The sequence below is a fragment of the Gavia stellata genome, chromosome 5 (assembly GCF_030936135.1).
Source record: "Gavia stellata isolate bGavSte3 chromosome 5, bGavSte3.hap2, whole genome shotgun sequence".
NCBI classification, from domain to species: Eukaryota; Metazoa; Chordata; class Aves; order Gaviiformes; family Gaviidae; genus Gavia; species Gavia stellata.
In genome coordinates this window covers 30234121-30515356 of record NC_082598.1, presented here as the reverse complement: position 1 = coordinate 30515356, position 281236 = coordinate 30234121, and the positions used below count along the sequence as shown (strand labels likewise).

Sequence of the window (281236 nt, the reverse complement as noted above, 5' to 3'; positions counted from 1 at the left end):
TGAACTTTCTCTTAAGCCACTGAAAAGCAGCAGGGATGATTATCCAGCTTAATTCACCCTTATGCACCCACACAAACCAGACACAATTACGAAGTGTATGATCAGCACACTCAGTGTTCCACCAGACTAAGAACAATCAGCAGCTTCCCCAGTTTCCCTATTTTTTTTCATTTCACCTTAGTACAAGGTTCTTCGAGAGTCTGCAATTCCTGCTTGTCGCTGTAGTAAAGGATGACCTTTTCAAATATGAACTCAAAAAGCTACACTAAACCCACACTGTTCCAGATGTTGGTATATAATAAAGTGAATGCACACTGTTTCTAAAGTCAGTAAAAGAATGACCTTCCCACTGGCTTATGAAAAAAGGAGACAATTTAATACAAAGAATTTAAGCCCTATCCATATTCTAAGAGCATAAGCCTCTAGCTGTAAGATGTTTTCTCACTCTTTCTTGTAAGACAAAGTCAGTCCAGGAATCTTAACATGAAAAATTCATTCTTTTATTCTCAAAAAAAACAAAGTAACTTTTGATTTTAAACTAATAGAACAAGATTAAGAGCAAATTATTTTAATACCCAGAAAAATAACAAGATTTATAGTAATCTATTTCTGGCACTAATATATATGCAAGTAGGCAAAAATCACACAAGCCTATTCCACAGGGGCAGCTTCAGTGTTTTCCTGTTCAGGAGCAGGTTCACCACTGGCTTCTTTTCCTTCTTTGCTTCTTTTGGACTTTTTGTGTTTGTGCCTTCTGTGGCTGTCCCCTTCTTCACTGTCATGACGGCGTCTGCTGTTACTAAATAAAGAGAGAGAAAAAATACCTCAAACAATTGCATGACACTTCAAGCCCAATTTAATTACAGAGTACCAAAAAACAGCCTTTGCATTCGTATTTGAAAACTGGCACCTGCTCCTGTTGCAACCCATGTAGTATTTGGATGTCAGCGCCAAACGGAATTTTTCATGGAATGGTATATACATCCACCCATCCTGTACGTTTTGTTGGGAAATCGGAATGATTTTTCACATTTGTAACCCACAATCTAATAGTAATACATTTAATAATGTCATGTCCCTATTGGCATCCCTTAATGGTTTAACATTCTTATTGACCGCGTTCCCAGGACTTAACCTTTATTTCTAACTTAAAAAGGATCAAATTGTACAATTTCTATCAACTGATCATGAGGGTTAGTTTACTTACTGAGAATCACTGTTGAGTTCTTACATTAATGCTGATGAATCTCATCCTCACTCCACCTCTTTCTGACCCACCATTTTTTACCCTTCTTTCCCCAAATTCACACTTTCTGTTCGCTAGCTAAGACTGGCACATACATCATTCAATATCAAGGTACCCAGGGCCAACATTGCTTTTTGTCTGTCCACGTTTTATATGGCAGACTTGGAACAAGTAGTACATATGAGTGTTTACGGTCTTTCCACAAAACTCCAGTTTGTTTGGGGTTCTTTTAAAAGTTTACTTTATTTTTTTAAACTGGTCAAGTCTTTCATATCCTATTAAAAAAAAAATAAATTCAAACCTTCGAGATGACTTGTGTCTGGTCTCTTCTTTCTCTCTGTGTCTCCTGTCTCTGTGTCGGTCTTCTTTCTCTCTACTTGTTCTATGGCGGTCATAGCCTCTTTCTGCATAGTCTCTGTATCTGTATCGTTCCTCATCACTGATTAAAAAAGAAGATATTTTCAGGACAGTAACACCAAGCAGTATATACATTAAAAAAATAAATTCTTAGACACTCTCAAGATAAATAGCAGAAAAATCTTAATATTGCTTCTGGGTTTCTAAAGGAGATCCACAGTGTATGCTAGAAGGACATTAAAGCTCTTCACCTTACACACTAGACTTCTGTGGTTAATGCAATTTTGAAAGGGTATTGTTCAATAAAAATGGAAGGAAAAAAGAATACAACAGTGTCACATGAAGTTTATCCAGCAGTTATCAAGCAGTTAGCTCAAACCTGTATCTAACTGTGAATGAACTACAATCCTACATAAACTTTAGTAATGTTTTCAGATCAGTGTGTGTAACGCTCAACACTTACCAGCACACTTTTTGACTATTTCACCATATGGGTAGATTAATTAAATTTTGATACAGTTGAACTATTTCCTTACATCAGCTTCAAGAAAGGAAAAGCTAGGTGCTAAGAGACTGACAGTAAAATATACTCAATATTTTGGGTTGCTTTTAAAATTAATTTCTCTCCAGTGCCAATGCTGTCTTTACTTCCACTCCTCTCTTGGATCACCACAAGTGCTGCCCTGCCACAATGCTGGTAAAAACACCTAAATATTACAGGCTATACAAGAATTTAAAGGCTTTACTTAAGAGCGTATTTTCATATTCTGATTTGATGAAAAGGGCAGTTCTAAGAGTTTAGTGAAATTTAAAAAAAAAAAAAAAAAGCAGTATCTATAGTTAGCCAACACCGCTCAAATGCTACATTAGCATAGCTTAAAAAGGCATGCTCATTTTATCATTTCTCTACCAAGAAAATCCTACCCAGATATAGTGTCCAGTAGCCTCTAATGACAAGACTTCAATACAAATGAACTTACTGTAACTATTTATATATCACATGAAGTCTTCGTAACCATAGTTCGGAAGATTCCTACCAAGTCCTAAAGAAAGGCACCATGTGACCAGGCTTTCTGAAGCAGCAATTAAAACAGGTAACAATTTAGGTACTACGAAGCCAACAAAAGCCAAGTGTTTCATGCTTTCCATCTGTGCCAACATTTACCATAAAAGAAAGTCTTTTCCTGAGGTCCCTGACAACAGCAGCACAGATCAGACAGATCAGGCAAGGAGAACAGCTCAAGCCTAAAGAGATTTCTCATGTCCTGGAGCAGTGAGAACTCAGATCTAAACAATTTTATCTGCCATAACTTGGATTCTGTGGCCATTTCCCAAGTGAAGACATTACATTAGTGATTATTACAGCTATGCATGAAAACTCAGAGTGAGAAGGGGGAATGCCTGAAGCAACAGCACTAGTCTTTCTCTGAAACTCTGTACGGTTGTATCATGAAGCAAATTTTAAAAATCAGCAATTTAAGACACTGTAGAGAAGCATTAAACACATCGCAGAAAATCCTGCCCCCCTCTTAAGACAAAACCAAAATTCAACTGCGTTGAACACTTTTTTTAAAGACTGTGTTAAATCTAACATGTGTCTCCCACAAGAAAACCCTACAACAGAGATACATCAGCTTATAAAAAATGAAGGCAGTGTGGCCACAGAACATGAATTCTGATCATACTACTCCACAACCAGCTTAAGGTACTCTAGGTTATAGTCCAGGGTGTGAAAAAAAATTCACTTGCTCCACTGAGATGTCCAAAACCCAGACAGGTAAACTAGAGCAGTTGGGGGTGGGGGGAAGGGAGAAAATAAACCCTAAATCTTACAATGCTGAAACCTGAAGTCCTCCTATGCCTTTAACCTGTTTCTACCTGTATTGACTATTTACCATTGTTTTACCTTCAAGTTTCTACTCTACTATCAGGGGAAGGAGGGAAGTGTAGGGGAGACATTTACAACCCAAGTCCCTTTCTACTGAGCATTTCTTCTCACGAGTAACTAACTCAAGGCTTCAGGGAAAGGAATAAAAGCAACAATTAGAAGAGTTTTCTTATCAAATGTCACAGAAAGATCAAGGTTGGTATCAACTGCTAGTTTCTAGGACATGTCATACTGAAAAGACGACTAGCCTAGCTTACATGGCAGTTAAGTTTTGCAGTTCAGAATGACAGTCTTCATTCAACCTACATTTGAAGTGTGTCTTAACTTGGTGTGTAATAAAGCAGCACCATAAAGACAGCATGTTCCTAGTGAAGTCTAGTTATAAAGCTCCATTTTAGAATATAAAAAAAATAAATGTATAATGTTAAAAATGAAATTAAGTTCTGAATTCTACCAAAAGTTATAACCAAAGTTAAAGTCTGATTTGAACAACTGAAAAACTTTGTTAGACATGGGATTCCTGTACTAACACACCTTTAAAGTGCCACTAGTCATCACAATTTTAGGAGCCCTTACGTTTCTGCAGGCTTGCAGCGATAGAAAAAGGTAGAACCAATTAACATATAGTTTACTGCCAATATCTGATATTACTTCCCAGAACTAACATTTTGATGATCAGTATCTAATTAAAAGTTAAAATTTGTATGTCTAACTTCCTTCTGATGAGCTTGCCATAAGAAATTAGATGCCTACTCGTAGACTCACGGCTTGCTTTCAAAGCTGAGATTCAAAACCTTTACCAATAACCCACAGTCTGCATTTGCTCTGTTACACAACCATTTTAAAACACTCTAGCAAAGGTCAAAAATATTATTGATACTCCTTTTTAAACCTTATTTTGGCAAACTACTAAGGAACTATGACAGCTTGTAAGTATGTCTGAAAATAAACAACCTTTCTGTAAGTAAACCAAAAAATCAGTTTGCCAAGTCCAGTGTGTTGGGAGCTTTCAGGAACAGGAATAAATGCCACGTACCCAATGTTACACCTGTGATCTCCCCATTTTGTATCTCGGCTTATGTTACAGTTATCAAAGCCTTCCAGGGACAGCCTTGAGAGCACTGTAACATTTGACCTGTGGAAGAGGACCCATAGTTACCTGTGCCCTCCTGGCAAAAAAGCCTCAAAACAGTCCAACCCATGAAATCTTTGTTCTCTGCACCTTTGGTTACTTTTTCAAAACAGACTACAAGCTATTAACTTCACAAATCAGGAGAGCTCACTTTGGTAGAGATGTCTAACTTCTGATATCTGTATTCAAAAACTTTACTATGTATTCAAAAACCCTGTAACAAAAAACCACAGAAGGATTTAGGCTGGAAGGGACTTCTTGGAGGTCACTTGGGCTAATGCCCTCCACAAAAATGGTCTAACTCAGAAGTCTGGTCAGGTTGCTTAGGACCTTGTTTAGTCAAGTGTTGAGTATCTCCAAGGCTGGAGATTCCACGACCTCTCCGGACAAACCCCTCTTACTACCTGATCACTCTTTCTGTGTTTCTCCCCCCCTGCCCCCATCTAATTGGGATGTCCCTTGCTGTGACTTTTAACTATTACCTCCTATCCTTTCTCTGTGCACCTTGAAAAAAGAGCCTGGCCTAATCTTCTCTATAACCACCCATTAGGTAGTTGAAAACTGCCTTAAAGAACCCTCCTTATCCTTCTCCTTTCAAGATAAATGAACTCTGTCCCCTTAGCCCTGCTAACCACCTTGTCAGCACTCCACTGGACTCTCCAGTCTGTCAATGTCTTCTTTTTCATACCAAGGTTCCCAAACGAGGGCACAGTACTTTGCACATGGTATCAAGTGCCAAATAAGAGGGGAATAACAGCCTTATCCACCTGCAGGCTATACTCTAATGCATCTCAATGCATTCTGACCTTTATCACACATTGGAGTGCCAAGTCCCGTTCAACTTGTTGTCCACCAGGATGCCAAGTCTTTTCCTGTAGCTGCTTTCCAGCCAGCCAGACTCTCACCTGCTCTGCTGCATGGCATTATTGGGTTTCAAGACCCTCGAAATAATTGTTGGGTTTTGCTTTCCCCCCCCCGCCCCTTCCAAATTGCTAAGGAAGAAACACAAAATGGTAAGGTATCGATCAAATTCCAAAGTTTACATTTTTAGTGGTAACTAATAGACTTGAAACTATCAAAACAGAAAAGAAAATATAGTCTTTGCAAAAGGGACAACAGTCCAAAAAGAACAGCATCTTCTCAAGGGGACAGAGTGAGATACATTGTAAAAATGCACAATTTCATCTGAGGGTAGCAGGGTAAAGGTGGAATATAATACAAAGGCAGCTGGAGGTTCATTTTTTAAACCACATTTTGGTTATAGTAATAGAATAAAAATAATTCCCATTTTCTTACGATTTTAAGAAATACTATAGCACAAATGCAGCCTTTTTATCTGGAAAAGAACCACTAAAAACACAGAAAGCAGTCATTTCTGAGCAGTAAAAAGCTCAGAATTATGCCTATTATGCCTACTCCAAATCTCACCACAGTGTCGCTTAAGTTTAAACAGAGGGAATTTAAATAGAAGTAATGCATCTGTGCAGTCGCTAAAATAGTTCACATTCTCTTCCTCATAGCTCATTTAATTTGATTTTCTTAAATGCATGGAATTGAAAATAAACCTTAAAAAAAAAAATCCGTTACGTCTGCATGTTCCGTCTTAAGTCTCTCCCACCTTCTCTGTGACTCCCAAACCAACTTATACTAGTTAAGGGCCTCCCATTTTCTTACACAGCCATGTGGCAACAGCTTTGCTACAGATGGTGGATAATTTAGTCACATAAAAAAGTTGAGGCCTGCTCTTCCCCCTCCTTTACAGATAACTCTGGCAGCAGCACAGAGATTTCTCTAGGCCTGGAAGCTATTAAGGTTCATTTCAAGCACCCTTGAATGACCAGGCTTCTTTCTGGCCTTCAATCAATCTGTCTGAGAAACAGATGTTTAGATTGGTCTTGAGTTCTCAGAAACTGACCCTGGAATATAGCACACGCACATGAGAAAGGACATCACCACATCTGCAAACATGGAAAATCCCCTATCTTGCACACAGTTTGGGTCTTCAGCAAACAATCATCATGCAAAAAATGTCATTTCTCAACTGAAGTGATGTTGACTCCGGGTGCTCTCATTCCCCACAGCATGAAACCACTGGTAAAAACAATCCACTTAACAGCTAACGTATATATTCTGCAAAAATTGAAATTTAGCAAAAAACACTGAGAAAAGCGTCAAGATGTTTGCCCCAAAATACTCAGCAAATAATGAGCAAAGTAAATTTAGATAGATCTGGCAAGCCAATAGACCTCTGCTCTGTGGAGTCATACCAAGCTCAACATTAAATGCTTTGTACTTGTGCACATGAACACAGAACAGTTGAGCTTTCTTCTTTTTTTTTAAAGCAATTGGAGTTGAAAGCTGAATAAAGGTATCTGCCATTATTGTCATCGTCTGCCTGAAAATGAAAAAAAGTTCTTGACCTTGAAATAACAGTTTTAAAAAAGATAGGACAGATTAGTATCCAGCCAGTGCTAATGACCAAACTAACCATTTTAGCAGCTAGTAACACCATTAAGGTCAAATGTTGCACCACATTGCTCTTAGCACTGAATTGGCAACTAAGATTCATTTAGTACTTCTATAGATTTTTCTAGAATTACTGATGTCAATGAGAGCAGGATATCTCACTCATACACAGGGCTTAAGTCACACCTTTAACCTGTAAAGCACTATGACCAGTCTGGACATACACTGTCGTTTTTACACTTCGGTTTTACATTTAGAAATTTAATTATAGTTCCCAAGAGAAAAGCAGGAAGGGGAGAAAGCCACACAACTCTAGCTCTTTGGAATATACAGCTGAACACTAAACTTTAATGTTGAAGTACACTACTTAACACAGACACAGGGTTTTGAGCAGTTACAGCATGGTTAAGACATTCACTAACCTGTTGAACACACTTGGAGTTGGGCTGTGATCTCGGTCTCTTTCTCTGTCTCTGGTACGTTCCCGATCTCTGTCTCGGTCCCGGTCGCGATCCCGATCTCGGGATCGCTCTCTCTCACGTTCCCTATCCTTCTCTCTTCGTGCATAGTAATCCCACTGTTTGCTGGTGTCCATAAGACTAGACCATGAAGGAGCAGAACCTGCAAGGTGCGGAAAGGTGACTAAAGAAAAAGACGCGGGTATTAGAAAGAACAAAGTCAGATACCATATGAAAACTGTAATACTACTTATGCATGAAAACACAGATGTTTGTCAGCCTCCTCCAATGACATTTTCCAATCTTCCCCTTTCACATAAAAGTTAATCCTGAGCAAACTCTGCATTTTTTCCATGACACTACTAAAGGCCTCTGCCACTTATTTAAATACTCATTATGAAGATGTACAGAACGAGGATGTACAAAGACTGTCTAAATTCTTGTGAAAAAAAAAAAAAATAATAGTACTGTGCAAAGATTCACTGAAAGAATCTGATTTTATGTGGTCAAATGGCTTTGTTTTAGGGGAACAACGAAACAAAAACAACCAGAAAACAAAACTACCTTTGAAACTCAGTGGCTCTGAAACTACAGTTCAGAAAAAAAAGAGGAAAAAGGATGCTTCCAACTTTATATTTAGATGCTACAATTTTTATGGTTTGTCCTTTAAAATCATTGTATTTAAAATATAATGTAATTACAATATTCTCATTCACTAATTTATATTCTATACTGTGCTTTGCCACACTTTCCTGATTACAGAATGTAACAGCAACTTTAGAAATACCTTCCATAAATTCATTCTGGGGAAAAGAAATAATGCTCCCACTTACACTTTATAAGATACCATTTCTAATGAATACTCAAATACAACCACTATTACTACTAAAATACAATAATTTCAGTAAATAAGGTATATTATCTTAATCTAAAAGACAATACACTTAAGAAGTTAAGAAGGAAGTCACAACACCGTCTCACAAGCTTTTTAGGTAACCAGCAATGGGAAGAGAGAAAGTACATGCTTCTCCATTGCTTTCTGCCAACTCTGATGTAATAAATAACTACTATTCTTAATGCCCCAATTGTTCTGTCCTGCCCTCCCTCTCCAGAAGCCCCAGGAATGTGTCCTGTTAGTGAAAAATAAGGGCTGTAGTATTTAACTGGAAACAGCACTCTCTAGTGGACTTACAGTACAGAGGACTTCCCACTTTCTGCTTATCTGCTTTGCTAGCCAATGATAACATAGCCTTCAATAAATCGTTTGTTTTGAGTTCCACTTCATTATCTATAATATGAGAACAATATTCACTTGACTTCATGGTGTCACAAAGAGACATTAATAGTATAATTAACATAAATATCCATTGAACAATGTAAAGTGTGTTACTGATGCTGTATTTAATACTGTCAAGTTATAAAACCAGTGGCTTCTCCTGACAGCTATGTTCAGACTGCCTTGTCTACAATATCTGGGGTATGCCTGCCCCAGAAAGCTTTGGCAGAAGCTTAAGACAGCAGTTTGCCAAGCATCCAAAGGAGGAATACAAAAGACCTTTTGAGCAGGCTGTGGAGCAGGAAAAACCACTTCATTGTCAAAATACATTTGCAATGAAAAGCATTGTAATTCTTTAAAAAAGCATTTATATGAGGTTTTGCCTCTAACAAAATGCTTGACACTGTTTCACTTCAGGGCTACAGACAAAATGAGGAGTTAACAGAAAAAAATACCCTAATACAATAGTTTGTTGTTCATTATACTGCCAAAACCTGAAATTCTTCTAAGGAAAGCAGCCAGAAATAGCAAAAAAACAGCTGGACTTTAAAGACTGCTAATTTCCTTCACTTGCCACTATGTCAACAACATATGTATGGTCTATGAGACACTGGCTGCCAGAATATTCTGATCTAAAGTGTAAACTTAAGTTTAACTTTAAATGTATACTACAAAACAATTATTAATGGTAGTATAAACTTTTACGATAAATTTTGCTTACTCCCTCACATCTGCAGTAATTCTCATCAGGCAGAAGTATGTAATTTCCACGCCGATAACCTGAGATAAACCAGTTATTTGATATTCTGCAGATTTTTATATTTAGATTTTCACCAGTAATTATTCACAACCCAGAAGCAGTTTACTTTCTAATATGAATTGGTGTTCTGCGCTTACTACTTAGAATGAAGTAATTTGTCACTTCTAGTATTTCTACAAGGATTATTCTAACAATTTCTACAAAAAGAAAGACACTTCCAAAGTTTAACTCTGATTTTATTTTTAAAACAGGAGGATAGGGAGCTTTGAACAATCAACAGTTCTGGAGACTTAAGTCCTGTTTTGGAGATGGTTTAAGAATTTAAAGCTGCATGGTGTCACAGTATAAGGCAAACTATTAATGTATCTTCTTTGTACCTCAAAAAATACTGACTCTCCCACTGTTTCTGCAATGCTAGATTTCTTGCAAGTTCATAAGATATAAAGAACATCTAGAGCACAGAACAGAACAATGCTTGAGGAAAAAACGAACAAGCATACAATACAAGCCACTTCACCGGCAGACCAAAGGCAGTGCCATATATTGACAGCTCAATAAAATTCAAAGATCTGATGGCAAAGGTAGCACTGAATTGTCAAAGGATTTAAGATCAAACTGAAGAAACTGCACTGATGAAGTGGAAGAGCCCAAAGACAAAATAGGTGTTCTTGAAGCTACAAGTTAAGAATATTATTTTACTGTTCAACCTTCCCAATGGGCTTTCAGTGGGAAACATGGCTGACCACTAGGGAAAAGACACCAAGGCACGAGATTAGTCTGAATAGGCAGAAGAAAGACTAGAACCTTAATCAAGATTGGTATTTTCTGCAATGCATTCCATATGCTCATTTTCCCCTGCAATTTTGACAAAGCCATGAAACATACAGACTGGCAAAGACAATGGATTGGAGATTCAGTGCTATCATCCAAAGCAACTTATAAATACACTTAGCAATTCTTAATTAAAATGATCCTCTGTACCCTACTGCGCTGCTGAGCCCTCAATTTACCTAAGTTCTGATGCATAAAGAGCACCGGTAAATACTGGCCAGCGATCACGTTGTGAGACAGGGACTGTGAGAGTAAGATGCTGGCCAGGAAAACATCTTTCACTGAGAGATGAACAACAGCAATAAAATGCCACTGAGCCTCTACAGATCCAAAAATCCTTATGACAGGCACAGCTTAGAGACAGGCAATTTGCTTTATGCAGTGAACATGAAAGCTTTTGCCACAATAGGGAAGCCAGATACACTGGGAAGACGGGAGCAGACTGGGAAAACGGGAGCAGACTGTGCTCCTTGGTCTCCATAACCACACAAAGGCATACACAATTTTTTAATCCTGCTGAAGAAGTTCAAATTCAATGTTGGCATGATCATAACGACAGTAGTCTTTCCAATATTGGTACTGCAACAACATAAGCATGCCATCACCTCTGAAGGTCAACATAAAACTTGGAAATATTCTTGTGTTCCTGACAATATTTGACAGAATAGCAAATTCTAACAAAAGAGATTCCAAAGTGGAAAACATTCTAAATTGGAGACTATACATTACATGCAATGTACATACTAATGACTGTAAGACTACTTTCCTTATGATACTCTGCATGGCTTTAGATGTTGAAGCTTCAGCAAAATACCCAGATAAACTTGTGTATCTTAGTTGACTGCCTCAGCTTTACCTTTTTGCTAAAACTTCAGCAAAGACAGTTCAATTACTGCTAAAAAAGTAGTTATCGTAAAGCAGCTGTTTGCCCACAAGAATTCTTGAAAACTTCCATGCATGGAAGCAAACACTTGATAACTGATGAGGATCCTCTCAATGTCAACGAAGTACCACTTGTTACTCCATAAACTGCTCCAACTTCAGAAATTACAAGTGATTCAAAAATGTCATTTTGCATATACTCTCTAATTAGAGAGTTATGAACATTTGGGAGATACATTATCCGAACATTTGATCTGTGCTGAACATTACGTATCCCCAGAACTGGACAGAACTTTCCCTACAACTTATCCTCCCAGAAGCTAGGGTCCAAAGGAACAAAGAGCAAGGAGACAGAACAAGTCAGCTGGAAGAAAAGGCACTAGGCATGGGGCAGATGCACCGAAGGCACAGGTAGTGACTGGCAACATGCAAGGTCCTACACCTGGGTCAGAGTAATCCTCAATATCAGTACAGACTGGGTGATGAACTGATTGAGAGCGGCCCTGCAGAGAAGGACTTGGGGATACCGGTGGATGAGAAATTAAATATGAGCCAGCAATGTGAGTTTGCAGCCCAGAAAGCCAATCGTATCCTGGGCTGCACAAAAAAAATCTTGGCCAGCAGGCTGAGGGAGGTGATTTCCCTCTGTGTGCTCCTGTGAGACCCCACTTGGAGTACTGCATTCAGCTCTCGGGTCCCCAGTACAAGAAAGATGTGCTAAAGCAGGTCCAGAGGAGGGCCATGAAAAATCATCAGAGAGCTGGAACATCTCTCCTAGGTTGTTCAGCCTGGAGAAGGCTCTGGGGAGACCTTACGGCAGCCTTTCAATACTTAAAGGGGGCTTATAAGAAAGATGGAGAGAGACTTTTTACCAGGACCTGTACTGACAGGACAAGGGGCGATGGTTTTAAACTGAAAAAGGGTAGGTTTAGCTTGGACATAAGGAAGAAATTATTTATGATGAGGGTGGTAGGACACTGGAACAGGTAGCCCAGAAAAGTTATGGATGCCCCATCACTGAAGTGTTCAAGTTCAGGTTGAACAGGACTTTGAGCAACCTGATCTAGTGAAAGATGTCCCTGCCCATGGCAGTGGGGAGCTGTAACTAAATGATCTTTGACAGTCCCTTCCAACCCAAACCATTCTGTGATTCTATGTTTATTTTATCTTCCCAATTTGGGCTAGGTCAAGAGGAAGCTGACATCTTATTACTACTTATTATCACTCATTTGGCTCAAGAAGCAGAACTGTGCTAGGTAACAGTACTAAACTCACTGTAGGTTCTGTGGATGTCCATTTGATTGCACATAATCAAACTTCCATTTTGGTTCATGCTTACTTTAAAACCAGAAAGCAATGTTTTTCAGCTTCAGATTTTTTCCATAACATTAACCAATAAAAAGAAAGACTGACTTTGCAACAGGATAGCTGTAGATCATAGTATCTTAGACAAACAGTTTTTCCAAAGGAGAGTTACCTCACTCAGGATTTCTCAATTATTGGTCTTGCGGGTTAAAATACTGATCATATCTTAACAGTACTTGTTCTCCTGCTTCTAAATCCTACCAGTTCTTGGAAAATTCTCCCTGACTTGTGGTCCATATTATGGTGTATTATTTTTCAAAATCACAGTTCTGCAAAAGCAGCATTGAAAGATATCCAGCATACAAATAAGTAAGCAAAACAATAGTATTTACCACAGCTGTTAAATTTGCAACAGCATGTATCTGTTTACAGTGGTAGGCAATAAGCTTTCATAATTAATTACTGAAAGGACCTGTTCAGTCTCTTAGCAAGAATCCTGATAAGTATATCAAACAATATGATACAGCACTAGTCAAAATTTTCAAAGCCAGCAAGCTTACTCACCACTGCCATATGAAAATGCACGAACAGAACGACCATCATAGCCAGAAGAATGTCCACTGTTGAAAAGAAAATACATGTAAAAATCCAGTTTTACCATTAAAGCTACCTCCATCAATAAAAATAAACTTTTAACGTTATTCCCCTGAATTCTTGCCACCATACAGACTAAAGCAAAGTGTTTATTATAAATGGATTTAAGTCCTCCATTTTGAGCATTACTAATTAAGGACGCTGTCTATCAACACAAATATGCATATTTCATGTTTCACTACAGAAGGTGAAAATAGCATTCTCTCTTCTTAAAATAAAAAAAAAATCCGTATCATCAAAGCTGTTCTTTTGTCTTTTTAATGAATTTTCTATTTCAAATGTTTCTTGTTATCATAAGATGTTTCTGCACAGATACTGAACTTAAACTCCAATTGCTTGAAAGTGCATGAAAGTGCATTCATTCATGAAGCCTTTCTCATTCTGTTAAAAAGTAGATATGTGAGCATATTTAAGAATAGGTGGACTTCAAATGTGCATTTCTATAAATAAACTATTAAATTAGCTACACATTTTCTAGGCTGACTTCTTTCAGCAGTAGCCAACTCAAGTAGGTAAAAACCAGAAAGGTTAAAAAGGATGGTATGTGCATAGGACACAATTCATACATGTATAGTTCTTCCATGACTTTTAGCACTTCCTACATAACTTGAATGAATTATCTTTGCAGTATTTAACCTTAAGTGTTACTTCAGTTCTTGAAGGCACTTTAACATTAAGCAGTAAGGTTTGGGTTAGCTTAGTTTAAAAACAAAACAAAACCCATGATAATGAAAGGCCAATGGAACATCTTAACATTTAAAAGTATGAGATTTAATTCCTAGGTTCCACAATAAACTTGATTTTTTTTCACATCATATTTCAGAAACTATATAAATATTCACTACAAGTAAATGCAATAACCGCTGCTTAACAGTCAGAAGCAGCAGTCACTGACAGCAACTGTCAGTATGAAATAATACATTTACTTTCATGCACATCAAATGTATCCAGTTAGGGTCTTTTCTGAATTACATCAGATGAGGATTTTCTCAAGAGATTTACCGTCATCATCCTGTAGCATGTATGTTAACAGAATTTTCAGTTTCAAAGGAACAGATGCATGCACCTTCCTTCAGTGAAATCCAAAGGAAAGACAAATTCGGATTCCGTGGAACTCTGGCATTTCCTATAGCTTATGAGGGCTTGAATCTGTGGCCAAATTGTTTATTTGCATTTACAGAAAAGGATACAGTAGCTGACAAGTATACGGTTCACTTAAATAAGCCTTCAGACTACTAAAGAATATTTTAACCATCATTACCTTGACTTTGTTAAATCTTGGCATTGATACAGTGTCATAACTCAACAAAACTAGTAAGTGATCAAGTAACCTACTCAAAAGAATATTACGTAGCAGACAGGTGAGACTAGTAACATTTCTGTAAAAATAGTGTAAAAATCTGAAACTGTCTCCCCACTCCCAGATAAAATCCATAAAACACTGGGTAGTATAAGAGCCCTTACTAATTTATTTCAGTTACAGAATACTGATATATTGCTTTATAAGATTTCAAACAGATAATCACCTTTCTATTGTGGGTATCAGGGAAGGTGGAGGACCGCCAGGTGGTGGTGGAAAGCCTGTAATAATAAATTAGGTGAGGGGGAAAAAAGGGGAAGAAACCCCAACCATAAACACATAAAAGAACAATGGCAAACAAAGTCCAGAGAGTACAATGCAAAAATTGTTTCTCACTGTGTAAATGGGTTTTATTTTGTATGACTGAGAGCTACTTTCCATCTTAACAAAGGCAGAGTATTAAACATATAGGTGCTTCAAATCAAATACCTTATCATTCTTGAAAATACAATAATTTAGAAGCATAGGAAAATTCCTGAGTGTCTAACAATACTTAATAAACAACAATCACAACTGTTTTCTGCATAGCTGAAAAAAAAGAATGGAAAGAAAAGAAGGAAGCACATATCTAAGAAACTGGCTGATTAGGTCTGCTAGTCAACAGCATTTTCGTATATTTTCTTTTCTGCCTGGCATCAAAATAACTGAGCCTAAATCTATACATATAGTTTCGCATTTATGAACTTTTAGCTATGTAACTAAAAGGAAGCTGATAAGTTACACATCAGTTAAGTTTTCATTTCTTAACCAAACGCGGAAAAAAATTCTAAGCAAGTTTACCTGGTGGTGGCACTGTTATTGGTATACCTAAAAAGACAACAAATAATGTATCAGTTATAGTAACAGTTTATGTTTATTATCTGTAGATCTAAAATCAGATTGACCTATCACCACATACATGATCAAGAAGAATGACAATTTATTTTCTATGTCCTCAGATCAAGATCTCACATTAATACCAACTGTTAAGATTTTATGCAAGCCTTCTGAAATCTGTGTTTTTGTTTAAATTCCTGTTCTTCAGGATCTTATTTAATTAGAGACAAAAATAATGAAGAACTACTCTGGGTCTCAAGATTAGAATTAAATCCGTAACTCTAAAATGTTTAGTATCCACAACAAAAGTAACATCCCATAGAATATATTTGTTTTATTTTATATACCATGACTAGATGAAAGGAAATGCAATTGGCCTCTAACCTTTAATAGCTTAGTATAGGAAATTGTAGGTCCACATGGACAAAATAGTCTAACAGTGAGCATTACAAACTTTTCAGTCAGTGCTATGCCACACTGCAATTAATCATTCAGTTCCTACCTGGAGGGAAAAAGAATAGTTCGGTACTCTGTTTTCTTGCAAATATCTGAGAAAGGAGCATCCTTTAATACAAACACTTTCAAAAACTGTTCTACCTTTTCTGGTTTTCAGACCTAGCTGTTACGAATCTAACTAAAAGCTGAGAAATTAGCTGACCTAACAAACTATACTGGCTCAACATATAAACCTATCTTATTTGATTATGAAAGGAATGATTAACAAGGTAAAAATAATTCGTACACTTTAAAGGACATTATCTTCTCATACTCTGCAAAGAACTAGCTTTACCTCAGTTGAACACACAAAACTCTGGTACATGAAAATAATAAACTGGGCTAAAACAGTATTGTCAGAAAATAGACTACCAGGCATAAAGCTCTTTCACTTACGAGCAACTCTGCTTCCATTAAAAAGTAAGTATTTTCAATCTGACACCTCACTACAAGACTTTGGAGAGGAGAGAACAGAAAACTTTGCCAAGTGCTTTCATCAGTTTTGCCATAATTGCTTAAACATCCAAACAGAACAGCAGCCAGATCCATTTAAATTAAAACCTATCTCATTCAAGTTCCAGACTTCATCATTCAGAGAAAATCCTAGATGTACTGGTCACTGCATGATTAATTTTATGTACATATCATTAGTTCAACATTACAACTAAAAGACAACATGGCAGCAACATTTAACTACATCTACATATTATAACGTCTAGAAATGCTAACTGCTCCCAAATTGCCTTGGCAGGACAGAATGAGGGAGTGTGCAAGCTGAGGAAGAGTAATCAATATCAATGTTCACTAATTGCTGGTGATTTCACTGACATGAATTCTTACCAGCATTAAACCTACAGGATTAAACAAATTGTGAAACAAAACTGAGGTTGCTGTCCAATCCTGAAGATTTAAAATCTAATCTCTCAGCCAAAATGTACATCAGAAGACAGGGAACCCCAAAAGCTGTATTTCTAAACTGCATGAGCCATTTTCTCTTCACCAGCACACAAGCTTTCCAATGTGCACTATCATTGTTAAGAACACTGGAAATCACACCATAAAAACCTTGACAGTGTAACATTTAAAAGTCCAAACACTCCTAACGAAAATTTCTGAAAGAAAAGGAAGACTGGAAACTCAGCTGAAGTATTTTCTATTCATCTTTTTTGTTTAATTGTCCATCTTAATAGATTCTTCATGAGCCTACAACATAGAAAATATATATATATATATTAAAAAATATAAAAAATTACCTCTTAACAACAATGTTAAGAATGTAGGCTAGGAAAATATCAGAAGATTAATTTATTAGCTCTAACTTATGCTTAAAAAAATTTCAATTGCTGTACTAAAAACAGTATATTGTTAGCACTGAACATGGCTCTCAGCACTATGTACAGAATTGCCTGGAAAGCCGTCAGCAAATACTCTTTACAAAAAGAAAGTTCTGATTAAACAATTAATATATTCCTCAGAATTTTATCTTGTGCAGAAATACAAATAAAAATCTCATCACAAGATTAAAAGCCAAATGACAAATTTCACTTGAGAGCCATTCAAACAAAATTAAGACAGACTGAATACAACTAATATCCAGAGACCAAACGTCCAAATAATTTTAATAAATTGGTTAATGCAGGGTATTATACTAAAAAAACCACATAGGCATTTTTTTCCTCAAAAACCTCTAAGAACATCTAAAAAGTCATGATTAATGATTATATCATTTTAAGACAGAAGCTAATTTACTTGATGGTATCATAACGGAAGAAGCATTCTCCTACATCGCAAGTTAGCAAGTATCACTAAAAAGATCTAAACAAAGTTTTTTTTTTCTAACCTTCTTCACTAACACATGAATGTGACACAAAACAAGAAACAAAAAAAAATAATAAACTTCAGTTAATGGAAAATTAAGAATCTCTTAACTCTTCACTCCTTTGCCTTCTACTAATGCAGGGTATGCAAATACACTTGAGGTGTCATCAGTCAATTACTTTGAATGAGAAAGAAAAAAGACTCCGAAATATTGAGTCATTTCTTGCAATGTAGGGACTAAACTTGAGTACCAGTGCAAGAAGGTGACTTAGCATAGATCATGTCACATCCCTACAACACGTCGTACTGCCACAAAGATACACCTGGCCTAAACCTAAATATTCAGACTCTTGTGTCAAAAGCAATCCAAATGGCATTAGTGCAGCATTTTACCTAATATGCTCAAAATTGCTTTCAGGATATTGTATACCATCCTTCTAACTCAAGGCTGGTAAATATTTACAGAAAACCAAGTAGATTTTACTAAAGGAAAACAATGCCACATGTGCTGAGCTTGCAGAGTAAGGAATCAAACGTGATAACACTGCCACAGCTTAACAACATACTACAAATTAGCAGAACTGTGTAACAGCCCACAGCAATGTAATATAACTCAACTTGGTGCAAAAACTTGTTTGCCACAGGCTAAACTAAGTCAAATTCTCTCCCCTTTATCACAAGATAAAAAGCACACACTTAGATTGCTGGGGCTGAGCAGATGTACAGTTACTTGCTAAGCCCTGGTATAAGTCTAGGCAGTCAAAGTTATGCAACAGAAGTTCAATACTTCATAGTAATTATTTATTTTTTTTAATATCACAAATACACGTCACATTTTAACTACACTCTTAAACCAGAACACATAAAACAACTTTTAAAGCCTGTTGAACAGAAGCATCGACGTTCTTCTTTACATTTAAGTTACTCCAACATAGCAGTAAACCAAGCAAACAAAAAACACCACATTTTTTGCCACAGCCAGTGATCTCCTAGGAGTGTTTAAGAATTTTCTGCATTTGGCCCTTTGAATCGTTCCAGGACTCATTCCTCAAAAAAGATTTGAATTGCAAGAGTGAACGAATTCAGAACAAGAGAGCTCACTTCAAAGCAAGATCCTTTTTCAAAGGGGCTTTTGGAGGATGTTTTATATTTGGAATACTTAAATTTTCTGGCAAGTAGTCCTGGTTTAATATTGGGTAAGAGTAGGTTTTTTCCTCCTCCTCCATTGAACCTAGGAGGGATGGCAGATTCTATTTCAGGAACAGCTTTGAAGATAAAAAGCTGGCAACAGCACAATTAAACCACAGGCCTGAAGAAACCAAATCCACAGCTCTTAATCGTTCTTTTCGAATCTACTTGAAGCACGGAAGGATGTTGAAGGAGACCTTCTGAACAAGTGTATGTCATAAACCTGTCTGTAAACCACAAGACTAAAGCCAAACCTGCTTGCTAAATCTGTAACACATGTGGATTTCTTTCACCTTTAAAAGCTCAACAGGTGAGGGGTCTCATAAGAACAGTCCAGTACACCTATATGACATCCCTGCATCCAGTCTGTTTGGGATGTCTGTTAGGGTTCCTCTCACGCTTTTAATAATATACAACTTAGATCACCTTTTCTGTACCACAATTAAAATAATTACTTTCTAAAAAGTTGCAATGCATTACCTATATTATTTTATCAGAAAGGTTCTAATGCAGCTTAAAAACGCAGTTAGCATTAGCATCATATTCGTCTCCTTTCTGTCCTCCCCGCAGTAAGGAAACATCACAAAATTGACAGAGCAGTAACATATTCTCTCTTCAGACACCCTATTTTTTATATTTATGCACAAAAACTCGGAAAAGGGCACAGAATTATTTAATCTTTAAATCTCTTCTCTTCTGTTTTCTAGGTTGCACCATTTTGTTTATGACAATCACTGATGAAAGCCAGAGCTTGCCAGGCAGAAGGAGTTAATAGTTTTAAAATTATCATCAGCAACTGAAGAAACCAACTTCTTCTATGAGGATTTAAACCCTATAAAGCCCCACACAAAGTTGTTGCACAGAAATAATGTTACTTCCTTGCTTATACGCAAGAGTATTAACGGCGGAACTTTTAAAAGATGCCCTATGCAAACAGAATAGCAAAGAAACTGCTCAGCATGATTTCAGAAAAAGTCAAGCAAAAGAATACAAGGAACAAAAGGAGAAAATAAGGAAAGGGGCTCCATGTTAAATCAGTCTCTTCTATAAACAAATCCTTCCCTTCCGTACTCAAACACTCCCCAAAGTTTCTCCATCTATTTGCATTTCTCACTGACCATTCTTCTTAGTTCCTTTCTAAGTCCTTTTGAACTTAATTCCTTAAAATGACAACACTCAGGTAACTGCACTATTTGTGCAAAAAGCCCATGACACTCCCCCCAGTAAATTGCCATCAATATCAAATTTCAGTAAATATTTAGTAAGTATCAGTAAATTTCAAACCAGATTTAACAATGAGAAGAGTTCTCAAAGAGCTTTGGTTCCTCTAAGATTCACAGACACAAGATGCTGCATAAAAACATCAGGTGCTAATAAGACCTCTGACTGAAAGGATACGGCACAAATGCAATTCTTATCAGACTTATGGGAATTCATACGTACTGTGAGGGGAAAGGGGAATTAAAGCTTCTGTTGCTGCCTTGACCTCAGACATCAGAGAATCCAACTTTTGACACAAATTCATGGTATGCCATACTTTTAGTTCAAAGGTTTGTAGAACGATTTGTTAACATGTACCTCTCAATAGCATTAACAGTAGTTGAATTACAGAAAACAGTTTCTCACTTCAAACATTTTCAAGAACATAACATCCAACATTTAGTCTTTAGGTAACCATTTACTACTTGGGATTACGCTTACTGAGAAAGTGAAGACAAAAGTTTCTGTTTCTGCCTGGCAGATATATCTAAGAAAAGAGTAGAACACAAAATTCTGAAATTCTGCACATATAGCCAAACGTGCATGGAATGCACGGTCTTTAATTCATTATCATCAAGCATTTGATAGTAACGCATCTCATTTTTCACGTCCTATGTAGTGCAGGATATTTACCTGGTGGGGGAATCAGAGGTGGAGCAGTACTGACAGTTGGAGGGGGTGGGAGGAAAGGAGGTGGTGGAAGGTGGGTAGGTGGAGCTCCTGGAGGGAAAAATGGAGGTGGCTTGGTAAAATTGTCTACTTCAGGATTAGATCGTTCTGAAAGAACCTGTAAAATATCAAACTATAGTTACAATTGCTATGTCAAAAGGGTAGAAGATAGGTTTCCTCTTTTTCCAGTTACTACAACAGGAAAGTATTACTCAAGCACCTAAAGAGCCATATTCAGATGGTTTAAGTTCTATCTGCATCCCTACGTTCAGTGTCCCATACTTGCCAAGTACCTCTGAGGGTCTAAGAGCAGCCAATAGGGAACTACAAACGTAAGATCTGAAAGGGAATATAAGCCATCTGATTATGGCCCAAAACACCATCCTAAATTTATATATAAAGGAAAATATTTTAAAAATCAGTATGAAAAGCATGAAAAAACCCAAGACTTTAAACTACTTAAACACTGTGAAGATCAGCTGAAAAACACATGGCAGCGATTTCAATATAAGCACTACAATCCATTATTATTTTCATTGTTTACCCTTAACCTAAGTTGGCATGGAAATGCAGCTAGGGCACCAAGCAACCTTGATTCTTCTCTACAGGTAAGTCAGGAGAGAAAAAGTGTATTCAATCTTAATGCATTTAGTTGTTTACTTAAGACAATCCAAGCCTATAAAGACTAAAATCATAAAGACTCATCTTACAATTTATGGTAAAATAATACAATATAATTTAAAAAAAAAAAGTACTATCAACTATTTATTCCATCACAACTTATTTTTAAAAGACTGCATTTCTCAAACTGCATACGAAGAAGGTTCCACTTTCAGCATTAGTGTCTAGCAGGAACAGGGAAGAAATAGACAGTCAGTTTATTTATCTTTGTGACTTAGTAGACAAAACGCTATCCCATGCAGATCTAGCAGAGCCAATGCTGTCTCCTGGATTGTAAGTCTGCAATATTGCTCATTTCCTTTCAGTAATAAGTATACCAAAACATTTATCTTTTGAAATATATCAAATATTTCATCTTAATATATTTCAATTAACTGCCACAACTTTCTTCCTGAACTTAAAGCTTCTTCTGTATTACCCATTCATACACACTGGAATGTTTTAATCAGAAGCTATAGGAAAGCAAAAATGTCTTTTAGTCAAAGATACTGTACAAATCTGCAGTATAAAACCTGTATATTGCTGTTTTCATTAGCACGCCGTCGTCCTTCCACCCTGCTGATAGTGATAGTCTGTCCAATCACATCTATTGTGCCAGATAATCGCCTGCAACACAGGACAAACCAGAATCAACAAGCTGAATTAGAAAAGGAAAAAAAAAAAAAAAGAAAAATAAAAGAGAGAGAACTTTTGGCATTTAGAATGAGAGAAGTCTGTAAGACTTTCTTCTTTCTCCTGCATAAAACATAAAAGACCATTTCTGAAGATCATTAAACATGATAAATTTGCTGAACTATGCAAGTGTGTAGAATTAAACAATGCAGCAATAAAGACTCCTGTAGGATGAAGGCTGACTCTCCACATTCTCCTTCCATCCCTTACAAGATAACTTGCATAGCTAAGCACTATGTTCACCTTCTTTAAAGAAAATGGCAACAGAGCAGCGCAAGACCCACCTCAGTCTACCGTACTACCCAATCAGGCAACGGAACATAATGTAAATTAAGAACACCTACCTTAGAAGTAGTTAGTAATGGATTTTCAGAGAAAGATGACAAGTGACATGCATATACACATTCTTTCCCTCCCAGTTTCTGCCAATCCAAAATTTAGGGACTTCCCATGCAAATGTGTTTATTAGCCCCTGATTAACTTGCATTTGCACCATCTCTTTTGAACACGCTTTTACTTTTGATCTCCAGTGACGAGATCGGTTTCAGCTTTTTTTTTTTGCCTGACAATTGTATTTGGTGCCCTATAGTCCTTGTGTTAAAAAAGCTAATTAAAAAAAATAAAAAACCATCCCTGTTCTCTGGCAGCGTAGTATTCATGGTACCTGTTTTAGCTCTTCTCAGTTGTCTCTTTCCCAAGCTGAACTAGTCCACATCTCTCGTCACATAGAAGTGACTTTAAAACTTTCATTATTTATTTCATCTTTTTGTAGACCCTTCCTACCTCTACTATATCTTTTCTTGTCTGACATAAACAGAACCACAGATAATATTCATCTCTCAACGCATGATGGCTTTATGTACTACCATAATGACTTTTCCCAGTTTGTTCCCACTGCTAATGATGACTACAATTCCATTTCCTTATTTTGGCTAACACTGGAAAATGAACTAACATTTTGGGAAGCAGCACCAATAATTCTAAGATCTCTTTCTCAACAGGTATGATTATTAATTATTAATGATTAATTTGAAGAAGTGCATTTTATTTAGAAAAATGCAATCTAGGATTTAACTTTTCAGTGATTTTCAGTAATGTCAGTTCACTATGAGCAAGTTATTCCAATCCACACTGGAGTCAATGTATGATTATTAAATGCAATCATATCTCACTTCAGTTTCCAAACCAGTCAATCTATTAGGCTTATGCCTGTTAGACTTAAGTTGTTCCTACTATAAAATTCTTAACTCCCATGTACATATTCATAGTCTGTTAAGAGAGGTATCTTTAAGCCCTCCAAACCATCTGATATTGTGGCCGCATAGCTGTCAACTGCAACTTTTTATTTTTAACTTTTCAAAGCAAATTTAAAATGCTACACTTTACATTGTAAAGACACGATGGCATTCCATTGGATGCAAACACTAAAATTTAAAACATAATCAATCTCTCAAAATCTTCAATAAATCAACCACATGGGAATATACTGACAGTAAAGAAGGACTCCAGGTGCCAGACCAGAAAAGCATCTGAATGTCGTCTACTAAAACTAAAACCTGGTACCTGTGACAATGGGGAACCACTATTTTGGAAAGAGGAAGAATCTAAAGTATAGTGAATTTTCCTGTTTGCAGCCCCAAAACAAACAAAACCCAGAAACCTAGCTTTATAGAGAATTTGTAAGTCTATTATTCTTATGCAGATAGAACAAAAGCTAACTGCTTTGCAGCCCACTATTAATTAATTTATTTCTAAATTTAAATTAATTAATTTCTAAAAGGGGTTAAAAAGCAGGATTCACTTAGGTCAACTCCATTAGAAAATGAGGTACAAAATTACATTGCTAAGAGATGAGAGAAACAAAAATACATCTGTGTCACACCTATAAGGGAAACCACAGTAGAGAAAACTAACAATATTTACCAATAGCATGATACATAACAAAGTAGAAGAAAGACTGGGAAAAAACTTTCAGAAAATTTCAGAAAAGAAATCCATAGAAAGAAAAAAATCCTCCTAGTCTTAGAAGACAAGTTCTTATATTTTTTTGTATCTAGTGGACTACTAACCACATTAAAACAAATAGCAGGGAGAACAGCTGGAAGTTGTGATTACAGGCTCCAAGTTCTGCCAGACTGATAGCTCTGACCCTAATTGCTCAAATACCTAGATTCCAATGCAGCTGAAAAAGACACAGCAGACACTAGAGCACGAAGGATCAATTAGATCTCCCAGAGATAATCTAAAGTTCCTTGGCAGACTGCATACTGAGGATGATCCAAATGCCTGTCCTCTGAGCTTTTCAATATCTGGGTTTAGAGCTTCCTCCTGGATTTTAAAGCAAGCTCATAAAGCACAACAGTTTGGAAGGAAAAAAAGGTCCAATGGTACAAGAGTCTGAGAACACATCTGCAAACTAAAACAGTATATACTGTACAGCAGCCTCTCCAAGGATAACACAAGTTTAAGAAATTTTCTGATCTTCTAACATCCCATCCTAAAAGTCAGATTGTTTCCGTCTAAATCCTGAAACAATCAACGCCTGTTTTCCTAATTGTCCCCAGTGGCCTGGCACAGTATTCCAGCACTGCCGCACTTTGGATTTTTATTATTTTGCTTTCGGTAACTAAATTGGAAACACAGGTATTACAAAACAATTACTAAATAAACAAACAAAAGGATAAGTGAGTATTTGTAAACCAACAAAACTTTGTCTCAGTCTTCCCTATGACAGCTCATTTGGTTTCAGAGTTCTAAGATACTGGTTCTCCTCCATCACTGGTATCATCTCTTAATTATCTAAAACCGTTCCCTCGAAAACTCATTTTACCTAGCTTTAGTCCTTGTGCATGACAGGTGACTCTCTCCTACAGCAAGAAGTCCCTTCTCAGGTGACCCCCTGCTTGGCTCGCTCCACTGTTTTACAGGGCTTCCACTTGGGAGTGATGTACTTCAAATTAAGACTCTTCTTCTCCTGCACTGTTTGCACACTGCCAGCAACTCTTGGAATCAGCATTGAAAACATAGGCAATGGACACCAATGCAAGAGTACTCGGCTTTAAAGTAATACGTGCATCGACCATACTACAATAATACCAACTGTGGCTTGGGAAGCAGCGCAAATACAATACTGCATTATCAAAGGAAGAAAATCTAGACTACCAGTTGGTTCCTAGACATCAACTTTACTGAAATGAACAGGGCTTTCACTTAATTTTGCTAGAGTCTGAAGAGTACACCTATGCTCGCTCGTTCTCACTGAGCTGGTGCTTTATAATTATTTTTTAAAAGTTTTATAGTGGTATGTCCATTGTTCTTCCCAACAGCTGCCACAAGATTTAATTTTTGTAATGATGGATGTGTTCAGGAATTTGCCATCATACCTTGAACTTGACAAATTCTCCATTTCCAAAACTGCAATGACGATTTCATTAAGCACTCCACTAAAAGAGCTTGAAATTGAACAAGAGAAAGCATGTGTTCAGCTGCAAATAGAGCAGCAGATGACACCATTGTCAAAAACGTAATCTTCACAAAGGCAAGAGAGGCATCTGAAGTGTCCAGAATTTAACAGTTTGCCAGTTTTGTCAAAGGAGCAAATCTGAAGCCTCAGATCTTGATTAAGTCATAGCAAGTTGGCACATGGGGAAATTTCAAAGACTCCCCAGCCATTATCTAGCTTAGTGATAAGATGTTAAGCAGGCATTACTAGGATTCTGTCTCAGTGCTGTATACAAGGAAAAGAAAGGGTTTGGTTTGTCCCTTACACGATCAGGGCACCTGGGATACAGATGCATTCCCAATAGATACACCCAAACATAAAAAGGCAATCCACACGTGTGGGATGCACATGAACCCACAGCAGAGTTCATACAAAGTGTAGCTTGAAAGGAACATTCCAGCAACTCAGTGAGTGATTTCACTCTAATTAGAGAATGGTTATTTACGAGCTATTTGCACTATGAATACCACCCTCCATGGAGATTTAATTCAGAAAGATATCTCAATCTCATTTGGCAAGATGAGTTTATTTAGGTTCTACAGAGAAAAGAGAAAGGGGGGGGGGGGGGGGGGAGGGCCGGGGCCGGAGACAAAACCAATTATTTTCCAAATTCATGGCTTCAGAAATCACTTATCACCACCACAAGTAATATAAATAATGAACTGCTTTTTGGACGACCCCCCCCCACACACACACACACACTTTTCAGAATGCAGAAACAGTCTAACTACTGGATGCCACATTTATTCACTAGACTTATAGTCTAGTCTAAGAATTATAGCATACTTTAAAAACTGTATTTAACATGTTCTTGTGCTCCTCCTTGTCTTGCTCATGTGTTTTAAGCTTTATTTTCCTCCTCTTGAGGACAGCCTCAACTTTGCTGAACTCACTTACCACTGACTGATATAATTAAGAAGGAAACAAATTTAAAACAGAAATCATTGATATACGAAATAGACATGTTTTCAAAATAGCATCTGAGTTTTCATCATTTAGTCTCGCAAGGCTAGTTCATTAAGCAAGAGAAACCTGTATTTTTTTCATAGTAATGACATATCACAAATCCATATTCTATAAAAATCATGTTTACATAAAGGCCCAAGCACAGAGAAAGCTGATAAATAGCCCATCACATTGACAGGCTAATTTCCCTGAAAGCAAAATTAATTTAAATGTAAGGTACTCTTTAGTAATAACCCAAAACCCATAAATGGAGGTTAAAAAACTAAGAGCTTCTGACAGACCAAAATTTTGTGATGGAGAGCTATTCTAGATATTACTGGAATGAGAAAATACCAGGTTTTGCATCCAGCTTCTAAATGAAACTTCTGCTTATTTCTCTGCTACTGAAGAAATACTATTTCACAGTCCTTGAAAAATGACAGAAGGAAAAGGACTGGTCCAGAAACCAGTAAGATATGTCTATGACCTGGCTGGTTAGGACAGGTTTGAAATATGTCAAATCCTCTTCATGTTCTAAAAAGCACTATACTCAAAAGAGATTCCTTCAGGTTTTTACCTTAATTGTGACCATACACAATATGAATCTTTAATTAACTACCTCTAGAGAACAAATATTCTATTTTATACCATACTGTTTGTATATGATGTGCATATACTAAACCCTTTCCATTATTTTTTAACTCCTCCTTCAGGGTTACACAACACTTTATGCTATTCGACAACCCTAAATGTCACAGAATCAAGACAAGAGGTTCAGGTGTCATTTCTAAACAACTAAGGCTCAGCTATGATTAAGACAGTCATTGTTTACAACTTCAAGCAAAATTTCTCACACAGACATGTTGTATGAACAAGCACTGAATTTTTCTTTTAATTAAACATTTAGGATGCAATTCTAGTTAACTAGTAACTTTTATTTGCTGTTGAGCAATAATTCTGTTTCTGTTTTGTAAACTACAGCCTCCATATCGGTAATCAGTAATATTCTTGCTAGACCTCAGAGATGTTTTTTTCTTGGAGAATTTCAATTGCAATCATATGCAAATACCTACTGTACTCAAACTAGAAAGATAAAAGCAGTAGGCACAAAATTATTTCAATGTTTGTTTACAAACAGATGAAAAAAAGCAAAAACCACTATCTGTCCTCAGACTTCCCATTAAAGAGAAATACATGCTGCAATAGGTATGTGTAAAATCATCTGCGAAGAGATGTTGTAGCCCTGACTATAAATGGGGAATTAAAACGTTAAATTAGACTCATGCCCCGATTTCCGCCCCCCGCCCCTCACCTTAATTCAGGTGATTTGTCCCTCCTATATTGTTCCTGTCACTTTCTGATGCCTGAACTGGCTTTTCTGAAGGCAGTGCTTGTCTGTGACTGAGAAGAGGTGCTGCTTCTGGTGAGAAAAATTGCCTAGGTCTTTCTTTTCTTCTGTCTCTATCTTTTCTGCCCTTTGAGTACCTCTTCTCCTCATGCCCAGCTCCTTACCAATCCCCATACCAATGCTGCGATACCCAGTTGCATCAGTTTTCCCTCCCTTTCACCAAATACATCAGCTACGGCCAGAAGCTGACAGAAGTTCTACTGCTACATGAGAAATGCTTCCAGCAATTTCACAACAAAGCTATTGCAAATGCCTCCCGGCATCAAGGCAGTTATTTTAAATCATCAAAGAGCTGGACTGCAGACAAATTTCTGCCTACCTAAAATCAGCTTTTTAATTAAAGAAAAATAAAGCCCAATCCTATAAAATACTGCCTGGTTATAAAGAAATTAGCAATACAGGTTTTTATATACAAAAAATAGTAGCTGCATTCTGGAGAAGTCATTCAAGTAGAGCTATATATAATCTAAACAGTTAAGACGTAGTCATTCACAGAGCTACTCTCAAACTTTTGAGCATACAGTTTTCTTTCAAAATCTCTTCTGACCACTTAGTAGAAATACCTTTTTCTTTACACAGAATTTATTTTAAGCAAATGTATCCAAAGGAGCAGATACTAAGTATGGAAAGAAGTGAGTTTTGCCATTGTAACAACTTACAATTACAGTATTCACACTAAATGTGTATGAAAAAAACTATTCTAACCACTGGAATGCACAAGTTATACAACTGGAAATGTACCATTTTGTTTCCTCTTTACCTACACAACAGACCAACTTCACTTACTGGCTTCTCATTCTTAAAGATATACAGGTTTCCCAACCTCTGCTAAGATAAACTTACGTTCCTGGAGAAAACAGACATGTCTTAAATTTCTCAGGAAAGCTATGATTAACAACCAATATACTAACTTTAAACCTTTAAAAATCATTCGAAAGATGGTCACTTAAATTTGGGATTGCAAACTTCAGGCAGAAAAAAAAAAAGTATCCCATAAAAATATGGTATAAAGACATCTATAGTAAGACAGATTTATCCTAGCTAGAGCATACGACAAAGATTTTACTTACGAAGCCTACGCCATGCACATGTATGACCTTATTGTATTAAGCTTTGTTACAACAAATGCAAATTTCATAGAATCACAGAATTTACGCAATGCATTTTTTCTACAACCTTAAGCTTAACTACCTTTTAATATCCTGGTCATTAACTACTTTCTAAAGTATTTTAGAGATTGTCTGTCCACCAATGAGATGCTTAAAGAACTGAAATCCTGTAACAAAACCTGTGCTAGATATAGATTTGGAAACCCTACCCTGTGAATAGTACATTCAATTTTGAGAACTCCATTACAAGAACATCGCACATCAGAAGCAATTCAGAAAAGAAAAGTAAAAAATATAATTACAGGGTTGGTACAAAGTTTGGAAGACTTCTACTACTTCTTAGACAAAGAAAAATGGGAAAAAAAAAACCCCAAAAAACTAAAATCTACTAAACCAGAGCAGTATAACCTGACAGCTCAGAGAAGTCAGGCTACCAGGAGGAATATTTTAGGAGTGAAAGAAAAATGCAGGCAAGAGTATCAAGAAAGACTTTTTTTCCCCACCCAAGAGAAATACATTTGGGTGTTGAACTGACTTGTAAAGGATAGAATAATTTAACACAAGTGCCTCTGAATTAGTCAAGGTACTTATGGAGGCAGCACTAAAGACAAGTCATAGATGCTAATCTTTTAAGTGTTGATAACAAAAGCATACAACCTGCTCTACCTCTCTTAACATCGTTTATAATACAATGGCTTTTAATCTGCACAGAACCAAAACTCCTAAACAGGATCACTTGGTAACTAAGTAAAGCAGAAGCATGGATTCATACTAAACCAAGTGCCAGGTATCAAACAGTAGTAGCTTAGAAATAAATGACAGAACTTATTAAAGCCTAGGGCTGGGAAAAGGAGGGGAAGAAACCCTAGTAAGGAAATAATCTCTCTCATTTCAAAGAAAGTATAGCAAAATATTCAAATATGGAGAAGCTAAAGCTACCTTGCAGGAAAGAGGCTGGGTTCCAGGAATCCTTTTAGTTATTGACGTCATAGCTGTCCAATTCTGTCTTGTTTAACTGAAAAGGTGTGTTAGCTAATACCCGTAAAGACACTAGCTAGAAACACTTTGTTAGCCTATCTAATTCTACACAAAAAACATGGTGTCATACATCAACACCAGGATTTTTATAGCTGCCTTGTTATTTGGTCCTGCGTTTTTTTCTCCCCTTTCCTCCTACTTTCCTGAACAGCCAAGAAGGTAGCATAGCATTCATGTGTAGTCGTGACTGAAGGCTAAAAGTGATTAGGATCACTCTTCCTCTCATTTCTACCTGCTACAGAAACATATTTTCCTTTTTTCCTACAAAAATCATGAACTTCAAATACATAGAAGTAACAGTATAAGAAGTTTTTTGGTCTTGATTTACAGCTGTCTAACTGACCTGTTTGTTGGAATTCCTGATTTGAATAAGGCAGGAGGAGATGTGAAATCAGCTTTGGTCGACTGCACTGCCAACTCTTTCTCCAAATTTCCAGTTCTGCCCTGCTGTACCTTCAAAATAACGTTTTATCGTTAGTTTAACCGCAGAAGTGTAGTAACCCAAACATTCAACATAAAACATAGCCAACACAAAGTCAGTCCAACTTTAATCATATTTTTTTAAAAACTGTCACCTTTGCACAGCTAGTAAAATTCCATATTTTATAAGGATATATTACTTAAGTATTGTATTTAATATATATAAGAAGCAGTATGCCAGAGAACAAATTATTACAGAAGATTACAGTTTTAATACTTATTTTCCAAGCATTTGATTTGGACATGAACAGACCAAACTGATTTTCTTGTAGAATTTCCTATATAAACAAAATAACATCTTAATTTTTAAAAGAAGCAAACTTATTAAAAAAAAAATCATCATAATCTTAACGACAGAGATATCTAAAAAGTTTGCTACCCAACAACAAACCATGAGACAAGAAACCGAGTGGCTTCTCTGTCTGCCATACTGACCATGAGATCTAGTAACTACTTAATTTCCGAGCCATACCGGGAAGTCACCTCATACTCTGGGTTATGCAAACTTTAGAAGATTTTTCATTAGTTCAGATTGAATACTTCAAAAACATATTACTGTTTCTGAAGTACTGCAAAATTCCAGAGACACGTTATTAAAGCTATACAAGACCTTTGGTGCAAGTATCTGACTTCAACAGCACATTATACATGAAAGAAAAAAACCTACATGGGTTAGTATTAAAGACAAACCTGTACCGATTCAGTTTTTAAAGACAGTCACACTGTACCAACCACATAGCTACATCACTCTACACAGCTAGTTCACTCATGGTATAACATCATACAGGCTGTGATCTCACAGCTTCTTGTAAGCAAGTGAACTACTAAGCTTTTGTAGAATCTCACTTCTAAACACAGGCACCTCTTTCCCAAACCCACAAAAATGCACATAAATAGTTTAATTCAATTTTTAACTTAAAAAAATCTTAACCTTAGTATCCAGAAATATGAAAAAAAAAAAAATACTTTAGAGGTTTGGTTTAAGTATTTATCTGAAAAATCTGAAAGACTTCTATTAATTAATGAGTAACTGGAAAATGTAGGAGACAAAGCCTTGCCAGTTACCGAAGATTAATCCAAACATACCATGTAAACTACATGAGATTTAGAATTTCAGAAGAGTGGGAAAAAAGTTAATTAAATCATTTAATAATTATACGTAAACTCCTTGTAAAACACATGACAAACTCTTACAACACAATTATTATCTGTACTGTTTGATCACTGGACCCCCAGTCAATATTGAGCTAGAAATAGGGGAAGCTTTGGTTTGGAATACTTATCCTTCTTCCCTCAGGACAACAGTTCAGAGAAGTTTCAGAGTGTAGTTGTCAGCTGCAAATCTTAACTCCCATTGCCCACCATTTCCACCATTCCATAACATGATTATAATGACAACTGAGGAAGGCAAAAAGCCCTGGGGAGCTTCTGATCTGTTCTTGCTAAGATAAAGTAAAACTGACTGGATACCCTCAAGTAGCATATGAGGGTAAACAAAAATACCTGTCTGCAATTGACACTTCTGTCACAGAAGCATACAGAAGAAAGCAACAAACAGTTCCAAGTCAGTTTAATGATAGTTCAAAACAAAAAATGACTGCATATTGAAAATAAGCAAAATAAATAACCTTTGTATTTTAATTTCAACCTTAGTATCAAACGAAAGAGTAAATGAGAAAAAGTTAAAAAAAATAACGTTCAGTCCTTAAGATAAATCCTGTCATACAGATTTTTCTGCTCTCTGAAAATTAGCATTTCCAAACAGAAAAATATTATATATAACTTGATTTATTGCCATCTAATCCCAAAAGGACAACCGAAAAATATGGAAGATTGATTTTCACATCTCAGAGTTGCCAAGGATAAGTGTTACAAAACACAGTAAGAGCTACAAGGCCACAGGAAAAATAAACATGCCATAATCTACAAAAGCTTCCCCAGCACATCTGCACAAATTCTTTTATCTGCACAAACAAATGCACTACAACTAAAAATAAACCATCACATAAAGAAAAATTAGTTTCACTGGGAAATTTGTTAGTTCACCAGGCCACTAACTCACGTGCTTGTAGAAGGGTGACGAACAAAGCAACGCTTTTTAATCAGCATTTTGTGACATATGCAGAAAGTCACTGATGTAAGATGAGAGTTTGAAATAATGGCTATGTCCATTTCAGTTGTTCTTCTATCAGTCTGTGGTGGCATGGGAAGCAATACTCAACAAAAATGAGAGCAACCAACAAAAGTTTACTAAAATTCACCTTAAAAAGATGGTATCTGCCATCGAGAATCTCTGCACTTGGTCTTACTTCCATAGCATTGTCTTCAGCCTAAGTTAAATAACACATTGCCCATTAAGATACCATACAACTCTTAAGTGATGGGCCACAATCTGAATAATGGTACAGATGCAATCTAGCTGTAGCTCGTCTGTCACACTATCCACACAAATTGCCAGTAAAGCAACACAGGAACACTCTGGACTTGGGGCAGGGAGTCAGGTGCAAACTCTTTAACAAATGCACTGAACTGGGCAGAACAAAGCTTATGACACACAAGCAGCTTTACAGGGAAAAAAGCACGTAGAATACCACAAAAGTTGTACTAATTACCGTAATTTTATTTGTGGTTGAGGTAACTGGTAAAATTTCAAGACCCATTCGTATTCTCTTTTGTTTTTCACAGTAAGCTTTCCAGGTGTCTTCATTGAACCCATAGTTGAAATAATCAGAGAGATCAGCCCCTTTAAATAGAAAAGCGTAAGTTTTTAGGACATCACAAAGTTAATCTTTTCTTTACTGAACATACATACACCTCTATTTAGAACATCAAAATGGATTAGGTATTGATCTAAAAACACTACTGAAATGTACAGTACAGTCTTACATCAGTAAACATAAAAGTATTCATTGCTAAGACATTAAAATTCAGTCAGAAAGAGTTATCTTGCCTATCACCTTGTCTCAGGGATCAAGAGTAGATACCTACAGAATATCATAGAATATTATAATCCCTGTATCTTTACAATAGGATAAATGTAAGATCTACAGGTTTGTTGTATGTTCAGTGAAGAACCACTCCCTTTTGCTTGTTCTGTATTTGACTCCTCATTTTGTTTTGACTCCTAGTTTCATTTGATGCCATGACATATTTTTATTGTAAGAGAGAGACCAGACATAACTCAAATGCACATAATGTATTCCAAATAGCTAACAGTTCAAACACCAGAATATTATGAAAGGCTTCTTTTTTCCATTTTGTAGACACTATTTGCATTGCCAAAGCAATATACAAACACTGATGTACTTCCACTAAAAAAGAAAAACAACCAACAAGTCTGGCCAAATCACTTGAGCCAACCAGACAATACACACAGGAGACTTATGGAAAGCCCATGTGGTACCAGCTGCTTTTTCAAACCTTATGGGCGTCTATGCATGAACACGAAGAAGCACAAGCAGCTATGTTTCACCATTCTCCATGCTCAAACCTGCTAGAACTATTTTCCGTTCTGCTTTATCTTCTGTCCTATGGCACAAACCAATGGCAGTGATCTCCACAGAAATACAGATTTCCAAGGAGAGTTGAGGATATACATGTATTTTAAAAAAACATAAAGGGCATGTCCAACAGTCTCTTTTTGCTGACATATGTGCAGGATGCATATCAAGAAACACAGCACACTCACACACTCTGTGGCACAGCACAAAGGCAACACGTAACTTAGGTGCTTTTTCCAAGTTATATTGTACAGTATCTTCTAGCAATAGGGTAGATAACAGCTACATGCACTAAACAGGAATTACTATTAACATAACCTACTGAATACCTACATATCAGTTAAGGTAAACCAGAGCATTACCTGGCTTTCTCCAAGGTTTATCTTCAAAAGAATCTAGATCTACTTCCAGAAGTGGCACACCATTAATACTCCCTGGTGCATCTAGATCCACCCCTTTAACTTTTGCACCTATGAAGAAAAGTTAGAAAGTTAGAGCCTTCTGTCTCTACCCAACAGAGTTTTAACAGTTGTAACACACTTAAAATAGAAAGCCAGATTTAAATTTATCAAGTTTTGGAAGTGAAAATTATTTCCTTCATCCAAAGCAATCAAACATTTTTTTTTTGCATTTTTACTAACATTACTGTGTAAATTTTCTTACCAGAAGATCCATGAGTTCGTCCTCCTGTCTTAATATTGAGATTCACAGGTGCCGCTCCATAACTTAAAAAAAAATTAACAAAACTGAATTAGACAGAGAAAACTCTTAAAACAGAAGAAAACACAAAACAAGAGTTAGCTAGATCCAGAAATACACTGGACCCAGGCTCAACCACCATCCTGAATCTCTAGCTTTCCAAGCTGGTAACACTGTAAAAGTAAAGAGATCAGCCTAGGAGGAAGAGAGTGTACCTTTCTATGCTCAGTAGCAACTTCTCCAACTAATAAACAGTTGTGAAGCAAGTCCCAGTCACTCTTCCTGAGTTGAAAGGATAAAGACCTTGATAGAAACAAGAATGGACAGAACCAGAAGAAGAGAGAAAGGAAAAATGCAATTCATTTAGGGATACAGACGACACTCTGGGGATTAGAGTAAAAACAAAATGAAGAAAAAAATGGAAAGGGTTTAGACAGATCCTTTTCTCTTTTCATAATTATTTCATTTAATCTGTACAGAAGTGGAAAATACAAGCATTTCTCTACAATGATTGAAAGGCTGTCTGTTTCAATGTACTTTTCTAGCAATCACCTATCCTTGTGACCAACAGAAAAGTATGTAACATTCCACTTTCTAAAATACTTGAGACTTCTTCATAAAAATGCACTTAGAAATCAAGATACTGAACTGATTTACCTACCTTAGGAATTACAGTATTGTTCATTCGGAACATTAAGAGCCAGCTTTCACTACCATTTGTGTGCAATGTAGCTTATCCTCACAGGTGGTATCAACCCACTAATATAGTAAAATTAGCATATAATTAGAAGGCAGTGTATAGGTTACAGTACCGCTTCTGTGCAGTTTTAGTTTTCGTTCAAGTACTACAAGAGTACAAAACTGACACAAAACATTTAACCTTCTGATCTGCCATGCTGTATTTGTGCATGACTTTCAAACAAATCTTATGTTTTTTTTAAAACAGCAGTTGACTACTATGTGAAAAATCATTTAATCCTATAAAAGGAACTTGTTATACTGAAGGTAAAATGAACAGCAATGTTGAGATTGTTTTAGATTACTGCCCTTCCATGAACTTTCTGTCCAATTTGCCCAGAAAAAAGGTTTTTCAGAAAACAACCATTTCTTCATAAAACTTTCAACTCTAATTAGATTTAGGATCATCCGCTCACTGTTTTCTGTATTCATGGAAAGAGCACCAGCAAATCACTGAGAATATAAATCTAGCTTTGCTTTAGTCCCACAAAATTTAAGGTCACTGCCTACACCACAAGCATACTGCAAGTTATTGAAAGCAGACAAAGAACTGAAAGAATTGCTATTTTTTATACTACATTGATTGGCACAGTTAGTTTAGGATATGAAATACTGAAAGTTTAAAAATATTATGTTTCAAAAACTAATAAATCACCTGCATTTTGAAGTTAAGAACACAATAATATACATAAGTCAGACCTACCTGCAGACCTGTCATAGTTCTATTAAGAAATGATGCCCTAGTAACACTGGTTTTAATAAGCATAAAAACATTAGGATTGCCAAGACAAACAAGCAAACCACTTCCCTCAGAAAACTTCCACGTAATGAAAAATTAACGCTGTTCAAAGGTGTTCAGTGAAAAACAAACCCTTTATCAAGAGAAGAAGGAATATGGAGCAACAACAGTAGCAAAAAATTTCTTGTATGGTACAAATGACTAAACCATGATCTTGAGAGATTATCTCCAGAGACTGGCAGCTCCATCCTGAGGTACATTAAAATCTTATTTGAGAACATCAAAAGAAAATTGAAACTACAGAGGTCTAATTAGAACTGTATCCATTACAAACAGGACCAAGGACAAATGTTTGTGATGGTCTCTGTGCTTACCACTCTACCATTTGCAACAAAAATGTCACTGTCACAGTAACAACCCTAAAAATCCTACGTAACATAGCCCATTCCATAATAAAAGCCAACTCTCTACTTTACAAACTTAATCCAATTATTTCTCAAAATCTGAAAACAGAATTTAATTTGTACAACAGCTCCTCCTTGAAGACATTTCATTGATTTCATTTCACTTTTCTTTGTTTTCATCACTGTATCATTAAAAATATTATCAAAAAGCTAAAAAAACCCCAAGTTGAGACTAACTATGCATACAATTTGACATTAAAGTATTAAAGAGACTGAATTAGTAATTAAACGTAATCTAGAAAGTTTCTCCCAGTTAATGTTTGCAAATAACTTACCCATACTGTGAAGCTCCTGTTTTAATATCCCCTATGGTGACTTGAACATCATCTTCATCATCATCACTATCACTATCACTGTCATCCTCAGCCTCTGCCACCTTCTACAAAAGAAAAAGTCATTGCTTAGACAAAAAGCAGTCACCTACCTTTACAGCGGAAAAATAACCCAGACAAAACTATCCGTTCTAGAAATCTTTGGAAGAAGAAAATTCTCCTCAGAGCTGAGTAGCATTAACAGTAAATTTAGGAGGGTCATGCTACAAGTATCTGAAACATCTGGATCAAAATAGGGAAGTATTTTTAATACTAAGCTTCTGTTTCTGAAACATGACATTTCCTAAATAAGCACAGAATGGTTTCCACTATGTAATATCCTTCTTCCCTCTATCTAGCTCATACACACCGGTTCTGTTCTTACCTTGTCACTCAGGAAAGAACTTAAAGACATGCCAGACTAGCTTCTTGCCATCCTCAATTACTTATCCAGAGTAACTCAAATAAACATTTTTCCAGTTGCAGATGAACACTGCCCTTGAGAGAAATCTATTCAGTTCCAAACATCAGTAAACTATATAAAATGCTTGAGATTTTTCAGCAAACAGGCTGAAAAAACTGATACAAGAGCACACTGCATGCTGTTCCATCCCATCACATTCAAGCTTCCTGGTAAATAAAACAGTCATGCCAGCTCATACCAAGAGTTCATCTAGTCCAGTGTTTTGGGTTTCTTTGGTGTTTTGTTCTGGTTTTCCCCTCCCAGAGACCACAGGGGAGAGAAAAAACAGGGCAAACATGTATGATGCTCCTCCCTAACACTCCTTCAGCTGCTGATTGTTATCAGCTCAGGGCATTTCCTAAGCCAGTTATGGTTTGTCTATTTAGTAACCCCCAATGGATCTTTCTCTAGTACTTGCCCAGACTTCCCTTGGACTCATATAAGCTTTCAGCAGCGACACTCTCTTTGGCAAGGAGTTCCATAGCACCGTCTACTGCATGAAGATCCAACCTCTTACTTGTTTTCATCCTGGCTCCTACGACTTTCATTTAACAGTCCCAGTTCTCATCTGGAAGGGACTGTGAGGAGTCAGTCCTTATTTATATTCTCCATACATGATTTTGTTAACCTCCATCACATCCTACGTATGCCTGTCTTCCAGGCTGAGATGTCCTTGTCTATCTAGCTGTTCCTTGTACGGAACAGCTGCTCTTGCTGCTGCTCTTCTCTCAACTTTCTTCAGTTGAAGTAAAGCCTTCATGACATGAGGGGAACAGAACAGCACACAGAATTCACGGTGCAACTGAACCATGAATTCCTGGTATCATGGTATCTTCCATTTTGTTCTCTATTCATTTTCTGCTACATCCCAAGGTTTAACTGCTTTTTACACTCCAGACAAGCAGTTAACTGTCAATTTCATGGATCTTTCTACGTATTTTAGCGCGTCCCGCCTAAATGGTAATGATCAGCTCAGAGACCACCATTTTATCTGTACACCCGTTTTTCCTCCCATAAACATCACTTTTCTTTTTCTATACAGAATTTCAATAACCATTTATTAACCAGTCTGTTCACAGACAGTCCTTGCTCTTACTATCTTGAATAACTTTGTTACATCAGAAAACTTGTAATCCCACAACTTATCCCTTTTCCAAGTAATTTATAAACACATTAAACAGCACAGGTTATGCACAACTTTCCAGAGAATCCCCACTAGAGGTGACCTTCCTTCACTGTGAAAACTGAACCTTTACTTCTACCCTCTGTTTTCTATCTTTCACACATCAATTATCCATGTGGGACTCATCCTACAGCTGCTTAGTTTTCTAAAAATCCTTCAGTGAGGAACTTCTTCAAAAACGTGGTGGAATCCAAGTGAACTTCATCAACCTGATCACCCTTATTCACATACTGGTCGAATCCTTCAGCAAGAGGCTGAACATACCAAAGCCGAGTTGATTCTGCCCAGATAACCTGCAGTTATCCAAGCACAGCTGAGCTCTAGCCCTTACATATTGTATCATCTATTAACTTGCCTGGTACATAAATTAGACAAAAATAAGCAGCTGCACAGAAGGTAAGATGTTGGAATGCAGTCCATCCTTGCTATACAACATCAATATAATTTACGTAACAATTAAGAGTCTAAGCAAGGGCGGGGGAAGTCTAGATCAGTATAGATATTCTGTGAACGACACCTGAAGACAGAGACAGTCCTTCAGTGCCCCACTGCTGAAAAGTACAGGTTCACCATTCTCTCACACACCAGGCAACCCACACAGCAGAGAGCCATTACAAATGCATCGAACAGAAAATAAAATTTTGTCTGGAGCACGTACTTTTTCAACCAAAACCAATTTAACTTATAAACAATGATTTCTTAGTTCCCTCCTCACAGAAATAGTCACCTTTTCTTAGTCAACCAACTTGAACACCATCCATTTTTCTAGGTTGCTGCTGACCCTTCATGTTCACCTTTTACCATGAAGTTCTCAATTTTATGGAGATGTTCTAACTATATCCTAACAATGCTAGGCTTTATATACGTGAAAAACACAAGATATGCAAGTACAAGGAAACTGCACCAATGAGGATTTTCAGAAATATTTTAAGATCAGCAAGTCCGAAAAAGTATACTATTGTCTCCTTGTACCTAACATATTAAATCTACTGCCCACTTACATTGTTAGCATCAGCACAAAAAGCCTCTGGTGCACTGAAAACGAAGAGCTTTTCAGTTTAAACAAATGAATTAAGTTTTTGTAAGTTTTTTTCCCCAACTTTACATAAGTTGTAATATCTTTCATAAATAAAATATTAAACTTATTAAAAAAGAATAAACTTTTGAGAGAGGTCAGTCCTTAAAACTTGCACAAATATCAAGATAATGGTTTCTGCATCAATTAAGAGAATTCTTGCAAGATACCAGCTAAAAGATCCCAGTGAGGTAAAATTACAATTTTTTTCACAGAACGGATTTAAACTGTTCCCATTCACAGTAAACTCAGGCCTTTTATCAACATTGCAACTGTAAATTTCATTTCCTGGTCCTCTCCTTCATCATACTAACACTGAAGTTAAAAGACATACTGAACATTGAAGACTACTACCAAACAAGTCTGTTATGTTGCCTCTGAAAGGCACGTGTAATTCATCTCTTGACCCGTATTTTCACATAGGTCTGCAAATGCTGGTTGTTTATCATGTTCAAAAAAGAAAAATTATCAGAGGATTTTATTTTCCTATCAGTGAGGAAAAACAGAGACAGTATCTCATTTTGAAAATTATGTCTTTGAGAAAAGACAGCTGTCTGGAAGCACAGTCTTTCCCCGACAAAAAACTGGAAGTACCACTCATTTATTTTCTGTAAGTTACACTTAAAAACTGGACTGCAGCTGGAAATTGGATTTTGTAATTTAGTAATTTCTACAGAGTTTCTGCAGATAGTGTCAAACACCTTTCAGAAAAAAAAAAAAATCAAAGGCGTACACTTACGCATTAATTCATTTAATTATAATTCCTAGCCAAATTACGAATACCCCATAAATCAAAACAAATTAAAGCAGTATTTCAAAAACACATTTAAAACTACCGTTTTCACAACGCCATTTTCTGCAGCTTCCTCTTCATTTCCAGGTGGGGGTGGAGCACTTAAACAAAAACAGACAGGAAAAAGATGAAACTAGGTATTTATGCACATATTATTTCACACATATCAGCTAATGATGAAAAAAGCCTTGCTACATCATTCCAGAGAAGAGCCAAAGCTCCAGCTATCTTCTGCATTAATGAAAAAAAATTATTAAAAAAATTTCTAGATGAATATAACTTTATATTAGCAGGATAATATCTATCATAAATCATACTAACTGGATGTTTGTAGAATAGTTGGAAGTAATAAGGCACTACACCTGGATCCTCTTTTGAAATCAAAGTGAAATCTTTCATAATATACGAAGGGAGAATAACAGCTTTTTTTTCCCCCCCTGCAGATTGACACTTTTCAAAGACATAAAGGAAAAACCATTTAGGAACCCATAGGTAATGTTGCAAAATCCCACATCTGCATTGTGAAATTTTCTTCCACCATATGGAATAGCTATAATTCAATGATGGATTCAATTGTATTTTAACTGTAGACTGAAAACTGTGAAAATTCTAAAACTAATGGTCCATCTAAAATGACCAACACTGTCAAATCCATGCAAACGAGCTGTCTCATTGGGCTTACCTACTGCTGTTTCTCACACAGCAATATCTTAATTTCCACAGTTCCATTAACTTGTTAGGATGTTGCACCACAAATAGCAGAGTAAGCAGGAAGCCATTTAGAAACAATATTCTTTCACTGAAAAGATATTTCTGAAATGGAGGGAGTAACTGCCAATTTTTATCGAATAGAATTATTTTGATCCCATCTTCCGTTGGCAAAATACCCACTCATGAGCATTGCACCAAACCCCAACACAGCCCAGGTATGGCCCCAGGATTCAAGCTTGACCATTTCACTTCATCACCCAGTAAAATGACAGACTAGCTACAGAACCTGAATAAAACCTCATGGTTTTTATATACATGAAGAATGACAAAACTGAGAGGCCAGAGACCAAAACTTTTAATAGGTAAACTGCCACCACACTTCCAGACTGCCAAACACAACTCATAAGATGCATAAGTTTTTTAGTCCATAACAATGTACTGAGGCAGCCAAATGCCAGGCTAGACACTATTGACCAGAAACTGGAGTAGAACACCACTGTTTATAAAGATCATTTTGGTTGCCATGCAAATAATTTTCTTAAACAACAGTAATACTGACAAAAAGTGCCAGGTCAAAAAAAGGTAACTCAACACAAGGAACCAATTGATATGGAATAGCTTCCAAATAAAGAACAAATAAATAATTAGAATTCTTTGACCTGGAAAGGAGATGATTCAAGACGAATGCAACAGAGGTCTAGAAAACTTCTAAGTGACATGGAAAAGGTGACAGGAAAGAACTCTTTCTTCTTATACTGTAAGAACTAACGGGAATCAAATAATTGCCTCTAGTAGCTGCTTCAAAACGATATCATACGTAGCCAAGTGGTGGAGGTCTTTACTGCTATATCACACTGTGCCTGTCAAAAGCTGACGTCAGTTCAAAAAAGCAACTGAGAAAGCTTATGGACAAGAAGTACTCCACAGGTAACTAAATTCAACAGTTCTCATTGAAAAAAATCTCTTGACTGGAAGCACTTGTAGAAAACAACAATACATGTTTTCCTGCATTGGCTTCCTCTTTATTTATCTTGACAATCAATAATTTCCATAGTTCATCGATTGTGAGGCTTCTTTCATTCAGTATGAGAGCCTGATTCCCATTCCCAGTCAGTCCTTGCTACAAACCTCCATCAACTTAGCTAAATTTCCAAAGGAGCATCTTTGTGCTTTCTCTCATACAGCTCCTTGTAACTCAAGCAGGCTCCCCCAAATACTTCCAAAGTTTTTTTTCTAGATTTCTTTCAAATACTCTCTTACTAATAAAAAAAAACAACCCCAAAACCCTAAGTAGATGTGTTATGCCAACCGCACATCAAACTAGCTGGCAATCTTCCACTGCTTCCTTGTATTCCTCTTTTTGTAACCACATTGCAAACTCTTTGGGAGACAGACTGTCTTTTAATTTCTAAATTATCTAGAACAAATGAAGTCCTGATCCATTACTAAGGCTGCAAAGCACAATGATTACAGAAATAAAAGACCTGTTGGCATTTTGGAGGAGCCACTGCTGCCCATACAGTTAAAACTTAAAATAACTTTCATACTCAAGTGTCCCAATTTCACAGGTAAAACCATTTCATAGAAAAACTAAGTCATTCTAGCAGACCAAACATACTATCTCAAGGGGATTTTCAAAGACACCAGAGTGTGTTCAAGCACTATGGACTTCCACGCAGCTGGGAAGAAAGTAATGAATATAACTTTTGTGCAGCAACGCTACAAGACTTCCAGTTGTCAAGATACTCACCTAGATTTTTCTTCCTCTGGTCTCTCTGCTTCATTTTCATCTACCACAAGAGAAAAGAAACACAGTAGTTAAGAATAAAATCCCCTGAATACCAACTGTGACAGATATCTTGCCATGCAGATTATTAGGCAACTCTCCAGTTTATTACTGAGACATTTTCATAACGTTTCAATTGTGAAATCAGTTGAGCAGACCCCTGAGCCCTCACAGTGCTCGGTACTGACAGGTCCACCACAGGGGCAGGGTTTAGTTTACAGGGTTCATTATGATTTCAACGTAAAGAAAGTCCCTAAAGTCGCAAAGAAAGTTTATGCATAAAAGGTTAAGGCTGCTTCAGTGCTTCAACGCTGAGAGCCCGGGCAGGGGGGTACTGGGAAGAGGCTCGGTCGTGTGGGGTGCGTGTGGGGCAGGAGCGCCATGCGGGCCTCCCGCCGCGGAGGCCCAGCACGCCTCGGCCTGCGCGGCCCGGAGAGACCGGTAGCAGCACGCCCGCGGGGGAGGGGGTAGGGAGCCACCGCCGCGGCGGCGGGGAGGGGGCCACGCACAGGCCCCGGACGGCACCACCGGAGGGCTGGCCAGGAGGAGGGGACTGAGCAGCCGCGGGGGTGGCGGGACGGGGGACCCTTTTAAACGGCCGCCGGCCAGCCCGGCTCGGCGGGCAGGTGCGGGCCGTGCTCAGCCACAGGCCGGCCTGGTGAGCCGGCGCACGCCGCGGCCTACCCCCTTCCACCCCTCCACCGCCCCCCCCCCCCCCCCCCGGCTCCGCCGCCTCGGCGGGGCAAAGTGCCGGGCCGGCGTGTAGGAGAGGTGACCTGGGGACGGGGGTCTGGGAAGGTCCGTACCGCCATAGAGCCACTCCTCCTCCTCGTCCCCGGCGGCCCCGCCGAGGTCCGCCGACAGCCGCTCAACCTCGCCGGTAGACATGGCCGCCTCCCGCGGGACGCGAGGGCCCAGGCCCGGCGGCGCCGGGGCCTCCCGCCGCTGGCCAGCACCGCCGCGCCGCCCCGGGCCTCCGCCGGCGCCTCAGGCCGCGACCGGCCGCTGGCCGGGGGGTTGCGAGCACCCGCCCGGCCCAACGCCACCGCTCGCGGAGGAACCGCCGCCGCCTGCTCGGCGCTTCCCCTCCCCCGCCGAATGAGTGACACGCACAGGAAGCGGGCCCGGCCCGGCCCCGCGGCGCCCTGGGCACGGGCATGCGGGGGGCGGCCCGGCGGCGCCCGGCCGCAGAGCGAGGGAGGGCGGGCGGCGAAGGGAGGTGGCCGGGCACGGCCCGGCGCCCTCCGCTTCCCGAGGGGCCCTGCCGGGCCGGGAGCCATGAGCGGGGAGAAGCGGAGGGGCCTCCTGGCTGCCCGCGGGAGGAATGGGCCGGGACGGAGGGGAAGGGGGAGAGCGGCCGTGCGGCCGGGCCGGGCCGGGCCGGGCCTAGCCCGGGGGCTGCCTTCCCCGCGGAGCCGGCCCCACTGGCCAGGCCGAGCTCGCACGGCCGGTCCCCGCTCCGTGCGCTGCCAGTCGCCGGGACTCACCTCGGCTGTGCCTTCCCCAGCCTCCCGAGGCGCGGCGTGCCTGCGAGAGCCGCCTTTCCTTCCTCCCACTGCCTTTTGTCTCCGCTGCTCTCGGCGGACCTTGCGCTCTTCTGCATCCCCAAACGCCCGTCCGTCTCCTCAGCAGGGATCACCGGCAGCGTGGCGATCTCTTCTAGGACATCCTCGCCCATCTCCAGAACGGGACTTGGCCAAACACACATACAGTCCAGTGCCGTGCTTCTACTGGCGGCTGATGGCAGCTGCCGGGGGGAGCGTAACCACAGGATAAACACGCTACTACTTTTACTAGTACTGTCCTAGCTCTCAGCTCAGGGACTCTCCCAGCTGGAGGTAATATTTTACGTTTAACAACTCTTCATAGATTTTTTTTTTCCCTCCACAAATTGCCTGATTTTATTTTTAGCTCTAGTAACATTCATAGTGTGCTGTGAATGTTCCAGAGTGTAACTATGCATTTCATGAATTGCTCTATTTTAAAAGTGGTGGGGAGTAGCAAGCCGTTTTTACTGATGATTGTCTCACTTTACATCTGTGAATGCTGCATTAACAACTGCAAGATTCATTAGAAAATTTACGTACCAACAACTGTCAAAACAAGTTTTTACCAGTTGTGGGTACAAATGGAGTCTTCAGCGTCTTACGATGTTTGTGAAAACTAAAACAGGGACCCCTTTTTCACAGCAGGACAGCTTGTGAAAAATCAGACCAGAAGGCTTGATTGTATTATAAACACATCACAACTGAGTGGGGGAAGCTTATTCTTTGAATCGCCTGCAGGGAGAACTTTGTTTTAAAGTTTCGTACATGGCATGACATTTCACTGGAGTTCACATGAACAAACTACCTTCTCAAAAGGCATTTTTTTTCCCCTGAAATTAAATGTTTGGGTGTCATATACAGATCATGAATTATGTGGTTTAATTCGGTAGGTTTTCATCGTGCAATTCCATTTTTTTATACCAAAGGTGTTTTTCACCCAAAACATTTCTAGACACTTGTTTCTCATCAAACAAATTTGTGTTGTAGTACCTCTTACTCGGCATCAGTATCTTTCTTAATTTTCGTTCCTGTTTTGTTTACTTGGTCATTTAATACACTTCTGGCCAACATTAAAGCACGTGGTAGAACTCTAATAGCTTCCTTTGACTGCAAACACAAGGAAAAAGAAAGAAAATACATTTGTGGAAAACACCACAAAGAGAAATCAGGAATAGGTATAGAACATAAAATCTCTTAAAATACATCAATGTGGATCCTCAAAGCAGTTTTCCTTGTAGAAACCTTTAAATAGACATCACATTGGGCTGGTGGTCACATAAAAATTCATCCTGAACAGCTTGAGCAGTTTGAACATTGGAAGCTGGCACAAGGAGGCTAAGTCCTGAAAACAGCTGCCAGCCTTCCACCGCTCCCAGGAAGATCTTCACCCACCTCTGCCTCTGGTTAGATAGAGAGGGTGCTCTGAACCTGTTTCCTGCTTTGCTTCCAAGGACAGAGTGCTGGCCTAGAAGGCATTTTAACTTCTGCCCTCAAAGATGAAAACTCCTACCAGCCCCAACCTCTGGAAGGGACCTTGCAGTTTCTTCTTACTGCTACGCAGAGGAAGAGCAGCAGCTGGGGCCCGAAAAAAGGCTTCTCCCAAGGCCCTGAGTAGCTAAAAGGCTGAGGACAGAAGGAGGCCTCTTTGTGAGCTGCATAAATATCTGACTCGTGTTCACACTCCAGAAACCCACAAGACGATGTCAAGTTTACGGGAACCCTTTAATACAGTGCTTTTTCTAACACAGTAGTAAATTTGCACATGAGATAAAATAAGCTGTAAAAACTACATAGATAATTTTGTTTGTAATTTAACCACCATGCTTTAAACTGATTAACCTCATTTTGTCTTCTGGCTAGTGATTCTTTTTTTCAACATTGGCATATGCAGAACTAGTTGCAATCTATACAGTATTTATAAAATAAAAAAGCTATTTGTTTTCTTAAAACAATCTGCTGTTTTGACAATATGTTTGAAAAAAACCCTAACCTTTTAAAATGGTAACTAAACAGTTGGACAAGCCATAATATAGCTAGCTTTTGTCCATGGCACTCAAGCATAAAGCAAAAGCTCAGATACCTAATTGCCAAGGTGATTCACTCTGGGAGCAGGATAATTCTACTTGTGTATAAGCGCAGGGGCCCAGTAGTTAACCATCCCCGATCATTTCTTGGCATTCATTTTTCAAATCAAAATAGTCGAAAAGGCTATTAACTTACATATTTTTCTAGCATCATAAAGTTATATGCCCTAAGGTTAAAATAACAGGTTGGGATTGGAACAGCACAAAGACCTAACTCTGAGTTTGGAAGAGGGAAGAATGCATCAGGGTAGGAATGTGCATGGAGCAGACTGGAAGGGGAGGATTTAATTTCATTACTGGAAATCTGGTGATTCCACGTTATTGGTGTTTTTCAGTGTTCTGAAATCAGCTGAACCTGCAAGAGACCTAAGAAGACCAGTTAAGACAGTGGATGAACTAAATAAATGATTTCTCTTTTTGTTACTGCTCATAATCCCACTATGTCAGAGAAAGTATCCTCATCATTCTCTACTAAGGAGGTTGCCCAAGTGAAATACTGTGTAGAATATAGATTTGGAAGCGAGCCATCCATTCTCTGGGAAGAGGAAACTGTAGATGCGTATTATGGCATGTCTTACAGTTGGCTTTGAAACTGATTTTGAGATGAAGAGGAAAATGTCAGGCAAAATGAACTGTCAGTGCCCAGATGTACCTCCTGGTGCTGGCCAGGGCTACAGACTGCAGCGGAGTTTCGAATATAGACTGTGGGCGAGAGAAACATTTTAAAGTTTGTCAGAATTTGGCACTGCCAGCAGAAAGAAGAGCCCCCTACTCTCTCCTCTCCCAGGGGCGTATCCCTGCGGCTGCTCTCGCGGTGTGACAGACCTGGGCGGGAGAACGGGCCGAGGCTATCCCCTGGGGACACCGAGCCCCGACCGGGCAGCAGGAGCGCTGCGCCGGCAGCCCTTCAGCAGACGCCCAGGCTACAGCGGGACGGACGGGCAGCCCCTCGGGGGGACGCCACTGCACAGCCCCCGCGGCCGGAGGAAAGGCCTCACCGGCGCCGTTAACCCGCCAGAGACACCTGGGCCTCCACAGCCTCCCTCGGGCCGCTCCCTCCCCACAGAGACCCCGCGGCCGACAGCCGACAACCCCAAGCGACCCCGCCGCGGCCCCCGCCTCTGTCACGGCGGGGGGACGACCCTGCCCGGTGTGCCCCGCCCCTCCCCGCCGGCGGGCAGCCAACCCGCGCCCGCGGCGTCATCCCGCGGCGCCGGCGGCGCGTCGGGCACGTGCGGTGTGTTGTGGCTGTCAGCGCTGCCCGCTGCCGCCGCCGCCATGGCGGTGCCCGTGTCGGAGCTGCGGCGGGTGTGCCGGCAGGCCTGGGAGCCCGTGCTCGCCAGGGCGCGCCGGGCCGTCGTCTTCCTGGACGCGGCGTCCGCCGAGGCGCTGCACTGGGGCGGCGGCGGGGCGGGGGAGCTGCTGGCGGCGGGGGCCCTGGCCGTCAGGGCGCTGCCCGCTGAGGCGGGGGAGGCGGCGGGCGCCGCCCGCGTCGTCTTCGTGGTGAGCGGGGCGCTGCGGGGCGGCACGGCCGCCGCCGTGCGCGGCGTGCTGGGCCAGGGCGCCGTGCGGCACTGCGTGCTGGTGTCTGGCGGCGAGGCGGAGGGCGGCGGCCCGGCCGAGCTGGAGGAGACGTTGCGGCGGTGGATGGGCGAGGGCGGCCGCGCTGAGGCGGTGCTGCGGGGCCCGCCGCTCCTGGCCCCCGTCTCGGCGGAGCTCTGCCTGCTGCCCGCCCTGGCGGAGCTCCTCCCGCCTCTGCCCGGCCCCGGCGGGCCCGGCCCCACGGAGGTCGGGCTGGGCGCCCTGCCTGCCGAGCTGCGGGCGGCGGTGCGGGCCCTGGTGGGCGACCTCGACGCTCTCTTCACCGCCTTGGGCCTGCGGGAGGAGAGCTTCGCCGTGGGGGCCCTCAGCAGGGTCGTCGCCACTGAGCTGGCAAGCTACGCCCCGGCCAGGAACAGGAGGAGGATGGCCACCACCAAGGCCTCCGTCGTCTTTGTGGACAGGACGCTGGACCTCGCTGGTAAGAAATCCACCGCTGGTGGGGGCTGTCATCCCTGTGGGCCCACATCCACCCCGTCGGGAGGGTTTCAGATAGTTGCAGGAGTCCTCGTGGCCTGTGAGCATGTGTAACACCATGGCCGTGGTGGCTGCTCACGCATCCTTGCTCCCCAGTGGGTCATGGAAACCGAGAGTGAAGCAGAAGGCTCTGCTGGGAACACAAGGGTTTGTTTCTGGCACTTCCACTTTGCTGCAAACTAGAGACCTTAGCTTTGCCTGTGTGGTGTCCTAAGGTGTGAAGGAAATGGTCTGCACATTTCAGACTGCCTTGTGGATTACTGCAAAGCATTTCCCAGTGTATCTAATTGTCACCCTTAGCATTATACCTGTGCAAACAGGTATACATCTATATATCTGGCACTGGTGAGGCCGCACTTCGAATCCTGTGTTCAGTTTTGGGCCCCTCACTACAAGAAGGACATTGAGGTGCTGGAGCGTGTCCAGAGAAGGGCGATGAAGCTGGTGAGGGGTCTGGAGCACAAGCTTTATGAGGAGCGGCTGAGGGAACTAGGGTTCCTTCAGACTTGGGTCTTTTTAGTCTGGAGAAGAGAAGACTGAGGGGGGGTTCTTATTAATGCTTATAAATACTTAAGGGATGGGCGCCAGGAGGATGGGGCCAGTTGGGGCCAATCTTTTTTCAGTGGTGCCTGTTGACAGGACAAGAGGTAATGGGCACAAACTTGGTCATAGGAAGTTCCATCTAAACATGAGGAGGAACTTCTTTACTTTGAGGGTGGCAGAGCACTGGAACAAGCTGCCCAGATAAGTTTTGGAGTCTCCTTCTCTGGAGTTATTCAAAACTCGCCTGGATGCATTCCTGTGCAGTCTGCTCTAGGTGAACCTGCTCTGGCAGGGGGGTTGGACTAGATGATCTCCAGAGGTCCTTTCCAACCCCTATCATTCTGTGATTCTCTGTGATTCTGTTTAGTTTGGAGAAGAGGAAGCTGAGGGGAGACCTTACCGCTCTCTACAATTACCTGAAAGGGGGTTGCAGAGAGCTGGGTGTTGGTCTCTTCTGCCATGTAACTAGCAATAGAATGAGAGGAAATGGCTTCAAGTTGCGCCAGGGGAGGTTTAGATTGAATATTAGGAAAAATTTCTTTACTGAGAGAGTGGTCAAACATTGGAACAAGCTGCCCAGGGAGGCGGTGGAGTCACCATCACTGGAGGCGTTCAAAAAACACGTAGACGTTGCACTTCGGGGCATGGTTTAGTGGGCCTGGTGGTGTTGGGTTGATGGTTGGACTTGAGGATCTTAAAGGTCTTTTCTAACCTTAATGATTCTGTGATTCTGTTAATTGATCTTTATTTTTCTCTTCTAATATTTGCACCCCTAAATATTTGCATTGTGATAACCATATTGTAACCCCATGCTCCGTCCATGTGTTTCTTAGGTACCACCTTGCCAGCATTCACACTTTTTGTGAAGCAGTTTTTCCGGTTTCCCGACTTCCTTTTTCATTCATAAGCTCATTGATACCTTTCAGATATTGGTGTGCAGAACAGCTTGATGCGTTTCTCTTCCCAGTCTCTTGGTGCTTTGCAGCATTGGGGATGTGGGCTGTTCTAAGCGCAGGGAATAGTGAGGTCTCACCCACGGGTATGTGCAGGTGATTTTGAAATGCAATACAGTGAGCAAAGGACAGAGAAGAATGAATAGCAGGGGGGTGCCTGTGCAGTTCCTGTATAGCTTTGAATAATAACCTTTGTATGGGTGTTGTTGGATAATTCAGTGCCATCAGCAGCAGCACTTTTGCATGCATCGGTCAAAATCACAGGAATGTTTCCCCACAGCCAAGGCTGCAAACTCAGGTTTAACTCTCTGTATCATCTCCCTCACTGTCAGCCAGGCATCATCTTTGCATCACACCCTTGCGCTGGTTGTAAGGTTTTCAGCCTTTTAACAGATACAAAAAGTACAGTTCAGGTCCTCATCAATGAAGTGTAGATACCATTCCCTTTCAGTTCTTGGGAGCAGCCACAGCGACGAGAAAGTTGCGGTGTGCCTTAATCCTCCTACCGCATAATCCCATTCATAGAGGAGGGCGTGAGAGAGAGAGTGAAGATTAATGTAGACCTATGCCTTTCTGGTAAAGTCTGGTTCTGACTAATATCTCTTTTGATTATTTTTGTTTTAAATTGTTTGTTTGTAATTTTCTATTTCTTTCATTATAGCTGTCATGTTTCTAATTTGGAGCACTTTACTCATGCTCTTTTTGATTGCAGCATCTTCCAAGTTGACACATTGGTGGATTGACACTAATGCCTTTTTAAAGGAAACAAAACCAAGTTTTTTTCTTCCTTACCATATAAGCTGAGGCTTTGAAAACATAAATACTGAGGCCTGTAGAGTACTGTAGTCCCCTTTTTATGAACCAGGCTGCGGCTTTGACACAGGAGGTAACTGATGCTTAAATTATTCTGGTTACTTGAGGTTGTAGACTGCAGCTGTGAGGAGTGATGACAGCTGAAAATATTCAAGTGTTGTCAACTCAGTACTGCAGGTCAGGGTGCAGCCTCTGCTGTGGCATGGTTTGTAAAGATTCTGCTGTTGTGGAATAGGCACACAATTTTTTTTTTTTTTATAATAGGTTTTTAAATGCTTCAGATGTTAAATTTGTTATAGAGGCTTTACAGAGATAAGCAAATAAATGGAATGAGTTTTGCCTATTTAAAGAAAACTGCAGGTGGCTAGGTCAGTGCAGGGGACTTGGAAATTACATGACCCTTGAGCAGATGCTTAAGTGTTTCTTATCTCCAAATTTACTACTCTTCATATATGTTGCAATAGCTGGCTGTGAGGGATGAGGAATCTTACATTTCTGTGACAGCACTCTGCTGCTGCTGTGCTTGGCTGTGGGCTTCCTTGCTCCTACTGCTGGGTTTTATTGGAGGAGGGGTGGTTGAGGTGTTTGTGCGTTTTTTTTTGTGTGTGTGTGTGGTTTTCATTTTGTTTTTAGATTCAATAGCCAGCATAGTGGGACAGATAACTGACTACTTTGATGTTCCTTCGTCTGCACAAAGGAGAATGTAGATCTGTCTTTTGGCAAGGTAGAAGGATGCTCTAGTTTGCCTTGAATGCTGCACAATGGTTCCTGGGAACATACAGGCTGCTTTCCAGCACTGTTTAATAAGGTCAGCTTAAGCTAACGCTGGATGAAAGAATATGGCAAAACATTGATAAGCTTTGGAACTTGAGCTCCAAATATCCAGCTTCTTTCAAGGGAATAGGTGTAAAAATTTCTGCCTTCTGATATTTTAATACCTGGTCTCACTGAGGTGATGCATTGCCTAAGAAAGTTGCATTATAGGAATTGTCCCACTAGAGTCCTTTAGTGTAAAGTCTTCCTAGTGGTGATCTTATTCAGAAAAAACAGTGGGTGACTGTGCAGTGTTGAAACATCATGAAAACTGGGATGGGTTTGTCCATGTATCTTTCCAAAATCACCAGTCCTTAACTAATCTATAAAGTAGTTAAACCAGCAGATGTTAAGAAAGCTTGATGGGGGCAAGATATGCCTTGCATACTGTTTTGGCACACACTGCCTTATATTTAAACTTCGACTGAAGGAAAAGCCCCTGGTAGAAATTAGCTGCATTAGTTGTTGGCTAGTAAGCAATGCCTTTGTAGGAGATCTGCTTTCTAATTCCAGCTCCTCATGTTTAGCAACCAACTTTGAAGTCTTCCCATTGCCCAAGCTCTCACGTTGCTTCTGTGATGTGCACTTGCCCCTTAAATCTGCTTTTTTTTGTTTTGTTTTTGAACCAGACAGCAGAACCAGTAGGAGAATGTAAGAATTGGAGTACAAATGGTGTGATATAGGGCTTAGGAAAATATTTTCTTGTATGCATGTCATTGATGCCTTTTTGGGGGAAGGAGGGGTGTAGTTAATGATTTCCTGGCTGATGTTAAAGAATTGGTTGGTCAGCTTTGCCAGTTTTGCCAGCTACAACCTGTGTCAAATGTCACGTATTTCAGTTTGTAACTCTTAAGGAGAAGACAAAGTAAAATTAGAACAGTGTGATACGTAAGATTTCCTGTATCCTCAAGGCTGGATATTAGCCTGGTGTGAAGACTCCTGATTTACATTGGTCAGGTAACTCTTCCTTGTCGCTTTAACACCCGATCTGTGTGCATGTTGGCAGCATTAAAGCTACCAGCTGCCTTGAACACCTCTGGTCATGAGAAGCTACTGAGCGGCCTGTTGACTGTCCTCAGCAGTGGTGAGGAGAGAGGACAGAAACCAGTCCCATGCATCCTGCTGAAGTTAGTGTGATTGAAAAGCGACTCCCTGTGATTTCCTGTCCTAGTCTCATGAGGTTTAATTGTCTTTCCAGCCTTAGTTGGTTTGTGTAGTTGGTTAGGGGCGATAGGGATTTTAAAAAGCTCCAGCAGATGTTTTCTGATTGATTCGATGAGGCAGAGCAAAAGCTATTAGTGCCTATGGACCAGTGGGAGCCTCCAAGAAGTAGTAGCTGTGGGAAGGAGACTGAGATGGCACTTGCTAATTGTGGAAGCAGCTTAAATACATTGAGACTTTCCCCCTCTGCCAAGGAGAAAGGAGGGCTGTTAATAACTAACGTGGGTTTATTTGCATTCGAGGTGTTTCCAGTTTAGCTAAATGTCTTGTCTAGCTAAATGTTGCTCACATGCAGCAAGTGTGGAGAGATAGACATTGCTTCCAGTGCGTGGGGGTGGAGGTTCAGAAGATTACCATCTGTTCTCCATGTCTGTAACTTTGTGAGTGTTGAGAACTGCAGTGTGGCTGACAAGTGACTGACCTAGTAAGAAGAATGTAGGGATTTTGGAGAGCAGATGGCTTACGGAGTCACAAAGACAACCCAGCTCGTTTCATCTGTACTTCAGTGATCTAAATCTGTCTGGGGATGGTAGAAAGGAAAGTTGCTGTCATTCTGTGACTATTACAATCTCTGGTGAAACAAATTGGTAATCTCAATTCAGCTGAGTGGCCAGATGTCTACACTGCAATACCACCACATGCTGGACATATGTGCCTTCCTTGCCTTCTGTGGATAGAGCATTGCCAGCATGGAGTTTGACTTTACTTTTCTCCTCCTTTTTCATCCTTGCTTTTCTTTTTGACTTCCACTACAATTTGGAATAGTTGATAAACCATGAGGTGGTTTTACAACATGTATACATGGTTGCTGTAGACTTGCTGGAGACAACCTTCTGCTTATCCAAGAGCAGTTAATAATCTGACCCCATTAATATTCTTGATGTAAATGCCTTGTTTGGATTTATGGAGCATGTGAAGCTGATTTCACCTGTTGAAACAGACCTCTGTCTTTGGAAATGTTCAGAAGTGAGAACAGCCACATGGACAGACTTTGATGGAGTGGGACTGTAGCCTAAAAGATCTTTTTCCTGCCTCTCAAAGGTGGCTTCAGAAGTCCCCTTTCTTCTGTGAGTAAAGACAAGAGAACACTACTAAGCTCAGCACTGGTGTCCAGCCCTGTGGCGATAGCTGAACCATAGCTAAAGTGGTAGAATACAAATACCTTTGACTTGTTCCTGACTTAAAGGCCGTAAGGTTTCTGGTCCCCTTCTCCAACTTTTTCATCTGTAATATGTGTCATGTTTTTCTGCTTGGGCTTGTCTCACAGTCTTAATATTTTGTAAATGGGTTGTAGTGCCTGTGTTGAGAGCTGGTGAATGGAAAGAAGAACATGTGTGTTTGAAATCAGGAGAACTGAAGAAAACATGCCAACTGGAATTCGGAGTTTCTCTTGGAACATGGTCAAATTGACATTTTATACTATGTCATGTGGGTTGTTTTAGTCATTTCATGTTGGTTTCACCTGTGCTGCCCTCAGTCTGTGTAGGAGCGATGACCTTGATGGCGAAGTGTGGTTGGTAATTGTTTATTTTAATATTATGCCAGCCTATCTGGGTAGCTACGTATGCAACTTGCATACAGCCCTTTTAAGCACAGTCCTATTAGTTTAGAAATGTATAATTTGCATGTGTGCATGTATATATAAATGTTTGCCTGCTTTTTTTAAAAACCATTGCAAATCTTGTTTAACTGACAACTTGCTTATGCAAAGAGAAATATTTTGCATATTTAAGTGCAAAATCAGTGAATATCTACTAGCTGTAAAGCTAAGTCTAATTTATGCCTTTTGAATGAATCTTTCTGAAATATTATCTATACTTTTAACTTCAGACATTCCAGAAATTAATTTTACTTTTTTAACAAAATATCTGTGAAAAGCTAGTTGTGGTCTTGATGTTGTGACTACCGGTGTTCCTTCTTCCCAAAACATGTGGTGGTTATTTTGCTTTCAGTTCCTTGTGGTTTGTTTTCTTTTTTTTTCTTCTAGTTATGTACCTGACAGCTTTGGGGTCTCTTTTTCCCTAGGAGCAGTTGGTCATCATGGCGACAGTCTTGCAGAGAAGATACTTTCTGTACTTCCCAAGCTTCCTGGCCACAAGACCGATGTGATGGTTAACATGGTGGAACTTACGGCACTGAAGACTACAGATGAAACTTGCAATATTATAGCACCTGGCTGCTTAGCACAACCAAAGTAAACATTCTTTTTTTCTTTCTTTTTTTGAGATATTGAATGTGTTTGTTATCTTTTTGTGGAAAAAAAAAAAAAAGGAACAGAGAACAAGTCTATTCTTTAAAAAGAAAATAATCAAGCTTGCAGCAAAAACCCATCTGGTCCTAATTCTGCTGAAATATAAACAGTTTGTATGTGTGCATTAAGTGAGCAGGCCAGATAAGACTCCCAAAAGTGGGAGATTCTCAGGACCTTTTTAGATTTGGGTTGTTTAAATTGCTGTAGATTACTGTAATAGAAATCAGTATAAAGACCAAAAATTCTTTCTTTTTCTGCCTAAGTAACAGGTCATACAAGCAGGTAGGTCTTAAGTGTGGCTTTCTTTTCCCATAAGCCTCTTTATAAAGAAAGTGAGCTGCATGCTGAATTCTTGTTAAGAGTAGCTGTTAACTTAAGGTTTTATCCCTGTTTTCAAACACAATACCTGTGGAGAAAGATAATTAGGCACAAATTTAGGTATACAGACAGCCTCATGTGGGCCTGGCTTTTGCTTAAACAAGGCCAACCTAAACTTTGAACAATTGTACTTAGCTATGTATAATTTGCAGCTAAGACGTTGCTTGTAAAGTGCATCAGATTTGATGTTTCACTTTCGCAATTTAGTTGTCCAAACTGAAACTTTCCTGCAGCTTCTGTTACTGTGCATAAAACAGGAAATACACCAGGTGCTGGTTTCACTCCACAAAAAAAATTTTGCTCAGCATTGCTCTAGAAATTCATGCAGTGCGAAGGAGATTAAAAGGTCTTTCTCTTTTGCTGTAATGTTCCCTCCATATATTAGAAAAGGGTTTTTCAAGATGTGCTATCATAGAGTCTGTTGCTCTGTTTTGACTCCTTTTGGAACTTCACACCTGTGCTCTACTCCCTCTTCTCCCCCCCGCAAAGATTTCACAGAAGACTGTCCACTGTTCCAACATATGGTCTTTATTTTCTGAGAGCCTCCAGATCCTTTGTCATCTTCCATCTCCCACATGTGCTGTAACTGGGTCCAGTTTCTAGGTTTCACGTTGCATAATTCTCTTCTTCCTTAGGAACTAGAGAGGAAACGTTTCCTCATCTAGGTGGAATCAATTGTAAGTTGCTGCTGGGGTGACTAACTTAAATAAAATTTGTTCTGGTTTTCTTCTCATGGGCTGCTTTCCAGCTGATCGCTGAAGTAGAAGCGAGATGTCCTTAAGATCTGGCTACACAACAAAATGAAGAGGTCATTGCCCATGGTAGACATGCTATGGTAGCTGTTGTTTGTGCTAACTTCGAGTAGCTACCAGAAATAAAGAAAATTTCTGGCAGCGTGGACTAGGAAAAAAAATAGATATTTATTGCCCTAAGATTGTTGACCTGTGCTACTACTCCATTATTCCTAACCTTACTGACATCGAGGAGACTGAAGCTAGTGCTAGTATGCCTTCCCATGCTAACATTATGACTGCAGTCTTTTCTATAGTCACATTTTTAGGAATAGCCTGCAGAGTTTTATTGCGTTCTAAGGTGGCTAGTAGTATATATACCAAGGTTTGTTTGCCTGTTTGCTAGCTAGTGGGAAGGTGCCTCTGTTAACAGTACAGTTAGACTTAAGATATTTTGCAAAGTCTCTTATGGATACAGATGGTTAAAGAACAACAGGATTTGGCTACAAGGTGCTCAGCTGCTACTCTGCAAGTGCAGTAAAGTTGGATGACAGCAGCTGATACCTGGTACCAGGGTAGTGGCATCATTATCACACCATTCTGTAACAGCATCCCCATAATACCCTCCCTCTGCAAAGTCATCTTATAGAATCTGTTACACTGGAAATTTTTAAGAACAGATTAGGAAATAGTGGTTTAATAGGATTTATCTTGCCTTGGAGCAAGGCAAGGGACTAGATGACCTCTCAAAATCTCTCCTGTGATCATTGTTCACTACTGAAGAAGTGTTGCATGCCTGAGAATAGTCTCCAAACTTCAAAGAATGCAGCTCTGCGATGTTCAACCCTGAGTCTTTCACTTTTTCTCCAACTATGTAATGATTAGCAATAGTTTCTAGCTTAAAATAGGCATTTCCAAACAAGCTTAAGACAATTGCTGAAGAGTACTAGAAACCATAACAGTGTCTGAATGGGTGGCTGAAGGTGGTAGCTTCCATTCTGCTCAACAGGACTGTGTTCTTAGTGTTGGATTATAAATGTCAGCATTAATCATCTTTGCTAGGTCTTCTGAAGCACTAAAATGGATTTCAAGTTCCCACCAGTAAGTTTTCATGTCAATTCTGTAAGAAATTCCATACGATACTCTCAGTTCTTCATTAACATGGTTGTTGCCATTGGTAGCCAGCTCGGAAGTGTTTCTTGTAATTGAAAACTTAAGTTGTGATTTATATTTGTAAATGATGCATGGCAAGGAGTGTTCCTCTGCTTGTAAATTTTCCATGTACTCTGGCGAGTGAAAGTGCCAGCACCTTTCCCAGAGACAGGACCAGTAACTTCAGTTACACGCAAGTGGAATGTGTGGGGGCTCTTTTATGTGAAATTTTGTGATCAGACTGTGGCGTTTCACAGACGTACATATTCAGAATATTTTTCAAATGTTTTCATTATTTTCTCTCAAATAATATTTGAGCATGCTGTGGTGGGGAGAGAGAGAGAGGTCTGCTCCCTCCACACAGCTTGCTATATTTAACTTTTCTTATGGAATGCCTCTCCAGCAGAAACATCTGGGCTCAGTTACAGAGTTAGCAAACAGAATTAATGAATAATTTATGGCTGGTGTGGTGAAATAAAGCAGGGTTCTTTTCTCAAATCTAAGGAAATAATGGGCTTCTTTAAAGATTTAGATGAAAATGCAAATGCCATATGCTGCTTCAGTTACTGTACTTTGAAGGTGCTCTCTTTGTGAGGAAGGGAATTTCTTTAAAACAAAAATCTATTCTAGAGTTCTTAATTTTATTAGTATTAGTAGCCTCAAAAATCCTTCAGAGTAATTGTTTGCCCTACTGTAGTCACTGACATATTGCTGCTCCAGTGTCAGTGTTAGTTGAGTTATGCTCTTTCAGAATTGTGTCAAAATATTTTATTCATTTTTATATACAGATGGCTATATATAAAAAGAATGAAACACTTTATATACATAAAACTAAGGACAGCCACTCTGGATCAGAACTGTTAGTTTCTAATTAAAAAATACGATAGCCACCCTGTCCTTCCAAACAAATGATGCATAATGGAAGTGGGAATTGTAGTGAAAGCTCAATGGCAGAGGTAATTTTAAATTACATTGATTGCAGCTCTCTTGCTGGTCTTTGTGTTTTGATAACCCACATAAGTGTTTTTGGAGGAATTTCTAACAATTTCAGCTTTTGATTTTAAGCGTACATGCAGTGGCTTCTAGGAGTTGTCTGCTTGGGTGAACATCAAGCTCTCTGTGTTTGAGAGCTATGCATCATGTCCATTTGATAACATTTTGGCCACTTTGTTTCTCGAAGCACGTATTTTGTGTTTTTAAGAATGGTATTCTATCATGTGGAAGCATTCTGCTGTCTGTAATGGGTTTATCTTGATGGAGGTTTATCTTGTGCTGTTTTCTACCTCTTGCAAGCCAGAAGCCGAGGTGTGTGGAGGCCCCGTGGCTCCCTGAAGCCCCAAGTCAGGGTTCAGATGCCTGAGTCCTGGCCACAGGTCTGTGGCGTGTGAGAACAAGAAGTAAAGAGTTATGTGATACTGAACTGTGAGCAGCTGCAGAAATATGTATGTTTGCTCATTTTTTAATCTGCTCTTTTATTCCCTAAAAACACTTTCGATGTGCTCTTGTATTTTGCTGAATAAACTGAATACTTAATTTGTTTATGCACATTTCAAGAACTCGCTGAATAGAGATTTCTTGCCTGTTTTTCCACTCTTGCTTCCTTTTCCCCAGTCTTTAGAGTTTGCAAACTTCTTGGAATTCATTGTGGTGTTAAAATCTCAGAAAAGGACCAAATTTTTATTTAAAATATATAAGTATTTAATACAATATACAAAGAACCATTCGGTTCTTACAGCAAGCATTTTTCCATAAAGATGCAAAACTATAACGTAACACGCTTCACGTTTGGGCTGCTACGCCTAAAGCAGTTCAGTAAGCAATATAGCTGAGGTGTCTGGGCACTTTTGACCAAGCAGATGGAGCCACTAAACCATCTGAATTTGCATTGGGGGCAGAAAATAACAAGTTCAGAATGAGGTGATCTTGTTGATGGGTGTGATGCAGAAAACATCGATATGCAGGCCAGATGTTTGAAACATGGCACTCGCAAAATCTTTCCTTAGGTCTTTGTATGAGAGGTGGAAGGAGGGGTGTGCTGCTGGGGTGCGGAGAAAGGGAGTTGCTTAAAAATTAGAACATTCCTGGAGATGTAATAGTAAAATTTCAATGTCTCATGTTAATGACAGTTGAAAATGTGTATTTCTCCTTAGTTCTGAGGTTGTTAATTCCTGTTTCGGACTGATGAGTGGTTTTGTTTGCAAGTGCTAAAACTGTTACAGTTTGGATGGAGAAGAAAGCCCCACTCCAGCTGCACCTTTGCTCTTGTGTGTAATGTGATGATGCAGTGCCTCCCTGATACTGGTGGGACTTGAGCATAGAGGGAGGCTATGAAGTGAGGGGACTTGTATTCCAGTCCTGGCTCTGCTGTCGGCTTGCAGCGTGAGCTTGGTCAGGTCACATAATTTCTTTCTACTTCTGTTTTCTCTCCTAGTCCTTGTCCAAGGAACGTGGTCTTTAAACCAGTAAAACAGGGAATTTCTCAGGATACAAGTTTGCAGACCACATAGCAGAAAACCCTAGGGGTTCTGGTCTTTGGGAGGGTACAAATAATGTTGCAAATGATTACATGGGGAGTTAAGGTGTCAGGACAAGCAAAGGCAGGATCTCCGTTTGTCCTTTTTTCAGTACTGTGTCCTTCCCACTCCTACGTGCAGTGCTTTGTTTCACTGGGGAGAGGGGACTGTTCTGAGTTGTATCTCCCCGGCCCCCTTTCCTGTGAGCTGATGGAACAGCAGTTCCAATGATCTCTGTAAAACACACCACTGCAGTATTCTTTGAATGATCACATGGATGATGTGAATTTAAAATGAAATATTATCTGTGCTTGTATGGCAAAGAAAAGAGTAGCAAGAATTAAAACTGGAAAGGAGGTTAAAATCTCCTTTTAAGCTGACTTTTTTTTGAATGGTTGATGGTATTCTCTTGATTTTTTTTTTTTTTTTTTTAACTGGGGAGCAAGCATCTGAAGTATATCAGAGTGATATTTTTCTTAACACTGAATTAATTACAAACTAAGCTTTGGGGGGATGGTTCTTGGATCTTTGTGGTATTTTCAATTTTATTTTTTCAATATTTCCTTTATGCCAGCTGTAGATACTAATTAAAAAACACAACTTTTTTGCACGCAAACATTTATAAAAGCTTGTAATAAGAAGGTAATTTGGGACAGTATTATTCTTGAATGAGCTGGGAACTTATGGCATAAATTAGAGTAATTTTCCTTTCTGGAATGTTAATATTAAAGAGGAAACATTAATACTACAGTAAGAAAATCCAGATGACACGACTATATTGCTTCATATCCATTGAGAGTCTTGCGGATGAGGAAGGGTAAACGAAAACAATGGATGGCAAGGCTCTTTCAGACGGGGAGAGGGAGAGCTGCATGCTGTAAACTGCTTTTGGATCTGCTCCAGTATGTTGTTGGTGGTTCAGCAGCAGCGGGGTGCTGCCGGGGCTCCCTGCCTGTCCCTGCTTCTGGGATGCTCCTCCAGCTTTTCCACTGCTGGACACTTCCCCCTGCTGGGAGCTGCACACTCCTGCTCTCCCGGGACTCGGCCTCCTGCCTCTGCTGTAGTGCCCTGTTGAGCTCTGTTCTTGAGGATTGCTTTAAACTGAAACTTAACCTCCCCAAGACAAAAAAAAAAGCCCAACCAACCAAAAAAAAAAGCTACCACCCATGTACAGCCTTTTCCTATCTGTCTTTCTGAACAAGGTGAGCAGCGCTTTTGCAGAGAAAAGGAAGTCTTAACTGCAGGATTTATGAAAAGCAGACATCACGTTGCATTAAAAACCTGAAATTTTCCTTCACCCATGACAGGAGAAATTATAGCCCTGCCCTGTGCTTCTAAGACTCATGCTGTGCCACTGAGGTACATTTTCAGGGAGATGAATTGGGCTTTATGGGTCTTTTCTGTTGATATCTTTTCAGCAATCCAGCCAGGAGATGCTTCTCGAAGCAGTGGATCAGGCAGTAGGAATGCACCAAACACAGCATCCCCCACTGCCACCACATTCCTGGACTGGCAGTCTTCCTGCTCACCACTTTATTTTACTCATATGGGCTCAGAGCACAGTCCTGAATTGAAGCTTATTCAGAGTTTCCTTATTGTTTGAAATTTCTCAAGGCATCTTCTTGTTGGGAATAACAGCCCTGGCTGCATCAGCTTCTGGGGTTTGTCAGTCAAGACAAGCTTTCCAGGAGACGCTTTCTGCTCAGTTTCAAACCAGCCTGAATCAAATGAACGTAATTGACTGTTGCCACAGGATAAGATGAACAAGCTGATAAGATTTATGGTATCTTACAATAAATGTATATATTTGCCTGGATCCTTTCAACAGGGGACCTCCTTGAAATGGAAAAAAGGAAGGGTTGAGAGGGGTGTGCCGAGTGTGGAAAATTCTGGGAAGAGGTCAAGACCTCCGGCTCGCCTGCGCTGTGTAACGTACAGCACTGCTAGAAGACCTTGCTGCTGCTCTTCAAAACCCTGGTTTGCTGCAGTAGTGGGTTTGTTGAAGTAACCAGTGGAGGAACCGCATGAGGATTCTTCATCCGACCAGGTTCCTGCCTAATAGGGTGCCACGTTTTTTTCAATGGCCTGTTATAACAGGCTCAGAAGCCTTAGAAGTTGTCTTCTAGCTAAGAGGAAGCTTGAAGCTTATTTTCCCTGAGATAAAGAAAGAATTGGGTTGACAAGCTTCTGGGGGTTGTGAGAAATGGGACTGCTCAAGACTTTGTTCCTTGTGCTTTGAGGACCTCTAACTTCACTGTTTGTCTGGGCTACCCAGTATTACTAATGAAAGTTTTCAGCCAGAATTTAGGTTTTTTTCCTGGGTCTTCTGACACTCACATAGCTGTCCTCAGACTGTAATGATCGAGAGGTTTGAGATGCCATCGCCTGTAGAATCTGCTATTTGAAAATGGCAAAATCTAGAACCATTCATGCTTAATTTTTTGAAGACATAATTTTAGCTCTTCTGGAGAAGGACTGCCTGTATTTTATATTATTCTCAATATAATCTCTATTTGAGTACTGTCATTAAGTCCCAAGTTTCTGACTTTTTCCTTTGCCCATGGAAGGCACAATAAATTTGAGTGTTACCCAGATGTTGTCCAACCATCAACAGGTCTCGAGTACTTGTATCTTCAGCTGGTTAGCACAGCAAGGTAACAATGTCTGTAAGGAAATTGAGTGATTACAATCCCTCAGCTGGTTTATCTTCTGACTGTTTCCTTGTTAGTATTGCTCTCTGTTCTACAGGTACATTCCTTGCAAGATGTAAAGAAGGACAAATCTTTCTGGTTAACTATCAGAAAGAATAACTACTGATGTTTGCAGTCAGGACAGAAAGGGAAGATCTTTATGTTTCTTAAGGGTGGTGGTTTTTTGGCTGTCTGCAACATTTCTTTTAAAACTGACATCCCTTTCTTGTTACCTTAGTGCTTTTGTTTGTGAATTTTGAGTTTCTTTTTTGCCCTGTGTAAGTTTGCAAACTGCTTTTCTCTTGGTATGGCCTTTTCCTGCATTTTCCTGTGCATTTTCCTGCAGATGTATCCAGAGTTCAATAGCAACATAAAGACTGTGTCTGTTTAAGTAGACTTTATGAATCTCCGAAGTGAGCTCTGATCTTTCTTATGTTACAGGACGATCTCCCAGTAACTGTTGCTTTGGCTGACATTGTGAGATTTTTTCCTAAGGCTAGCTCTTACTCTGCTTGGCCAACTGCCTTCAAGTTTGCCTCTTGAATGACCTCAACAATGAGGTTTTAAAATGCAGTGATATGCATTGGCCTTATTACATACTGCGGAATTACTCATTTGCTGTTCAACCATAGTGCCAGAACAGAGAGTGACTGAGTGACCTGGAAGGGTGTTTTAGCTTATCATTCTCATACTCTAATGTAAACCTGCTGTGCCTTACAATGGAGAAAAATGTGCCATAATAGACTGATGAGAAGAACAAATGACAGCTGCTCATTCAGATGACAAACCAATGTTTGGGAAGGAAACAGTATTATCTGTTGGCAACAGATTTGGTTGCAAGTTTTGACTATATGATTGGGATTCTTTCATGATTCCAAACTTAATATGAAACAGGAATCAAAGCTTACACAGCCTAAATTCATGTGAAGTGAGCTATTTACCTGGCAGAGCTTAAAGATGCTTTTACTCTGGAAAGCAGACAGAATCTGTGCATGGAGAAATACTTCTTTGTTTTTGTATGGATAAATACTTGCACAACTATTGATTTTAATTTTTATAATTGATCCAAAAATCCAGCCTCCTCTTCTGTTATTTAGCATGTTTAAATAATATTGAGCATGGCTTCTGTTATTTAGATGGCAGATCTTTGGATTCTAATTCGTAATGCCTAGCTCCAGTGCTCACCTCTCTTTGTGCATCTTGTTTTCCTGAAGTGTAGCAAAGAGTTGCTGAAATGAGTTTTGCTGCTTTATAGCTGCTTACAGTTTTATAAGTGATTGTGAAAATTGACCAAACCAAGCCAGTTTTTATGCCCTGATGAACTGTGGCCCAGAAGCAGTCCTTCTGCAGGCTCTGGACAACTGTGCTACACCAAGTACCACTGAAATTCCGTAGATTGTGAATGTATTTTCTAAAATTATCTTCAACTGGGAAAGATCCCATTCACTGTGGGAGAGAAGTTCTATGACCTTACCTAAATCTCTCCACAGCTATACTGCTTATTTAAATAAGCAATCAGAGAAAGAAATGCATATTGAGCCATTTTCAATTTCTGGAAATAGCAGGAGAACATGCACTGAATGTGTATGCTGCACGTGGATGCTCGAGCTCCAGTTATCCCTTAGAAAAAGGAAATTAACTTCAACAGAAGAAGCTGCAGTTTTTATTAATGACAGGGGAATATGTCATGGCTTCAAACATTCTTTGCACAGCTCAGAAAATACCATCAATGATACAGGAGGGAATGTGGAGGAGAAGGGGAATTAGGCAGCACCCAACACAGTTCTTATACAAGCCCTTTTTAGGAGGAGAACGCAGTGTTAATATTGAATGACTACAAAGAGCCACCGAAAATCCAGAGATTTTGGATTAGGACAAAATTCTGCTCTCCTTACTCATTCTGTGGTAGGCAGAAGTGTATGAGGGGAGGGGTTGTGAGAAGATATCCAGAGCAAAGGGTAAATATATGCAATGTAGACAGAAGTCCTTATCTCATTCTCTATGACAGATCAACCAGAGTATGGAAATGGTTATAAAAATGAAAGCCTGGGGCTGGAGCTTTATTCTTTCTGAATAGCCGTCAGTTTGGTTTTGAAGGCTAGAACTGGCCATATTAGGTTTGCATGAGATCAGAAGCAGCTAGGGCTCTAGGTTTGCATTGAAACTATGACAGATATGCTACTTTGAAGTACGATGGGGGAATAAGGAAAATAGGCAGGGCCAAGCCCTCAAGTTGATCTAAGTTTGCTTTCACCAACATGCTAGCAGAGAACCTCACCCTGCATGTTCAAAGAACATATCTTTAGGATGTAAGGTCTGCTTCAGATTATTTTTTTACTATTTATTTTGGATCTCCAAGTCTCTACTTGAATTCTTGTTCTCAACTCATAAAGAGTGTATCTTTGACTGTTTTAACTAGTCTATACCATAAGACTTCATAAGCAATGATTTTTGTGGTAACTGAGTCACTTATGGAAAGGATTGTCTTTGCTTCTGTGATGAAGACATAGTCCTGTACATTAAGCCCTCAAAATGGCCTAGTCAAGAGGTTGCATCAGTAACTCAAGGCTTTAGGCCAGCAAATGAGGGAGGGAGGTCAAAGGAGACTACCAAAAAGTGGCCTTGTAAATCAAAAACATTGAGGAGAGGGAATTCCTAGCATTCCATGGTATCTGGGTTTATTTTCCTACATTTCTCTAATAAGAAAAACACACTTCAGATGTGTTCTTGGTAAATGTTTTCACTTGTCTCATCTATCTCTGCTGCCAAATGTGACCCAAAATATATTGGTTTTACATGCCTCGAGGACATCTATTGGATAACTAACCAGTGCATCTGTAAAAGTGGACTTGGCACTCCAATGCAATCCCTGAATGTAGATTCAGTTGTCAGCACCTCATTACTAACTGTTCTTTCACTGGAATCATTTTTATTAAAATAACCTTATGCAATAGCTTTAAAACACAGAACAGAATGCTCTAAAGTAACCTATTATGTTACGTGTAGTATTCCCAAGTAATACATATGTTGTAAGGATCAGACTTTATTTTTAGTATAATTCATTTGCTTTGTCCAAAAACTAAATTAAAATCCCTGACAAGTAACTCTTTAATATACACATTTTAAAGAGCTGCTTGGCAAGAATTTTGATATACCTTCTAGTGTACAAAATCCTACTCAGAAGCTTTCAATTAACTTGATTCATACAGTAACTTGGTCTGGCATTCTGTGTAAGCTGTCCTGCAGCTTGTAGGAATGAAACATTTTACAGAATCATTTCGTTGGACTAAAAGGCAGCCAGCTGAAACTCAGACAGGACTAAATGATGGTTATGAATATTAGAAAGTTTTAAGAAATTATTTGCATGCACTTTTTTCCTTTGACCCTGCAGAGTTTGGCCACTTTCAGAGGAGCAAGAGTCAATTTTGGGGTAATGCTGGAATCACTAAGGTCTGTTTTATCACAGTGACCAAGAGGGCTGTGATGTATTGAGGAAGCCTTCCCTTTACCTTGTAAAGTACTGTATATCCACATCTGCTAATTGGAAAACAGGGTGGGTCAGCTTGCAATAGGCAATTCTACTTCCAACAGAATGAATTTTACTTTTTGGTGATTTTTTCCTTTGTTTGCCTTGAAGGAAGCAAACTGGCTTCAGTGTTCATCCGGATGGTCAGTTGTTTTGTTTCTGGCAGTTTTCCAATTGCTATGGTGTGCTTGGTTGTTTATTTGGATCAGCCTGCCTTTAACTGTTGCTCTGAGGTCTAAAGATCAGGTGCTGCTTCTGCTTTTGAATGGTGGTAGACAGCTGGAATAACCCTTTTTTTCTTTCTTTTTTTTTTAAACTCTACTTGACAATGACTTCCCATGCTGTAACATGGTATGCGTCGTACCCTTCTGCAGGACCCCTTTGAGAAATCTTTGAAGACTTCCAAAGAATGTATTACTGGGGGGGGGGGGGGGGGGGACGACACGACGGGACGATGGGGGACGACAAGGGCAGAGGCAGGAGAAGAAGAGGAAGGAGCACTCCTAAACCTGGTCCCATGCTGAGTCAATGCAGAGGAGCTTAGTCCTGAATACCTGGCAAGAAGAGACAACACTACCTTGTATTTGGAACTGAAACTTGTTTTTGCAAGTCCAAGTATGATGCATAGCTATCCACGGAGTGCCCCAGTGCCACCGTAATTGTTTAAGAGCTCCTTTAGTACTACTGTTTGAATAATGGGAAAATGTTAGGGTAGTTAAATGTTCTGTGGCCTGTAATAAAGGCTCTTCTGCAGAAATGGCATGTGTGAAGCTATTGCAGAAGGAAGGGAACCCTACCAGCTGGTTAATGGATGAAAATGATAACAGTATGTATTGTTAAATAACATAAATAAAAAAAGGAATAGATAGGGGTTAGAGGAAGGATAGAGTTAAAATGTTTTGAGGCGTGCTGACCACATCTTAGAGCTAGGACTCTTTGCCCAGCTGACGGTTAATCTGCTTTTCTCTTTGCACAGAACATGTTCAAAATCATGTCTGTGTGCAAGATGGAGCTTAGTGGGATTTAATACTTCAAGCATTAGTAAGACCTTAACATCAGTCAGCCTCTGTCAAAACCAGCCCTACCTTCCTGAGATGCATCTTGCCTGCTTTCCTCTCTGTCTCTCTCAGTAATCTGCCAGCTCCCTCTGCTGAGGGTGTCAGCAGAAAGGGTCAAAATGATCAAACCTTGTGTTTGTTAAGTATGCTTGCTGTAGATCAAAAAGAAGAATCTTTGAAAAAGATTAATGAAATCCCTGTTTTATTGGTACACTTGACTTTCAGTAAAGTTTTTGAGCTAATCCAAGTTTTGAAAGAGACACACTGAAATTCATACATTTTAAGACAACCAGGGGCATTTGGTTCCAGGATAATAATCATGCAAGATTAGACTTCAGAGGTTCTTGAAGTTGATAAGTAACTGTCATAAAAGGACTTCAGGCAAAGATGATGATCTGTTTCTTGTTGGTGCAATTGCCAGGCATGGCTTCTGTTTCAGGGCTGTTTGCATGACTAATGCTTTCCTTTCACTCATGCTTCAGCCTGGTGAGCAGGAACAGCTCTGCATGGATTCCTTTTCCTACACCCCTTACCCTCCCAAACGTGCCTTTGTTTTCTCGAGACTTACCTCAGGGGGCAACATCTTCCAGCATTAGCGTTACAACAAAAAACATACTGCAGTTTGCACAGTAGTCATATAATGGTGTGAAACATCACTGGCAGTCTGTTTTGTAGAATGTGAATAGAGCTGGCTTCAGAAATGTGTTTAGGGAGAGCCTGGTCCTTTGCCAGCCATTTCACGCTCTTGCTGTTGCTTCTTCCAGTAGTTCAGCAGGAGCAGCCTTACTTGTTTAGAGGAACTCTCTTCCTGACACAACATTTGATAGCTGCTGAAGAAATAATCTTGTAGCAGTATCTGCTGCCATATGAGATTGCAAAGCTAAGTCCGTTTGCTTACATGACTCCCAGTATGTGTGCATTACAGTGTTATATTTGAACTAAAATTTTCCAAAGTGGATGGGAGCTTTGGTGTACTGGTCAGCAACGCAATTCAGAGTTCTAATAATTTTGTAATATGCAGACAACAAGGTGTTATGGAATTAAGCACTAGTTCTTTTCACAAGGTGGTTTGGAGTGGATGAGTCCTGATCTTCTGACCTTCTCCCTGCAAGGTCAGCCTCTTCTGCTTGCTCAGTTTATTTTACAGATTTTGATGTACTGCACTTGAATGCCACAGCACATGTAGGGGATGACAATTTATGTATTTTCCCTCTGATGTCACAAATAGAGACGATCTGGTTTATCTGCACATATAGCTTTGTTAGTGCTAGCATGGATCATCTGCAGAAGGATAACTATGTGAGAGGTAAGTTAGTCTAGGAGTTGCAGAGATTTTGCTTGATGTTTGGTCCACAAGCAGCCCCCTCTTGATCTTGAGATCTGTTGTATTTGTAAGGCTTCACGTGTTCTCAGTGCTGCTGGTCACAAGCTTATGCATGTAATATAACACATCACTGCTGTAGGTTAACAACAACAATCAATGTGGCCTTAGGTTAGGGGGTTTATACAGTGTGTGGCAGTGGTAAGATATTTATACAATATTACAACTTTTTTGGGTGTATTTTTATACCATCTATGGAATATCTGATGAATATTTTTCTACTAATTTTGTTCCAACTACATAGCATTTTCTAGAAAGCCAGTTAGTATATTTAAAATTTATTCTATAAAAGGAATTGCTAGTCATTCTGTAAATCCTCCAAATTAAGAATTTTGGCTCAATATGGAGTTTATCTTCTTATCTCTTCTATTACTAAGAAGAAAAGAAAGTGTAGTTTAAGGAAACTGCCTTAATGTTTCACAGCATATAATCCAGTTGAATACTCCATATTATATTGCTTCCTTATGTTTCACTTTTGGTTGACCTTGAAGTTTACAGGTTCAAGTGACTATTAATGATCTTGGGAATAGCTAAAATAAACAGAACACAAAGGTGATGAGAACCCATAGCTCCCCAAACTATTCATTGGACTGTGTAGTTTTGTTTTTAATACATGAAAATGCTGTATTGGCTGCCTGTAATCAGATGAAACATTGTAGAAATGCTGTCTGTCTCAAGGACTATTGACTATGACCATATTAGTTCAAATATATATAGTAAATTCTATTGCAGAAAAAGCTCTGAATGTTTTCTAAGAAATCTTTCACTAGGCAACTGTTCTAATACGAAGCTGATACAGAAATCCTGTATTACTGGTCTATGTAAAAGGAATAGAATAAGAGGATTTATAAATCAATTTTCTTTTCAGATACTGTGTGTGCATGCATGCATTTGTTATGGTGAAGTACAGCCCACAGATTATTTTTCTGCTATCTTGAATTATTTTTCTATTTTCGTTTAATGCATACTGGTGTCATTGGTTTACGCTATTACTCATTGATACTGGAAGTGACAATGAGTGGTGTTGCATTACTTTTCAATAATATCATTCTGTGCGCAGCTGCATTGTCTCATGTACGTGGTTATTAGCAAGTAAAGTTCTGTGTCATGGATGCTGAAGTATATGTTAAACTTTTTGGCTTTCTGAAGCCAAAAAACTTCTTGTATGTGTATTACAGCACATATATATAAATACGTCTATATTTAGATCAACATGAAACAGGACTGTGGTTAAGATGCTCGTCCTTACAAGTTTACATGCTGCTTGGATTGAGGAAATGTTTGATAAAACTTAAGATGGTGGGTTTGGCAAGTGATGAACTTGCTTCAGATGGTGGTTGACCACAGTCATCAAACTTGTGTACGCATTCTGTTTTATAAGTATGGCCATCTGTAAAGTAGATACATGAATGAGCCAGAAAAGTTAAGTTTCTCTTTTAGTTTTTTTATTTAAAAAAAAAGGGGAGGCAAAACGTGGAATGGTGTGTTACCATTCACTTTTGTTGTGAGGATTTTTTCCCACTTTTTAATCAATTCCTGATGTGAACTAAATCCTTGCTAACCTTTTAATAATTAGTTCTTAAATTTTGCTGGAATTCAGTTCACCTGTGGGACCAAAAATAAGTCAAATTTTAAAAGTCTGATTTACTGTCCATTATCTGTGAAGAAGGAGAAAGGAATTCAGCCCCAAGCAAAGAGCTGTAGGTAAACAGAGCAGTTGTGGGGCAGTTTAGGGTTGCCGTGTTCGTTGTGTTTATAAGAACCTCCTGAATCATTTGTTTTTATGTTCTCCCATGCTCCACTGATAAAGGGAGCATATTTCTTCCTGGTTTAGAGTAGAGTGGTCATGGTTTTATTGGAACACAATAGTTTGTATGAAATATAGCGGTTTTGCAACTTAAAATTATGATGTTGTTTTAAAAAGCTGGTTTGAGATAATTCTTTCACAATTCTTGTCTGTCTGAAATGAGCTTGTGACTTTTTGTATTCTCAGCATTTTTTAGATTTTTGCTACTATGTCCGTGAAAATCCTGTCCCATACTTCATATGCTTCGTTGTAAGATGAACCAAAACTTACTCTCTCATGATGCTCAGTAGCACATTGAAAGAATACTGTCCTATTCCTATTGGTCTTAGTCATTGGTCGTGTCTGGTGGATCTTATTTTCTCTTCTCCTGATGGTAATTAACAGTGTGTTTTATCATCTTGCATCTGAAAACAATTGCAAAATTTAAGTTAACTTGACTGGGTGTACAGCATTGCCCAGAAGTGTTGGTATCTGTAGGTATGCCTTTATGAAGCTAAATATAATAGCTTGAATATAATAACTTGCGTATTATAACTCTTTCCTCTCTTATTGCTATGTTTTAACCAACTTTCCCCTGGTGCACTAGACAGCGTACCCTTCGTTTGTGAGCCAGAGCCTTCAAAGAATAACTCCTGTGCTCTGCCTATTTGTTTTACGGCCACCTTGAGTCAGCTGCATGTGAAACCAGTAACGAAGGAAGACTTGGGCTGTATCCTGTGGAGCTGCCTGGAAGTCCTTCCCGGCTGGTGAGGACTAGGCAAAGCAAGTACTCTGCTTCCCAGTTTGACTGGCCTTTGCATGCTGGGTCAGTATTAAAAACAGGGGAGAGGAGGCAAAATACCACAGAATTTTTGACTTCTAGTGGTAAATCATATCTTTATATGAACAGGTCTACTGTATTAGTCCAATTAATACTGTACTTTCTTGGTATGTATACCTGTGTATTGAACAACATACAGTGAACTGACCAATAAACTCCTGATAAAAATGTGTTACTTCTAACACTTATTACTTATAAATATTTCAGGTAGTCCAGAGGAGAATCTGTTGTAAAACTTTGTGGCTGATCATGAGCTCCTGGTTTTGCTCACACATTTTAGCTGTGCTGGCTGCAAGCTGATTTGCAACACCTTGAATATTATCTCAGAACTGCTTTTTAAATGCCTGGCAGCTTCTGTTTTATCTGTCTGCTGTTCGAAGTAAGTGTTTTAAAATAAATTGGTGGCAAAAGGCTGTTAAGAATCTAGTCTATTTTGAATGATTTTTTTCTGTATCTTTAGAATGAGATGATTTTTTTTTAATTAAAAATTTATGCTGCTTGTGTCTTGCAGAAAAGTAATCTAATTGTATAATTTGATAATGAAGTTTGCTAACATCTAGTAAATAATAATTTGATCATATAGGACTATGTTCCCTATAGGAGTATTCTAGCAATACAGAAACATTTATACACTAGGAAATACTCCTAGTTTAGATGTGGCAAATAGCAAAGTATAACACATAGGCAAGGCCTCTAGTTTTCTTTTGGGGAAGTTCGATAGTTTACAGAACTAACAATATAAAAAATTCTCTTATGTGACCCTTCCTGTTGTAGGACTTAATTTATTTTTTGCTCAAATATTTCATGATGTACTGAAATACCTTCTGAACTTTGCAGTGCACTTTAATTGACAGATTAATTTCTCATAGCTTCTTCCATCGATTTTTGTGGTGTGATTATTGCTTTAAAATTGCTCTTTGCAGTGTAGAAAAATGCAAATATCAAAACCTTACGCGTTGCTGAGGCAGAAAAGTTGGTGTTTTAACAGCACTCCCCATGACCTTTAGTGAATCAATTGTTTTATCAATCAAATTATGCTAGTATGAGTTAATTAATTAACTTGATCTTGATGTGACACAGCCTTCCTGGAATATACACAGAAAGGAGGGAGAGGAAAGAAGGGTCTGGTATAAACACCACATGCAAAGGCTGAAGCTATCAGCCTGCCATTAGCCCTTTATCTAAGAGGCTCTTGGCATATAAATCAAACAATAACCTCTCTGTTTTGACTTGGTGCCAAAGTACACAGCCACAGTTGAGTCTAGAGCAGATTACACCCCTGAGTGGCTTGAGGGCTTGGAGTGAAACTGGGAAATAACTGTTAAATTATTCAGGAACACATTTATGTTCTTTAATGTTGGCTGTCAGGCTTTTTTTTCTAAGTACCATTTGCATGTTCTAATCATAAAAACCAATACAGGGAGGGCATTTTAACACACATCTAAGTGAGGATGTAAGAATAATGTTCTAAGCTGAATGGCTGCGAAGAGCTTGGTTTTAAAAAAGTTTTGTGTGTTTTCCCATGTTGCAGTATTTTTACTAATCTATGTTGAGGGTGGTAATATCCAAGGCTCCTTCTAGAGTTTTCTGCAAGCACAATATCAAGATGACATTAGCTTTCTGTTTACCTTTTTTTCTAAGGTTAGGATGGATTGGAAAGTAGTTCAAGTTCCTACTGTATGAGGTGCATTTAATTAGGCTGAGCAGATTTGCCAACCACACAAAATGTCCAACAGCAGAATTAGTCTGCTGCTAAGAGCTGTTTTAAAACTTCAAAAAGTTGTCATTTTCCTCTCTTAGAAATAAAAAGTGTTAGTCCCTTCTGGGGATGTGCAATTTACATTTATTTGAAAATAAACATATTGGGGTTTTTTGTGTTTTCTTTGAAGAAACTATTGCTGTATCTTCAGTTGAACACACATTGGCTAGCCCATCGAGTGCATGCGCTCAGGATGTGCACAAATACACAGCAATGCTAGAGACTGAAGTCCTGGAAATACTGATAACTCTTTCTATATAGAAAATTTTTGATAAATTATATTAGAGCCATTTGGTCACTTTCAGAAGGGTGAAATGAGAGCAGTTTCTTTCCCCGAGCCCAGCTGTGTCCGGGTGGTGTGGAAGCCAGCTCTTCCCATCCCCACAGCATTCCCCGCAGCATCCTCACAGCATCCCTGCAGCGCACAGCAGAGGCTGTTCAGGGGAGGCTGTTCCACATATTGCTGTTGGTTCTTTCCAGTGGGGGCTGCTGTTCATGGAGTGGGGTGCAGTTGGGGACTTGGCTGCCCCCCCCAGTTGTCGGGTTGGCGGGTGTCTCCAGGAATGCACGGTATATCCGGCGTAGCCTTGGCGCAGCCTCCGCTCGCTCTGAAACAGCAGGGGAATTGGAGGAGGAAGGATGTCTCTTGATATGTGGCCCCTCACTCCAGGCTCATGTCCAAATCGTTGCATATTATCACAGGCTTATGCTTCTCTTCGGTTTATCAGTATACGAATGACATATTGCCAGCAATGGATTTGTCCTTTGTTGTAACCGTCTTCTAACCACCCTTGTGTTGTTTTCTGAAGTGCTGTGCACTTAGCCGTGGATGTTGTGTCTTCTTTAAATGAATGTGAGTTGTTGTAAAGGATACATACGTAGGCAGCACACTTACTTTTTTTTTTTAGCAGTCACTCAGTTTTGGGCAGCTTTCTGGTATTAATGAAGCTCTAATATAATCTTTACTGAATTTTTCCCTACTCCCTTCCTCCTGTGAAAATACACAGGCGCAGCTGAGCTGTAAAGCTATATAGACATAAGGTGACAGTTTTGCTGATAGAATAACCACAGAATCTGTCTCTTGTTGAGACTATCACAATTTTCCTTCTGATTTTTTTTATCTGTAAAAGTACAAACACGACTACTTTGGTATGCTAAAATGCTGTCATTTCAGCTGGTTAATTTTTGAAGCCCACTCACTGTTGTTTTCTGTCACTTATTCAGAGCCTGTGTCAGCAAGTTGCTCTTTGAAATCCTGTGTCCTTTGCCAGGTGTAGAAATAATCACATTTGCTTATTCTTCCTTCCTTAACATCTTGCTTGTGTGATGTCCTCCACCTGGTTACTTGCTGTTTCTGAAGTAGGCTGTGCTTTCACCTGACCCCAAGCAGTTTAAAACCGAAACAAAACTGTACAAAGCCATCTTTTTCTTTCTTGATTTGAGCTACAGGAGATCTGGGAAGGAAACAATATAAATACTGACTTCTCAGTTTGGCCTTTGAGAAGCTTATGGGGCAGACTGTTGACCTGTTTTTCAGTAAGCTTGAGGACATAGCAAGGGTTGCGTGTAACTGAGAGAAAAAGTTTGTTATGCCAATGTTTTATAAGGAGAAAACAGGATGACCTGAATTTGTCCTGTTAGGCAAAGCAATCCAGGCAAAAATCCAGTAACAGATAATGTACATGTCAATTTTATCCTCCTTGACTGGAAGTTAGATCATATTAAAATAATTTGCAATAGCTTGCCAGAGACTACAGATGTGGCTGATAATTTTGGTGACTATGGTTTGCTGCTTGGACAAGAGTGTTTGACTTGTTTTCATTTGGTTAATTATACACGCTGTTTGAAGAAATACATTGCCAAACTAATGTTATAAATGCTAAGGGGGTTAAGAATGGCCTATTGGTAGATCTGAAAACAATCATAAAGGGGGAACACTTAGTCATTGAGTGGACATATTTTCTAGTATGGGCTTATTGCTTCTTGACCTTTTGCTCTTACATTACTAATGTGGAAGTCCATATTTTAATAATTTATCAGTAACAGACAAGACCTGGAGCAGTAAGGGAAGTAAATATCTTTCTGCACTGGTGGTGTGGAGCAAGAGGCATATCATTTCAGCCAAGTCTAAAATTGTGGTGTTGTGCATTGGACCCCCCAGGGTAATAAGTGTCCCCAGGTTTCTGTCTTTGCCTTTAGGTTTGCATCTACTCTGAGAGTTTGTTCTTCATTGACTAGCGCTTGATTTCACCTATTTCCAGACTACTACTTGGTAACAGCACATCCCAGTGCCACCAACCTCCCCTGTTCTCCCCAAATGCATTCAAAATTGAGTAGCTTTGAGAGTAAGCCTATAGGTGATCACAGATAGGGGCACCTTCTGTCTGTCAGATAACCTTGGCAGTATTGTCCTTGCAGGACTGGGCCAGACCAGATCAAGAGAATGAGTTAGAATTATTTTAACAGAAGCAAGATTAGGCATTTGATTGTCAGCCACAGCTGAAAGGGGTGCCATGGAAATGAGAACAAATTCCCCCACAGTGAGTGTTGCTGAAGCTAGCATGCCATGACCAAAAGAATTGCTTACCAAACTGCACCCTTACTTCTGCTCAAGGCTTTGGCTTTTTCACCCTGGCATCTTGTTACCCTTGAACAGCAGATTTCATTGAGCGGTCTTTTCTTTGGATATTGTAAATTTGGGAAGCCAGCTAGTTAGCCACTTCATCGCTAACTTGTTCTATTCTTGATTTTTATTTTTATTTTTCTGTCTTTCCTATCTTTAGTTAAAGAAAGAATGCCTCTGGAGGCTGCAAATCAGAGCTGCTTTGAACTGCCTGCAGCTATCTTTGGTCAGCATAGAACATCCCAGTCTCCCTGACCTGCTTCTCATCAGCACCTGTTTCCTGGCACTATTGCCAGCTGATGTCTCATTTTAGGTTTCGTATAGATTATAGGTCTGATGATTTGGTCCTTTTTCCCTCTTTGTCTTCATGGTTCAGCTTTGAAAAATGGCATGCAAATACCAGAAGCAGGTAAGCTGCATCTTGTAGGTGTTTAGATTTCTCCCTCTTCCTTTATAACCTTTTTTGTTGTTGTTTTAAAGTCCAAATTATATGCAGTTAAATTTTAATTAGTTTTGGAACAGAGACTGGCTCATTAAAAAAAAATGTAACATTTATGTATGAGGGGAAGGGAGAAATTTGCAATTGTCAGATGTCTGTCAAAAACCTTGCTTTATGTATATCGAATTGTATAGCTGTGCCTATCAGGGCTTTTCAAAGACTTCAGCCTGATCTCTGGACATAATGTAATGTTTTTGTTATTAAACTTCTAATTTGTCTACCAGATAACTGCTATGCTTGTTTTTATTGTATTCTGTTTTCTGAGTTGGCTGGTTGATTAGGTACTATGACCATAATGATAAAAGGAGGGGAAAGGGTATCAAAACCTGCGAGCAAAACTCTAAGCTTGTTGGTGAAACTGGTTAATGGCAGAAGCCCCTGAATTTTAGTGCTCTCTTCTCTTTCTCAGGCTTGCTGTGCCCTGCAAAACATTTTGTAATAGGGATGCACAAAAGTGTGCACTGTAATATTTACCTATTGTTGTGACATTTATTTTGAAGGGTGGTTTAGAGTTCCTGATCTGTATTGTAGTGTAACTGTAAAGAATTTATTTTTTCTTAAGCAAAACAACATGATTCAGACAATATCTTTAAAAGTTTTCTAATGCATAAAATATTTCTTTTTTAAAAATCTACTTAGTTTCAGAAAACTACTTTCAGAGTGCAGCGGTTCACTAGATAATGTGTAAAATCAATAAATAATCCTTGGGAAGTCAAGGAATGCAAGAGGAAGGAGAAATTTGAATTGGGGTGCATACAAATCACTGATTACAGCACCAGTGTCATCAGATTAGGGTATTTGGACCAGAGCAGAGGAACTGCAGATGGGAAAAAGAGGCGGGGAAGGGCACCACGACAAGAGCTGGAAGGCAGTCTCAGATAAATGTCTCACCAAAAGGGGAAGATAAGATAATATTGTTAGAAATCTCTAAAGAGCAAATGTTGTGGTAACTTCTCAGATCAGGCAAGAGGCAACACCAGAGCCCTGTACTGACTCATTCCCAGCAGCCATTCCTGTCTTGTCATCGACGAAGTTAAAGAATGGGCAGTTGTTCAAAGCAAAAGCCCTTCTCTGAAGGTGTAATAGAGGGGAGTGGGAAAAGTGTTTTCAGTAGAAAACATACAAGTGTTTTTGTTGTTCTTTTTCCCTGTTACATTTCCAAAAAATGGCTGAACACGGGAACTGTTGCTTTCTGTGGATTGACCTAGTCAATTGGCTATGTATCTGAGCTATTAATATATATTGATCTCATCCTGTTTATGTATTGTTCTATATATGATACCTAAACCACTAGGTATTCTGCAAAGCAGTGGGAAGAAAACTGTCTACAGAAACTCAGTGGATTACACAGAGATCCAAGCATACAGGAGTGTGGTTGACCCCCGTCTGCTTTTAGACTGTACCGCAGTTGTTTTGCTTTTTGCTATTTTTGGTGTGCTAAAACAACCCTCAGGGATCGTGCAAACTTAGCTCCTTGGGATTAAAGAAAACCTACAGTGGCTAAAGGAGGAAGAAAGAGTTTTACAAAGCAAAAAGCAAACCTTCCCCCTGCCGCCATTTTGTTTCAGTGCATGAGTATGACTCATTCTTACTTTTTTTTTTTGTTTAAAATACTTAGTCTGTTATTTTGGAGGGGTTTTTTTGTTTAAACTTGGAGCAAGTAGAAGTACCAGCTGAAGCAGGGACTTGTAGTAGTGATTATACAAGTGTAGTAATGTTGCTTTCAAAGACCTTGCAGTCTAAATTGACGGGACTGATCAACATGTCGTGTGGAAAGGGAGAGCAGCCAGCAAGGACAACAGGTAGAAAAATGGTGCAACCTTATCGCATACATTCTGAGTTTTACTAAGGTCTATAGATGCTTTGGGGATGAATTTTCCACACTTTACTATTTGCTAAATACCTTTATGAAATATAGGAGTGAGAAAGGTGAGACTACAAAAACCTGTGCAAAATTTGGGAGACTTTTATTTTAGCTTCCTTAGGTTGTTTGTTTTCCTTTGTTTTAAAATCTTAGCTCCTGGTGTCTGTGTTTATGTGAGACTCTCTGCTCATATTTATGGTGATGAAGAGAATTGGGAAAGTGAGAACAGGTTAAAAATCTTAGAAAACAGAAGCCTGACTTTTCTTCCAAATAGGAAGAGTCATCTTTGTAAAACTAGCTTCCTGCTGGTTTAGGCCTGATTCTTGATCCCTCTAGATTTGTATGTGGAACTGCACGTTCAGGAAGGGATTAGTTAACAGGCAAAGCAGTGGCCTCTTGCAGTTCAAACTTCAGGCACGCTTGTAAATGACAGTGAGACATACCCTGTGAATGTGATGTGAACAGGATCAACAGGCTTCATTTAAATGTGATGCTGGGTGGGTAGGACTGAATCATAATAATTGAGTAGATAATCCGTAAAAATAGCACACCCAAGGATCCATTACTTAAGGGAAATTGTGTTGAAGCATCTAGTTGCTTTGGGAATCTCTTTTTTATTTCTTGCACTATCATACGTTATAAATTGGAGTGCTTTTTCTTATGAGGAATCCCTTTGGAGCCGCTGCCCATGAACGGTGCGCAGCATCAGTGCTCAGATCACACTTGGTGATGGAGTAGAGGGAGCCGCTGCAGATGCCTTGGCTGCTTTGGGCTGCGCTGCCTCTGTCACTAGAGGAATGTTGAGTTGCACTATGTGAAAGAGAAATGGAAAGACTGTGCCAGGTCATCTGATTTTTCCTTTCTTAAAGCATGGCAACAGGATGCAATTTGCTCTTCCTATCCATTTGTGGTTTGTTCAGAAGAAGGGTAACTCAACCTTCTTCTCATGGTCCTTTCACCCACTTAGGCTTTGACAGAGAGGATGTGGGTTCCTGGGATGACAGGAGTGGGGCTTGGCGATCCTCTTACCTGGTTTGGGAGATAGCACAGATTTGCTAAATGCAGCCCTCCTGTTGCAGCAGAGCATAAGCACAGCTGCTGTGTAATGGGTGTCGAATGAATTGTTGGGGTTTTTTATTTTCCATGAAATAAAGCTTGTTTTGGCATGTTTATAAGCATGTTTCAAATACGCTCTGATGTCATTTACGAGTTAAATGTCTCCTGAGGAAAAATCAGAGGGAAGCTTTTTCTTTAAAATAAAATAAAAAATAATCCAACACAGTTAATCCCAGTGTGTGGCTTTAGCCCCAGGTGAGGGGTTTTCCTCCCTTCTCCTCCTCCTCCTACTGAGAAAACATTGAATTCATTCATGACAACAACAAATGCAGTGTCCTGGAGGAGAGAGAAGACTGACAGGGAACTGAGTGCAGATGAGCCCCACAAATTCCTAATTTAAGCTTAGCAACAGCAACAATAAAAAGGAAATCTGTAAATACAGAAACCGGAAGGACAGTTACATTCTGCTTTGGATTATTCTTTTCATGTAAGGAGAATTCATGAAATCCAAAGTGACAGTAGTTCATCAAATCATACCAACAGCCTTCAGCTTTGGGATTTAAACTCCCATGGGGAAGTTAGAGCCCATCCTTCCCATAGCTGTTTGGTAACTGAAGAAGTCTGGGCTGTTTCTGATATTCCCATGGTCGAACAGTAGTGGTTACTTTGAGGCTTATATGCCTATTTACTGTATGTGAATTCTAACGCTTCATAATTGATAGCAAAAAACTCTAGATTTTCTTCTGTAAAACTGTAGCAACTGTTCTGCTAAGAAAAAACAAGCTTTTATATCGCTTTATTTCTGCTTGTATCCTGCCCACCTCAGAGGAGTTACTAAGTAGAAGCACTCATCTTAAAATATAAATGTTGTCTTAAGCTTACTCCATTATTCAAGCAATGTTTAGTGTAACCCTGTCATTTTCTTATAGTGATCCAGCTGCCAAAGCTCTCTGGGAGTCCTTCATGAACCTCAAACAAAAGGAAGCTGTGATGGAGGCTAGGAGACACCTTGTGGAAGCTGCGAGCAGAGAAAATTTACCTATTAAGATGAGCATGGGTGAGTAGTGTGACATACCCTTCCCTACACAGTGGTAATGTCAAAGATGATATCAGCTCCTCTTCTTCCACTTAACCCTCTCAGGGAAAACTCATCCCCATTCTTGGTTCATCCCCATCCTCGTCAACAGATTTCGGGTGTGAGATGCAAGCATTTCCGTTTAACTACAACAACCTTAAAAAGATTGAGAGCGGTGGTGAAGCAACGGAGTTCTGTGAAGGAGGGTTTTAAAGGCATGCAAATGGTTATCAGTGCTGCTTGTCTTTATTCTGCAAAGCATGAGAATTTGGGTATTCTTAAAAAGTCAGCAGGATTTGTGTCCTGAAAGTAGGCATTGTAAACAGCAGCTGATCTAATGGAAGTTGTGCAGATCTTGCATATGATTACATTATACAGGTAGTGATTACATTACATAGGTAGTGAGGTTTATGTGAAGTAAGTCTGCCTGGCTCAAGAGAGTTTAAGCTGAAAACCATGTCTGGGCACTCTTTAAACCTGCATTCTTCAAAATATTAGAGATACAGATTATAACATAATGATTTTCAATAGTTTCTTTAGAACCTCAGTCTCACTGTATACCATATGCAGTGAAGTGCAGGAATTGACATAATGTTAGGCTTACAAAAACTGGTATTGCTCTATACCACAATAATTTTTTTGCATTTTATGTACTGTAAGACTATTTGATGCTGAACTTCTCATCAAGAGAGAAAGGTCCTCATGGAGTAAGAGTAAAAGGCTTTTATCTGGGACTCCAGAGAAAACTGCTAAGATATTGTAGAAGAATTAGATATACAGCCAACTCATGAACTCTTAACAGCTATAACATTTCATATATTGTACAGTCTTTACAAATACCTAGAGCATGCATTTAGTAGATTATTAATCAGTAGATTATTAATCAGAAATACAGTAATGCTGTAAGCTGTTTTAAAGAAATGGAAAAGGAGCAGCTGTGAGAGGGCTATTTATTACAAATTTGTCTGAAGAAGGTAAGGCACAGTAAATGATAGAATCTTGTTTAAGCTTTTGCTGATAATGTGTGTCTGAGTATTAACCATAATAACTATTAAGAAGCCCCAATGTCTTCCTGTTTCATGTGCCTTAAAAAAAAAAAAAGAAATTATTAATGTTGAAATTCAACTTTGTTTTAAAAGTAATTAATTCCTGTCTTTGAGAGCTAGGGATCCATCTACTACCTTTGCTGCTTTGTGTGAATGATTAGATCAGCCATCTTTTCCTCTGTGTCCCCTTCCCATGGTATCCAGTGAAGGCTGCAATAACCTGGTTTTTAATCATATTAGCTGACACTTATTGATGGCAGCCTAAACGTCTGACATATGTGGACCCAATTTGTGCTGTGTAGAAACATTTGAGTTGATGGTGAAACAAATTTCTGGCACTGTCGTTCTTGAGACTTGTTTTTGTTTGGAGGATGCAATATAGGTTGAAGTGAATCTTTATAGGAGTTTGTTATTTAATTTCTGAATTGTGTATTTATCTTACACTAGAATCATAATCAGTTTTTAACTTTATAGTTAACTTTGTAGTTGAACTTCAAAGTGAGAAATAAAATTCAAGGCAGTCTTATAAATGATGAACAGAGATAAAATGAGAAACAAGGAAAGGAGGGCACTACAGTCACGAAAATCAAAACTTCTCATTGAGCATAAATGCAGAAAACCTGAAACTCATGCCCAGATGTCACAGTGTCCAATGACACATATTTGTTTATGATATTTTGGAATAGATCTGCATCTTTACAATTCATTGCTCATTCATTTACAGTTCATTGCTCATCCATTGTGCTACAAAACAACTTAACACCCTGTTGGGAAGATGGAAATTGTGGTGTTTATCAATTGCTGCTTTTGCTGAGAAGGAAAAATTCTAGTGGCCTGTTCATATCCCAATTGCTGTGTTTAGTCAAAAGGCTCCTTGCTTCCACTGTGGCTGTGATATGAGGCAACACTGGCTGGAAAGAGGGGTAATGCTTTCATTCTTTGTGCTTATAAGTGAGTATTATTTTACCTCAGGTTCTGCCTGTATTGGAAGATCTTGGTGGATTACACACTGGTTTCTGAGTTTTTTTTTATGACCGTAATATTAAATGTCAGAGTTTTTCTAGCATGAAAGTTGCCTCTTACTCTCTTTACTAAGACCAGCTGTGTCAGATGGTAAGAGTATTCTCCTTATTAGTATTTTTTTACTATCTTCCCCCTGGAAATAAGGAGTGAATTACATTTGAAAGCAAAGCTTTGAATTCCACTTGGTGTAGCCGAGCCCTCCTGCAGTGGCCTGCCTGTGACACTGGCAGCACGGGAGCCCTGTGCAGCGATGAGAAACTCGATCCCATCCTGTTTCTATATTTTCAGTGCAAGGAAAATAAATTCTGTTGTGTTCTGGGCTTTGAAAGGCTGCTTATTGCTCTGAGGTGTGCATGTGCTTGCCCACATTTCCTCTGCGAGCAATGTGCCTGACGCCCGGCTTTCCTCTTTCTCTGCCTGGCTGCATGTGGCAGGAGCTCTGACAGTTGTGGGAGGACGCACAGCTCAAGCTTTCACTTTCTGATATCTTCTGAATGTATCCTCCTCCTCCTGAGAGGGATGGAGAGTAGGAGAACTGTAGAAGAGGACACATGTCTTCTCCCCAACACCCCCAAATATCTGCAGGCTACTGGGAACTCCATCTTCTCCCATTGAAATCAGCAGGAGTGAAGAGAGGAGAGGAGTTCTGAGGAAGGAGAAGTAAAGGAAATCAACAATTTTGGCCACATTTTTTGAGCTGAGTAGATTGGAGCGCTGTTTGCAGGTGCTCTTGACTTGCATATTCATTTTACTAGTTGTATCAAGGAAAGTGGTAGTGGGGATGTCTGGAAGTCCTATTGACTGTTTCAGAAGGGATCAGTGTAGAAAGAAGGTGGCTGAAGACAGGATGAGCAGGGCTGGCAATGTTTCGTTGAAAGCTTTGGTGGATGGATTATTGGAGCAAGCCCAGTTTCAAATTTAAGACCATGCCCATGACATTTGTAAACAGAGCAGGATTCTCTCCTTTTGTTGTAGCCGTCTCATAGTCAGGTTTTCAGGTGGGCCATTAAGTGGTCTTAGACCATTTTCAAGGAAGATTTGAATTTTTTCTTTTTTTCTTCCATTTATGTCTGAGGAAAGTTCATATTTTATCTGTCATTTCACTTTGTGAGTGAAAGAACTACGCTGTCGTTACAAACTTCAGTGAGTGTCACGGGCTAGTAAGCTGTTCAGAACTGTTCATTGCAAGCATTTTAAAATCCTGTTTCTTTTTTAAAGATGAATTGCAAGTCTTGGGAAATCGTATCACAGAGGGAGACAAAGTGCCAAGTGATGGTCCATAAAACCTACTAAAACACAAAACTATGGACCTACTTTGCCCTTTCCTTATGAAACAAAACCTGGGCTGTATAGCTATGCAGCGTATATGATTTTCTAAGGTCAGCCCTGGAGAAGGCTGGCAAAGCACTGTGCAGAATTCCGGCCAGCATAAAGGCTTTACATGTGCTACATCCAGTTTACTTACTGTTTACTCTGTTCTATCGATAAATACATAACATGGGTATATGGTTTTTGAAGATGTAATTTCCTGTGGAGTTTAGTAATACTGCCAGTGTTGACTTTTGGGGAGTATTTGTTTGGTATTGCTTACTGTGGGCATGCTGACATTGAGCCCCCTCTTTACAGGATGCTATAAATGCACTGAAACTATGTTCCTAACATAGTAGTTACATCGAAGTTTTGCCTTAACCCTTTCAGCTAGATGCATTTCCCAAAACAGTATGTGTTTGCATGTAAACAGGTGGATCTGTCTTTTGCTAGAAGTCCATTTTGCATAGAGGCATTAAAATATTCCATATATATATACACACACACAGAGAAACACACACTTAAAAAAAAACCCAACAAAAAACAAACAGCACTTTTCAAGAACTACATCAACTCCATTTTGCCTCTGAGGCAATTGCATTTTTGTTTTGGATACCCAAGTGAATGCTGATAAATATCTGGGGGAGGTAAATATTTGCCAAGTTCTGGTCAGATATCCCATTGTGTAGGTGTAAATATGTAGGTGTAAATTATTTTGGCGTAATAAAAATCCTGGCATTTAAAGAAATTTATTTTATTTAAAGAATTAAGTCTCCTTTGAAAAGCTCTTTGGAAGACAGTTTAGAAGATCGTCAGAATAGCTTTCTGGTGAGATTTATAGCATTGTGCTAAATTCAAGTGAGATTGTAAATACTGAAAAGGGATTACTTCTGCTCAGCTCTTAACGGAAGTGACTTTAAGGAGTTCTGCTCTGAGGCAGCAGCCTGTCTTACAGTGCAGCAGAAAGGTTGCTGTTTTTTCCATTCCTCTACTTCCTGTTCCCTTCTTCATAGGTCTGATGCATATCTTAATCATCTTCTGAATGTGGCAGCCCATGGATCTGTTGTTGAAAGCTTTGCTATTAGCATAGTATTTGGCAGTGGTAAAAACTTTGCTACAAATGTTCTTTTGTGGCTTTAGAAACACCCTTGCTCTTCTCTTTGAAAAGAGCACAGTAAACCTTGATCGAGTCTGAATTCCTTTATTGTGTCTTTTTACTGGCATGGAGACTGATGAAAGTCGAAACACTGGTATAGTAAGAGAAACAAAGTGCAGTGTGCTGTTACATGAGCCCTTGTTAGCAGAAGAAAAGCCTTTTGGTTTCTTTCCATTTGAACTGTACAAATACAGTTCTAAAAATCAAGCTCACTACAAAATTAGCAGAGCTTCAAGCTTTGTGAAGTAAAGAGGAGTACTGTAGCTTTTTCAGATGGGCTGGTTTGTATGGGTTGAATTGAACTCTAAAATTTGTTTGGGTAGAAATGGGAAGATCCTGAAATTTTAGGCTGGAGATATGAAATAACATTCTGAGTTAGGAAAGTACCTTAAAATGGACAGGAAAACACAGGTGAATACCTTATATAAAAACATAAAGAATATAAAATGTGCATTTTTTTTTAAATTAAAAGTTGCATTGGACTGTAACAGTGTTTAACATGCTATTTATTCTTGACAAGATCAATGTAAAAATATTAAAGATTCAATACCATCAATTCCTGGAATAAACTTCAGGGATAAAAGCTACCCACTAAGGAAAAGAGCTTTAACAAAGTAAGTAAGCACACACACATCTTTCCAGATAAATCAAGTCTGACCTCAGCTATCTAAAATCCACTCTAGCCAGCCATTAGGACAATTCTGTCATAGAGACAAGTCATGAGACAGTCTGTCTGGGTCTGAGGTCCTTATGAAGGAGGAGAAGGCAGATCAGCATTGTGGGTCTCAAAGCGGTCAGTGGAGTGTTTGAATCCCTTCTGCAGCACGTCTCTGGGCAAGTGATGGGTACCTGCATAACAGTTGGGCTTAGGAGACACTGTGGCCCTCCATTATACAGAATGGAGATCAAATTGTAGACTGGGTCTGGGGATGTTTATGTACGTTTCTCTGTTGCCTCTTTACCTGGTCTCCAAACCGCCGGGAGAGCAAGCTGCAGGATCAGTGAGGCAGCAGCCAAAGTCTCCCTCCAGGCATCCTCAGCAAGCGGGAGGCTTCCCATACCAACTTGACTGAGACAGGCCTGGCTTAGCCTGATGAGTCCCAAATTCCTGACGGTGGGTCTCACAGTGCTGCTCCAAGGGCTCGCTGGTGTTCTCACCGTTTTTCCAAGGCGAGGGGACACTGCTCGTCTCAGACCTGAACTCCTTTCATTGCGCAGCCTGGATCCTGAGCAGGCGGTTCCCGAGTTAAATTAGTCTACTCTTTGCCTCATCAAAAGTAACAGAAGTCTTGCAGTGCGGGACCGTCCAGCCAAGCAGATTTGTTTTTTCCAGCCTGTTGCAATATTGAGTTCCTGATTTCTCCCTGTAGTGCAACTAAAAACGTAGTCTTGACCTGAAGCAAATGTTCCCAGTCTCAGTGATGGTCAATATAGCAGATGTTTTGTTGCATCATTCACCCCTGAGGCAGGAAGGCTTTTTGCTTCTCAGAGTGCTAAAAGTTTTTGAAGAGTTTGGAGTGTTTCTGAGAGTTTTGGATCCATTCCTGTTTGAAGGGCTTCTGTACAGGCCTTTGCATTCCCGGGGAACACCCTTTGAGTGTAGTGGGGTTAGGCTTTCCCTGGTAACTCTTGATGAAGATGGTCTTTCTGAATAGTCACTACTACATTGAGAACTGTAGAAAGAAATTGATATTATGGCTGTTTCACCCTGTAGCATTACACCAGGATGAAGTTCAGGGTTTCAACCTTGTTGAGTATGATCAGAGTGTTCACCTAACTAATTAGATCCCATCTTCTGATAGTCATGTGGTTTTGCCAGTCTAGGACAGAGATGTTGCTCCAAGCTCCAGATGTGCAAAGAGTATGTAGCCTTCTGTTGTTTTTCTTAAGCAACTAAACTTTTCAGGTCATCTCTGTAAATCGTTAGATGTAACAGAAAGGATGAAGGATACTAATATTCCTGCCAACGAAGTTCTCTGTTTTTAGGGAGATGTGACAAAATAGCAGAGATGGAGAGATGTTCAGGAGCAGAACCGTTTGTTTTTCATCAGTGACAGTGCATTTGTGTGTAGTGCTGCTTAGAGGCATCACCAGCTGTGGAACCATCTTTGCACTAATCATTGTGTCTTTCAAAGTTGGATGCTGAATTCAGCAAAGTGGTGTGTCAGTTCCTTTTTCAGACTCACCTGCCAATACATATGGTAGTATCCCTGAGAGCACAACTCAGTTGCTCAAAAGAGAAAACAAACATACTTTAAAATAACTGGAACTATGTGAGGTGTGATGTCCATGTCTGTATTTTGCAGTTTACCCTCCATCCCTTCTTCTTCAGTCTAGCACACGTAGGTTCCTATAGTTGAAAGAAATGTGTGCTTTATGAAGTACAGGCAAATACTTATGCTTTTGGTTTGCATCCTGTGCAGGTTGAGCAGTGAATGGAGTGCTTACTGGGCTTGGAAATTGCTGTTAGTGTGGAAGCAACGGTGTGGCAGAGGCTTGGTGGTAAAGAAGATAAGACAGGGGCAGAAGGCTCATTTTGAGAGCACCGATATGCATCCTTTCTTATCAAGCGCATCCCAGAGAAAGAATTCTGTAATATAAAGTTAACTGAAAAGGGTTGGCAGGAAATTTGCCCTTTTTGGTGACTGTCTGCAGCTCAGCACAGAGTGAGCAGCATCAACAAATACGGATGAACTGTAGAATAATTTTGGGTTGGAAGGGATCTCTGGAGGTCATCTAGTCCAACCCCCTGCTCAAACCAAGGACAGCTTAAGAGGTAGACTAGATGTGTTGGACCTTGTTCAACTGAATGTTGAGTATGTCCAAGAATGGCAATTCCACAGCCTGTCTGGGTACCCTGCACCAGTCTTAACCTCTCCTTTGAAGAAAATATTCTCCTTTATGTACAGTTTGATTTTTTTCCACTTGTTGCAGTGTGTGGCCATTGCTTCTTGTCCTTTCACTATGCAACTCCAAGAAGTCTGATTTAGTCTTCTCTGGAATCACTTATTATGTCCTTGAAGACAGTAAGTAGATCTCCTCCCTGCTTTCATTTCTTGAGACTAAACAAGCCCATCTCCTTCAGCCATTCCTTGTGCATCATTTTCTCTAGCCCCCTAAACCATTTTAGTGTCCTTTGCTGGACCCACTCTAGTGTGGCTTGTACTGTGGAGCCCAAAACTCCATACAATACTCCAGATGCTGTCTCACGAGTACTAAATAGAGGGTTATAACCACTTCCCTCTGTCTGCCAGCTGCGTTTGTGCTGATGCCACCTAGTACGTGGTTTGCTTCCATTGGTGCAAGGTTGTACAGCTGATTCATGTTCAACTTAACAGACACATTTCATCCTGAACTTTAGAGGGATTTAGGTCACAGATCCACTATTAGACTATTGCAAATGAAAGAAACATAGGAGAAGTTGAAATAAAGGCTGGGGGAAAAAAAAATAAAGGACTTTATGGTTACTTCAAAATGGCATGTTGAATGTGGTAAAAGGCTTGTTAGTGTCTACAGGCATCTATGAAATGTGTTAGTGAGTGCTATTGTTCCTGCAGTTGAAAAGCGAACTGGAAGCTGCTGTGTCCCAAATGTCGAAATATTACGCTAGCAAATAATAAATTTTAATCCTCCTTGTTGGACTTTTGCTCCAACACTGGAAATATATAAAAATGAGAGGATTTCTTATGCACAGTTACTTAAACTTACTTTTGTTAACTGTATTTGTTTTATTTGGGCAAGAGTTTGAGGGCTGAAAAAGAGGTACTGTGCCAGGTCCAGACACAGACTGTGACTCTTTAATACCAGTGAGTTTAAAAGTGAAGGAACTCTCAACTGGTGGAGCAGTACAGTATATTTCATGAGGAAGAAGAAAAGTCTAAAGCGATAAAGGCGGCTGTAGGTAGCTGAAGGTTCATACCCAGCTCTGTCACTCTCGTAGCTGCTCAGCCAATTGAGTCAATTCTTTTTCTTTTAAACAGCTTACCAGTTTCTTTCCTTCCGTCTCTCACCTTTCCCTCCTCCCTTCCCTTAAATGGTCTTTCACTAGGTTATACTCCTTTTTGACTGGGGGAAAACACCACATCTACCTGTTATTTCTGCACTGGTTTGTCTATCTTTTAATGTCAGAGTATCAATTGGACCCCTAAAGTGCAGGTTTTTCTGGGAAATGTCCACACTAAAATCTATTTCATTGAGGAGAGAAGAAAGGAAAAATGTTGACAGAACATCTGTGTCATTTACACATCCTATCTGGAAAAGATACCTTGAAATATCGAATCTTCATCTGAATTGTTGAGATGAAAAGAATGGTGTGGAACGCGCAATCCCACTGGGTTCTCCTACTGCAACAACAGCTACAGCTTTTGGGAAGGGGTTTGGAAGTGGTCCTGGGACAAGTCCTGCCTTCTGGTTAAAGGAAACATGCCTAATTCAGAGAAATAGACTATGACAGGTAGTGTGAAGTGCAGTCATGATGAAATGAAATAAATTTTAAACAAAACAGGTTAGCAGAGATGTTTTAATCAAAAACTGAAATTAATCAGAATAGTATTAGAAAAAAATAGAAGTCGTGTAAAGTGTCATGTATTTCCTCTATTGCAATATGTATATTTGGAGGCAAAATTTCTCCCTCAATATTTTAGGAAGGTATTCCTTGCAGGTGAGTGGAAATGGCTTTTTGCTGTTCTTGTTTAAGGAATCAGGTGTTGCTCAGGTTTGTTCTGAGTGTTGTGGGTTGTTTTGGTTTTTTGTTGTTGTTTGTTTGGTTTTTTTGGTGGAGTGTTTTTATTTTGCTTGTTTTTAATGACTAGACTACTGCATTATGCATCATGTCAATTTACCTTAAAAAACCATGAAGTGTAATATTGGCACTACTCACACTTATTAAAGTTAAATTAAAGACTTCAGTTGGCTCTGAAGTAGCAAATACCATGTTTTACCCTAAGCTCTTGTTATATTTTTAAGGTTTTTTTATTCTGTGACTTAATCCTGTAGAAATAACAGTTCCTAGGTTAAGTTTATTTACAAAGTTTCAGTAGAGGTATTTTTGTCTCTTACTGTAGCCTTGTCATTCATTGTTCAGTGAATAACCTACTGCATGCTAAGTAGTCTCTTGTGGTGTAAGATGGGTAATGGTTCAAGCCCCAATAAAATTGTAAAGTATGTCATATTTGTGTCTCATACCTCATTTACTTAGCGCTTGACTGCTATAAAACAGTTAGCAGATGGAAGCGAAACACAGAACCCTGTGCAGTGATGTGAAACAGAGAAATATGCTGGTAGTATGTTATCTCTTATTAAATTGTAGTTGGAACATGGATGCAGGACTATTTGGCTAACCTTACTGTTCCTTACAAGAAGGGATTGTGGTGACAATAGTCTTTCTATGTGTCTGGAATTTTTGGATAAAGCCCTTTTTTTTTTTTTTTCTTCTTTCTTTCTTTTTTTTTCCTTTAAATTTCAATTTTTGTTGTAGACAGTAAACCCAAACACTTAAATATGAACTTGTGGCCAGGTCTCCTTCCATGTCTGGTTGTGATTAGAGTTGAAGATAATTCTTAAAAATTTAAAAGAAAACAGAAGTGTGTTGCTCTTGCAGGAGTTCTGCAAATATATTGTTTCATTGTTTATATTCTTTGCTAATGTAATACTGCAAAGCTTATATTCACTTCAGTATGAAGTCTTTTTGTCTTAATAAAAGTACTGTGAAAAGCCTATATTAATGTGATCTTTCTCTAGACAATTTACATAATGTTCACAATAGTTGGGAGTAAACATCAGTGTACAGATGAACATTTGTGAAGTTTTGAAACAAAGATTTAATGTAAATGTACATAGTTATTAATTTTTACACCATGTATTTTTCAGAGGAAATTACTTGTGCGTTAAAAGCTTAAAAATTTAAACAGCATTTACTTGCAAATGTGTTTAGTTTATTTTAGGGCATGCTTAAAGGATTATCACAAATGTGAAGCTGCACTCCTAATACTTACAACCCTGCTTTATAAAGCTTATCAAAGATTTTTAAATGACTGTCTTTTTTAAGAGTATTCTGAGCATGGTTCATCACACAATCTCTTAAGATCATGTTTTATATTCATTTTGAGATATTAGACTCAGGTCAAATAATTTCCTTTGAGAACAATGCAGATTTGTAAGTAGATCTAATTAATATTTAGAGTTTTAAAATATAGCATAATAGAAATAGAATATGTTGTGGAAATAACAATTTTGTTTGCATAAACTGAATTATGGATCTGAATTGCAAACAGGTGTTAATGTATAGTTAATTCACTGTATTGGATTAATTGGCTTTTGAATAGGTGTAACTGCTATCTGGTTTTTTTTGTGGAAACTACTAATTAGTATTGTTTTGAGAGATGTCGTAAGTAACAGTACTTCTTTATTGGCTGGAATCTGTAGTGAGTCACAGTGTTACTAACATGTCTAAACAAACAAACCAAATTGCCCAGGAAAGGTTTAAATGCTTCTTCCAGCTTTTGATTACCTATTAGTCAGTAGTAGGTATAAAGCTAAATCAGTAATCCTGTTCTCTGTTAAAATTTAGTTAGTATTTTTTTCAGGTAAACACCAGAGATTTCTTTCATTCACTAAGCTTACTTTTTTTTTTGCTGATGTTGACTTCTATTATATCTTCTCAGTCTTGAAAAGACATATTTTGAAGTTTTGAATTTGAAGTTTGTTTGTTTGGGTTTTTTTTAAAGGCATTGTGCTCGTAGACTGTCTGTTTGTGATGATCAAGACATGCTTAAAAACACAGGAGCGGGTCCCTTAAGACTCTTTGAATCTGGGTGAAAAATAAAACACTTATTCTTTAAGTCCAAGAAAAGGAAATTTACTGCAATTGCTGTTACTTATGTCTGTAGGGAAGCAGCCTGGTTGGAAATAAAATACAACTTCCTGTACATGTGTGCTGTGATATCTTAATTTCATAGGGTGTGCCACCCATAATGACTGTGTTTGACATCAGCAGGAGAGTTCATGAATATGTGTTGGGAGATGTCGATCCTGGTGTCTGCTTGGCATGCGGTGGAAACAAGCGGCACCTGCACTTTGCTCAACACTGGGACAGTTGTGGACATCAGCACTAAGTATCGCGCTTTGTGTGTCTTAGGAGATGACAGAAAAGGCTTCAGAATTTCTTTAGGTTAAGAAAGGAGCCATCTAGTTAAAAAGGGGGGGAGCAAACTTGAAGAAAGTAGCTGAAAGTGATGCAGAAGTAAAGGAGCAAAGTGTCACTGAGAACAGCCGTGTCGAAGGATTTAAACCAAAGAGAGTACGTGCTGGTGTGCTTGCGAAGTCTCTAAGTATAAGACTTGAAGTGGAACATGGCAATACAGTAAAACTGGGTGGCTTGCCCAGTGCTTTTTGTCCAGGCATAATTGTGTAAGCCTCATCATTCAGCCTCGCAAAGGATGACTCGTTACACAAGAGACGTGGTGAATTACATATGTACGTACTCATACATCATCATGTTTTCCATCCCTATTTATTTGCTTACCACCCAAAATGATTGTTAGGGTATTCTCAGCTGCAGAGGTCTTCCAGAAATCATCAGAGAAATAATCAGTCCTGTGAATAATGTACCAAAGAACAACAATGACCTCCCTCTCTCTGGGACAGCGTGCCAAGAACGCAATGAAGTACTCAGTGTCTGAAAACATATGTCTTAGTGCTAAATGAGGACATGCACAAGCCACCTGAAATCCTTTGGACGTGTTATTTTAAGACAAACAAGTTGATTCATTTCTGTGAGAAGTTTAAAGCATCTGGGAGATGATTCAACCAAATTTGCAGATTTCAAGTCCCTTTACAGTCACAGTGAATTACTGTTTTAAAGGATTAGTGTTTCTTTAGGGCTGGAGACCCTCTGGTTGGGACTTGGCCTAGTACTCAGCATTTATTAACCCGGTGGAAGAGGTGAAAAGCAAGGTAATAAAATATGACCATGATACAAACTTAGTCAAGATTAAGAAGGGGATTTGGGAAACTCTGGTATGGCAGCATTAAATTGGAAGTTTAATATAGATGGCGACCCCTAACAAGTTTAATTCTGGAAGATAAGATTTCACCTCTTTATTCAAACAGTTCTGAAATTTGCTTTAATATTTGGGAGGGCAACTGGAGAATATTGTTGATGCTGGTTAGAGATTGTTGTTACTTTTTTGTTCATACTGAGTTAACAATGAAAAGGGAAAATGGAATGGTAGAGTGCACAAAGAAGGAAATAATGGGTTGAAGTGGCCATGCATTTAAAAACAAAGCTCTGAAGGATGAAAAAGAAAAAATTACCAATCCATGTTGAGACACCTAAGCTACCAGTTATGTTTGTCAAAGCCCACTGAATGTACTGGGAAACTTGAAACCGTAGATAATCTAGGAATTGTAAATCGTAAATGGGGTCATATTTAGGCATCTGCATTTAGGTGCTTAGAACTGAAAATCTTGATGATTATATTAGAGTGCTTTAGTTTCATTTGTTCCACCTAATTGATTAGGTTTTATTTGTTTTAAGGCACATAAAAGAATTTTGAAAGAATAGTAACAGAACTGATATTTACGCATGGTTTCCATTTTGTAATAAAAGACTGAGGCTAAGTAGGAGAGAAGGCTAAAATAGCATATGGTATTTGTGTGAATATAAACGATCTATATAGGAACACTGTTACAACAAGGATTTAATGATACCATACACATCTAATGATGAACAATAAACTGCTTTTAAGATAACTAACTCAATGCTACAGCTGATGAGACTGAAGCCAAGTCACGTTAGATGTTCAGACTCACATGGCAAGTGTTAGTTGAGTAGTAAATAGAGTCCAGCTTTATTTGTTCTGGGTGTATACTTCTATTCCACAATTTGCTAAACCTCAGCATAGTTGTCACCATCATCAATGGCCTCTACGCCCTTGAAAGCCACTGCTATACACACCTTCAGACATGTGACAGGTGAGAGGCTCTGCCTCCCTGAAGGTCCATCACTCTGGAGTGACTCGAGCTGCACTGGAAAGCCCAGGACAGGCAGGGAAGAGTGGCTGACCTCCAATGCCTGTATACTGCAGCTATTGCTAAGGTGGCAGGAGGAACAGGGGTCAGTAAGGGCCTGTGAGGAAGGAAGGCTGGTCACAGCTTTTCCTTGGTGGCACAGTGCTGCTGGGCTCAGGCAGAAGGAGGCTGCCGCTGCCATGTGGTTTGGGGTGTACTTTAGGGGCTGCTCAGACCCCCAAGATGGACTTACCCTGGGATTGCTGTAGTGGGGAATTGCCCTCTGTGCTCATACGTGTGACCATGGGGTTATCTGGATACTAGTGCTCCTGCAACAGAAGAGGGAGAAAGACTTACAAATGACCATCAACCCCAGAGCAGATGGGTTTGTGTTTGTGGGAGATGAGCATACACTCTTAGAAATAAGCCTGTGACATCTGCTTTCAGTCTGCTGTAAGGTTTAGTGCTCTTCAGGTCCAGATCCATATTCTGGAGAAGCCAGCCAAACAGCATCTCATACTGGCCTACTTTTCATCTCTCCAAAGAACTAGGGAGTAGTTGGCGTTCTTCTCTTCTTTATTAACAGTTTAAGGAGTGGATGACTTTTGAAGTTAATTAACTAAAGAAAAGCTGAGATCAAATTATTTTTGTGGCACTTGCTGTTAAAGAGTGTTACTGAAACTTCCTAAGAAGTATAAAAGTATTTTGAGTTAATAATAACATCTGGAAATTACACTAACAAGGAGACATAAGGGGTGTCATCCGTCCCACTTAATTGCTCTCACTTAGTTTGCAAAATATCCGACTCCCTTAGCGGTACTGTTGCCCAGTTGGCTTCGTGGAGTATGAAAGCTTTCTACATTCCTTGCAAGTATCCGGCATTGGACGTGATCAGAGGCAAGCTACTGAGAGAGATAGGTCTATATTTCTAAGACCTAAGACTGTGGATGAGGAAAACAATTTATTTGGAATTTTTCAGCCCTCTACCGCCTTGAAAAATCTCGCCTGTTAACACAAGTGTGCCAAGGTCATTTCTTATTCGTGGTTCTGTCAAGTGAAAAATGGACCTCAGCAAAAGTGGTCTAGCCAGTGAAGCTCAAACTGTGTTCTCGCATAAAATTGAACTAAGTTTAAAGCTATGTGTATTTGGCGGTTCCTGTAGTCTTGGAAAAGCATCCACTTATTTATTCAATTGGTCACAAAATGTACTTTCCTCTTAACATGTTTTCTTGTCCCTATGGAGATAATTAACTAAGTGTTAGATGAAAAAATAAGGACTGTATGTTTGGAACAGCACATTGATAATTCTGACCTTTGCTCTTTAGACACCTCGTTCATCCATAAATCTTTCTGTAAAAAAAAAAAAAAAATGCACTTTAGGATTCTGAAGGTTAAAAATTTACTTCTACCAGTAAATATATCTTGAAAAATAATTATTTTCTTGAAGCGATGCCTGCATTACACTACGTAGACTGCAGCATTAATTTAAAATGGAAAAAAGTCATACTGTGGAGTCGTGTCTTGATGTCTACAAATGTGGTTTGTCTAGTTAACTTTTTGTTTAACTGCTGAGGTGAAAGTCTTTCTGTTCCACTTAGGCTACTCTCACTACTCAAAACCAGATTTTTGACAGTTGCTGATATCAGTTGCTGGTAATTTCTGCCCCGGTATGTCTAACTTGAGTCATCTGCTTTACTAGTAGTAGAATTATTTCTTCCCTTCAGTCTAACTGTACACATCATCATTTGTGCATGTAGTATTAACTGTGCATTTTCTATATGGTATAGTGTTGCAGATGTTGGTATTCAGTGCTGCTATTTAACAAAAAATCATTTATTTCAATTAATTTTTTTAAAGACGAGCTACGGCTTCTGTAATTTAAAAGTTGGCAAAAGTGACTGTAGTTCTTTTGGGATCTGCCCTGAATTCTTGAAAGCTGGAGGTGGAAGTCAACATCTGTATGTCCCAATGTGTTTGCAAATTAGTGAAGGATTGAAGGAGTGAAGGATTGAAGGGGGCCCTTTGTATTTAATTAAGTCTTGTGAGCATTTATGCAACTGCTGATTAGACACTGATCAAACCCTGCCTTAGAACAAGTTAAATTCGTTTGCCTCCACTCTTGTCTCCACTATTGGAAGATTGATTGATACAGCGATATATTTCTTAATGTCTTGTGTAACTATATTAATGCTTTATTTATACCCATTGATTTTGGTACAAATATTGACCCTTAATGTAAACATTTTTTGTGTATCTATAGAGCGCTTTATTTTTTTTCCAGGTGGGACAGGGAGCCCATATAAGCCAGGCATTTCTATTTTGCTTTCCTAACTTAAGTTCTCTGTCCCCCTCATCATTATAGTAGCCTCTCTGTGCTCATGCAGCACAATTTTGAGTTAAACTTCCAGGAATGGGCGTGATTGGAGTTTCACGGCATGCTCCAGGAGGAGAAGCTTTGTACTGAGGCATTTTTATGGCCCTGTTTTCACTGTAACTATATCACCTGGTATGGATTGTACCTGCTTTTTTTACAATGAGGAGGCCTAGACATTATTTCCTTCTTCCGTCATTTCCAGGTTTTAGCTCCCAATTTACAGCAGATGCTCTTACCCTAGCCTCGAAATGCATAATTTTGCACTTTATACTGTTAAATGTCATCCCACTTACATTAGTCCAATGCTCAAAGCAATCCAGCTGTGCCTTCTGCTCTTTCTCCATATTAATGATGTTTCACAGCCTTGTGACAGAACCCGTTTTGGCACTGTTTAGTACCAAAATTTGTACTATAAATATGTACCTGTGCACACAAGCATACTCTTATTTTACCTTCTCTTTTTAAATGCTAGTACTCCCCTATTGCATACTACCTGCCACCTACTTTTGGAATTTTCTTAGATATCTTACAATTCTTCTAATCCTAGTATTTTCCCCCTTAAATATGGTTATGGTGTAGTTAATGCTATGCTAAATCCATGTGCATTATAATTAATTCATTAATTGGTTACATATCAGTTTGACATGATATTCTTTGATAAACGTACTTTGCATTTTATCCCACTTTTCTCTGCGATGTAAGGTATTTTTTCCCTTGGATATTTGTCCTGAAGCTTTTCATATTCCTGACATCAGACTAATAAGGTAGCTAATTTTCACCATTTCTTAGACATAAATGTTAGTTTTCTTTTTTCCTAGTCTAGCCTAGTCCTTGTTATCTCTTCCTTTTTATCCTCAGTTTATCAGATTACTAAAATACAGAGCTGCTTCATCACACTGACTGTGTTTCCTGGACGGAACTGGCGCTACAGTAGAGAGACTGGTACCTCGTCCATAATGTTTCTATTACTTCCCTACATTATTTTTTCGTTCTGTTGCCCAAGATTCTTGCATTAGTGCACAAATACTTTGATTGTTCCTAACTAAGCATTCAGAATTTCTTAGCTGAATTAATTCCTGCACTACCTGCATCATCAGTCTATCAGCATTACTGTTTTCCTTCCCTGCTCCCCATCCTCCTGTATTCTATTAACTTTTGACTTTCACTGTGAAACTTCCCAGTCACCACCTACTCATTTTATCCTCTCTGCTGTACTTGGGAAGAGGCATGAAGCTTTGAAACATTTTTATTTTTAATGTTGCTTTCAGTAGATGTTGTTTCATCAAGTCCTGTATCATGATTTAATGTTGTTGACGGAGTTTGGGATAAATGTACCTGTTTCATGCATGCTACACTTGATAACTATTAATGGCAAAGGTTACTTCCCAGACAATATGGTGTTTGTGCAAGAAAGGTTATCAGTACTTTTAAATGGCTTAATGGTGGTTGAGGTCATAGTTCTTCTTCTTCCCACACCTGGGAATTAAAAAATGATCAAGTGCTTTGTCAGCATAATGTAGTCCTCGCAAGTCAGACTTCGGTGCCCACACAGACATCTGGCTATGCATAGGTGTAGAGTTTGGAGCAGAGTATGACTGTGATGGAGCAGGAAAAGACGCTTACACTACAGTCCTTTCTGCCAGTAGTTGCCATCTGTGAATCTCTGGATTTGCTTTAGAACAAAATGACAGTTGAAACATGATGATGTGGTTGGCATCTATCTCCTCTTGATTTCACAGGACCTGTCTGCCACATTGCAACACAAAAGGACTTGAAACAGCAGAGGGACTTTAAAATAAAAGGCTGGTAGGGTTGGGATTAGATTAAATTTAGTCTGTTGTGCTGAAATCTCCTTCTGTGAGCAAGCAGCGGGGAAGGTGGTGAGCATTTAGGCCTCAGGAAAAGTCGTTTAATTGCTGATTACCACCAATCACTTTCCCAAATTCCTTTCCTCATCTACTGGAACAGTTGTATTTATCAGCCAGCTGTCCAGGGAGATTTCTGTGTAGAAATTGGCTGGAACTCTTGAACCCTGGATCCGAGTGCTTCCATGGATATTGTAAATATCACAGATGAGATGCTGGACTCTCTAATGCCAATGTAAGTTTTGTTAATGACTTGCTAAGGTCAGGATTTCACTTATGTTTACATATGTGTTGGACTTTCTTTTGGTGGTACTCTGAGGGTGGGAAAGAATTTGATTGTTTATCTAAAATGGTGCTGAATGGATCTCAGACTGATCCAGTGCTGCATCTGGATTCACTTTCACAAGGGACAATATGGAACAAAACTCCTGAAAAATTATTTTTTTAAAACTTGAAATCAGAAGCCTTGAAAGCCCTCCCATTTTACTGTTTCATATGAGGGAAGGGCTGGCAACTTCGTTTTCTCAGTTGAAGCAAGTTATCAGATTTTGAATATACTATAATATATCAGGACTGCTATAGGTAATAATGCAGTCATTATCAAAGGTATGCTGCAAGGCATCATGGACTGACATTTTCAAATCACTGTGTAAATCTGCCTGACACAGCTTTAAAAGAAATAAAACAAGACTGAAAGCACCAGTGTTTAGTCTAAAAACACCCATGGCTGTGGTTGCTGTTTTAGCCTATGTGGGCTAACTGTGGAAGCCTTTTGTCAGCTCTCTGGCCTACTGAGTGGTGTCAGCTTGATTTGTGTGTTGATTTGCTGACTTTTCAGTTTGATGCTTTCTGTTAAAATTCACATAAAAAGCCTGTGTGATTTTGCTTTATTTAGCAGCTTTTCCTAATCTAAATGCTCTTCCAAAAGCCGCCTGCCCTTGGTATCATTGAAACTAAGAGAAAACACTTTCAACATTTATTCACTGTTGGAATCATTTATTCACCATTTATATGATACTGAAAGGATGGAGGCAGATGGAGAGGCTTGTAAAGTGATGATATAACCAAACACAGCGGCAGTATTACAAGATCTTTCCGTTATGGAAAAATACTGAATAAGATCATCAGTGGTGTAAGCCATGAACCACCTAGTGCCTTCCTGGCACCAAAGCTTGTCCTGTTTAAGTTAAAGGATCCTCCTCACTTCATCTCACATGTCCCTGCTCTTTAGGTCTGGTTTGCTAGAGGAAGATGACTTGTTACTGGCAGAGGCTGCCAGGAACCGAGAAACAGCCTTGGACTGGATCTCAGTCCAGACTGGCAATTAGGATCGTGTTTTGACACCATTTTTCCTTGCATGTTGGTGGCATGTGTGATTGCCTGTGATGATTTTCTTGGGGCAGATGAGGTACTATGGACCTTTCTCCCTGGCACAGATCACTTCTAAAATATAAATTGATTGAGCAGTTTAGCTGGCACTTTAATGTTGGATGGAATAACTGCTAATTCTGTGGCATTTGTGTGGCCTGAATGACTCCCCTTATGCTCTTCTATTAAGGAGAGATTTACAGGCCAATGTATGGGCACTGGGGTGTTTATTTTCAAGTAACTGGTGAAATCATGCTACGCTTACTGTCTCAGAAACTGAAGAGTCACAGCTTGGAAGTGTGCCTTCCAAGAACAGCTCCAGAAAAACAGCTCCTTGAATCACTAACATTATCTCTATTTTTTGAGTCAACACTGATCAAAAATGCACCCTCAGGAGGCGGCTGGAGGCTGTGGGTTTGGTGTAAGGTAAAAGGCTCACAAATTCCCATTGGACTTTTGATAGAAAGAGAAAGATCAACCATTGTTTAGAAGTAGTAGTCAAGTATTATTTCCCTAGCTTAAATGAATGTCCCCCTATGTCTGGAAACAAAAAATGGTATTACCCTTTATGTCAGCATCTGTTGTGTATTGTTAAATACCTGCCGTACCATATACCTTAAGCCTCAATTCATGGATGAAGTAAGTCTCTGTCCTGACCTGTTGCTGCAGCTTGAAGCTTCCAGTGATTGCAGAGAAGGTAGGATCAGGCCCATAGTGGAGCAAGCCTCTAAAGGTCTCTATAACCCATTCACTATAATTTAAAAAAATCTAGGTTTGTATTTGCCACCACTGAATGCTGTGTCCTATTTTCCTTTCCACAGGCAGAGTCACCCCAGAACAGCTCAGCTCATACATACAGCTTTTCAGAAATAATCTCAAAGCTTTGGAGAACCATTGTGGTCTTCTACAGCTTGTGCTGGCCACGGTCCAGACTTTGAAACACCCCCAGACTTCCAAATGGGACAACTTCCTTGCCTTTGAGAGATTACTTCTGCAGGTACATGTTATGTGAATTTATTAGACCTAAGTAAAAATGTTTTATTTAATTTTTTGAATTCCCATTGAAATTTGTAGCTTGTATTTTTATGAAGAAGCATGTTGGATGTCTTGCTAAAAAACCGTTCCTTGTTACCAAACTGGTAAAAGGAGTGGGAACCTACACAGTTAATTTTTTATAGTTTTGTCTAAGAATAATTTTATAAACAAAAGGGTAGACATTAAAGGTGAAGTACCTAAATAATCTGAATTGGGTGACAGTTTTACATCTATATGAAATTTCAAGATGATATAACTTCTAGCATTGGATAGGGTTATTATTATTGCTGCCAGTCTGAAGGTGCTTCTTGAGGTAATGTGCTGAATCAAATGCAGAGAGGACTTTGTCACTATGTGAGTGTAAAACTTGTGTAATGTACTGAGCAGATGAAAGCATAATAGGAAATTCCATGCACCAAGAGAGTGAGGTTTCTTTTGCTCACAGCTGTCATCTACCCTCAGCTTTTCCCACCACCATGTTTTTTACGGCATCCTGTTGGTGACCACAGTATTATTTACAAACCATTTTGTATCACACTTGGATTTCTCTCAGGAAATTAAGAGTTAGTGGTATATTGAACTCTATCTTACTAACCTTTGGAGATGTATCAAACAAAGGAGGAGTTTTTCTAAAAACATAATGGAGTTAATTTCTGCTGAAATTCAGGGAAAGCTCAAAACCTTCCTCCCTGTTCTGTCTCTTCTGCCATTGTGTTGTTTTTAGAGGAACCATCTTCTGAAATCCTAGCAAGAGGCAAGTCTTCATGAGCTAGCTTCTAAGGAAGTTAGAGTCAGCCTTAAATGAGTGAAGTATATAGTGTGGACCTCAACTAAAGCCAGATACTTGTGTGAAAATCAGCTGTCTTTGTCTAGATGTCGAAAACAAACCAATAACCTGACTCTCCCCACGACCTCTGGCAGTAGGATATAATCCCTGGTCCTTTGAGAAGACTAAGCCCATACTTCATAGCTTTGTAGTCAATTAATTTCTGCGACATTTGGGAGGCAAAATATGCAAAACTTAAATAGTAGCAAGTTTTTGTCTACATTCATTTAAAAAACTATTCTCTCGTGGTAAGGCTGGAATATTTTTGAATAACATAGGCAGCCTTCTTTCTCTAGTTAAGAGACAAACATCTCAGGTGAAAGAACTCATTGCAGCCATTCTTTGGTTTGTCTGGACTGTAGAGCATGGGACTGACAGGCCATAGTCCCCTTCTCTCTCCTGCAGTGACTTATGTCACATAGCTCTTCTCAGAAGCTGGCTAAGTTCCATCTTAAAACCAGTTCAGCTTTAGAATCAAAATAAAACTGCAAGCTCAGCATTGTTGTCACAACAACAGACAGCTGCCTATGCAAAAGCCATGCTGTAAATCATCAGGGAGCGGAAAAACAGAGGTAAGAAACAACCAAACTATATATTTCATGAAAAAGAAATGTATAACAAGCACTCTCATAATCGTAGGTGGCTTTGGATTATACCCACTGCCTTCCAGCCATCATATTAAGGTGAAATGTGTTAGCCAAAGCAAACTTTCTAGGCTAACATTTGTAACTGTTCCTTAAGCACATACTCATTTTCAGTAGTTCAAACAACAATTATTTTGAATTACACAATCTGTACAGCATGTATCCTTTTACTGACTCTATTTTGAAGACAGAGTCTGACATGCATTATCTGCCTCTGAGCACATGGCCTGTGTCTGATCTGTTGACAGGGATTTGTAGGAAGAGCAAAATACTGAGAGACCCAGAAGACGTCATAGGTATTTTTATTTTAAAAAATCAGCTAGGACATTACATTGTGAATGGTTGGTACTCTGCACTAAATTTGATGCCATGGTAGTTTATTTCAGCAGTACTGCTGAGAAATTCTTTAGCATAATTGTTATGTTTCAGATATTTTAAAATAATAAATCTCTAGAAATCCTCAAAAAAAAGTAATTGTTTCAACATGAAAGTAGTATTGTTACTATCCTATATTGGAATCACATAGAAGACAACTGCTTGTGAAAGATCTACTGCGAGTAACATTATTAGACTCGGACAATGTAGGAATTCTAGATTTTTCTCTGACGGATGTATATCAGACTCCAGCTGATGCCAAAGGAGATAACCCAGTATAAACAGCTGGCGTTAGAATTCTCAGATTTCCCAAAAAAATAAATCTGCACAGTTTTAGAATTTCTCTCATTACTGGATCTCTCTGATGGGTCTCATGATTCTCTGCTTAGTCTACTTTGTGCTTTTCAGAAAAACCCCATTGTTGATATGAAACCTTTAGTCCAACTCTTACATTGAATAACCTCTTCCGTTTTTCTTCTCTTTACTCCTTGATTCACTCCTTTCAGTTGATGTTGCAGGTACTCGGTTCTAAAAATGGCCTGGTAGAGGTAGAAAGCAGCCCTATTCCACTATTTTATCATAATTAAAGATCTGTAACTACATTTTTCAGACCTATGTTGTCGCAATAAGTTTTTTACATCTCCAGCAAGGAAGTTTGGTTTTGACTAGAAGTCCACTGAAAGTCAGTGCAGCTGCATACTTATTACAGAGTTGTCCTCTTCTTAGCTGGGATGGATGAATGGTCTGAGAGCAAAACTGGATTTTGATGGGATCGTGGCCTTGACCTCAAAGGAAAAAGGATCGTGTGCTGGGTTAAGAGTAATGCATCAGAATGATTCATCTTGTCGATCACAAGTTTTCTGTGTTCTGCTGCTCTACCTCTGCACATGATGGAGCTTTTACTACCCAGAAGTTTTAAATGCTTTGTGAATTGAAACAGTATATCCTATTTACCAACGAGATATCCCACCCCATCGTATTTTCCTTCTCTTGAGGTCCTCTTTCTATTTTTCTAATTCTGACCACCCATAAAACTGATAGGTGGGAGGGGGAACACAAGCCAAATGCTGCACCATGCTGCCTGCAACTCCCCAATATTTCTCATGAGACTGCCTTGTTTTTCTTCAAGTGAGGATTTAAAATTTAGGGAGGTAACAGAAAGTAAGAAAGAGTGTTATCACTCTATACTTTTCAGCTCTGTTTAGCTGTCTCCCCTTTCTCCTCAAATTTATGACTTTCATGGAGGTTTACTAAGCAGTGGAGGCCCGTGAAATACAAAAGCACAAGAAGAGGAGCTCTCTCCGGAGTTTAAACAAAATGTGACACAAAAAAATATTTTTGTTGGTTTTAACGTATACTACTTATGTATTCACTGAGCAGGGTTTTTTGCCTCCAAAGTCAGTTTAAAAGTACCCGACAGCAGTAGACAGTGTGAATGGGGGCATAACGTGCCCCAAGGGAAAGCGCAGTTGCTCTGTGAAAGGTACTGCTCTGAAATTCCCCAGGTTGGATGCTGCCTCTTAGAATTGGCTGCTTCATTCTGGCATAATCTTGCTCTCAAGGTTTAAGAGGAAAGTACTTCTCATACTCAGTAGTAGTCTATTTTATGACCAGCCCCATCCACTTAAATCCCTAGGTTGGGGTTTATTCAGTGCAAGAAAGTTTATCAGACCGAGTTTCTAAAATAGCATAGGGAGTACTTGAAATGCATTTCCCCTCAAAGACAACAGACATTCTTCAAGCAATTTAAAATTCTGCTGCTGTACTTTGGAGCGAGACAGAAGAAGAGGGGGAGGATTTAAGTTGTTTCCAAGTTCTTGTAGGTTGCCATGAGCAAAGACATTGTCATGTTAAAATGTTTACTCTTACTACTGTCATTTCTGTGTAGCAGCAAATTCTGGCAACAGTTGTATCAGTTGGCACTGCATGGCAGCTAAAGGTTCGTCGCATCTTGTCCTCAGCTAATTGTCTGCTGCACATTTTTAAATGCAAACCATTCCGCTAAACTGAGTGGATTTAAAATGCCAGGTCCTGTGTGTGTTGTGTTTGGATCCCATGGTAGAAAGTTCCCAGTGTAGATGCTGTTCCATAACAATGACTAGTAATAACTCAAATGAGAAGAAAAATCTTCCACAATATTATTGGTATTTCTTGCTTTATCCCTTACAAACAACTCACACTTTATCAGGCAGTTTTTGCACCAGGACTGTTGAAAGCAAACAGCTATTTTGACCTCCCGCAAAAAGGGGAGGGGTGTGTTTCTACTGTAGGATGAGGACATTCTCTTCTTTTTTGAGATGTCTGGGTTAACCTTCATTTTAAAACTGCAAATGTGCCAGCACTGTTGTCTTAAAATAACTTCATTGCCCAAAGTAAGGAAATCTGAAAGATTACTAAATTCATTATTATTATAGTGTGTGGGAGGGGATTGTTGCTTCTTGGTGCCTTTTTGTGGCACAAAGTTTTTGCACCTGCTGACCAGCATTTCACAGTTTACTGAGAAATTTCATCATTGACCTAGAAGTCATGATACTACCATTGGCTCTCAATACTATCAAAGTTTTGTTTTGTGATGCTGAGTAATGTCACATAATCTCAAGAGTAATTGGAATTAAAGGTCATACTAAAAAAAACCCCAACAAACCCACAAAAACAAACCAAAACCAAAATCCCCAGCACATTCACAGTTTCATTCATAGAGTGTAAACTGGGGACTATATTGTCCTGGTTAGCTATAGTTAGCTTTATGATGCATATCCAGCTAAAAATCCTTTCAGCTTTCACCTATTTGAATTGTTTGACTTCTTAGACTTAAAGCCCCTTGAATTGCCACCAAGTCCCCTCTGAGCTTTGACTCCTTTTATGTCCTGCACTGTCTATGAGGCAAGTGCCTTGCTGATTGGGCCAGTGCTCCCACATACAGCGTCTCCCAGCTATGGCATCAGAAGCGTCATCAGTGAGTTTGGAAATAGCATGTTTCTAGCAGATACTGAGGACAGCTATTCAATTGATGTGACAATGTGTACCACCACCTCACACGCATTGTCCTATTGCTTTTGGATTTAAGCTCATGATCAGCCTACCTAGCTCAATAGTGTGTTACTTCTATACTTCTAGTCTCTGCTGAGAATGTACAGGTGGGCACTGTGCACCTTGACTGCTTAGAAAAACAAATACAGTGCTGTAATGGCAATTAGCAAGCAAAGATAGACCTCACAAGATGGGCTGCCATCTGTCTATATATCAAAGTTGTCATTATGTGTGAATTCAACATAGCATATGTGATGTATTTATCAAAGTTGTCACCTTCTAAAGTTAACTTACTTGTTTTCAAAGGATGACTTGGTTATTTTACAGGTTATTTTCCATTCTTCTTTTCAAAGCGTTGCTATCACAGGAAAGAGAACACTGTAATATTTTAGCAAAAGTATCTGGATTTTTTTAGTGGTTCCTGATAATAATATAAGTAGGTCAAATACTCTGGTGGTGGAAGCTATGTACACATACTTATATGGAGAGCTCCTGACAGTATAGTATTTCAATGTTTAAATTTCCAAATACTAATTAGTTATATCTTATTTTATTTCTATTTTCTCATTTTGGTGCTGTAAAATTTGTCAGAAGACAGATTTTTTTTTTTGTCCTTGTTGTCTTGAGGAACAGAAAATACAGACATGTTTTTAAGAGAAACAGAAACTTCATGCCAGATGGTCATTCCAATGTTTTTATTTTCTGTTGGCGGAAAGTGGTTATGAGGTTAATAAAATGACATCATTCTTTCTCCTGTGAATATTAGAGTGCAAACTCACAAAAAAAGAAGTGGAAAAACTGTAACACAGCTGAGTATTTTACGTTGTAGTTAATGTTTCAGTAGCAATATCCAATAGCTAGGGTGTTAGTAACCATTCCATCCTGTGCCGTGATTCTTTACCATTTTTACAAATGCAGGGTACACATGACTCATTACTTAATCAAGGATGACATTATTTATTTGCACTTTTGGCCATTGCAGAATATGGTAGGCGTTGTTCACATATGCATGCCTGCACAGGACCCTGTGCCAATAAATTTGGAAAATGTAAGGTACCAGCTTGCAGACTTTCCCTGCCTAGAACTCACTGTAGTTTTCAGACCTCTCAACTTTTCTACATGGTACAGTAGTTACTAGGTGACATTTATTGACTCTAAACTGGTATAAACCAAAAGCTTAAGCAAGGGCTTCAGGGCTGCTAAAGCAAGCAGTTTGATACAAAGCAGTGAGGAAATAGAAAAGCTTTTGGAGTAATTCTTCTTGCTCTGCAAGAATAATTCATCGTTCAGCTGTAGCGAGACCTTTATTTCTACATAGAATAGATAAAGATCAGTGGCATTCCTTATTTATATTACTTTGGTCTACATGTAATTTATAATTACGTAGCTCAGCTCAGTGCAACAAATTGTCTTTTTGGTGGCCTATGATGTTGATCGATAAATCTTTTTAGAAGAGGTATTGCAACAATATTTGGCAAGATGATCCATGATGTTAGCTGCCTGTAATTAGAGATGTTATATTAAAAAAACCCTTGAAATTAGATCAGTCACTTTTCAACATAAAGTTACATAGGGAATTAATTGTCTTGGTGGGAGTCTGGCATGATACCATGATGATTGCAACGGTCATCTTCTGGAATTTGGTACCTTTTGGATGAGATTGCAGTTTGGACACTGATACACGTTCTGTCTTACACAGCTAGAGAATCAAATGTAAATTGTTGATGACTTCGGAAGAGAAAATAGTCCTACGGCAATCACTTGCTTAAGCTGCCAAATTATTTACAGTAAGTTCTTATTTAACCATCTGTTTGTTAGACTCCATTTAAACTGGGAGTCGTTTCCCGAACTTGTAAACCCATTTGGATTCTGCCTTTATAGATGTGATATTTTTAACTTTGCAAGTATTTATTCTATGTAAAATTTATATTAAAAACTGGTGTATACAAAAATTTACGCTTAAAACCCGGTGTATACAAGCCCAGAAACAGTGTTGCTTCTTGTCACCTGCCTTGCATGGTCACAGTTAACTTCTTTTGCTTGCTCAGTGCCTCTTACGTTCATGATACCTTGTTTTTAACAAGAATTCAGTTGTGTTTATGTGTTTCTATACTTTTCTATAAAACAGAGCCCTAAACTGCTGGGGACACCTCAATGCTATAGCAATACAGGTGAAATGGTGGACTAAACTTGTGGAAGTGGTGAGCTGTTTTGAGTGTGTTTGGTTTTGTGCACTGCCTGTGATACTCCACAGAGGAAGAGCTTGTTGGTTCCAATTCATATTCCATGTTCTCAGGGAGCTCAGTTATGGACCATTTCCCAGGTTTGACATGCCAGAATGAAGACATTCCAACTAGTTTTGCTCAGAAAGATATGTGTATGTATATATATGTATGAAAATTCTTCTACTCTATAGATATATATTTCTTCTAGTCAGACTAATCTTCTGTGAGTAGAATGCTCTTGTCAGACTACTTTGAAAGCAAAATAAAATACAGGTAGGGATTGTTTTAACATTGTTTTAAAATTAAATCCTTTGAGAGTGAACAGAAGCTATTTCTACTGACAATTTATTAATCTGTTGAAAGAAAACTGTTTTAAGTTTTTCTAACTCCGTCTGACAAGGGGTTAAAGTATCTTAAGTGGGGTTACCATATCACATGGGAGTTAAGAGTATCTTTCTGTATTCTTGTCAAAGAAATGTGTTTGCGTTTGGTCTGAAAAATTGCAAAGTATTGCCATTGTGGCTCTCATTTAAAAAGCAAAGACCTCCCTCCCTCATCTTCTGAAAGAGCCAGTATTTTGTATCCAGATAAGGGTCACGTACAGCCTCTAAAATGAGCATTGAATAAAGAAATGGCTTTCTTAAGTGAAGAAATGTCCACATCAATAAAACTTAAAGCCTTATGGGAAGAAGAGGCTAAACATATTAAGTCAATGGGAACCGTTAAATTAATGTTCTAGGTACAAAACCAAAGTACTTGCTGTAAAATAAAATTCTCAATGTATAAATGATCGTAATGGGAGCCAGCTTTTTGTGGGGGCAAGCAAAAAACCACTGCCACCCCCTCTACACACACGCACATTATTTTGTTAGAAGTTTAAACAATTAATAGCTTTTTCTTGCCGGTTTTCTTTTGAGATGCATGTTGAGACTACATGGCAGTTGATACCTCGTTAGCCTATGTTGCAGAAGGACAGCATGATTCTCAGTTTTGTATGAACGCTTGTCACCAGCGATAGCCAGAGTTGTTCACCAGCCCCGGGGAATCCCTGTGCAGAGCTACGGCTCTGCCTGTCACTTGCCATTCTTTCTCCTCTGTGACTTTTCTCCTTAAAATGTGATGTTAACTGCTTGCTTGCTGTAAAAGATAACATTAATGGGGACGAAAGGCAGATGCTCTCACTCCCTGTCAGTATATGTGGAGTGGCTATGGAGAGGCACAATGCTAACAATATTGTTATTGTGAATGAGTCACTATTTACTCTCACACAGATAATTGTGCTCCAAGAGGCAAAGCTTCTGTCATGTGTACTCCCAGCAAGTCCTTGCTTTGCTGTATGCGTTGCTCCACTGATAGAGAGTGTGTACTACCTGATTTACGTTAGTGGCAGGATCTGCTTTGCAGTCTCTACTTCTTAAGGAGATTGTTGCCACCCTCACCAAAAAATTTATCTTACTACTTTCTCCTATTACTTGCAGAGGACAGGCTGAGTCATACGTGAAACATTTAAAAAAACCCACTCGTCCAAAAACATGAGAAATGTTTCCAATGGACTGGGCAAATCTCATGGCTTATTAACCTGCAGAAAAATGGCATGCACTATGTCGGATCTAACAAAGTGGAGGATTCAAGCACTCTTGGCAGCAGCATCTTATAATATAATTTGGGAGGCAGGTGCCTTGATTTGTAAGCAGTGCCTTTTAGGTGTGGCTTCTGTGGTAACAAGTAAGCAGTGCAAGAGTGCAGAATTCCTATAGCCCATCTCTTTCCCTCTTCACAGAAATCCCATTAGCAGTGCTCGTTCATCAGCCTTCTGATGGACAAGTTAATTGGCAAGGTTTTGCTGAGTACTGAATCAAGTGTGTTATTGTGGTGTTTAGTCTCTGCTAATAAGCTCATTAATTTGGTGATATTGTGTGTTACTGGACAGGCAAAGTGATATATGAATGGAGGTGGGGAGGTAGGCGGATTCATCTGTGCTCTAGCATTTTATTTTCTATCCATTTTGTTCATTATGATACCCATGTTTTTTGGTAAAAAGACTGCTTTGGTGTATTTTTTTTTGGGATGCTTTCAGTCAAGATGGTTCACTCAGCTTGTTATAATCTAGGTTAGAAAAACAGGGTTTTTTTCAAACGATACATAGGGTTTCTGAGCTAATAATCCTAACTGGATTTTGCCTCTGCTACAGGTTTGGAGCAGAACAGCATTTACCTTTGGGTTTTGTCTGCTTTCACTAATTATATTACAGTATTTAAGGAAATGAGCATTGCTTTATTTTTACAATCCAATGAGCATTGCCTTATTTTTACAATTCATGTGTTGTCCCTAGGTAAGATTCCAGGTACTGCTGTAATAATAATGAAATCAATACCACAGAGCACAGCATCCAGTGAGAGCTTTACTCTTAGGCACTGCTTATCATTGTGGTTGTTAGCTCAAAGACAGTAAATTACCTATCAAATCTCTTATCTGCAAAGCAGTTTGATAGTGCCAGCACTGTATCTCTGCTTTTGAGTGTGATTATATTAGTGTGTCAGCTTAGTTTTCCTCATTTTTTTGAGAATATACTTGAATATTTCCTACAGACTGGCAAGGAGAAAGCGGAGAAACAGCACAACTGAAAATTAATGAAAACTTTACTGTGGGCGATATCCAAAATTAACAGTGGGGCTGCCACATTGCATTCCCTCTGTCTCCCCACCTTAATGAGTTGCATATTTCCCTTTCCACCGGCCCACACACTTCCTTGGATCACAGACATTTCTGGGCACAGGGTATATGCGCAGACATACAGGTGCACACTGAACTGCTTTTTCCCACAGTCTGGGCTGTCTGTGAGTTAGTCAGCCCCAACCTGGAAAGCAGATAGTCCTATTGGCTCAGTACCCATCCCTAGCTGTAAGCCTAGCCTCTCCATTTGTCTTGTGTCCCACAGAATATGCTAAGGGATTTTTGCCCCAGCAAAAAAGTCAACTTTGGTGAGTCTTGATGTGCTTGTGCAAACATGTCTTTATGGTTGCTGCCTTCAAATCACAGCTCTTACTTCTGTCTGCATCATCTGTTCTTCGTCATGAAGTTCTTTGAAGGCACAACTGTGCTCAGACTCTGAGGTTAATATTTTTCCCAAAACCATTATTTTCAGTAGGAAAGTAAGTATAGTCTTAATTTGATTTTGCTTACTTGATGGAAAACAAGGTGGTATTAGTTTTCTGAGTTGTCAGGTCAGCCAAGATCAGGGTGGTCTAGGACTTAAATACTTTTCCTAGCTGAAGATTTTATCTTTTACCTGGTGAAATTGAACCTGCAGTCCCTGCAGGTCCCCTGAAATTGAACTCTCAACACTCTGCCTTGTCCTTGGCCATCTTTTCAATGAAAGAGGGTCATGTTGTGTCCCGTTCTCCACCCTAAAGAAAGCTACACAAAGAGACAGTGCTATACAACAAGTTGATTGGCACTCAGTCCAGCTATGGAGCCATGGTAGATTTTCAGTTGTTATAAATTATGATACCATTATTGTATAGACAAGCTTGATATATCATTTGCTTACTTCCAGTAAAGAAGGCAGGCTCAGCTCTCCCTCTCTAGGTTAGAAAAGCAGGTCCTGTTTGAAGGCAATGTGCTGACTCAGCCAACAAAATCTTAGTGGAATTTTACCTCTGCAGTAGGTCATGAAGAATAATTTTTAAAATAAAATCTAGCTTGTCAGAAGTCTGCCTGTGTAGTATTCATTGTCTTGCATCCTTTTGGAGATGACCAGTTACCTCTGCTTAAACAAAGTTTTAACCCTAACTCATGCCTTTTGGAGAGGTGTAAAATATTAGGATTTAATCAAAATGGTACTACGACCTCTGCTATCCCACAGGCATATGTAATAGACAAATTACTCAATACTAGTAGGTGTTTCCTACATGTTCCTGAGGTTTCTTGGAAAATTTTTTGGTTTTTTACTGCCATGAAGTTTCTCTAGGGACTTTCTCAATCTAAGAAGATACCTCTTTGGCACCCCATGGCACCATATTTGGGTACAAGAATATTAAAGTTAGCATATTGTAGGCCTGACGAAAGTGGATTTATGCTGGAAGCTGCCCGCTGGCTGTGGTGTTCCCAGCTCGGCGCGGAGCGGCATGAGGGCTGATACAAGACACACTGGTGTAGCAAGACCACTTTCTTCTCATTTGCCGCCCACCTCCCCCCAAAAGCAAAAGGAAATACATGCTCCATACCTGCAAATGACCTGCATTTACCTAGTCTGAGGCTTCTGTAGCATTGTTTTTTCTATGTTTACTCTTTCATGTGTTCTATAAGAATGCTTTGTTAATTAAAAATGTAGTAGACGCAGGAGGAAAAATGAAACTTCTCTTTGGATGTCCCCCCTGCACCACCCCATCCCAGGGTGTTTGTCTTTGTGTGCCTTTAAAACAAACAGCATATGGTTCTGTGAGTGTTCTATAATTCAAAGTAGTCATGTTGCCTGCAGAAATGAAGGGCACCACGCACATGTAAAACTTGTACAGTATTTTCTAATGAAATACGACAGCCCGTTTGTGCAGCTGTGTCTAATAAGGCATGAATACAGTTAACTGCTATTTACCTCCTCACACTCTGTTTGTTTAGAGTACAGAAACGCTGTACGTTCACATTAGGCAATTCAGTATAGAAATCTAACTTGGACTATTGATGGGAAGTATTTCATAATTTCGTAGCAGGTTGAAACATATGGTTGTAGTTAGATAAATAAATGGCTTAGTCCATAAATCACTGCCATTCAGCACAACTGTCGGGTTGATGTAGGTTTATCCTTCAGGAGAGTAAAATGTAGGTAACAGGTAAGTAATAAATGATAGTCTGGGTCTCTGCCTGGGGAAGGTAAGAGTTTCAAATTATTTTTAATGAGGGCATTAGTAAGAGAAGAGGAAAAGATAATGTGCCAGAGATGAGAAACTCTCCAAATATGACTTAATTCTACCCATCCGTTTCTCTTCTAGTATTTCTTCCCTACCCATCCCCAAGTCTAGGGAAAGTGAAATAGCTGCTAAGCTGTAGGCAGCAAAGGATTCAGACACACTGCATAGTTTCATGTGACTTACCCTCGCATAGTAGTGCTGCCTTTCCTGAATGGAGCAGAAGGGTTCTTCTCAAGTAAAAATAAGGAACGTTTTCTTTAAGTTTTTTAAAATGTCTTTGGTTTTCTCTGAATTTCTTAACCCAGTATTCTTTTGCAACACAGGAACAAAGATAACACAGTTAAATTTGGGAAGATGTAGGCACTGTATTAAGTGAGGTTATCAAATACTGTAGCTATTAAATGTATCTGCTCAGAATATTCTTTTTCAGTCATCAATAGGATCAGAGTGTGGTTAAAATAAAGGTTCCCCAAGAGAGACTGGCATGGGTCCTCAACTGCCTTTTTATTAACATTTTAAAATGGCTATGGTGTCCCTGGTGACCAGGCTCTCACTGGCTTGATTTGTTTTGGTTCTGTTTGGTTTTGAAAGTACATTTTCAAAAAGCATTCATTCTTATATCTGTTTTAACAGATACAATTATGAGAAAACTCTGAAAGTCTCTCTCTACTTGCAGAATAAAAAAAAAAAAAAAATTAAAAAATCTGAAATCCTTAGTATCATGTACCACTACCTGAAGTTCATTATCTGTAATGGACAGTAGCCTTAGCTGGGCATAAGTCTTCTGATTGTGACTATATGATACATCGGAATACATTTCAAAATACATGTTCTTGTACCAAAAGCCAAGTGAAAAGCTCTCTTAACCTTCTCACTTGCCTATATTGAATTATCCTGTCTCCCCTCTGTGTATGTTTTTCCCCAGACTGTAGATGGATTTTCTGTCCAGGTTATTTCATTTCTGGAATTACTCAAAAAATACTCAGTACTCAAGGAGTCAATACACAACACTCAAGCACCCTGTATTCCACAGTAGTTCTGGAGAGCTTTAGAACAACTCAGGTGACATCTTCTGTGTCCTCTTACCTACTGTTTCTCCAAGCTTGTCTTGGTGAGATGTTGGCTTTTGCCAGAATTATTGGAAAATTTATGTTTCTTCTCCTGTGTCCCCTGGAAAAAAGGCTGTTTGAGAATATACCTACTGTAAGGGGGAAGTGGTTCACTGCATCTTTTCATTGCATCTACAGAGATGGCAGGAGATACACAAAGACGTAAACTGCTGCTACTTCAAGGGAGTGTCAATCACTGACATAGGCAAAGTTTTGTATTGTCTATGTACTGTTTTAGTTTCATCTGCTTGTTTGCTGCAGAGAAGAGGTTGAATGTACTGAAGGCACATGTGCCAACATTTAATTGGTAGGGGTCTGACTGCATGCATTGGCAACAAATGTGTAGATTGGGATGCCACCATGCGTTTCAGGGGACATCATAGCTGAGAAGTCTATTAGCAGGATGCAAAACTTCAATGTTTTGCTTTGGGTTCTGATTTCACCCAGTTTTTGCAGCTACATGGAATGAAACTTTTTCTGTATGAGTTCAACCTGTGCAAGGCTATCAGTTTGAACTCCAAATGTCAGCATCTGCAAATGGTTTGGTTGCCTCTGTGAAATTAATTGTTTCCTAGCCTATCACTGTGTGCATTTGTGTTTTATCCATAGCCTGAGTAAGATCTCTATTAGAAGTGATCACCACTGGAAAAGGAACAATTTCTTTAATATCTGATGGGTGGACTGAAGGAAGTAAAGGTAAGCATGGAGTAGTGTGCCCTTTCTCATCCTGCTTCCTTTCTGTAAGTCAAAGAGGATACGCAGTTCTAAGACATCAGTAAAGCACTCTTGCTGAACACTAGTTATCTTGTCCTTTTTCTGCATGTGTTGTTCATAGGAGTTTTATTTTCATAAAACATGTAGAGGCAGAGGATACCTGTCAATCTTTTAACTCTTAAATGTTTTCAGTAAGTAGTGGCATAGGAACTGAGTTTTGTATTTAAAAATATAAAAGCTAGACTGCTGTCTCACAGAGGGAGCAACATATTTCATGCAGATGGGCTCTCAAACAACGATGGAAACAGCACCTCGTGGATGACCAGGTGACCTGTTTTTCTGTCCTGAAGAACTAGAAATAATTTACATATTTTTGTTTTTAAAACATTTGCATGTCATCTTGGTGTGATTACTGGCACATGTTGTATTGATTCAACTTTATTGTCGCATTATTCTCTTAAATTCAAGGGCCACATGTGCTCCACATCTGGTGACCATTCAAGGGCCTTTTGAAAAACATCACCACGTTTTTGTTCTTAGAAATGCTTATGACAAATATCACGCTCTTGCATCTGCTTCTGCTGTTGGTTGCAAACAGGATGCACGACGCTTTGCCTACTGTCCAGTTACAAACCCACCAAAGATAACATTACATTTCCTGTTAACTAAAGTGATTAGCTGCTGGGTTATTGGTGCTTGCTCCTTGCACCAGAATGACCATGCATCCTTGTTCTGGTGAAATCACAATGGACTGTACTGGACATGTATCTCTTACGGCCACTTTCATTAGACTAGGCGATGTGGGAAAAAGGGACAGCAGGAAGAAAACGATTGCATTTTTAGGAATGAATAGGAACCCTCTTTTTTTATAGTTATTTATGCTAAAATATAATCTTGCTTTTGCGGAGAGCATGCCTTAAAAAATGCTAGCATAGTATTCAATGTCAAAAGTCAACAATAAACTACTACTTAAAAAAAAAGTTGAATGTTTTCCTACAGATCTGTCATTACTGTTTGGGTTTGGTACATTGCTCAATGCATTTTATAGTGTGACTGCATGACTATTTACCATGCTTTATGACATGACGTTGCATTTATCGTGAACCTCTCATGGTGTGAAGTATACTCATTCTGAACACCATCTGTTTAGAATATACGGTTCCCCATACTAAATCAGTTGCATGCAAAGGAGATTGCAGTGTGCTTTTCACACGTTATTTATTATGTAGGACAAAGTTAAAAATCATGATTAGCATCTTCTTACATTTCACCCTTAGGTGTATATAATATAAAATCTCATTTAGAGGTACCTAGCCAAACTCAAACCTGAAACATGTTTAGTTGGGCTTAGAATGAAGGAGAAAATACTCTCCTGACTCAATAATGAACTTCATTTCTCTTTTGGGACTTGACTTCTGACACAGAAAGAAGGCCAAAATAAGAACCAGAGTGAGTGAGGGCCCCGACTTAAACCTGCTTTTAATTAAGCCTTGTAAAGAAGCTTTTCTGCTAAAACTCTCAGGTTGAAGAGTTCACACAAAAAAACCTCCCTGTGGCTTATGAACAGCCAAAGTGGGGACATTCAAACACACATTTTTGAATAGTTTAAACCAGAAAAAAATCCAAGTGAGAAAGTCCATATTATTTGTTTAATGCAGTTTTTTAGCAGGCCACTCCTTCTCCAGTTATCTTCTTTTTTTTTATTATTCTGTGTGTTTCAGTTTAAAACTTAATGCTGCTACAAGATGTTTTGATATTAACAAACATGAAAACTAAATTGCTTTGGTTTCCTTTCTTCCTAATTGCACATAAATCTGACCCAGTTCAGCTGGACACAGTTACAGTGCATTAGAAATGTAATACACATTTCAAATCGGAATCCTTGCACCAAGGCAAAGGTCACAGTAATTTTCTTGTTTGTTTGTTTTTAAAGGGATTAAATAAATGTAGTTTTACCACAAGGAAAATGATAGTGCCCATTGCTCAAGTATGGCTTTTAAGACCACGTTTAAATGGGAGTAGACAATCCTGTCTGGAGCAGTGGCAGGGATCGTTTCAGAAGTAAAGGTTGCGTGCTTTCTGTGCAAAGTGATGCTCATTGCGCAAGACTTCTGCTAGGTCACTTACACTGTCAACCCCAGACAAGAGCTTACACCACACTAAAATAAAGCTGTGGCTTCAGTGACAGGCTGTAAACAAAAAGGGGTGGGATACAGTTAATGGCAGCAGTATAGCGCTAAAGAAAAATAAATAATTCCCTTTTACTTGCAGCTGGCAAAGGCCCAAATCCTGAAACATCATCAATCATCCTTGATGACTAGATGAGATCATAAACCTAATGAGGAAAAATAAACTTGAATTCAACTTAAATTGTGATTGGCACAGTAAAAATTAACTTTCACCCAAAAAAATGTTTTCGTCTTCCAAAACATTTCTAATTGCCGCCCTTCCCAACTTCTCCACACCCATTGCAGAACTTCCAAGTGCTCGTCCTTGTCCTTCCACGTCTGTTTCAGCATGTGCTTTTAGTTTTTTGTTGAGAAGCAAACTGCTTTTGCATTTCTTCCAAAAAAACATTTTAAGTGTAGTCTTCATACAAATACTGAACATCATGTTATTCATAACCTCGTAAGTCACCAGTCTACCAGCTGAATAACATAGCAGGCATGGAAGACTGAGAAGCAAAGGATGTTATACGTCTCCTATACCAGGAGAGCCATTCTGACAAAAATCTGTTGGTGAAAAATCTTCCTGAGAAAAAGACATGGAGTTTCTTTTTCAGTTCTTCACACATCTACAGCTTACTATGGACAAAATACACACTCTAGGGAACAGTTATGTACTGTCAGGAAAATTGACTTGATATTTTAATTTTTACAGCTGTTTGTATTTTGCACCGTGATTTTTTTACAAACATATAATATCCCTTGAGAGAGAGGTTTGTTCTTCATAAGCTGATAGCTTTAAATATAAAAGTTAAGTTCTGGAAAGTTGGGCACCTGGTAGAAATACTAAAATTCCACCAACAGTATGAAGTCCTGAGGTTGTGAAGTCAGTTTTGGAGCTGGCAAACTACATCTTTATTTAAAAGGTAAAGCAGTGTGTCACGAATATTGCAGTCAGGCAATGATCATTACCAATTATTTGGGAAACATCAGACACATGGATGGAAGGATCAGTTTGAGACTTTTTTTTTGGATAAGCAATAAGCAAGGAAATTTTGTAGTTTACATCATTGGTTTAAAGGCACTGTTACATCCTAGCTGTTCATGGCACACACGAAGTTAGTTGAGAATATCGGTCTGGTTCTTAGTGGTCTAATTGATGCCAAATTGGCAGAGATTGATTAGGAAGGGAGCTTGGGCTACCCCCTAACCTCTTGAGCTTTTGCATACTTACTTTATCAGTTGTGTAGGTAAGGGGTTTTGCTTCACTGTGCTATTAATCTGGCCTTTGCTTTAACATGAAAACACTTAATTTAATTATATAGCTGTGGGCCTGGGTTCAGCCATCCCCTGTGATATCAGATGTGTAAAGTGAACCTCTGCTGTAAATTAGCATGTATTACTGGTGAGTGTTGGGAACAAACTACATGAGTGATTTTTTTCAATAGATACTGTGAGAGGTTTATTTTTCCCCCCCTTAATTAGAGAAAAAAAGAGGTATAAATGCTGACTTAGACTTGCTTTTGTTATGTAGCATTGAAATGGTGGACTGGTCATGCTGATTCTGTTTGTTTATTTATATACATGATAAGGTTTTTGGAGAAAGCTATTGCAGACTGAGTTAAATTTCAGACAGCATATGACAATGCCATGTTATTTTATGTGGAGAGAACTTTGTAAGTTGAGAACTTGTGATTTTGGAGGAATGTCTTTCAAAGGCTCACTGCTGCTTGCAGCTTACAGTACCAGAGGGATGCAGCCAAAATAGTATTTTAACTTCTTTTTTTCCCCCGTTATACATGTCAGTTTTTCTGGCTGTGTTGGCAGGAGGCTTGGTGTGCGGGTAGATGTTTATCCCTTTATACGTGATCATGTTCATGTAATCATTCTTGCCAGAAAGTGGGTACTTGAGTACAGAGGATTTTGAGACACCCAGTGCAGATTTTGTGGATGTGGGGGTTTTGACAGTAGTTTGTGAGACCCTTCCCAGCAGTCAGTGCACCCACCGGTGTCTGGATGTGAGAACTGTGGGCTCTGTGGCAGTGCCCTGCTGTTGTCAGGAGAGGGAAACACAGCTGCCAGGCACTAGGACCGTACAGCTCTTTTAGGGCCACAGTGTCCCCTGAAAGGACAGATAGTAAAGGATAAGTGTAATGTGTCATTCCGGGGTATGTTTTTTCAATTCAATTTTCCTAAAGTTGCCACATAAATTTCTCAAGTGGTTGGACATTGAGATTTAAAAACCTTGTCTTCTAAGTTCATGGTATTTTTAGCTGAGATGGGTAGCCAGTGAAACGTGTGACCTGATTTAAGGATGAGAACTAGCAAAGTGATCCTTTAGGATCAGTTTTGGGTTATTTTATGTTTGCCTCAGTATTTGCTAGTCTGTGCTGCAAAAAAGGGCTAAGAAAAGAAAATGGCTGTGCTGTTACCAAGGAAAGCTGCTTCCTGCTCAAAGTCAGGTAGGTCATCTCTTGCAAATCCCATTGATACCTAGATCTCAGGATACAGGGCAAGTTTGGACATCCCAGTAGTCCCAAAAAATTCTTGAATGAAAACATGACTTTTCTTATTGTTTTGCCATTGCCATCATCAAAGTTGCCTTTGCTGCGCGGTTTCCATACTCGTAGCTGCAGCTTCAAAGCCTGTTCTAAATTTCATGGCCATCCCTGTACTCTCGCCTTCACTCTTTTCCTGATGTTTGGGTTATTATTGTGGTTGGTTGGTTGTTGTTCAGTTACCTACTAGTTATTCTCAGGCTGAATGTTTTTCTCTTACTGTGAATTCAGCATTGCGCTGTGCAATTTAAGATGAGGATTTGTCCTTCTTACCAGGATTTTGATAGCTCCACACCAAAAGTTAGTGTATGTGGAAGTATTTGGCAGATAAAAGGGTACGTTCTGGAAGATTAGGTGAGTAATGAGTGTAACCTTCAGGCATCTTCCATGAATTCAGCCATTCAGATTAAGTGTAAGATATTGCTGTTGCTACAGTAATCAGAAAATTTAGTAAACTGTTTTTCGGTAAAAGCAGAAGAAGAATTAGGGGTAACTGAGAGATTTCAGAAAATTTTTCTGATTATCGTTTCTTCTTTTGGTAACAGCAAATATGTATTACCCACATCCTTCAGTTTATCCATGTGTACTGAAAGGTTGTGAGCTTTAAATGACTAAAATAGTTAAATAATCATTTTTGTTCCTCTCATAATCCGCCAGGAATCGGGTACTGGGAAGAAAGATTCCAGGAGCCAGTTATCCTGCAGGAATGAGGAATAGGGATCACTATTTTTGGAGTTTTTTGGAGTATTTGTCCACTCAGTGGACGGGTTTGAGTGTCAAGATCTGGCAAAGAGATTTAGCTGGCTTCCCCAAGGGGAGCGAAAGCCATTGAAGGCAGGGAATATAATCGAAATAGCTTCATTTTCCTTTTCTAACGCTTCTGCCAAGGATCACCTAAGCCCTCACAAAAGTTCTGCTAAATAGAAGAAAACTGTTGCACTTAGCGTATACATGTGCCTTTAGTAGCTAATGGAACATTGGTGCGGTATATTCGCATCATCTTTCATTTCAGACATGAAGTGCATAGCGACTTCTGTTTTTTCTTTGAGGAATTTGGTTTGTCAGAGAAACATCTGGTTTATGTAAATGAGCAAGGAATTCGGTACACAAGAAGATGATTGCAAAATAGTACCTATATGGCCTCTGCATAAGTAATTCAGCTACATTTTGTAAAAATAAACATTTATTACTTCTATAAATGCTGTCCCTTTGTCAGCGTTCAGAACATATTTTCCTCCAGCGAATTAAAAAAAAATTAAGAAAAAAAGAGAAAGAAGCGTGTTCCGCCCGGTAATGCAGCTGAACTTTCGTGGTGTTCGGGGAATTCCTGCCGAAGGCTGAAGTTCAGCCGCGATCCGCTTTCCCGCCGGCGGCTCTCCTCCCTCCGGCGCTCCAACACTGCCACCTGCAGGGCCCCGCCGCCGCCCCGGCCCCCGCCCGGGCACCGCCGCCGGCCCCCGCGCCCCCGGCCCGCCCCTCCCCGGCCCGAGCGGGCGGCAGGGGCAGCCTCGGGGCTGAGCTCGTTCCAAATCCTGCGGGAACGTAACGCGTGGTGCCGCGTCGGGCTGGGCGATAACCGGCGGTTTTGTTTCTGTCCCGCGCTTTGGCGTTTCTGATAATGGGTGCACGTCCTGTGATCCAGTATATGGGTGTACAGCAGTGTGCGTTGGCTTCCTTCCAAACTAAATGGAGAGGTCTACAGGCTTTTCTTTTTTTCTTCTGCATAAAGCAAGCTAGTAAGTCACCTTAATAAATTCAAAGTGCCTTTAAATGCGGAGAAACATCTTCTGTGTCAAAGTTTAATTTCTTTATTACTTTTTTTTTTTCTAATCTGGCTCTGACTCGGTTGTGTTTTATTAAAATAATTTTGGTGGCATTTCTGTTGCATGTTTTCTGATGTGGAAAAACAAATCAAAACCCACTTATCACATGAATCATTGTTAAAGTCAGCAGTAGTCCTCTGTGTAAAATCTGCCAGTAAAAGCCAGGAGGATAGGGATTAAACCTGGAGCACATTAAATTAGTTCCAGTCTATCCCAAGCAGGCTCTGCATTGCTTGCTTAGGCAGGCAAAACGGAAACAGGCAGTTTATAACAAGGCTGGTTTAAAAACTGTGGGGTTCATTTGAAAAAGATTTATATCCCCCACTTATATAAACATTACAAATGTGGGCTGCAAGCAGGAGGCAAATCTTTATCGAAATCTCTTTAAGAGCTTTTTCGTTGTGAATGAAATGGACAGCGTGTACTCTTGTTTGAAGATTCGCCAATATTTGTACAATAATCTTTTCTCAGTGCTCTGACTAATTAAAATACGGCTCAGGGTAGAACAGCAAGACCACCAACCGGTAATTTGCTGGGATCTGACAAAAGTGTCGATGGCTGAGGTGGCGGACGGAAATTATTTAGAGGCAGGAGAAAAGATTGTCCTGAGGCTGGTTTAGGTTTTCTGTAGTGGTTATTAAAAAAAAAGTGAAATTTTAAAGAGAAAACAACTGTGTCTAGATTTATCTCCACCCACCCCCCTTCCCTGGTGGATGTTGCCATTCTTAAACAGTAGCACAGAAATTTTGTGGGTTTTGTGATCTTTGCTAGGGCCTGCAGAACTGTCTGCTGGGAAGGTTGGAATGTTTGCTCCAGGAAAACTTAAGAAACTAGACTGGGACGTGAGGGTCCCAGCTGACGGCTGGAGTAGCTACTTGCATTGTAACATTTGGGGGCGACTTAATTGTGATGATGTTATTTTGAAAATTTATTTTTAGAAGGATTAAACATACATTAGTACAGTAAAAAAATCTATTTTTACTTTTAGTATTAACACACAATTTTATTTCTAGCTGTTGCAATACCATTTTTCTTTGTTTATTTAGGGTACATGTTGTAAGAGTTGTCCAGATCCTGGATTTAACAGAAAATGCTTTTCATGTTTCATTTTGATGCTAATAAACAATGTCTAAAAGAGCTTTGTGATACTAGTCTGCCTTCCAAAATGGGATCCAAGTCTCAGATAAATGACTTAAAGTATTTTGTGAGTCATAACATATAACCAAGATCCTCTGGATTCTCTCATTCAAACTATGGTTGCTCATACGTCGTCTTTTTTGTTGTGGCGTCTCCATACGGAATATCACTTATGCCCGAAACGTCTGATTCTCATGTCCTGAAAGCGGACTGACAGACGGCTTGTTAGAAAAGCAGGAGCTTTCTGTGCTGTGGAGGGCGTGAAGAATTTTCTAGTAGTTGCCAAAAAAGAAATGAGCATTTTTCTGCTGTTATAGTGGTATGTGTACAGTGCAGTAGAAGCCATGTACGGTAGAGATTGGAAGCACTCCAACCCTGAGGTGTGGGGAGCCAGATAAGAAGAATAGAAATTATATCGAAGTGCTGTATTTTCTCTCTTGCAAGAGATTTGTGCAAGAGAGACTGCAAGGTAGATAGACATACCCATACTGGCGTTTGAAAAAGAAACCAGTTAATACTGAACTCCATCCCGTGACAGCTTGGTGGCTATTGATACTCAAACTAAATAGGCTACAGCGGGCTCAGAGTGTGCCTCTGCTGTATTGGTGTCAGCGTACCATGACTTGCCGTGTATGTGGGGGCTGCAAAGGGAAGTATTTGCCGCACTGAACATTATTACTCGTACCTGGGACTCGGCATCAGACTGTCAAAGCACCTGAATGAACGCTTGGTAGTGTGAGGAAGCTACTGCTGCTTACAGGCGGAGAACAAGCAGGAGGCTCACAGTTGGATATGGAGGTGAGTGTCGGTCTCCGGAGTCTCAGTCTGGTGCCTGAGCACTGGGCCATGCCTCCTTTCTCTCCTACCAAAAAGCACGATGGGGAACTAGAAAAATACGTTGATACCTCAGTGTCTAGTAGCTACAACTGAAGTTAGGGTTTGTTTGTTTTTTAACATTGCACAAGCAACTTTTTTTTGTCTGTTACTGAAGTCTGAATTGCAGGCATTGTAACTCAGCACATTTTGGTATTCTCCTAGAATAATTTTAAAAGAATAGTTAATATAAAAGTAGCTTAGGACACGTCTGGGCTTATCTTTAAGGCTGGGGGGTTTTTTCCTACTTAAAATGGCATGAAATATATATTTCCCCAGATCTTCAGAGTGAAACTTGAACATAAGAAATCCTTTCTGCATGAAGCAACTAGGAAATATATATGAAAGTAACTGAAAACTTCTGAAGTCCTTAAATGTTTGGAATGACGTGCATGATTTAAGTGTTTTTAGATATTGGGACCAGATGTCCTGTGCTCCACTCAGCTCCCTTTCCACAAATGTGATATCATGAGGGGTAGTTATGCTGACTCAGCTATTTGGCTGAGTGGGAGGGAAATCCCAGGGGGACAGAAAACCGGGATTGTTTTTCTAGTTGTAGCTTGTGCTGCACAAACGGATGGGGAGGAGGTGTGGCAGAAGCAATCTCTGGCAGCCAGGATGCCCTCACATGGCCCCTGCAGCTCATGGTGGGAGAGCAGCCCGACATCTCCATCCACAGCAAGGAACCAGCTGCGAAACCACTGCCAGTGCCACCCAACACAGCCCGGTCCCATGGTGGACAATGGGAGTGCTGAAAGGATCCGAAAGAGGAGAGGACTTGCTGCGTGCTCGTCGTGGGAAGGGCATGTGGTTCAAGGGGCATGGAGCATCATGACTGACAAGCAGGTGTTGGGTATACTTTTTAATAACTGGTGTCCTAAAAGGTCATATACCCGTGCACAGACATGCCCAACTTGGGATGTGCAGTCTGTTCGCCACTGTCTGTGAATACCAGCGTTGAGGATTCCTGCTCGGTTAAGTAGCTGAAGGAACAGCTTGTCAGCAGTCGAATTAAACTTTGCTTGAAGAGACAACTGTTAGCTTCTAGAGCAGGAAAAGATTTCCAGGATGGGATGAGAAGATTAAAAGAAGAATGGGATTTCAGAAGTTTTTCTCCGTAGCATTATCACAGTGGAACAGTAATTGCTCTTTTGCTTATGCCTGTATTTCACTTGATATTTTATATTTGATGTGTGATCAGTAGTTACTGTGGCTGCAGTTCTTGCACATTTATAGGGAAAAAACATACATCCTTCACTTTGAAGTGTCACTGTTGTTTCTGCCATCCACTGCTCTCCAAAAGATGATAACCTGGTTAGTTTTTAATGGCAGTGGAAAACTGGACAGGAAAATTAAGGTTTTAACCTGATATATTTCATAGGATGAAGTGAGGTACAGTTGTACACTTAAGCTTGTTTTATTCTTCCCAACCTGAAAAAGGGAAGGAAAATGTTCTTCCTTGTGCGAATCATGCCACAGTGAGCACCCTCCAGCAAAGGTGTCCTGTCAATGAAAGATTCCTTCCACACACAAAAATGGATGAGGGGCTCATAAGTTACAAACGTATTCATGCATGTGACATCTGCCTTTAATCACCATGAAAGCCTGAATCCTGTTTAAAGCATGGCGAGCCTTGTACAAGGGCTAGAAATGTCAGTACTCTATTGTGATAACATTTACTGTACTTATTTAAGAGCCGTGGTGCTCTGCAGAGGACTGATAGTCTGCCTTTGCATGTCTTTGTGTTGCCGTTCTGTCTCCTTCCTGTGGTTCCAGCCGGGACTGTGGGCAGAGCAGTGGGATCTTCTCCTGTGCAAACCTCCCATGACCATATATTCTTGCTTTGTGGTTTATGTCATATATTATGTCTTTGTCTGTCTGCATACAGAGGTATAAAATATTTTAAAGACAATGTTAAATATTTCAAAGTTAGCTACTGTTTAAATTTGTATCTGTAAAATGCAGTAACGTGATCCAGCATCTAGTCTCATATGGCCATCTCATGCAAGGTGACATTTTAAATGGCTTTCAAGTTTCTTGATTCATAGGAATTTCAATTCCTAGTATTTTGGTAAATTCCAACAGTTTTTGTCAGGTATGTTTATCTTAGTGATAGGTTTTCACCAAGTTTCCTAGGTTTTTTTTTAAGAAAAGGGACAGAAGAAAAGGGATGGGGAGAGAGCATGCTGCTTTGCTCAGATATACATCCATTTCCATTGAAACTGTCAACAAAAAGTTGGATCCCAGGGATACTGTGAAAGGGGGTATGTTTTAGCCAAATAGTACCCTTATTTAGCGTATGTTATGTAATAGTATAATCTCTAAGCATCGCTAAAAGTTTTCAGGTGTATGTTTAGTCATAACTTGGTTGGAAACACGATTTGTATGATGCTTCAGCGCATACTGGCATTGATGCTTGTGGCAACGTATGACAGATATCCTGATTGTCTGTTATTATCAGACTTCTAGGGGCAGAAGTTGACTGGATTTGTTTAAAAAAGTTTGATGGTGAGGTGACACACTTACACACAAAAAAGCCAACCGCAATAAGAAAACAGATTTCTTTCAAATGGACCCAAACAGTCATGTAGGCTCCAAAATCCTTTTGTTTTTCACTCATTAGGAATAGACTTGTTTTCCCATTTTGCTCTTGTCCCAGGCCATCTAATTTCTTAATTTCTGATACCAGTGGCCACCATGGACTGACCCATCACCAAAAGTCTGGAGGTTTCCCTGCAACTCTGAGGAGTTTCTGGGACATCTGACGTTAGACTGGCGTAGGAGTGAGGGATGATACAAAGGGCTGAGAGAGAAGAGGTGCCTCAGAAGGCAAGGATGTGGAGGAAAAGGCACAAGATGGGGTTATTTTGACTGTCAAACAGTCTCCTTTTATAACTTGCTGCTATATGCCAGCCCTCACAGCATGTCCAGTATTTCAGTATGTATTACCTTTATCCTTTCTGCTATTTCTAAATTATTTTTCCCTCGCAGTTCACAATTCTTTTCACTGCAGTTAAGCGCTGTGCCAAAGGGTTTATTCACCAGGTGCAATTTATGCATAGTGTTTTATTGTGTGAGACCACTGAGTTTGTGCTTTTTGCTTGTCTTCTGTCCTTTCACCCTCCAAAGTCTTTTCTGAAATATGCACGCCACTGAGAGGATCTCCACTAACTTGAAAACTCATAGTTTCAACTTCCCTTGTTTGTCCTGTGCCTTTCTTGACTAGATTCAAGAGCTGTCTCATACTCCGAAATTTTCTTCTGCCTGAAGAGACGTACATAAACTGTTATTCTTCCTTTTGGGAAGCCGACTGTCTCTCATTGTGAAGAAATTTACTCTTTTAGTTGTTTTGTAACTCTCTCCAACATTATTTCTAGTTTTCCACAGCTTCATAGAAATGTGGAGACTGGAACAGGGCACAATATATTGGAATTAATCCTGACAGTGCCACATACTGTAATAAACCTGCTCCCCTACTTTTTTCCCCCCTACTGTATTTTGTAGTTATATTGGTCCTTTTGCTGTGGCTTTGAGGTAAATATGTCCATTCTGGATGTAGCTGAGCTAGATTGCTTTTTCTAACCATATTTAAAAGCAGCTGCCTACAGAAGATTAAGAGAAGAGGACAAGGTTATGTGATACTCTCCCAGCTCTGACCATTTTGAGTTCTGGAACAGATGTGGTTTCTGTGTATTTACAGAAATTTGACAGAAATTTTTCCCGCCGTGAGTTTTCCCATCATCTTTGTGAACCCAACTAAGAATTTAGCAGCACAACAGCCTTTGGCAAGGAGTTCCACGTCTGAGCAAATTGCATGAAGAACTACCTGCACTTAATTTGCTTTTTAAACTGGCTCTTACCAGCTTTGTTTATTGCCCCTTACTTCTTGCGTTGGGACAGAGATTGAGCAATCAGTCCATCCCTACCTGCCTTCTCTAGTCCACTCATGATTTTGTAGACCTTTTTTCCCCTGTTGGGCATCTGTTTTTCAAACCTGAAGGGTTATAGCTAGTGATCTAAGGAGGGATTCGGGTCCTTTTCTTTGTCCAGAGCATGTCTCAAATCTTTTTCCAGCAACCATCTCCTGGGATAGAATCCCCTCCTTCTGCAGTCATGGTCTGCACTATTGAATGAATGATTTGGTTGTACTATATTTTGCTTGATTTATACCCCTTTTATTTGTTTTCTGTCCCTGTGGATTCTTATACTTTGCTTTGTAGTGACTGAATGCTTTCCCATTGTTCTCCTCAAAACCAATGTGAGTTTTAACCTCCTCAGATACTATGTTATCCCCGTGCTCTTTTCTCAGTATTGAACCCCCACCACCTTCTGGCAGTTTTCCCAATATTCCAAGGCTTATAAAAACGAACAACCAACCTCAAAAAACCACACACAAGATCTTTCTCTGAAACATGTTTTATCTTGACTGTGCCCATACTGCTTTTTCATTCTTCTGACACTGTTTTTGCTGTGCTGATTCATGTTTTTACTGAGCATGTCTGTAGAATCCATCACAGCTAAAAGCTTTTGACTGAGTAGGTTGGAAGTACTCCCTTTTTAACTTGCTGATGAGTGAGTCTCTTATGTCAGACATGTGGTGATTTAAGTAAAATTGTCCTTATCCTTGCAGAGCTTTGTCTAATAAAATCCAGACTTATTAAATATCCTTTTTTCAGTATCCTGTTGCTGCTGAGCCCCCATGAACCCATTAAAATATCTTAACACAGCTGTACACTTAGATGGTTTCCAAAGAGAGAGGGAAAAACTGGGCTGCATGATGCAATGATATGTAGCCAGACAGCATAACTCACTCGGATGAGGTGATTTCTTTACTGTGGAAGAGTAGGTATCAGTGAGTTTATTAGAAGCTTTTGTGATGGCATTTAAATTTTCTCAGAATGTATGTATAAGTCTTGCAGTTCTAAAATAGTAACTGAATCTGCCTTTTGTTAACACAAGAAACAAAAATAAGAGTTTGCAAGATGATTGAAAATGGGGAAATTGCTGTCAAATAACTGTGGTGCTCAGTAAAGACAGGAGGAAGATGGTAAGAGGAAATCTTAATTATGCTGTTCAAAATATAATTTCTTTTTATGTCCTAAGGAAGTTAGGTTAAAGAAAAATACTGGAATATACTTCTTCGGCTATGGGATGTAGGTGGAATCCAATTGCTTAGGTCATGATCATGGGCTAGGGAGTTATTGGCTGAAAGAACTGTCCTGGGCTTTGCTTTTGTTTTGTTTTTTCAAATGATAGGGCTTGAACAGCTTGTTTTAAATATTTTTTGTTGTTATCACATAATAGCCGTTAAGTGTCGATGGTTTGTTTTTGGAATTATGCAAGACACATGTTAAAAAAAAGTAATCTCTGACCAGAAAAGCTTACAAATGTCATGCTTTCTAGAAGCTTTATGTTGTAAGTTAATTTTTCTTGCCTTGGACTTGTGTTTTGCAGTAAGTGCTAACATCGTGGATAGATATTCAGCAGGTATAAATTGGCAAAGGACTGTTGATGTTTGTAGTGTTGAGTGATAGACACCAATTAAGAATCTGGCCATATGACAGTGTATTGAAGAAGTCATCCAAAGAGCAGGTGATTGTTTATGTAATTTTCTTTTATATCTTTTGGCAACCTTAAACTCTAGTTCATGTAGGCTTCAAGCCAGTGCTGTTGCATAAGGAAGCAGTCCAATCCTTGGCCTTCATGGCTAATGTAAGTGTTTCTGTGGCCAAGCAGTAAACCCGAGCAGGGAACCAGTCTGGGTAAAATGATTTTTTTTAACACACAGTCACAGAAACACTTCAGCAGGCGCAGAAGAGGCTGCTGTGGTCGGCAGAAGGCAAGAATGAAGGCCAATTGGGAGAGCATGCACATAGGACAAATATGAATCTGTGTCTCTGACAGCATGAACCAGGTTAAAAATAGGTTTTAAAAAGCTTACTCATGTTCTTTTATTTGCTTTTTATTTGTTTACAGTAGAATTTTAAGACTATCTACAAGGGCTGCCTGGAAATTGTCTCTGCAGTTTTGAGAATACAGTTCCTGGGGCAATGGTCAGAGTGGGTGATAAATGCAGAAAAGGGGATATTTCATTAAAGACAGAGGAGTCATTAAGAGTAATGACAGAGGAGAGAGGTCCTAGATGCTTTTACCGTTTCCTGTGTCTCTCACTACCAGTTTAGTTCTCATCTTTCTCTGCTGTTTTCTTTATACGCGTATTCTTGGTGTATTTCTGTATCATCTATCGAGTGAACAGACAGATGCTGCCATTAAAGAGAGGAAGATGCAAGTCTTTTGGTATTGACAAGGGCAAGTCATAAACCTGATTTGGTCCCCAACAAACAAGAATGTGATCTTTTTCCTTATCTTTAACGACACGCTTTTTTTACTGTAAGCGGCCATTTACTGCCAGCATCTCACACCTCCACTCTCAAGCTGGGTGAGTTCGCTGGATGCTTTCTCCTAAGGCTTCTCCCCCGGCAAGGCGAGGAGGGGTTTGTCAACCCTCCCCAGCTGGAAACTTAAGTTTGAGACTAAAAGTTTTCTGGCATCCAAACTCACTTCCTGCAAAAGGAAGTGTACAGACGATGGACTTCAGTTATCAAAATGATTTCATCCTCTTCTTAAATAGTCTGCCTGAATAATTGGATGCTATATATTTTGATGCTGACAGATCGAGGGGTTTCCTAATGGTGAGAGTGTAGTACCATTTTTTGTATTCTGTTTTGGGTTGGTTGTTCTTCAGTCATACCCCACAAATATTTAAAGAGGAGACAAAGAGAAGATACATTTTTATCAAAACCTACCTAAGTCAGGAATTATAATTATTTCTAGAGCTTCATATGGAAAAACATATTTTACATGGTAAGATCATACTTATTTATTGTGTCAGATCACTAGTCACCCATAGGCCGTTTTACAAAAACAAAATACATGAAATGATTGTTTTGCTGGGAGTAGGGAGTGCAGACATCTTCTCCCCCATATGGAGATTACGTGCAATCAACCCCAAATCTCAGATCACCAAACAGTGTAAAACAGCGAGTAACAGAACTGCAGCATTTGATTTATGGGCAGCTGAGCACTGCAGGTAGCTAAGACTCCTCCTTAGCTTGGCAGCGTCTCTCATTTTTGGTAAGATGATTACTGTAGCAGAGATCTGTTGCTGTCGAAGGATCTGAGCTGGTTTTGCATACCCATGAGGTCCTCCCTTGGTGCCATTGTCACTTTTAGCAGCTTGGATATTCTGCCTTCATCTGGATAGCGGGGAAGCTTGTGGCAAAATCATGAAACACGAAATGTCAAACTCGGGTAAAACAAGACAAATCAGATAGAGCAACATTGGAAAGCTGCTTATCCCACAACTCAAGAACCTTCTTTTCCCACCTAGGTTATCAATAAAAGGAGCTTCTATTAAATAGGATGGTCCAGGAGCACAGGGCAGCAAATGACCCAAGGGCTTGTGAGTTTCCACTGATCCTTCTGCTGGTTTTACCTGCAGCTGGGTTTTGGGGTTGTTTTTTAGTTCTGTTTTTCCCCAATAAAATTCCTCACTGTTGTAAAGCTGTGTGGTTCCCATTCCAAAAAGTTCTGTTAACTTATGCGACCTCTGAAGGAATTAAACGTGTTTTGCTTCCTAAATGGAAAGCCTCTAGAATATTTACATAGTGAAGTAGTCACTTAAGATTTATCTCCTCCTTCCTCCTGGATTTTAAAAGAAAATAAATTCCACTTGCTTGAAGTTGATTTTTGCTTTAATATTTTTAATGATGTGTTGAGGACAGTGGGCTGGAAGCGCAGGGATTAGAGTACTCGGTTCTCTCCTCAATTTTGTCAGGGACACGTGTTAATTCAAGTAAACTCTGACCCTCCTCTTCTCTTCCTCTCCAGCACACTGTTTTCTATTGTGTAAAAGATGTCTAATGATACATACGGCTTTAGATTCTTACAGGTTTATTTAATACTGAAAATAATGCCTTTCACAGAAATGCAAAACATTTTTTCTTGGGTTTATTACACTTCCTTTTAATTCCTGTAGATCCCTTAAATCACATTTTAAATGTCACTTTTGAAGCACAATATCATGTTCAGTGTTTAAAAACTGAAAAAATGATTTTTGTACTTTCTTCACTATCCTCCCATCTGCCAAAACTCAGGCCTTTTGCAAAAATCAGCAAATTGACGTCAGTTCATTTACCCTTGGGGGCAGTAAATTATTACACAGCTTAAGTTACAAAAATAAATAACTAAGGAGGGTGGAGGAAAGAGATGGAAAACAACAAAAGTCTATCACAAACTCTCCCTGGATTCTGAAGAATATATGATTATAGCATTAAAATGTCCAAACAACGCAACTGAGCAGAAGGTGTTAGAGCTTGGGCCCTAGCTGGCTCGGCATTAAGTAGCGTTAATGTTTTTATACAGCCTTCAGAAAGCTCAGAATTGACCTGTTTCTATTATTTTTATTGGCTCCCTTGATGATAGACAAATGGGGCTAACCTGAGGCCAACATAACCAGCAGGAAATTTGGGTCATGGGTAGTTACATTTCTAAAACTTGTGTTTTAGGGTTGTTCAATCAGGGTAATTGATTGATTGTTAGGCGGTACAGGGAGGCCCTAAATCATCGGAAGTGGCCAGATAATGACAATCTGCCAGTGGATTTTGTCTGAGGCAAATTTCCCAGCTCCCTGCGGAGCTGTGCTCTGCAGTGAGGCTGCGAGTCCCTTTTTTTTTTTCATGCACGCTCCAGTCCAACTGGCCTGTTTGGACAACGTAGCCTCTGAAACTTGGCAGTTGCATTTGAAGTCCTCTGTAGTGCCATTCCCAAGAGATAAGGGGAAAACATTCCAGAGAAGTTCATACCCCAGAAAGACCCTACATGCGTTCTGAAGCTAACGGTTTATTATAGGTCTTTAATTTTTTTTTTTCCTCTTTCATTTTTACTTTGAAGATAAGAGGTGGCAATTGTTGCTTTAAGTTGTTGAGTTTTAGCCCGCCCTTCAGTAAATCATCCTGAAAGTTTTGACCCTTTTTTTATCATGTATGTTTGAAAGTTTGCCAGAGGTGCTGTACACATGTACTTTCAGGAGCTACTATCCTCAAACAGGAGCTGTTGACCCTATTCTTTTATACGACCACGTGCATCCTCAGTGCTCCATGCATTTGGTTAATTTGTGCATGCAAAATAGAGCTTTTTCAAGAACTCATCTTTGGTTTTGTAGGAGCATGCTATGAGATATTTAGAGATGGGTTGAAGTAGAGAGTTTGTGTGTTGGGAGGGGAGGGGTGAATAGATGATGTGCCAGTAGATGATAGATGATGTTCAGTAGTATGTGGCATAGGGCTTTCCTCTCCTTAAAAGTGAATTCAGATTAATATAGACTGAAGTTTGACATCTGTTCCAGAATAACTCCACATGTAGGTTAATCTTCAGTTCTTTAGGAATGATTAGGCTTTTGCTCATTGCAGGTGGCTTCTTCCTGGTAGCTCCATACCTCTGAATTCCTTGAAGTTTTCTTTTTCCATTTTAGGATCTGGATGATCTGATATTTATTGTACTGGCATACAGATGAGAATTTGTTTGTGTCACTTTTGAAGAAGAGAGCAGATAATACTGAACTGAGGCAGGGCTCTGTTGAAATTTGGGAATCAACTGCCTGTTTTGAGGGTGGCCCGGCTGCCAGCATATGCCAGACTGGCGCCAAACACCATAGACTTGCTTCCCAAGCGGAGCAGTGCCCGGACTTGCTGTGCATGTGATTTAACGCTCCCTGCCCAAACACACACAGGGTGCCAGCCAGATTTCTAAATGTTCCTTTTTGGTTCCCAAATGCTTTTGACCACTGTAGCTTTGTAATTTACTGCTTCAAGTCCACAGTGTGCACTTACTGTTAGGTTTAGCATGTGGGTAGTTAGAAAATACTTCTCTAAGGTATGTATTCAAATAGCAACATAACATGTGACCACATTAAAGTCCCTTGAAAGATGAGTCCATGGCAAAACTGGTATGTCAGGAGCAGGGTGGGCCCCAAAGTCTGCAGAAGTGTTGTTTCCTATAGCACAGGCTGGAAAAAAGTTTCTTGAGAGCTTGATTAATTCATGCTTGCTTTATGATTGTGATCTGTCATGGATAGGTGTAGGTATAAAAATTACAGTTCATGAGATGCTTGTTAGTGTTTCTGAGATTGTCAAAGAACAAGTAAAACAAAATACAACTGAAACCAGGACCCCCTGAAGTGTTGTATGGAGTACACCAGGAGATGTAACTTGAGTTTCCATGTTCCTAAAGTTAGACTTTGAAATCCCTTCAAAAAAAGGGGAAAAAAACTGCTTGGTTGTCAGAAGAGCTCAGAACTAAATTAATGCAGTTAAAAGCAGTGATAAACCTAATTGTATGATTTTGTTATTGTATAAACCTGGGTCTCCTTCTGGTTTGTTTGCTTTGTATTTTATTTCCTTATTGTGAATCTATTTAAAGTTATTGACTGTGATGCCTATTTACCATGACTAGTCTGTTTTAAGTTACTGTAGTAACAACCAAGAATAAATGTTTGCAGACTTGACTCATTGGTTTATAGGAGATTCAGTGTTTTGCTGTGCACTATGAACTGACCCACAGGTTTTCACAGGGAGCTGTTTGGTGATCACAAGGCAAGGGGCAGGGTACTGAGGGTGGCATTGCAGGAAACCTCTTGGATCCGACTGATCACCACTGTCAAGTGGGGAAGGCCTTGCTTCTTTCCTCCCACACCTCCCTCCCTGTGCAGGAGCAGCGTGCTCCTCCTCCTTGCCTTGCACTGGCCTTCTTTTCACCTGATCCCACTGCTGAGCAGCAAACTAACCCACAGCAGAAAAGTGGTGTGTGGAGATTCCACGTGCAGGCGTGTGTGCGCAGCGAGGGTGGCAGTTTGCCGCTATGATTAGTCACTCTGCTGTCCTGAGTGGCAGAGACACGCATGGTGAATCTAAACCCCAGCCCCGGTGTTAACGTGATGTGGATGTCAGCACGGCACTTCAGGGGATTCATGTCTGAAGTCTCCTTTTTACAGCCACACGAAGGTCGTGTGGACACCTCTCCCACAGAGGTGAGAAGACGCAAGTGCGGTTTCAACTACTGAGGACCTAGGACATCCCAGCATACTCTCAGTTTTCCCCTCCTTTTCTCTGCCAGCCTTCCTCGCCTCATATACACATTATGATCATTTTTCAGCCCTGCGGTCATGTAGTTTTCCCCCTTCCACGTGGCCTTTGCCTTACTCACCTCGCAGCATGGATGTGCTGTGGGAATGAGCCTGTCCTGCCTAGCAAAGAAGGCTTTTTCGGTGTGGAAGACCCCTGTTACATGGCTTGAGAAGCTGGCGAGTGTGCTGTGAAGGAGGCTGAGGGAAAAGAGGGTCAGGCACATGCCAGGCAGGTGATTGCTGCCCTGTCCTTGCTCCTGTTATACAGCTTCTCTAGGAAACCACGCCGGTCACTTAAACCACACACTTCACAGGTGGTTCCCTCTGTTTCTAATTTTCTGGGTTTCTGACCTGAAAGCATAGGGTCAGGTTTGCAGATGTGCTGAGAGCTCGCAATAGCAATTGAAGTCAATGGGAGCTGGGCTTTGAACTCCCTGTTCAAGTACAAAATCAGGCCCAAGGAGGAGGACCAGAATTTAGAGGAAGTAGTTGACCTTGTGTTTTGTATCATTTTTACCATACTGCAAAGACTGATGCTCCCATCCTCTCACCGTATTGGTACATGGAGAAGATCTAATCATCAGGCTTTTCAAGTTCTAAGAGGCTGCAATCACCAGTGCCTAGGAAAAAACCTGTAGGAAGCTAATAAATTTGCTAGCTGAGCAGCAAATAAGTCACAGGATGATGTGCTGACAAATGAAAATACAAATATTGAACAATGTTTCATTAAATAAGTACTGCTATTATGAGAAATAATAACTTGCAGATGCAGGCAGGAGTACGTGTGATGTTGGATAAGCATTATGGGGTCAATCTGACATGATCTTCCTTCTGTTTTTCAGACTATTGGTGACTCAGAAATGCCCAGTGTTTTGAAGCAGTTATTGCCAATGATCAAGTCTTACAATGAGAGGATGAAAGATGATTATACCTGCGAGGACTTCCTTGTTTTGCTCGTATACATGTATTCTGTGGTTGGAGAAATCAAAAGTGGAAAAGAGCTGGACACAGCTGAAGAAGAGGTAAAAAAGGCCCTAGTCAAGGCCATTTGTGATGAGCCAGAGCCATCTCCTGTGTTGCAGAAAATAACAGGTAAGATTCTGCTTGTGTGGTGAGAAATTGGATGGCTGTGAATGCAGGAACTGGGAGAAACATATAAAAGCAGCTTGACTCCTTTGTGGTGCTGAGGGTACGTGAGTAAGCACAAGGATTTCCTGTAGATTTGTTCCATCTCCCATGTTCGTATATGCCAAATGCTGACAGGCTGTCCTTGAATAGTGCTGAGTCTGATGAAAGCTCTACAAGTTGTTGTTAAAGGTTGGCTAAATTTGTGTGTTTTCATAAGGTAATCTTTTCCACAATTTCTTTCATTGATCAGTGTAAAGTTGACCCTGGGAAGTCAAAATTAATCCTGGAAACATGTTCAGTGAACCGCAGTTGCTTTGTGAATGCGAGGAGCTGGCCTGTCTGGCATAAAAGAAGAAATGTATCTAAAATCAACATTGAGCTTTTTGCTGAAACGACATGAACATGTTGTTGGTCTGTGATTCTGTGATTAGCCTTTAAAAGTAGCATGCTAAGCCTTTTTTTAGGTGAGCACTCATAGAGTAGAAAAGCCCTAACCTCTTGCTGCCAGTGTCACATTTTAGAAAAAAATAATTGGTAAAAAACATTCATTAAAGTGAATGAACTATTGCTTGAGTATCTGAATGGCGTATCTGAATGGCATATCTGAATGGCAGGTGGGATCTTGCTTCCTGCTGTCACTTTTCTCAATATTTAGTAATAGAGAGCAGGTCGTTGACCAGGTCACCTTTGAGGTAGGGAGCATATGAACATAGATCAAGATGTTGTGAGGAGCTTACAATTGAAAGCCTTTGCCGAGAATGGGCCTAAGTGGGGAGTCTCAAGGGCAGTGGAGTAATTCTGCTGTTGGTTATTCTGGTATTATTCTCTGTGGATGCTTCTGCTTCAAAATACTGGTGTGGACTGACTGGTCTGCTGTTGCTTTGAGTCTAAAATAGTTTAATGGTTAAAAGACTCTTACTGTAGAAATGGGCATGTTTAGTCATATTTGCACTGTGCTTATTTTAATACTCCTGGGCATGGTGCCCGCAGTGTTCCAGGCTTCTTGTAGACTTTTGCTCTCCTGTTTTTCAGTATGTACTGCACATCTTGTCGACTATATGGTGCTTCCCTCGTGACTTCAGTGGTGTCTTCTACTGGATACAGTGCATTCATTTCTAAACATCAATTTTCATATTTTGCCTTTTCTCCTATGATCAACAGTGTTTTGGATCAGAGTTTTATGAGTTCCCCTTTGTTGTGCCTAACATATGTATGGGAAGATTTGAAGTCTCTAAAACTTCAGTCAAGTGCCAAAGAGAAGCTGCATTCCTGTGTATGTAGATGCTCCCCTTGTTGCTCTCTATGCTCTCAGGTTATGGAGTTGCAAGCACAGATGGAGATCAAAATAGACACTGTACTTGTCTTACGTTCCATAACTCATCAATAATTCCATAGTTTTTACAAATAGACTTGTATGCTTGATTTCCAGTGTGCATGTTTCCTGAGTAAAAGTGAGTATCTGCATGTTTGCTCTCAACTTCTGGGCAGATGAACAGGGAAATGAATGTTTCAGTACAAAGATTCTTCCGTTTATGAAATAAACTTACTTCTGTCTTTATACATAGTGGGCCGACTATTAGAAGCATGGTGGGTATCTGAAGTATGGCATTCATCTCCTTAGGCATAAGTATTCACTCTGTTATGTGGGGCACCTGACTATGAAAAAGAGAAAGCCTTGACACTGTGCAAGCGCTGTTCAGCAACAGCCAAAGCATTTGTTATCAACACAAGTTTAGCCACAAATCAAAAACACAGCACCGTAGAAGTTGCTCTGAAGAAAGTTAACTCCATCCCAGCCAGACCCAGTACAGGTAGTTTTAGACCAAGCATATCATTATTATGTTATGAAGTTAGTTGCATAAGACAAAACCAGAGCCCTTGCATCCTTCTATTTCTGTATCTGTGTGTTTAGCACAACCATATTTGTGCTTTCTGCACAAGTGTGTGATAGTATTTCCCCTTGCTTGCATACTTTTTTAGTTCATCAGCGTTCTTTGTTTTCACATCTCACTTAGAATGACAGTTCTTCTGACTAATTCATGAAAGAGGAAAAAAAAAATTAAAACTTATTGTCATGACCAAAAGTAAGCACTGTCTTGGGAGGAAAGTATAAAATGGAATTTCTAGGAATGCCCCTTAGGTAGTTTTCAAGCCTTTATTCATGCAACAGATTGCTTTCTCAGCATTAGTGGAATTCGCTGAATTTGTAATTTGCTGTATTTGCAGTACAGTTGAATTGGGAAGACTGAGAAAACATGAGCAGCCTTAGACTGACTCTTCCTTGACCTGTATTTTGCCAGGCCTGTGTTCTACATCCTTCTTCCCTCTGAATCTTGGCTACCTTGCTCACTGCTTGAGAGGCAAAGCTAGTCAAAACAGTACAAGCACCCACCTTTCTTTCAGAGGCGCAGCAGGAGGACTTTCTTCGTAGCAGGGCTCAAAGTCGGGAAATAGATGGCAGTGCCAGTTTCCCCTTTTGGTACAATAGCGGATATAATGCTGAGACATATTCTGCTTCCAGCGGAACATGCTATGAACTATAGACCAGCTATTCCTTTTAGCAGGTATGGGTTGGCCTGTTTTTACGAGGTCAGCCCAGCTCTCCAAGTTAGCAATAGCCACGGGTCTGGACAGGTTGTGGTCCACTCCTACACTCTTCTGCCCTCATTTTACTCCAAGTCAGAAACAAGAGCAAACCTTTTCTGCTTTTAAACAGCCACAAAAGTTAATTAGACTAAAACCAATTTCAGTAATTCTTGGAATCTCTCATTCCCGATCAGAACAAAGCAAAATGTTCATGGTCTTTTATTTTGAGTTTTCCATCAAGGTAAATGTCAGGAGAGAAAAGTAAGCCAGTTACTGGGTAGATTCAACACACTGCCTGCTGGCTCACTCCTCACCTTCAGGTTCCCATGTGGGATCCAAGTTCCTGAATATTCAATATCCATTGTGCAGTAAATCTGCTCTTACTAAGGAGCTTAACTTGCAGAGCTGCAGGTTTAAGTTTCAAACTCCGCTAGCGATGCGTGATTGGACAGTTTTGGTTATAGCAACAGGTAGCAAAATTCATAGTTGCCTTTAAAAAGGCATGCAGAAGTAATATTATGTAGGCTGCAAAGCCAAGCACTTCAAAGTTGAGAAATGCCAGTAACTCAGTTTCCCATGCAACCATCATTTGAATCCTGTGTGCACGTAGCACAGTCTTCAATTTCGTGATTGTATAGTGTATTTTCTATAAGCCATGGCTGCATTCAGTGTACAGGCTGAACACCACAGAAAATCAGAAAAATATAGCTTCAGTTATTCTTATACATGATGAATAAGTACTAATAAAGTAAGTGAGACTCTCTGTATGATATTCAGCAAGTAACTTTCTCTGGGTCTCAGTTTGTAGTTCATGAAGTGAAATGGCACGCTGAGCTTTGTGTGACTTATTTTGGAACTTGAAGAAGAAAAACATTACGTTTTCAGGTATTAGTGGTTACGTTTCTTTGAGCAGAGAGGACTTTGTGCTCTGCTTCCCGATACACCTGGTGCCTGATGTTTTGGTTTTAGATTGGACCCAGCACCATACTAAGGCTGTTTGGTTGATTTAAGCTGAAATTAAAAGCCATATCTCAGCTGTGGCTCTGAACTGCTGCCTAAGCCTTTTGCTTTCCTCTTCTCTGCAAAGCATGGAGGATGTGCAGTCTTGACAGTTACACATTTTTGTTGGTTTTATTTGTTATTCCCATGGAGTCACTTGAGAAATACAATGCAAAACCCTTGTAAAACTTTAGAAAACTTGACTTTTGAGGTCAAGTCATCAGTCGAAGTAATAGCTGGGTTTATACAAGGTATCTTTTCTTCCTAGTAAACTTGTTAAATGTAAACTTACATATGCTTGCCTGAGTCTATGCCTATAGGAGATCTCCAGTGATGTGACTATCTCGCAGAACTAGTGCAAACGTCCCCCCAAAAATGCCACTCATCAGTGCACAGGGGGTATTTATGCTGTGTCTGGTTTTTGGTGTTACCTAGTGAAACTGGATTAGTATTTGTGGTAGTGGAAAAGAAAGCCATTCTTGGAGATGTTTGTCTATCCGTCCAGTTGGCCACACTGGATTTCCCTGAGGTAGCCTAGATGATTACAGCCCTCTGCAGAATATGTTAAGATGCAGTACTTGTGTAAGCTTATATTGTGAAAGAAGCGTAAGCACTCACAGTTTCCTGGCTGTTGAGTGTTAGACTTCTCAACCTTATTGTTGCCTGAACATATGTTTTCCAAAATATTTGTACAATAACATTCTGCATTTATGTAACACCTTGTTTCACGGAAGCACTGAAAATATTCTGGAACTGTTAATTAAAATTAAAATGCAACACGTTAATCACCCAATGAGATTTAAGAAATACGATAACAATTTTTTGCATGCATAATAATATAAAAGTATATTAGTGGTGTTGTGTTTGATGGAACTGTTAAATAATACGTGTTGTGGTAGACTATCTTAATGCCTTGGGTAATAAAACTGAATGTAACAGTTCCAAGATTTCTCCTGGGTGTAATTTACCGCAGACATATGTTCTTCATCACTGTTTCCAGCAGAATGTTACAGATTGGAGGGGAAACAGAATAGACCAAAACATAATGGAAAATGATGCTTTTCAACAGAATGCTGGGTTTTGAGGCATTTGGGGGGGATGTCTTTTTGGCAGCTGTTTAAAAAAAAAAAGAAAGCTGTAAAATATGGTATTTATTTTATCATCTTATCTGTTCATCTAGTTTTGTAAACGTCCACGTAGAGCTGTGTACAGCTACAAACGTAGGCAAAAGTAATGCTAATAGAGCCGCAAAGCAATTAAAAATCTATTTTTTCAGCTGCGCCGTTCTCTCTTTTTCATCTGCAAGTCTCTGTGGGAGCTTTGTAGAGCAGATCTGCCTTTCGTGGTGTGCTCTGGAGGCCGGCCGGGCTGCGGGCAGCCAGCCTCACCTCCCACGTGCAGTAACTCTCAGCTGGTAGGGCTGTAGGTATCAGTTGCACCCTCTCGAGCATAGGTGTAGCAGGAACCCTCTTGTGCCAGGAACTGCTGTTTATCAGCCTCTAAAACCTGAAATTTTTAATCATAAAGTGGATTTCTAGACTTTTTCCTTGCTTTTTGTGAATTCTGTGTGTTGAAGTGTAGGCATTGCCGTATTGGGTTAGACACACGGTGTCTTGGCTGCTTCTGCTTCTGATTGTCCTCAGCACACGATTCTTGTGGGAGTTGTTGCACATTAATGAGGTTACACGTTAATGAAGGTATCATTACCTTACTGCTAGTGTGACCTAAGTATCATGAATTTTAAAATCAATCCCAGTTTTGCAATAAGCATTTACATTCCTAGACAGGGACAGCCAGTTCCCTCAGAGGACGGATACACTCGCTTTTATTTGGCTGTGGTCTTGGCTTTACTGCTGGTTTGGAACAATGATTTCCCAAACCTGGTTATATTCTGGGTAGGTAGGTATGGAATTAGGTCCTTGACTGAGGTTATAATGTAGCCCCTTTAGATTTGATTGAATGTACCACCCTCCTCGTGTAGGAGAGGGCTTCCCCAGCTTCACAGTGGAGGTGTAGCTCAGGTATCTGCTAGTGATTTCTTTCCGCCCCACCACATTCATGCAGATCAGGAAAATATTGTGAAACTTCCATTGTTTAAAACCATAAAATCCAAGAGTAAATTCTGAGTGATTTTAGATTTTCCATGCTTTTATCAAGAGTATTTTCTATAAAGTTAATAAAGTTTCCACTAGTTCAGTGGGAGGCTAGCCCTATCCCTCCCTTGTATAATAGCTTATTTCCAAGTAATCCCTGAGTTTCACAACAGAACTGATGAAAAAAAAGAAGTGATGACTTGAAGGAAACATTTGCACTTCTAAAATTCTGTTTTGCTGTTTATTGAGAGTTTAATCCTTACTACAAAGAAACTTTTTTCACATGTTCTTAAAATTGAAACACATTACTAATGGCAACATGTGGACAAATTAGAGAAGGGATAGTCTGGTACTTCTGTGTAGTGTAGGTATTTGTGCCGAGACCTATAACTGGCTATATTTATCCAAAATAAAATAAAGCTGCAACCAAATTGTTTCTTGCTATCAGTTAGGGAAATAATAGAAAAATCAAAATTAAATATGGTCCCTTCTGAGTTTTCAAAGATGACATAATTCAAGGAATTCAAAGTTTTGTTCTTTATTTTGAATATTTAGAGAAGTCTTAACAAGCTGTGCTGTCTTCAAGGCCTCCTCAAGAGCTTCCATTTTGCCTGTTCATGCTTCAGGAGCTCTGCATTTGCATTGTCTGCAGAAAAAAGAAGAGCAATGTGTTAATAATGCTGGGTCCTGCTGGGGCAGTCCTGGAGGTCTGGGTACAGGCCTCGGATTTAAGAATTGCTCCTTGATTCCAGGCCTGTGTGGGAGCCTGGCTGCCAATAGGTTTAGTAGATAGGGATCAGCTCCCCCACCAGAGCGAAGGTTTATAAACTAAACTGTTTATGTTAAAAGTTCATAGAGTGGATTACAGGGGGTGGAGGAATACCTCAACACATCAAATAGCTAAACATTTTGAATGTCCAGACAGGCTGCTCTCTGCAATAATGATTAGCTTCTTCTAGTCCCTGATGCTAAAGGGTCATTTTCATGCCTAATGTTAGCAGGACAGCTTTGCACTCCGGTTTGAATTGGGAAGAAGACCTCTTCCCACCAGGTTAAGCTGTTGTATGAGCATGATTAGAGGCTGTGCTGTTTGGGGAATGTGCTCTGTCCTGTAGCCTGCAAGTCATAACTGTTGTTATGTAATGAAGAGCTAAATCTGCTGTGATTTAGAGAGGAGCTGTAAATGCTGGTGTGGTGTGGCTGTGCAAACTTCAGGGCTGCTGCCATCACCGTGGATGCATTACCAGGAAGAAAAACTTTCTCATAGGATGGCTTCACTCAAATGATAAAAAAGAAAACCATCTCAGATTATGGCAAAATTTCTTTCTCTTTCTCCCATGCTCCCTGTGAATCCCTGAGGACTGAGGAGATGGTCCTTGCCCTGCAGAGCCCTCCCGGGCTGGCGTGCAGATAAGGCGCAGTTGGAATGAGTTTTCCTTTTTGCATTGGATGACAAAATGTAGTCTCTGTTGATAGAGCTAAATAGCTTCATCCTGCCACAGTGCAGATGCCATTACTGCAGCCAGATGAAACCCAGACCGTTTTCTCTCCGGTTCTGAAATGGGGGTTTGATGCACAGGAGATGGGGTTTTTTCCTGTTGCCCCAGCTGATTTTATGGACACCTAAAATACCCCTCTCTCTGACTGGCAGAGGGTGTGTGTAAGATGACCTCCTGGTATCCATCTTATTTTCTTGACGCATTTTGGACGTGATCCAGTGGAAAGTATTTGTGGTCCAGCAGTCCCAGAGGATGGTGGATCTGACATTCACCCTGCCAGGAGCATCGGGAAGACATGAGCAAAGCTGCTGCCTGGCTGGGCAAGAGGGGCTGCGTAGGGAGCTCCTGCGGTTTAATTAACCCTGAGATGCTGCCACTGCTGCAACACTTCAGTCCTTTGGTTCATGGTAGGTAACAGAGCTATTGGGAAAAAAGATCACTTCACACGTCCCAAGATATTAATCTGATTTACACAACAGTCACAAGAGGATTGTTGTGACCTCTGCAAAAATGAGGAGAAATGGGTATGCACCGAAGCAATGGCGTGCTGTGCTTTTGCCACTGACTCTGCAGTCACAGAGTATGTCTCCTAATTTTTGTCAGCTCTGCTTAGGACCCTTGATCTCCTCAGTACCTCTTCACCGTTACCTTTCTAAAGGCTTCTTCTCATTTCTGTTCAAAATCCATGGTTGGCAAATGGGAGACGAGCGAGCCACATCAGCGATCACCGACTTCAGGCTTTGCATTACTCCCTGGGTGGATTCCTGGGCTATTTGTCAGCCAGGAAACATAGAGGGTTCTAGTGAACTGCTTGGGAGACAAATTGTTTGTACTAGCATTCTGGATTAATATATATCTAAATTTGCATGTGTATATTTTTTGCACGTCTTAAAAAAATCAAGCGTATCTTAAAAACGGGTATTAAGCTGTGGTACTAAAGGTGAGAAAATCAGGCCACTTTGTAGATATGCAGGGGTATTTTGTTTGGATTTCATGATCTACATGAAAATGTATGGTAGAAGACAATCCCAGTGGAAGCCCAGTGATGTTGGGATTTTTTTAAAATTTTTTTTTAAACTTTCATGCGTTGTCTGTTTATTTTGTCTTCAGCACCTGGTCTCATTTGGCTCCAAACTGGATAGTAATTTTCATTGAACTGTTTATAACATGAAGTCTTTTTTTTTTTTTCTTTTTTAACATGAGACATATGCCTGCAGCTCTGCAGGCCACTGTCTCATTGCCAACTTAGCAGGACAGCCAACTGCAACAGGAAACTGATATGGTGCAATTTTCATTAATGATTTGTATTCCTCTTCAGCATGCAAATTCAGTAGCATTTAGAAGATGCTCCTAATATCAAATATCTCTTTGCTTTAAGCATAAAATGAAAACAGAAGCTGCTCTAGAATTAGGCAGCTTCTTAAAAGGTACTTGTATATGTACGTGGCAAGGCTAAATCCTTTTTTTCTTCTTTCCATTCAAGTCACTTCCTTGCAAAACCTTAAAGTTTTGGCATATTGTAAAATTATGAGTAAATTCTTGCTGTTTTGCAGAGCACGCCCAGACTGGCAAACCAAAAATGGTGAAGTATTAAATTAAATTAAGAGAAAAAAAAAAAAGGACTTGTTAGTAGTCACCACCCATATGACAGAAATCTACTGAGATTTTGGGATTTTGTTTTCTTTTGCACACAGCCACAGATGTTAAGGTGCTTGCTGCCAATTGCATAATTTTTCTTTGTAACACTTGAGCACCTTCTTGTAAAAGTTTCTAAGTATTCTGTTACAATTCTTGTCAATTTGGTATCTGTTTTAAATACCATACTGTGTGCTGGATCTGATGGCAGAAGGACGGAGAGCATTGCCTCTGCTGAGGCAAGGAGGAATAACTCTCAGCTTTAGATATTTCTAGTTGTTTTCTTCAGCTCACTGGTGGTGGTAATTCTCTTGTGCTTACCATGAGGTTTTATCAGGGGTGAATTCTGTCCTTTGAATTTTGGGCAGTCAACCTATTTCAGACTAGCAATCTCCATGTATTTTAATGATGATGCGGTATGTTGAAATCCAGTATTTCAAGAAGCAGTTGCACCACGCCGTAAAATGGAGTCATAAGGCTGTGTGTTATCGCAGTGTTAAACCAAAAAAATCTCTGGAATAATTGATTATAACCCACCTGTTATTTTGCAAAACCTTTGCTGTGTTGGTCATTTTAACATCCCAACAGCAGAACCAGAAATATAAAAATCAGGCTGAAAAGAACTTCTAGAATTTCATAAATAGCTCAGTGATTTATGGCTTAAACATACATCACTTGTCCATGCAGCTCACTAGTCAGCATGCCCTAATTTTCCCCTCTTCATCCCAAGCTTTGGAGACTCATGGATTTTGCCTCTGGAGGTCGTCTTGTTCAATCATTCATTATAGTCAAGATAATTTGCTTTCACATATATTACATTTTAAGGGTCAGGTTCTGCTTCTGTATAAATCATTGTGAAAACATACAATGCTGCTTCTGCTTGCAACAGTCCTGAGATCAAGCTTTAGGGACGGATAACACTATCATGATCTGGTCCATGGATCAATTCTGATGTAAGGGCATAAAGCAGGATTAAATATTTCCATTGATCTGTCACCCTTGCTAATACAACTTTTTCTTAATATAACAATTTAAATACCTTCCTTAGAATTGTTGTTAGTGCTACACTGTTTTGGTTTTAATAACATCTAAATATTGTCACGTACGACAGAAGTTCAAAAGCGCTACCTTATTTAAATGAATACTTTCTCACAAATCTCTTCCTGTGTACTCAAGCCCTTACTATAAACCTAAGAGGCAGATCTCTCATGGTCTTGAATTTTAAATCAACATGGAGAAGGTGCTCTCATAGTCCCTTTCTCACTATTTGTTCTTGTTTAGTTGTAAATTTTATAGTTGAGTAAATGTCACCTCTGGTGGTTAAAGTTCAGGTCAAGTTACATTTTGCTGTGACCCTCCTGCTCTTTTTTGCAGACATTGGGACTGTGGTCTGTCAAGACAGGAAACTTCACAGATCATAGCCTAAGGATTATTTTTTTTTCCCCTCTCTTTCTTGGGTATCCTTTCATCAGGCAAGGAAAGTAATGTTTGTAAAATTGGATTGAAGGAATTCTGTTAATTGAGGGTTTTGCGTAAGTAACAGTGATGTTTGTGCCCTACACAATTTTAGAAAGCATTGTGCATCACTGAGGCAGGTTTAGAACCAGATGTCTGATTTTCTTTTAATATCTCACTTTATTCATTAAAATAAGCATTGTTGTGGAAATACTTGCCTGACGAGAGGTGGCAACAGCCAGTCATAGTCAATCAGACACATTTATTTAATGAAAAACAATACAAATATGTATTTGACTTGCATGGATTTGTGTTAATATGGGGAATGTGTGGATATAATATGTGAATGTTCCTGGTTTATTCAAATCTCCTTCTTCAGGCTTGTCTGTGCATATTTTTTTTGCAAATCTGTGTACACCATGTGTATTGATGTAGCCCCAAGGCTTTAAAAAAAATAGAGGGACAGATAGGTAGATTTAGAGTTCTAAAACAGTCTTTGAGGAATGCTTATAGCCACAGAGAAGTGCTACTGCCTGTTCACCAAGCAGAGCTACCCAGATGACAACTTCTTTCCCAGGCTGTTACTGAACATCAGCACGTATATGCCCAGGAAGCTCCCTGGGGATACGCCCCGGATCCCAGCAGGAATTCTGCCTTTCTTCCTTATGCTCTCTTAAAATGTTGAGCAATTGGAGAATATATAGACATGGCAAAGGCTTGTGTTAGCTTAAAGGAGATTTATTAGAAGGGAGGCCGCAAATGAGAAAAACCTAATAAAATAAAAATTTGTAAAGAGCCTTGCTTCCACTAGCATTGCCTAATAGCAGATGAGAATTAGGAGTCAAAGAAAGAAAATCTGTTCTTCAGTTTCTTCATCATCTTTTCTCTTCTGCCCCTTTCTGCCTTGTTCTCCATACTCTGCTCACATTCGTGCAAATCCTGTGTACTAAGTGAGGAAGAAATGGCAGAAGAAATACTAGGCACTAATAGATTGCATCCGTATCTTAATGTTGTTCATGCTGGGGAACCATAATTCTGGGATTTGTTAACTTTTGAGTGCTTGCCTTCACAAACTCACGGTTGTTCCTTTGATGCTTTCAGCATAATTTCCCAAATAAGCAAACAAAACACTTAAAAGCTGAAACAACATTTTGACTGTAGAGAATGATACTTATTTTACTAGCAAGTTCAAATAATTTGGCTGCACATCATAGTTGACTGCTGCTCCCACTAGTGAAGTGGTCAGTGCAATAGCACATTGTCTTCCAGATGGATCAAATGTTTACCAGTGGGTAAACATACCACGTAGGCTTTGCAGGTGTTTGACAGCAACAGAGTACTGAGGCTTATGAATAATTGATTCAATTTGAGATTTTCTGACTATATTCCTTTAGCATCTTTTGTCTCTTCATGCCACAGCTCATTTCCCCCACCATCCATGTCGTATTCCTCCCTGTCCCTCTGTTTTTACTTCTGCTCCTGTTTCCAGCTCGCTGCCCGAGTTCTTGCCTCTGCCTCTCCATCACCTACATGGATCCAGTCCACCCTTAGCTCCTTGCTACACTTCCTTTTTTTGTCCATCTCCTCCTAAAGTCTTCCTGTGGCTTCCCCAGGCTCGCACCTGTAGGCTGTCTCGCACTTCTGCTGTATTCATGTATGTGAAGTATCTTCCTACCTTTCGTTATTCCTAATTTCAGGTCAAGCATTTATGGTGGGGAGACTTCAGTGACCAGCTGTTGTATCCCCAGGTGAAAATGCCATGTTCTTACTCTCCCACTCATAGATCTCCTCTCTTCCTCAGAACAAGCTACTGTAGGACAGTTCCAGCCACAACTCGTTACCAAATTCATTTTTAAAAAGGGAAAAATATAAATAAAATTAAACAAAGGCATTACACTTGTTTTTGTATAGCTCCCTAAAACTCCTCTGTTCCTACATTACTCCCCCAATTACTTGTACCAATCAGGGATGGAAGTGGAGTATGCTGGGTTTGTTCCCACACTCTACTTTAACCCAGTTTTGAAATAGGAACCTTGTCTGTCTGTCTGTCTGTCTGTATTTTTATGGCCAACAGAAAGAGGTTTTTCAAGGGCATGATTCATCTTGTTTAGTTCGGTGCCTTGAACCAGCCTTATGAAGTACTTGTCCCTCCATTCCCAACGGAGAGGTGTGGGAACCATCCTTCACCAAGTTGGTTATGCACCTACGGAGCAGGCATACCTGTCTGATTTGTGACGTGTCTGCAGGGAGCCACAGCGGGATGGTGGTGGTCAGTGCACAAGCTGCTCCTGGGGGCTTCATCAGCAAAGGTCAGATTGCAAAGGTTGAATGTTGCTTTATTTTTGTTCATAATTATTCATTTGTGCCTTTCTATTTGCTTCACATTCTGCAAACCCTTTCTTTCTTCAGAAATAGTCTTATCACCAGCAATATCCTTGTCTAAAGGTCTGGGTATTTTGCTTCGAGTTCATGGCCCCTAAATTATGTTCATGGTGGTTCCTTCTCAGTTCTTAGACAGCATTCCTCTATGCAGAAAATTCACGTTTATCTGGCATATATTCCGAGAAACAAGAATATGTATAAGTGATAATACATACTCATTTACAGCCAGTTTTCTGAGACAAGAAATGACAATCTTTCTTATTTTTGCTTCTATTTTCCACGCTTATTTACCACCTGCTTCTTCAGCAATGCAATGTTTCTGGCAGATAGATAGGAACTGGGAGTGCATTGTGCCTTTTGTTCTGCAGTAAGTGGGGGTTTCTGCACTTTACAATGCACATGTCCTTCTCTTAACTAACTCCCTCGATGTCCCTGGGTTGGAGGTGCTGTCTTGTGTGTTGCCTGTGCAAATAACTTCTTCCAGTCTCTTAATTGTAGTGGTAGATGGAGTGGTTGGGTTTGTTTTTCCTTGTAGTAGCTGTGATTGTTGGATTTAATATCTATTTGATTCTAGTATATTCGCTAGTATCTCTTTCCTGGTTTCGAGGAGATAAACCGGGATGAGTCATAGACCACTTATTCCCAGAGATAGCTTCAGCAATTGAAAAGGGACCATTAATACTTCAGGCAAAAGTACTAGATATTAGGCATAGATGGTATGAAGGTCACTGGGTTTTGTTATTTTTTCCCTCTCCCTAAGTAGATGAAGTTCTCTTCAAACAGGCTGAAGAAATACCAATTAGTGTGCTTCATTCTGAAATGTAATCATATTTAAAATGTAAAAAATCCCTTTCGGCTACAGTATAATCGGGGCCCCTAATTATGAAAGGCATATGTTCCCCTCCATCTTTCTTCCCTCCACCCATGTAGATAATTGTCCTTCTCGAATGATTTCTTCTTTGTAAAAATCTTTGTGACGTTCTACTCCTGGTTTGCTCAAAGCAATGCTGTTATCTGGTGCATTAGGTTTGTGTTGTTGGATTCTTGCCGGATGATATACAATATAGTTACACTGATTACTTGCTATTCTGTGTGTCATCTGTGTTTTGGAATATCTCAAAGCTTGTCAGTCTTCTGCTGGGGATTACATCATTTTGGGGGTCTCAACTGTTCTGAAACAAAAGCATACTTCAGTGGTAAAATATGTATGCCCGGACAGCTGGCAGTCTTTCAAGGCTCCAGACTTGTCACAGAGTTAATCTCAGAGAAATGTATTTTCTTCTATTCGTAGTAACTAAACAATTATTTCCATGCTGGGTTTTTTTGCTTTTTTTTTTTTTTTCTTTCCTAATGTAGGGTTTTCTTTATGGATGGTAATTACTGACATAAAATAAATTTCTTTGTTTTTTTCCTAGCCACTGCAGGATTTATTCTGGGGTGGTGATTTTTGTTTCTGCGTGGTCTTTGAATGTTTTGGCAACGGTCAATTCAAATTAATAATTGTTTCTTTAGTGGTAAGCCTGATCTTGTTTGAAACGTGCAAGTCTCTCTGTTATTAGCTTGCCTTTATTTCAGGGGCAGACCTTTGGGCTGAAAGTTACCTGCACCTGCTAAGCTACCTTGTCCCGTATTGAATTATAACAACGAATTAGTAGCACAGACTCTACCACCCCATCACATAAGCACTCTTTATGTTGTAAAGGCTTCTTAAGGGTTGAATTGAAACACAGCTTGTTGCACTAGGATGAATTTCATCCCAATATCCAACATATAGAAGAAAAAAACCCAAATGGCTTCAGAGTTGTTACGAGAAGGTGCTAGAAAAAACAGCAATGCAAAATTGGACCAAGGATTTGCCATGTGCCTACTTAATCTAGATTTTCATGCTATTCCTCCTGCTTTGTTAGGTTTAAAAGATATATGCTTTGTTTAACTCGTTCTGAGGAATACCTGCCTGCCGGACTACCAACTTCCAGCTTTTATTTAGCCGGCCCGCTTCCAGGCTCGTGCCCTGGTGAGTCCGGTTTCGGTACCAGCTTCTGCAATCAGGCTCACCTGTAGATGGACAAAGCCTGCTTTGGGAGCTGCTGCATTCAAACACGCTGTGTGAATCTCTCTCGCAGATGCACTAGGTAAGGATGTAGCCAAAGTAAAAACACCTGCAGAATATTCTCAGCTTCAGCAGAGTATCTGTTTTATTTTCCTAAAATATTATGTCATCAAGTATTTTTACCGTATCTCCCTAATGTTAAAAAATTGCCTTTCCATTTGAAAGAGGATTTAGGCATAGAGTTTGAGTAATTAATATGAACTAATAATAACAAATATAAAATGTAAATGAACTAATAATATTAATTTATTTTAATTTGGCATATAGTACCAATAAATAAATTACTACTGTTGGGGATATATGTGTGGAACTATTTCTATATTTAATTCACCAGAAAACTTGTGTGAGTTAACTTAATAGCTTGCAGAAGGTAAGGTTTCTTCTTGATTTTTTTGATAGATTTTTCTTTAATTTGCAAAGATTTCATGTTAAAAGATTTATGGGAGTGGGGAAGTTATGCTTTTGTCTCACGTAAGATGCAGACATCACTGGTGTGACAGATGAGTTCTTTGTGTAGAAGAGCATTTAAATAAGTGGAAAGCGAATATGAAAAAGTTCTGGCATTTTTTTTTAAGCCTGGAACTTTCCAAAAACATCCCTCAAAAATTTTTTCTATCTCCTTTCAATTTACCACAGATTAATGAAATCTATGCTACTCTTAATTTTAGTGGAATTTAATTTTAATTACTTTTTTTTTCTTGTGTGCAAGAACTTTCCAATATAAAGAGATTACATGGCCTTCATTCATTCTTTTCGAGGCACACCACTGCCAAAAGAGCACTTTGTAAGCATTTAAGTGGAATTGTGCAAGCTCTTATTGCTGTTGTTTAAATCTACAGCAAATCTGAGTTCCCATTGGTTTGCATACAAGTCATGCAGTCAAGTATCTAAGTATGCAGGTCATGCAAATTACAAGCTTACTGAAGGGTCAGTATAGTTATCAATGGCAGCTGTTCATAGGATTCTGAACACTGAGCTGAAAATTTATCTTTTGATTTGAATGGTCCTCACCCCTAAAACCATTATAAGGTCTCCAGAGCATTACTATTTTTAACTAAATAGCGGTTATGTCTTTCAGTTTACTTAGGCATCAGACCAAAAATCATTGAAGTCAGTATGAATTCTTCCACTTACATCAGCATGCTCGGGGTCATGCCCTTAATAAACTGTTGTGTTTGCTATCCAAACCAGAAGAGATTACAGAAGGAAAACTGGTGCAGTACAAACCAAAATGGGTTCAACAATAGCCTGAAGTACTAATTCTACCTCCAGTCAAGCCAGTGGAAGATAAACATCCCACAAAAGAAGCTGGACTGTTTGTTGCATTAAAGTTACCTTTCAGCTAACCTAACTGCAGTAAAACCACAGTTTTGGCGTGACCACCTTGTCCACACACCGATGTTAGTGATGAGAGGTTGGGATGAGCGATAAAATGCCATGTAAGATTTTGGAGTGAGGGCGTTTATCATTAAGCAAACACTGGCTCATCTGTGAAGTAAAAAAAGGGGTTTGATCTTTGTTTTGAAGGTCTTTTAATCGTGATAGAACAATTATATTTATACTGCAGAAGTTTTGAAAGATGTGGTGAAGATGATAGTAACAATTAAGAAGGCCTATATAAGGAACCCTGAAAATACGCTTGGAATAGAAAGGTCAGTAGTATAAAAATTAGGAATTCAGGTATTGTACTGTATGAAAGTTTCCTAGTAAGAAGAAAGAAAGAAATATTATGCAACGTTACTCCATTAGTGTTCAGAGGAAAAAATGGAAGGAAAAAACCAAACAAAAAGACTGTATTTAACCCTTTCACATAATTACATTATAACTGAGTAATCCAGTAGAATTTAAAAAATATTTTTATAAGTAAAAGAAAAGGAAGGGAAATACCCTAATATTAAAAATATTCCAGGCAACCAATGAATTTGGGATAAAAAAACATGCAATAGAAAAAAATATGTACCTGATTTTGAAGCTTGATTTCAAGACAAGCATCTTCAGCCTTCTCTCTGGAAAGGTTTAGAAAAGCAGAATTTTCTGCGTTAAATGAGGCTAATTTTTGGTGGGTTTGTTCAGGCCCTTACTGAACATCACAGGACGACTATTCCTACAGGTGAAAAACATAGTTAGATAGAAAATTTTGTTCTGAACTGAGGAATGACACAAATAGTAAAATGGAAATTCCTTCTCTGGTGCATCTGAAAGTGCAAAACTTTTTACTTGCTTTTGTTTGGCGGAAGTATTAAGCTCATGGGAAACCTTAATGATAGTAAACCTTTTTGTCTGTGTGATGCTGAATTTTAGCTTTGCAACAATAAAAGCATGAGCTACTCAAATGTGATAATGGTATTCATCTTAAAATTTGATTTTGTTTAGTTTAATTTTTAAAATATAAGCTTTTTTTGAATTATCAAAAGGGAACTGAAAGAAATTGATACCATTATGCTGAATCATTGTCTGCTTTCTAGTTTTATCCCGTACTAGATTATTCCCTTGGCAAACAGGATAGAAAGTATTTGTACTTCAGACATTTTATGATTAATCAGCCTCTGTGTTTGTGTCTGGGTTAGTAAAAACAGAGCTACTGTTGAGGGTGGAAATAATCATGCTGGCTTATGCCTGCGGACAGTACTCCTGCCTCTGTTGGGTACATTTTTTCCAATGTATATCAAATATGGTATAGAAGGTATAGGAGTGATTGAGGAAACAGCTGCTAAAGGGCTGTTTAGGCAAAGCTTTTCACTTACGCTTTATACAGTTCAGTAGCAGAGGTGCCTTGGTATTATTAGTGATTAGTTGTTCATCTTAGGTGCCTGAGATTAATTTTTGATGGTGGCAAATTCCCAAAAGGTGTTTGTTACTACTAGCCCAGGGATGGGGACTGGTTAGGGTGGTAATCCTCACCCCTGAGAATCAGGTCTGTATGATTTTTTTAATTGGCTTTACGTTCCAGATGATGGAGTGGTTTCGTTGAAGAGCTTTTGAACACAATTCACCAGCTACTTTGAAAAGATGGCCACTGAAGGCCCTTTGGTACGATTTTCGGTCACCATGGGCAAAGTGCTCCCTTGCGGGCTCAGCTTTGGTAGAAATCGCTTCTCTGATGTTTTGCAGATGCACTCAGAGGGGATCTCAGCTCGGGTTTCTGGCCGCTTTTTGTAAAGCGCCGAGGCCCTCAGGGGCGCACCGTGCATCGCCAAGGACATCCAAAGTTCAGGCTTACCAAAGAGAAGAAGCTGAGCCATGGGGTCTGCACTTTCCCCTGCGTGCCTGGGTTGGGTGGAGAGCAGGGCCAATGCTTGGTGATCAAAGTGGAGAGGTGCACACCATGAATACTGGCTTTGTTTCTCAACCCTGTTTATCAAAGGGGAAGGTACTTACTAGCACAGAAGTGAGAAGGGAGTGTTGCTGGTCTGAAAGTCATTGTTATCTGGATTTCTGCATGGGAATAGAGGGAGAGAAGAAAATGTTCCTCCAAACACAGCCTTATCCTCTAGCTCGTTTCATAATTTCCTTCACACAATCAATCTGCATTCTTTACAAATGGTGTCTCATTTCTGTTTTTTCTCTACCAAGGGGAAACGGAAGTAAATGGCTTATTTTCTTGTAGGATTTTGGCATCTTCCACACTTCATAAGAAACAGAAGATTTTCTTCTAAAGACGGTCTTGAATACAAGCTTTTGCATGGTTTGGAATGTGAGAGGCAGGTTTTTTTGACTGATACCTGAAATTGTGCATGCAGCTTTATAGCGTATGTTCTCACTTATGTGCACAAGTGATGATTTGTTCAGATAAAATTGCTCAGTTTACCCAGGGAAATGCTACACCATGAGCAAGTGCCATTGTGTGTGAAGGTCAACGTAGAAAAACAAAGCAAAAGGTCACCATGAAATAACCATGATGTTTTATTCATTATTATAAATATTAATGTAATAATGTAACATGCTTGCTCCATTTTCTTGAATACCTGCAGAAAAGGTAGGACAATTCAGCGGAAAAGAGGTTCTTTCTGTCCATTAGTCTAAGGACAAGTAGTGAAAAACTGTAACAGTTCCCAGTCACGATAGATCAGCAGAGACTTACAGTGGTTTACAGCGTTGTTTTACAGGTTGTTGTTGTTTTTAACTTGGATTAATTCCCTGATCTGGTTCACAGTGCATCTTGTCTATCTGCTCATACCAGCGTGGCCGAGGGAGCTGGTTTGCAGCGCGGGAGGGTGCTGGAAGGGGTGAGGACTCCTGCCATCATCCTGGCTGCTGGGCAGCCTGGACAACCATTTGTTTCATGAACGTTAATTGCACATGATTAGCACTTTTTCAGCCAAATTTACAGATTCCATAGCTTTCACCAGGGCATCTTCCTGCTTTTTCTGTTCAGTCTTTCCCCTGGTTGTTGAACTGTCGGTGAAATAAAATAGCAGGCAACCCTCCTGGGGATAGAAGTCATGTCAGTCCTCCTCCAGCACCCTTCAGCACATAGCTGGTGCCATCGTGGTCCTGCAGATTTTGTCTCCTCGTAATAGCAGAAATGCATCCTAGTGAGCGATCAGTTGTGTTGTTGGATGGGTGCTAAATCCCACTTCCCCTTTCCTTCCCCATCCTCACAGCACTCACCGGCATTTGTCTCTAAGGGCACTGGTTGTATCTTTATACTCTCTCCTTTATTCATTTTAATCTAATCTACCTCCCTTACATCATTCTCCTCTCTTCCTGCCGGGAAGTGATGCTGAGGGGAGCTCCCCCGGTCCCCTGAGAGTTGTCTTGGGGAGATATCTTGTGCTGTTGAAGGCCCTGTTTTACACTTTGTGGAATGCAGATGGTCTATACACAAATTGTATTTTGTCTTTCAACATAAAGCTCTGCATTTTTAACACATACCTCCAATGAATACAGCAAGAGAACCAGTTAGCAATGGTACCTTAAGACAGGTATTCCAGCTGTCTTGGAGTTTTATATGGCATCAGTATGGCATATTTTATATGTCCAGCTCAGGAACACAGCTTCCAGGATATGGGGTTGCTAAAAGCAATACCACAGTACTGTTGGTGTGCTAGCTTAAGTCCTTGCTGGTTTTTTTTCATACTTTATTCTTTTTAAGTAGTTGTCGGTTATGCTGCTCCACAAGGGACTACTGCTTCAACACAATAGTCAAACTTCTTTTGTTGATCAGAAAGTTATGTCATATCTAGCCATATTTATTTAAGCAACTACATAGCTTAGCCTCCATTTGCAATTTTTTTGATAGATTATGTTTTGCCTACAAATCTACCAATCTCTGTCTGGATGAAATGTGAAATTGAATTTTAAAAGTGCAAACAGTATTTATTTTTAATTAATTATACAAAGCTTCCTTAAATGTGCTGAAGATTTTTTAAAAAACTGATTTCAAAGTCAGTTTGATAAATTTAAATGCAAGTTTTTCAAGTTAATAATAGAACTGACAGATCATAATGTCATAAAAGCTTCACTTGACTAGACCCCATCCTTTGCTATCTAGTTTTTATCTGTAAATTGGAAATTGGTTCTCTGTATCGAGCAACCAAAGATTTTCTCAGCTTTGAGTGAACTAGCCTTTGAATGGAGCTAGATGAATAAACTGACTTAAAGAAAATGTTCTCCCTGCACCTGCAGAAGAAGCTGCAGCTGCCAAAAGATGAATACTTCAAAAAACTTGGATCCCTAGGATTTAGCCAGTGAATTCTGCCAGTTCCGTACTTTGATGTTCTTTAAAAGTTCAGCACCAAATGCACAGTAATGGGGGTTATTATGTAAGTATAGCCCTTTAAAAAAAAAGTAATATAATCTCAATTTGGAATCTTAACAAGCAAAAAAATCCAACTTAAATAAAACTGTTTGTGGGTGGAGGCATTTTTATGTACACTCTTGTCCCTGAAATCAGCACGGGCTTTCCATATAACTCTCTTTCTGCAGCTGATGGAGGTCAGCTGCCAGCAAAGAGAGGTATTTGTTTAAAAGAAAAAAAGATAAACCGGGGAGGGAAGCATAATTTCAGTAAGTCACTAGGGATGGAGGGTGTTCATCCAAGGTTTCTGGAAGAATTTCAGGAGAGAGCAGCTGAGTTACAGTCATATGTAACTCACTGAAAACAATTACATCAGCAAAGAAACAGATGTGGCCGACAGCATACCTAACTTAGGAAAGTGGATATAATTATGAACCTTACTCTCCTACCGGCACTAACAATGAAGCGCTGAAGAGAGAAGTATAAAGGCAGCAGGAGGAGGAGATGGCTGTTGAGCCCTGTAAGCACAGGCAGGAAACCTCTGGGATGCAGGGGAGGGCAGTGCCCAGGGCCGGGGATTACAGGAGGCAGCACTGACCCATGCAGGAACTCACCCTGTTTTTTAACAGCACTGTAGACAAATTCCTGCTCCTCCTGATGGAAGGAGGGTAGCCATCAGAGACCCGGATCATCAGCAATGGGCTGGTGGGCGTTCTTACATCGTGAGGGGAGGAGGGGGGAGCTATTCAATACATAGTCCTCTTCACCTTATTCTGCTTGAAACTGCAAAAAGATTGTGATAATTTCCAGAAAAATCAAAGATCGTGGTAATTTCCAGAAAAATTTTATGCAGTTAGAAAACAGGTTACAGAACTTCACTGTGGACAAATGCAAGGTGGCGAGTGTTGGAAAGGGCATGTAACTGTCTCTTTGTCCTGTATCCAGGGAAAATGATGTCTGGCTAGGTTTTTTGCAGGTAAGAGATGAGCTGCATGTCTTAAGCCTGGACAGCAGTTGTCAGATAAATGAGTTTAATATTAGCATCTTTTTGAGGGTGTTATTTTGGCTAAATTGAGGTTGAAATTTGCAAATGAAATCCTCCTCCTTATTATGCTCAGCTCTTTTGATAAATTAATAGCAAAGGCAGAGAAATGAAGCAATGGGAAGTGAATAACTGGAAGATCATATAAGGAACCAGGGTAGCTGGAAAATTTTGGAAGAAGCATGGGAAAAACCAAAGAAGTCTAAACCATGAGGTTTTGTATGAAGAATTTTATGCAGAGTTCTTGTTTGCCTGTAGTATGGTGATACTGAAATTTAAATGCCAGGCATCAATGGAGATGTCATTTCAGCTGTAGCTTTTGTGTTCATTTTCTGATGTGAACCCAGGAGACAAACACACACAATGCCATGGGTGCACATACGCACTTTCACATACCTCCATGAAGGTACGTGCCCTGGAAACTCTGCCCATGGCTGGAAGATGATTCTGCAAAGGCAAGCTCTAAAGCTAAATTCCTTTCTTGTGCTCTTGCCTGAGTAGACTTTGCAGGATTATATCGCAAGCAGTCACGTTGCAGGGAACACATGCTGTTATTTCAGCTGGTCAGGTGTCACATTTTTAAAGATAGCACCCTTTCAGCAGAAAAAAAATCTCAAATACCAGAACAAAATAAAAAAATAGAGTTAAATTCTATCAGAGATATAGATGAAATATATTCTGTTAGTAGTGATGATGTGGTAGAAATAGAAATAAAAGTGCCGTATCTCACAGTTGGACACTTCAAAGGATACTCCTCTCCCAGTAATCCTCTGATCTGCTTCATGTCACAGGTGACCTAAACAGTATTTACAAGGCTCCTGGCTGGAGCACTCGTTCAGGATTTAAGGTGTCGCAACTTTTTTCGACATCAAAAGTTCAAGTGCACTGATATTTCTCTGAGAATGTTACATCAGAGTTAATTTTTATGTAGACTCATGTTTATGAATATATCTCCTCAAAACCAATGTGAAACTTGCCTGGAGAGAGGGAAATGCTTTCTCCTGACAGCCGTGCGATGAGGTTAGACAGTGTCTGATAGTTAGCTGGGCACTACTTTGAAGGTGCTCGACAAGGTGAGGACCAAAGCAAGAGTCAAAAGGCTTGGCTTAACCATTGACCCACATGTCACTGAGAAATAGGTGTGAACTCTGGGTTCCAATTACATCTGGATGTAAATATTAATGTTCTCCTCCAAAGTGCTTTGCCGCCTTGAAGGGTAAAATGCAACAATAGTAATAGCTGCTATCATTCTGAGTGCAGGCTGGACTTGGATGTAAAGTCTCACTCTTGGCACCAGATTCATTCTGGGAGATTGGTGCTTGGGCAGCGATGCATTCTGCTCTCTCAGGCAGGCATCATCCGTGGTTGTCAGTGGCCTTTCCGAATCCTCCAAGTCATGAGGGTTTGGGAATTTTATACTGATCAGGGAGTTGCTAGTTGCTTCAACTAGGTGATTCCTATCTTCTACTATTTCCACAGAGTACGTTTACTTTTTACTCTGTCTTACTGCTCCAAGAAAAGGACGGCATAAGCTGACTACTGCAAGCCCCTGTGCAGTTTCTTGCAAACCCTTGCAGTAGGAAAGCTGCTCTATGAAGGCTGGGTGTTAGGCACACTGGCAGGCATTTGAAGACTCTTTTTTCATGCTTTTCTTCCTGTTTTGTTTTCACAAGAAAGGAGAGCATATTCAAAATATTTCTACAGCACCAAGGTGAAAGACCAAGTTCCTAGGGTTATAGCTGAAATAAAACTCCGAGTATTTTACTCTTGGCGAAGTAGGAATGCCTGGTTGCTTTGTCCATGAATGACTTGAAGGAAGAAGGATATTTTTTTAAATCTGTTTAATTAAGATGCCTCTTCAGTTCTCCCTGTCCTCCATTTCAAAAGGTTTCCAGAGGCTTTCAAATCAGAACTGCACAGGGCTCTATTTCAAGTGCACTGTAAAGAGCTGATAATTTAGCCTCTGTGGCTGGGGCACAGAATCTTCCTTATATAGCTTTCCTGAACAGGATACACTTGTTCTGCAACAGATCTTGCGTTGTTTATTCCCGATAACTATTCTCAAGTCAATATAAATGACACTGCCAGATAACTTTCTTCCTCCCTGATAACAATCTGGTAGTTTATACCACTTTCCAGAAGTGTATATTTCTGTTTAGTTTTTTAGGGTGCATTTAGTATTTAGTATGGCCAAAGGAGTAATTCTTTCAATGTCTGCCAGCTAGATCAGTTTTGAAAAGAGTCTCTTCAAAGCAATGTCTGTTTAGAACTGACTTATTTATGTGCAGTTTCTGTTCCACAACAAAGCAGTCAAAGAAATGGAGCATCAGTTCCTGGTGCCTGAGAAAGAGGCATGAGAAAGGTCTCAGAAAACAGGTATGATTTAGAAAGTAATTTGCAAGAACTCTGTGTTCTGAATAGCTGTGTACTCATGCACATTTCAGATCTTATTTTTAAGGCTTTGTTTTTTGAATGAAGCACTGACAGATGTGGAGGTGACAGTGGGTCATGCTGAAAGGGAAGTGATCGGGATCCAGGGAGGTTGCTAGAAAAGCTCTTCAAGGACGGTGCTCAGGACAGTTGTAGGGTCCCATAAATGGCTTTAGCATATTAGGGGGCTGCTCATGTAGGTTGCTGGTGACCCAGAGCTGTCAGTGCAGGGGAAGGTGGGCTGTCATGCAGAAAGAAATTGGACAACGTCAAAATCTAATAGAAATGGGGCAGGATTTAATAGGTCAAAATATATATTGAAACTAATAATGAGATTTTTTTGGCTGGAAAGAGTCACTGTGGTATATTACCGAGGGATCACAGACAGGTGATTCTGAACTACAGCCTGTTGCTGGTGCATGTAAGGGCAGCAAATTACAGCCAGGCAGCCGTGGCATTGATGCTGCTGAATTGGAGCTAGGAGATTCCCTCTGGTTCTGTTTGCCCACGTGCATGAAGAGTTGACTGTAGCTGAAACAAGTTAAGAAGAGAGCTTGTTGCATGCTAAGGATGGAGTTGTTGGATGCTAAAGAGGCATATGCATTTTACAGGATGGAGAAGAATGCTTAATAAGAATAGGGAGCGAAGCAGAAGTATCTTAGGTGGGGGCACTAGCTAGCTTGAATTACATAGCATAGCAAAACAAAGGCAAAGAGAGGAGGTGGTTGCTCTCTGTAAATACGCTTGTGAGGCAAAACCCAGGTGAACAGCAGTGTTGACTGCATCTACCAGAGAATAAGACTGGTGTAAAAACAAATAGCATAAACCTGATCATTAATAATGTAGGAAACCAATAATAAGTATCTAACTGTGGAGTAGCACAATTGTATGAAGGTCAGAGGGAGCAGAAATCCCCCTCTTGCAGCCTGCTCTCCAGAGCTCACTAAATAAGTAGGACTGCATAATATGGTGGCCTACAAAAACAAGAAACTAATAACAAGGGACTGACAATTGTCAAGAAAGACTTTTCCAGTCCTTTTTGTTCCTAAATTCTAATATGGCTAATAAATGGAAAGCTAAACACAAAGTATCCAGGGGTTTAGAAGAGCTATAATATCTCTTCTGCCATCTCTGCAAGCATTTTAAAGTACTTTCTGATTTGTTTTCTGTTCTGAAATTGCATGTATCAGTAGAAAAAGGAAAAGATTTTGCCATACCTGTAGGGGAAGGTATGTTGTGTTGGATCTGACAGCCCAAGAGAGCCGAGGCTGCTGCAGCTCCATGTCCCCAGGTCCAACCAGTAGCAAGGCTGAAGGTGTATTCCCAGCAGCTACATGCACACACAGCATATGTATATATAAATGCCTTCCTCTGAGTCCTCAGTTTGGGTTCCCCACCTGCCATTGTGTCCCTGTGCTCCTCTGGGCTTATGCAGATGGGCCTTTGATGAGCTGATGGCTCCAGTGATGGGCCTAGGAGTAGCTGGGTAGGGTATTATTTGGTCTTGTCTTTCTGCCATCATCTCTGTGCTCCTTTGTGGGTGTGCAGACAAGGTTTTATCAGGTAACCTCACGGGACCAAACTTGGTTCTGAATATGGTTCAAAGGGCGAGCCGCTCTAGGAGAGGAGTCTCAGTTTGGTGGCTGCACACCATAGATCCATGCTTACAGAATGGCAGGACTGCACAGAAATAAAACCTTTAATTGGACAGAGGAGAGCTGGAAGAAGTAAAGACCAAAATATAATATGATTGATGTGATTCAAAAAGGAGGAACTGTTCAGAACAAGAATATGGGAAACACTGAACTTGACTATATTTTCCCAGCAGGCTAGCAAAAAAATAAAAAAGGAGGAATGCAGCATGGAAATTTCTGGGTGATGGCAAATATCTTTGTCAGAAGATATTGGGGAAAAAAATTAAATGCAGACATTCTTATCTGGGTAGGCCTTTATAAAGTATAGAAATACATTGTCCATTTTGAGCTTTTAAGTAAATGGTTTAAAATAGTACTTAAAATACAGGTATAGAGGTAAATTTACCCTTTTTTTCCAGCAGAAATAGATGTAACAAGCTCTTCCCTGGGCTGCAGAGGATAGGGCTTCTACATGTTTTTTTTCACATGGAGCCAGCTCTAATACATCCATGAGAACTGTTTACGTTAAAAGATTGCTGACCAGGTACCCATAATTAAATTTATGCTGAGTTTTTGAGTAGCAGTTGTTGATGTGTTCACCAGCAGAGTCTAAACCAGTTTCAAACAGGTGATGGAGAGCTTCCCACATGCCCTTCCCACTCCCTGGAAATTCAGAGAGCTCCATGCCCTCTTCCAGAGGCACAGGGAAGAAGGACTCCTGGAATCTTCTCATCACTTCTGGGCTTAGACTCCATCTGAGGAATTCCTGCTTCCCAGCCCTGGTAGCACCAGTCTTGGCACGGGGAAATGCAGCATGACACAAGTTTGTGCTTCAGTTGATCCTGCCTGATAAGTCCTCTGTTCAAATGTTTCTGCTCAACAAAATACTTCTCAACAGCACAGTGTTTGTAATGTAGCTGTCAAAAAAACTTATCTAAAATATAAATCTGTAGTAGGGATGCTGAAGGTAGGGGTAACTATATGGGATGACTTTGTTTTCCAAATTGTTCAAACAAAGCCTATCCATTTGAGCCCCTTCAAGAAACCTGTGTATACATTCCTCAGTTTGTCTTTCCATCCAAGTAGAGTGTCTTAGTGAAGTTGCTTGGGTGACATTACTGTCATAGGAGAAGAATTGAGTAGAATCATAGAACGGTTTGGGTTGGAAGGGATCTTCAAAGATCATCTAGTCCAACACCCTTGCCATGGGCAGGGACATCTTTCACTAGATCAGTTTGCTCAAAGCCCTGACCAACCTGACCTTGAACACTTCCAGGGTTGGGGCATCCATAACTTCTCTGGGCAACCTGTTCCAGTGTCTCACCACCCTCATCGTAAAGAATCTCTTACTTATGTCCAATCTAAATCTACCCTCTTTTAGTTTAAACTGAGTAGCAGTGCTTCCAGCTCTTCTGAACACCCACCCACCCTATATTATTTTCATGCATGTTACTGAAATATTTCATGTGTATGAAAATGCTTGCTCAAGGGAGGGTGGTAGGAAGTTACCGCCGCCAGCTGCTGGTTCCCTGGGGCTGGAGTAGGAGAAATGCTTTCATGTCCTGCAATGCGAAGTGCACAGCAAGTCTGTAGGATTTGCCAAGGCAATGTTGGTCCTCCCATACAGATTTTTGTTATCAGGGTCAAAAAGCATGACCCTCAAAGTGCATTGCTGCACTGCAGGAAGAGCATCATGCATGTAAGTCTGTATCTTGCACTGTGCTGTACATTGCAGTACAGTAACAGAGAACCTCTGGAGCAGGAAAATCTACTTACACTAAAATGGCTAAGCAGATTATTTCATAAATGTAGAGAAATGGATTGACTCTACTGTGCTTAACTGTTAATATAAAACCGCATTTCATGTGAATTTGCTCTTAGCTCATTTGAAGCACTCAGGTGATGAAAATATTTCCCTTATGAAGCCCTGCTTCCCTCTCATGCCCTCAACTGTTTATAATTTTATTAAAACCATGCATTTGAACAATTTAAAGCGTTTATTATTTGATGTCTAGCGAAAATTGCTGTCAAAGATTCTCTTTGAGAAACCATTCTGAATCAAGATGAGAAGGGGCTCCTGTTTTGTATCACCAACAAAATTCTTGTATTTTTCAAATGTTCATTACAAATGCAGTAAAAAAGGTAGTCAGAGTAGGATCCACTTTAATATGGGCACATTCCCTACCAGTGCATATAGATTCTCCTGTATATGTCTTGCTTTCAAACAAAAAAGCAAATTTAGTCTTTTTAGTCTTTACAACATCATTACATGTTGGGGATACATAGATTGCACCAATGATTGATAGTACTTCAGCAATAGCTAGAAGCCCTTATTGTAATGCGCTCAAAAAGATGTTGTTCAGAGTGGTTGTAAAGCGAGATGAACAAAATTAATTAGTCTGCAGAATAGTTGTGAAGTCTGCCAAGCATGCTCTATCCACTTCCATCTTCATGGCTCTGGCTCCAGCAAAGATGGTGTGGCTCAGCCTCCCTTTAAGAATAGATGCTTGGCCTCACTGCCAAGATCTGTGTAATTGGGACCTTCCTTCTTCATGACTTAACAAACTGAAGACTTAACAGCTACAATGTGGAGTAGACCAAAAGAACAAGCTGGGGCCATAGGAAAGAGTTTCAGCACTCTCTGATGCCATCCTCTTCTCTTTCCCACTGAAGCAGTAGTTGTGCAGCAATAACTATGCAGTGCATTTATGTTGTGCATGCAGAATAGGCCTGGCACATCCTCAACACATTGGATTCTTTATGGATGGGCTGCACGGCACATGTGCTGTATAGACTGGTGCGTAGATGAGATTCCTTTTACTGAAATATGGAAGCCATGTGTGCATATGCCTGGATTACGTGCCATGACTGCGCAACATCATCTGGCCAGGTCTGCTCAAACCATCCATCCAGTGCGATGATCCTGTGCCACACAAAGTGTGTTTGTTACATGTCGGAATAAGAAAAGGGAGTGACTCCCTTCCGCACATCAAAGCAATGAGAGCTGGGAACCCCAAGACTGAAAGATTTAGGAAGTATAAGTCTTTGGCATTTTTTTTCCTCAAACTAATTTTGTCTAGGGTCATAGCTAGGCTTGGCTACACATCTGTTTTTAAACTTCTGTAAGGTAACATAGCTGTTGTAAGTATAAATGTCTTTACAACTTCCATTTAATGGATAATTCCACAAATCTACAGTATTTTAAATTGATTCTTCATATATTTAACTTCTAAGGGTACTGAAATAAAGATACTTTGCAAAACGGTGCCTAAAACCTAGCTGTTAGAATTGTGAGCAGCTGTGTATGGGAATCGCACAATGCACATAAAGTACTGTGGCAGCAGGGGAGGTGGTTTTGCAGAGAATTGATGCATTTTTTAACTTTCAAGGTCACTTCAGACACTGCTGTGCAAATCAGACCTCAAAATTATAAGACAGAAGAAACTAATAAATATTTTTATGAATGCAAAAGTTAATAATAGAGTGGCTGCAATAACATTTATGTGAGCAAGAATTAAAGATCATAAAAGCATTCTTACATGAAAGAGATTAAGTTTCTGCATATTCTGTAATAGAATTTAAGCCCATTTGAAGCACAGATTTGGGGTTTTTTTGAACTGAAACAATACATAGCTTTCAGTGTGGTTAAAACTTCCATTCAAATGCAGGTATTTTTTTTTTTTTATTCTATAACCACAGAAAATATTAATCCATTTTCTTTCTGGTTTAAGAAAAGACATATTTCAGCTTTATGAAGTAGGTGTTCTCTACAGAATGGGCACTGATGAGAACCATGCACAGAACAGGAAGTTCAGAAGACAGGGGATGGCAACCGAGAGCAGCTCCATCTGCTCTGGAAATGCATTGCTGTACAGTGGAGGCCAAAACAACTGACAAGACAAAGTCATTATTTATGGAAAGACTCTGAACTCTGGCTGTTTGTCAAGCTGACTCAAGTAGTCTGCTTCTGGCCCTAATGAGCTAGCAAGTATCTAACATAGATTTGTGCTCTAATAAATGTCAGATACAGAGGCGTTACTGAAACAAATTGCTAAAATATTAGGAGAAAAAGGGAATGTACATCCAATAGCGAAAGACCGTAATGACTGACTTCACTAATAAAGACTGGAGAGCATCACAACCTTATTTTCAAAAGAAAAGCATGGAGGGGAACAGTGCGATGTCCCAGCCCTGAAGCCAATGGCAGAACTCTCATTGACTGATACAGAGCTAGGGTTTCGCCCATCATGTGCAGTGCTTCAGTGCACTTCTCCATCCATTCACTTCAGGAGCTGGGATGGTTCATGTGTTTGCGAAATAGTTTCCACGTCCGCCCATTTAGTAAAAGTTGCAGTCCCCAGGGCAATGAAAACATGCCCTGTTCTCTTAAAAAATGTGCATCAAGAAGGACAAACGATATCTTTTAGACTAATAAAAAATGATTGGGATGATGCTGTGCTTTTTTTATGTTAACCTCAGTTGAAAGCTGGAAGTTAGAAAAAAAATCAGCTGCAATAAGTATGCATAATCTCATAGCCAAGTCAGGTTGGGTGCATTTTTGTGTCTGTTGTTTCGGGGTGTCCCAAATCTTGTCATCATTCTCAAATATATGAATTACAGTGTGTTAGAAGATTACCAGAAGGAAGACTTCTTTCCATAACTGTATAGTATACATGCTATGTACAGTCAACAACTAGAAATTCATGTGCCTTCCTGCTCAATTGCTCCACTATCTGACTTCAATATGAATGAGTAATTTGATGTCATCTTCAAAAAGTGTCACGATTCTCCAGTTAGTTACAGGCATTTTCCTATAGCAAAAATATTCTCTAAACACAGGCACTTCTAAAAAAAAAATAAACCCAAACCTCCTAGTAGGAAGGCTGTCTAGATTCATTGCTTGGCTGCGTGACACACAGCAAGGAAGGGAGCCACATGTGCCTGTCTGGAAAGTGATCAGTTACATTATTCTAAGCATTAAAATGTGTCCATGTGTGTGCATCTGTACACACAGAGACATGCATACTTCAGATCGTGCTGATAATGACATTTCCAGTCTCAAAAGAAAAACAGATTGTGTATGAAATCCTTTATTTATCAGGCATAGAATTTCATTGTGGTCTACCCCTTCGACTTTAAAAATACTCTATTATGATGGTGAGAGCAGTCTCAGAGTGGTTAACTGGTTCTGTGCATAGCCTCTCATTTAGTCTGTTACTGAAAAAAAGGAGTACAATAATCTACTTTATCATATTTTATCTACTCTAAGGGCAGGTTATGTATATCTGTAGTTCTATATAAAATAATATATCCGTTATAGTCCTGTACATTGGGTAGTCTAGAGAGCTGATAGTCTCATGATGAGTTGTAGTCATGTGACAGTCATTTATCACATGCCTGTGACAGTCTCACCTGCATGCTGGCCATTAATCTGTTCTCCAAGAACGTCTAACATTACTGTCCCCAGGCAATTTTGCAGTTGCCCTGCATAGAAAGTCAAAAAAACCCTGCTATAAAACTTTTTTTTCCATCCTATCAAAGGCAGAACTTCCTCCAAAAGTTCTCTCAGTCAGGTCTAAAATGATCTAGGTTCAGTCTAGAACTAGTGATGAAGTTGTGGATGCCCCATCATTGGAAGTAGTCAAGGTCAGGTTGGATGGGGCTTTGAGCGACCTGATCTAGTTGAAGATGTCCCTGCTCATGGCAGTGGAGTTGGACTAGATGATCTTTGAAGGTCCCTTCCAACCCAAACCATTCTATGGTTCTCTGAAACAGGACATTAATAATGTGGGTGATTTTGGAGAGCTAGCACTTCAACCCTCAGCAAGGGGAGGGGCAACTGTATTTCTGCTGACCTAGGAAAGGGGTCCATTGGAGGCACTACACACTGTAGAGGGATTTGGCAAAGGTGGTAGGTTGGAAAGGAATGAAGCTATCTTTCAGGCATTGGGATCTGAGGCTATCACCTTGAGTAGGGACTGTAGATGATGATGATGAAGCAGCTGAAATAATACACATGGTCTGCAGCTTGACCCAGCCTATTTAGGAGGAACCGGAACAAGGCTTTGGGACCTCCCAGAGTTTTGCTGGTGACAGTAATAGGGGTTGTAACAGCACTGAACCTATGCAGGGCTTTGTATCTTTGTCAGAAGGCAGCGTAGAGGAGCCCTACTAGGGCAGAGTGCAGAATGGACCATGAAGTCAAGGTGCAAGCACAGACCCATGCTGGATCATGCCTTCCCTGCACTTTTCCAATCACAATGTTCCTTACTGTCTGCTTAAAAACAGCCTCTTTGGGGACTCTGAGCATTAGGTCCAATCTGATGGTCAGCCTTCTGCAAATAGCAGATACACGCAGCAGTGGCTTTACTCTGTGTTGTGCCACGCGTTATTGAACAGTGTTTATGGTTATGAAATTGAGCTGCATTTTTCTGGCTCCAGTAGGAATTTATTTTCGTCAGTAACAAAAGGAATTTATTTTGTCAGTAAAAGTATTTACTTTTCCTTCACTTAACTGTAATTTTCAGTGCAGGAGACAAGTCTTGGTTTTGGGAAGGGGAGAAGGGTCGGATATTTTGCAAATGAGCAGTCAGTTCCTAAGTTCTGCACTACAAAGGTTATCACGTATTTTTACCGCATTTGATACTCGTTATGCTGCACATGATCTGTTCTTTCCATGAGGAATCCTGCAGATGTAAAGGCTCATACTATGGTTGGTTTAATTATAAATAAAGTGTCAAGAAATTTGGCACCTTTTTTATTCTTTGTTCCAATAACAAATGTTAAACACATGGACACCGATTAATTCCTGGAGCAGTTTAACTGATTTGAATGGCATTACAGCAGGGGTCATTTAGCCTATGACATTAATTTCAAATTTTTTTTTTATTATCTTCTCTAATTAGTGTTGCCATCTGAAAATCTGTGGTAGAAGAGGAATAGCCTGAGATCTGGGAAAGGCATCATCAGCCGTACTTCCACTTGGCAAGTCATTTGCTAGACAATTTTCTGAATGTTGTTATTTTGCTAAGGGCTAGCATTGGAGAGAAGAGAGAGTATTTTTATTAACCCCTCTTTTTTTGTTTTTGGGAGAGTGAACTAGAGTTCAGTCGTATTCTTACAAATTGTCAACTGAAGTAGCTTGCTCCAGTGAGTTATTGGCAGTAATGATTGCAGAATTGGGTCCTTAAGTTACAATATTGTCAAAGAAGCTGTTACAATAGTAATAAGATCATTAAAATGTTTTCATTGGGATTTGCTTTGAGAAATAGCCGTTTCACATGCCTTTGCTGCAAATGTTGATTTGTATGTGTGTCCATACTCATTTCCAAGGTGCAAAATTAGTGAATGACTTGTGGAATGAATCAGTAAAACTATTGTGCTCTGTGAAGAAGTGAATAAACCAGCTATTTTAACCCCAGACTAGGCTTCCCCTCTCCTGGGCTTCCTAGCGGATCCTTTTGAGATATATCTGTTCGCAAAATAAAGCCACTTTTTATGCTTTTTAGTACTTGCTGACTATTTGCCAAGGATTTCTATGAAGTATCTGTGAATATAGCCTGAGACAACATGACACTGCTTCCCCTGTTTCCTGTGTTGAATGGCCAGCCCCAATGATAAACTGTAACACTACTCAAGGTAGGAAGGGTGAGCTGCCAGAAACTATTTATCACTTCACTGGCTTTGTACCATGCACATCCGTCTGAAGTTAAATGGAGGTTATAAGAGGAGTTTTCTTTTTGCTCCAGCTTTGCCAGCGATAGTATCTTGCATAAAAATGAAAATAGAACTTCACTGTTTAGCCCTTAGATAGTCCCATGCCATGAAAAGAAGATGGAAGTGATATAAAATTTTACTCAAGCGCCTTCAGTTTCTGACAGCTATTGCTATAATGTTAATCTGCCATTAACTTCAATAACGTGAATACCTACTTCTAATGGCAGATTTCAGGATGCTGCTTTATGTACTAGTATATAAGGTCAGATTTCAGCTCCAGTTTTCATCCTCATTGGATATTTTAGGAGTTTTTAAAACAGTAATATCTCCTGTCCTTTCATTCTATTTGATGTTGCTGTTAGGGATAAATAAGTGACTTCTTTTTTGTCATTTTAGAGACTGTAGATATTCTAAGCTAAAAGTAAAGCATGCGTGATATTCTATGGCAAAGCTTTGGGTACTTCTGTGCAGTTCAACTTTTTATAAACCCATAAATCCAGGTGAAGTTAATCTTAAATGTTTCCTACAGTAGAATAAGTGTTTACCTTTTGTGATGTTTCTCTCTTATTCGGTGTCAAGTAGCATGAATCCCATAATACTTGAGATAACTGTGTTGTAAAATGGAAGCATCATCAAAAAACTCAGCACGCGTTCAGCAGCCTAGCACATCTTGTTTTAGCACATCCGAAGCAGACGTGCATCTTCATTATCAGTGCTGGTTGTGTTTTGATGTTAATGGTTGTGCCAGGTGTTGCTTCATCTTAGAAAAAACTGACTCAAAGAAACAACAGACTTGACTTGTAAAAAGATGGTACTTAAGATCATCATGGTGTGTATCATCAGCAGGTGGCTGATGATACACACCATGCTCTTACACATCTTTAAACAATTCACTAACTGTAGTTGTTGCAAAATGTGTCTTTGCTAAGAGATATTCCCAGTGATTGTATCATTGCTTTACAGCTTCCATTTCTACTGACTGCAGTTTGCTAAAGTTTAAGCTGTTACTTTTGAACAGTTGGCTCATGCTGAAAGGAATATTGGCTGCCTGTCTCATCATCTCGAGTGGGACAGGGTGCTCAAGTGGACCACCCCGCTGTCTGAAGGCAAGGAGGCTGAGAGCAGAGCACGCTGCTTGGGAGCAATTACGTGCTGGGTGACCTCCCAGCCGCTCCACGCAAAGCATCCCCTTTCCCATGCCTTCTCCAGACCTTGGCAATGGCAGAGAGCTAAATGGATGGGAGGGTGTGGTGGGAGAGGCTGAGTTGGGGATGAAGGCTTTATTTCTAGACCTTGGGAAGAGTGTGTATGTAAGAAGCCTTTACGAATACTTTGCATATAAGCCCAGAGCTTTAAGTGGGGCATATTTTACATTAATCAATCACTGAAACAAACTTACTTGTATAACCAAAATTCCATCATGCAATCAAAATTCACTTACTTTTTCTTTACATTTATGGCAACAGCAAACTTATTTATGTTCATGCTTTTCTGAGCATGTCAAAAATGCTTAATGTATCGCTTGAAAAATGTTAGTGCAATAACTATGTTTTCTTTTTATACCAAAATACAAAAATGCATGATAAAAATGCCGCAAAGGGGAAATAATTGATTGCTAGTCCATGCCGTAGGGACTGACTGACTACACAACACCCTTAGGTAATGAAATTGCTTTAACCACAGATAGCTAGGCCAGATACCTTTTCATGATTCCCTGCCCCCCTGCCCAGGATTCATCATTTCATTTCACTTGATGTCAACCTTGCTGTAAGCTAAAAACACACAGATAATGTGTCAAACCCAACTCATAGTCTTGTTTTTGCTTTATGAAAGAAAAGAGTTGGTTTTACTCCATTATTTTAATGTTTGTGCTTAAAGAACTTCAAAAAGGTCAGTTACTTTTCAGTACTTTGCTGTGTTCGGGGTTTTCTTTCATAAAGAAACGGTGGTATTAAAGCTATTCAAGTAAAGGAGACTTTCTCATAAAAATCCAGTTCTCATGATTTGCTGCTTAGTTTTACCATGCATTCCCCTTTCCTTTTGAGTTTTGCTCTTACAAGGAAGGGTAGCTAAATAAATACAGTAGCACAGAAGCAAATGGAAAACATCTGTTGTTCTTACTCAGGAATTTAGTGAGTCAGGTTTTATGAACATCTGAACTCAGCACTTTTACATATTTGTAGAATTTTCTGTAGTTTAAAATTATTGTTGTAAAATATATACTTAAAGAGAATACTGTAAGAAGTGTTGAAAGTGTGCTTGCGCTTTGGAAATGCCAAAGCTGAACAGAAATGAAAGGAAGGTGGTTTTTTGGTTTTGTTTTCTTTTTAATGGAAACGATTTAGAACCCCAAGGAAATAAGAAGAGCATACTGAACCAAAGCGTGGCTTAGCCTGGTGCCTGTGTCTGGTAGTGGCCAGTACAAGGAGATGAAAGACCTACTCTTTTCAGAGTGATCCTTCCCTGGTACACCATCCTGTCCTCCAGCAATTGGAGCTGTAAAAGATTTGCTGAGCTAGTGGTGGATCTTGTAATAACAATAGCAATGTAATGGAGATGGATATTCTGTGATTTGTAATTGGCAAGGCTAAAAGATATTTGAAATAGATGGGAACACAGATTTTTTATACGAAATGGGTAAGTATTGTGGCTTAAAGAAAAGGTCACTATAATATAGCAACTTTTAAAACTATGGTGTTCTGATAATGAACAGAAGTGATTTTACCTAAAACATTAAGAATGCCTTTCTCCATATTTCATCAAGTTGAAAATGACTTTGTACGCTAATATGGCCTATTTTTTGTATCAGTGATGTCATTGCGGAAGTTCTCTTACTGTCTCTCACTCCCTCAGACCATGTGCTCCTCTTTGTTTTTACAGCTTTCTCCTTCTCTGCATTCAGAGCCCCTTCAAAACTTTATTCTGTACAAGTCTGGTATTTGAGACATATGTAAGCATCACCGCATTACCAGAGCTGGATGTCATTACTTTCTTAAGTCACCTAATGTTCCCACATTTGTATCTCCCCTTCCTGAGAACTACTGCAAAGGTTCATTAATTCAGTACCTGTTATGTCATCTTTATTTTGGCAGCCTGAAAGCCCTTTACTCCCTCCCGTCTTCCTCACCTGTAAATTGCTAAAAGTGGGAATAAATGAATTCATTCATGTACCAAAATGCAACTCTCATAGAGCTTATTTAAATCTTCTTTCTTGAAAGCTAAGCAGCTCTTTCCCACCAAATGCCAATGTGCATTTTCTTGCAGTCACAGCAGCAGTGATGTGATGTCACAAGTACTGTGTTGGTAATCTGTAGAGAAGGAAAAGAGCCTACAGCTTCTGTGTCTTGAGCTAGTAAAGTCTGCAAACTGTGTGAAAATCCAGCGCCTCCAAAGATGTTTTTTTTGATTCCAAGTGGTGGACATCCAGACTATTAAAACACTACATGCTGGGCACCAAACACTTACAAAATTCAAGTTAGTAATTCTTCACACCTTTGAAGTGGATCTTGAAAAAAGTTGAGACTAAAAACAGTATCACCTATCAGAAAATACTTTGTGCTCACAAAAATAAAAAATAAGTGTATTAAAACATGCAGATATTTCAGTCTGAATTGTTGAAAAAGGCAGTGCAGGCAATGAGGTTAACAACTGATAATGATGGCAGAAAGCACCTTCTTCTTGTTTGTTGGCACATGTTAGGTTGCAGCCATTCCTCTCCCGGGAGAGGTTTAGTGGCCTGGAAGGTCTTGTGTGGTTTGAAACATGGAAAACTAGGTAAACCTAATCCACTGTGTTGTTTTGAGGTCTGGAATACTAACATCTACCGATACAGTGAATGCCAGCACTATTTTCTGTATCTGATTAACTACATGAGGAACAGCACCTGTTCAGTCAGGCCCACTCATAAAAAGGATGCATGTTTTCTGTGATTTTGCTTGTATGTGCTAATTAATGGCTTTGGCATGCATGTTATTCATTATTGTTTGGCAAGAATATGAAAAAGGCATTTTGTTCCGAAAATAGCTAAAAGAAAGAGGTGGGAGGAAGAAAAAGTGCTTTTGTAATTGGTTTGGAGTGAATTGGGAATCCATCCCTCTCCATGTCCCACTTGGGCAATTTCAAATCCTCTGCCCTTCAAGGTCAGTTGAGCCAGGTCAGAGCAATTCAAAGGAGCTGTGTGCTTTGTAGTTGGAACAGCTTGTTCTGTTAGATCTTCAGTATCTTGTTTTATGCCTCTGCAATGGCTCTGGCAATTTGTATCACCTGAAAAGTCTTTTTTACAATAGGGTTGGCAGCTGTGCTCCAAGTAGCTAGGTTTGTTTGTCCATGCAGACTTCCTTGTCTCTTACGTGCTTTCTCAAACTTCCAGCCTGGTCCCAGTTTAAGATTTATAGATACTGAAACTGTTTGTTTTCCCTTCAGGATACTTACATTTCCAAAAACATTTCTGTATTGGTTTCACTTCATTGCATAGAAAGCTGGGGCACAAAGCTTACCATTAGAAATGGTCTTATGCTTCTCTATGCTCTATGTTTACAGATGTAATTAAACTGAAGAGAGGCTACAGCTTTGCTCACCTACTAGAATGACAACAGCAATAGGTAGTTTCTGATCTTGAGGCTTGACTTCTAGACAGTTTTTGTTAAGTCCCAAAGTACACATTATTTGTGCTGCATAAGTAGTAAGTAATGATGATGACCTTTCAAGTAAAGAGCACAATTTCCATTTGTCTTTGGAGCTGTCATCACGGTATCTGAATGTCTTGACGCTGTTATCCTCTCAGGTGGACAGATATGTCAGTCTGGAACAAGTGGCAAATTCTTAACAGGAATAAACTGGTGTAGCTCCATATAACTATCGAGAACCTGTGTTGTTTTAATCCAGCTGAGAATTTGTCCCACAATTTTGGTTACCCCTGTGGGACTGTGTATGGTCACCATCCTTAGAGAATGCTGCCGTCTACTATGAGCTAAAAAACACATTAAGCTCCTCCTTGTCTCAGTTTAAGGGCTCAATTTTTTGATATTTTTTAAAGAATTAATGAGATTGAGGATTCTCCTGAGAATCATCTCCCCCTCCTACTGAGAAAACCAAAACTCTTTTCCCAGTACCGTAAGAGTTTCTCTAGGAGGAGATGGCTACCTCTGACTTAAAATGAAGGATTTCATATATCCCACCTGTGTCCACACGCATCCTTTTGTTCGTCCTGCTCCCGGTTGTTACATTTATTGGCAAAAAGGAAAGACTAGCTACTTCGTAGGAATTTTCCATCCTTCATGTCCATAATTTTGTGCTTCTACCTTACGTACATACATAGGTATGAAAGTCACTGTCTCTCTGGTTTTTTTCTTTCCCTGACCAAAGCTCTTCATACAACAAGAAAAAAAGTCGTTCTTTATCATAAGATTCCCAAAATGGAGAATGGAAATACACTGGATGCAATTTTGGGCTGTAGCTCTTAAGAAGTAGAGACAAAAGCAAAAAGCATGATGAGGAATGACTGACTCAGTTGAATTTAAGTGACTTTTGCATCATCTTTCGCCTTCCTAGTTGGTGGACTGCTGTGGGGATGGGAAAGTCTTCTGGCATAAGAGAAACAAACGTGGGCTTACCTAATTTAATGCAGCACCCAGAAGCTGCTGAAGGGGGCATAAAGTTGTTTAGCATTTCTATGTCAGCTGCTTCTTCTGCCACCATTTCCTACATGCCAACAATTATGAAGAGGTTCTTTGGAGGGCTGTCTTACAGTAATCTGCCACGGTTTTGTACCAGCAAGTCTTCCTTGAAAAGGTGAGGAATCCTTATAAGAATCCTTTGTGCCACATTAGCCCTTTGCATGATGCCGCTGTGGGGAGGAAGATCTCATCCTCTCCTTCATGCCTTTATTTAAGATGCTGGCCCTATTCAGATAATCAGTAATACCTTTGGATAAATGCATTCATGATTTCTAAATGCAGGACTTCGACTCTGCTTTTCAATCTTGCATCTCAAAATTCTGTACAAAGATTGATGGGTGCTTTCATTGCCATCATATACCTGTGAAAGTGAAGACAGAGACTGTGACACATTCAGGATAACAAAGACAATGATCTTTGTTATAATAACAAAAGCCCAGGTTAGAAACGGTTTCCTGAATCCTGGTCTAATTTCTTGAGCAATGATTGTTTTCTTACATTCTGGGACCATCTTACATGATCATGTCTCCTACCCCATTCTCTTAGTTTATGAAGCAAAAGATTAATTGAGTCCTTGAAATGATTTTCCAAGCTCAAGTGTGCAGTCAAACTTGAAACAGACAGGACAAGCGTTCTTGCTGTACCCCATGCTTATCAACGTGTCAGGTTGGACCAAGAACATTCTGTAAAAGTTATTTCTCATTACAACAAATCCCCTAGCTAGATTACAACATCGACAAATTGTAGCAGATTTTTACTGCCAAGTTCACTGGGAGCACATCTGGAACTATTAGACGTCGCCACGTCTGGCATATCATGTTCCTTTTCCATTTAGGGCAGGTTGGTCATTGTTGAGAGAAATCCTAGCTGCAATCTGATGTCCTTTCCCACCGATAACATAAAGGAATAGCCCAAGTTCCTTGTTCTCCTTTGTTTGACATTGACATTGTTAAGGTCTGTAAACTGAATTAAGGAGGCATGGAAGAGAGCTGCATTTGCATACTGATATATCTGTTAGAGAGTTTATTGGGTAAGGCATTTAAATGTATGTTTGTGTCCAGAGAGAGAGAGAATCATGCCCCCAAATCCCAGGTCTTGTGCAGTACAGGAGAAGGAGTCTGACAGGACCCTGAAACAACCCTTAGTGCATCCCCTGACCCTGGGTAGGATCAGTTCTACCTAAGCCCTTCCTACCAGATATTTGCTCTGTTCTTAAAAACTGCCCATGAACTCCCCTAAAACTTCCAAAACTCCTCTAAAGAATCAAGTGCTTAACTCCACTTACTGCAAAAGTTTCTCCTAACATCCAGTACCTTAAATCTTCCTAAAACTTAACCCCAGCCTCAGCACCCATAGAAAAGGTAAAGGGTGACTGAGTATTTGAAAAATGCTCCCGTTTCTTTCTGTATTCTCTGCTCCAGACTAAACAAACCAAGGGCTCTTATTCTTGGTTTTGCTAGCGCTGCAGTGATTTTGGGCGCTTTGCTCCAGGCTCTCTCGAAGTTTTCCATGTGTTTCCTCAAGCACAGTGGTCACAATGAGGAGCAATACTGCAATGGAGAGTCATCCCTGCAGAGCAGAGGACTGGATTATTTCGTATTTCTCCCACGTGACGCTTCTGTCTAATTCCCAGCGTAGGGCTTGCTTCTCCTGCAGTGGCACGGCACTGTTTTTAAGTCTGGCCTGTTCCTGCACTCCCCTTCCTAAAGACAGGCGCTATACTTGCCTCCTTCTGGCCTTTTAAAACTTCAGCCATTGCCTGTGCCTCCTCAAAGAAAGCATGTAATGGGTCTGAGATTAGTTCACTGACTTCTCTAAATTCTCTCAGGTGCAATTCGTCTGGCCCAGCTGACATGAAAACATCTCCACTTGTCTAGTCTGGTTTTCCTCTAGTCTATCAGTGGTCATTTTAACCATCTGATTACGATAACTTTCCTAGCAAAGGCTGCAGCAAAAGGCATCAAACCTTCTCAGTAATAACTGTGGATAGATTTACCTTGCATTTAATAATAGTATCTTTAATTTTTGTTGTCATCTTCCTTCCTTCCTTCTTCTTTCCCTTCTCCCTCCTTCAAATGTTTTCTTGCTCTTCCTCTCAGGAGACATCAAAAGCACCTTTTCTGATTTTGTCCCTGTGTGCCTGTATTTTATCTGTAGTGGCTTGAGCTGAGTTGCGCTTCCCGTGACTTCTTGTTTCTGAAGTCAGTGAAGACCTCATGATGTAGCCAAGTGGATCTCCTTCTATTCTTCTAGGTTTTCTGCTTTGTAGGGGAAATTCATGTTTGTGTCTTGTTTTGTGTCTTTTAGGAAACAGTAACATTCCTGGGGTCTTCTTACCTTGTAGTTTTGATTTGGGTGTAGTCTTGTATACAATGTTGCTTAGCTTTTTAGTCTGTTTTCTTAAATATAGTTACTTTCTGTGTTCCTGTTCTTCCTCTTCCCTTCCTGAAACAGGTCTACGCGGTGATTTCAAGATTTTTGTAATGTAGTTGCATTCTACAATCTCAGTAAGTTCCCTGATGTTTGTAAGAATTAAATCTCAAAAAGCTCTGCCTCTTTTTCTATCACTTGTCTAAAAACCAAATGATCAGCTGTACATTTCAGGACTTTACTGATTGTAGTACAGGAGCTGAAGGTGACTTAGCTAATTAAAAACTGGCAACTTAAACATGAAAAATAATTCTTCTGTTGTGCGATCTGTGGAAAACACTATTACAAAATCTCTAAGGGCAATTTTGTATTGTATTTTTAGTGCAACCTCAAATCCACATTTGATTACGAGATAGCTTAGCATCCCGACTGCTGGTGGTGAAGTCTGCCTGTGTCTGCATGGAGTGTCACAAGTTTCTGAGATGAGAGGGGAAAGTACAGGGCAGAGCTTTAAGACTGCACAAACCCCTTTCACAAATTCAGCTACTTAACCTGCCTGGTGGATGAGCCAGCCTCAGCAATAGTCAGGCCCGCCTGGCCAAGTCCTTTGCGTCATAGCCTGTAATGTCTTGCTGCGATACCGTGTGGCTGATGTTGGGCAGACAAGGTGCCTGTGCACTTTCCTACAAGGGTCTGACACCTATTCCAGTGAGTCAGCCTGAGATGCAAAAGAATTACAGATGTTTGCCAGGAATGCAGACTTGTGGATCTGGGAGTATTGACAGGTCTGTGCTTTACAGGAAAGCATACTCATAACCACAGGTAATCAACAAATCGCTAGTAGCAGGGAGCCAGTAGCAGTAGTTCTATAAAGAAGTCTATTGCAATAAGCTATATAAAAATGCTAAGTGTGGAGTATAGAGGATACAGCCTGATACAACATTTTGAATGCTGTATTTTAGGTAAGCTTTCCTTGTGTAAACTTTTCACCATCAAGATGAAAGTTTACGGGAAATAATCTGTTTGATTTATAGTTTTGTTTTGCATTAAAAGATTATGCTACATTGCCTTGTTTGCACAGGAGATAGGTAATAGGGTTATTTTTAATGATGCTGATAAATGGATGGTGAGTGGTGACTGGTTGTTCCTGGGATGCTCTCTCTTTCACTTTTTGTATTGCCCATTCTGTAAATCATTAATGCCTTGCATATGATTGCACTGTATGTAAGGCTAAGGTGGCAAACATCCACGTGAAGGTGAAGGCCAACTTGCACTTCGGTACAGGCTTTAGACGAGCACTGGGGTGTGCCAGCAGAGGAAGCTTTGGTCTGTATTGCCCTTGGGTGCAATACAGTAGCGTCTTACAGACAAGCTCAAATTGCCCCAGATTATTTTTCTAGAAAATAGCAGAAACGCAGCCACAAAATGACCTGGGATTTGGAGGTGGCCTGAGACTGACCTTCGCTGAGTGACCACGGGGCTGAGCTCAGAGGGGTCCTGGAGGCAGCAGCAGGGGTGCAGAGAGCGCAGGTAGGGAGCATGGTATGTATGAGCCTGTCCCCCTCAAGGGCTCACCCTGCCAGGACAGACATTTCTGCCTCAACGCCAGCTTGTTCAACAGCAGTCCTGGACATCCAGGCATCTCTCGGTTCTGACAGACTGAAGATCTACAAATCTGTCACTCTGCTTTTGTGTTACATCATCAGTCTTGTCATGTTTGTGCTTTTGCGCCTTGTGCTCCTGAAATTGCTAACTCTTTGGAGGTGTGCACTCTGTGGATGGTTTGGTATCAAGTCTTGGATACATGGAGCTGTATTGTTCAGGTACAATAATGAAAATATTCCTTCTCCATCCTTAAAGAAAAATTTTGCCATTTTTGTTTAAACTTTGTCCTTGCATAGTGAACTTCTCTGAACTAAGAGAAAATAAAATAACAATTCCCCACTGTGTCTTTTTGCCATGTATGCACTGGGATACTTACTGCCTCAGACAACCGCTTCTTTCCTTTACCACAAAGTAAAAATCAACAGGGAAATTTTTCAAATTGCTCTGGCATACATCTTCCAGAGATGAAAAAGAGCTGTAGACTTATTTCTTCTTTGTGTCGTCCAGACGCAGCAGCAATTTTCTGACCACAAAAAGAGTGTATTCTGGTATCTACCCGATTTTAGAAAGAGTGGCACTTCTGCCAGTTGCATCTGTAAAAGTTTTGAACATCTGAGCACCAGAAGACACTGCAGCTGAGCGCCAATGTTGCATGATAATGCTGGAAATGCTCTTCTGAGTTCAGTGAAAGTGTTTGTTCCTGTTCTGAAAGTTCTGAAATGAATTAGCAAAAACTTGCAATATGAGGGAGAAGTCTTTGCCTGCATATCTGAAGGTATGATGATGTGTGAGCTGGAAAAAAGGAAAGTTTAATCACTGTATGCTAACCTGAAAAAACTTACATCACGGTTACCATGTGGTATTTCATTATGGTGGCCTTTTTTTCTTCTTTTTCTGTGCTTTGAAGAGAAGTTGAGGGGAAAGAAGCAAATGTGCGATAAGCAGCATATGCAAACTGTAAGGTGGAAGTGGTAAATGAGTAAGACCACATTTAGAAGAGACAGATGGTGCTTTTCTTGATCATATGGTAGCACTGGCAGTAGAAATGTTTTGGAGTTAGGGAAGTGGGGAGGCCAGACACATTTCCTAAATGCAGGATGATTTATTTGTTAAACATGCAGAAATGCAGGGAATAAAAACATTAAACAACCCTTGGAGACGTGCATGAACATGATACATTTACATGTGGTTTACTCTGAACTCCTGGCCGTTCACATGGGATCTTTGATTATGTATTCTTGCTTTGGCTGATGACATCTCCCAGCATCTCTTCTCCCCATTGCCAGTTTCTCCTTCTCTGGTACCTGTTTAGCTCTTGCTACGGCGCACCTTCTTTCAGACCCCATATCAGCCGAAATAGTCTTATCTCTGCCCATGGTTATTTCTGTTCTGGTTATTTGTAGATTAACCTTCAGTCAGCTAGATGTTTATTCCTGATTAACAGGTGCAGCCATGGGCCTGGTTTGGCAACAGCCTGGATATGGGGCTAGTTTATCATAATGCTAAAGGCATTAAGATGTCCTCCGTCAGGAGGAATGGTGCAGTATAGGCATATAACTCATTGTGTGCTCAGGAGGAATTTTATATATATATATATAAAAATTTATATATATATATAAAATGAAAAGGATTCTTTCTAAAAATCAGTTGCTGGAGGAAATAACTTTCTGTAACTTTGTGTTTTTGTAAGTATTTAAGCAGCGATTCATGTCTGTTACTACTGATAATATGTAATCACAAAGACTTTCTGAAGAATAGGGTAACAAGAGAATAATTAACTTTTTAATTATCATTTGTTTGATTGTGTTTTGTGGTTTCTAGGAAACTTTCTTTTTTTTATTGTCGCTTGAACAGTAAATCTTAAATCCTTTTAAGTACTGAGCGTCTGAGTATATAAAACAAAATTTTCATAGCAATATATGGTAGATATATGCTGTGCAAAAACCTTTCTAGAATATGGGAAACAAATGCTTAAATACAGTTTAAGAGTAAAAAAAAAAGAGAAAAAAAAGAAAAGACAGTTTGCAAGCAAAACCTTTATGAAAATATAAGAAGGTACTTTTGAAAATCCACTTGTCATCTTTATTGTCCTGCAAAGATGATAAAACTAATGGCATTTCACACATTCATGGAAGGAAACAAAGCAGACCTTTCAGTTGACAGGGTGAGAAGAATTTTGCTAAAGCTACAGTAGGAAGTGCAGAATCTACAAGCCTGCCAGGCTCAGGAGTTTAAACCAAATGTGTTTGAAAATAGTCTAGTCCTGCTCACAGTTACCTTAAATCTTAACAGAAGATTTAATATTCCGTGGTTTTGACTTTCACAGCATTAAAAAAATTGTCCCTTGAGTTTCATTGTTTTGTTGACTGGGGGAGAATATGTTTGTTTGTACTAAATATGAATCATTGGGAGTTTTGAGCGGAGAATTATGAAGACAAAATGCTTTTGAAAACTTCCTCACATTATGAACATTGCAAAAGATCAGATGCTGATTAAATGCTCCTCTACAGGTTGTGATTGTATTCGTACCAAAGACCTTTAAAGATTAATTTTGACAACTTTTGCATCATTCTTCCTGGGCACCGCTCTGATATACCCCGGCGGGACCCGCTCAGCTGTGGAGAGGCACACCGCAGTAGTATGAACGATGTTGAAGGGCACGGCTGGCTGAAAGGAACTTCTCAGTCCCCACAAATTCTTTGTATGGGATGTACTGTGATATGAAGTCACACATTTCCTGTCAAGATGTGACGTGTTTGGAAAAGATCACCTGATGTCAAAGTTTGTGAAGACAGCTCCACACCTGACTATTAGTGCTGTTTAAACTTATGTTTCTTGTACATTTGTAATTATGTTAAGCTTTATTTTCAGATGGGCATGAGAGCTGTTGGTATAACCAGACGTCTTCCGAGTCTCTCATTTAAGTCTAGGCTTGTCCTTAACTAAGAGTTAACTTCAGTTGAGCTTCAGTAATTTTAAATAGTAAGAACCTATCCACCTGCGGATTCCCTGAGGGCCGTGGTGATGCCCGTCACTGTCCCCATCCCAAATGCACCCCAGACCTGTCTCATGACTCAGCCCCGCTCTCAAAGCAATTCAGCATCATGCTGGCTCATCGTTACTCCTTAATGGTACAAAACCCATTTCCCTCTTTCCTAGATTTCCTGCGGCTGGCAGGCCTTCCCTTAATTTTGCAGCCCCAGGTGGAAGTGATTTTATATTCAACAGTGAATTGGCAGCACTGTTGGCTGGACGAAGTTGCTGTGATCTTCCTTCTAGTGCCGTGCTGGATGAATGCTGAAAAGTTAATCCGTTCACCTGAACTGGAAATGCTGAGTTTCATTGACCTGCTCCATATTACTTGTAGAGCAATAAGTTAGAAAGTTATGTTTAAATACTAGAAAGTAAGCTTAAAAGCTGCTGCTGCATGTAGTGGGCTTTATTCAGACAAGTGTGAAATTTTGATCGTACTGTGAAACTGGGCGATAGCTGACCAAGCAGGCATGGATAGCAGTGATGGTGGGGATCAAGAAGCTTACCTGGATTCATCGCCGAGGCTGTGCCAAGTATAATTTTGGTGAGACCGGTAGGAAGAGAGGATTGCATGGGGCAATGAAGTATCAACTGATTCCTCTTTATTCCAGGAGTGGGGAGTGTTTCAGACAAGCGTTTTGCTTTATCAAAGTAAAAATGCCCAGCTGGCTGCACAGTACTTGCTGCCTTCGACTCAGGTACGCGAGTTTCTTTGCACTGGATGTGTTTTCTTTCAGGATATGTTACTTATCAGCTGAAATCATGGAGATTTTAGTTGACTAAATCGTACAGATTCAGACTCCTAGTTTGCAGAGGATTGACCTAAAAGATACCTTGAAATGGGTCCTTAGAGCTCTGAAGTTTATTTTTGTTTCTGCGCAGCTGGTGTACATGTGTTTCTTTCAGACCACATGTTAAACGTCTTATGAAACACTAGAAAATGCACTGTACATGTTATGGACTTGCTTAGCAAGTCTTAGTATCTTTATTCCTTCAGAAATGAAAAAATATCATTTTACCTAATTTGTCATAATAGGTTAGCCAGTATTTACTTTTTTCTTTTAATGAAAGGCAGTTAAGTAACCTCGAAAAAGATTTGACATTTACTGGACTAGAATTTGTATCCTTTCAAGGTTTAGAACAATGAGATTGTCTGTTGTGGAGTCTGCATTGGTTTGGTTTGCTTTTCTGGGAGGCCTGGAAGCTGTAATTGAAATCCTGAATTCACTGAAGCTGATGGCAAATTCTTGGGAACCAAATTTCTTGGGACCAAAATTGCTTTCTTTTTTCCTGGCCTGTATGGCATGCTGCTCATCATCAGCCTTGACTGACTGCAACAAGTTGGAAAAGCATTCATAGCAAAAACTTTGGTAGCTGGTAGACTACAGAAGCAGTCTTACGGTAGGTCATGAAGACTGAAATCCTAAAAGGAATTATAAAAATTGGTCTTGGCACAGGCTTAAGCAGCACAGACGTAACTACCTGGGTATTTCCGAACAGTGCACCCATTACCTTTACCATAACTGCCTTCAACTACGTTCTGTCTGAAGCTGTTAGATGGTGACATTGGCCCATGCAGCTTCTGCTGTATGAATAAAGACGTTTTTGTGTGTGTTTCAAAATGTTTGAGGTGAGATTTGCATTACTTCTGAAGCTGTTCATTAGCTACTTCTCATGATAGATTAACCAGTTTTGATATCTCAGAGATAAGACCTCAGAGACATACAGAGGTCTTTTCCAGAAAAATGTATTTCTTTAAATGCAGAACTGTGTGGGTTGATAACGCTAATTTAATCTGCTGCAAGTCTCAGTCTTCTACTTGTATGACCTTCTGAGCCCTCAAACTAAGCAAACTACTAAGTTTTCCTATGTTCTTAAGAGAAGAAAATGCATTAAGAGTGAATAACTATGAAGGTAAGTCAAGTTCTGTGTTGTGTTTAAGGTGAGCCTCTTCATTTTGCACGTACAGTAAATGTTGTGCCCCCTCCATAATTCTGCTCATTTGAACTACTTCTCTGATAATACTGGTCAAATTCTGCAATTAGCTTATAAATTAAAATGCGCATTTCAGTTTCTTGTAGTTAAACGTAAGCCAAATCTTGAAGAAAGGCTGTTTTTGGAGAAATCAGGAATAATTTCGAATAATTCACATCAAGAGCTGTCTTTCACTAATTAAGCAGCTTGATCGCTGTTGCTCTGATGTGTTGCACACCAGCTTACCCGTCAGTGCTTGAAAGGCTCCCCGTAGCATCGTTGGCTTTTGCTTCACTGCTTATTAAGACACCATTTCTGGGGGATCTCAGGCAGTCACAGACTCCTAAAGCCCTAAGACATTGTGAGAAGGGGACTCTCTCTGTCTTCCCTCTAAGTAAATGCCAATCTTGCACAGCTATTGAAATCAACTTCCAGCTGACGTACCAGGGGCCAGAATTGCTCATTGATCTCAGCTGTTTTGCACTGCTCCAGAGGTCCCCTGATGGTTTGCTAACTGTAAGCTTTTCTTAGTTGGGGGACACACACCATCTGCTTTGGTATATCAGTGAATATGCACATAAAAATATATGTATAAGGCTATTACTGCATATCTTCAAACCATGGAAATACCATATATGACATTTCTAATCATGTATAAAATTAGGATTGTTTACAGAATATTAAAAAATTAAAGATTTACGCATAAAAAAATTGCAGGGATGATGCAGTTATCCTCAAATCAAGGATCATAAACTATGGTAAACCTTAAATTCAAAGTTATACCCACTCTTGACAGTAACCTGAACATTTAAACAGAAGCAGTCTTAACTCCCTTTGGTAATGGCATGAAATGAGAATGGAGACGAAGAGTCCTTAAAAATAGGTTTAAATTCATCTGGGATTGCAAATGCTTTAAGTGCAATCAAAAGTGTAGCACAGCATAAGAGTAGGACTGAGTTAGTTTTTTGTATGCTTAACTATGCAAGCGTTACCTGATATGTCTGGATTTCTTTTAAGTATAACCTTATAGTATAGCCTATATATATTTATAACCTTAAGTATAACTCTGATTTGATTCTACTTCTGTTCTGTTCTCTTTTGCCAAGTTTGTAAAATGTCTATTAACAAATCATATGAGATCTCAGATGGGGAGTGTGGAGCTTTAGTACAAAGTTAGGGCTGGAAGGAAAGTCATCCCAGTGTCTTTTTGTAATTTGTAAGGGAAATATTACAGCTGTGTGGCCAAATTTGCAGAAAGAATTGAGCACTCGGAAGCTTCTGCCATTTACTTGCAACCCAAGGCAACCATTTACGAGCCAGCTATCATAATCAAATGGACAAAAAGCATATAGGATACACTAACAGCTTTCCCAGTATTCAGGTTTTTTTCTTTTGTTACTTTTAAATTTCATCGACTTTTTTAATGTTTGAAGAATATGTACAGGAAATCTGCGTGAACAGAGAGGAATTTGGTCAGTGTAGTTTGCACACAAGGCTTTCAGAAAGGAGGAGAATATTTCCAGATTTAGCCTGCAGGTTTATTTTATGAAAGAGATTGAATTTCTAGAAAATCCCTTCCATGAAAACTCTGCAAAAACTGTTCAGTGCAATCAAATGAAATATTTTTGTTTGGGGAAAAAAAAAAGAAAATGAAACAAAAACCCAAACTATTTTACTGGGTGTATTTGACATCCCCTGTGTAAACTGATCTGGTTCTGATCATGGTCATGAAATGTGAGGTCTGATTGCAACAGTTCTTGACCCAGACACAAACAAACAGTGCTTCTCGCTTTAATTCAATTTTGGTCTATGGTTGGAGCACCACCTCCACCAGGGAATATAACTCCCGGCTTGTTACAAACATGTAAAGTAAAACAGCATGACTGCAGAGCCACTGAAGGCATGGACCACGCTGAGTCTTTGACTGCCTTTGTCCTTATCACCTTAAATCTGCAATAGACAAGGCCAGTAGTTGGTTACTTACTGTCATTCTCAGTCTCACCAAACTGAAAGTATATATGTGTATAGTGTAGATCTTAAAATAAACTCAAGATTTTTTGAAGTTGTAGTCTTATAAAGTGAATTCTTTAAGCTGACTGGACACAGGAGTTCCCTCGTGAAAAAGGAAACAGCAGCATCTGAAGAGCGAAAACTGTTGTGCATCCATGTCAAGCACCATAAATTGCTGGTAGAGTAAGATAGTCGGGACCTACTCCTGATCCCATCCCATCCCGTGCGAGGGGTGGTTTTCCCCTTACTTCTCTGAGAGCCAAGTTTGTCCCGAAGGAGAATCCAAGCAGTCATCACATGTCTTAGCTGCTCCAGACTTGGCCCTTATGCAAAGATTAAAGCCAGAAATTGTTGATACCATTTTCCTCCTTTGCCTGTTTCTCATCTTGAGTTTTATATTTGATTCCCCAAACCCCTGTGTCCTGAAGTGTGATCCTCAGGCTTGTTTTGTGCACAGGCATTAGCTCGTGAAAGTTTGAGCTTATTTTTCCTGAATTTGTATTGGGTTTTATACCCAGAAACTTGAGAATCTGGCAGCTGCCTGAGGCTGGACAAATGTCATTTTTGGCTCTTTTCTGGGCCCCTGAACCATTTTCCTTTTCTAATTTCTCAGTCTTTTCTGGCCACTGGGGCAGCAGGCCCGGACACTTAAGGCTGTTTTCAGCATCTCTGCCTGGGCAGCCTCCCTTGTGCCATGCAACCCCTCTCATGCCTGCAAGCTTTGTCCACCACAGAGAAGGTCATTAAGAAGCTCTTCTGTGATGATTTTAATCTCTCTCCTCTCCTACAACCTGAATTCCAGCTGGAACCAGAGAGCTGAGCCGTCGTCATCCCCCCGTGGGAGAAGTCTGTTCGTAGCCCCAGAGCAGCAGGATCCGGGCTCCGCAGCCAGCCCAGAGGCACAGCCAGGGCAGCAGTGTCCCCTGCTCCCCACTGTGTGCAGGCTGGGCTTTTTGTCCTCTTCCTCCATCACGTAACTAGTTCAAAAGAGAAAATGCTCAACATAATCTCACTCCTGCTAGAAACTGTGTTTCTAAAAGGCCAGAGCTGTATTTCTAACTAGCCTGCCTCCAGAATATTTGCTCTGGTAGTTTTGTTTCTCATTCTGGGCTGTCCTTCCTTCCCCCACCTCAGCTCCTTCTCTGCTACTTTCTTTTGCAGTCATCCTTAAAAATGCAGACATGTTTAAGCTGGTGGTTGGCCGGCAGAGCTCATGCTGCCTGCATAGTTCAAATGCAACCGCTCGTGGGGTTTGGCTTCGCTGGTCATCGCTTTCGTGGTGTGATGAAAAATGTAAAATCCAAGTCTTCCTCTCGCACTGCCTTTGGTAAATAATTGGCCATTTGAGAAGGTAATCTTGCTATTTGATTCAAAGTTTATCAAAAGTAAGAGGAAAAAATGTAACAGACTCAGTGAGTGATTTGAGGAAATTGCCATTGGGATTTACTTGTATCTGGCGGACCCTGAAAACAGCAGGTTTCTATCCGCGCTTGTTTATTCTGTCCTATATGCTCTTGCTAAATAGCAATATATTCCTAGGCTGTTGTATCCAAGTGCCTTACAGAAATTGAGATAGCATAAACAAGGAGCAAAACACATTTCAGGTGTTGATGTTTCAGCAATCAGCGTTAGTTTGTAGTCTGAGTTTTCCATTTTGGGGAATACCTAGGGTGGAAACAAGGGATTTGAATTCCATCCTGCCAGTGAGGAGGTGCTGGCAGCTCTCTCGCGCTCCCACTGGCCCCTCTGGCATGGCTTTCACAGCTGCAGGCAGCTGCTCATCCTTCTTGCAGGCTTCCCCCGCTCCTGGTGAGGGCTAACCAAGTGATTTCTCAGCAGCTCATTGGGACCTCTACAAGGAAAGACTTCACAGAAGAAAACCAGCGTCTTGGACCTGTGTAGGGAAGAGGCAGACTGCTACATTTTGAGCCAACTGGTGCTCTTTCCTTATTTCAGAGGAGATCTTGCTCAACTCCCACTTCCTGATGGAAGTCTTTCTATTCCAAACTGTCCTTCAATAAGTTTTGAATTGCTTTGCAACATTAGCTGGTCATCTACACATTTCCCCCAGCTTTCTTAAATGTTTGGAGTGAGACCTTGCCATAAAGTGATTATCTTCAAAAGGTTCCTCAGAGCAGAATTACTTACCTTTAGTCTCGCTGAAATCTAAGTTATAGTTATTGAAAACAATTGCAAATCCATCATGTCACAACAGAGGTGCACAACAGTTTTACCTTGGGGTAAAATTTCTGTTTCCTGAGTGATGTTAGGAGATTTTTACTGGCTCTGGGATGAAAATGGCTCTCACTCGTTTTGTCGTTTTAATTCCCCATCCCTGCTAACCCATGGAGTAGGTTAGTGCTTCTCAGCTGGACCTGGTTTTGTTCAGAAAAAGGCAACTGTATTCAATTACAATGCAGGCAACCTATAGAATTCATCAGTCGTAACTCTCTGTTGCACTAATAGACAAAAGGTTATCTGAAACCTGGGTCTGCCCAGCAGTTAGAGAAATAAATTGAGAAAAGCCATCAGGTTCTTCAGAGTAAAAAACATTCTCACTTACCACTGAAATCTGTGACAGCGTGCGGCAAAAATTGAGTATCTCTCTGGATTATTATGGCTTAGAAATGATCTTTTTTACCTCTTTTATTGTGAAGCACTTTCAGTCTACTTTTCCTTTTTTTTTCTCCCCAGAAGACCATTCACAGTCTGGAACCAAGTTACCACGGCAATATCTTTTTTCACATTAGTATCAAAAAAACGAAATGATAGGAATGCTTCCAATAGCTGGCAAAACTTCTTTTAAACCAAAAAACCCAAACTCACATGAAGGTCCATGTTTTCCTATGTCATTGTCCTGTAAGCCTCCTTTATGTCATACCCTGGGATCCCAGCATTCAGTTGTTTGGACAGGGTTGTTCTGCTCTGTAATGGGTTCCAGCTGCTGTCTTGGCACCATTGATCAGGAGGTGTCTCTTGGTTCCTATCTAGGTCTCTCTTGTGCCAAGACTCCTTTCAGGAGAGCAGGCTATCCATTGCGTCTCTTGGCAATGAGGTCTTTCTTTTACCAAAAAAAGATTGCGATGATTTACATAAATGGAAAGAAACTGCAGTTTTGAAGGGACCAAACTCTATTGTGTGAGGTTTCTTCTACAGAAGGAGCAAAATATTAAGCAATGAGCATTCTTTTATTGTTTTTCCGTAAGAAATGAGAAACAAATTATGCAGCTTTTTTTTTCAGATGTGCTGAGCACAAATCAAACTGAAAGCCCAGTTTTGCATTCCTGAGAGCTTCAGAGCACAGCTGTCCTTCAGAACAAGTCACTATAGATGCACCCTCACAGTTTTGTGCTGAGAACATCATATTTGCGCACACACCTCAGATTGCCGTATGTTCCTAACGTAATAGCAAGTGATTAAAACAACATCCTTATCACAGCATTCACGCAGTGATGCATTGCTTTGGAAAGAAATTCCTATGCTATTCCCCAACACATGTCAAAAAGGTAAAACCCATCATTTTAAAGGGAAATTGTTTTGGGTTTGGTTTTTTTTTTTTTAATTTGCTCTCTCCTTGCACTGATATTTTAAAGTTAAATACTAAACTTGGTTATGGAGGTTTGTTTTGTTTTAAGAGTATCGCAGTGTTTATATTAAGGTAATTTCTAAGTTAATTACAGCAAACCCTGCATCTTCTAATGGAGTATTCTTAAATGTAGAATTAACTGTCATAAAATAGTAGGTTTATTTTGTAAAGCGGAAGATTTTCTTTTCCCTGTCAGTCAATACAGCATGTGTCAAAGGAAGACCAACCCAGCATTTGTGAAAGCTGAGAAAAAGCAGCATTCAGAGTTGTTGTTCCATTATCTCTATCATTTCCTCATCAATAAAGAGGCATTTGGCTTTTTTTTTTTTTAATGTTGGAATTGAGATTCACTGGTCACAGAGGAGAAGGGAACTTCATATGGAGGAATAGGTTATTTACACACCATGAGAACTCACCAACAAATGGAAACAGTGCCATACCAGGATCATCACACCCATCTACTGGGCCTGCTGAAAGTCTGTGCAATGTCTGTTGCCCTGTGGATTTGGGGAAACCTGAGGTCAGTGCAGATCCCACTTGTTGATTTAATGTGTAGGCACCATCAGAGGAGATGGCTGCTCAAAGCAAACAGGCGAGCTTGGAACAACTACTGGTGTCTCCTCGTATTAGACGTGCTGTCAGAGCTCACCTACAGTAGGGAAGGCTCTTGTTGAGTCCCGTCGTGGTGGGTGTGGGTTGGATGGAGGGGGGTCGCTCCTGCCTGGCCTGACAAGCGTACTCCGTCATCCCTCATCGGAGGTGTGGGAAGAGCAGCTCTCCCACTTGCTCAGCAAGATAGTGTCAGTTGGGGGAGGCTTCGGAGACTGACCTCTTTAGCCTCTGCGCAGCGTGTCACGTTCAAGCAGTAATTAGCAATGGGGTGGAACTAACTCGGGGAACGCAGGAACAATGCCGTGGCCCAGCTACTAAAAAAAAAGCTACCACCCTTTTAAATTAAATCAGTGTCTGGGGAAAGTTACTGACTTGTCTCTTCCTCCCCTGTCTTTGCTGCTTCTTCCCTTCCACCCCCATTCAAATATTTCTAGGCTGTGTTTCAGCAAAGGCTGCAAATAAGAGCATTTTTCTCTGATGCAGACACAGCTGATTATGGGTATACAATGACACTTAATTATATTTCTGTAGTGGAAGTGAAACATTCTGCTCCATTATCAGCTTTGTTATCAGTCCTTATGATTTTTATGGGATAGTATTTCTGTACTATTAGCAGCACTGTATACGCAATTGAAAACTAGATGCATTAAATTATGGCCAAACACCAGCAGTCCAAAGGTTAATTTGATTGTACAAGTACAATCCTGGAGTTATGTATGAACATATGCTCTACATACTTATTAATGAATAAGGTCAGACTGGCATGAGCTGTGTTGTATTTCCTGAATATTCTTCAAGAGTTTACATATGATCTTCAGTACAGATAACGCAGAGATCTGTTTTCAGGAAACGCCTATTTAACCATAAAGAAAATAGTAGGATGCAAATTGTTAGCTGTAAGGTTGACTGTTTTTCAGTTAATGGAGGGGTTGAGTGGGATCTGAAAGGGTGCCAGTAACTTGTGGTTGGCATCACCCTCAGGGCTCTGTGTGTTTGGGAAAGGCACAAAGAAGGAAACCCATGAACCCTAAAGCATTTGTGAGTTGTAGTCAGCTGCGCTGTTGCAAGGGAGTACTTCAGAGAACCTTCTCTGAACATTTTTATTTCAGTGCAACTGGCTACAGCTTGAGAAAAGGCTCTTTCACAGCACCCACTTCTCCAACATCCTGCTGCTTGGGTCATCTTTCTCTTTGTGAGTCTGGGCAGCTAATGCAGGGTGAAGGGAAGCTCCTCAGTTATATTTCTTCTACTGATTTAGAGCATTTTCCTCTGATTGCTTGCTGTAGGATAACCTTACTGGATGAAAACGTAACCTTGCTGGGTGAAAGAATCCAGCCTCACATTTCTCGTTGTGTAGTTTCAGACTTTCTTCGTCATACCTGATTTACTGTGTTACTACATTACTATAGCTTGGCATACTTAAATCCAGTTTAGTGTTCACACAATTCGTTCAGTCTAGGTGTCTCATTGTGGGCTTAAAATCTGGTGGTTTTATTTAGCATCCATGTTATGGCAGAATCTAGGTGTACTGGTTGTTAATTTTGATGAGCTAACACAGAAACTCATCAAAGTGAAGATAAATGATACTCTTTCTGCCTAGGAGTAGTAGCTTGGTGAATTAAAGCTACGCAGATTTTACAAGCTGTGGCCCTGCTCCACCGTTGAGTCCAGATGCGAGGTGGGTGCCCAAGTGGTAAAGTTAAACTTGTTTGCTGAGCCAGTTCTCCTTGAAAGTGTTTGTCCTCAAGTGCTTGAACTGCGAATGCTTCGGGGGAATATTGACTTCAGATACCCGTGCTCCACAAACTTTCTAATATAACCTGAAATACTAATGAAAAATAATTTAATCGGACTAGAAGTTCTACGATATCTGAGGTATATTTTTTAATAAATCTAGACTTCTCTTCCTTGAGAGAAAAGGGTCGGCTGGTGGTTATCACTGAGACTGGCTTTCTGTGTTGCAGGGGGACACTTGCCTCGTTCTCGCTGTACATTGGGTAGGTTATGGGATTGCTGTGGGATTTAGTGGAGCCTAGGGCGGACATTTTCACCCAAGTTTTTTTTCATTTTTAACATTTTGAGATGCTTAACATCAGTGTGTCGTGCTTGTAAGAGGAGAGAGCTTAAACATTGCAAATGTTGGCAAACCTCGTTTTGAAAACACCTTGAAAGGGTGTGAATATAGTCATTGTAAACTGCATCTCCATGTTATCTTTTCTGAGCAGAGAGCACTGGCATCACTTGTGCTTTGCAATACGAGCCTGCTCAGGTGGGTGTGAGAAACATGGAAGGGAGAAAATCAGGTCCCCTCTGTGCCTGAAAGCCAAGGGCAGGTGGCATGTGAGCTGTGGGCAGGCAGCTTTCTGCTAGGGCAGGGGAACAGCTAATTCAATTTGGGAGAGTAGGCAGCAGCTAGAAAGCAAGCAGTTCCATATACTATCTTGGTTGTTATTGCCAGTTCAACTTAATTCAATTTTGATAATGTCGACAGATCTCTCTGTACAACATCTTTTGGCCGTATGGAGCTAGTCTGGCAGCTCCCCCAACCCAAATGGGCGTCTGGCACTATCCATCATCTTGTTCATGAGGCTCAGACAGTATTTTATCCAGAATCATGTAGGAGCCTCAGTATATATGCTACCCAAAAGTAGATCTTGCAAGTCTGCAGTGACCCCGCTTGTACCGTGGCTCTGTGCTGGCCTTTAGCTGTGTCATCATGGAGAATTTTGGCCCATGCCACGCTCTTTCCAACAACGTGAGGTATATAGACATCACAGAGAACAGCATCACTTATTTCTTCAGTGCAGCTGCTCCTGCTTTTCTGTGTTCATGTTAAGGGGGGAATAAATATGGCTGTAGAAAAGCACTGTTGAGATTGTCCACTCCCTTGCTCATCTCTGTCAGCAAATAGATCATTTGTCAAGGGAAGAGAAGAGTCTCAATTCTGCTCTCCTAGCTGACAAGTTCAAATCTAGGCAAAAAGATTGAGCAATCTTCTGTGCAAATGAAAGGCTGTGTATGATTTAAAGAATGACTTGCCTGTCGGGAGGAATATTCAAACATTTTAGACTGAGACAAGGCTTCATTTTTTTTACCTGCTTTAAAAGTTTTATATTCTTCCAAAATATCTTTTTCTGATGCACTCAATAGGTACCAAGTGATTTCTAAAAGACATGCTCAATCTATGTCACCCTATTCTCTTCATATGTGATCCAAGAATGTTCATACTTCTAAATTTGTGAAATCATATTATTTTCCATGACAACCGACTAATATTGCAAACAAAGGATTAGTTGTTTTGCTGTGGGATGAAGCAGAAGGGGAATTTAGATCACATGAGGAAAAAGTGAAGTGCCTATACAAATGCAAGCAGACTGTAATTGCAAAAGGAATATAGCGAAGGAAGAGCTAAATATGTTTTTCTTTAACTAAATCTTCAAATTTGTCAAGCTTGTTTTAGTGTTAAAAGTCGCTTTCTGGGGGAAGATGTACAAGAATATCGGTTAGTTTCTTGTGGAAGGCTGAAGAGCTTATCTCGCTTGCTGGTCAAGCATCCAAACTGCAACTGGCCAAACATCTGCAGGCAGACAAAGGCAGCTGTCCTTCATGACGCTGGAGAAACCCGCACATCTTGTGCTTAGCCCTTAGCAAAAGCCAACAAGAATGAAAAAAACAGCAATTCCCTCCAAAAATATCACCACGCTCCTATTTGTTAACATACAGTGCCTTCTTGTGGGCAAAAGATCTTACTGCTGCATGGAAGCCTTGGCACAGCTGCTGCTTCCCCTTCCTTCCCTTTTTTAACTCAAGACAACTCGGGGAAGAAACCCAAGGAATGTAAAACATGTGGGTTTAGATACAGAAATTGCAAACGCATGCGGAGCCATCCAGTTTGCTGTACATCACAACTTTCCATTAATGAAAGCTCTCTTTTGAAGTCTATAGGAATGAGATGAACATAGGGATTGACTTTTACAGCGCTAAGGAGCATTTTTCCTTTTTGATTTCATTTTATTAAAGAAAAAGATGCAATCTCACACAGAAATAGATGTAGCCATAACTTGTCAGGCATCTTCTCATCACCTTCCCTCTTTGCAAGAAGGTTTTTCTCTTTCTTTCAAATTCAGACACACATGCATACATGCACACAGGTGCCAGATACTCAGGTGCATACACATACCAGGCTGGGTGGATGGGACAGTAAATCATCTTTTGTCATTTCTGATTTCCCTTTTCTGCTTAGGGAATTACCCGGCTCTGCAGGGTACTGCATACACCTCTGGGCATCAAGCCCTTTAGCAAGCTGAGGTCTCAGCCCTGAAGCGCCTGTCCTTCCCTGCATGTCCCATCCCTCTGCCTCCACCACTCCTCAGCCCCAAGGATTCTCCAGGTGGGGGTCTCTTCTCCCCACAGCCAAATGCATGTAAACTTGGGTATTTCGGTTACCGCAATAATGCTATTAAACCCAGCGCAAAGTGCCAGATCTGATAAGCAAGCAGGCTGGCTGTAGCTGTAGGTGCATGCCTTGGTGGATGCTCTCCAAATAGCAGGGGGAGGCTCATTTCTAGGTGGAAGAAAGGAACCCCGAATGAGAGGCTGTATCTCTACTTTTCATGTAATTGCTGCATTCTTTTTGTAACATGTTTATAGTAAATACAATAGCTGGATACTTCCTCTTTGGCAGATTTCAAATGTTTGAGAGACTAAACTGCAAATGTGTTTATTGCTGAGATGAGGCTTACATTTGAAACCGGTTCCTGCATTTGCAGCTTCTTTCATGCAGCCAGTATCAGTCCAAGTGTGGTGGAGTTGAGTCTAGTGAAGGCCTCTTCCTGTCATAAATAAGATTACTTTCATTTCACTTGTGGAGTGTGTTATTCCTCAGAGTAATGAATTTCCTCTGTGCCTTTGAGCACATAAACATGGTTTTCATTAGGTTTCTATTAAAAAAAAAAAAAAGAGGCAGAGTAAAATTAATAAGAAGGCTATTAACTCCATAAATGCAGATGTGTTTTTACTGTATAATCGTGTTGGAAGTAAACAGCTTCTTTGCTGAAGACTGAAAATTGCATAAAATGAAACAATTCTGCAGACCTGGATTCTGCTATCAGAGAACAAAAGTAGATGGAAAAACTGACTGTTCACAAACTAGATTCTTAGGAGAAAAAATAGACTATCAGATTAAATGTAGACAGATAAAGAGCCTCAGGCTTTCTACTTAATACATAATGTATGTGATAATAATAGTTATAAGCCATATATTTAGAATTAGCATTACAGTTTAGAGTTTGAACATTGCTTTTTTTTTTCTGTCCTTTACCAGATATGTCTCTGCAGTTGCAGAATAAGGAATAGCAACATTTGCAAATATTTCAGTGATAGACCCTGTAACTCATAAAATTTTCATGTACCGATTGTATTTGTGGCTTGAGATCTCTGTCAAGTGGTGAATCCCTACAGCATCACTGTGGTTTTCTTTTTTTCATAGCTACGAGCATTTTAAACATAAAACCAAAAATCACCATGCGTACGAAGTCAAGCGTTTGCAGAAATGCAGAGCCTTAAACTGCTGGTGTCTCTTTCCACTCTCTCAGTGAAACACGTTTAGTAAAAGGATAGAAATTAGCAGTCAGAACACATGCTCTTTACATTCCTCAGATTTACTATTTTATTGAATAAAACTGAGGTCACTTTCCTGCAACTCAAATCTTACACAGTACTTTTACCTTTCTCAAATTAAGTTGCTAGAGTTTAGCAAAAACTCAGTGCCAAAAACTATGGCTTGGCAACTTTACCAGACTACTACGTGTAATTTTATATTATCCTGTAGACTGTTTTAAGCCTTGTTTTCCCAGAAAGTAAACAACAAGAAGGCATCATGTAATAGTTGTTATTCCTGACGCTAATAAAACATGTAGTCTACCCAGACTTTTTGCTTGAACACAGAAATAGAATGTTCCTTTTGTATATCAAATCACTGTTTTTAAAATAAATTACCTTCTTCTTTGTTTTTCTTCTCAGTATTTATTTCTTACTAATTCAGTAGTGAAAACTGCCAGTTTTACCTGAAAGCCATTTTCAGTCTGATGCCAAACCTTATAATTATAGTGCCTTGTTACAGTGCAAGTTTTGCAGTGCTGTTACTGTAACAGTGCAGATGTTTTTTATTTAAAATGGTAAGGATAAAGTTTAAAGAGCCAGTTTCAGTTATGGATGAACATTGCTGGTTGAAACCTCAACAGCAGAGGGAGAGAAATCTTAAATACTAGCTCCCATTTCCCTTAGCTTTGGGGCAGGAAATTGGTTTGGGATATTTTTTAAATTTATTTTTGGGGGTGAAGATAGAAAGCCCTGCACATTAAAAATTCTGTACGGTTGTTTAATATTTGCTCAGCAGTGTGCTATTCCCTAATCAAGCCCCTGCAAGCTGTAAATCACAGCCGCTATGTCACTGTTTTGATTGGAAGCAAGAGCTGTACCATGGCAAATCTCTAGGGACAGGAAACTTCTGCAGCTGTGGAAAGCTGGAACTATTTGCTGTTATTATTAAAGGTATCTGAGATTTTTTTTTAATGTGAAGTCATAGTGAAATTCATAAGGTGCACAGAGATGTAGTATGAAGAGTGGCCTGTAACAATAGTGCTCTGGTAATAGAAACTGAGTTGTTCTAAGTGTCAGAACAGCAATTGTGAAATTATAGCCCCTTTCTCACCTTTTCCCTTGTCCATCTTAGGAAAAAATGTATGCAAATAATCATAAATTATTTCTAAATGTAAAATACCAGACAAGCATTTGGGGCTTCAGTGAAATGTCTTCCTGTTGAATGAAAGGATGGGTTTTCCTTCTAGAACCATCCTGGTAATTTTTACCATAATTTTGTTTTCATGAAGGTGTTTTGAGTGTTTTTTGGGCTTTGACTTCTGAACTACAACCAGTATAAATGGAGCCTAAGGACAGAAATGTTAACTTCTCCAGAAGTGCAATGTAAATACTTGAGTTAATTTATATACTGTTTATCACAGAGAGGTTTAGAGCTAGATGATAACTTTCCATTAGAATATTCTCTTAAAGATACTCTTAAGTGCTTCCCCAAGATTAAAATGAACAACTGCAGAGGAAATTAATTTTTGACATATGCAAGTCCTCCATCCTATATGCACATGCTTCTTACAGGATTGAGTGTAATATTATTCCCAGATGCCCTAATAATATGTTAGACCTTGATTAATTAAAGTAATAATGTAGTGACGCTCGGATTTTTCTAACAGTAAATCTGGCATCCAGGTATATTCAGTTTGAAAGAGGGGAAGAGTGGAGGAATTTGAAAGATAACGTGCTTATTGACATGTGGCTTGAACTAGGAGTTATGAATCAAAATGGAATATGGATGTGGAAAAAATAATTTCTGTTGGACTAAAAGATGGCCCGGTCATATTTTGACCTCTGAAATCAGCCTTTGCATTTACTGCAACAGCATCCTTTACAGTAGCATGTCTCAAGTTCCTGGTGATGTACAACTGGTTATAATATAACATAACATATAACATATATAACATATGTAACATATATAACATATATAACATATATGGCATATATAACATATGTAACATATAAGGGTTATTTGGAGAAGGTGTTTGCCCTTTGATTTCATCTTTTCTCTTCACCTTTGAAGAGAAATGGGTAAACATTGAATAAGCAAGCAGAGAAATAAGCTCCATTGCTGTAGTCTTTTTAATAAGTGAATAGTTACTCAGCATAAATAGAAGTGCTGTTTTTCTGTAGGGCTGATGCTTCTTGCCATTGCTGTTTTGGAAGTCCTGTAGCTACAGCCTGCAATACGCCTGGCTTCATTCAGGGTTATTCATAGCTCAGCTTTCACGATTATTAAATGAGCCAAATGTACATACCTCCTTATCCAGATACAAATCTATTTTAAAACTGCTGTGGAAAGAAATGCTTTCTAGTAACAAACCCACCTCATTATTCCTAAGCCTTGATAAGAAGCAGTAAAACGTGGTGGTATGGTTGGTAAATGTGCCTCGAGGGTTCACACGTTGAATGGGACTCTCATTTTTTGTTCCCATGTAGGTCCCTTTACACTGCTCCAACTACTTTAAAGTGGCCTTGAAAGAGCAGACCGTACTTTGGGCCTTTTTGTCTTAAACTCATGTGAAAGAGATCTGTCAGAAGGCAAATCAGGTGCATGATGTTTTAAAATGTGCTGTAAAAGCATCAGTTGGGTAGCGCACAGTGCCTCTGGGAAGCAGTCTTTTTCTCCCCCGGGTATGGAAATTCAGAGTTGAGCCTATAGACTTTCCCGAGGCCAGCCAGTGTGTTAACGGCCCCCATAGCTAATCCGCTGTTTCACATGACTCCCTTTGCGTGGAAAGCACGCAGACACAAACCTGGATTGCTCTGGCTGCGCGCAGGAGGACAAATAAATCCACCCTTCCTGACTGTCCATGCTCGCAAGCCCTGTTCCACTGCCAGCTCTGCAGCGTTCACACGCAACTGATCTGAGCGTGAGGTGTGGGGTCATCTTCACATAGTACATCTCGGAGCCTTTCCTGCACGGACGCATATTTTAGTCCAACATAGAAACCCTATCTGAAATGTGTTGCAGTGTCGCTGGGTGACTGCAGGTAGGCAGGATTTACTGCTGCTCTTTGGGCATTCACGGTCTTCTCCAAATACTTGAAACAAGTGAGGTTGCACACATTGATGTTTACCACTCTCCATCTTCATAGCAACTATTAGGGAGACCGATGATCTAAAAATCCCCTCAATGACTCTGTTTCAGTGAGTGTCAATCAGGAAAAGAAGGCTCCCACAACCTTGCTGAGGAGTTACTTAAAAAACAGTTGTTTTTATAGGGTAGCAAAGTGAATGTTGAAGAAAAAAAATATCCCAAGTCTTGTGTAGCCTCAGCCATCTGTGCGTAGACAGTTATTTTCTCTCACAGTCATTTTTAGAGCCTGGATTGCTTGTTTTTTCTTTACATCCTTACCTTCCAGTCCTGCATGTCACAGTGAAATCTTACAACAGAGTCAGGCTGGACATGCTGGTGGCTTTCCTAAAACATCCCTACGATGTGGAAGTTAAAAATCCCAAACTTTGTTTGCCGTATAGAAATACAACCTGCTGGTCCTTCTTCATTTTGATCCTGCTGTTGTACTTTGCCAACGAGCTTAATGCGTACCTTACCTCCTTTTTCACTGCAGGATGTTGTGAAATATTATCAAATGCTACCATTCTAGCAGTGGGGCATGTATTTAGTAAGACCTGCATGTTTTTTCGCTATGAAATAGTTAAAAGTAGTTTGACATTGTTTGCTCATGATCTCATAGCAGCCCAAATATCAGATCATGTCCAAAGTTCTTCAACAAAATATTAGTGGTGCAAATCAATGTTGATTATTTCATAGTCTTGTAAGTCACCCTAAGAATATCTAGTAGGAGAAGGCTGATAAAATATGATGTGTTGCTGTACCTAGCCTAGAGCCGCTTTTTAATTCAAGCAGACTACCCGGTAATATTATGTGCATATTTTACATTTAGTTTATTTGTTAATTTATTTTATATTGAATGTATTTGTTCATTTATTCACCTGCTGTTTGGTGGAAGAGTAAAATATAGTGCCACTTTCTGATAGCACTTTTTCTTCTGTTGTAATGCCCAGCCTTGTGGGGAGTTGTGTATTGCTTAGCATGGCTGTCACATCATATTCACTGCATGCACATTTTGCAAAAACAAAAAGAAATTCTAATCTGTCCTATGTGGATGGTAAATATATTTCACCTGAAGTATACAGAAATCTGCTGTATGTCCAATTTGTAGTAAAGGTCTTCAGCTATGCAGCAGAGTTGTTTTTCCCTGTGTTTTTATAAATAATACTAACTTCAGTGCCAAAGTCCTCCAGTCACAAGGACGTTATTTGCATGACACAATTTGGACAGAGTCCTGTTTTGGTCTTATGAGTCAGACTGATTGTCTCCTGTAGCCATTTCATCCTTTACCAAGTGGCATCTGTAAGGCATAACCATACACAGTGGTGTGGTGTTTCCCTCTGTGGCTGAAAACTAAATATCTATGTATGGCTTCTCTTTATGGAAGAGTATAACTATCAGAGTCTCTAATTAAAGGGGAACACAATTACCATTTAGAAGTCTAGGAAGATACTCAGAATCAACTGAAGCTATTTTGGAGTTGTTAGGCTGTGCAGTTACATGAATAAATAGGATTCCCCTTTCTTCTTATTTACTGCCCTCTATTGCAAACCCTCTTGAAAATCTAGCCAACTTTACCCTGTAGCTTGTGTCATACTTGCATCCAATATCATTTTCAAAGTTAGCGTTTTCAATGTGAGCAGAATTTTTTTTTTCCTGGTGAATTTGATTGTAGGTACATTAGTTCTCAAATGTCAGAAACTATCTTTCTGTGGGGTTGGGATGAGTTTTTTTTGTTTTAGCTTCTCTTTAAACCAGTGTAATTTCCTTTTCATTTTCCCCCATCTCGTTCCCAAAGGAATTAGCAACAAACTCCCTTTGAGAAAAAACATGGCTGGGGAAGAAATGTACTTTTGATGATTAAGGCCCTTCTGTTCAAACAGTTCCTGCCTACACTATGGAATCCATAGATACTGGAGATATAAAGGAGAGGGTTAGAAGATAACTAAGACCCCTCAGGCTTGATATGTAATCAAAGAAGTATTGTTTGGGAATGACTTAAGGGGAAGCGGAGTGGCTAACATTTTGGCCCCCATCCAGCTACCGCTGGAATTGATGGCAGAGTTCCCATTGACTTCAGGAGATGCGAGAGCAGACCTTTTGTCTGGTGAGGACAAGCGTATGAAAACACAACGGGAAAGATGACAACCATGCGAATTGGGAAAGACAACTGCCTACAGATTCCTTATTTAAAGGATATCTCTGCCTGGGTGAGTGAGCTTGACAGGAGAGGTGCATTTCATCTCTGGTTCCTGGGCAGTGCCTAGCTCAGTCAGTGGCACCTTTTGGAGGAGGCAGGATCCCACTGTACAGATAACCACAATTCCAGGAGTATGGCTCTGCATCTTGCCAGCTGAAGTTGTAAGGGCAACTGAAAATTAACTAAAAACATAAGCACAGTTGTACTGGGTAGGAACAAAGACCTAGCTAGCCTGGCAATCTGTTTTCTGTAGAGGATTAAAGAACAGCAGAACAGGGCATATGAAGCGCAGTGCATCATCCCTTGGTACACCATCCCAACTTCCCTAAGTCAATAATTTAGAACTGTTTGCGTATTATCTGCATTTCAGAACATTGTGTTTAAAGACCATTAGTCGACCTGCGTGCAAACAGTTGAAGTCTGAACTCCAGACATAGCATCTCCCATTATATTTATGTTAACAGGTCTGCAAGTTAGTAGATGCACTTTAGTAGGTGTACTGTAGGGCATCTCTTTCAAGGTTAGCCCCTGAAAAAGGTGCTCTCTACCTCTTTACTGCTGTCGCTGTCGTGTGACTGATCAGAGGCGCATCTCTCAGGGCTAGTGGCTAGTTTCCAGGACATTTGCAGCTCAGGCGTTCCAAAGCCGGTGCTGGGCTTTGCTCTAGCTTCTGGTTGGGATTAGGCCCCCATGAAAGGTCTGGTTTCCCTGATGAGCAACGACAGCTGTGATTGGCACTCCTTAAAGTGGAGGAGTGCAGATGCCTTAATCTTGATTGGGAACCAGCACGGGGAGAACTGGCAAAATCCACAGAGAGAAGTACGCCTTTAGGAAAGGCTGAGAAGGAAAATAAATATGCAAGGTACAGAAACCAGAGGAAAAAAAGGACAGAATAAAAGACAGACTTGACAACTGTGCTGGGACCTACAAAAGGGGCCACATCTGTTCTGGCCCTATCCCAAGCCATGAACAGGTCTGACATTCACAGAAGAAGCTTTCCCCATGCAAAGATTGGAGAGGTGCTTGGTGGAAAGGCTGCCGTGTAAACTAGCTGCACTTTCTCTCGTCTTATGGTCATATGGTTCCCATTTATTGGGTGGAATTGAATAGCTGCAGACTTGCCACTCTCAGAGGAAAGAGATTGTCTTACTTACTGTAAAAGTCTTGGGGGCTTTTTCCCTTGAATGTATGAGGAGGACGCTTTGGCCATGACCGTGAAACCTTGCACAGTGCACAGCAGGAACTGCAAGGTGGTTTTGCTTCAGTGCAAGTGTGAATGAAGGGCATGTGTGGACACAAATAACATTCAGCTGCTGGGCCAGTCTTCACTGAGCAGAAGAAGCCTTGGTGCTCTGATGTCCACTCCATACCTTTCGCAAAATAGGGTCAGAAACAGGAAGAAATAAAAGGGGGGTGTGGGAAGAATTCATTTCGTTAAGGAAGATCCTGGGCATGAAAATAAGACTTTTTTTCTATCTGCCTTCCTCAGGTCCTAGCTGTTGGCAGAAACAAGCCTGGTGCTCACTCGGTGCTGGTCAGGGTCCTTTGCGATTCTTCCCTCATTCATTGCTCTTCCACTTGCCCCATGTCCAGCTCTGGCAGGTTTTGGTCTTTTAGCTCTTTAAACTCCAGCTGCTGGGTTTGGGCTATTACCTGAGAATCTCATTTGGAAGAAAAATAAGTTGCTATCCCTTGTGGCTGCAGGGAAGCGGCTGAAAACGTGAACCCAAGATGCGAAAAGAATCCAAAATTTCAAATTGCTCATGGATTTTTGAAGCCTTTTTCTTAATTTATGAATGCTAATTCAGAAATAACTGAATAATTCAGACTAATAAAATTCTGCAAGCAATTCTCCATACCAGCATTAAGCCCTAATGTTATTTATTTAATTACAGAGAGTTTGGAGGAACGCGTATTTAAGTGAAGGATGCCATTTAGCTGTAGTCAAGAACTGCCTGTTTCAGGGGTAAAATGGAAGGCTTAAAAAAAGCGATATCCTTTATGTCTCAAGTAGAAGCAAGTCCCTTCTCCAAGCTTATTTCTCATTGTGCTAAATAATCCAATCATTTTTGTGTTCCTCAGATTAATCAGAACTGTCAGATTTAGTAAATTTTTTTCTTATTCCATTTTTGACAAAGTTACTCTTTAACCGAGCATTTCTCCAAAGCACACTACTGTTTTTTTTATAAATTATTATCTCATAAGCAAAATATCTTAAAATGTTTTCTTCATCAGGTGTTAAAACGTAAATAAAAGAAAATTCTGACTGTATTTAGACCTGAGCAGTTTCTGTCAATGTTGCTCTGCTTTGGAGGTGTAATGCTCTGTAACAGACAAAGGAACTGATGAACCAGTGGCTGCAACAGTCACACTGGAAAGAAGAGTCGACGTGGCTTTTGCAGAATTAACTCTGACGCAGAAATGCTCAGCGATTAGAGTAAGGAAGGAGCCAGCAATCAACTATCTATAGTTGAGACCCTCCGGATAATATACTTGCATTTCATCAGCAACCCTCACCCAAGGCTTTTACATAAACTAAATGGTCATGGGTCAGTATGGAAAATTCACGTATAGATTACTAACTGGTTACAAATTAAGAAATAAAAAAAACCCCACGAGCAGCATACCAAAAATAGCTGCAGACAGTCAGTGTGAGTGTGCCTCAATTTCTCCAGACATGCTGAAATGTGATGTTACTGATTGCCTTTGCCACTTCTCTCCCATTTGGACTGCAGAGCAAAGGGTTTACACCGAGTAGCTACTCGATTACTGTCCCAGGGGTGAATGAAACATGAGTGAGCAAGATAATACTAGGAAATTGCACCGCTGCTCTTGGATTTCTTTGGCTGTATTTTGACAGCTGAATTAGCTTGAGTTATCTGTGCTCAAGTGAACTTCCCCAGCATAGCACAGCTTACTCGAGAACGGCCATCCTGCAAAATTATACCGGAACTGCACAAATGAATTAGGGGATCAACAATGTGACTGTAGAGCAGCACAGAGAGATTAAGTTGGACAAACTAAATGTTTTGCCTCTTCATTATAGCTTGAGGCAAATCACACAAGTTAAAAGCACCATCACTTTTGAACTAATGGGTTTTCTTTATGGATGGAAGTCTGATTAGGGTTGAAATTTTACTTTTGGCTCAAATTAATTCTACACTGAAGATAAGTGCTTTGATTAGCACTTTACAGGAAAGTATATTCTTGAAAAACTTGCTTCATCCCCCTTCTAAAGGATGTCCAAGCAGCTCTGGGAGAAATGGCTTCTGGGACCTAATATTTTGCCTCTGATTCATTCTGCTGAAAAACTGCTTTTGGAAAGAAAACTTGCATCCCACATTCTCTGTTTACATGTATCTCATTTTGCCCTGGAAAGAGAAAGGAAAGTTGTATCTGGCAGACAAAATGAGACTGGAAAATTAGCAGGATACTTGAGAGTGACATTAAAATTGCTTTCTTCAGCCAGAGCCCACCACCACCTGGGTGCAACGGAGGGAGGAGCTCCTCTTGTTTTAAAGCATTGTGAAGCCCCCAGGAGCCTGTGCTTGACACATAGCAGTGGAAATGTAAAGCTGTGAACTCAGTGGAAGTTCAATTTGTTATCTTTGTTGTGTAGTTACTTTAACAAAAAAAAAAAAAAAAGAAAAGAAAAGAAAAAAGTTATATCTTCATTCTGATAAAGCCTTGAATTTTCCAAATGCGACTTTCAGGAGGGAATCTTTATCTGTGTGTTCTCCAGCATTGGCAAAGCTGCTTGTTTCCTATGTCTAGAAAAAAGGCATTTTTTCTGAGGAGAAGTCCCAACTGCAGACAGCCTAATTTGTTCTTGGCACATCCTAGCATTTGCATTGCTGTGGGGGGTCAGAAATGTAATAATTCACGAATCTATCTGCTGAGCTGGGCTCAATTAGTCAGTTGTCTTCTTTTTTTCACTTTTCTAGTTGCCTTTTGGGAAGGGTAGAGCCTTCCCTGAGCAAAGAAGAGGGTCTTGGAGCATGTGGCACCACGCCTAGCAATGCCGCTGGGAAGAGCAGAGACAGCACAACATTGTCTCTGCTTTCTGCGGGGATGGAAATGGGGCTTGGCAGGAGAAGCCACTCATCTCCTCGGGACCCTTGGTTGGTGCAGGCAGAAATTGCATTCCCCTCGCTGATATTTAAGACGCTTCCTTCCATTCTTTACAAGATCTGCAGGAATTGAACCATTCTCATTTGTGGCTGGGGCTTCATGCCCCCATGTGCTATCAGAGTTCACTTAGAATGGTTTAGGTTGGAAGGGACCGTAAAGATCTTCTCTGGGACCGTAAGGGTCTTCTCTGGGATCTTTAAGGGACCTTAAAGGACTTCTCTGCCCCTGATTCCTCCTTGCTAGACCCTGGCAGAAGGCAGCCACAGGAATATAAATTCCTCCTGCCCAAGGAAGGTCGCATCTGTGTCCGGCACTCAGCGGGGCGAGCCGGGTGCCAGGCTGGCACTGCTCCCCCAGGGCCAGGAAGCGGAGGAGCCATCAGCCTGCAGCCGGGCTGCAGCATGGACGCAAGAGCTGCATCTTCTCAGAGGGCGGCTGTGAATTTTCTGTGAGGTCTGGCGCAGGTCACGTCATTGCTACCTGCCTCGGATTACCTGGGCTGCGTACAAACAGTAAAAATAACCTCAGGTAGGAGCTAGATGCAGTGATCCAGGCTTCACACGGTTATGGGATCTCCGAGCTGCTCCTAAATGTTCAAGGTGCCATTATTCACAAGGTACAGCTCTATGTTTTAAAAACACTTAAGACTTGGCCATATCAAAATGGATGTTTACCAGACACAGTAAAATATATACCTACCTAATCTCAAACCCGGATTTAAGCTTCCCAGCTACTTCTAGGTGTTAGAGCAAAGATAAGCAAGAGAGCTGCTGAAAATATTTTAAATGGCCAGGAATTTCTCTTCTCTTTGTTCCCAGAAGCAGCTGAACTATTTTTACTCCTTCCTTCTAAGCACATCCACTTTCTGAGGAGAAATCGGATAAAGAAGATACTGTTTTGACAGAATTGTGAGAAACTGAAGAAGGACTTTTGCGTGCAAGCGGCAACTTTCAACTAGAGCTGTCACTGGAGGCTCCAGCGATAATGACACATCACATTTCATGCAAGTAAAGGTTCATTACATGGTAAAACTTTTTAGCGTCCAGACCCTAGCATCGTCAAAAGCACAATGCGCTGACTTCCACTAGGACCTGATATGGGAAATGGGGTTACGGGTTAGGTCAGGTACCCAAATAGAGTCTTACTAAAGGCAGTAGGATTGAGGTATGCCTTTCCTGCCCCTTTCTGCATTCTGGATTGGGGTCTTAGTTTGTTCAGGCTTTTTAGTAAATAAGGTATAGTTGTGGAAACATTAAAGGAAGTTCTCTTTAAGTAAGATATTTCAATGCTGTTACACTGATCGTGGGGAAAGTCCACAAAATGCCAACATTTCTTCTTTGCTGCCATTAATAGCACAGCCATTAAATTCTTAAGCCATTGGTATATTACATATTAAGAAATAACCAGCTTTTGTAACATTAGGTGAAACTTCTTTGTTCAGTAATAATTCAATTTCTCAATATTATTTATGTATATGTGTGCACTTGCAGACATTAGAATAGTAAGAAATCAAAGTTCAGAAGTTACGATATGAAGGCTGTTTGGTATATGTGTGTGTATATATATATTAAAAAAGTACTAGTCGAGCAGAAATATTGTTTCAGGGTGTGTGTTAACAGCTATTGAAAATATATGGCCAAAGGGTTTGAAAATATCCTTTATTCAGAGTTCTGATAATTGTTTCCACCTAATGAGATGCTTTAGACCATCAGCTGGAGAGCCCTAAATATTGTGTGCCAAGCAAGAATTGCCTACTGTGTCAATTAGAGTTAAGCAATGGGATAAACTTTGAAGTATATCTGAGGGGCCGAGCCAATAGAGTGGAGGTTAGAGAACTGGGATTTAACAGAGAAATGACAATCATTCAGAATGATATAGGTGAAGGTATAAAATATAATTGGTAGGGACATTGTTTTGTAGTGGTAATAAACACCAGCTAGTTGTAAACAGTCTGGGAAAATAGCAAATTTAGAATATTTGAGTCATCAATTTTAATGCAATGGAGCATTCGTGTTATAGATGATATTAGGCTTTTTACTTATTTGGAATGCCTTGCACCTTAGCATTCATTTTGTTTCTTTATCGAGAGTTTTGCAAATATACAGTGATAAGAAAACAACAGTAAGTAAATAAGCAGAAATTCAGACAATGCTATACAATTGAAATAACTGTAAAGAAAAGTAAGATGGCGCTTAGGCAAGAAAATGGGTGGGGAGGAATATATACTTATTCAGTGTGCAGCAGAACTGCTGAATTTGTATTTCCTACAGATTTGTGTCTCAAGTATACTAAAATCTCCCCCCTCCTTGCACTTTTGGAGCTCAAATCTAGCAAAATTATGGGAAGCATTCTTGTATTATTATCTGAGAGTTATTTTTATTCAGGTAGAAGCTGTGAATTTGGTATAATGCAGCACAGGGAACAATAGCTGATAGATCAAAAACACACGACATACAGCGCACAGCAAAAGTAGCAAAGCTCGGTTCAAAATTCATGGCTATTTTCATTTCCCATTTATTTAGGCATCTTGGCAGACACAACACAATCTTCTCAAATTGTTTCTGGTTAGTTCAGCACATCTCTCTCTTAAATCCTCTCCTGGAGCGCTAGTCACACTGCCTGCAAAAGCTCTGTGAAGGAGAACTAATCAACTGTGAGCTCCCCTGTGGATGTGACCTCTGTCAACAAGCTGTTTATGATTCCCAGAATGGATTTAAATGGATACCAGTTCTTCCTCCTCTGTGAGAACCTGTTGACATGGTTGCAGTTGATTAAAAAAAATCACTATCTCTTATAAGAGAGTGAATCATTGCTTTATTTAGGGAGCCTTCAGATCAACACCTCACTCTTTGAAAAACATCATTGAGGATAACATAACCACCTCCGGGACGTGCTGGTGATCCCCACCCAGACCAGAGTTTCTGATAGATTTTCTGCAGCTGGGACAGACAGACATCCGGAAGGATTCTCTCTTTCTTTTAACATAAAGAGCAATAAGATAAATGTATACTGCTTTTTTCACCAAGTAAGGAGAGGAATGGATGGAGGGGGGGAAGGCTGGGGAGTTCTTGCTGCGTTTTGGAGCAGGCTGTCTGTCTCAAGACAGCAGAGGTCACTGTGCTCGTTAGAAAAGAAGGGGAGATCGGGCGGCAGTCAGGACATTTCAGTCCTCGGTTGACAAAACCAGTGTCTTTCTTCCCCAAGAAAGGAATTGCTAATTCAGATTACTTTCCCGTAGTAAAAAACCAGCATCTTTTGGCCAGTAATAAATACCAAATTTGCATTTAGGAAGAATTCTCTGAATTCTCACTGTCATTAACCTGAAGAAGTTATTAAAAAAGATTTGGGGTTGGAGACCCCATAAATTAATGTCTGTGGCTTGGAGGACAGGAGGGTGTGCAACGACAGACCCTGTTTGGGCAGGTTTCGGTCTTCTCCCTAGAATACCAAAAACCTTTTTGATGACAATTGTCATTTGCAAGAACAGCCCAGAAGGGTTTATTATCATGTGCATTTCTCACTAGAGAGCTGCAGCTTTGAGCATGACAAATTTGACAGCATGCCCTGAGATGTGAGGAAAGGTGTGTAAGTGCCTGTGTAGCCCTCGTGCACCATCTTTCAGATGACCCTGGTTAGAGTCGAGGGTGGCGTAACACAGGAGAGAGGAAAGGCTGCAATAGAAATTGCAGTAAACTTTTTTCCCAGTCAAGCAGTTTCTGTTCAGTCTTCAGTATGGTCAGCGCTGCATTACCTACCATGCACATTTTATGTTTTTATCCTTTCTTATCATTGTAAAATCAGTCTAGGTTCATTCTGACGACTGACATTAAAATTTAACTTTTTTGTACCTTACAGGAAAAAAATAACAAGCTGTCACTTGTTTGGTTGTCTGGCTGCTAATTTCCTGTCCAAAACCAGCAGGCTGAGGCTGGAACAGGAGAGGGCAGTACAGGAGTGTCTGAGCACCCAAACTGTTGGAGCAAAATAGGGTGAGCAGGGATACAGGCATTTAGGAAGCATGGTCTTTTTCCATCTGCGACAAGACAGAAGCTCTTAAAACTCCATTTGCTTTCTTCAAGTAAATATTTTTGTTTCATAGACACGCTGTAAATGAAATTCAGAATTGTTTAGTGGCTAAGACTAGAGAATGCTATTATTTATGTTGTCATGTTGGTTTTATTTATTGTGATAAAGAGAGGACCATTTCTTGTGGGGACTGAAAAAAGCAAGGCAGCAACTTTTGTTTCAGCTAAGGATAATCTGGGATATTAGACACATGTATTCAGGTATCTTTCCTGAGCTGCAACAAAATCAGTGTTTCATGGGATTGCACCCCAGCATCCAGCTGCATGTGTTGGGATTTGTGATGTGGCTGAGCAGGGGGAATGTGCTGAGGCACCGCTTAATCCAGAGGCACTCAAAGCATGCACCATGAAGTGAGAAGAGCCAGTTTTGCCCTCTGACACAGGGCAGCTATTGAGCCCTTTAATGCCATCCTTTCACAGAACAGCGGTGCTGTAACGGCTCCGTAATCGTGTACGGCTCAACGAGCACATGAATGAGTGTCCAGTGTTGCTGTGCATCCTGCCATCCTAATTCCCCTGCCTCTCCTGGAAGGGACTTCCCTCGCCGAGCTTTGCCTTCCTCTGCCTCCCCACCAAAACAAGCTCTGCCAGGGTGACTCGAATGGTTGTAGGCAGAGGAAGAAGAAGGTGATCCTCCAGACAGGAGGAAATCCCTCCCTCCTCTATACAAAAGCCTGGAAGCACAACTGAAAAAGCACGAGGCCAGTTCACTGGTGGGAGTGGGAATTTGACAGTCTGGTCTTTTGCCACAGAAGGCATACTGGACCGAAGTAAGGCAAATTGGTCAGCTGAGCTAAGGCATCCATACTATGACCTTTCGTTAGTCTTTGGAGATTGACTTGGGTGATGTAGTCTTCCTAGAAATCCCTTTATTTCTTGGACTATGGAAGCAGTACATTAGCACAACACAGAAAGATGCAGTTATCTCCTTACTACCTTGTTTGAAGAACCTGTTAGAAAAGACCTGATCATCATTTATGGTAACACAGATCTCTTAGGGGCCACTGTGCCACCCTATGCTGTCCAAGCAGTTGTCAGTACAATCAGGAGAGAAACTTCTGCTCCTTAAAGCCCTCCTGACATCTGTGTGATAAGCACTGGTATAGAAGGCAGCACAAGAGTTCATCTCATGCATGCGTCAACCCAATTGTAACCTGTGGATTTTGAAGACCCAAAGCCACAGATCAAGCACAGAGAAGAACTGTACTGAACCAACGTACATTAGCTGCTGTGTTTGTTTTGCAGCCTTGGGTATGGTGAACTGATATGGGTCTTTTCCGTTCACATAGCTGAATGAAACTCTTACATGCAGTAAGTGCATGGAAATAAAAAGCAGGCAAAATAATTTGTCATGGGTTTTTTGTTCGTTTGTTGTTTTTTTTAAAGGGAAGCTGTCGAGAGGAATTCAATTAAAAAAAAAAGGATCTGTTTAGAGGCTGACCTTCATGATGTTAGTGATTCCTTGAGCACAAATCTGCTTTGCGCATCCTTATGGAAAAAGGGTGACCTAGACTCATGCACAGATTCTTTTCTTTCATTCTTTCTTTTTCCTTTTCAGAGCCATCCTCTTAGTATCTCCTCCCTTTCTTATCCTAACAATTCTGAAATGTTTACTTCCACCCCATTATCTTTTATGGCACTTAGCAGCACTGTCATTTGTTATTTTTAGAGCTTTTCAAACAGCAGAAGGTTTCATTACAGTTTTGCATGACTTTGCTGCCTACTAATGTTACTTTACTTTTTTTAAATCACATAGTTCTGTGCATTTTCTCTCTGAGTGAAGTAACTTTCTGTTTCCCTTCTGCTTATTCTCCATACACAGTGTCACAGCTGATGCTGAGAATCCAGAGTCCACGCTTGATGAGTTGGAGACTCGTTCTGGTCTGGTCCTGTGATCTGAAATAGTCATTGGAGGGCATTTTTGGTTCAGTTCCAGTGGGAAGGAATTCAGTTTGTTCACCCCGTGGTTACCCTGTAATGCAAATTGAAGCACAGCAAGTGCTAACTAGAAGATTCTCATCAAAACTCCTAATCCAAACTAAAATCTAATGTAGATGCAGCTAATGGGATTTTATGCCTACACCATAAAGGTACTTTTGAAAGTGAGTCAGAATTGCTTCACAGCTTCTCTACAGGCATTTTTGAACAGAACACACAGAGTAATTGGCTTTAAGCATGGTCATGCATGGATAACTGGAGTGACAACACCACCAAACGTCTGTTCTAGCTCAGCTAGTTGGTTGTGTGATTTTTTTTAAACAATCTTTAGATCTGTTAGATGTTCTTAGGCTTGGAGTTTGAGTAGCATAAGTTTTTTGGTATACAATTTGTTTTGCATAAAGTATTTTCTTTTTAAGATGATAGAGCTGATAAACATAGATAAAGATATATTAGAAATAAATAATTCTCTGTGTGTGTGTGTGTGTAGGAACATGCCAAAAGCCATATCTTCCTTTGATTTCTAAAATGTTCAGGCTCAGGCATTGGGAATCAACAATCAGATCCCAAACTATCTTCCCAGGTAGATTTATAAGCATAAAAAATCTGCTTGCTTAGCACTGACCTCTTTTCAGCCTACGTAGATTTACTGCTAGATATACTGCATCAGTAAACTTGACCTCGAGTGAAAAAAAGAGCTCTCTTGAAATGATGCAACACAGTTTGACAAATTAAGTTCTTGATTTGATAAAGACCTTTAATTTCTTAAAAGCACAAATGAGTATAGGCTGAAACACTACCAACTAACAGATAATTGCCTGCACTGAGTGTGTTCGCCAGCTTTCTGCAAGGTATCTTTTCTAGCACACATTTTTCTACGTTACTAAACACACAGTTCTTGACTCCTTTTAATTTTTTCTTGGTTAGTTAGCCTCTCAGTTGCAAAACCTCTTTGTAAGTAACAGAATTTGATGAGACTCATGCTATTACCCAAAGGAGGAAGACAGGGTAGACATCTACCTTTAAAAAGCCTGCTGCTCCTTTCTAAATTTTCCTGTTTTCCCTAAGGCCATGCCCTGAACATCAGAGGCCAGAAAGCAGCATTAAGGCCAGGAGTGGTTGTATACAATGGCATGCTCCTTTTCAGTCTAATGAATGTGTAGAGGGATCATTTCAAGTAGTTTATAGAATTGTGGGTTGTATTGCTGTTTCTTTGAAGTAGCTTTTTCACACCGACTTGTGCTGAAATTCATGCTTTCGTCCTTAGGGTGGGGAATCTCCTAGATGTCTGTCAGAGCAATTGGCTTAACTTCTTTGATTTGAAAGATATTGCAGTATTGAATTACCAAAGGGATTTCTCTAAAGAAGGGAGAGAAGGGGACTTGGGGAAGGCCTGGGCTGCCTGTTCCAAAGCAGTGACCGAACAGCCTTTGCTTGTACTTTGCCAAGAGCTTGTCTGATCACAGCGCACAAGTACCCCTTTCTTACTTGTAGCTGCTAACTTCCCTGAAAAGATGATTAAAATGTGTTCAGTGTTTTCTTAAGTCATTTAATAGCTGAGCAGTTGTTGCAGTTACTGGAGGGTTAAGATGCAATCTGGAGGTGGAGATATAAAGGCCATCACTGTTGAGAAGTGATTCCAACAGTGAAGAAAGTGTGAGCCTCCCTGTTGAGCTTGGGAGTTTGGTGGCAATTTAGACTCCAGGCTCTGTTTCAGGGTATCTTATGTGTATAACTTAGAACGGAAATCATGCCTTAAAACAATGATTTTACATAACTTAATACAGTGTGGAGAACATTAATACCACTGCAGTTCCTTGGCCTGTCTTTCTTTTCTCTTGGTTACATTATAATAGACTAACCAAAGCGGAAATAATTCACCCATCATTTTGTAATGGAAGGCTCTTAAAGTGAAAGGGAGAAATCTTGCCTTTAAAAAAACCCCCTAAGTTTCTTATAACAATGGCTCTTCTGTATTATCACCTGCATTATCACTCCTGAATGATCCAGAGGGATGCAAGTATACTCTTCAGAAGAATTTGACCCATCGCCTATTTTAGTGTGTGTCTATTGCTCTGGTCTAATATTAAGAGTATGGTCCATTGGTTAAGTAGGTCTGTCTACCTGTCTAGGTAGGCCAGGCTGTAGCTATTGCTACAGAGAGGCTTAATCAGCTATTCACAGTGCAGCACCGAGTGATCAGGTCTGGCATGCTCTGTGCATTCAGGTTCTCCACCCATACAGCAGGTTGGCATGCTGGTTGTTCTTGAAAGAAAAATAGGCTAAATTTAGTCCTTAGAGATGGAAAGAATTAATCTGGACACGTATCTTGCTGACACCTAACATAACATTTTTGATTGCTGGTTCAGAATATGCTGGGTGTAAAATGCACTTCCAACATCTCTGATTTGTATTAACACAGCTATAATGGGATTTTTCAGTGGTGCTCAGTTTTGCTTCAGTGTTGCTCCCCGTGAAGCAAGGGATGAAATGCATTTTCACTGAAAGTAGAGTGCAGCCCATCCAGTTCACTTCTTAAAATATTTTCAATAATTCCTAGAGCTTTCAGTGGTGAAAATCCTATTGTAACAAATACGTGGTGTTTGCAGTTGGTCTTCCCAATTTGTGAAGTAAATGTGGTGGCTGTGGAAGCTACACATTGACAGTCAAGGAAACAGTAATTGCTGGTTTTAACACAAAGCAGAGGAACCTAAGGCAGCAGCAGTACAAGCTTCGTTATACTGCCCAGCATCCCTGGCAGATCCAGGCTATTCTGTGTGCCAGTTCAGTCTTTGGCTTTTACGCTGACCAAGCTGGCTTTGGTGGTCTATTTTGCCGGTATCCATAAAAGCAAAAAGGGTCTATCAATTCAGGTCGCTTGAATCGTGGTTCTTCTGTGAACAGGCGCACGTTGAGACCAGTGATTGCCTGAAGAAAGGCACTTGTGCCACACATTATCTCTGCAGAGATACCTCTTCTCTAGAAGTCAAGCCCCTTGTCTCCTACCTCTCCATTAGCCAAAGGAGCCTTTCTGAAGCAGTTTTTAAGCACATATTTGCAGAACAGATTAGTGCAATATTTTGAGCCTAATTAACTTGTGTTTAAACTTTGACTCTAATACTCCTGGAGCCTCTGGTTCTTAAAACTTCTGCCCAGGTTTACTGCTAATCTCCTTGTAACATAGCCCCGATGATGTCACTTTCAAATACTGCTTTTTCAGTAACTTTGTGTGCTTTTTTTTTCTCATAAAGATGTAAAAATAACACTCTCACTTTAACTTAGAAGCTAGTAAAAAGATTGCCAGCTAAACCAAATTAATATTCTCCAACGAGAAACTGAGTTCATGATGTCCCACAACTGCTCAGTCTTCTGAGACTTCATCTGATAGAGTTCAATGCGTCCTTCCTAAATGTATTCCCATTGAGCTGGAAGTCTAGCTAGAAGTCACTGAGTTTTCTCTAAAATCCGAGGAGCTGAGAGGCACGCGGAGCCATGCGGATTTGGGCCTTTCAGCCCATTTGTATTGTTTGTGGCTCACACAGTATTTTTGATTCTGATCGTTCCCGCATCCTCCATCCTGAGGGCAGCAGAGCAGCTACTCTCACCAGGGAACTTGTCATGTTGAGCAGGATCTCCAAGCAGCAAAAGATGCCCATCCCAGAGCTTACTGCCAGGTACACTTAGGTACGCTGCCTCCGATTCTTCTGCTATGCTTCATAATAAACCTCGGCCATATTAGGTTCCATATGCCTAGTAATTTCTATGTTTTATGGATCTGTGATTGTCTGTGATTTTTTAAATGCTTTTTGTGATTTTTTTTTTGCCCATTACAGTATTTTAAGGCTCCCTAAATATGGAACATGATAAAATTCCTTCCTTGCATATGACACACAGACTGTTGCTTCCTGACATCTGATTATACATTCTTGCAGCAGCTGCTCTTAAATCTTTATCAAGAACATAAGAAACATTTGCCCAAAGAGTACTCTTCCTCACACTTGACCCATTTTTCTGTGCTTAGCTACTTTTTCTCCCTTTCCTATGTAATTTTATTTTATACAAACCATTTCTCTGATGAACTAGTCTTCTTTACTGACTCCCTTTCTGTAATTCCTTCCATATGTTTATTGTCCTTCATAAAAAGTATAGAGTAAATGATTCCTACTGAGGTCATGTCATTTTGTTTACATTCTTAGTAAATATGAAGAGCTTGATTGGAGCCCTTTAGGCATCTCAAATATGAATGTCTTTTTCCTGAGTCTTCTATAAAAGCAGGATGCTGAATTTTGTGGAGCTACCCTGGCAAGGAATAGGTTTAATAAAATAAATAGATGTCAGCATCATAAATTTATTGTTAAGTATACTGGTTTTTGTTAAATTCCTCTGTAGTTTAACAGCTTACTAAACATTAAAAAAAAAAAGTAGAAATGAGCTTTTTACAACTCATTTTCAATATGTACTTTATCTTTTGACAGACCCTCATCATTGCCTGGGTGCCATTAGTAGCCTGCTCCTTGCTGCAGCTGTGGGTCTAACCCCATGGCATCAGCGCAGTGGCTGAGCAGCCTTGGCCTGGGTAGAGCCAAGGAAGTGGGACGGACTGACGGTGTTTTGTGAAAATGGGACATTTTTTGCTGTCTGATCACAGCTAGGAGCTGGGAAGTAACAGATCACGGCTTGATGCTCTTTAGCAATGATGGATGGACTGCTCTGTTAGCACTATGTCCCATGAAAGACATGTTTGGCAAGAGCATCCTTAAACATCTTAATGGTGAAAATCCAGCAAAAACTGAGCATGTGTGAGCAATGATCTTTCAGAGGTTTACAGGTCACCCAGACTGGAGCAGACTTTCAGAGGAGCAAGGAAATGCACGTCCCTGGCTGTAGGACCAGGTGCTTGCTATATGCCACCTCCCAGTTTTCTGGAGTACAGGCAGTAGGAGGTGTTTGAAACATACTTTTTAACAGATATATCCTCTGCTTTATCCTTCCCTTCATTCAGCTAAGCTTTCTAAATAGCAAGGTGGTGAGCCTGCCTTTCCATGCTACCCAGAAGTACATGGTGCAAGTCCTTCCCCGCGAGACCGAACTGCAGATCCTACAGAATCCCCTTTGCTAGCCCATGTACACCACGAAACCTCTTGTTTCTCCTGCGTTTTAAAACATAACACATACAACTAGTTTCAAGCCTTCTGCTTTCTTTTCAGCCTCGACTTTTTCATTACTTTGCCTCTCTGATGACCTTTCCACACTTCTTCAATGCCGAAGCAGTTTTTGGCTTATTAGGGAAGTGAAAGAGCTACACATCTGTGGTCTCTGATGGCTTTACTATTCCTATCAGTCTTTTCCGATGGCTAAGCAACTTACTCAACATTTATGTTTTGAGAGAAGGAAGGAGAATTGTAATAACTTTCTGGGGGGAAAATATTTTCATTTCTATTAGAGACCAATTCCCAGCTTTGAGCACTTTGTCATTAGCAGGTTGTAAACCTCTCAGACAGGCTGTCCCATAGCTATCCACTGAGCCATTTGTCAGGGCAGAAAAATGTGCATGGTGAAATTGGTCACTGACAGCCTGCAGCTAGGCTGAACCAGGCTTTTAAAAAGGCTGCCAGACATTTCTACACTTTTAATAGTCAAAATCCTACATTAGCATTTATGAGAACATTTATAGAGAGTTTGAGCAATTGCATGGTTTTTCTCCTAGATGTAATATTAGATCTCTGAAATATAAAAATTGTTTGAAATTATCAAGGGTCTATGTGGAAAGACAGAAGCAGGGAGGTGCTTCCGTCACCACCAAACCAGGCCCCCTGCTCCTTTCAAGGCAAACATATCATATAATCTTGTTTATAAACGTATCAAAATCCATCTTGAAACTGCTCTTATTTCCAGCTGCATCCAACTACTCTCACACAAAGGCTCTTTCAGGACCTTGTTCCTATGTTGGTTGGATACTTTATTCTACTTTCCAGCTTACATATCTTTAATTTTCCTGTTGCTGAACTAAACAAGCCCCGCTTCTTTTTGATAAAAATGGTTTCTTATTTCTGTAGTCATGGTCACAGATCTTCTTTAAGCCTGTTCCAGTTTGAATTCAAGTATCTCAAACACCAGTGACCAAAATTGTTTCTGTTGCAGTTTTACCATTTTTAGGATGGAACTAGCATGTCTGTATAGCTACAGGAAGTATCTTATCTGATGAGTTTTGCATGCCTCATGCGGTGCTGTTAGCCCGGCGTCATCCCCAGGTCAACTAATATCACCCAGATTCTTCTCTTCCTGTTGTTCTCCATCACAGAGTCCCAGCTGATGGAGAGATTTCTTATTATTGCGCACTATGTTGATGACCTTGGTGAGGTTTATCTCATTTTATATTGCTGTACTGGTCTGCTTTGTCTCATTTCTGGTGCTTCAGAACTTAAATGTTGTATAATATTTCAGGCTTCTTCTACCTTTGGCAAATGACCTCACAATTTTGTCATCAGCACTCCTACTTTTTGTGCAAAAATCATCAATAAAAATAGTAAGACCAGTCCTCAAGGAACATTGCTAAGACTTTCTGTCTAGTCCAGGCCATTGTCATCTCTCCTTAAGGCCATTCCTTACAACTCTTTTATTAAGTCCCGTCTCTTCACTCCAAACTAATTCTCCAGGTGGCATTGTATCAAATGTTTTATTGAAATCTGAATAGACTTCGTCTACCAGACTTCTGTCAGCTAGTCAGTTGTCTCACGCAGAAAGATGTATGGCGAGCCTGGTTATCACCTGCATTTGTCAGCTTTTGTCCGCCTTCCTTATTCATTTTTAACACTTGGGTTTTCTTTTAAAAACCTGCTTGAACTTTATGCCCATTTGAAAGGCAGGTGACTAGACTGTAGTTGCCTGTGTCATTTTTCCTCTTCTCTTACATTAATATACTGCATTTGGTATTCTGCAGTTACTCAGTTATTCAGTCTTCAATTGAATGCAAGCGGGTATATGCAGAGAAATGACTTCCAAACAACTCTGTGGGGGTTGCATGTTTACAGCCGCTGTGACTCATGTCAAATTTGCTCAACTTACAACTGCAAATATGTTTTTATAGCTGCTAGCTCTGCAAAAACACTCTCAGATTTGAAAGCCAACCTGTGTCAATTTTGGCTCACACATTGGAGCTTCAGATTCTGCTGCTTTCCTGCTCAGTCAGGATTTTGGTTAGAGACGGCTTCATTCTGCTTTCGTTTGGCTCCCTTTGTCTACAAGAGTTGGTCAAGGCAATCTTTGCAAAGGTGAGACCCTGAATTTTGACTTTGGTGCAGCACTCTGGAGAAGCTATAAAAAAGACTATGTAAAAAACCTCAAATAAATAAGGCAAATGTTATACATATTAAAGGCTCCTCACAAATGGATCACATTCCATTTATTATTCTCAGGATAAGGTATAATCTAGCTGATGTCTCTGTACTTTTTCCCTTCTGTAGTGTTGGCATAAGCAGAAAGTAGGACCATTTATTTCTATCTGCAGAGTAAGTGTTTCTGACTTTGAATGTGCGAAGGGCTGACAGTAGCATCTATTCATAGCTGGTTTTTAGAAGAACAACACATGCCTTATTATACTTGCCATAGTTCTTCTGGTCTACAGGCTAATCCTTTTTCTTATCTCAGATTTATATTACTTTAGCTTATTCCATGTTAATGACTTGGGCCTTTAGTTGTAAGTGGGAATTATTTCACAGAGTTTGATGTTAGCAGGTGAAGCTTTCTAGAGTCTACCTACAGTCAGTGCAGCCAGACTGGCCTTTCCAGAAGATTCCCTGGGATGAGATGATGAGCGTGGACTAGATTTCTGGTTTTCAGATGACTAACACTATTAGAGATTAATCCCACTTCAGAGTATTTTTAAATGGCCAATAATCAACATAAAACAAGTGTGGTTCTCCAAGAGCAACAAAAGGTCTAATTAAACTTCTGGGAGTGCAGAGAGTTATAATAAGCTGTGACAGGAGAACTCAAGGCCGGGCGATCACAGTATAAGCTTAAACATGATATTCCACCTAGTGCAGGGGATCGTTGCTTGCTTTGTGCTCTGCTTGGGTACAGCTGGATGTGTCCCATCAGCTCTGGAACCAGAAGCAGAACAGCTGTGCCCAGAAAATGCAGCACTCCAGCCTTGCCGTGGGCAGACCTGGTCAGTCTGGATGAAGCATTATCCTTGTGAGACGGTGCTTTTCCTGGGAGCTGAATGGCATGGTGCTGCACTGCAGCACAGTCTGAGCTCAGTCTGGGAGCTTGACCATGGTGCTGCTTTCTGCCATCTTCCTGTAGCATAAAGATTGCCGTTAACTTATTGCCAGGCTCTACCCTCAGGTTTTATTCAGTTATTGGGGCTGTTCTGCCCCCGTGAAGGGAGGAAATACCTATGCAAGGAAACAGCGTATTTTCCAGATGCTGTATAGAGTAACTTAATAGAATATTTCTAATCCTTTGGTGTGAAAATAAAAATACATATTTTTTTTTTTAAAAAAAAGAAAGTTCCCAAATACGAGGAAAAGAAGACATTATTACATCCCAGATAATGGAAGCAGTCATAATTTTACATCTGAGGATGGTAAAAACTTCTTGAATAAAATGGTGGAGAAAGTCACCATGACATTGGCTAGGACTGTAATGGTGATGTTGCACAGAATCTACAGTAAACAACATTTTACTTATCTGAGAAAAAGTAGTAATAAAGTGTAGGGGGAAGCTTTGTCCTTTAAAATTTTTCATTGCTTGGAAACGTAAATGTTTTCTTACTCCATGATGATTCGCTTTTGAGGTGATGTTTGCTGCTGCCGAACCCCATGGCTGGCTAGTACTGCCCCACATTGCTGTTGGGAGGGTGGAAGTGATGCACATTGAGGCTGCTCTGGTGGGAACGCTGAGTAGGACCGAGCTGCCCTAGCATGCACGTCCTCTGCAGCCCCCTCCGTGTGTGGTGTGACTTCTCATGGCAGGAGGAGGGAGAAGGAATGAATGAAGGGTGTCCACCAAGCAGTGATGGCACAGGGAAAGGTTTTGAGGGCAGCTTTCTGTTATTCAGTAGCATGCTTCCGTGCAAACTCCATGGGAAAGTAAGGCTTAGACCTAGCAGTCTACCCAGTCATCAGTCATTTTGTTCACGTTATGACTAAAAACGCTTGGAATTCAGGAAGGGAGATATGTATCAACTGTAGCACTTCTGAAGAAACAGTCCTTGGCCTATTAATTATCTCTAATTATATGTGTTGTCATGCGCTTTGCTCCTCAGCCTGAAAGTGCTGAGATTCATGGTTTTAGAAGAAGGGTCAGTTGCTTAGAGACACATGTTTTGGCAATGAAGCACCCAGCGTTTCCAGCACAGAAGTGCCACCATACTCACGAAGGAGCCAGCAGAGAGTACATGGGTGTATTTCCAAGCAGCTAGGGGATAGCAAGAGCTTTATAAAAAATGGCAGGTTTATGTTAACGCTAAGGAACAGAAAGACCAGATCTGGACACCAACCAGCATGTGGGATTTCTTGTTGTACAGGCTGAATCTCAATAGAGAAAGGTTTCACTGCTGTTTTCCACCAAAGCAGATGGGGACTTTAAATAATTAGGGCTACTTTCATCATCCAAATCAGGTAAGAAGAAATGAACAAGCAGAATTCTGCTAATAAATAAATTTAATAAAGTGAGACCTGGTGCCCAGGAGGTGACAAGAGGGCTAGTTGTTTGAAACAGTATCTCCTCTGCCGTTCCGTGGTTTGCCTTCCTCCAGGTACCTGCCATTTATTGACTGACCTGGTTGGGAGCCCGGGAGGTAGCTGTGGCCTGATGCTAAGACGTTGGGTATTTTTATGGTGTTCTAAATCAGGATTTGCGATATACAGCCAATCTCCTCACGGGAGCCCTGCACCTGCGCTCTAGGTGTTTGTCAGTGTCACATCTATACCTCAGTGTATGACTATATTCTGCATTTTGAATTTGGTGTTGCCTAACTGCGGGAGCTGACATTAAAAGTTAGGCCACCTGTGGTAACTCACCATAACTACCATCCTTCTGCAGTGAAAGGGGAAACTTTTTCGCATTCACCATGTCAGACACTGAACAGTGTGGTCATGCAACAGAAACACATGAGCAACTACTGCCCGGTGACCCTTGCTGATGCTTCTCCTGCTGAGCTGTTTCAGTGCCCCAGGTACCTACCTCTCTCAGCATAAAACGCGGCGCGTGCCTGAAGTTCAGTCGCAAATGTGCAGAGCCACTCTTTGTCAATGCACCATGTCAAGTAATATTTTCACCTGAGACAACAGTATAGGATAATCTGAAGCGAGGTGTTTGCCTTATTTCCATTTCTCTTGTGAAAATATGGTACAGTTTTTCAATGACAGCCAGCAGAAGATAACTGATGACAAAGTCCTTTGTGCACAAAGCTGCCAGAAGTTAGCGGAGAGAAGGCAGGTGAGCTGGCATGGGTTGGTTTTTACATGTCCTTGTTGCACAGAGACAAAGCTCTGAAGAAAATAGATTTATATTCAGGGGGAGAAGAGGAGCATGACTGGGAGCGGTGCTGTTGGTGCTGGTTTGTTTTCAAAATTCTCCATTTCTGCAGCTTAAAAATTAGGTGAAGCAAAAGGGAGGTGAAGTAGCAATCAGAAATTAGCTACAGAGGGCGGCCTTTATGTCTCCAAATGTGCCACCAGCTCATCAGGGGAAGACAAGGACCAAGTTGGTCAGTAGCAAATGCATCAAAGAAGTAGATAACTCACAATTTGTCTGACATGTTTTTTTTTAACAATTTCTTGGCTTATTCCTACACGTTTCTTTCACCAGTTTCACCAGTCCTTTGGCTAAAAGATTAAAAGTAGGGAAAATGAGGCCATTCTTCTGGTTTCGAGATCTGCATGGAAGTGTGAGGTGGCTTTCCTTGTCTGAGTGGTTTTGCACAAGAAAGAACCATACAGGGAAAATTAAGGAACCATTATGAATGCAGTCCCCATTAATTATAATTAGTAGTGAGTGAGGGAACGTAACACTGTGAAACGTTCAATCAGGTTTGATGTTGAATTTGAACGTAGGAGAAAAAGCTGTAGATGTGATTTTTCACAGTGTTTACATTCACAACTACATCCTCGTATAATTCTTTCCTGTGCAGGAATTATTCATTGAGATTAGCAGCCACAAGCTGGTATAAGGACTTCAGGACCAAAATTAGTCAATATTTTCTGCTTCAGAAATGAAACATGGTTATGGCAGAGCCTCAGGAGTCTCCTTCTCTCCTCCACAGGCTTCATTACATGAGGTACATAACCAGCGGAAGTGCGTTTATGTCTACTGATCATTTGAAAACCGATTAGCTTAGATATATGACTACAAATATTTCTGTTGCAGTTACGCAATTGACATTGTACGAGCACCCTGCAAATGACAGTCTTTGGTGGTCTGGAGGCACAGCACCTCTGAGCTGCGCTTGCCCAGTCCCCCGCTAGCAAAGAGCATTGGGCTGCCACAGATCAGCCTCATAGCGAAATTGCTGCTGTCAGTCCTTCAGACTTGACTGGTTGTTTGCATTTGCCAATGTCTTTGTTTCCTAAACAAAACGAGAAAAATACAGTTAATTTTGAATTTACATGTCCTCTTTCGTTCTTAGGCGGGCACAATTTAATGAAAAAAATCCCTATGCTTCTGCCATATGCTTGAAGCATAGATCTTGTTATCCTTATTCTTTTGGCCACAATGAATAAGCAGGTGTTGAAACGTGACTAAAAGTTTATGAGTGTTTTTCATTATTTCTTTTTCTTGGAAACATTAACAACTTATACTAAATGGACATTACTACAGATCCCAGGCATTTTCTATCAGTTGTTGTTTCTTCAAGCCTGTGTTAAAAGCTGTTTTCACCAATGCATACAATGTTTTCGATTTGTTTTAAAGACAGAAAACGTTAATTTTTAAGTGCTTAAGAAACATTCCAGACCAACTCCACAAGTCATTCAATTGTTTGTTAATTAAAATAGGACAATTCTTTCTGAATTTAAACCAGAGAGTTTAACCCTAATTCAACAAGGCACTTAAGCATTGGCCTAATTTCATCACATCACACCTTTTAAGTTGAATGTGTGTTTATGTTTTCCGCTAAACTGAGGCCTCTGCCAGCATCTTTTTTTATCTATTGCACATATTATGAATTATTAGCTGTTTTATGAATGTGAGTTTATTCCACTTAATACTCCAGGATATTTCCTCCCTCTACACATGCGCTTGCAGCTTGTACTGCTGATCATTTTCTTCATTGACTGATACTTGTCATCTGCACTGCAGTGTGCTTTCTAGTTAATACACCAGAAAAAGAATAAAAATGAGCATTAATTGTATAATTTTGTGTTATTCATAGTCAGGGATCTGCTGTGTCTTGATAGGGGCCAGCTACAACACCCATGTACTCGTAGGGGGGGCCGGCTTGGCACATGGTGCCATTGTTCATCTTCTGGAAACAAACAGTGCCACGTTGGTCCATCTTCCCATGGCAGGGTTCCTTCTCTCCTCTTTCAGATCCTTTCTGCAGCCTCACTTCTTTTATTTTGCTTTTCACCCAAAGTATGCTTTATGCAGTCTGTGTCTTGTCTCTTGTATAACAGTAATTTCAATTTTAAAATTAACATAAAGTGGGATAATTCATGCAGTGCTTTCTTTCTAACTTGCATTTTTTATTGCTTTATTATTGTTCTTTCTGACCATGCTTTTTAATTGGTTGCCTTTTCTTGTTTATCTGCAGATTGTTAGATGTTTGGACTGGGCTGTAGTCTTATGATCTCTGCGAAGTGCAGTGCACAGTTTCAAAGGCTTATAAGAGCAGATGAACATAGGAAGACTTTTAAATCATTTAAATGCATCAGTGTTACCTGCTTTCATAAAGAAAAAAGTCTTCTCTGAAGGTACTTTTTGTAGGATGTTATTCTCACTGAGATGTGAAATATTCCCGAAACAAAAAGAGTTATCTTTTGAGACAGTACTCCAGCGATGATTTCAAATTAAATAGTTTTACAGCGGGTGCTGAAAAATATAAACAACCACTTAAACCAAAGCTGAAGAGAGAAATTTGCCAAGACCTCTCCTGTTTTGTTTCCGACTCCAAATGTAATACTGGTTTTGCATAGCTGTTTCCATAATAGCAAATGCCTCTACAAAATATGGTTTCCCTAACCTTATCAGAGACATAATGCTTATTCCAAATAACATAGTCACCCATGCTGTAGGCTAAACGATCATCTACCTTTTTATCTAGACGCTCCAAAAATTGACTCAGGCATCCCAAGCCCACGTGTACAACGACATGCTTTACAGATAGACGATTAGTTGTACAAATGGTGACAGTTTTTCTCTGTGTATTCTGCAGAGGAAGATCTGAAACAGTAACATCACATCAGGTCATTTGTTCAGTAGATCAATACAGTGACTCACCAGAGACAGGGGTTTGTCTCCAGAGGGCCTGTTGTATGCACAGCATGCAATACAGTTGAGCTGGTAACACAAAGTGGATGCTGTGCATGGAGTAAACCACAAATGCTCCTTGCCGTCATCACCATGGGTTGTGGTGGAAGGGCTGGGCTTGAGAGGGCTGTGCTTCGGCATAACTTCTCGTCCGCCTGCAGAATATGGACATCTGTGCCTTACATACAGCCCTTGCCTAGGCTGAGGGATACACTCATGGCTTCTTTACTGCCCATTCACTGCCTGCTACCCGTTTCCCTCCCTGGTGTGCAACGGGATGCTAAACCTCTTAGACTGGGAGAGCGCAAGTCTGCAGCAGCTTTCCTGCAGCCCCAGCCAGCCCCTTGCTGGAGGTGTCCCCTGGTGAGGCCAGGACACCGCGGAGATACAACCCTTCATGTACATGCATGGTACCACTGACGGTAGCAGGGCAAAACAACTCCAGTCAGGGCCAAGAGTTGCCGTGGTGTAAATGCAGAAATTTACAGCGTTCCGGTTTCTAGTCCTTTTGTCCCTGGTCACGTACGACTTGCGGTGTGGTAGGTTGCCATTAAAGTAGAATTTCCGATTTCAGTGTGGAGAATTGTGGCTGTTGCTTTTAATATTACATGTTAAAAAGTTTGTCTTTATGTTTTGCAGTGAAGCCCTTTACCATAAATATTTCTGTTCTTTTTCTCTGGAAATTGTTATACTTCACTTATCCTCACTGGCAGGACAGAAGAACAGCTGTTCTGCCCTTACCCTGCTTTATCCCCATATTCCACCTCATTGTCCAGTGTGAATGTCCGTTTTCAGGAGAAGAAGCATCAGGAACAAAAACCAGTATAATATGGTCCTTGCCCAGTACAACCCCTGGTCTCCAGCAGAGCATCACAAGACACGTTTGTCTGGTTTTCATCATCATTAACATTTTCACACACCATAGGCAGCTTTGTGCTACATTTGGGGAAGCAGAGCATGTTGCAATTCTTGCACTACTGATGGAAGGAAGAGAGAAAGTCTTGTACGATCTGCCAGGTGGGAAATTATTCTCTCTAATGCGCTGGTAGGTGCTTGATAGTATAGAAAAGGGGGAACCCTTCCTTCCCCCTCCTAATGCGTGTAGCCCCTGGGAGATGTGCCGCTTGACTTTCTCTTCTGATCAGCTTGTGCCCAGCAGGCCGCAGTAAGTCATCTTTGTCATTCCCTCAGGAAACCTGCTCTGAACTGAGCCTGGAGTTAGGCTTTTATTTAGGCAGTAGCAGCATCTGATGGAGCTGGCTAAGTCAGAGGTCCTGTGGGCACACGGTACCAGGCAGCTCCTGTCCACAGGGACTGAGACTTGGAAGAGATGACCAAGTAGGTGAAAGCAAGTATTACTATTTCCAGTGTAAACATGGGCATAAGTGTTACAGCCGGTTGGCAGTTAGATGCATGCAGGCGAGTGCCGTTGCTCAGAGGCTGCACTGAGCTGAGTAGGACCCCACGCAAAGGTGGTGTTGTCCCCCAAACGCTTGGTGCCAGTGTGAAGGACCCGGCTTCCTAAATTCAGAGCTGAGCTTGTGCCTGAGCTGCTGGGTGGTGATTTACAAGATCATGCATCTACCAGTTCATGGCCACAAACTTTCCAAATCTTGTTTGAAATTTAGCCACAAAATATGAATATTCACCTTTGGTGTCATTAACATATACTGTGAATATCTGTATCATTGACAGTGTCAGCAAAATGTGTTTTGAAAAAGGCAGCCCTGTAAGATACCAAATTGAAATTTGAATTAAAAATCACTGGAGGAATTACCATGAACTGTCCACTTATGCGGGATGTTACTTTTGGTTACAGTCACTTTGCATATTTTGTTTTAAAATGAATGATTTGCCTGTAGTAACAGTAGAGTAGTAGGATTTCTCTTTCCTGGGGAGTTGGGATGCTAAAATAAGGTTGAGGGTATTCTGGCTGGATTTCAGTGGGACTTCACACCTGAATGCTTTCTGTAATCAGGATTTCAGAAGTGAGAATGGTGCAGCTCGAACAATGTATTTTTCTTCTAAAATTGCAATTAAGATATAAACTCTAATGTCATAGGTTAACTTCAGAGAGTTTATTGTTATACATTTTGTGTTCTGTCATAATTACACTTAAATATCACAAGAGCTGGAAATCTGTGACACTTGTGTTTATCTGACAGCTCCATTTCTTACTACCATGAACTTTGTAAACTTGTTACAGTGTATTTCTACCTACTGTTAGCATCAAAACTGTCATAACAGTGTAGATTAATACAGGACTGGCATTTAGCTTTTAGCTTTTTCATCCAATCTCTCCTGGAAAACAACCTTCTAGTGTTTTGGCTAGCACTTAATCCTTTTACAGTTTAATTTTAATTCTAGAAGGTAAGATATGTCATTTTTAAAGGAAAACTATTCTGAGCATAGTTGTGAATTTAAAGCAAAAGTTACTTAAGGGATGTCCCCTAATTCTGGTAATTTGAATAAGGGGGGGATTAAAATTGCAATTATTATAATCTGTCATTATTATTATCTATCACTAAATAGAGCCCATTGAAGGCAGCCTAAGTGCCTATTATCCTTGTCAGTTTTCAGATGGCTTTTCACTTGTTGTGTAGCATACTGGTTGAAGAGACCTTTTTGAACAGATAATTATACATAGCATTACAATGTCATTATTTTTGACTTCCTGTTAAAAATATTGTTTTGCTTCAGTAGCCGATAAATAGATTACAACTATTAGTTTTAATTGTGATCTTATGTTTCTATATATTTACATTATTATGCAAAGCTGCCTTCACTAGTTTAAGGATGCCGTGAGTTCTGGCTTGGCTCAGAACTTAAATTGGGAAAGAAAATGTCTGTTGGACATTTCTCCATTACCATCATTCTTAGATCCATGAGTTGAAACGGTTTCATGCATTTTTAAAAGTTCTAGGTAGGACAGTTGTTTTCAGAAGGAAGCATTTTCCAATCACGTCTGCAAGCCTGACTTGGTGGTATGAGAAACATACAATCAAATTGGACTGTGAACACAAAAAACATTGATCGTATTCATTTCCATTGTCCAAGCTAAAAAAATGATGGAAAAATCAAACAGAAATACTGACTTATTTCACTTTGTTGTTGTTTTGAAAGTATGATTCCTTGTAACCAACATAAAGAAAAAAATTTTTATAAAAACAAGGACATTTACAGATCTTGCCATGTTTTCCTGAGGTTCCCCTCTGAGGCCGGGTGGGTGAAGCATCTAGACTCCCATGGGTAGAGCATCTAGACTCCCGTGGACTTCTACATGAGCTTCCTCCCTGCTCTGCTGCTTCCTAGTGCAGAGACAAAACAGGCCTTCAGGGTGTTTCTTTATGAAGGGCTTTAAACACAGGTGTTAGGAACACTTTTCTTCGCATACGATTTTCCTCAGCCGAGGTAGCGTGAAGTGCCGCATTAACAGCACTGTCTGAGCGTGAGCAAGTCTGTAGCCTAAAAAAGGCTCGTCTGGCTCCAGGTGGTCTCTCACACAAGGGTGGCTTGCAGGTTCTTGGAGAAAGAAAGGAAGAAACAGGGCTATTAGGTCCTGAGTAGGTACGTTAGAAAAGGCAGTGGCAGGGTCCCATCCATGTCCCACTGTGCCAGCTGTCCTGAAGGAGAACGGCCATACCCTTTCAGACATGCAACGTGTCCTCTGTTCTGGTGCACGCTGGCCAAGGAGGTTTTGCCATACTGGTAGTACTTGCTGCTTCACCTGCTGCTACGTGGACACGAACCTCATCCCTCTTCCCCATGCATCGTTTGTCCTTCACGTACGTGGTACCTCTTGGAGTACCTTGCAGAGGAGGTGAGAGGCAGAAGATCCGAGGGTGAAGCTTCATAGCATCACTGAAGGGTGTTGGCTGATGCATGAATAGTAAGAAAGTCCTTGATGGGAGCAAAAATCTGCCCTTGCCAAAGTCTAGCCACCAGTCTGAAGACAAAAGGAGGGTAGCTGAGAACAGCTTGCAAAAGACTGAGGACATTTGATCAATAGGTCCTGGGGTGGTATTATGTTCATAAGGCTTTATATTGTTTAGTAAAACCTGGAGTTTTACTGAGTTCTTGCAAGAACATTATTGGGAGGCCTTGTTAGACTGCAGAGCATTTAACATAGCTTTATTAACATGTGTGGGGTTTTAATTAAGATACGGACTACTTGAGGGAGCAACTGAATGGTTCCCTAATGAATTTGTTACATTAATTTCCTTCAGAAAGCACATCTGAACCTAACTTAAATTCCTCCTGCAATTAATTTATGTAATTTATTCTAGTAAGTGCTGTACTTTTTCCCTGTAATTGTTCACTGAATTGACAGGTTTAATTTCATGTAACATGAGAGCCTGCAGTACTGAGTTTGCAGTGCTTCATAAAAGTTGATATTACATGTTGTGCTGTTGGATTTTGGCAAGAAGGCGGCAATAAAATATTCCCGTAAAATAGAAATGTCCAAGTGACAGATATTGAGGCCAGAATTTAAAAAAAAAAAATTACTCTCCAAAGGTAGGTCTTAAATCCATATTTAATCATGTAGTTAAGTGGCCAGATTTTTACACGTGCAGCTTCAGAGCTTGAGATCCAGCAAAGTACTTAGCCACGTGGGCTGTGCATGCCTTGCACGCCAAAGAGCAGTTTCCAGAAGAGGTTCCTACACTTGAGGCCAACAACAAGCTTTGCAAGCACACTGCTGGCTCTTGCCATCTTTCCCCGTGAGATCTAGAGATTGCAGGATGTGTCAGATCTGTGCTGAACTGCCCATGGAGACATAAATGTGCAATCCCTGGATGCTCAGCACTGCTAAAGTTTGGATGCTTATTTAAAAGCTGACATGGAGATTTAAGATTCTAAATTTAGTTACTTTTTAAAAAAACATCCTTGGCCTTTCTCTCAAATGGGAGAAGTTTGTAGTGATTAAAATAAACTACAAATTGCACCTTTGCCGGCCACAATGCTAGCCTCCGTGGTTTCCTTGGTGCGGATCAGACCCTCCCTCCTCCCATCACGGACACCACATCCATACCATCACTTGCACTGCATGGTGCTGGTGACTGCCCTGGAGCGTCCCTGCATGCCGCTGTGTTTTCATTCTCCATGTGCCGATCAGATCATAAGTGACATTTATAGAAACACGGAGTTGACCTCCTCTGTTGTGTGGCTTTTCAGATAATCCCTTTGATTTATTCTGAAGTTTCAGACTTCAGCTGGAGCCCTGCAGAGACCCTCCATGCGAACCTTGGGTTTCAAATAGGTTCAAATCAGTTGTTGCTAATAATTGAGGGAGAAAAACATTCTGCTTTGATTTTTAGTATCATATCTATTTTTCCTCCCTTTTCTCATGTTTTTCCCATACACTGCTGTTCTTTGCTTTCCTCCTCCGCTCTGTTTATCTTTCTGCCTGCTAACATTTGCAGTCTGTTATTCGGTGCTGTGTGGACTGGCAGAAGGGCTGGTCAAGCCCAGGGCTGGGAAATCCCGGTTACCGCTGTGGCTGGGATGCTAACCTCTTGGATGCCTCAGAGGATTTTCAGCCTCTTTGCCTCTGGTGCACAAATAACTTGCCTCTCCCTGAGGAGGGCCGTGGGGATGGACTGGTTTCGCAGCAGTGTGGTCCAAGCTGAGTTCAGCCTCCCAGATGCAATGAAGGGCTGAGGCATGACTGGGGCAAGGGGGCATTGCAGGAAGGGAGGTGGAAGAGGGAGGGTGAGAAAAGGGGTTGAATCGGGATGCTGGCTTAGAAATCTGCTGTGGTTGCTGGTAGGGGATGGGGCAAGAGCATCTTGAGCTTGCGGGTGGGGACAGGTTGTCTCTGCGCCTCCGTGCCTGCTCCTTCCTCAGCTGATGAGCTCCTGCCCCTCTGTGCCAGCAGCACCAACACACTGCTCTGCCAGGGCTTCAGCAAAATGGGCCTGTTTTTTTTTTTATAACTTTCATATATTTTTTATTAAATGCGCGTTTGCTTGGGATTTTAATTCATCTTTGAATTCCAAATACAATTCTGAAAAATTTTTCAGTGTCTTCCCTGTTTTTTTTTTTTACCCTTCTTTTCCTCTAATCCAATCAGTAACACCCGAATCACTTGCTAATGCCAGAAAAGCCAGCCCTGTTTTGAACTCAACCCACTGTAGTGTTGACTTGGCCTTCCGCATTTCAAGGCTGCCCGGAGCCTTGCTCCTCGGTGGGAGCTGCCAGCAGCACAGACTCGTCTGCCCCAGCCGGCGCCGCGCACGCTCCTGCTGAGTGTGCGGAGGACTGAGCGGGTGCGGAGCAGGACCCTCTCCATCCGCAGGGGTAGAGACATGCCATGTGCTGCCGGGAAGCTGTCACAGGCACCGCTGTGTCTGTCCCCTCTGGATGCTCCCTTCTCAAGGGCGGGGGAACACACCTTTCTTCTGTAATCCCCCAAACTGAAATGGAGTCAATTCTGATTTTTCACCTTCTGCTGATGTTGCTATTGGCAATGATGACAGAAGCCTTGTATTCTGGCCCACTCTTCCTTGTCCCACGGTGTCACACTCGCTTACCAGCTTCCTTTTTAGATGCAGCAGAGGACGATTTAATACAAATCAGATTTAAGAATAAAGATTCAAATGCATGGCAAAATCCATCAGGAAGAAAGGTGAGAGGAGAATCACACAAATTTCATCCTAGTTTTGGTTTTTACACATTTTTTTCCCTCGCAAAAAACAGCCGTGGTCTGTGTAACCATATGCATTCATAGCTACTTTTTCATAACAATCTTAATGCATGAATATATCAAAACTATTATAAAACATATGGCTCTGGGTATGCAGATACATGCTTTTAGATTTATCCACTAGAAAAAGAAGGGCCCCCATTGCTATGCTATCATCTAAAGTATAAAAATAGAAGATTTTCATTAGTTTAATATCATAGTGTATTTTGAGTCCTGACCCTCAAGGCACCGTATATCTCAGTTCTTTCTCTGTCTTTCACTGACAAGCAAATTAACTCTGCATATCTAGAAAATAGCTTGCATAATGCAATCCTGATGCTGGATTTTCTCTTCTTTGAAGTACCAGTTTTCTGGTTTAGCCCGTGCTTCAGTGTGTGATTCTAAAACAGCTTGGCTACTCTGCCAGCTCCATTCCAGGTTTTGCAGGGTTTATATCATTTTTTTTTCTGTAAATGGGCTATAGAGAGAGCCTAAGGTAGAGAGAGCCTAAGTTAATACCAATAAAATAGAGCAAAGTGGTAAACTTTCAGCTTTCCTGAATTTTTAACTTCGTAAGAGTCATTTGAGTGATGTCTCAGAAGTATCAAAGAAGACCTTCACGAAATGTTAATAATTATCTTACTGCTTTAGAGAAAGAACGAGTTTGTTTATAAAGCCTGGACCACATATTAAAAGAGACAAAGCACAGTGAAAGGTTTTCGGACACACAGGTCTGAAATTCTCATTTGTTGCATTCAGGGAGGGAATAATCAATCACATGCCACTGTATAATTATAGGTCTTGTGGGTTCACAATGTCTGTGTCCTTTTCTTAAAGTATCTTCCTTCTGATTTCAGAAATCAGTAGAAAAACTGGTCCAGTTTGGTTTCTGGGTCACCCCAGACTGTAGAGAAGAGCATCTCTGTTCTCCTGTTTTCAAGCTTCTTGTGAAAATGGATTAGTTCTGGTACTAATGGTTATGCAGATGCGTAGCTTAAGAGGAGATGTGTTCTGTCTGATGAAAAAGTTCAGAAGTAGGTCAAAAATAAGGGCCAGCAGTCTCATCCTGTTTGGCACTGGAATGCAGCTCGTGACACTGACTCCCCTCAAATTCAGCGCAAGTGAATGGAAGCGGATTAGAAGCAATATTGGTGAGGTCAGGCACCGCTTACCACAGAACCAGGTTGTGTTCTTCTTCGGATATCATCAAGATCTTGGATATGTGCTTTAAAATCTTTAGTCCCACGCTGGTTAACAGTGATTTTCTTTTTTCCACAAATGGGCTTCTTCAAGTCCGACAGGAAAGCAATATCCCCCGATTTCATTTAAATGCCTTTTCCCATATATAATAAGGCTTGGGATTCAAAGGAATTCATTCAGCATGCTCTCCTAATGCCATTTAACGTCCCATGAAAAAACAGTAACAGGAAGAGTTGTTTTAATTAGCACGAGCTGTGCAGCAGCTAATGTATTCCACCTCTTCATTGTTGTAAAAGGAGCAGATTTCTTCGTAGAAGTGGGAAGAGAAGAGGGATTGTGTTCTGCTCTCCATATGCGCACACAGCGCACACAGCCCCATTCACGGGGAAGGTGTGAACGGGAGGTGATTTGTAGCCGCCTGCCATTTGTACAACACAAGCTTCTGTTGTTCTCCAGGCTGGACTGAAACCCATCTCCCCTCTTCGAACCTACTGCAGTGTGACAGGTAGGCAGCAGCCTTCGGAGAACCTGAGATTTTTGTTATTAATCTCAACAATAAGATGTCAAAGAAAACTTCTTTTTTAATAGACATTTTAAAAAAGAAGAACTGGATGTCAGGCTGGAAAAAGAAAGCCATGACTTCCCCAGACGTGATATTTCTTGATCAGAAGTCCCAAGGAAGACACATTTTAGAGAAACCTTTGAAAGTACAGGTCTCTTCCCTCTATCTGTCAGCCTTAAACTGGCACTGGACTGGAGCTTCAACTCCCAGTGCCCACCCTGCTCCAAACTGGGTTCAGCATCGCGCTCTGCTGTGGAGACTGGAAGCACACGTAGACCTCCTGCTCCAGTGCTCCTTGAGATACGCTCCTGTCTGCATGGTTGAACAGGGAGGGTGAGGAGCTGCTGGCACACTGCACGGCGCACCAGGGCTCTTGTTTTGGTTAGGGCGACGGTGAGAAGTGCTGTGGCCTGTTAAACAGATGGTGAGGGTGAATGGTTTCATGGCCTCCTCCAGCCCACAAGTGCGTCAGCACAAGCTGTAAAGCAAAGCCCAAGCTCCAGACAGCATTTCCCTGGCAACGAGGTTCGAATGTTACAGAGGCTGCGCTTCACTGAGAAATTGCTCATGAGAAGATGGACCCAGTAACAAAAAGCAAAGTGGGATGCGCTGGGCCAGGCAAGGTGAGGAGCATCACGGGGGCTTCCAGCCACAAAGCCAGACCGTGTCCACTGGAAACTGCCCTGCACTTCCAGAAGTGGGAGGTGGCAATCTGATTTGAAACCTCTTCATCAAAAGACTCTTGTTAAAATAAAAAGAGAGAGAAAGAGAAGTGATGCCAACAGGAGAAGGAAATAAATATTTCTTTTCATGAGAAAAATAACTGCAGGGCCAAAACAAAAGGCTTTTAAATGGTCCAAGAAAATAAACAAAAAAAAAAAAAAAGAAGAGTGTGCAAAGCAAAGCAAACTTGATGTGATTTTTACCTTGCCTGAACTTGTTGAACATGGGGGACTTGTGTTCGCTAGCGAAAGGAAACATTCCAGAGGTGGCTTGGCCAAAAGCAATGGCTTTTGCTGAGACAGGATTAAAGAGAGGACAAAGAAAATGTAACCACTTACATTAATTCTGAGCTGCTTATCTCCAATGTGGCTAAAACAGAGAAAGCTTGTCTCTCGGAGAGAAGAAAAATATAGCAATACAATAATGAGATATGGCTCTTCGTTTTAATTTTCATTTTCAAAATGCTTTATAAATGTTAGCTATTAAATATGCACAGCCTCTGAGTTGGGAGCTAACAGGGACTGCCCTGTTTTCTCATTCATGTATTTTCCCATGGGCAGGATAAAAGCACACCGACAATACAAGATCTTCTCTGAATATATTGCCTATACTAGTGATAAATATAAACCAAGATTTATCACCTCAGACTTTATCTACCTCATCTGTCCAGGAGGTGTTCAGTTTCACTTTTTTCAGCTGTTGGACGCTGTTCCCTTTGCACATAAGCCAGCACAAGATCACTCGCAGGAGCCAGCTCTCTGATTTCAAGAGCACCAGTGGAGTGGGGTTTGCGTTCAGGGCTTTCACTGACAATACACAGGTTCCTCGGCCAAATGAAAAACTAAGCTTTGGTTAATCAGAGTATCAGAGCATGCAGATCTGGCATATACATGACAACAAAAATATTTCTGTTATTAGAAAAATTAGTCCTTTCAAGAGCTCGGTCCAAAAATATATGAGTGTCTGCCTTAGAATTACAACATGGAACTCACCGAGGCCCAGTTCGTGTTTGCTTCGTTGCTTTGTGTGTTATAATGGCATAAATCTTCAGCAGCTTGGTTTGATGTAGCCCTGCAGAAGTACAGTCATTTTATCTGTTCTGCTGCACCAGCTGGGGATCCAACTTCGAGCCTTTCAACAAATAACATTCAGAAAAATGAAAGCTCAGTGTCTAATCACCGTCTTGTAGGAATCATTTGAGACCTCTACGTGTGTGTATGTGTATATATTATATATATATTCTGCTGTACAGAATGCAAAGATGTAAAAGAGTGATCCAGATTAGCTATTACAAATTCCCTGTAAATTTTGGAAGTACCGCCTTTTTTGTTGTTTCTTTAGTATATAAGGATTCTGTCCTCTGTCAGTTGTAGAGGAAAGTTTGTTCAGAATCCCCCCACCCAAAAATCCAGGCTCCTTCACGACAGGTTTTGGTGTCTGTTTTCAGTGCTGGGCTCCGCTGGTGCAGCACGATGTGAGCCAGCAGCTGCTGGGACCTGCGGGGAGACCCAATCCTCTCAGCAGGATTCTGCACAGACATAAAGGTTTGCCGGTGCAGGGACCAGGGGTGGACACACAAACCACTACAGCAGCATCCCCCGGAGAAGTCACTGACGATAAGCAGGAGTGAGTGTGTGTTTATTCTGTGCTGGATCTTCCGCCACGGGGATGAGGAGTCAAGCGAGAAGAGAGGCGGACAGAGATGTCAAAAGCTGTAGAGTTCTGTTGTCAGGGCAATGCAAACACCAGGTGACCCAGTTATCTCTGACTTGGATAATTCTCATCAGCAGGTCAGCTGAGAAAGCATTTTTCCTACACCTCTGTGCAATGTAGGTCCTGTGGTAAGGGGGATGGAGCCAAGGATAAGAATTTCTCTTCGCCAAGGCACTGCCTGGCTACCTGGAGGGACCTTGTATGTGGTTCTCTAAATGGAGATTGGCCTCAGTGGAAGATAAGCATTATATCTCAACAGAAGTGCTTTGGAAAAGTACATTAAAAGTAGTAACTGTGCCACTTTGAGGGATAAGGACTTTTTTATGATAATACAGCTCTTCCCAATGTGTAGCTATTATTTCCGCTGTATTTAGCGTGGACTTTTCCCATTTTTCTTGTCACAAAGGTAGGAAATGCATTCGGAGTCAGCAGGCTGCCAGCCAGGGCCCAGGTACGGTGCCTGAGGAGCACTTCCCCTCTGCATGGCGAAACATCACCCCGAGGAGACCAGCAAGCCAGCTGGCTCCTTTCCACATGGGGCTCTTCTTCAGGGCCTGCTAGCATGGGATCTTCTGTTTGCTGTGAAGAGCAAAACGTACCCTGTGCCGATGAAATTGCTGTATGATCTAGCTTACAAACATGGTTAGAGAGGTGCTGTTCACTTTTCTTGCTGTCTAGGATTTATGGCTTCTTGCTTAGCTACAGAAACTCGTGCCGTGCTGAGGACATGCTGTCTCGCAGGCCCCTGAGTTTCTGGAATGTAACATGATGAAACCAATTTAAAATTTCCTCCCAGTTACCCTTTTGCTACTGCTTTTATCAAAATACTTGAAAGTTTTTCACTCACTCAGCTCTGTGTTTCTTCATTTCTTTAGGCTGTGACTCGTCACTGAACCTGACATCTCAGAAAGCCATAGATGCAGTGGACAATATCTTTTGGTCTCTCAGGGATATTGCAAGAGCTCGAATGCACATGAAACAGTTTAATTCCGTACATAATCCAGGCAGCAACACCCACCAGGCAAGTGGATCTTTCTTTTCCCTGTTTACGTTATTTCTCTATCATGCTGTCAAAATTACAGCACTAATTTTGCTGATGCGCTAATCCTCTGTGTGTTCTGCCCACGTGGAAGATATTTAAGTATAGATTTTATAATTGACCTAATCATCAAGAACTTCCTCAAGTCCTTCATCCAAACTCAGGCATATCTGTGTCAATGTCAACAAAGAATTGTCTGAGGAAGAAATTAGGGATTTGTTCTGCAGCAGTGTGATATGACATGAATGTCTGTGAAAGGCAGGGCTCTAGGTCAAGACGGTCCTGGACTAAGACCTCTCATGGCATAGCAAAGCAGGATGCATCCATACAGCAGCTATATTCCTGTGTATTTTTTCTCCCATAAGTGCGAGAGGCAGTCCCATTTGTAAATAGGTGAAAAATGCAGCTTTTGTTTCTAAAATATGAACACTTGAACTACGATATTCCTATAGGTCATCAGGACTAATATACAGTGTTTTTCTCTCTCTCCATCTCTCCCAAAGTGTTTTAACTTTTTCAGTTAAAAATAGAGTTTTACAACGGAAAGCACATACAGTGATTTAGAGAGAGATTGTAAAACTTGATTCCAGCCTTGAGCCAGAAAAAAATCCTTCCAAACTCATAGGCATGTAGTTCAAATTAAGCAATACTTTGTAACAACAGGAATCGGGAGTGTTGCAAAATGTCACTGGAAAGCTAAGGTGGAGAAAACCTGTTACTGAAGTCTTCTGGCACTTAGGACCAGTCTGGTGTCTGAAATGGGGAAAATTGTTAAACGTTTAATACAGTTCAGTGGGGGGGCAGTGGGATGATAAAGAAAATACCCTCTAAAAGTTTACTGGAAGTGTAATTGGCATCAGTGTGTTCTTTGGATGTAACCCAGGTGGTTTGCTTAGGGCTAAGTGCTGGAACACAGCAAGGGATGTATTAACACCTTGCAGCCCCCTAATCTGGCTATGCGATAGATTTAATTGCTTGACTAGGACGAACCTTATGCTGAGGGCAGTTCAGGAGATTTAGAGTAGCAGAAATAAGCAGGCAGTACGGGGTTTTTTCCATCATACATACAGCTCTCTACAAATGGACCTCTCTTTTGACTGGCAGGTGGGTTGCATGAGATCAGTTTAGCTCCTCTGAAGAAGTAGTACCCTTCCTGTGGCCATACACATTCCCTGACCAGCTTAGTTACGGGAATAGGTTTAGCCTATAGGTGCTTTTCTGCTTTATCTGTTAGGAGCTGGGAAGCCTCCATTTCTTGTTAAGACTGAAAAAAGGTTTCTATAAATAAATGGGAATTGGATAGTCTCTTAGAAGGACTTTTTGTAGCATTGACATTTATATGTCTTACATAAAATGATGAATGAATGCTTTCATCAGGTTATCAAACGACTCCATGTAGCGACCATGCAAGAGGAGAGTATTTCTTTTGCCTGATATTGTAACTACTGTTCTTTTCCTTCATCTTGATCTCAAGTATATTCCTCCCTTCCTCCGTGCCTCTCTTCCTCTTTCCCTCCTTCCATCCCTCCCTCTTCTTTTCTCGTTCTCTTTCTTTCTCTCTCTTTTCTCTCTCCTTTTCTCCTTATAATCTTGTCTGAGGTATGTCCCATAGCCATTGAGGTTTTTAACAACGGTTTTAAACACAGTTTGTGCCCCGCCAAAATTTAGAGTTGATAAAAGTTTCATTATATGAGTTAGAAATCAATGCAGCTATTGGGGGTTGTATAAAAAATAAAGTAAAACTCCCTAAAAATGTAATAGATGAATTTCAAGTCATAAAATATTTTGAAAATATTTGAAACTATCATAGCTAAAAAAAGGTACGTGATCATAGTATCTGCCTTTTAATATCTGTGTAGCCGAATTGGATCGTTCTGAAGCGCACTGAGTTTTGGTGCTGAAAATTTAGACATGCAAAATCATAGCACATTTTTAACATCTTTTGAGTACATAGTTTTGTCTGAATTCAGATAATATTTTTCCTTTAATTTTGTCCAGTAAGCCTCTCTGTTTAACTGTGATTTGATCTCTACTCCAAAAATACTTCATTCCTAATGTCTTTCTGTTCCTCATCTATGAAGATATTAAACAGATTTTTATACATAGGACTTCATGCCTGCATGTGTGTTTTCAAACAGTTGTTTATTGCGTGACTAGATTTTACACAAACCTTGGCTTGTTCTCCTAAAAGATTCTGCAGCTCATGTCTGCTGTAATTCGCTTTGTTGGCTCAATTAAAAATTATGCATGTGATGTGAGAAGAGCTAGATGAGTTGTATAAATCCTTGTTGACAGGATTGTATTCAAAAACTGTAAGTTTTGTTTCTCACTGTAAAGTGCTGGATGAAAAACATTTCTTTAATTACAGCAGAAAATTTTAGTTCCAAGCCAAGCAGCTTGCTTTTTGTTTTCCATCCCTTTTTATGTTTATCTTGCATGATGTCTCTTGTAGATACCATCTTTACAAAATGAATGATGATACACTTGATTCCCTTAAGAAATCTAGGGGATGATGTATACCTGGGCTAGTCCCAAAGGAAAACAAATGTGCTAATTTGACAGCTGCTAATTTTCTAAGACTGTTGCACTTCCGGAAACGATTGTGGTTCTGTTGCAGTTTAGGCAAAGTTGAAAGCAGCAAACCAAAACATCTGTAAACCAACTAAGGTCGAATTTTCAGTAAAGAGCGTCTTTCCACAAGTCCCTAAAACTTTTATCTTAGAAACTTTTTCAGGATGGCAGAGTGCTTTACACCTTGGTAAGGGAATGTGGAAGTTTCTAGGCTACTGATTCATATTCAGCACAGGTTTGTGGACCCTGAAGGGGATGCAGGGTGGATCCTTTGGAAGTGGATCTTCCAGGATGCTGACCATTTGCACCTTTACAGGTTCCACTCTTCCTGGTCTGTAACTTCTCTGAAGCTCTGACATGCATGGTATCAGTGGGGTTGTTTGGCCTGTTTTTCTCAAGGTTTTCCACAGGAGGAAGTATTGTGTAAAGTGCCCTGGCTGTAGAAGCTGAAGGACTAAGAGGGCCTCCTTAGCTCTGCTCTCCCACCAGGGACAAACAGGCAGGTTGGCCTCTTCCCAGCCCTGCTGATATCCAGGCTTCAGTGCTGACATGACACCTGTGGGAAGGCAGGAGTGGTCAGTAAGCAACCCCTCCGAAAAATCCCTGTTTAAGTGTTTGTACAATCATTGCAAAGGGAATGAGATCTTCTGGGTGCATGATGGGCAACAGAGTGTCATCCCTATTGCTATCCCTTTCTGTACTACCTCCAAAAAGATTCTGGAGAAACTAGAAGCCCCCTTTCTTCCTTGCCTCCCTTTACTCACATAATACACATGGGGCAGAGTAAATGTGTGGCTGTCTTCCTGTCTTTTCAGTTTGATGCTGTGCTGGGGCACCCCATTTGTGGTCAAGGTCACAAAGACCACTGCTGCTTCGATAATTTTTTAACTCTCTGAATGGTTTCCTTTCTAGGATAATTATTTTTGTTACCTTTAATGGAAATAAAACATTTAGAAGAGCAGTTGCACCAAGCCTAAACAGGTTTACTCACAGCACGTTTTTCTTTTTGTGCAGGCTTCTTACAAACCGCTGCTGAAACAGGTAGTGGAAGAGATCTGTAATCCTGATCGACCTGATCCTGTTGATATTGAGCACATGTCATCAGGCCTCACCGACCTCCTTAAAACTGGATTCAGCATGTTCATGAAGGTAAACGAGGCTTCCCAAGCTCATTTGTAAGATTTTCCTGAGGTCATACCATCATATGGCAGTAGCTGATTTTATGTATTTGAGTTTATATTGTTCAGCAGAACTTAAGGGGCCGTTGGGAGAGTTAAATCCTTGCAGGGGGGCTGGGAATAGCTTGAGGCACCGCATTGCAGGTACAGTACAGATGGGGAGGACCTGCTGAACAGGAGGAATGGAGCAGACTGGACACCTAAATAAGGATGATATGTCTGGGAGGAGGCAATGTGGCTTTGCTAAAGGGAAGCCTTACCTCAGACACCCAACAAGCAAATTGATAAGCGAGTGCCAGTTCATATAACCTACCTGGATTTCCAAATGGCATTCCACAAGGCACCTCATCAAAGGATTTTAAGGACACCAAGCAGCCTTGAGATAGGAGGGAAGCATGAACAGACAGGTGTCACAGGGGAGGAAGGTTGTCATGCTCCATATTCAGTGCCTTTTCTATAGCTTGATAAGGTTCAACTTGCAGTGGGGAGGAAGGAAGCCTGTTAGTCAGAAATTGCCTTGTGGATGCTCTTAGCATGTTTTAAGACAGTCTTTCTACAAGAGTTTACTCTGCTTTACAAATTAGTCTATGCTAAGTGTTTGTTAAATGTCTACAGAGATGAACTGTGGAGTAGCTAGCATGCTGTACATTCAGCTCTGTCTTACTGCACATCCTGAGTTCTCCATTGAAGAGTATTATGTAAGAGTATGAAGTATATTATGGCAATATGTACCTGTAAGCACCTGCATCTCTGCCAATAAGAAATGTACCCTACTGTAAGGAATATATAGCAGATGAGCAAGTGAACCTTATGTAGGATGAATATTTCATAGGCATCATCACATACCTCACAAATGTGTCCGTGCTTGCTCATTTCGTTTGTAGCCTGGCTTGTTGGCAAGTGCTCGATAATTATGCTGACCAGCCTGTGTTTCTCACACAAGAGGATCTTCTCCACTTACCGCACCATCAGCACTGTAATTATTTCATGAGCTTCCTTATATTTTTATTTCTTCCTCAATGCCTGAATATAAATGCCAACTCACATGAACATGCTTTGGTAAGTGATGGACTCAGACGTGTTCATCCAGGACAGACTTTTAAAGATACTTCTCACCCAGAAGTTGTTTCTCTGGTGGATGTGTTTGTTTTGAAGCTCAGGGAAGGTGAAGGGAAAAGCCTTCCCTGCCACAAAGATTCCTCTTTTGACTGCCGCTCTGGAACACATGTGGTTTATGATGGTCTGAGCTTGGTATCATTGATGCCAAGTGCCTTGCATGGCAGTTTAGTTTCTGGTGATCAATGTGTTTTCCTTCTTCCAGTTATTCAGCTAAATTAATTGGTTTCTGGTTGGTCACAAATACCAGATGCATTGGTGATGGTGTCCTGGTTGGCAGCGATAGCCCTTGTGGGGCAGTAGGATTCATTTCTGCTGACTTTCCTCAGAGGAAAAGGCTGTGTTTTGTGATCTGCCATGAGAACAAACCTGTTCTCGAACCCTTCCTGCTTCAGTTTTAGAGTTTTATTGACCGCTGTCACCTGGCTTTCCCATCTCCCCCTCTACCCCTCCTCCATGCAGACACGTGCGCCAGCAAAGAGCCCTCTAACCATCCTGAGGAAATGCAGTAGTGGTGGGCTCAGAGCTGGAGAGAAGGCTAATGTCCAGCTGGGATGCTCTGCTAGCACAGGGAACCATTCCTCCTCCTTCCTTCAGGCTCCTTCGCTCGATGTAATGGTTTTTGCTTTTTTCTTGCTTAGTCTTTCTAATGGCCCAAGATAACTGTCCCAATTTTTTTAATGCATGGCTTTTTGAACTGAAAGTGAATTTCACTTGGGGATTTTTGCAAAATTTAGATTTCACAGTAAATGCGATTCAGAGGCCTCAGAAATGTCCCAAACCAACTGAACTTTAGAAGGATCCCAGAAGGATCTCAACGTTTTGTTGCAGTCCGTTTCAGTTCTTCTGTATCACAAAAATCAGCTGTGTTTAGCTACACACAGCCAGTTCCTTCAAAAGAGAGAGCCTTGGGTGGTTGTATTATCAAACAAAAACATCTTGGCAGAAACTTGCATTCTTAACACAGCCAAATATTTTGTACCCAAAGTATTGTCCTCCTTCAAAACACTTGTGCATAGCATAACAAAATTACAGATTCCAAGACCCTTTTCATTGCAATTTTAATTTAATTTAGAGTTTGCATGCCTAATAGTATTTTTAATATGCATTTCTGGAATTTGTGGTTTGAACTTTAGTCTTCTGAAAAATAATAAGTTTTATATAGGCACCATGTGTTTGGATCTAGGTTTATTTTGACTGAAGGAAATGATTTGTCAAGCCATTTTCTCTGTAGTATTACCATGAAAGCTTGTGTTTTCCGATTAATGCTTTTATATTGGATGTCCAATGTTATGCATGCATGTTTCTGATGAGTTTGTTGTCACTAGCAAAGATGTCAATGGTGCCTGTGAACTGTTTCTCTTAGGAAAGAGAGGCTTTATTCAATAGCAAGCTTCCGAAGTTTGAGCTCTTTGCATACGTCTTGGGTCTTTCAGAAGCTTCGTGAGATGGAGTGGAGCTGTTTGCTCTGGCGAGAGGGTTAAGAAGAGCAAAGATCCATGAAAAGGAATAAAACAGTAATTCCTGTATTATCTTGAAGTGCCATAGCAGAGCGTTTTGTCAACTTTTATCTTCACCATCTTTGCGAGCGGTTATTTCTTTAACCTTGTGTCACTGCTTACAGCAATTATGGCATGAAATACTCTAATATTTTAGCAAGTAATAGCTCTAGCTGCCCTGCTTTGTAAGTAAATATTTAGGTCTTACTTAAATTCCTCATGGTGTTTGTAATAGGAATGGACTTTTTTTCATTTGAGGTTGACACTATGTTATATGCAGATGGTAAGAAGTGAGTAGTCTGATGTGGGAAAGTGCGTAGAGAAAGTCTTTGTAAGCTCTGGTGTATCCATTTAGTTGGTCTGTTGGTGTAAATGGAAAATTGCTCAACATCGCACCAGAATTGCAGGACAGCCTGTTTAATTGTAGTATATATGCTATCTGTGCCATCAGTTCAATGAAGATGGCTGCCAAAGTGGGGGCGATTCAGAGAATAAACACCCAGTACACAAATACTCGCTTGCTAATATATCTATCTAAGGCTTATTGTACTAGTTTCAAACTCCCGGGGAGTTGAAGAGCTCCCTGCCTGGGGAGCAGCATTGAACAGGGAGCCCTGTGTAATCAAAGGCCAGCTAGCCTGGAGAGAGAGTGCACCATCCCCGCCCCGTGCTTGCTTCAAAGGGAAGAGTCTCTTCTGAAGGTTGCCAGTCACGAAGCCTGACAGAGCTGCAGGATGAAAAACTGCCCAAAGACTAAATACAGGGCAGCCACAACAAGGAGGAGAAGAAGAGCTGTACCCTCAGGAGCTGGAGCCACAGGGGTCAAAGACAGCTGCCGTGGTGGTGAAAGCAAAGGAACTGTGCTCCGCCCAAACACGGGTTGATGACCACTTTCATTCTGTCGAGTGAATGCTGTCAAAAACCTACGCTTGTGGAGGGAGAGGGGGCGGAGAGTCTAAAAAGGAGCAAATTAAACTGTTCTCATTGACACTTTTCAGAGCCAAACATTTGGAGTGTTTCATACTCAAAGGTGGTGTGACAAGAGCAATTGCACGGGCTCCATTGACATCACTCCCAAAGACTGGAGCAAGACGTTGTCAGGGGAGTGTGTTTTAATCAAGAAAGAAAGAGTTTGCTAGGGAACAGCAAAGTAATCAAGCTTTTAGAGGTGGTTAAGAGAAAACTGATGTAAAGCATCACCTTCACATTTAAAATTAAAACACGGTTTTATAAAGTCTTAACTGAAGTGGAATGTTTGTGCCATTTTAATAATTGGGGGGAAATGAAACAAGTATTCTGTTTGAGCTGAAGTTTCTCTATATTAGTTACACCCCAGTCATAGAAGTATTGAAAACTCTGAAGTGAAACAAGCTGGAAACTGATTTTATACTATAATGAACCTGATTTATTTTCATTGGATGAATTGTAAAGGATTATTCACTGGACTGGTGAAAGCACATTACTCATGATTCTTTCTATTGCTGACCGCAGGCAGGGATTCTAGCACGTTTAGGCTGGACTCCTTGCTTCTACCGGGTAGCTATTTACCCCTCCTTCCTTAAAGCCCTATGCATACGTGTAGCCAAACTGTGCATCCTCCCAAGTACTCTCCTCCCACTCTGGGAAAGGGAGGAAAGAAATGAAGAAGGAATGGAGGGAGAAGCCCTCAGACCTTACGAGAAACTCCTCGAGGTTTCAATGGAAGCCATGAAGACTCCCATTTCCCTGGAAACAGTTCATTAGTTTTAACTGGGCATCATCCCCATTGATTTCCCTCTCAGCTGCTACAGGAACCAGCATTCCATGAATATTTCTTTCTCAGCTTCCTCATTAATCTTCCTCCAGCAGCCCAGCGAGCTGATCACTGGTAGTCCGTAAGTTTGGAGTTGGACTAAGCAACTACAAATAATGCTTTCCTTCATTTTACAGGTGAATCGCCCTCACCCTGGTGATTATCCTCTTCTGATCATCTTTATGATTGGTGGAGTGACAGTCTCCGAGGTCAAGATGGTGAAGGATCTGGTAGCAACACGCAAACCTGGTACCCAGGTAAAAACAGCTCTAAATGTACATTTCCTATCTGAACAAAGACTAAGAAAATTCATTAGATAATGTTCCCTATAGCACCGGTACCAAACCTGCACGAAGCCACAGCCACACGGACAGGAATGGTGTTAGGATTTTGCTGTGAAACATTCTGTAGGCAACAAGTGCTGAGACACCAAGGGTCTGTTTTTCACATGTTAGAGTCAACAATAAAAGTTCAAACTCAGGTTGGAGAGTTTAGAACAGACTGGCATTATTCTGAAGGAGCTTTCATCATGTCTCAATAGATTCATTTATTGGTATTCTTTATAAACAGAAACATTTGCTGTCCAAAAGGCTACAGGCTCTCTGGCAGTGCATCTACAGGACATAGTGCAGGCATGCTCAGGAGAAGCCTGTCAAGGGTCTGAGTACCATCTAGTGACATATCAGTGGTGAGCCTGGTGGTCCGTTGGCATTGCTGAAGAGCAAGATAAATTAGCCTGGATACAGCTGTACGAGTTTCTGGTCTAGGCCAGGTATCTCTGATAGATATCTGACTGCTAGATGCCTTAAGTAGCCTGAAGCAGGTGATACAGAGAAAGCCCCAAGTCTCTGCTGCCCTTGAATGTGCTGTCAGACTCCTGGAAGGAGGATGACTCCCATGGTGAGGCTTCAGTAGCGTCTGTGCAGCTGGTCTTCGCCTCTTCCACTCTCTGGCAGCAGAACTTGACTACAGCAGCTGTCACATGAATGGAGTGGGGAGGGAGAGGAGGAGGATAGATGGGCTGTGGTGGCATCTGAGATGTTAAAAATCATTGTTAACGGTGGAGGAGCGTGTACAAGAGCAATCGGGTATCTGCTGAGTAGTGCAGCTATACAGGGTAATCTAAAAACTGCAAAGAAGTGCTGTGTAACCAGCTGCATCGTAAACATCAGTCTAGTTTCCAGGGTGGCTTGTAAACATCTTGTTTTCAATTCCTATGGAATGCAGTTTGGATTAGTGAGAAATCGCTAGCAAAATGGAGCCAACCAAAGCCTGAGCAGCCCCTGGGTTTGACATGTGTTTTCCACGTTTTAGTTGTCTCTGCAAGGCAGTCTCCAAGCAGTATTTTGTAAGACGGAGTGCCATTTTTAGCAATTTTTTTTAATCTGATAACACATTTCTTCCCAATTAGCCTATTGCTAATCTCCTCTAAACAGCGAATAAAATTCTTTCCCATCTTGAAGGGGGATTGAGTTGTGACACACTGATGGACAAGTTAATCCACACCCAAAATGTATTAATTCACCCTGAAAGATAAGCAGAGGGTTAACACATGAGTTGGTAGAGAACTATGCAGGGAGACTTTTGACTGGCTTTCTGGAGGGACTTGAGGCTTGACAGTGGTGACATGGGATCTGGTGTTGCTTTGCTTTGGCTTAACCCTGGCGGCAGGTCACCCTCTGAGGCAGATTCCTAAAGAATTTTAAGCTTTTACTGCATCTTGCCCTTTGTCCAAATGTGCAGTGTTAGAGGTGAAAGGACTTGGGGGGAGAGGCAGGAGGAGGAAGAGAAAGAAGAAAAGAAGCAGTTATGCAAGTCTCTCTCATAAAAAAAGTTTATGAGTTTGTTGGATTTACCTGGATTTCTGCACTATAGCAGTGAATATGTGCCACCTGTTCAGGATTATTCTCTTTTCAAAAAGCCAGGCATTTGTCTAACTCGAGCCAGTGTTTAACAGAGCTTTTTTGTGGTGTTCGGGCAATCGGGTTCAGGCATCAGGGGAACACTGGCCTCCCAAGTCCCTTCCAGTCAAACAAAGCACTGACATTTATACTAATCATTGGCTCTTGGAGAAATGGAGAGACGTGTGGATGCAAAAATAAAGAATTGAGGAAAGTAACAGAAAAACTGACAGGGCACACTGATTACTTCAGCAGTTGTTTGGAGTTGAGGCAAATGACATTTAAATGTGGAGTAGGAGACACGTGTTTCCATCCACAGAACTGCTCTGTGTCTGAATATGAATGACAAATTTATTTCCCATGGAGGAGCACAAAGGAATACAGCATTTCCTATGCATCATTTGGTTTTGGATGGTGGTCAATAGCTCCCCTAACCTAGTGAGAAGTATCCTACTTTCAAAGGAAGAAATTATCTTTTTTTTTTTTCCACTTTAATCAGGAGAGTAAAAAAAGGGGAAAGAGCATGAGTGGATGTTTCACCTTCCCAACACACACAACCATCTATGTGGTTGTGACTGAGGCATGCAGACAGATAAACCCCTCCAGATGCACCGCCAGATGTTAGCTGCATCCTTCCCTGCCCTCTGCTGAGGGGGAACTGCCCGTTGCAGTGCAGTGGGTCAGGATGGGAGCTCCTGGCTCCTCGACTGCCATCAGCCGGGGTAGCTGTTCAGATGAAGCATCAAAGATAGGCACGCTGTACTGAACAAGGAGAGGGTCTGCAAAGGAGGTACACTGTCCTGAAGAGACCTGCCTGGAGAAGAGGTGGACATTACTTATCTGGGCAATTCCCCCCTTCTCTGTAAAAATAGAAGGAACATATATTCACATTTATCCCCCTTAATGAGCCCTCAGAGGTCTTGGAGGGAAAGGAGGGAAGTCCCACTGTATTTTGCTGCATCCTTTCTCAGACGTTAAAAGTTGCAGCTCTCATTTTTTTCTCTAGGCTTGCTATTAGTTGCACAGATCCCCTCAGGGTTCAGTGGTGGGACTCCAAGAAAAAATTGCTTTTATCTGGCAGTGGCTATTGTTGATGTTTGGCTTGTACACCCAAAAAACTTCGGTAACGTGTCCCCTCGTGTTTTTCAGAATTAAGCTGCATGATAACAGGATGAGCACATACTGTGCTATAGTCTGATTCTCACGTAACATAAGTAAGACAGTGTCAGCCTTTGGCATCTGCAAATTGCTGAGAGTTTTTCATCCATAGGAAGGAAAAGAGATAATCAGTGTCAGTTTGCCGCAGATTGTGTGGGAGGACAAGGGGAGAAGTGAGGGGGAGACTATCATCAGAACAGAAGGGATCTGTAGTAACTTCACTCCAGATTCCTTTCATTATTTGAAGTGAAAAGATGAAAGAAAGAACAACAAAAAATGTTGAAATGCAGCACTACTGCACATTTAAGCCGTGCGATGAAGAGCACAAGCGGTTTGATAGCTACTGCAGGAAATGGACACACAGACATTCTCTGTTGTCGATGCTTGTGCTTCTCCTCGGATTTGCACTGAAGAATCAAATTCATGTTCAAGTGGGCTAGTAAGATAAATCTGCCCCCACCTGCCTGCCTGCAGTCCTGACCTTACAAACACTACTGAACTTGGGGCTTTGTAAGTCCTACAACTTTGACCCTGAGTCAGCTCCACGCAGCAAGCGCATATGCGCTTGCTCCTTGCTGGTAGCTTTGCCCTGCAGAGAAGCCTTCATGCTAGGCACCTGCATAGTGGTTTTCACTTAAGAAAAACAGATACCTGCATCTAGCAGGGTGTGTATCATGGCTGTAGTGAGCAACGGTTTCATTCATCAGACCTGTCTTGGATTAAAAATTTGAACAAACAAAAGTGATAGCATCCCGACAGTGCTCAAGGTTGAGCCTTGGTCCTGCTGTGCAGAACAGCCTGTGCCTGGCCTGAAGAGACAGTTCTGAACAGGGACTGTAGCTCCCTGCAGCAGGCCGGCAGCACTTCTGCGGTGCTCACCTTACCTTCCACTGAGAGGAAACAGCCATCAGTCAAAACTGTGCTAGAGGAGAGGAAACCCCTGCTTCATCAGCTGGTGCCTTGCAGTAAACACAACGGCAGTCACAACAAATCACCGGGTAAGATGTGGGCAGAAATGAGTCAAAGCACACATTCATTAAGAGAACAATGCTAACAGTCGTTATGCTCCTTACGGGGATTTAACTGCAGTTATTAGCAAGCAGACAGTTTCACTGGGCAAGTTGTATTGCCCTGTTAGTAAACACCAGAAACACACAGCTTGTCTAGTGCGAGGTGAAACAAACAGTTCATATCTGTGGCTCATTAGTACTGTGATCAATCTCTGTGCCCTTCATTTTGACCTGTTGTTTCTTCTCCCCCTTCCTTTCAGGTAATCGTGCTCTCCTCGGCACTCCTGACACCATGTAGTGCTATTGAGTTGTTGTTTGCCACAGACCGTCTCCAGCCTGACACCGATATCTGACAAGGGAGGATCTGTGGAGAAGACGAGTGAGTGCCTTGGCTGGAAACGTCAAATCCCTGGTCTGTCACTCTTCCCAAAAGCCTTCCAAAAAAATGACATGTCCCCTGCTGCAGTCATGGCTCCAATTGAACCAGGGTGAAGCAGCTGGGTATCCGGCTGCAGGGGAACATATGCAGCTCACAGGCAGCTCTTCAAAATGGTCCAGTTGTTCAGCAACAACTCCCTCCTCCTTACCAGTAACACCGTGCAGTGCTGAATCACCCCAGCCCTGCTCTGTGCAGCAAGGATGATCACTTGTAATAATCCCCTAGAAAAGGAGCAGCTGAGGACCAAGTGATGCTGAATTTGCAGTCCCCAAGCAGGACCTTTTTCTTGGAGTATTCCTGATGGTCTCGCTGGGGTTGCTTCTGGTGGGAAATGCTGCTGAGGGAGTGAAAGGCTAGCAAAATCCCCCCTCTCTGTCGTGTTACCTTGAAAAACACATGTGCCTTATACAGCATTAACCGCCTCCTCTCTTACTTCGTCCCTCACCCCAGAGAGGTGACAGGGCGCAGCCCTGATTTAGCCAGCAGAGCAGCTCCCAGTCCGGTGATGCTTTCCCAGTGGGACTGGTAGAGGCAGAGAAGCAGAGAGCCAGACTCAAGTGCTGGGTTACGTGGTTGCTTCTGGCTCAGCTTCCCATTTCCTGCTCTAGTTTCTCCACCCACAGTCCAGGGAGAAAAGACTGTTTCTGATGGCACACTTCTCTGTAGGTTTACGCAGGAGGCCATATGGGCTGTGATGGTTTGATGATAGCCCTGGAAGAATCCTCCCCTCACATGCATTTAAAAAAGAAAAAGAGAAAAAAAAAAGAGCACGATCCCATTTTCAAGAGGCCACAGCAACAGATTATTTCTTGAGCTAGATTTCTGAACAGCATGATTAGAGAACAGCTTTTATTTTTAATTCATGATCGTGAAAGAGCCGCTATCAAATTCAGTTAAGTAATTTTTCCTTATAAAACTTTGATACAATCTGTGATAAAAAAGCAGCAGCCAATAGAGATTGTGAAGGCGTATAGCACCAAGACTTCCGAATCGCAACATAAAATGGTGGAGCTCTAAAGCTGCATCCTCTTGCTATACCCAAAGGATGCTGAGACTACAGCTTACACTGAGATGAGAATGTGAAATTATAAGTGACATTCACTCTATCATAGCATTCATTATTATGCCAAAGGAATAGATTAAATGGGAAGTAGCTTTTTAACCTTTGTTCACTAGCTAGTCCAAGTTCTCTTAAATGTTTATAATGGTCTTCAGAAAAGAGTGCATTGTGATTTAAATTCACTTTTGAGTGGCTGGAAGGAAACAATAGATAGATTATAAAGCATGGACAATGTTGCTTCTATGAAAGAGAGATTTATAAGAATTACTATAGAATGGAACTTTGTGCTATAAAAAATGAGAAATATTATGAGATTGCAATGTTAAAAGCTCAAGAAATAGTTTGAACAGAGCAACTAGAAAGCAAATAGCCAGTCTCTTGGTTTCTTTTCTGTCCTTCTGTACTGTTTAATCTTAGAATATGGATGTTTTGTAAATTCTGTAATCAATAAAGCAATGCTCTTACAATGCTGAACCTCATCCCTCTTCTCCTTCTCTCCTAGTACATAGGGCTACGCATGTCAGGACTGTGTATTCCTGACACCCATTTGTCTTTTGCACTATTTGTTACTCCTAAGAACCTAGACTTTCTGTCTTGGGAGGTGTCCTAGAGGGGTTTCCACACTCTGCTGGTAGCAGAAAGGCTGTCCTGCATCCAGTGGCCATTGCTGGCCAGTGAGTTCAGGTACTCACACCTCTGAGATGCTGCCGCTTTCCTGAGATGATGGAAGCTGGCAGTTGTGGTCTTCCTCCCTCACCTGTCTTTCATCAGATGCTCTCAGGTCTCTGACTTGGCCATCTGAGGACATATTATATAGGATAATGAGAAGGGGGTGAGGTGAAGCAGACACTGGTGCTCTTGCACTTCCTACAGGTCAAGCAGCTCCTCTTACTGAGGCAGAGACTTGTTTTCCAAGTCATCATCCTCTCCGATGACACACACCCTTTGGAGGAATCTTTTCAGCCCGTGGGGCCACAGCTGTGGCAATGGATGCTGGGACTCAGCCACCATCTCATACTCAATAATTGAAGAGGTGAAAGGAGATGGTCACAAGAGCCTGCTCCTCTTCTAGACCAAGACTGGAGTGGAGCCTTTTCAGTGACCTGAGTGTAATAGTTGGCTCCTTGTTTGTAGGAAGTAGGTTTAGTAGCTACACGTAGCCTGTGCTTGGGGAAAAGGCCAGGGGGATGGCAGGCCTCCTGCCAGTTGCATGTGAGCAGGAACAGCGCAGACAAGACTTTGATTGGGCAGGTACAGGACCACAGCAAGGAGTCTCTAAGCCTTCTGCGTGTGACACTAAGCAACACTCAAAAGGTATGAGGAAGAGAAAACACAGGGCCATCCTTGGCAAATGGATTTACTACTATATTAATAAGCCAAGTAGTATTTGGTAATAAGCTCAGACTGGGTGGTCAAGCTCAATTTTGTTCATAAATCTAGTCCTAAGCCACTTGGCTAGTAGCTTAGTCAGAAGGAGTATCATCAGCAGGACCTCGTCAGGGGTTTCCCTACACCAGGTATTACTGCTGCATGCTAACCAGGTAAAGCTGCGCAGCAGTCACCCTAGGCCCAGCACAAACATCCTCCTCAGGAAGGCTCTCAGTAAAGGTACTTTAAGCATGAATAAAATGATTGAAGACTTGTAGTAATTTGATTAAGTTCTTCAGTGTCATGTAACTTAAAAGACTTAGCATTCTTCCAGAGTCTGACCTACCTTACATCATTCTTTTCTTACTGGAGCTTTTTTTTTTTTTTTGACAAGGGCAGATAAAGAACCCCATTTTAATTTGAAAGGTCTCTGCCTTTTTAAGTTCCTCTCCTAAAAGAATTTCTTAAAAGGAAGTTGTAAAGCAGTTGCGAGAGCACCCCCCTGCAGTTTATGCTAATAAAGCAACAGTATAGGCAGGAAAAGCCTTCTGACTGTTTCTGCCATGTATGTTAACTACCTTGAGAAAACTATTACTTTGTCTCAACATTTCACTGGTTATTGCCCATTGTTTCTCACCCATGAAGAGCACACAAGAAAGCACGCAATTCAAAAATTTAATGATGTTGAACCAGGCAGTAAGAATGAAAAGTCCACTCCCTACAAGGAGTAACTGTACACAAAATAAATAAGTTACAGTTTAAACAAAAGCACAACTGGCTTTTTAAAGTGCATGTATATAAGGCCTTTAGCCTGTGAACCCCATTGGCTCAATGTAAAAAAATTACATAGTCTGCCACATGTGTTTAAGGATGAACAGGGACTGGCTCAGCTCAGAACAAACCACCAGCTTCATTGCCTAGAGCCAGCTGTGCTTCACAGCGAGCTGAATTACAGCCACATTCCTTCTGTGCCTATTGCATGCAGAGGGAAGTGTCTTGCACTGGCAGCTGTAATGGACTATCACTCCAACTCCATGCTCATTCCTCAAGCGCTCCATGCTGGATCATTTAGTCTGTAGAGTATTTTTTTCAGACAGTAAAAAAATCCACAAGTGATTTGTAACTAGATATGTTTACACCCTGTGGACAATAGTTTCACATACAAGGAGTCTGGTCAAGTTGTCACAATAACATAGCTAGTAAAAAAATAAAGGACCATTGTTTACAGTCTTGACACCCAGTCTTGTCCACTTATTTTTACAGAATTATTTCATGTTTACTTATTGTTTTGAAATACATGGGAAATAAACAGTTCTACTGTGCAATAAGATTAAACCAATCCATCATGCTGTCCTTCATCCAAGTGAAAACAAGACTCAAGTGGTTACTTCTGAACAGTGAACTGCAGTTCAGGGTGTTTCCCTGCTCAAGTACGAGAAGTTGAGAGTTACAGCTAAAAGGTTGTTTCTGCACATGTGTTAGTCAAATCTGTCCCATTGGAGAAAAGGCAAATTGAAGGCTTGTTTCATTTACTGGAAAGTTCCTTTTCCAAATGAAAATACTTGTTCTACAAGTCACATCCTAGAACCATTTCAAGAGTTTTTGGGTTTTTTCATTTTCCAATGATGTGCCACTGTTCCTTTTTTAAGCAACTGCTTGTTTCTACAGCCATGCAGAAGGCTACCTGAACCATCCTTCTTCCACAATGCCTTGGACTCTTGATGTGCCAGTGTTAAACACCCCAGGTTTCAATCTCAGGCTAAATGTTGGGAAGATCAACAGCTCTGCTGTCAAACAGAAGTGACAGTCCTCACTTTGGCAGACAAAGCTTGCTTAAACCTTCTCTTCAGATCCTGCATGTTGGGTGATTTTGGCCGTGGAATAAGAGAGGTCCTCCTCCTCTCAGGGGTGCTGGTTGTTTGCTGTTTACTGACTTCTTTACAGAGGAGATGGAAGGCATTGAAGACATCATTATAGTTTTCACTGACTGATACTTCATAGAAAGTACAGCCCAGCATGTTGGCCAGCTGAAGTCCATGCTGAGGCTCCACCTCTTTGATATGCAAGAGATCAGCTTTGTTTGCTACGATGACAACAGGTACTGCGTTTCCTGGATGCAACTGTCTAACATGATGGTAAAGGTGACTGAGTAGTTCATAGCTTTTATAGTCTGTGATGGAGAAGACAATCACCAGGGCATCTGCCCAGCGAATGCATCTGTTCAGCTGCTCATTACAATCCAGACTGTGTTCATGGATCTGAAAAATGAATGGTCTCAAATTAGATAGCTGAAGTCATAAAAGATTAAAGGAACCTGTCTTTAAGAGTCTGTAAAGCTACATAGCATTTTACAGCTTCAGACATAGTATTTGCATTTCACATTTAAGTACAAACTTAATCTGAGCACGGCGAATAAATGCATGTTGATTCAGCTGCAAAAAGCTGGAATTTAACACTGGAGTTTGCTATACTCAAATGGAAAATTGACCTGAGTAGTTCTGCATCCAGAGAAAGACTTTGTAGTTCCACAGAATGGGAAATTAACTGGCTAGACAGTAAGTCTGGGGAAGCAAAGATATGAGCTGGAAGCATTTAGACCTGGAGTGTTGCCCAGTTCAAAAAGGCAACAATCCAGCATTACTCAGGTCTATACATCCAAAACTTTAGCTTGTGACACACTAATGAGCACAGCCACAATATAGCAGACTTCGCTTTCTATCATACACATTTATGAAGCTCATTGGGCAGCGGTCATGACATTTTCTTCCACATGTACCTTATTTGCACAGAATTGTTTCTGGTTTTATGTCTAATGTTCCCAATATACAGGAACAAGACACTTAAGTAATTCAGCCACTCAAAAGTAATGGGCCTCCAATGTACAAATGATTCATCAGAACAGTGAGTTGCGTTTACTACAGGCACGCAACACATCTGGCTTCACCGGTTATAACAGAAGTTACCACCTCTCCCACACGGAACACCAAACTCTGAAATGGACCCTAACAAGATGCTGCACACGGAGGGACACATGCACACACAAATTTACAGCTGCTTTGGTGAACTGCATGCCTGCATCTGGCTCACCTGAACTCCTGGCGTATCTTGCACTTGAATAGCCAACATCTCTCCATCTATCTGGATGTGCCTGCTGTAGAGATTACCTGACAAGAACACCAACAGGTTTACATGTACAGCCACCACTCCACACACGGAGAAACGTTGCTTCTGCTGCCCATTAGTTGTGCAAGAAAAGTGGTATCACTGTTTATGAAGTGAGGGACCAGAGTTAAGTTTTTTGCATGTGACAACCTATAAATTTATGACTTTACTGGAAGCCTGAAATGTCATCTTGCATTGGCATATTTTGAAGCTTGGCATTTAATATTGTGCAGCTTGGAACTTAATCACTTAAAGACTGTCTTAGCTTAGTTGATAAAGGTAAGGGTGCAAAATAACCAGCTATTATAGAAAGGCAGTTTGTTTGTCAGTATTTCTACTCTTCCGCAAACCATTTTTCTGAAGAGCTCCGCTAGCTGACCTATTTGTTGGGTTTTTCATCTGTTTGGCTTTTTCAAGTCACTTCCTCAACAGAATGCTGTGTATTTTACATTCATATTAGCTTAGACGTCCCACCATACTACACAACATCAGCTCTTCGCTTTCCCCATTAAGCTGGCACTGTCTAGATCATGTAACTGCTGGCATTCAGTTTGCAAAGGGTAATATTAGATTAGATTTACAGAATGTTTTCTTGGTCTAGCTAAAAGCCTTCTTCAGAGGGGGCCATTTTCCCCACACAACGTAAATCCTGCTAGAGAACAGAGAGGCAGCGACACAGCACCAGCGAAGCTGTGCTGGTGGAGGGCGTGCCGGCGGTGACCGCTGGGCACCTCCCCGAGGGCTGCCGGAGCGGCACGGGGGACGAGCCTTAAGCGAGCTGCCCGCCTTGCAACGCCTCGGGGGGCGATGGGGAAAAGAGACCTGTGAGAGGCACCTATAGCCCCGTCTGTAGGTTCTCGCCTTTGCACGGGGACCTGGCTCAGCGCTGGGTTTGGCACACTTACTCCCAGGGCTGGCGCACCGCCGCTCTCCAGCCCGGGCACCCCCGGTGGAGAAGGCCGCCGGCGGGGCCGGGCCCCGCTCTCCCCTCCCCCGCCGCCCTCACCTGGCGGCAACCGCCCCGCCGAGGGCCCGATCTCCAAGCCCGGCGGGAAGAAAGCCGCCGCTCGCCTACCTGCGTTCCTCTCGTAGTCGCCGATGAACCGCCGGGTGAGGAACCGCACCACCAGCGCTGCGGGCAGACACAGACAGGCAACCGTTAGCCGCGCTCCGCCGCCCCGCGCCGCCCGCACGGCCCCGCCGCCCCCCCCTCACCTGTCTTGCCCACGCCGCTGCCCCCCACCACCGCGATCTTGACGAGGCGGGGCCGGGCGGCGGCGGCGGCAGCAGCAGCGGCGGCGGGGCAGCCCTCCCCGCCGGGCGCGCACTCGGCGATGGTGCACATGCTCTGCGTCAGGCGCATCGCCGCTCCGCCGCCCCGCGCGCCCACCAGCGCCGCCGCCGCCGCTCCCCCGGCGCTTTTCTCGCCCCCGCCCCCGCCCCAAGCCCCGCCCCCGCCCCCGGCGGCCACTCAGCGTGCCCGGCCGCTGGCACGCCCCGCCCCAAGCCCCGCCCCGCCGGGCAGAGCCGAGCGGCTGCGCGGGGCGCGGGAGGGCGGCGCGGGCGGCGGGGAGCACGCGGCCCCGTTAGGGGCGGAGGGGGCCCGGGCGGCCCGTGCGCAGGGCGGTGAAGGCTGTCAGGAATGAGGTGTTTCTGGGCATGACGAGAAGCCTGGAAACAGGCGGGGCGCGGTGGGGGGGGTGGCGGGTGGGAGAGAGAGAGCGTGAGCTCCACAGCCCTCAGGTGTCAAACACCTCCGGCACTCACCGGCAACCCACCGAGCCTTCCCCAAGACCCCAGCGCGGGGGTCACGTCCCGGCGTCCCGCCAGGTTGACTGCGACGGACAGACCGTGGTACAAAGGCTCGGTCATCTGCCTGGTGTTCACCCTGCCGGGGTACCTCACCCCTGCTTCCCCGTAGGGGCGGGTGTCGGTCAGCGTACACCCCCAGTCCCACACCTCCGTCCACCTCCGGAAAGCTTTCCCGTCCCTCCCAGCCCTGCCCTGGACAAGCGCTTTGGAATAACCACCCAGAGCAGGAGCCGGCTGAAGTCAGGACGGCGGCAACTGCGGAGAAAGGAATGGAAACCAAGGGACGAGGCTGGGACAGGTCTGTGCCCTCTCCGTTGGTTGTCATACACAGAGAGATGAAAAAAATGGGGTAAAACATGGATATGACGATGGCTAAAAAACCATCAGAAGATGATGGCAAGGGAGGAGAAATATAAATGAGCAGTGGGTGGGAAACAGAGGACTGTACCGGCCTGGGAAGAGGTCAGTGTCAAGCACTGGAAACCCTTGCCAGCATAAGCAAGGAGCCCGAGCAGCAAAATGGAGGCATAAGACCTGCCCAGTCATGAAACAGAGCTTGCTAGGAGAGAGGTAACAGAGCAGAATAAAATCGCTCTCCCGTGCCCCGGAAAGACAGACCTCGTAGTAAAGGCCACTGGGTAACACTGAAGGCTAATCGCGCAAAAACAAGGAACAGACCCGAAGCGTTTGGCTCAAAACCACAGCAGGGAAAGTCTTAAAAGAGTGTCACGGGTAGAACCAGGAGCCTGATGGTGACGGTGGCCAACGACGGTCACCGTCACAGCAAACACACGTTTGTGCAGAGCCTTCTATAAGCTCCAAAGCTACGTTTGCATATGGAAAAAGATACCTGGAATATAATGAAACAAATTGCTGCTCCGGCAGTAGCTGCTGGTTTCCCAGATATAAAGGTGAGAGTAGACGCTATGAATGATGCCTGGGGCTGAGCAGTGCTGGGTACAACAGAGAAACAGCTCTCTTGAGGTGATGGCGGTTTAGCTCTGTAAGTAGTGAGTATGTTGTAAGACTGCTAAAGTCATAGGGGAAAAAATCATTTGATAGATGCAGTTTAAAATAAATACATGGGTAAAACATAGATTTATAAAAAGGCATTCTAAGTGAAAAGGGGAAAGAGCAAGAGAACTAATTAGAAAAAATCAACAAGGCTAAAGCACTCAAGGACTTGAATACAAAAGAAAGACTGGATTTCTTTACACCAGAGCAGCAGAAATGATCTGGCCATTGTATCTTAATCAAAGGGGAAGGGTTTCACAGAAGATTTCCTGGCAGCTTGGTAACTACGGTCACTGGAAACAGAAAACCGGCAGGTAACAGCGAGGAGGATCACTCTCCTAAGAAATTTTTGTCTTCAAGGTGAGGACATACAGAAGGTAAATAATGGCAGCTAGAAGCAGTTCCTGCAACCAGGGAAAAAGAAACAGGGCTGTCATGCAGTGAGAGTGGCATACAGATTGAAGGAAGTCTGACAATATTTCCAAAACCAAAAAGCGTTTTTACTCCATTTTTAATAAAGATGATTATGTGAAAGACGGGAGCAGAAGGAGGATGAGTAATGGGAGGAAAGTCACCGGTAATTACTGCAGTGGGGAAAAACAAATGATCTCGTCCAGAGTGCAGACAGGCCAAGTATGTGGAGACGAGTGTGGAAGGAGCAAGCAGTTTTACTGTAGTGCTCAAATCATTCTGGAATACTTGCATTAAATAAAGGAAAGGAAACAATTCACAATAATTTGGACAAATTTTGAAGGAAAGAATAATTAAAGATATGGGAATAAATGGGATAAAATCCAGCATGGGATTACATGAAATGTTGGTTCAGCATATCTTTCCCTGATACAACTTTGTTTCCCTTTTCCTTAAAGAAAGAAAATGTGGTAGATCTAATCTATTTGGGGTCAATAATACCTGATTCTGTCCAGACAGGAAACAACCGTTTAAGCAGAAGAATGTGGGGAACAGGAGACAACAACAGAGGGGTGTTTTATATGGGAAGCGTCAGACTGAAGGAAAGCTGCTCTGTGGGATTCATCAAGGCTCCTGCCGTCCTTCATATTTGCATTATAGTGGTGTCATCGAGAACATGAGCATGCTAATGAAATCTGCTAGGAGACATCACGGGTTCAAACAGGGGTGGGAATAGTATATTGGAGAAACTGCATGCCTCTTAGAACTGCATTAATGAAAATAGAATTACATTTGATAATACTAATGACATGCAGAGATTAATCACAAAAATTTCTTCCATTGACTATGAGATGAGAACTTGGAAAAGAAAGACTAGTTAATCACAAGATGAGTAGGAGTTATGTAAAAAGGGAAACATAAACCCAGTTAGGTTAGATAAGCAATTTCAGAAAAGATCTGCAGTACAATGCGTGATTCTGTCAGCCAGTCAAGAGTAAATCAAAGTGGAACAAGCATGGACAAAACCCACTATGATGATCAGGGACTGGACAGCCCATTTCAGAGGAGGATAAAAACACTTGGTGTATTCAGTTAGGCAAAACAACGAAAGTGAGGCCTGGGAAAAGGGGGAGCCAAGAAAGTTTAGTTGAAACTAAGGGCCAATGTCAGCCTGAGAACAAGTGGGTATAAGCTCATCTCTGCAGTCAGAGTAGCAAAACACTGGAACAGCCCTCTAGCAAGAGTGGCTGGAGCAAAATCAAGTCTGACTTCTTTTAAGTGGAGCTGGAGGAGTTTGTAGAAGGGATTACATGGTGTGGTTGACGGCAGTGGCAATGAGATCCCTTCTAGCGGCCTGCAGACGATATTCTGAAACCCTTATATGAATAACTATTTAGGCTTAACATCTAGCAATGCATGCACCAGTGGTGTCTCCAACATGTAAAGGTGTATGGTAGAAAAGGGGAAATGGGAAAGGGTGGCAAAAATGAGACGACACCTCAATAAACTGTTTTTATGAAGAAGATGATTAATTAGAGACTACAGGAAAGTGCTAAAATAACTGGAGAATGGGTTCTTTCCCTCTCTCTCAGAACACCGAAAGCAAAATAATCAGCCAGATTGAAAGGTGGAACTTCTGGAAAAACTGAGATACAAAATATGTTCTTGTAAAATACATAATTGAGCCCCTGAGTCAATTGTTGTAGGAAGGCACTGAGACAAAAATGAAAATTATCACTATACAAAGAAGGAGTATACATTTATGAATTATGAGAAAATGCAGTTTTACAGTACTTTATGCTAGCATAACATTTATAAGCAGCAGTAAATTAGTCTCCTCAAATTTTGAACCAGTCTCCTTAAGTATTATGAACCAGAAAGAACTCTAACACAGTGTGAACAGGCTTCCTCATCTATCAGTCTTTTTAATACAAAATTTCTTATCTCTTCCTCTCAGTTACGCAGAAGTGACTGCTGTCAGACACAAGGTCTTAGCCCGGATGGTCATAGGTTGGAGCCAGTGTGAATACACACTTCCACACTTCAGGGACACGTTTCTATAGTTTCTTTTGTGCCACTGTTCAGAAGGTAAGCTTGCAGGCAGCTTACACCTTCCATAAAGACACTTCCATTGGCAACCAGGGAATGAACCTGACTTTGTTATCTAGGGCTTTGGTAATTAACTTCTAAGGCGTGCCTTCAGAGAAACAAGTGGTGTGGACACGGTGTTCAGAAACATGGCCAACATCTGCTCATTCCAGATACATATTTACGTATTTACGTTCCAAAGCACCATGAATTCTCTCTTTGGCTTTATAGGAGTAAATACAAGAAAGCTCTCTGTTCATGGCACAGTACATATGTCCCATACTCCCAACACATAGAGCCAAGTTGACCAACCCCTGTGAAGAGCCCGAGAAGACCAGAGTTGTAACCTCTCCTGGCACAGCCCTGCATCACCTTCCAAGAGCAGAACAAAAGATGGAGGGAACAGAGATATTAAAAGAAACTACATAAACAGGAAAACAACTTCTCTCTGTACTGGGAGAGATCTCCCAGCCAGCAAAGGCCAAGCTTACTGAGCAAGATAGAATCTTCATTCCAGGGCAGAGAAAGGGGGGAGGGAGGGAGGGACACACTCCATGCACTCTCACCTACCCACAGACTCTACGTGGTTTCTATAGCAGCACAATAGAAGACATTTTTCTCTCTCCACAAGAAAGCCTGAGTAATGTTCTGCAATTATATTAGTCTGCATTTTAATCAGATTTTATCTTCTCTTAAGCTTGCATTTTTTTTCCCCATTTCCTCCTTATGTAACGCTCCCAAACTCTCATGCAAGAAGTGGAAAGCTGAGGGTTTTCTTTTCCATTCAGGGCTGCCCATCTGCTGCCAGTATTTTTTTGTGCTGGTTTGTGCCCCCACAGTACAAGCAGTTGTTCTGCACGCAGAATGCCAGTTTGGTCCGAAAAGGCGGGGAGGGCGGGGAGGGGAGGGGAAAGCCCTGATGACAGAATCTCTTGAATTAATACAAGCTCTAATGCTTCATTCAAAAATGTGCATGAAAGCGCTTAGCAGAAATTTTGTTTTCCATTTTAGGAATGCCTTGGAATCTATATTAAGCCCTTTAAAACCTGTGGCATTAAAGTGCCGTTGCTGGCCTCTCTAAATCTCATCTTGTGTTACAACAGAGTCAGTTTGTCAAGGGACTAACGCCCGGGTTATGTTAGGAAAGGTCACTGACAAGTCCTGCTGTGCCGGGCAAACCATAGGATGATGCTTACACCGGCAGAGGAGCGCTGGGGCTGGTACAGCTTCCCTCCGTTGCTAAGCAAAAGAAGAGCTTTCTGCAGATCCTTTAACTGGAGTCATCACGCAGAAGTTGCACCCTGAAACTACAGACAGGGAAGGCAGCGTTTTGGTTACCACCTCTCCAGGTTCTGGCTGTCACCTCTGGGCAGGCAGCGACTGGCCCCGCAGCTTTGCTGGTGGGAGGCCCTGGGTGCACGTGCCCTGCCCCACGCAGGGGGGTCAGCCAGGTTGGCACATGGCTTGAGCTGACCTTGTTCTGAAATGGGAAGATACTGAAAGTTTTACATTTATAATACAACTTCTTTAGCAAGAAGGATGTAAATTCAAGTCATGCCTACATACTACAACAGAAAGTTATGATGAGTGAACGTGTAGGTTGCAAAGTAAAATGCAGAAAATATAGGAAATGCCAGAAATAAGATTGCCTGGGCAAGCTTAACTCATCCTCCCACATGCATATGCATTTTGTTACAGCCTTAATTGCATAATGTCATACCATTACACTGTCTCCTGTCATACTGGTAGTCTGTTTGCCCATGGGAACAGAGCACCTAAATATGCTTGAAGATCTGGATGTTATTCAGCATTTCTTTTAAATCCTCAATTAACCAGCCCATGCTGCAACACAGGAAGTATTCCCTTAGTACAGGAATTACTAACTCCTTCATAGGCTTGTCATGGTGTATAGCAAAGAAACGTGAGAAAAGCTCAAACTGTAAGTGGATTGCGCCGCATAAAGCCGGTATGTACATGCCACTTAAACCCTTTCAGTTGCTACCTCATCTCGAAACACCTCAATGCTTTATACCCCCAAATATTCTGTAGAAAAGTCCATGGACACATGGCATTGAAGCAGGGACTGTAGCCCTGAAGTTTCTGAGATGAGCAGTTGAACCACCAGGAATGAGTCCTTCTCTCTCTTTCCCTGAATGAACACCACATCCCTCAGGGCAGTGGAACAACTTTGATAGGAAGACTGAGACCCACATCCCAGGCTACACGCTAGACCACGTGTCTGAGCTTGCTTCTGTAAAAGTCACAGACCTGGAGCCAAGGGCTTCCTTGAATCTGGGGAGAAAAGAGGCAACCTGAATATATGGGAAGCAAGCGTGACGGCAGAGCATGTTAGGTCTGGTACCTGGCAGGGAAGGGTGGTGGGATGGGTGAGAACTCCCTGGGAATACCAGGCACAGGTCTTCCCACCCGTGCTGCAGATGCAACTGATACAGCAAGGGGCTGTGAGGGCAATCAGGGGAAGAAATGCCTGTGTTACAAGAAGAGAGGAGGAAAGACAGGCTTGCTTAGCCTAGCAAAAGGTGCCTGTGAGGGGAGATGATAATTACCTGCTGCCAGCTCACACAACAGGGATCATGGAGGAGAGGAGGGCTCCTTAGAGCAAGGAGCAGCTCATCAGAAGGTTTGTCTTATGACTGGGTTTTGCAGACCTTAAATGCCTAAAGGAATTAGGCACCCCACTCCTACTGCCTTTCGGTAGGAACTGGATCCATATAACATTTTAAAAATGCAATTATTGTTAACAATTTGTAAGTAACAGTTTAAAAAAAAGCCTGCAACTGTAGAGATTTCCGTAAGAAACCAGGTGATCCAAAACATTTTGTCGATAATCCAAACTAGATAAACAAAGAAAAATGGGGCAGGTTGGGAAGTAAATGATTCCCACTTGGGAAACACTACTAGTAAGCTACATAGATATGCAGGGTACAAGAAACTGGTTACATTGTGCTTCACTGTGTTTCTATATCATAAATTTCTATATTCTGTTTTGTCTGAGGCTAGAGCCCATTGGTGATGCTTTGTGAAGGATGTGTTTAAGGTATTTAAATGAGCAAGCACTGCTGCCTATGAGGCAGCCTTAACAGCCTTAAGACAGCCTTATTCATCAAAGTTTCAGGACAGTCATTAGCATTCACACAATCATTATGTGGGCAGCTGACTATAGATAGGCAGCTGAAAATTGTCAGAGGAAAGGCATTCATTTTTATTAGCAAAAAATGAGACTTTGGAGCTACTGCAACACCAACAGTTTAATAACAATCCATTTTTCAACGATACACTGTTCAGCTGGCTAAACATGCACAAGGATTAAACACAGGAAGCTTAAGAGCAGACTCTGTCAGCTATGTTTGTTTTCTATAAATCCCTTTGTGATTATGATGAACTGCGCCATAACAGAGAAGAGTAGTTTAGTGTTATTGTATAGATGACTCATATAGTCTCTATGGTGTGACAAGAGCACAGGTTTTTTTCGAAGTAAAGCAAGTAGTCAGTCCAAAAATAGAAGTTACACTTAGAAGAATGCAGCTCCTGGAGGAATTACAAATTCCATCTATCAAAAACACAGAGGTTGGTATGCTGGGGCATCTCTGCTGAGGCTATTGTGTGAAAGCCATTAATTCTTCATCTGGAATGTAAATCTATGCCATCCAAATGGGATTTAAGTATTTCAGGGTAGGACTTCAGCTCCTGGCTGGAACGAGTTTTAACTGGTTGGGCAATTTTCATGGTCATTTTTATATTTGCTTTCTTGCTCAGAGCCCAGAGTTATTTGCCCTGTGTTACCTGCAGCGCTGCAGCGTGGTATGGCTGGAATGGGTCCCCAGGCAAGGAAGGAAATGGGCCCCTGGTCCCACCGGCCGCCAGCTTTCCTTCTCTCTTCACCCCTGGCAGGGCCTCCCCCACCAGCAGGCTTCACGGTAATTGCACTGCTTGCAAAAACGAAGGGGACACTGCCGCCGCAGTATATTCAGTTGCACGTTTTAAGGTGTAATGCCGTCTTATTAATAGGAAGAAAAGGAAAGCATCGATTCCAGATAGAAGGAAAGCATTTCCACTTGTTTCTTATGCTACGCCAGAGCACTTTTCCCTTCTCCCTAAAATATTCAGGGATTTTGAAAACAAATACTCTCATTTGCTGGAAATATTCTGGAGACGGGTTTCTGTGGCTGAGCTACAACATACCTTTAACACAGGCTCACTGAATTCTCAAAACCAACCAACCAAACAAACAAAGTCTCAATTTATGAATCCATTAGTCATGGTTTTTTACAGAATGAATTACAGAAATCTCCACCAAATGAGAAAGGAAAATACTAACAGAGAACAACGTACTTTCTAGCTTCTAGCTAGAAGTTGTTGGAGTAGGGGCCTAGGACAGGCTGTGCCTGAGTGCCCAGTGCGCTGATGCACCACAGCTTGGGGGAGTTTTATCCAGCTGCCTAAAAATCATTTGTAATTCAAGCTGGGTGGAAACTACAGCCTGAGAGGAAATTTCTGTTCACCCTTTCCAAAATAAAGCCCATTGCTACTAATGCTTGTTGGACACAGGTGAAGTTATGAAAGAAAACCTGTGCTTAAACTGCTTAAACCACTGAGAAAGGTCCCTCTCCTTGGGTGTGTGCTGGGGCGGCAGGTTTGCTGAGAGGTACGAGTGGAGGACAAGGGAGCAAGGCAGCTGGCTAAAGGCAGAGGGAATTCCTATCTGGCTTTGTTGCGAGTAGGTTTAACGTGGGGTTTCCTTCATTTCTGGTGTCCAGGGAGTCACACTGCTACAGGAGGGCTGCGGAAGGGATGCAAATACAGCACAGCAACTGCCCCCTGTCCAGACGGGATGGACGGCTTGGGCTGGAGGCAGCCTTACACATACCAGCAGGTGACTGGGCTCTTCCAAGGCTCTCATCAGTGGACAAGACACCATTTAGGAAGTAGGACTGGGCTTGGTTTTGCTGTTACAGAACATAAAAACCTCTGCAATATAACCTAAACAACCAAGACAGCCGATGGCTCATCCTCATTTCGGTATTGCTCCTGCTTAGACCTAAGGACAACTCTCTATGCTTTTTGCATCAGGGACAGTTTCCCGTGCTTGGAGCAGGTCGCAGAGCAATGGCATGCTTCAGTGTGACTTAGCGACCAGGGGGCTTCCTCTGACTTTAGGACTTCTCTGCCTTCTTGTATTAACTGGCAAAGGGAGGACGGGAGCTACAGTCTCCATTAAATGTCAACTTGAAATACACTGCACTTTAAGATTAAAGGGCATTTAAATGCAAGGTACTACCCTTTATTCATTAAAGTACATAAGAAAATGCTCCGTTACATGCTACTGTACTACTGATGCAGTATGTATTTTGCTATGCATTTGGTTCCACCTCTGTTGATATTAGTAACAAAGTTTACATTAATTTTCATGGTATAGGAATAGAATTATTCACCACAAAATGCATTCCCATAGTCTGAAGTTGGGCAAAAAACCAGTATCTAGAATGTCTGGGAAAAGTTATGCTTTTGCACAGTTGCATTTGTAAAACAGATTTTTCCTTTTAATTTGAAAAAGAATTCTGACCAAGACTTACTTGTAACTCAAGGTATGATTTCAAATTGCTGAAATGAATACTAAGAATCAGCATTAAGCTAGCTATAAAGCAAGCTATATGCTTGCTAAGAGCATATAGAAAAAATTGTGTGGTAAGTCAGGCTTAAGAGCAATTCCAATGACAATTAACTACTGGAAAATTAGACAATGTTGAAATTTAATACGTATTGGGTTTTACTGCGTTCTAGACAAAGAATCACTGTATCTGCAGGTCTAACTACAAAGAATAGTAATTCTTCCCAGTAGTTATTGTCAGCATCTCTCCTGAATTCCTGTGGGCATGAAAGGGAATAGGTTTTGCATAAAAATAATGAGGAGAACCAGTCAAATGAGGTGTTATTCTGGCCATATTACTTAGCTGTAGATGTAGACAACAGCTGACTCACTGCTTAGAATCACACATTCTCTCATGTCTTGGCATCTGAAATAGCTGAAACATCACAAACTGATAATAGGATTTCTAACTGAGAAGTAGAAGTATTTTGCATTAATACTACATGCAGCCATGAATAAAACATTAACACGTAACTAGAATGTTTTTCACTTGTATCTGAGCAGTAACTGCAATCTCAGCTGTTTCAAAATATGTATTCTTTCAAAATACCAGAAGGCAGTTGTACATAAAAGATTCATTCTCTTCTGGTGTGTGAATCAGCTATGAAAGAACTGAAGTTGCAGTTGATTCTGCTGTCCACTCAGCAAGCAGTACAACTACATTCTTACTGATTTGGGACAGACTGTAATGTTATAAGTAACTCTGAGATAAAAACTCCTAAAAAAAAAATCAGTGCTCAGTAAAAATATTCTGGAGAAAAAAAGAACGACTGGCCGAGACTACAATAGAGCATGATTTTCTCTAACTCTGCTCATACAGTATTTTCTAAACCAGCATTTACATTTATTAATGAATGTCCCACTTTCTTTGACTAGCAAATCATTTGCAGAAGTAGAGACCTTTGTTCAGAGTTATAACAAGAGATTGCATTTACAGAAAGAAACATTTTTTTCAAGACGCTCTGGAAGCTGTACAGCAGCTCATCTATGCCAATTTAGCTTACAATTTTTCCTAACATAAGGACAGACTGTCCTTTAGCTGGCAAAGTAGTACTAATCAAGGATATTTTGTTTATCATGACTTATTTTTTTAAATAAAATACAAAAGCAAATTATGTGAGTCTTGGTTTGTGTTTCAGGCTTGTAGTTCCACTTGCACTTGAAAAAGTGCCCAATATATTTTCAGGGAAAAGCTCTTCAAATATGAGGAAAGAAGCATGCAACAAGTAGAGAATAGAAAACAAATTCTGCAAAAGAAGCAAGAGTGAATTGCAGCCGACACTTGGGATGGGGGGAGAGACAGGCACTGCGGGCAGGCTGGATACAGAGCCTGTGGTAGTGCTCTGGAAAGTGAAGGGTCTGAGAAGAATGCATTCACCCTATAATATTTTGCAGTCCGTATTGCGTAGGTTTCTTAAATGGTGCCATACCACTGTGTTCTGCAGGTAGTTGCTTCAGTCGTTACATCCTCAGAGTTTTGTCAGTCACCAAGAGCTACAGCAATGATACGCAGCAATATTCATGTGCTGAGAGACGAGCCCTGCTGCCAGCCCCACCTCCCGGCTCTGCCGGTGACTCTTGACTCCTGCAGTCCAAGCAGCAGAAGGAAATGCAGACACAATTCATCTGCCTCGGAAAACAGATTAGCTGTTGCCCTGAGCAGAGAGGTGTATGGGCAGCCGGAGATGGAACGGGGAGATGGAAGAGGTAAGAAACCTTTCTCTTTGCTCAGTTCAGCCCGGTCTCAGCGCATGGCCAGATCCAACGCTTACTGACATCAGTAGGGTTTCTGGAGCTTGGTGGCTTTGGTTCAGGGCCGCCAGGAGGTGAGTGCCTCTCTAGGTCTGAGGTGCCCAAAGTTACCTTGCTTGAGTGCCGCCACTGACAGCAGTAGGTACCAAGAGGTAAAGAGACAGCAGACACCTCAAACAGCAGTGACCACGGGCCTGCCTCTGGTCACACCTCAGGACAAAGCATGTCCTGATCCCCTTGCTCCATACTTGTGCCACCCACCCTAACACCGAGCCAAATCCCACCAGAGTCCACGCCTTCCCCCACCGCCACCTTCCTATCCCATACAAACTCATACGCCGAGCCCGCCGCTGCCCCGTGCCTCAAGCTGGCTTGTGGCATCCTGAGCCAAAAGCGCAGCTCCCACGCTGGCGGCACTGCTGCAGGCTTCCATGCCAGGCCACCCTCGCGTCTGAGGGCTTGCCGGGCAAGAAGCCAGAGCCTCCCCCATCCCCTGCCAGCGCTGAGGGGACACCCGAGAGAGCTGCTGGCTGCCGCCCCAGAGGTGCCGAGAGGAGAGCAGAGCCAGCTCCAGGTCTGGCTGTGCACCGGCTCACGGTCTCACCAGTGGCACCGGCACCAGCACGCAGCGGTGATGCTGTGCGAGAGATGAAGTGGCCTGGGACTGAGGTCAAGAGGCCCCGGCTCTTGGGACAAGCTAATCACGAGGGGGTTTTCTGTTTTGTTTTTTTTTCCCCTCAACACCTTTTCACATATTTTCCCCTGGCTAATTGCCATAAAGGTCTGTCATCATGCAAGAAACTGCTGGTTGCTTGTAGGTGAAATTTGTGGCTTCAAGCATGGCTTTGTCAGGGGATGTATGAGAAAACATAAGCATCGCGGGTGTGCGGGGCTGTTGAGGCTCCGGGAGAGACTGCCAACGCGGGTGACAAGGCTTGATACAGAACATGTACAATTTGCATTTCATCAGATATTACTGGAGGACATATACTTCATGTCCAGAAAATGAAGCTGTTTTTACAAGATGAAAACCTGTGCTCTACGAGGCTTGTTTTTGGCCTCGCTGCAAAGCTGTGCTCTCAGGAGCGGAGCTGATGTGAAGCAGTAAGGGACATGCTCTGATTCACTGTGCAATCCAGCAACAGCTTCCAAACCGTGGAGCAGTTGTTTTTCTTACAGTTGCCGAACAGCTTTTGTTCACCTGCCAAATTCAACTGACTTGTCCTGCCTTGCAGCCCTTTGGGAAGAAAGAGCAGACCCAACTGGCATACCCTGTAGTCACAACTAAGACAAGCTCCTCTGAGCTCAGACATACTTCAGCCCACAGAGAAGACAAACTGCAGGTAAAGATATACAATATCTTTCAAGGAGACAAATGGAAGCAATATGTGCTGTATCAAGTATCACAGAATCACAGAATCACTGAGGTTGGAAAAGACCTGTAAGATCATCAAGTCCAACCATCAACTAACACCACCATGCCCATTAAACCATGTCCCACAATGCCTCGTCCACACATTCCTTGAACACTTCCAGTGATGATGAATCCACCACTTCCCTGGGCAGCTTATTCCAGTGTTTCACCACTCTCTCAGTAAAGAAATTTTTCCTAATATCCAGTCTAAACCTCCCGTGGCGCAACTTGAGGCCATTTCCTCTTGTCCTGTCACTAGTCACTTGGGAGAAGACACCAACACCCACCTCTGCAACCTCCTTTCAGGTAATTGTAGAGAGCGATAAGGTCTCCCCTCAGCCTCCTCTTCTCCAGACTGAACAACCCCAGTTCCCTCAGCCGCTCCTCATAAGACTTGTGCTCCAGACCCCTCACCAGCTTTGTTGCCCTTCTCTGGACACGCTCCAGCACCTCAATGTCCTTCTTGTAGTGAGGGGCCCAAAACTGAATACAGTATTCGAGATGCGGCCTCACCAGCACCAAGTACAGGGGCATGATCACCTCCCTGCTCCTGCTGGCCACACCATTTCTGATACAGGCCAGGATGCCGTTGGCCTTCTTGGCCACCTGGGCACACTGCTGGCTCATATTCAGCCGGCTGTCAATCAACACCCCCAGGTCCTTTTCTGCAGGGCAGCTTTCCAGCCACTCCTCCCCAAGCCTGTAGCGTTACATGGGGTTGTTGTGGCCAAAGTGCAGGACCCGGCACTTGGCCTTGTTGAACCTCATACAGTTGGCCTCGGCCCATCCATCCAGCCTGTCCAGATCCCTCTGCAGAGCCTTCCGACCCTCGAGCAGATCAACACTCCCGCCCAACTTGGTGTCATCTACTAACAGGCTATGTTTTTCTGATACATACTGGTTTTTTGAGAGAACCAGAGTAACATTAGCGGGACTCTGCAAGAAACCCCAAACAAGACCACTGATATAAGAAACATATGAGCTCTTGGATCAGCCCCATTGCTCTGGGAGGTTTCTTTGGCCTCCTCCTAATGCCATTTCACATACTTGCTTCTTGGACTCCCCAGTATTCAGTCAGTTTTACCAAGAGGAAACATGCTGTACGCAAAAATATTGTTAGGAAAAAAAAGTGGTACATGTAGCTGATTTCTTAATTGCAGGAAAATCAATAAAGCACTTTAAGCACAGTTCAGGAAACTTCTTTCCCATTTTCCTTCCCCTCTCTTCTCCCTTCCCATCCTCAAAGTCTGCTGATAGATATTTTGGGGTGTATAAATGGTGGCCACAGAGTGTGCATTTCTAAAACATGCTCTGCTGTTTATCTGGCTATAAAACATGTAGTTAGCCCTCTACAGTGGACAATATTGAAACATTCACCTAGCTGTTTGCTGTAATGCTGTATTATTTCCAGTTCTGAATTAAAACAAAAGCAAGCTGAATTGCCTGGTTCCTCATTTTCCCCATCTCTGGAATGAGGCAATAATGTTTCCCATCATCATCATCAAATGGTCTAAGGCGGGTGGATGAAGAACACTATCAAGGTATGATGCATTGTTAGTAAAGTGGGGACTTGCGAAAAAATGTGCAGGTGCTTTTGGTGTGCAAGTGAGGACGGGTTGTGCTGGCAAAGGGTGAAAGTTGGGGGAGCTTTCTGGGAGTGAAGTGCCGTGATTCCCTAGCAGGGATTAACTTCTATCATCTTGGCAAGATGGCAGAGCCACCCATCAACTGCTGAATAGCGGATGAGGTAAAAAGCCTGGAGGCTCTGCCCCACCCCCCCACCCCATCACACCCTGTTGTGTGAGTGGTGCTCCTCTTCTGGCAGATGGCCAGAGCAGCCTCAGGAGGACCTCCACAGGGATGTCTGTGGCCCACAGAGCTTCATAGGGACCTTGCTATCAGCCACAGTCAGTAGGAAGGATCATGCTTTTATATCCACCCAGTCCATTTGTCATGTCCAAAAAGATGTAGGGTCGCATGATGATCTTGGTTGCATGAACACTGATGCTGTGAAGTTTCTTAGACCCAGCTTTACTAAGACACTTAGGGATAGTGATGCTCAGAGAAACAGGTCGATTCTTTGGGTGCAGATGTTCAGCTCATTTTTTTCTCTTCAGAGGGCAGAGTGATGGAGACTGCCTATGACTGCCCATGACTGCCTAGAGGTTGAAGTGTTCATCTAGAAAGCAGGAGACATACATTCAGTGCTCTCCTCAGCCTGAGATGATTCAAAGACATATCTTTCCCCCTCCAGGAGTCTCCTCCAGCTACTGAACTGCATACTTTTATGGTGACAGGGCATTCCCTGCCTCTTCTCTCAAAGTAGAGTGATAAAACAGAAAAGAAACAAGCTTTAGAGGACCAGAGAGAGCGAGAACAAACAAGAAAGCACCTCTCTATGTCATCCACTAATGTGGGCACTCAGCTGAAGGAAGGAGGCTTTGGCTCCAGTCTGCTTCCAGGAGAGCTTACATATTTTTATTCCAACCATCACAGCACTAAATATTCAGGAAAAAAAAAAAAAGGAAAAAACTGTACTTGTTATTTTATGAAATGCGGAGGTCTTCAATCTAAATTTGCTTGATAACTATTGGCATTGTAAGAGGAGTTTAAGTGCTGTATACTTCCATCCCAGCTGTGAGAATAATTAACATGAACAGACCCCCTCTTGAAAAAGAAAAGGTTTCTCAAGTAAACTGATCCAATGACTGTTGCTAGAATGCCATAGCCCATATAAGCAGAGACAAACCAATGATTCCTTAATAATTCTAGCTGGCAAGGTAGGTGCTGTTATCCTGTTGATGAATGTAACCTCCTGTCTCTTGTTAGAGCACAGACTGGAAGCAAGCCTGAGTCAACCTTTATTATTATAGTGAGTCATATGCACTGTGGCAACTGTTCAGACCTCCCCTGGAGCCTTCTTGTGCTAGGTGAAATAAGGAGCAGCCCAAAAACCAGACAACTTCACAGACCAGTCCCGTTCGCTAACTAGTACAGTCACAGGTAAGTGCTGCAGTCTTCTAAACTGAGGCTGAAAAATTGCCGACTCAGCAGAGGGGCAGCCTAACAACAACCAGCTTGGGGGTGGTGGGTGAATTTGTTAAGGTCATGGGCAAGTGCATGCATTTTGTGGCGTTCATTTTCTTCCCCCTGCTCGCTCTGCTTTTGAGAACAGCAGGGGATAGAGACTGACAATGATCCAGAACTCTGAAATGCTCAGAGAGGGAGTGAAGGTCAAGTTCAATTACCTCTTAATTGATAAGCAGGGAGCCAGTAGCAGGGGTATGGGGACAGGGCAACATGCCTGCGTGTGTCCTGCACCCCAGGCTTGCTGCTAATGCTGGCCTGTCTGCCAGAGATGTTTAATGCTGTCCCAGCCCATCTTTGTAGGCCTACGCTTTGTTACTTATTATCAGATTTCTCATTAAGAGGACAGCATCAGGTTTTACTCTTAAATCCATTTTCTGGGTACTCAAGGATGTATCTAGACATTAACCCCATACGAACCACGACACTTGTACCCTAAGGTCTGCCTTGTACCTGCAACCTGAGAAGTGCTGCCTTAAAAATAATTCAGTTAAACAAGGTAAAACTTATACAGAATAAAAGGTGTTTGTACTTATTTCCAAACATCAGTGCATATTCAGCATATTAGAACCCTGCACAAAGATTAAGGTTTCTATCAGATCTTGAATTAAATAAAAATGTTTTTAAAAACTGTGTTCAGTGGAAAGGAAGATTACTCTCCAGTAAAACTAAAAGTAAACATTTTGCAAGGGCCGGCAACAGTAAGGTAGCTGATCTTTAGAACTAACCTTTTGGCCTCTAAGATATACAGCTTAGTGTCATGGGAATACAAAGGCAAAGAAAAACATGGAATAGTGAAAAATCAATGAAAATTGTGTCACTTAGTAGTTGCTGAGTTGGACCAATGTTGCACATTTTGAAGATATCTTCAGAAACTTATGCTTAATCGAAAGCAATAAAGCAGGTTAAAAATCCCAACAACCCAACAATGTCTCAAAACCACATTACAGATATTAATGTGTTAACCTGGAAGCTGTTGAGGTTGAACTTGTGGGGCATGAAGTAGCCACAAAATCCTTTGAGATTACCATCTTTTTAGGTTAGACCCATTATTACTAGTAATTCCTACAATGTTTATAAGTTGGTTAATCACTACAAGACAGCTTGAATGCAAAGGAGAACTAGGAGCTGGAGGAACTTGTAAGACAAATTCCTGTCTGACAGCAGATTTTAGAATGAGCAAGCAGCAAAAGTAGGGAATGAGGTCAGACTGCCCAGTCCCACTACCCTACTGGCTTGTTGGGATGGAGAGGAACAAACGCTGGTAAAGGTAAGAAATACTTGTAACTTGGTAGTAAAGTGTTTAGTAGCTGTTCTACCAACTTGGATGTAATACTGAAGTTCTAAAGTATATAAAGAAAGACTTTTTAGAGAAATGTGATCCCAAAGCCTCAGAAACTGCTCCCACATAAAAGAGAGAGGTAAAATAACATGGTAACAGTCCAGTTACAAAATACTAGGAAGAAAATTACAGGCAATTTCAGTCCCATTGCTATTTTCTTTACTGCTTTGAAGGAATGCAGTAGATTACCTGCATTAGACAGGCAGGCTTAGAAAATGGTCCTCTTTTACAGGCTGCTATAGTCTCAAAGGCTTTAATGCCTTTGGAAATGTCTATATAGCAAAATAAAGGACACAAAACAGGGTGGTAAACCTCAACAAGCTTTTATCTTGCTAATACAGGTAACAACAGCAGCAAAAACATAGCAGGTAGAAAGGGCTTTCAACACCAGCGTGTGTCTATGACATATATCTGTATAGAGCCCAAGGGTGGTTTATATTTGGGTTGCTAGTTTGTGCTCCAGTCTGTGTCAGTCTGTGTCAGTTCTGTAGGCATGCTTTCTGTCTTACAGGCAGTAGATGCAAATTATAATGACACCTAATTAATGGAGCTCCCCCTCACCCAACTGAAATCTGAACAGGCTAGGGACAAAACTGATTGCATGCAACGTCAAATGGTGTCACAGACACTCAGCAGAAGGTTCGTTTTGCATATCATGTCCCTTTTAACTGTGATACCAAGAGAACAGGACTAGTTAAGAAAGATCTGCAGAGAGGAAATTTTTCAGAATACAGAGACCCATCTAGGACCCTGACTAATATTTGCTATTGGGTATTTGGCAGCTTGTGTCTCTATGGGTGATGTCTGAATACCAAACCATTCGGGGAATGACCGGATACAAGAAGTCCAGAAATGGTCAGTGAAACTGTTTGTCTTTAGATTAGCTCAAATCCAGCCTAGTAAGTAGTGACCAGAAGGTCCGGTTAATATCTCCTGCCTATTTTTTAACTTACTTTTAAACAATCATCATTAAGACTGTTATTTGCACTGTGGCAGATGCTGTGCAAATAGGGCAAAGCAATAGGGGAGCCTAGTGTAAGGGGAGGAGTGGGGTAAACACCACTAATTTGGGTTAACAGGCACCTGATCAGGCTCTGAACAAGAAAACAAGGCACAAAATGGCACATCAGTAGCACCAGAAGCAGCAGCTTGCTGTGTTCATGCCTTGGCAGTCCAGTGGCTATCACTTAACTGCCAATTATACAAGACCCAACCCAAGTTTATCGTTGTCAATATAACTCACTGCAACACTGAATTATTACACTCCTTGCCCCTCTCCACACCAACACCAGTTACCTGCATGTTAATTCCCTTCAGAAACTGCACTTTTCTACACTGCTCATTAGAGCTATTGGGAAAAAAAATTTTTTCTCCACTGAAACATAAACTGGTTCCATCAAAAATCTAACCTACACATCTTTCTTCCATTTCTGAGATACAGCTTGTCCTAAAAAATAAAAAAAAAAATTGAAGGAATTGTTAAACTGATTACTTTCCACTTTATTTAGTTGAAAAGGATCTGATCAGGAAAAAGAAAGATCCTGATCTGCTAGTAAAGCCATGTATGCATTGACTGGTGTAAGCCAAATTTCCAAGCCAGTTCAGGAACACAAGAGAAAACAGGCTTACGTTATCCTACTTGTTCTAGCGGTTTTCCATTGCATTGGCATATTTAGCCTGCAGTCATCTCAATGAACAAAAAACATACCAAGCTAACCTGGATACTAGAAAAGTGCCAACACCAAACTCAGGGTAGGCTAGCTTATCCAAGGGATAAGGTGCGTGTCCGTGACTGTGTCAGACACACCTTTATGTCTGTGTAAGTAAGTCACTTTACATGGATGCAACACTTCTATATGAGTGGCTTTCTGTTGATAACCTCACTGGTGTACATCTTTCTAAAGCAGATAATGAAATAACATGCAACCTTTCCAGCTGAGAAATATTCTCATCTTTTCCTATTACTACAGTGGTAAAAGGGGCCCAACAAGGTCACATAGTCCAGCCCCACCACCCCCACTCCAGGCAGGAACAACTAAATTTAAACCATCTATCTATCACAGCAACTGCTTACTATACTTTTCTTGTCTGCTTTACACATTCTTTTTAAATCAACCTTAACCTTTCTCTTTCAATGAAAAGAGGATGGATGATATCTTTCTTGCTCAATAGACTTCCTGCTGTTTCTCTCTTGTTTTTGCTGAATATTTTTTAAAGTCAAATGCCCTTCCTAGAAATCTGGGCACCTTGTTGTTGGAGCTAAAACTGCTGTTGGAGTTTGCTATTGACTAATGTGTGTAGACTGAGATTGATGTCATTTTTGTAAGAAAAGCAAATGCTTGCCGGAAAAGAATGGGAATATATATTATGGTGGGCATTGAGATATGCATTATGGAGATGGTATGTTTTCTGTTTCTTATCTGATAATTTCCTTGATTTTCTGGGACAGATTCTGAGCTTGTATAAACACCCATGCCAGTTTATGCTAAGCAATAAGCTGGCTCTTGGTCTTGACAGACAGTGTACTTGAGCAACCTTAAATGAGTATTCACAATATTTCTCTGTGGCTCCAACTGCACTGTACATGATGGTGTTTACCAAGAAAAAATATAAAACTGTGGGAAAACACAGATTTGTTTGTAATATGCACTACTGAGAAAACGGCAAAGACCCCTTTTCTGAAATAGAGATTTCACTTACAAGATGCTATGGCTCAAAGGCATATTTTGGCTAAATGCTATACTCTGATCGAACACAGAAAAGTACAGACCACAAGAAAACAGCTTTGATCAACAAATGTAGCATAAACACAGTTATCACATAATTAGGTCTCTGCCATTCTCTGCTGCAAAGACGGTAGGGTTGTGGAAAGTCCTGGAATAGTAAGGGCATGAATACAAAATAGCCATTTTCTCATATTTCAAGAGATGCAGAAAGAAGTAACAGTCTATCCATTTTCACTGTGCAGTTTTTTAGTGTTCCTGCACAGGCCCTGGATGGTAAACACTTAATAAAAAGAGGGGGGGGAGGAAGTCTCCTGCCCCTTTTTCTCCTCATATGTATTAAACTAATTACTCTGCTTTAACAAGAGGAACTTTGTTCTCATAATTTCCAAGTTTCATTCCAACCCCTGCAGCTAATCATGACCACGGTCGCTGATAATGAGTAGTAAATTGTTATAGTCCTCAGAGCCTGATAGGTACATTCCAGCCTGCATCATGTAGCCCTGCTTCTCTATACATTATTGTTCACAGATGGTAGCTGTCAAACTCTGTCAACTTCATATACACATTCAGAGAGTCACATCCGCATTCCTGGAATTTATGACTGCACAGCCCTCACCTTCTAAGGCTCTTAATTCAATAACATGTCACGTCCTTTCAGTCTCACCCTGCTTTAAAATACTTTCACCCACTTACAGGCCTTCGATTTAGAAAAAAACCCTACTGAGTTATTACAATGTAAATATTTTAATAGAATAGGGGGGAAAAGCCTATCTGGCTTTAAACAGTTCCATTATTATGTTAAGATTGATGGTCAGGAGCTAATGGAGCATTTGCTTTATAAGTTTATTTAACTACAGGGAAAGTGGATATAGATATGTGTATCTATTGTCTGCCATATCACTGAGTCTTTGGGTAACAGTACATAATATAAAGAGATATTTGCAGGGGCTTCATTGTCTAAAGGGTGTTATTTAGTCCAAATTTGTCTAATACTTAAACCCCAAGCAAAATAAAAATAGGCATGAATAATTTCCATTTCATTTTAAAAGAACCTGGACTTGTGCAAAGCATTTGACACTGTCCCACACAACATCCTTGTCTCTAAGTTGGATAGACATGGATTTGACAGATGGACCACTCAATGGATAAGGAATTGGCTGGATGGCGACACTCAGAGTTGCGGTCAGCAGCTCGATATCCAAGTGGCAACCAGTGACAAGTGGCATTCCTCAGGGGTCGGTATTGGGACCGGCGCTGTTTAACATCTTTGTCGGCGACATGAACAGTGGGATCGAGCACATCCTCAGCAAGTTTGCTGATGACACCAAGTTGTGTAGTGCAGTCAACGTGCTGGAGGGAAGAGATGCCATCCAGAGCCACCTTGACAGGCTTGAGAGGTGTTGGTTGACGAGAAGCTCAACATGAGCTGGCAGTGCACGCTTGCAGCCCAGAAAGCCAACTGTATCCTGGGCTGCATCAAAAGAAGCGTGACCAGGAGGTCGAGGGAGGTGATTGTCCCCCTCTACTCCATTCTGGTGAGACCCCACCTGGAGTACTGCGTTCAGTTCTGGGGCCCCCAACATAAGAAGGCCATGGACCTGTTGGAGAGAGTCCAGAGGAGGGCCACGAAGATGATCAGAGGGCTGGAGCACCTCTCCTAGGAAGACAGGATGGAGAGTTGGGGTTGTTCAGCCTGGAGAAAAAAAGTCTCTGGGGAGACCTTCTAGCAGCCTTCCAGTACCTGAAGGGGGACTACAAGAAAGCTGGAGGGGGACATTTTACAAGGGCATGTAGTGATAGGGCAAGAGGTAATGGCTTTAAGCTGAAAGAAGATAGATTTAGACTAGATATAAAGAAGAAATTCCTCACTGTGAGGGTGGTGAGGCACTGGAACAGGTTGCCAGGAGAAGTTGTGGATGCCCCAACCCTGGAACAGTTTCAGGGGTTCGGGGCCAGGTTGGATGGGAATTTGAGCAACCTGGTCTAGTAGAAGGTGTCCCTGCCCACGGCAGGGGGGTTGGAACTAGGTGATCTTTAAGGTCCCTTCCAACCCAAACCATTTTATGATTCTATGATTTTTAAATGAATAAATAATTGCATTTTGAAGATGGATGTCTGTCGACACTGTCACTAATAACATGAATGAAAAAGGGAAAGTTCCTTTGTTTGCCCAGACTGAGAAAATGAAGTGCAAATAAGTAAACAAGGCAAGTAAAGCATAACAAATAAATTAAAAGACATTTTTATTTTTTCTGCCTAACAATGCAAAGATGTTACTAGTAACTCAGAGACCATACTTGCTGCCTGTATCCCCCCCTTCCTCGTGGGGCTCTTCTAGCCAAGCTCCTATTGGCTCAGGAAAGGAAATTTGTAGAAGCACCTTTCCAGAGCTTTTGCACTTTCAAGTTGGCCTTGTCTCTAATCACCCAGGACCATCTTCTGGAGGGGACTCAAGTAAACCAAGCTGCAGTAGCGGTCTGTAAGCTGACTGCATCTCAGGGCTAGACATGAATCAGCCAGAGCTCTGAGTTGGATCTGCCCTTGCATTTCCCATCTCTGAGCTACTCAAAAAGTCAGCGAGTCTTTAAAACTGAGGGAAGCTGGATTTTACAAGGATATGCACTCTAAATACTTCCTAAAGACAGAAAACTCAAACTGCCCACATGGCAGATATCAGAAATTAAAATAATTGGTACATAACTCTCCCCTGTCCCACTGCGTCCTTAAAGACAGGCCCTTTCTAAAGATTTAGGGTTTTTTTTTTAATTTCACCTCTTCCGCAAATGAAGAACACCCGAGCATCACCCTGCTGACACCCATGTGAGGAGTGCATGCCCTGTGAACAGCACACAGCGTTTCACCATTAACTCAGCAGCCACACTGGCTATGTTAGAAATTAAGGTAGTCTCATGCTGTGAACAAACTGAAGTAAGTTGTCCTCCTACATGTCTTTCAGGCTAAAGAAAGTCAGTTTGTATCATAAATAATGCAGTAGGACATAGCTGGTCTTGGAGAAACACTTCAATTACACCCCCAGTAAGAGGAGAACTATGAGTAATCTGATAGGGGTTACTATGAAATTCAGCTGCAATGCTGGAGTCTCCCTTCCCTCATTAATCTTTTTAAAAGAACCCTAAGTGTCTCACCAGTGTCCCTGGTGGGAACTGGTGCCATCACGAAGGGCATGTAGCACACACACTATGTCACATTTATGGCCATCTCCTCTGCTGCTAATATCACTGTGAACCCATTGTTGCAGCAGTGATGTATATGCCAGATGAAAGGTTTGTGAGGCTGTAATTTATCCAGAGCTGGATGTTCTGAGACCACAGCGGTGGTGACCTTAAGATCATGTCACAGTGAGATTCCTTTATAGGTTCCCCCACACAAGAGTGCATCCTGCCAAGGTGGAGACGCAGCCTGGGTCAGAGGCTGGCTCTTGCGAAATCTTGGGAATAACATTCTGAAAACAGCATGTTCTGTCGTCTTCCTTCACCTTGTGTGAAAGGGTAACAATTAAATCATTGCAAAACATATCAAGTGATACTTCAGTACTAGCAACAAGCAAGCTAAACATGGCCAGGGATTTAACTCTAGTTGTGATTTTAAGTCTACGCATTCTCAAAGAAAGTGTGACAGACCAAGACACCTGGGAATGTAAGCAAAACAAAAAATAAAAAAGAAAAAAAAAGACAAAAATGCATCCACCCCATTAATAAAACATTAACAAGGTGAGGAATGCTTTGATAGTCGGTGATTTCTGAGATTCTAGTCTGATTCCCTTGCTGCCACAGCTCTTCTGTATAACTGGGTAAACTGTGTGCAGCCTCACTCTATTACAGAGGAGATAAATAGATTCAAGACTCCAAAACTACTCAGATATCACACTAAAAGTGGCTGCAAAAGGGGCTGCATTATCACATGTCTGGACTTGAGTCAGGAAAACATCTTTAGTTAGGAAAGCTCTTCAAGTCACCAGGAGACATGGTCTATTCACAGTGACACTGCCCCAGTGCTCTGTTCTTTGTCTCCTTGGAGAGCAGAAGCAGAAGATTATATGAAAGCTATTCAGTAAGAGATTATCTGTTTTTAAGATATTGAAAGGAGAAAACACCAATTTATAGGCTGTGATTTTAAAAAGGCTCCTATGTATAGGTTTTTGCTGTGACAAGACAATGTTTCAGTCTGTTCCGCATATTCTCTAGTGCTGCATGGCTTAGAAGAAAGGAGCATTATACGGCACACAACCTGCTAACACACCATCTGTCAGCTGTGAAATCAGTCACCTGGGCCCATTCTGGCTCTTACTCTGTTCTAATTTCTTGATAACTGTTCAGCTAAAAGTATATGGGATGTCTGAGAAAAATAACCTCAAGGAGTAATCTAGTCTTCCTAGGGATATCTGTCTTGATCAGCCAGTTGTCTAAATGAAGGGAGCCATGGATACCAATTACCCTTCTAGGTGCTGGTCTATCACCTATAACATTTGATGAAGATCCGTGGTATAGCAGGGGGTGTGAAGAGCAGCAGTTAGTACAGACAGCGATTCAGTCCCACGGAATTGTATGGGCCAAACTACTGGTCCATGTGATTCTGCAGTGACCTGTATGTGGGTAAGAAAAGTACTTCTCTCCTCCTATTAAAATGTTTTATTTGAATAGCTTACCAAAATGCAGACTGCCTGACCACAACAAGCATGTGCAGAATTCGGCAGAATGTGGCTTGGATTTTAGCTGATAACTTAAGTGTTAATATATGACAAATAATTACAACCCATACTCCAAAGAAAGTGCTAGAAAAAATACATGACTTTTGAAAGAATGTTATCATTTTTTCCTAAATTTAAAAAAGGTGGAAACTATTAATTTGGTCTTACCTATGAGAAGAATTGCAGGTCATGGAGAAAAAAAAAAAGTAATAATTGTAAGAATGCCTGGATTTAGATTTGCAAACTTTCTCCACCGTTGCAGGATCTGAACCAAATCCAAGTGTTTGAAACCCACTGAAATTTGCTCTTTTCAAAATACAAATCTAATCCACTCTAACTCTATGCACTGTTTGTTACAAACAAAAAGTCGGCTTTTTTTCCTGCTTACATATCGGTTACAGCTTAACTGGGGATACAGTGGAGCCACTGTACTGGCGACTCGCTGCTGATCTACACCACATTCCTTCAGGTGCCGATTAGAATGGCCTTATCAGGAAGCTTTGTGCAGGTGCACCAGGGAGCACGCTGCTCTGGCAGCAGGCTGGGAAGCATTCTTCTACTGAAACATCAGGGCCTAATTACACAGCAGTCATTGGGGAACACATACCACACAGCGGATTTCTGATCCAAAGTCCACAAATAATAGTAAAAAGCATTTTCTAATGTGAACAGAAGTGAGCTTGCAAGCCAGGTTTTCGCTTCACCTTGCCAAGAGACTGAAATAGAAACAACCCTTTGTTGAGCGAGCCTGTGTGAAAAATACACCGTTCAATCAGTAAACAATGAAACAACTTACAACCAGCTTGTAAAAAGTGCATTAGGCACATGTTTTTAAAAATATGTATGGGTCTGTACTACACTGTTTATTTTCAAATTGTTCTGTACCTTGAGCAGCAGGATTACGGAATTCCCTGTCTCACCAGGTGAAGAGGAGGGATGAAGGTGACTAGCAGAAAGAAGACCTGGCAGTGGCATGAAACATTTAAGATTTTGAAGGGAAGAGAATTTAATCCAATCTGCTACTCA

General features: G+C 40.8%; 3 protein-coding genes across 22 annotated transcripts; 1 reads left to right on the top strand and 2 right to left on the bottom strand.

Annotated features, from left to right (window-relative positions):
* Window positions 1-377: 377 nt before the first annotated feature.
* FIP1L1 (factor interacting with PAPOLA and CPSF1) lies at window positions 378-44046 on the bottom strand. Of its 20 annotated transcripts, none has more exons than XM_059817620.1 (18): window positions 43935-44046; window positions 43123-43162; window positions 40705-40762; window positions 37112-37215; window positions 35776-35778; window positions 34860-34921; window positions 34559-34666; window positions 33309-33439; window positions 32958-33026; window positions 30560-30669; window positions 22055-22148; window positions 20826-20979; window positions 15396-15422; window positions 14782-14836; window positions 13166-13221; window positions 7512-7731; window positions 1548-1685; window positions 378-799 (listed from the first exon to the last, which is right to left on the bottom strand). In XM_059817620.1, exons 1-18 carry the CDS (start codon window positions 44044-44046, stop codon window positions 652-654), a joined length of 1689 nt encoding a protein of 562 aa, XP_059673603.1. In that variant the 3' UTR covers window positions 378-651. The 20 variants fall into 20 exon arrangements, with proteins under 20 accessions (XP_059673603.1, XP_059673605.1, XP_059673604.1 ...); XM_059817622.1 differs by having other exon boundaries at window positions 30560-30663; XM_059817621.1 differs by having other exon boundaries at window positions 43965-44046.
* Window positions 44047-48067: 4021 nt separating this feature from the next.
* On the top strand, window positions 48068-250083 carry SCFD2 (sec1 family domain containing 2). The gene is made up of 9 exons (XM_059817814.1): window positions 48068-48809; window positions 55234-55402; window positions 80246-80373; window positions 100362-100537; window positions 134986-135235; window positions 235771-235916; window positions 239520-239654; window positions 244228-244347; window positions 248420-250083. Exons 1-9 carry the CDS (start codon window positions 48068-48070, stop codon window positions 248510-248512), a joined length of 1959 nt encoding a protein of 652 aa, XP_059673797.1. The 3' UTR covers window positions 248513-250083.
* Window positions 250084-251693: 1610 nt separating this feature from the next.
* RASL11B (RAS like family 11 member B) lies at window positions 251694-255551 on the bottom strand. Its single transcript, XM_059817831.1, has 4 exons — window positions 255404-255551; window positions 255264-255320; window positions 254114-254190; window positions 251694-253284 (listed from the first exon to the last, which is right to left on the bottom strand). The coding sequence occupies exons 1-4, from the start codon at window positions 255549-255551 to the stop codon at window positions 252817-252819; spliced, it is 750 nt and encodes a 249-aa protein (XP_059673814.1). The 3' UTR covers window positions 251694-252816.
* Between the last annotated feature and the right edge of the window lie 25685 nt (window positions 255552-281236).

Bases quoted from the DNA above. Each gene is read 5' to 3' on its own strand.
- FIP1L1 (XM_059817620.1), bottom strand. From the start codon at position 44,046: ATGTCTACCGGCGAGGTTGAGCGGCTGTCGGCGGACCTCGGCGGGGCC. The intron at 33,027-33,308 runs GTAATTAGTACA...TATTTAACTTAG, and splicing joins CAACCACAAATAAAATTACG to GCTGAAGACAATGCTATGGA. The intron at 7,732-13,165 runs GTGAGTAAGCTT...CTTTTTCTTTAG, and splicing joins TGCATTTTCATATGGCAGTG to TCACCTTTCCGCACCTTGCA.
- SCFD2 (XM_059817814.1), top strand. From the start codon at position 48,068: ATGGCGGTGCCCGTGTCGGAGCTGCGGCGGGTGTGCCGGCAGGCCTGG. The intron at 100,538-134,985 runs GTACATGTTATG...TCTGTTTTTCAG, and splicing joins TTGAGAGATTACTTCTGCAG to ACTATTGGTGACTCAGAAAT. The intron at 239,655-244,227 runs GTAAACGAGGCT...TTCATTTTACAG, and splicing joins GATTCAGCATGTTCATGAAG to GTGAATCGCCCTCACCCTGG.
- RASL11B (XM_059817831.1), bottom strand. From the start codon at position 255,551: ATGCGCCTGACGCAGAGCATGTGCACCATCGCCGAGTGCGCGCCCGGC. The intron at 255,321-255,403 runs GTGAGGGGGGGG...GTCTGCCCGCAG, and splicing joins CAGCGGCGTGGGCAAGACAG to CGCTGGTGGTGCGGTTCCTC. The intron at 253,285-254,113 runs GTGAGCCAGATG...TTCATTTTTCAG, and splicing joins AAGATACGCCAGGAGTTCAG to ATCCATGAACACAGTCTGGA.